The 277,715-nt window shown below is 51.4% G+C and overlaps 13 protein-coding genes and 2 long non-coding RNA genes across 71 annotated transcripts; 7 read left to right on the forward strand and 8 right to left on the reverse strand.

Moving 5' to 3' along the window:
* Nucleotides 1–301: 301 nt before the first annotated feature.
* Nucleotides 302–14,866, reverse strand: LOC470162 (immunoglobulin lambda-like polypeptide 1). Its single transcript, XM_063807810.1, is given in 6 exon segments — nt 302–657; nt 660–758; nt 2,115–2,230; nt 14,257–14,354; nt 14,639–14,722; nt 14,798–14,866. Coding segments are annotated over 6 exon segments (684 nt in total). The 3' UTR covers nt 302–439.
* Nucleotides 14,867–14,946: 80 nt separating this feature from the next.
* Nucleotides 14,947–67,338, reverse strand: LOC100609371 (uncharacterized). Of its 5 annotated transcripts, XM_063808321.1 has the most exons (10): nt 55,907–56,137; nt 52,011–52,131; nt 45,505–45,647; nt 21,647–21,736; nt 21,434–21,549; nt 21,249–21,317; nt 17,490–17,569; nt 15,808–15,918; nt 15,212–15,286; nt 14,947–15,130 (listed from the first exon to the last, which is right to left on the reverse strand). In XM_063808321.1, the coding sequence occupies exons 2-10, from the start codon at nt 52,084–52,086 to the stop codon at nt 14,970–14,972; spliced, it is 921 nt and encodes a 306-aa protein (XP_063664391.1). In that variant the 5' UTR covers nt 52,087–52,131; nt 55,907–56,137; the 3' UTR covers nt 14,947–14,969. The 5 variants fall into 5 exon arrangements, with proteins under 5 accessions (XP_063664391.1, XP_063664392.1, XP_063664394.1 ...); XM_063808322.1 differs by lacking the exons at nt 15,808–15,918; nt 17,490–17,569; nt 21,249–21,317; nt 21,434–21,549; nt 55,907–56,137 and adding exons at nt 56,960–57,310; nt 62,520–62,639; nt 67,223–67,338 and having other exon boundaries at nt 21,601–21,736; XM_063808324.1 differs by lacking the exons at nt 15,808–15,918; nt 17,490–17,569; nt 21,249–21,317; nt 21,434–21,549; nt 55,907–56,137 and adding exons at nt 56,960–57,310; nt 62,520–62,578; nt 67,223–67,275 and having other exon boundaries at nt 21,601–21,736.
* RGL4 (ral guanine nucleotide dissociation stimulator like 4) lies at nt 49,916–60,962 on the forward strand. 4 transcript variants are annotated; one of them, NM_001280420.2, is made up of 13 exons: nt 49,916–50,085; nt 50,524–50,685; nt 52,549–52,721; nt 54,105–54,298; nt 54,439–54,779; nt 55,547–55,762; nt 56,134–56,237; nt 56,737–56,806; nt 58,407–58,481; nt 58,964–59,038; nt 59,631–59,654; nt 60,007–60,128; nt 60,638–60,962. In NM_001280420.2, exons 1-13 carry the CDS (start codon nt 49,945–49,947, stop codon nt 60,675–60,677), a joined length of 1,737 nt encoding a protein of 578 aa, NP_001267349.2. In that variant the 5' UTR covers nt 49,916–49,944; the 3' UTR covers nt 60,678–60,962. The 4 variants fall into 4 exon arrangements, with proteins under 4 accessions (NP_001267349.2, XP_063663547.1, XP_054531316.1 ...); XM_063807477.1 differs by lacking the exons at nt 49,916–50,085; nt 50,524–50,685; nt 52,549–52,721 and adding exons at nt 53,714–53,979; nt 60,349–60,439; XM_054675341.2 differs by lacking the exons at nt 49,916–50,085; nt 50,524–50,685; nt 52,549–52,721 and adding an exon at nt 53,714–53,979 and having other exon boundaries at nt 60,638–60,958.
* Nucleotides 67,339–70,932: 3,594 nt separating the features above from the next.
* LOC134809739 (putative inactive beta-glucuronidase protein GUSBP11) lies at nt 70,933–79,062 on the reverse strand. 2 transcript variants are annotated; one of them, XM_063808330.1, is made up of 5 exons: nt 78,847–79,062; nt 76,812–76,997; nt 75,990–76,145; nt 71,587–71,668; nt 70,933–71,044 (listed from the first exon to the last, which is right to left on the reverse strand). In XM_063808330.1, exons 1-3 carry the CDS (start codon nt 79,060–79,062, stop codon nt 76,107–76,109), a joined length of 441 nt encoding a protein of 146 aa, XP_063664400.1. In that variant the 3' UTR covers nt 70,933–71,044; nt 71,587–71,668; nt 75,990–76,106. The 2 variants fall into 2 exon arrangements, with proteins under 2 accessions (XP_063664400.1, XP_063664399.1); XM_063808329.1 differs by lacking the exon at nt 70,933–71,044 and having other exon boundaries at nt 71,584–71,668; nt 75,990–76,089.
* Nucleotides 78,744–89,884, forward strand: LOC107970315 (uncharacterized). 2 transcript variants are annotated; one of them, XR_001712859.3, is made up of 2 exons: nt 78,744–79,180; nt 80,107–80,320. It is a non-coding gene; the product is annotated as an uncharacterized LOC107970315 (long non-coding RNA). The 2 variants fall into 2 exon arrangements; XR_010156201.1 differs by lacking the exon at nt 80,107–80,320 and adding an exon at nt 89,743–89,884 and having other exon boundaries at nt 79,073–79,180.
* A 12,318-nt stretch (nt 89,885–102,202) lies between these two features.
* Nucleotides 102,203–112,539, reverse strand: ZNF70 (zinc finger protein 70). 2 transcript variants are annotated; one of them, XM_009437922.5, is made up of 2 exons: nt 112,090–112,539; nt 102,203–106,586 (listed from the first exon to the last, which is right to left on the reverse strand). In XM_009437922.5, exon 2 carries the CDS (start codon nt 106,505–106,507, stop codon nt 105,167–105,169), a length of 1,341 nt encoding a protein of 446 aa, XP_009436197.1. In that variant the 5' UTR covers nt 106,508–106,586; nt 112,090–112,539; the 3' UTR covers nt 102,203–105,166. The 2 variants fall into 2 exon arrangements, with proteins under 2 accessions (XP_009436197.1, XP_054532072.1); XM_054676097.2 differs by having other exon boundaries at nt 102,960–106,586; nt 112,360–112,525.
* Nucleotides 112,540–114,145: 1,606 nt separating this feature from the next.
* Nucleotides 114,146–115,860, reverse strand: VPREB3 (V-set pre-B cell surrogate light chain 3). Its single transcript, XM_001169411.7, has 2 exons — nt 115,718–115,860; nt 114,146–114,601 (listed from the first exon to the last, which is right to left on the reverse strand). The coding sequence occupies exons 1-2, from the start codon at nt 115,764–115,766 to the stop codon at nt 114,279–114,281; spliced, it is 372 nt and encodes a 123-aa protein (XP_001169411.1). The 5' UTR covers nt 115,767–115,860; the 3' UTR covers nt 114,146–114,278.
* An 8,518-nt stretch (nt 115,861–124,378) lies between these two features.
* Nucleotides 124,379–127,273, forward strand: C22H22orf15 (chromosome 22 C22orf15 homolog). Of its 10 annotated transcripts, XR_010156200.1 has the most exons (7): nt 124,430–124,749; nt 125,502–125,588; nt 125,651–125,809; nt 126,051–126,125; nt 126,205–126,314; nt 126,701–126,869; nt 127,133–127,273. XR_010156200.1 is itself a non-coding variant. In XM_009437932.5 (6 exons), exons 1-6 carry the CDS (start codon nt 124,725–124,727, stop codon nt 127,164–127,166), a joined length of 474 nt encoding a protein of 157 aa, XP_009436207.1. In that variant the 5' UTR covers nt 124,408–124,724; the 3' UTR covers nt 127,167–127,273. The 10 variants fall into 10 exon arrangements, 9 of the variants coding, with proteins under 9 accessions (XP_054532094.1, XP_009436207.1, XP_515021.2 ...); XM_009437932.5 differs by lacking the exon at nt 126,701–126,869 and having other exon boundaries at nt 124,408–124,749; nt 125,672–125,814; XM_515021.8 differs by lacking the exon at nt 126,701–126,869 and having other exon boundaries at nt 124,408–124,749; nt 125,672–125,809.
* On the reverse strand, nt 127,246–130,071 carry CHCHD10 (coiled-coil-helix-coiled-coil-helix domain containing 10). Of its 2 annotated transcripts, none has more exons than XM_016939572.2 (4): nt 129,246–130,071; nt 128,786–129,005; nt 127,540–127,687; nt 127,246–127,438 (listed from the first exon to the last, which is right to left on the reverse strand). In XM_016939572.2, the coding sequence occupies exons 1-4, from the start codon at nt 129,284–129,286 to the stop codon at nt 127,419–127,421; spliced, it is 429 nt and encodes a 142-aa protein (XP_016795061.1). In that variant the 5' UTR covers nt 129,287–130,071; the 3' UTR covers nt 127,246–127,418. The 2 variants fall into 2 exon arrangements, with proteins under 2 accessions (XP_016795061.1, XP_016795060.1); XM_016939571.4 differs by having other exon boundaries at nt 127,540–127,708; nt 129,246–129,384.
* Nucleotides 130,072–134,228: 4,157 nt separating this feature from the next.
* Nucleotides 134,229–145,763, forward strand: MMP11 (matrix metallopeptidase 11). Of its 2 annotated transcripts, XM_016939574.3 has the most exons (8): nt 134,229–134,411; nt 140,635–140,864; nt 141,807–141,950; nt 142,030–142,163; nt 142,307–142,548; nt 142,641–142,857; nt 143,675–143,932; nt 144,860–145,763. In XM_016939574.3, the coding sequence occupies exons 1-8, from the start codon at nt 134,304–134,306 to the stop codon at nt 144,991–144,993; spliced, it is 1,467 nt and encodes a 488-aa protein (XP_016795063.2). In that variant the 5' UTR covers nt 134,229–134,303; the 3' UTR covers nt 144,994–145,763. The 2 variants fall into 2 exon arrangements, with proteins under 2 accessions (XP_016795063.2, XP_016795064.2); XM_016939575.3 differs by lacking the exon at nt 143,675–143,932 and having other exon boundaries at nt 134,263–134,411; nt 144,860–145,088.
* A 2,626-nt stretch (nt 145,764–148,389) lies between these two features.
* Nucleotides 148,390–194,514, forward strand: SMARCB1 (SWI/SNF related, matrix associated, actin dependent regulator of chromatin, subfamily b, member 1). 4 transcript variants are annotated; one of them, XM_515023.8, is made up of 9 exons: nt 148,390–148,723; nt 153,211–153,322; nt 155,014–155,143; nt 162,077–162,214; nt 164,428–164,555; nt 176,761–176,927; nt 185,227–185,417; nt 193,569–193,700; nt 194,138–194,514. In XM_515023.8, the coding sequence occupies exons 1-9, from the start codon at nt 148,631–148,633 to the stop codon at nt 194,175–194,177; spliced, it is 1,131 nt and encodes a 376-aa protein (XP_515023.2). In that variant the 5' UTR covers nt 148,390–148,630; the 3' UTR covers nt 194,178–194,514. The 4 variants fall into 4 exon arrangements, with proteins under 4 accessions (XP_515023.2, XP_001169712.1, XP_016795066.1 ...); XM_001169712.8 differs by having other exon boundaries at nt 148,399–148,723; nt 153,211–153,349; XM_016939577.4 differs by having other exon boundaries at nt 148,418–148,723; nt 162,077–162,268.
* Nucleotides 194,501–200,949, reverse strand: DERL3 (derlin 3). 19 transcript variants are annotated; one of them, XM_054675857.2, is made up of 7 exons: nt 198,895–200,949; nt 198,711–198,773; nt 198,564–198,637; nt 198,354–198,447; nt 197,661–197,856; nt 197,066–197,156; nt 194,501–194,935 (listed from the first exon to the last, which is right to left on the reverse strand). In XM_054675857.2, exons 1-7 carry the CDS (start codon nt 198,985–198,987, stop codon nt 194,830–194,832), a joined length of 717 nt encoding a protein of 238 aa, XP_054531832.1. In that variant the 5' UTR covers nt 198,988–200,949; the 3' UTR covers nt 194,501–194,829. The 19 variants fall into 19 exon arrangements, 18 of the variants coding, with proteins under 18 accessions (XP_054531832.1, XP_063664401.1, XP_009436222.4 ...); XM_063808331.1 differs by having other exon boundaries at nt 194,501–194,982; XM_009437947.5 differs by having other exon boundaries at nt 197,066–197,121; nt 198,711–198,776.
* A 13,491-nt stretch (nt 200,950–214,440) lies between these two features.
* Nucleotides 214,441–243,942, forward strand: SLC2A11 (solute carrier family 2 member 11). 15 transcript variants are annotated; one of them, XM_063808340.1, is made up of 13 exons: nt 214,597–214,683; nt 215,114–215,224; nt 219,815–219,913; nt 226,210–226,370; nt 232,845–232,969; nt 234,769–234,898; nt 235,448–235,596; nt 240,118–240,305; nt 240,418–240,528; nt 241,400–241,501; nt 241,577–241,652; nt 241,930–242,057; nt 242,276–243,942. In XM_063808340.1, exons 2-13 carry the CDS (start codon nt 215,183–215,185, stop codon nt 242,474–242,476), a joined length of 1,512 nt encoding a protein of 503 aa, XP_063664410.1. In that variant the 5' UTR covers nt 214,597–214,683; nt 215,114–215,182; the 3' UTR covers nt 242,477–243,942. The 15 variants fall into 15 exon arrangements, with proteins under 15 accessions (XP_016795285.1, XP_063664406.1, XP_063664411.1 ...); XM_016939796.4 differs by lacking the exon at nt 215,114–215,224 and having other exon boundaries at nt 214,441–214,683; XM_063808334.1 differs by having other exon boundaries at nt 241,400–241,652; nt 242,250–243,942.
* A 4,870-nt stretch (nt 243,943–248,812) lies between these two features.
* Nucleotides 248,813–252,544, reverse strand: LOC107970373 (uncharacterized). The gene is made up of 2 exons (XR_001712918.3): nt 250,406–252,544; nt 248,813–249,085 (listed from the first exon to the last, which is right to left on the reverse strand). It is a non-coding gene; the product is annotated as an uncharacterized LOC107970373 (long non-coding RNA).
* Nucleotides 252,073–252,837, forward strand: MIF (macrophage migration inhibitory factor). The gene is made up of 3 exons (XM_016939799.3): nt 252,073–252,208; nt 252,398–252,570; nt 252,654–252,837. Exons 1-3 carry the CDS (start codon nt 252,101–252,103, stop codon nt 252,718–252,720), a joined length of 348 nt encoding a protein of 115 aa, XP_016795288.1. The 5' UTR covers nt 252,073–252,100; the 3' UTR covers nt 252,721–252,837.
* Nucleotides 252,838–277,715: the final 24,878 nt, after the last annotated feature.

Below are 277,715 nucleotides of genomic sequence, written 5' to 3' on the forward strand. Positions count from 1 at the left end.
AGGACAGGGACACAGGGTGTATCTGGAGGCTCAGCCAGAAATAGCTCCCTACAGAAAGCAGGCAGCGAGTTGGGGGTTGAGCTGCAAGGAGGAAGGGGAGGAGGGAGAGAATGGAGGGACTGGTGTCTAGTGAGCCGACTCCTATCCTGGCCTATTTCCCCAGGGGACACCCCTGGGAGACTGTGATCCTCTCCTCCAGGCTACTTTCCCACTGGTGCCAGGATTCCCCCAGTGCCACACTGAGAACCCAGGAGAAGCATTAGATTATATGAGAGATAAGAAATGAAGAGAGGGAGCAGGATTTCTGGCTGACAAAGATATTTATTGAGGGTTTACTAGGTACAGGGAGAAGGGCTGAATGGCTTGGGATGCAGAGAGAGACCCCTCCCCTGGGATCCTGCAGCTCCAGGCCCCTGTGGGTGGGGTGGGGGCTGGGAACCTATGAACATTCTGCAGGGGCCACTGACTTCTCCACGGTGCTCCCTTCATGCATAACCTGGCAGCTGTAGCTTCTGCGGGACCTCCACTGCTCGGGCGTCAGGCTCAGGTAGCTGCTGGCCACGTACTTGCTGTTGCTCTGTTTGGAGGGCGTGGTCTTCTCCACGCTCTGGGTGATGGGGGTACCATCTGCCTTCCAGGTCACCATGAAGATTCCCGGATAAAGTTATTCATGAGACACACCAGTGTGGCCTTGTTGGCTTGGGGCTCCTCACAGGACGGCAGGAACAGAATGACCGACGGGGTAGTCTTGGGCTGACCTGTGTGGACAGAGGAGGGGGTGAGAGATGGCAGAGGGAGTGTGGGGTGTTGTGGAGCGCCTCTCTCTGTCTAAAGTCTCTGGGAGGGTTCATGGTGTGGCCATCTGGCCCACCCAGGGCCTCTCCTTCCCTCCTTTCCACTGGAGCCCTCTGCAGAGCAGACAGCCCCGAGCCTTCCTAGGAACCCTTCCCAAGTCACCTTTCCCAGGTGTCCTGGCCCAGCCCTTTCCTCTGCAGCCTTGGTTTCCCCATGTGTACCCAGGGCAGGCTGTGCTCCCTCCTTCCTGGTTTCTGGAGTCTGAGTTTGGAATCTAGGGGTCTCCCTCACAGCACACAAAACAGACCTGGCAGGGTGTGGGGAGGCCCAAGGCTGGCATGGCCTGGAGCTTCCTGTCCCCTGGGGCACCAGGCTGTGCCCCAGCCTGGCCCACTCAGCTCTCCTGGTGAAGCGTGGGCTCCACCCAGACACACCCTGGGGCTCTGCTGTCGCCCCTGTCCCCACCAGCCCGACCACAGGACCCTTCACATCGGCTGGGTTCTTGGGGCTGCTAACACAGACTTTGGGGCACCGCAGCCCCCATGCCCACTCCAGCAGCCTCTGATACCCCTGGACTTCACCTGGCGGCCATGGAGTTCTCTGCACCCCCGTTTACTCCCCGCTAGTCACCTCCTGAGTCTAAGGTGCCCTTCCTCAAATGAAGGCGGGAAGTCGACCCTTCAACAGACACCGGGCCCCAGAGGTGATGGGACTCCAGGGACAGACACATCTCTGCACTAAGAGACCCTCTCCTTTCTTGGGACTGTCCAGGGAGGGCTGGGCCTTGGGACCTCTCCCAGTTTCACCCATCCCTCTGTGTCCCCATGTCCTCACGACCCAGCAGAGGCCACAGAGCTGCAGCCTAGACCCAGAGCCCTCTCTGCCCTCCATTGGTCTCCCCTTGGGATGACCCCTGTGTCCACAGGCCCCTGTGTGGCCCTCCCAGCCTGGATAGGCATCCAGCCCTCAGCCTAGACCCTGGGGTCCCGGGGACTGTCTCTAAGGCCACCGTACGGCCCCTTATCAGAACCGGCCTCTGTCCCTCATTCAGACATGTGCCCTGCCCAATCCCAGCCCAGGCCCCAGGACCAGGCTGTGTCCCACTGTTGGAACCTGAAGGCGGCTGCTCCCACTGTGGGAGCCCTTCATGCCAGTTAACCTGAGACTAGCCCGCTTCCCCCAGACCCTATGGAGAAAGGAAGGGTTCCGTGCTTAAGGCTTGGAGGGCAAAGGGGAAGAAGCCCCAGAGAACGAAAACAGATTTTTGCAGAGACAGGAGAGGGTGCGACAGGCTAGGGAAAGTTGTGAGAGCCACGTACCTAAAACAGTGAGCTGGGTCCCACTGCCAAACACATGCTTCACTGAATTATGCTTGGATTGAAACCCCCGGGGCCAGCACCTGGCGCCAGACCAGGAGTCGCGCTGGAGCAGGAACCTGCTGGGAGTGAGGGGCACAGGGCTGCAGTGTGTAGGCTGTGACCCAGGCACAGGGCAGGGGGGTGGCCAGTCCCCCAGTAGTGTCCCCCAGTAGTGTCTCTGTGCCTGTTCCCTGTCTGAGGCAGGTGCCGCCCACAGCCTTGGAGTCACCCCAGCATGTGTCCCCCTCTCTGAAGCTGTTGGTGCTGATGGCAACGCTGGGCCCAGTAGGTCCCAGCAACTCCCTGAGTGACACATCCCCTCAGGCAGCTGTGCCGTGTGGCTGAGGAGTCCTCAGCTGGCTCGGACTTGTCCACCTCACTTGGCCTCATTTTAAGGGCCTCTGAAATCTGCCACAAGTGTCTCCAGTCAAGCCAAGCTGACTTCCTCCCTGGACCAGGACACTGGGTCATTCCTGACTCAAGAGGAGAGTCCTCTGCTTTTGTATCTACCCATGGAGATGCAGCTCAGTCTCACTTTGTTCATGAAGCCTTTTCTGATCATTCATTCCGTCTGTCCGTCCATCCATCTGTCCATCTATTCATCTGTCTTTGCATCCATCTATCATCTGTCCATTCATCCATCTACCTAACCATCCATCCATAAATCCATCCTGTCTACCAGGCACTGTTTCGTGTGCTGGGGACATGGTGTGGTCCCTCAGGCTCTCACCCCCATCCATCCCAGGTCATGGCCAACAAGGCCCTCCTCATGGTCATGTCCAAGGTCCTTCTGCTGTACCTGGTGTCTCTGCTGGATGTGACACGGGGCTGGCCCCTCCTTCCAGTGACTCTTTTCCCCTTGAGGTCTGACTCCCCTTTCCTCTTCCCCTGGCATCTGTTTCTCCACGGCCCATGCCTGGCTGCTGACTCCCCAGACCCCCACCCAGACCTCTTTCTTGGCCATCTTCACACTCTGTGACCCCCACTACTGCCCACATGGTGAGGCTGGAGTCTATCCCAGCTCCAAACCCTCTCAGCTCCTCAACTGCCTACTGACCATGCCCAGTGGGCTACCCAACAGGAGTCTCAAACTAATCACGTCCAGAGGAGATGACCACCTTCCCCCAGCCCAGCTCATTTTCTGTCTTCATCTCATCACAATGACCATGGGCGGTCTCAACCCCTCAGCCAGAAACCTGGAGTCCCTGGATTCAGTCACCTCGCCTCCCACACTGAAATGGCTTCTGTGTACTTAGCTACTGCATCTAGACATTCCTTTTTTTTTTTTTCTTTGAGACAGAGTCTTGCTCTGTCACCCAGGCTGGCGTGATCTCAGCTCACTGCAACCTCTGCCTCCCACGTTCTAGACGATTCTCTTGTCTCAGCCTCCAGAGTAGCTGGGATTACAGGCATGCACCACCACACCCGGCTAATTTTGTATTTTTAGTAGAGGCGGGGTTTCACCATGTTGGCCAGGCTGGTCTCGAACTCCTGACCTCAGGTGATCCCCCCCGCCTTGGCCTCCCAAAGTGCTGGGATTAGAGGCATGAGCCACCGCACCCGGTGACATTCCCTTTAAAGCTAAAAGAAGGCTCAATATAATTAAGAAACAATAAAACCACCTTCTGAGACTCTAAAACCACAAAAAGTGTGAACTTTGCTTTTCTGGATTTTAATCTCAAACTCTTTTTGGTACAAGGATTTGGTGTTGAACTGGGGCTTACTGGGTGCAAGTTCCCTGCCAGGGGTTCAGACCAGAGTGTTTCTACCTTAGAAGCTGGGCTAGTAATTGGTATTGGTTTTGTGTGGTAAATATAAGATTTTTAAAATTTATTTGTTGACACAGGGTCTCGCTCTGACACCCAGACTGGAGTGAAGTGGCGCCATCACAGCTCACTGCAGCCTTGATCTCCTGGGCTCAAGCGATCCTCCCACCTCAGCCTCCTGAGTAGCCGGGACCACAGGCATGTGCTGCCATGCCCAGCTAATTTTCTTTTAATATTTTTTTGTAGAAATGGGGACTCACCATGTTGCCCAGGCTGGTCTCGAGCTCCTGGGCCTCCCAAAGTGCTGGGATTATAGGCATGAGCCACCATGCCCAGTGGTATTTTATTTTTCTTTTCTCTTTTTTTTTGAGACGGAGTCTTGCTCTGTCACCAGGCTGGAGCGCAGTGATGCGACTCAGCTCACTGCAACCTCCGCCTCCCGGGTTCAAGCAATTATCCCGCCTCAGCCTCCAAGTAGCTAGGACTGCAGGTGCGTACCACCACACCTAGCTAATTTTTGTACTTTTAGTAGAGTCAGGGTTTCATCATGTTGGCCATTATGGTCTCGAACTCCTGACCTCGTGATCCACCCACCTCAGCCTCCCAAAGTGCTGGGATTATAGGTGTAAGCCACCGTGCCTGGCCTTTATTTCTTATTTTCAAAAAAAAATTTTTTTTTTTTTTTGAGATGGAGTCTTGCTCAGTCACCCAGGTTGGAGTGCAGTGGCGGCATCTTGGCTCACTGCAACCTCCACCTCCCGGGTTTAAGCGATTCTCCTGCTTCAGCCTCCAAGTAGCTGGGACTACAGGCGAGTGCCACCACGCCTGGCTAATTTTTGTATTTTCACTAGAGATGGGGTTTCACCATATTGGTCAGGCTGGTCTTGAACTCCTGACCTCGTGATCTCCGTGCCTCAGCCTCCCAAAGTGCTGGGATTACCGGCATGAGACACCACCCCCAGCTTTTTTTTTTTTTGACTGAGTCTCACTCTGTTGCCCAGCCTGGAGTGCAGTAGTATGATCTCGGCTCACTGCAACTTCCGCCTCCTGAGTTCCTGGGTTCAAGCAATTCTCATGCCTCAGCCTCTCAAGTAGCTGGGACTACAGGCATGCACCACCACACCCAGCTAACTTTTCTATTTTTTACAGAGACAGGGTTTCACCATGTTGGCCAGGCTGGTCTCGAACTCCTGACCTCAAGTGATCTGCCCACCTGGGCCTCCCAAAGTCCTGGAATTACAGGCGTGAGCCACCATGCCCAGCCCCAAAAAAATCTTTACTCTTTTAAAACTATGAGAATATAACAATGAAGACAATTAAGGAATAGACAAGTACATTTAAGAAGTGCAATATTGGGCTGGCCTCCGTGGCTCATACCTGTAATCCTAACACTTTGGGAGGCCAAGGTGGGCAGATTGCCTGAGCTCAGGAGTTTGAGACCAGCCTTGGCAACATGGTGAAACCCCGTCTCTACTAAAAATACAAAATTAGCCGGGCATGGTGGCGCATGCCTGTAATCCCAGCTACTCGGGAGGCTGAGGCAGGAGAATTGCTTGAACCTGGATGGCAGAGGTTGTGGTGAGCCAAGATTGTGCCATTGCACTCCAGCCTGGGCAACAAGAGTGAAACTCCGTCTCAAAGAAAAAAAAAAAAAAAAAATTAGCTGGGCATGGGTGTGCCCCTATAGTCCCAGCTACTCAGGAGGCTGAGGCAGAATTGCTTGAACCTGGGAGGTGGAGGCTGCAGTGAGCTGAGATCGTGCCATTGCACTCCAGCCTGGGCAACAAGAGCAGAACTCCATCTCAAAAAAAAAAAAGAAGTGTAATATTGGCTGGGAGCGGTGGCTCACACCTATAATCCCAGAACTTTTGGAGGCCGAGGCGGGCGGATCATGAGGTCAAGAGATCAAGACCACCCTGGCCAACATGGTGAAACCCCGTCTCTACTAAAAATACAAAAATTAGCTGGGCGTGGTGGCACACAGCTGTAGTCCCAGCTACTCTGGATGCTGAGGCAGGAGAATGGCTTGAACCCAGGAGGTGGAGGTTGCAGTGAGCCAAGATCGTGCCACTGCACCCCAGTCTGGCAACAGAGCAAGACTCCATCTCAAAAAAAAAAAAAAAAAAAGTATATTTATCTCTCCCTCTCTCTCCTGCTACAGAGCCCCATTTCCTTTTTTTTTTTTTAGACAGAGTTTCACGCTTGTTGCCCAGGCTGGAGTGCAATGGCACAATCTTGGCTCACTGTAACCTCTGCCTCCCAGATTCAAGCCATTCTCCTGCCTCAGCCTCCCAAGTAGCTGGGATTACAGGCATGCACCACCACGCCTGGCTAATTTTTTGCATTTTTAGTAGAGACAGGGTTTCTCCATGTTGGTCAGGCTGGACTCGAACTTCTGACCTCAGGTAATCTGCCTGCCTCGGCCTCCCAAAATGCTGGGATTACAGGTGTGAGCCACCACGCCCAGCTCCATTTTTATTATTGCAGTAAAACATACATAGTATCAATATTTCCACTTTAACTATTTTTAAAAGTACAGCTCCGTGGCACTAAGTACATTCACACTGTTGGGCAACCTTCACCACCATCCATCTCCAGAACTCTTTCATCTTCCCAACCAGAAACTCTAAACCCATTAACTACAGTCCCACATTCTTCCTTCCCTCTCGTCCCAGTAACATCAAATCTACTTTTTGTCTATGTGAATTTGCCTATTCTAGGTACCTCATAAAAGTGGATTCAAATGACATTTGTCCATTTGTGTCTGGCTTATTTCACTAAGTATAATGTCTTCAAGTTTCATCCATGTTGTAGAACAGGCAGGTGCCTGTAACCCCAGCTACTCGGGAGGCTGAGGCAAGAGAATCGCTTGAACCCAGGAGGCGGAGGGTGTGCACCTGTAATCCCAGTTACTGGGGAGGCTGAGGCACGAGAATTGCTTGAGTCCAGGAGACCGAGGTTGCAGTGAACTGAGATCTCACCACTGCACTCCAGCCTGGGTAACAATGAGACTCTGTCTCAGAAAAAAAAAAAAAAAAAAAAAAAATCAGTGCTATTTTATCTTCAGTGTGTTATGATTAAACTTCTATAATTGTCTATTGCACTAAGTTTATTATTTGTATTAAACTTTAGATTCATGGGGTACATGTGCAGGTATGTTCCATGAGTACATTGCAAAATGCTAAGGTTTGGGCTTCTAGTGAACCCATCACCCAAACACTGACCATAGTACCCAATAGGTAGTTTTTCAACCCCTTCCCCCTCCTTCCCTCCCCACCTGTGGAGTTCCCAGTGTCTGTTATTTCTATCTTTATGTCCATTTGAACCAATTGTTTAGCTATTTATTTATTTATTTTATTTTTTTGAGACAGAGTCTCTCTCCTTTGCCCCGGCTGGAGTGCAGTGGCGCCATCTCAGCTCACTGCAACCTCCCCCTCCCGGGTTCAAGCGATTCTCCTGCCTCAGCCTTCTGAGTAGCTGGGATTACAGGCATGCGCCACCACACCAGGTGAACTTTTGCAATTTTAATAGAAATGGGGTTTCACCATGTTGGCCAGGCTGATATCAAACTCCTGGCCTCAAGTGATCCACCTGCTTTCCCCTCCCCAAGTGCTGGGATTATAGGCATGAGCCACTGCACCAGGCCTATTTTTAAATAATACTTAATTTTCTTTCATTTTATTTGCTAATAATTTACAGTAGAATTATATAATGATGTTGATTTTTTTTGGGGGGGGACAGGGTCTCACTCTGTCACCCAGGCTGGAGTGCAATGGCTCAATCATGCTTTGCTGCAGCCTCAAATTCCTGGGCTCAAGTGATCCTCCCATCTCAGCCTCCCGAGCAGCTGGGACTACAGGCACACACCACCATGCCCAGCTAATTTTTCTATTTTTTGTGGAGGCAGAGTCTTGCTATGTTGCCCAGGCTGGTCTCAAACTCCTGAGCTCAAGCAATATGCCTGCCTTGGCTTCCCAAAGTGCTGGGATTACAGGCATAAACCACTGTCCCTGGCCTAATAATGTAGAATTTTACTTAATGCTTCATAATATGATTTTAAAAGTTTGTATCTGAAATGTATTTAAATATGTAGTTTGATCTTTTGAAAAACATTTGAATTCCTAACAGATTATAAAACACTAGTTGTGCCCAGGAGGTGGAGGTTGCAATGAGTAGAGATCACGCTGCTGCACTCCAGGCTGGGTGACAGAGCAAAACTCTGACTCAAAAAAAAAAAAAACAACTAGTTGTGTTAGGGTTCAAACCAGAGAAGCAGAACCAGTAGGAGAGATACACAGATTCATATATAAACATATAGGGACACACATCTGCATAGATTTATAAAAGGTTGGCTTCTGGCCGGGCACAGTGGCTCACACCTATAATCCCAGCACTTTGGGAGGCCGAGGCAGGCGGATCACCTGAGGTCAGGAGTTTGAGACCAGCCTGGCCAACATGATGAAACTCTGTCTCTACTAAAAATACAAAAATTAGCCAGGGGTGGTGGTGCATGCCTGTAGATCCAGCAACTCAGGAGGCTGAGGCAGGAGAACTGCTTGAGCCCAGGAGTTAGAATCTAGCCTTAGCAGCATAACAAGACCTTGGTTCTAAGAAAGATTTAAAAAATAGTCCGGCCACGGTGGCTTACGCCTGTAGTCCCAGCACTCTGGGAGGCCAAGGCGGGTGGATCGCTTGAAGCCAGGAGTTCAAGACCAGCCTGGCCAACATGGTGAAACCCTGTCTCTACTAAAAATACAAAAATCAGTTGGGCATGGTGGCACATGCCTGTAATCCCAGCTGCTCGGGAGGCTGAGGTGGAAGAATTGCTTGAATCTGGGAGGGAAAGGTTGCAGTGAGCCAAAATCACGCCACTGCACTCCAGCCTGGGTGACAGAGCGAGACCCTGTCTCAAAAAAATAAGAAAGATTTTAAAAATACAACACTTTTAATTTTTTAATTATTTCTTTCTTTAGCAGCACATTGAGAAGTTAACTTACAGTTTTAGAATTACAGACAAATTGCCAAGATAGCACAGAGTTCACATATACCCTTGTACCTGGCTTCCTTGTTATGAACATCTTAAATTAATATGGTAAGTTGCTACAGTTAAAAAACCTGGCTGGGCATGGTACCGCACGCCTATGATCCCAGCACTTTGGGAAGCCAAAGTGGGAGGACTGAGTCTTGGAGTTCAAGACTAGCCTGGGCAATACAGTGAGACCTTGCTTCACTTAAAAAAACATGTAAGGTCAGGCGCGGTGGCTCATACCTAAAATCCCAGCACTTTGGGAGGCCGAGGCGGGCAGATTACCTGAGGTCTGGAGTTTGAGACCAGCCTGACCAACATGGAGAAACCCCGTCTCTACTAAAAATACAAAATTAGCCGAATGTGGTAGCGTATGCCTGTAATCCCAGCTACTCGAGAGGCTGATGCAGAAGAATCGCTTGAAACCAGGAGGCGGAGGTTGTGGTGAGCTGAGATCTCACCACTGCACTCCAGCCTGGGCAACAAGAGCGAAAATCCATCTAAAAAAAAAAATCTTTTTTTAATGAAAAAATTTTTGGAGAGATGTGGTCTTGCCCTGTTGCCTAGGCTGGAGCACGGTGGCACAGTCACAGCTCACTGCAGCCTCAAACTCCTGGGCTCAAGCAATTCTCCCTCCTCAGCCTCCCTGGCAGCTGGGACTATAAGTGCATACCACCATGCTGACTAAAAGAAAAAACAATTTTTTTAGAGAGATGCGGTCTCACTATGTTGCCCAGGCTAGTCTCACACTTCTGACCTCAGGATCTTCCCACGTTAGCCTCCGAAAGTGCTAGGATGTGATACCATGCCTGGCCCCAATAAACCAATACTGATACATTATTATCAACTAAGGTTCATCTTGATTCAGATTTCTTTACTATTTCCCCTAATCTCCTTTTCCTGTCCCAGGATCTCATCCAGGACACCATACTATGCTTAGTTCTTAAGTGTCCTCAGGATTGCTGGAGTGCAGTGACTCCATCTCGGCTCACTGCAACCTCCGACCACTGAGTTCAAGCGACTCTCCTGCCTCAGCCTCCTGAGTTGCTGGGATTACAGGCACCTGCCACCATGCCCGGCTAATTTGTTTGTTTGTTTCTGAGAGGGAGTCTCCCTGTCGCCCAGGCTGGAGTGCAGTAGGGCGATCTTGGCTCACTGCAACCTCCACCTCTGGGGTTCAAATGATTCTCCTGCCTCAGCCTCCCGAGTAGCTGGGATTACAGGTGTGTGCCACCACACGCTGTTTTTTTTTTTTTTTTGAGACGGAGTTTGAGATGGGGTTTCACCACGTTGGCCAGGCTGGTCTCGAACTCCTGGCCTCAGGTCATCCACCCACCTCAGCCTCCCAAAGTGCTGGGATCACAGGTGTGAGCCACCCGCCCAGCTTGGCTAGGTTTTTTTTTTTTTTTTTTTTTTAATGCAGTAGCTGGGGTCTTGCTATGTTGCCCAGGCCTCCCAAAGTGCTAGGATTACAGGCATGAGCTGCCGCTCCTGGCCTAGGAGGTCACTGTGATACCCTGTTTGAAGGGGACAGGGCCTGGACAGGGCAGAGGCTGTGATAGGAGCCCCCTCTTCCCTTCCTATCTATGACTCTCAGTGTCCTTGCCCAGTTTTCACCACTTCCATTTTATTTTTTATTTTGTATTTTTAGAGACAGGGTCTCACTCTGTTGTCCAGGCTGGAATGCAGGGGTGTGATCATAGCTCACCGCAGTCTCAATTCCTAGGCACAAGTGATCCTCTCACCTCAGCCTTACAAGCAGCTGAGACTATATGCATGGGCCACCACGCTGGGCTAGTTATTTTATTACTGGGTAGAGATGGGGTCTCCCTGTGTTACCCAGGCTGGTGTCAAACTCCTGGTCTCAAGCATCCTCGCACCTTGCCTTTCCAAAGTGCTGCGATTACAGGCGACCCCGCTCTGCCTCTCCAGTCCCTGACCGTTCCCACTGGCCAGCCGTGGAAAGCCCAGCAACAAGGGAGCCAGGCTGGGGCAGGAAACACGTAGCAGCCTCCTCTCGCGCCCACTTTATTTGGGGGCAGGCGTGGGAGGACCTAGGCCTGCTGTGCCTGTAGTAGCGCCCACACCTGGCACATCTGCCAGTCGACGCTGGAGTGCTCAGTGCCATCCAGGGCACTGTACTGCTCCACGCTGTGCCTGTATTCCCACACGTGGCTCACGTCACCTGAGAACAGGGGGCTAAAGAGAGGAAGAGGTGGGCCAGGGTGCCAGGCCACCTGGAGACAGCGTGGGGAAGGGGGTGGGCCGCACCTGATGGTCTGCAGCTCCCGTAGTGACAGCTGGTTGAGGGCAACCCCCTTGGTCTCGGCCATGAACATGGCTTTCCTTGGAGGCCTCGTGGGCCTGGTGGAATGGCATCTGAGTGCCAGGCAGAAAGGTGGCACTGAGGCAGCTTCGTCCATGCCCCGATTTGCCTCCACTGCCTGCACCCTGTTTTTTTTTTTTTTTTTTTGGATACAAAATCTCACTCTGTTGCCCAGGCTGAAGTGCAGTGGCCTGAACTCACCTCACTGTAACCTCCACCTCCCTGTGGGAGAAGAGGAGCAGGGGCTCAGGTGGAGGCTCGGGCAAGGCCTGCCTGTGACACTGGGACCCTGCAGGCCTGGGTCACCCCTGGAAAAAGTGTCGTCCTGCAGCACTCCACCTGAATGAGGGATCCAGTGATCTCCCAGGACAAATCAGTCTTAAGGGAAAAAGAGGCTGGAAGTGGGGCCATGTGAACCAAGGACTAGGTCTGAGCTGTGGGGCCTCCGGAGGTGAGAGTTTGCCGGGAACACCTGAAGGCTGAGCCTCTGTCACTCAGCATCTCCGAGCTGAGGCCAGAACAGGGGAGGAGGCCCGTGTTGGGTATGACTTGGCCATGGGAGGTTTCGTTTGAGGACCCCAGAAATAGCTGGGGCTCATTCAAGGGCTGCTCTGACCAGCTGAGACACCCTGCTCCTCATTCAAGTAGGTAGGGCAGAGGCAGAGGTGCTGTGAATGATGGTCCTGTTTTCTTATTGTTTTGTTTTTATTTTCAGAGACAGGGACTTTTCTGTTGCCCAGGGTGGAGTGCAGTGGCACGATCATAGCTCACTGCTGCCTCGATCTCCTAGGCTCAAGTGATCCTCCTGCCTCAGCCTCCTGAGTAGTTGGGACTACAGAGACATGCCACTACGTCCAGCTAATTTTTAATTTTTTGTAAAAATGGGGTCTTGCTATATTGCCCAGGGTGGTCTGAAACTCCTGGGTTCAAGCAATCCTCCTGCCTTGGCCTCCCAAAGGGCTGGGAATACAAATGTGAGCCACCACACCTGGCCTGTTTTTTGTTGCTGTTGTTGTTTTTGAGACAGCGTTTCACTCTTGTTGCCCAGGCTGGAGTGCAACGGCACGATCTTGGCTCACTGCAACCTCCGTCTCCCAGGTTCAAGATTCTCCTGTCTCAGCTTCCCAAGTAGCTGGGATTACAGGCGCCCGCCACCACGCCAAGCTAATTTTTTGTATTTGTAGTAGAGATGGGGTTTCACTGTGTTCACCAGGCTAGTCTCGAACTCCTCACTTCAGGTCATCCACCCGCCTTGGCCTCCCAAAGTGCTGGGATTACAGGCGTGAGCTACTGTGCCCGGCCTGTTGTTGTTTTAAATAAACCAGCGTTACTGAGATCTCATTCACAAATAATTTACCCATTTTAAGTTCACATTTTAGCGTACAACCATCACCAAAACCAGTTTTAGAACATTTTCATCACCCCATAAAGAAATTCTGTACTCAAGGCCAGGCATGGTGGCTCAAGCCTATAATTCCAGCACTTTGGGAGGCCAAGAGGGAAGGATCACTTGAGGCTGGGAGTTTGAGACCAGCCTGAGCCACATAGTGAGACACCCCGTTTCTACAAAAAATTTAAAAAACTTGCAGGGAGTGGTGCACACCTGTGGTTCTAGCCACTCAGAAAGCTGAGGTGGGAGGATCATCTGCGTCCAGGATTGTGGGCCTACAGTGAACTATTACCGAACCACTGCACTCCAGCCTAGGTGACAGAACAAGACCTCATCTCTAAAGACAATTTAAAAAGTTACAAAGTTAAAAATTAGGCCGGGTGCAGTGGCTTATGCCTCTAATCCTATCACTTTGGCAAGACAAGGCAGGCGGATCACCTGAGCTCAGGAGTTCGAGACCAGCCTGGCCAACAAGGCAAAACCCATCTCTACTGAAATAAATACTAAAATTCGCTGGATGTGGTGGTGCACACCTGTAATCCCAGCTACTTCGGAGGTTGAGGCACTGGATTTGCTTGAACCTGGGAGGCAGAGTTTGCAGTTAGCCGAGATCGTGCCACTGGACTCCAGACTAGGCGACAGAGTGAGACCCTATCTCAAAAGAAAGAAAAAAAAAATTAAACCCTGAACTCAGTAGCAGACACTCCCTGTATCTCCTAGCAGCCCCGCCCCACCTACAGGGTGACAATTTGTGTGCCCTTGTTTCCCCCCAGGTCTGTGAACCAGGGGTCACAGGGAGTTGAGGAAGAGGAGGGGTCTCTGACAACACATCAGAGACTCCTCAGCAGCTCCCCATCCAGGTCTGCAAGGATCAAATCCAGTCCCAAAGACACCAGGTGAAAGCCTGGGATGAGGCCAGTATGAGGCAGCCTTTGGCTCTTTTGCCAGATGGGCTAGATGGGGACGCGGAGCATGGGATGGGAGACGTGGGGCACAGGCAGGGTAGCAGGTGAGTCTGGCTGCTCCAGGCACAGCCAAGCTAGTGCCTTAGCTTCCTGCCCTTAAATCCGCAAAGGGTGAGTTTTCTATTTTATTTTTGAGACAAGGGTCTCGCTCTGTCGCCCAGGCTGGCAGTGGCTCAATCTCAGCTCGCTGCAACCTCTGCCTCCTGGGTTCAAGCAGTTGTCCTGCCTCAGCCTCCTGAGTAGATTGGATTACAGGCGCCCACCACCACACCTGCCTAATTTTTGTATTTTTAGTAAAGATAAGAGTTTCACCATGTTGGCCAGGCTGGTCTCGAACTCCTGACCCACCCGCCTCGGCCTCCCAAAGTGCTGGGATTACAGGCATGAACCCCTGCACCGGCCCCATGAAGGGTGAGTTTTCCTTGCCAGCTGAGCTAGACTGCCATGGGAATATTGCCGTCTGCAGGAAATGCCCCACTCCTGGCTGCTCTGCCTCGACCCTGGAGTTTAGGGATGCCCTGGTCCCCCAGGGCCTGGCACCCCCACCCTGTTCACCCCTGCCACCTAGGTCTGCTGTTCAGGCTGCCATCACACCTCTCTCTGCCCCCTGGGTGTCCCTTGGGTACTCACACCTCTGCCCAATCCACCATAGCCCTCATGAGCTCCCAGAGGAGGCCCGAGAGCGTGAAGCAGGTCTGCCACATCCACAACCTGAGGTCCGTGACCACCTGTGCGAAAAGGAGGTGGTGCTCAGGGAGACTGACATATTACTTCCCTGGGGAGCCAGGACCACTGCTGAGCTCTGACTGCCCCCTGGGCTCCCCAAGGTTGGGACAGCACGGAGTGGGGGGGTGGAGGGGATAGAGGCACCTGGTCATTCCAGCTCCATCCCACGTGCGGCTTCCCTGCGGTTTCACCAATGATCACAGAATGATGGTGCTAATGCTCAAAGTGGCCCCGCGCAAGGTGGAGAGGGGAGGCCAGGAAGGCAGTGGGGCTGCAGGGGTCGTACCTTCAGGTGGTGCTTGTTGGCTGTGTGGATGTTCTCAGCATTGGGGTTGAGTTTGAAGGTGCCCTGGGCCCACTCCTCAACCACCTATAGCACGTAGCAGCAATACCAGGGGTCAGGTGAGCAGGCATCAGCAGCCGAGAGCCCCTGCCCTGATCCCACCTTATTCCTGATGACTGACTGTCCCTGTCCAGGAGCTGAGTCCTGGAAGTGCACCCTGGGAGGGGGCATCTTGAGCCCAGCACACCTTTACCCATAAGCCATGTGGGCCACAGGGATCATTAAAGGAGAGAAGAGGTCAAGGCACACAGTTAAACAGCACTTGAGTATATAATTAGTTCAACGTAAAACCATCCATCTCGGCCTTGGGGAGGAGCCCTGCCTTCTCCACGCCCCGGCTGTAGGCTCTGCTGCCTTGAATATCCACCTCCCACAGGTGCTGGTCGTAGGCTGGATGTGTTGAACTTCTCCATGATGGGGTCCACTGCACACACTCTGGCCAGGAGAGCAGAACAATTAGTCTCTCCTCCACCATCCAGAACAGTGCCTCTTGCAGAGAGTCCTCGGGAAACTTACCAAGTCTGATGGTAGCAGGGGCATGGGACCATCCTAACTGGGAAGACAAAAAGGCTGAGACCTTCCCAGAGTCACCTAGGGAGTGAGCATGGGAACATGGCTGAACACCAAGACAGAGCCAGGCTGGACTGCAGTGGTGCAACCTCGGCTCACTGCAACCTCCACCTCCCGGGTTCATGAGAGTCTCCTGCCTCAGCCTCCCGAGTAGCTGGGATTACAGACACGCACCACCACACCTGGCTAATTTTTGGATCATTAGTACAGACAGGGTTTGACCATGTTGGCCAGGCTGGTCTTGAACTCCTGACCTCAGGTGATCCTCCCGTCTTGGCCTCTGAAAGTGCTGGGATTATGGGCATGAGCCACTGTGTCTGGCCTTGAAGTTGGTGTCTTTCCCACCACATGGCACCACCCCAAGGAGATGGTGGCAGGGCCCGAAGCACCCCGGGACCAGAGCAGAGCTTCTGGAACCTTTCCTGCCACTGACCAAGGTGCCATCCTAATTGATGACACAACTCTCTGGGGTAGGCACCAATACAATCCCACTATGAAGAGGGGGAAACTGAGGCACAGGGAGGCATGCAGTCTGCCCTTACCCGGGGTGGGAGAGCCAGGGCTGCAGCCCAGCAGTCTGAAGTCAGAACCCATGCTCTTCACCCCTGTTCCACCACGGCCTCTGAGCTTGGCTCTGGTGTCCTGAACTTTTGCTGCAGGGACAGGCAAAGAGGCACTGACAGTCTCCACCAAGCTTAAGTGCCCTGCAGCTCTCTCCCTCACAGCTTGGAGTCAGACTAAGAGGCTAAGATCCCAATTCCTACTGCTCCCTTGGCTCTGAAGAGCACTCTGACACCCCCCATTGTCACTGGCCTTCTAGGAGGTCACTGGGTGACCCCTTACTCCCCAGGGGCCAAGGGTAGAGAGATGGTACGTAGGCATCTACGTTTTGTTCTTATTTTTGAGACACAGAGTCTCACTTGGTCGCCCAGGCTGGAGTGCAGTGGTGCGATCTCGGCTCACTGCAACTTCCGTGTCCCAGGTTCAAGCCGATTCTCCTGCCTCAGCCTCCCAAGTAGCTGGAATTACAGGTATGTGCCACCACACCTGGTTGAGTTTTGTATTTTTAGTAGAGACGGGATTTCACCATGTTGGCCAGACTGGTCTTGAACTCCTGGCCTCAAGTGATGCACACACCTCAGCCTCCAAAGTGCTGGGATTACAGGCATGAGCCACCGAGCCCAGCCCATTTTGTTATTTAAAAAAAATTTTAATTCTGTTTTAGAGACAGGGTCTCACTCTGTTACCCAGGCTGGAGTGCAGTGGTGCCATCACAGTTCACTGCGGCCTCAAACTCCTGGGCTAAACCAATCCTCCTGTCTCAGCCTCCCCAGTAGTTCGGACTACAAGCATGTGCCACCACACCTAGACATTTTTGAAAAATTTTGTAGGGCTGGGTGCGGTGGCTCACACGTGTAATCCCAGAACTTTGGGAGGCCGAGACAGGTGGATCATGAGGTCAGGAGATCGAGACCATCCTGGCCAACATGGTGAAATCCTGTCTCTACTAAAAATACAAAAATTAGCTGGGCATGGTGGCGCTCGCCTGTAGTCCCAGCTACTCAGGAGGCATGGCAGGAGAATCACTTGAACCCGGGAGGCAGAGGTTGCAGTGAGCCAAGATCGTGCCACTGCACTCCAGCCTGGGTGACAGAAGGAGACTCTGTCTAGGAAAAACAAAAATTTTGCAGAAAATATGTTGAGACAGGATCTATGTTGCCCAGGCTGGTCTTGAACTCCTGGGCTCAAGCAATCCTTCTGCTTCCGAAAGTGCTGGGATTACAGGCATAAGCCAAGGCGCTGGCCACATCTATGTTTTGAAAGCGGGCAGAGGCCAGGGCATGGGACAGATCGGGGAAGGGTACAGAGCACCTGGGAAGTAGTCCTAGTGCCCAGGACTGGGGGGAGGGTGGGGTGGAGGTGGGCACGTCACTTGACTGACATCCTTCTTGTGGAAGGGACTCTACAATGGCCAATAGGGACATATGTCCTCCTCTGTCCCCCTGCAATGCCCCAGACCTCTGTTAACCACCTGGCCTGGGGCCTATTATAAAAACTCAGGGTTGGGAGGCCCAGATGGGTGGATCCCTTGAGGTCAGGAGTTTGAGACCAGCCCGGCCAACATGGGGAAACCCTGTCTTTACTGAAAATACAAAAATTAGCCAGGCGCAGTGGCGGGCAGCTATAGTCCCAGCTACTTGAAAGTCTGAAGCAGGAGATTCACCTGAACCCTGGAGGTGGAGGTTGCAGTGAACAGAGATGGCACCATTGCACTCCAGCCTGGGTGGCAGAGCAAGACATCTTCTGAAAAATAATAAAGTACCTATGTGATAGCCTTGTTTTGAGCATTCAGTCAGGTAACATTTGCAAATTGCATGCATAACATGGTGCCTGGTGCTCAGGAAGGAATGGGAAATGCCAGCAGTTACTAAGGGAGGGCAGGCAGGGGACAGGACATGTTTCAGCTCCACTCCTGGTTCTTGTGTGCACCCAGAGACCTCTACCGTGCTCTGGCCCTGAGCTGTGAACTGACCCCTCCATGCCCAACAGCCCCAGCTGCCAAAGGACTCTGCCCTGCAGAGGGAGCCTCCGCCCCCACCCCGTCTTTTGAGCTGGTCCTGCCCCTTACCCCACAAGCTGCCCCACCAAGCCTAGATCTCCAGCAAAGCACTAGGTGGGGCCTGGATCTTTCTGATCACTGGGGCCAGCCAGTCAGAATTGAAGCCAGCCTGCCCCTCAGCTGGGAGCCTGGCAGTACCTCCCCCAGCGGGGTCCTGGGCCACCCTGCCTGGGTTATTAGTAATAAAAACTGCTACATATGCAAGGCTGCAGCCAAACCAATTAGTGCCAACCTACAGGAAGGCCTGGGGCAGGCTGAGGTCACCTGGAGTGCTGGGCTGGTCCAACGGCAGACCACTCTGCTCTAGGACCAAGCGCCTATCCTTACTGGCAGGCATAATAGGATGCCATGGGGAGATCAGAGTGAGGTGCCTCCCCTTGGGCACTGAGGAGAAGGGAGGCCCAGTGTGGTAGCAGAAGGTGCTGCTCCGAGCCAGGACACTTCTGGGCCAGAATGGTCTCTTCAGGGCCAGGGGATGGGGCACTGAGTTGGGCTGGGTTGAATGAGCAACAGTCAAGGTCGAATGTACACGGGAAATATCAATTTTGGTTGTGGGGTTTGTTTTTGTTTGTTTGTGTTGGTTTGTTTGTTTTGAGACAGAGTCTGGCTGTTGCCCAGGCTGGAGTGCAGTGGCAAGATCTTCACTCACTACAACCTCCACCTCCCAGGTTCAAGCAATTCTCCTGCCTCAGCCTCCCGAGTAGCTGGGATTACAAGCGCTTGCCACCACGCCAGGATAATTTTTCTATTTTTAGTAGAGATGCGGTTTCACCATGTTGGCCAGGCTGGTCTCAAACTTCTGACCTCGTGATCCACCCATCTCAGCCTCCCAAAGGTGCTGGAATTACAGGCATGAGCCACTGCACCCAGCCCGCCTGGCCCATTTTTTTTTTCTTTTCTTTTCTTTTTTTTTTTGAGATGAAGTTTTGCTCTTGTCACCCAGGCTGGAGTGCCATGGCACGATGTTGGCTCACTGTAACCTCCACCTCCCGGGTTCAAGTGGTTCTCCTGCCTTAGCCTACATAGTAGCTAGGATTACAGGCACCCACCACCACCCCCAGCCAATTTTTGTATTTTTAGTAGAGATGGGGTTTTACCATGTTGGCCAGGCTGGTCTGGAGCTCCTGACCTCAGGTGATCCGCCTGCCTTGGCCTCCCAAAGTGCTGAGATTACAGGTGTGAGCCACCCCTCCCGGCCCCTTGCCTGGCCCAATTTTTAATATATTACAGGATTGTGGCAACCTTGTGTTGAGCTAGTGTAGTATTGGTGCTATTTTTCCAACAGCACGTGCTCACTTGGTGTCTTTGTTCAACATTTCGGTAATTCTTATTGCATTTCAATAATTCTTACCGCCTCCCAAATTGCTAGGATTACAGGCGTGAGCCACGGCTCCTGGCTGTTTTTTTGTTTTTGTTTTGTTTTCTTTTGTTTTTTTTGAGATGAGATGGAGTCTCACTCTGTCTCCAGGCTGGAATGCAGCGGCACGATCTCGGCTCACGCAAACTCAGCCTCCCGGGTTGAAGCGATTCTTCTGCCTCAGCCTCCCGAGCAGCTGGGACTACAGGGGTGAGCCACCGCGTCCAGCCTGGCTGTTTCTTCCTCCTCCTCCTCCGTTTCTTTTTCCTCCTCCTGTTTCTTTTTCCTCCTCCATTTCTTTTCCCTCCTCCTCCTGCTCCATTTCTTTTTCCTCCTCCTCCTCCACCTCCTCCTCCTCCAACTCCTTCTGCTCCGTTTCTTTTTCCTCCACCCCCTCCGTTTCTTTTTTCTCCTACTTTTTTTCCCCCTCCTCCGCTTCCTCCTCCTCCTCATAGGCACGAGACACCATGACTGGCCTGGCTGTTTCCTTTTCCTCCCCCTTTTCCTCCTCCTGCTCCTCCTCCACCTCCCAAATTGCTGAGATTACAGGCATGAGCCACTGCACCTAGCTGTTTCTTCTTCTTTTTTCTCCTCTTCCTCCTCCTCCATTTTATTTTTAGATATGGAGTCTCACTCTGTTGCCCAGACTGGAGTGCAGTGGCCTCACTGCAACCTTCACTTGCCTGGATTCAAGCAATTCTGCCTCAGCCTAACAAGTATCTGGAATTACAGGCAGCAGCCACCATGCCCAGATAATTTTTGTATTTTTAGTAGAGACGGGATTTCACCATGTTGGCCAGGCTGGTCTCCAACTCCTGACCTCGTGATCCGCCCATCTCGGCTTCCCAAAGTGCTGGGATAACAGGCCTGAGCCACTGCGCCCAGCCCGCCTGGCCCGTTTCTTTTGTTTTCTTTCTTTTTTTTTTTTTTTCTTAAAACAGAGTTTTGCTCTTGTTGCCCAGGCTGGAGTGCAAAGGTGCGATCTTCCCTCACCGCAACCTCCACCTCCCGGGTTCCAGCGATTCTCATGCCTTAGCCTTCCGAGTAACTGGGATTACAGGCACTTGCCACCACGCCTGCCTAATTTTTGTACTTTTAGTAGAGACAAGGTTTCTCCATGTTGGCCAGGCTGGTCTTGAACTCCTGACCTCAAGTGATCCGCCCTCCTCGGCCTCCCAAAGTTCTGGGATTACAGGCGTGGGTCACTGCGCTGGGCCTACAGCTCATTTCTTACCACATAAAGTCTTGCGCCTCTTCACAAAACTGCCATCAGGGATGTCCCCAGAAACCATTCATCCCAGGCGCCACGCAGAGAAGAGCTGCTTCTTCTCCTTTTCCCTTTACCTCTTCCATCTCACCTCATCTTGTTCATTCATTCATCCCTTTTCCATTCTCACTTTTAAGCGTTAACCTTTCAAAACCCTGTTTTCCCCTATAAGTAATGTATTGTAACTCCCGCAATCACCATATCCTTCTCCAACCCACCAAGCTGCCATCCTGAGTTTATGGTAAGTCCATAAACTAAGAAGAAATGGGAAACATTCATTGCAAACCTGGCAGCCCCTCATCCACCCAACGTGACAGCACAGATCTTCTTGTCTTTGAAGACCCCTTTTTTTTTTTAAGACAGGTCTCACTCTGTCACCCTGGCTCAAGTGCAGTGGTGTAATCATAGCTCACTGCAGCCCCCAACTCCTGTGCTCAGGCGATCTGCCTGCCTCAGCCACCCAAGCAGCGGGAACTACAGGAACACACCACCACACCTAGCTAATTTGCTTACTTTTTGTAGAGAAGGGGTCTTGCTATGCTTAGCAGACTGGTCTCGAACTCCTGGCCTCAAATGATCCTCCCACCTTGGCCTCCCAAAGTGCTGGGATTACAGGCATGAGTCACCATGCCCAGTCTAAAGACTTTTAAATGCTGCCGTATTCAAGACGTGTTGAAACTCACCTGTATTCGATGAGCCTGCTTTTTGCAAGTGAGTAATATAAAACAGACTGAAATACCTTAAGCTTCTCAGGCTTTGTACCTTCCTAAAGTAAATCCATGAGGTCCAGTTTTTCCTTCCTCCTTGGCTATGAAATAGACAAGAAAAAGACAAGCTAGCCATTTACATCTCACTATAGCAGACTCTCCTGTTTGCTTTTTGACTGTATTTGGGAAGCAGGGGCCTGACTGCTTTCCTACTTACTAAGCACAACTCACTTTTCCTAGGAAATCCTCAACGCAACCCGCATGTATTAAACCAGCTCCTCGCTTTGTTTCCAATATTCTTACAATCAAAGTGTCCAGAATGGGCAAGGCAACCTGAAAAAATGAGGACAGGTACATTATCCCATGAGCCAAACTGCCGCTTACACTGGTTAGTCATGAAATCGGCAAAATTCCAGATGAGCTCTCCAACCACGTATTTTCTGCGTTTTTGATCCAGACCCAGATGGTACTGCTCTAGCAGACTTTTCTGGTAGTCTTCACTGAACATCAGAGGTGGATCCTGGGATTCAAGGCAAAGAGAATTTAAGAGTCAGAACTGGCAGAATTGTAAATGTTAGATAAAAAATAAAGATCCACTTGATGGTGACCAAAATATCTGTCCTCGCAGGGGGCTGCAGTGACTGCAGGACTCACTGATGCTAGGGCAAAGACAGCCAGGGAATGATGTAACCCAGAGTTAAAAAGGAGGTTTAAAAAAACAACACATTAATTAGTAACTGCTTTATTTATAAATGTAATCTGATATTCACTTTTTCTTACCTTTCCGTCTCTATCTGCTGGTACAGTCTTAAGGCTGAACTACGTTAGAAGTAAAAATATGACTTTGGGCCAGGTGCACTGGCTCATGCCTGTCATCCCAGCACTTCGGGAAACTGAAGTGGGAGGACTGCTTGAGCCTAGGAGTTCAAGACCAGCCTGGGAAACATAGCAAGACCCCATCTCTACAAAAAGTACAAAAATTAGCCAAGCATGGTGGAACACACCTGTGCTCCCAGCTACTTGGGAGGCTGAGGTGGGAGGACTGCTTGAGCCCTGGAGGTCGAAGCTGCAGCGAGCTGTGTTTCCACCACGGCACTCCAGCCTGGGTGACAGAGTGAGACCCTATCTTAAATAAATAAATAAATGTATGTATGTAAAATTAAATTAAACCAGGCTGGGCATGGCAGCTCAGGTCTGCAATCCCAGCACTTTGGGAGGTCGAGGCAGGAGGATCACTTGAGCCCAGGAGTTCAAGACCACCCTAGACAACCAGTGAGACCTAGTCTCTACAAAAAGTCTAAATATTAGCCACTTGTGGTGGCACATGCCTGCGGTTCCAGCTACTTGCGGGGCTGAGGAGGGAGGATCGTTTGAGCCCAGGAGGTTGAGCAGTGAGCTGTGATAACGCCACTGCACTCCAGCCTGGGCAACAGAGTGAGGCTCTCAAAAAAAAAATTTTTTTTTAATTAAACTAAATAAAGTTATCCTAGTCATATGTCAAGACCTCAATAGCCACATGGTCCCAAAACCTCTGGATAAAACCTAATTCCCAAAACCTGTGGATATTACCTTATACAACACAAGAGTGACTAATACCTTAAGTGGAAAAGTATGTTAAAGATTTTTTTTTGTTTTTTTGAGACAGAGTCTCACTCTGTTGCCCAGGCTGGAGTGCAATGGCATGGTCTCAGCTCACTGCAACCTCCGCCTCCCAGGTTCCAGTGATTCTTGTGCCTCAGTCTCCTGAGACTACAGGTGTTCGCCACCATGCCCAGCTAATTTTTTTTGTACTTTTAGTAGGGATGAGGTTTCACCGTGTTGTTCAGGCTAGCCTCGAATTCCTGGCCTCAAGTGATCTGCCTGCCTTGGCCTCCCAAAGTGCTGGGATCACAGGTGTGAGCTACCCTGCCCGGCCTTTTTTGCATTTTTTTTTTTTTTTGAGAGGGAGTCTTGCTCTATCACCCAGGCTGGAGTGTGTGGCACAATCTCGGCTCACTGCAATCTCCACCTCCCAGGTTGAAGCGATTCTCCTGCCTCAGCCTCCTGAGTAGCTAGGACTACAGGCATGCGCCACCATGCCCAGTTAATTTTTGTATTTTTAGTAGAGATGGTGTTTTACTGTGTTGGCCAGGCTGGTCTCCAACTCCTGACCTCAAGTGATCCACCCTCCTTAGCCTCCCAAAGTGCTGGGATTACAGGCATGAGCCACCGCACCCGGCCTAAAGTATGTTAAAGATTTTGAGAGGAGGAGATGATCCTGGATTATCTAGATGTGCCCTGAATGTGACCACAGTGTCCTTGTAAGACAGACACACAGAGGAGAGGACACACAGCAGAGGAGAAACCAGTATGACCATGGAGACAGAGACTGGAGTGAGGCAGCCACAAGCCAATGAATGCTGGCAGCCACAGGAAGTGGGAAGAGACTGTGAAAATTGTCAAAATAGAGCTGCGGCCACACACAGTGGCTCACACCTGTAGTCCCAGCACTTTGGGAGGCCGAGGTGGGTGGATCACCTGAGGTCAGGAGTTCGAGACCAGCCTGACTAACATGGTGAAACCCCATCTCTACAAAAATACAAAAGTTATCTGGGCATGATGGCGGGTGCCTGCAATCCCAGCTACTGGGGAGGCTGAGGCAGGAGAATTGCTTGAACCCAGGAGGCGGAGGTTGCAGTGAGCCGAGATTCCGCCACTGCACTCCAGCCTGTGCAACAGAGCAAGACTCCATCTCAAAACAAAACAAAACAAAACAAAACAAAACAAAACAACAAAAAACAACTCTGAAAAATAGAGCCAGGGAAAGGCCATGAAGAGAGGACTCTCGTGCACAAGTGCCCCATTCTCGGCTGGGTGTGGTGGCTCATGCCTGTAATCCCAGCACTTTGGGAGGCTGAGGTGAGAGGATTGAGGTAAGAGGATTGCTTCAGTCCAGGAGGCTGAGGCTACAGTGAGCCTTGACAGTGCAACTGCACTCCAGCCCAGGTGATAGAGCAAGACCCTGCCTCAAAAACACAACTCACAACATTACACACAGGCCATCACAACCTTACACAAAAAATACTTCTGCAAAGACATCTGCCCAGGAGTGACCTGTCCAGCCTCAGACTAGTGTCACCCTTATCACTGATCCTAGTAGCCAAGGATGATAATTCCAAAACAGTTATATACCAAAGCTAAGCTATGAGGAAGCAAACACATAAGAATGATATAATGGGCTGGGCACAGTGGCTCATGCCTGTAATCCCAGAACTTTGGGAGGCTGAGGCGGGTGGATCACCTAAGGTCAGGAGTTTGAGACCAGTCTGGAGAACATGGTGAAACCCCGTCTCTACCAATAACACAAAAATCAGCCAGGCATGGTGGCACACACTGGTAGTCCCAGCTACTCGGGAGGCTGAGGCAGGAGAACCTCTTGAACTGGGAGGTGGAGGTTGCAGTGAGCCAAGACTGCACCATTGCACCCCACTCCAGCCTGAAAGACAAGAGCAAAACTCTATCTAAAAAAAAAAAAAAAAGGGTCTGGGAGCCAAGATGGCCGAATAGGAACAGCTCCAGTCTACAGCTCCCAGCATGAGTGACGCAGAAGACAGTGATTTCTGCATTTCCAACTGAGGTACCGGGTTCATCTCACTGGGGAGTGCCGGACAGTGGGTGCAGGACAGTGGGTGCAGCGCACTGTGCGTGAGCTGAAGCAGGGCGAGGCATCGCCTCACCCGGGAAGTGCAAGCAGTCAGGGAATTCCCTTTCTTAGTCAAAGAAAGGGGTGACAGGCGGCACCTGGAAAATCGGGTCACTCCCACCCAATACTGTGCTTTTCCAACGGGCTTAACAAACGGCACACCAGGAGATTATATCCTGCACATGGCTCGGAGGGTCCTACGCCCACGGAGCCTCGCTCATTGCTAGCACAGCAGTCTGAGATCAAACTGCAAGGCGGCAGCGTGGCTGGGGGAGAGGCACCCGCCATTGCTGAGGCTTGAGTAGGTAAACAAAGTGGCCGGGAAGCTCGAACTGGGTGAGGCCCACCACAGCTCAAGGAGGCCTACCTGCCTCTGTAGGCTCCACCTCTTGGGGCAGGGCACAGACAAACAAAAGGCAGCAGTAACCTCTGCAGACTTAAATGTCCCTGTCTGACAGCTCTGAAGAGAGTAGTGGTTCTCCCAGCACGCAGCTTCAGATCTGAGGACGGGCAGACTGCCTCCTCAAGTGGGTCCGTGACCCCCGAGTAGCCTAACTGAGAGGCACCCCCAGTAGGGGCAGACTGACACTTCACACAGCCGGGTACTCCTCTGAGACAAAACTTCCAGCAGAATGATCAGGCAGCAGCATTTGCGGTTCACCAATATCCGCTGTTCTGCAGCGACTGCTGCTGATACCCAGGCAAATAGGGTCTGGAGTGGACCTCCAGCAAACTCCAACAGACCTGCAGCTGAGGGTCCTGACTGTTAGAAGGAAAACTAACAAACAGAAAGGACATCCACGCCAAAAACCCATCTGTACGTCACCATCATCAAAGACCAAAGGTAGATAAAACCACAAAGATGGGGAAAAAACAGAGCAGAAAAACTGGAAACTCTAAAAATCAGAGTGCCTCTCCTCCTCCAAAGGAATGCAGCTCCTCACCAGCAATGGAACAAAGCTGGACGGAGAATGACTTTGACGAGTGGAGAGAAGAAGGCTTCAGAAGATCAAACTACTCGGAGCTAAAGGAGGAAGTTCGAACCAATGGCAAAGAAGTTAAAAACCTTGAAAAAAAATTAGACGAATGGCTAACTAGAATAACCAATGCAGAGAAGTCCTTAAAGGACCTGATGGAGCCGAAAACCACGGCACAAGAACTACGTGACAAATGCACAAGCCTCAGTAGCCGATGTGATCTACTGGAAGAAAAGGTATCAGTGATGGAAGATGAAATGAATGAAATGAAGCGAGAAGTTTAGAGAAAAAAGAATAAAAAGAAAGGAACAAAGCCTCCAAGAAATATGGGACTATGTGAAAAGACCAAATCTATGTCTGATTGGTGTACCTGAAAGTGATGGGGAGAATGCAACCAAGTTGGAAAACACTCTGCAGGATATTATCCAGGAGAACTTCCCCAATGTAGCAAGGCAGGCCAACATTCAAATTCAGGAAATACAGAGCACACCACAAAGATACTCCTCAAGAAGAGCAACTCCAATACACATAATTGTCAGATTCACCAAAGTTGAAATGAAGGAAAAAATGTTAAGGGCAGCCAGAGAGAAAGGTCGGGTTACCCACAAAGGGAAGCCCGTCAGACTAACAGCTGATCTCTCAGCAGAAACCGTACAAGCCAGAAGAGAGTGGGGGCCAATATTCAACATTCTTAAAGGAAAGAATTTTCAACCCAGAATTTCATATCCAGCCAAACTAAGCTTCATAAGTGAAGGAGAAATAAAATACTTTACAGACAAGCAAATGCTGAAAGATTTTGTCACCACCAGGCCTGCCCTAAAAGAGCTCCTGAAGGAAGCACTAAACATGGAAAGGAACAACTGGTACCAGCCACTGCAAAAGCATGCCAAATTGTAAAGACCATCGAGGCTAGGAAGAAAGTGCATCAACTAGCGAGCAAAATAACCAGCTAACATCATAATGACAGGATCAAATTCACACATAACAATGTTAACCTTAAATGTAAATGCACTAAATGCTCCAATTAAAAGACAGACTGGCAAATTGGATAGAGTCAGGACCCATCAGTGTGCTGTATTCAGGAAACCCATCTCACGTGCAGAGACACACACAGGCTCAAAATAAAGGGATGGAGGAAGATCTACCAAGCAAATGGAAAACAAACAAAGGCAGGGGTTGCAATCCTAGTCTCTGATAAAACAGACTTTAAACCAACAAAGATCAAAAGAGACAAAGAAGGCCATTACATAATGGTAAAGGGATCAATTCAGCAAGAAGAGCTAACTATCCTAAATATATATACACCCAATACAGGAGTACCCAGATTCATAAAGCAAGTCCTTAGTGACCTACAAAGAGACTTAGATTCCCACACAATAATAATGGGAGACTTTAACACCCCACTGTCAACACTAGACAGATCAACGAGACAGAAAGTTAACAAGGATATCCAGGAATTGAACTCAGCTCTGCACCAAGCGGACCTAATAGACATCTACAGAATTCTCCACCCCAAATCAACAGACTATACATTCTTTTCAGCACCACACCACACCTACTCCAAAATTGACCACATAGTTGGAAGTAAAGCACTCCTCAGCAAATGTAAAAGAACAGAAGTTATAACAAACTGTCTCTCAGACCACAGTGCAATCGAACTAGAACTCAGGATTAAGAAACTCACTCAAAACCGCTCAACTACATGGAAACTGAACAACCTGCTCTTGAATGACTACTGGGTACATAACAAAATGAAGGCAGAAATAAAGATGTTCTTTGAAACCAACGAGAACAACGACACAACATACCAGAATCTCTGGGACACGTTCAAAGCAGTGTGTAGAGGGAAATTTATAGCACTAAATGCCCACAAGAGAAAGCAGGAAAGATCTAAAATTGACACCCTAACATCACAATTAAAAGAACTAGAGAAGCAAGAGCAAACATATTCAAAAGCTAGCAGAAGGCAAGAAATAACTAAGATCAGAGCAGAACTGAAGGAAATAGAGACACAAAAAACCCTTCAAAAAAAATCAATGAATCCAGGAGCTGGTTTTTTTTAAAAGATCAACAAAATTGATAGACCGCTAGCAAGACTAATAAAGAAGAAAACAGGGAAGAATCAAATAGACGCAATAAAAAATGATAAAGGGAATATCACCACCGATCCCACAGAAATACAAACTACCATCAGAGAATACTATAAACGCCTCTACGCAAAAAAAACTAGAAAATCTAGAAGAAATGGATAAATCCCTAGGCACATACACCCTCCCAAGACTAAACCAAGAAGAAGTTGAATCTCTGAATAGACCAATAACAAGCTTTGAAATTGAGGCAATAATTAATAGCTTACCAACCAAAAAAAGTCCAGGACCAGACGGATTCACAGCCGAATTCTACCAGAGGTACAAGGAGGAACTGGTACCATTCCTTCTGAAACGATTCCAATCAATAGAAAAAGAGGGAATCCTCCCTAACTCATTTTATGAGGCCAGCATCATCCTGATACCAAAGCCTGGCAGAGACACAACAAAAAAAGAGAATTTTAGACCAATATCCTTGATGAACATTGATGCAAAAATCCTCAATAAAATACTGGCTAACTGAATCCAGCAGCACATCAAAAAGCTTATCCAGCATGATCAAGTGGGCTTCATCCCTGGGATGCAAGGCTGGTTCAATGTACGAAAATCAATAAACGTAATCCAGCATATAAACAGAACCAAAGACAAAAACCACATGATTATCTCAATAGATGCAGAAAAGGCCTTTGACAAAATTCAACAACACTTCATGCTAAAAACTCTCAATAAATTAGGTATTGATGGGACATATCTCAAAATAATAAGAGCAATCTATGACAAACCCACAGCCAATATTACAGTGAATGGACAAAAACTGGAAGCATTCCCTTTGAAAACTGGCACAAGACAGGGATGCCCTCTCTCACCACTCCTATTCAACATAGTGTTGGAAGTTCTGGCCAGGGCAATCAGGCAGGAGAAGGAAATAAAGGGCATTCAATTAGGAAAAGAGGAAGTCAAATTGTCCCTGTTTGCAGATGACATGATTGTTTACCTAGAAAACCCCATCGTCTCAGCCCAAAATCTCCTTAAGCTGATAAGCAACTTCAGCAAAGTCTCAGGATACAAAATCAATGTGCAAAAATCACAAGCATTCTTACACACCAATAACAGACAAACAGAGAGCCAAATCACGAGTGAACTCCCATTCACAATTGCTTCAAAGAGAATAAAATACCTAGGAATCCAACTTACAAAGGATGTGAAGGACCTCTTCAAGGAGAACTACAAACCACTGCTCAATGAAATAAAAGAGGATACAAACAAATGGAGGAACATTCCATGCTCATGGGTAGGAAGAATCAATATCGTGAAAATGGCCATACTGCCCAAGGTAATTTATAGATTCAACGCCATCCCCATCAAGCTACCAATGACTTTCTTCACAGAGTTGGAAAAAACTACTTTAAAGTTCATATGGAACCAAAAAAGAGCCCACATTGCCAAGTCAATCCTAAGCAAAAAGAACAAAGCTGGAGGCATCACGCTACCTGACTTCAAACTATACTACAAGGCTACAGTAATCAAAACAGCATGGTACTGGTACCAAAACAGAGATATAGACCAATGGAACAGACCAGAGCCCTCAGAAATAATGCCGCATACCTACAACTATCTGATCTTTGACAAACCTGACAAAAACAAGCAATGGGGAAAGGATTCCCTATTTAATAAATGGTGCTGGAACAACTGGCTAGCCATATGTAGAAAGCTGAAACTGGATCCCTTCCTTACACCTTATATAAAAATTAATTCAAGATGGATTAAAGACTTACATATTAGACCTAAACCATAAAAACCCTAGAAGAAAACCTAGGCAATACCACTCAGGACATAGGCATGGGCAAGGACTTCATGTCTAAAACACCAAAACCAATGGCAACAAAAGCCAAAATTGACATATGGGATCTAATTAAACTAAAGAGCTTCTGCACAGCGAAAGAAACTACCATCACAGTGAACGGGCAACCTACAGAATGGGAGAAAATTTTTGCAACCTACTCATCTGACAAAGGGCTAATATCCAGAATCTACAAAGAACTCAAACAAATTTACAAGAAAAAAACAAACAACCCCATCAAAAAGTGGGCAAAGGATATGAACAGACACTTCTCAGAAGACATTTATGCAGCCAAAAGACACATGAAAAAATGCTCATCATCACTGGCCATCAGAGAAATGCAAATCAAAACCACAATGAGATACCATCTCACACCAGTTAGAATGGCGATCATTAAAAAGTCAGGAAACAACAGGTGCTGGAGAGGATGTGGAGAAATAGGAACAGTTTTACACTGTTGGTGGGACTGTAAACTAGTTCAACCATTGTGGAAGTCAGTGTGGCAATTCCTCAGGGATCTAGAACTAGAAATACCATTTGACCCAGCCATTCCATTGCTGGGTATATACCCAAAGGATTATAAATCATGCTGCTATAAAGACACATGCACACGTATGTTTATTGCGGCACTATTCACAATAGCAAAGACTTGGAACCAACCCAAATGTCCAACAATGATAGACTGGATTAAGAAAATGTGGCACATATACACCATAGAATACTATGCAGCCATAAAAAATGATGAGTTCATTCATGTCCCTTGTAGGGACATGGATGAAGCTGGAAACCATCATTCTCAGCAAACTATCACAAGGACAAAAAACCAAACACCACCATGTTCTCACTCATAGGTGGGAAATGAACAACGAGAACACATGGACACAGGAAGGGGAACATCACACACCAGGGACTGTTGTGGGATGGGGGGAGGGGGGAGGGATAGCATTAGGAGATATATCTAATGCTAAATGATGAGTTAGTGGGTGCAGCACACCAACATGGCACATGTGTACATATGTAACAAACCTGCACGTTGTGCATATGTACCCTAAAACTTAAAGTATAATAATAACATTAAAAAAGAAAAAAAAAAGAATGATATAACAGGGTCCGGCATGCTGGCTCATGCCTGTACTCCCAGCACTTTGGAAGGCCAAGGCAGGCAGACCACCTGAGGTCAGGAGTTCAAGACCAGCCTGGCCAACATGGTGAAACCCTGGCTTTACTAATAATACCAAAACAATTTAGCCAAGCATGGTGGTGGGCGCCTGTAATCCCAGCTGGTGGAAGGCTGAGGCAGGAGAATCACTTGAACTCAGGAGGTGGAGGAGGTTGCAGTGAGCCAAGACCACACCACTGCACTCCAGCCTAGGCAACAGAGTGAGACTCCATGTCAAAAAAAAAAAAAAAAAAAAAAAAAAAAGAATCATATAATGGACTCTGGGTACTCAAGGGGAAGAGTGGAAGGGGAGGGGGATGAGGGATAAAAGACTACACACTAGGTACAGTGTACACTGCTTGGGTGATGAGTGTACCAAGATCTCAGAAATCACCACTAAAGGCCAAGTGCAGTGGCTCATGCCTATAATCCCAGCACTTTGGGAAGCTGAGGCAAGTGGATCAATTAAGGTCAGGAGTTCAAGACCAGCCTGGCCAACAGGATGAAACCCTGTCTCTACTAAAAAGATAAAAGTTGGCTGGGTATGGCGGCTCATGCCTGTAATCCCAGCACTTTGGGAGGCCAAGGCGGGTGAATCACCTGAGGTCAGGAGTTCAAGACCAGCCTGGTCAATATAGTGAAACCCCATCTCTACTAAAAATACAAAAATTAGGCGGGTGTGGTGACGCATGCCTGTAATCCCAGCTACTCAGGAGGCTGAGGCAGGAGAATCGCTTGAACCTGGAAGGTGGAGGCTGCAGTGAGGTGAGATCACGCCACTGTACTCCAGCCTGGGTGACAGAGCGAGACTCCGTCTCGGGAAAAAAAAAATTAGCTGTGCATGGTGCTACATGCCTGTAATCCCAGCTACTTGGGAGGCTGAGGCATAAGAATCACTTGAACCCGGGAGATGGAGGTTGCAGTGAGCTGAGATCGCGCCACTGCACTCCAGCCTGGGAGAAAGAGCGAGACTCCATCTCACAGTAAATAAATAACTAAAAATAAAAAGAGAAATAAGTAAAAATAACAACCAAACGACAAAACAGTGCAGTTTATTCAAAGAGACAGAGACTCTTAGAACTGACAAAAAGGGCCCTGTTGGGCTCTAGGAGACCCACACCCTGCTCTCGGGATCACCGTCACCTACCCAGAGGCTACTGAGAGAGTCCAAAGAACAAGTGGCTCTATGCACCTGGGACACCCGTGCCCAGGCAGCCTGCTTACATGTGGGGAAACTGAGTCTCAGAGAGGCTAAGGTATTGCCGAGGTCCACTTGCCTGGTTTCCAGGGCCCATGCCCCCATGCCCTGCCCTGCTCATCTCCCAATCTCCAAGCAGGGCTTGGCATCCGCAGCTGAACAGGCCTGGTGTACACATGGTTGTCAGGTTCCTTGGAGGCTGAGGGCAGCCACAGACAGAGGCCAACAATGACCAGCACCAGGACCATGGCCAGCAGACCCAGCACCACTAACTTCATCTTCATGACTCTACTGCATCCACGGGGCAAGGAGCAGGGTCAGGCCCAGCCTCAGACACTCCCTGGCACCTCCCCAACAGAGCACAGTCTAAAGTCGGGCCTCAGAAACACAAGCTCAGTGTCTCCTTCCCGCCTCCCAGAACGTGTGCATGCTGTCCAGTCCTGGGAGTGGGCGCCTCCGAGGAGCAGAGGCAGGGAAGGAGCAGGAGCTGCCAGAGAACCCATAAGCTTACCTAGTCCCAGAGGGGACAAGAGGCCAGCCAGGGGGTGCCCAGCAGCCCTGGGGGACAGTGGAAGGCATCTACACAGGGTGCAGGACAGGCAGGCCTCTCACAGAGGTCCAGCCTAGCCAGGAGGATGGGGAGGCTGTCGTCACAGCAGCAAGGAGGCACACAGTGACTCCGCACAGTAACTCAGCCTGTCACCAGGTGACTAAACTTCATGCAGCCCTGGGAGGGCCCCGGGTGGGAGGTGTTGTGAGCCGGGGAATAGGGTTCCCACGTCCCAGGCTCGGTTCCCTCCAAAGGGCGCTGTCTGCCCACGAGCCCCTCCAGTGAGCCCCAGGCTGGGTCCCTCTGGCTCTCCCTGTCCCTGTTCAGAGCATCTGAACTCACAGCCAGTGTCGCAGAGACGGCTCTGGAGGCGGTGGAGTAGTGGTGCCCCTGGCACTAGACCAGAACCCAGCCTAAGGGGCCTCACCACACGCTGCTGTCAATGCCAAAGGTGTGTTCCGGGAACATGGCCTGGGGCCCTGAGTGCAGACTGGTTCTGCTGCCCATCCAGAAACATTAGCACCCCAGGCCCAAGGAACCACCCGAACAGCCCAGAAAGGCAGGGCCCAGAGAGGGCCTGAGCTGGCCCAAGCTCACAGAGCCCAGCAGTTCACGCTTGGCCACTTGGTAACTGCCCCAAGTTACTGCATGTTTCTGACCAGCCCACCAAGAAGTCTGAGCCAGGAACAGCCGCGGGCCCAGCCCAGGGGACCTTGGACACTTCTGCCCATTCCCCTGCGGCCCTTATCTGCCAAGGATATGGGTCAGAGGCTCCCTGAGTCATGGCTCCCTCCCCTGCTCCTGGGCCTGCTGTGCCTACAGTGCCGGAGAGCCCCTGCAGCCTCCACCTGAGGTCTATTCCGTGCCCATAACACCTACCCCACAATCATCCTTCCAGGCTGCCCCAGCTGACAGAAGGGGACATGAAGGCTGACTCAATATTGCTGCCTGCCTGGGTCACATAGGCCTGTCCTGTCATCCACTGCTCTCAAATGGGCTCTGGACAGAACCCACCAGACACACAACTGTGAGATCCTCAATAGCCCTAGGGTGGAGGTGCTATGACCAAGTCCTTTCCCAGGCTATTCCTCCTCCTGAAGATCAGGGTGACTGGGAAGATGACAGGGCAGGAACCAAGGCCCCATGACCTGTCCCTGAAGGCTAGACAGCCAACAGGAACATCAGGGGATCTGGCCCTGCTAAGTGGCTGCATTCCATGGCAGTCAGCCAGGAGGGGTCTAAAGTGGAGAGCCACAGGGCTCTGTCCCCTGCCCCGGCCTGCTCAGCAGTGTCCTCTCTGCCTGAGAGCATATAAGACAGGCAGGATTCACAGCAGCAGGTGGGCAGGAAGAAAGTCTGAGTGCGCAAAGGATGGCTCAGACCCCCGCAGCTGACCCCAAAAGGAAAATCCTGGGCTGGGGAAAGTAGGGAGACAGAGCTGCCTTTGATGGGGCACAGCTGAAGCCTGGCAGCAGCTGAGGATTCCAGAGAGGGGAGACAGGAGGGGAGGCACTTTATCAAAGGCCATGTCAACAGAGGTAGGGCCTACAGAACAAAGGAGGCTTCTCCTCGCATGCTGAGTGTGTCACATTTTGTCCCAGTCAGCCCTCTACCCCCTGAATGCAGAGAGGGCACCTAGGGGGAAGTGGGTCTGGGGAAGCCATGTCACCCAAGGAAAGACTGCAGGGGCTGGCCTAGAAGTCTTCTGCAGACCCCACAGCTCTTGTCCTGGGCACATAAGGTAGTGAGTTCCCTGTCCCCAGAAATGTGCAAGCCTCACTCACCCAGAGACACTGACTCTGGTGTCAGTACCACCCACTTCCAACACACGTGCAAGCACGTGCGCACACACACAACTGAGCCTCATCTAGGCTGAGCAGAGCAGCTTCCCAGGATGCAGCAGAGAGAGGAGTATGAGGAAGAGATAGACATGGCAGCCAGTCTGAAGTTTCCTGGTTAATCCTTCAACCCAGCTTGATGGCTTTGTCACCACAACCCCAGAGCCACAAGGGTGAAACCAGAGCACAGCCCCAACCCCATTCACAGGCAGGAAACTGAAGCTTAGACAAAAGGGATTTACCGAGGTCAGCTGGCCCCAGGAGGTCTGCAGACCTGCAGGTAAGCCCAGGACCCACCCATCCCTTACCCTGCCAGCCCCCAGAATAGAGTCACTATCCCTGGGTATGAGAACGCACAGATCTCTGTGGCTTCTCCAGGCCTGTCTACATCCCTGGACTGGATGCTTACTACCCAGACCTGGAGTTGGAATCCATCTTCCACGCTGTCTACCTGTGCGGTGCAGTGTTGAGAATTAGAAAAAACACCCCTTCAGTAAGATTTAATAACCACTACCTGCTGGAAACCTGTTGAAAGAACTATATATATATCCCCATATATATAGCTGAGAGGTGGCAGGCGCCCCCTGGAGTTGGGCAATGACCCCTCGCACAACCGGCCCTGCCCCACCCCAATCCACAGCCACAAACAGAACCCAGGAGTGAGGCAAGCATGGCCCAACGACACAGGGTCCCCCAACCCCATCACAGCTCTGGCTCTACTCCAGAGCTGACCCCCCACCCCCATTCAGGGCTGCCAGATCCTCCTGGGTCTGTTTCTTCATGCTGCACTCTCCCCTCCTTTTTTTTTTTTTGAGACAGAGTCTCACTCTGTTGCCCAGGCTGGAGTGTAGTGACGCAATCTCGGCTCACTGCAACCTCTACCTCCCGGGTTCAGGTGATTCTCCCACCTCAGCCTCCCGAGTAGCTCAGATTACAGGCATGCACCACCACGCCCAGCTAATTTTTCTATTTTTAGTAGAGAGGAGGTTTCACCATGTTGGCCAGGATGGTCTCGATCTCTTGACCTCGTGATCCGCCCGCCCTGGCCTCCCAAAGTGCTGGGATTACACGCATGACCACTGCGTCTGGCCCACTCTTCCCTCTCAATTCCAAGAAGCCACGGCTCTCTCAAGGGCTTCTTCGAGTAAGTCAGGTGACTCTGCCCCAGCCCTCCCTCACCCACCGGCATACCTCTCTCAAACCCACTTAGCCAAGAAACAGAGGCCCCCCCTAGCCCAGACACAGTTGGATAGAGAACCCAGGGCTCTCCCCTTCTGTGGGATCCCTCTGCAGGATGTGCCCATGTGAGTTTCCCCCTTCACCCCGAAGTGCAACTCACTCCCACTGCGCAGGTGCATAAACCGAGGCTCGGAGAGGAAGAGGAACTCCTCTAGAGCGCAGCAAGCACACGGCAGAGCTGAGAATGGGACTCAGGCCTCCAGACACTCCTGGGAGTCCCCTGGCCTGAGCTTCCCCACCTATGATGTCCAGCATCTCAGAGAGGGTGAGGGGCTCCTCCGGGTCACACAGCGCTGGGCCACAGCCAGCTGCCCTCACTCACTGGCTCACCGGACTCTGGATCTGGTCGTCCAGCAGCACACTAAAACCAAGCTAAGATTCCCCGCTGTGACCCAGCTCCTCTCCTCCCCGCCTCCCCAGGCAGCATGCGGGCGGGCAGTGCGGTGCGGGGGAGGCATTAAAGGCACAAGAACTGCTGCAGGTGGGACAATGGCTGGCTGCTGGTCCCATCCCTGGGGCTGTGTGATCTGGGACCGCTGCAGGTCTGAGTCCGGTGGGGTCTCAAACCCTGAATGAGAGACCTGAGCTCTGACGGCCTTGGTGGGGCTGAATGAGGCCAGGTTTCAGGGGAAGGCAGATTAGACCAAAGGTTCCCTGGGAGATGGGGCAACAGAGCTGGGCGGCAGCCAGATGCCCACGCCAGGAGGGGCTGGAGATGTAAGCATCTGAGGCCCCACAAGGTCTGAGGAGTCTAGTTCACCTCTACAACCCCAGGGCAGGGGATGCCTCTCCTAACAGGCCCTCTCCCCAGCTTGCAGAGCTACAGGTGGGGCTCTAAGAGATGTCACTCCAAGGACCCTGGTCACCTGGACTGAAGGGAGTCACATGATCCAGGAGGGTCCTTCCTCAACCCCCAATTTCAGGGGTCTGACAAGACAGGCTGACAGAGGACCCCAGACAGTGGGAGCAGGGGGACGAGGCCCATCCATCCATCACACCCTCACCTGCTTTGCCCCATTCAATGAGATGGGGTGGGTGCCCCCACAGGGCTGACAGGCCCAAGCCTCTCAGCCCTCAGATCGAGGTCCACACATGGTCTGCAGCCTGCCAGTATTGTCACTCTTAGCAAGGTGCACGCTTACATTCCTTCTTATTCCATCATTCATTCTCTCATCAAATCCTGGCCCCTCCAGATTCTTCTCTCAAGGAGCCCTGACCTGGCTGGGCATGAGACAGTATGGTCACCCCAGGGGGAAGAGCCCTACGGAAGGGGCAGACACCAGAATAGGGGCCTTGGGAATCCAGCCGGAGGTGGGATTGGATTTGGGGAGGACCTGACAGGCAGAAGGAACCACCTGAGCCTGAAGGCCAGGAAATGGAGCCTTTTCCAGGAAGTGAGGGCTGCAGGGGACCTCTTGACCACCTTAGGCCCGTCCTGAGCCCCGAGGTGTCAAAGCTGGAAAAGGAGGTGGCCGAGCTAAGACCTTCAAGGCCAGGCCAGTCTGGACTTTGAGAGCCCTGGGAGGCTGGTCAATGTGTCACCGGGCCCAGTAACCCATTAACCCTGGCTCACTCATTAAGACCCTGGTGGGTGTCCATTAGCTCCTTGGCCGGTTTCAGGAGCCGGGCAGAGGGTAGGGGTCATGGGAAGAAGGGAGTGCTGATTGGGGTGCTAGGTGGAGGCTGGCTGAGTTGGCTCTCTGTGTCCTTGTTCCTTGAGGAGCGTTCTAGGGCCAAGCTGGCCTCCAGCCGGGGCAGCTGCAAACACAGCCCGGCGGGGATGCCGCCCCACCATCCTAGTGACTTTCATCTCCTTATCACTCCTGTGTACTGGCACCAGCAGCCCACAGTGCCTCGGGGGCCTCAGCCTGACAGGAGGCTCAAGGGGCCAGTCCAGTGCCTGGCTCAGCACCCAGCCACACTGCCCCTCTGAGAAATGGGCCCAATGTGGCCTCCAAAACCTTGTCTGTTTCAACGGGCTGGGATCTGCCCCACCTCTGTATCTGGGAAAACAAGGCTCTGGTGGGGCAAGAAGGGAGCTCCTGGCATAGGAACCTGCAGGCTGAGAGGGGAAGGGACCTGCCCAAAGCCACTCGGCCAGACAGTGACCCATGACACCAGGAAGGCTGTGCAAACCACTTCCTGCAACTGGCGTCTCATTGCAGCCCCACCCCACTGTCAGGTCCAGGAAGCTGACCACAGGAATCACCCGGAAATCCTCGTGCCCTGAGTGGGCCATGGTGAAGGCCATGGCGGGGTGGGGTTGGGGGGCGCATGGGGGCATGACATCCTCAACTGCAGTCATGAGGCTCACAATGAGCGAGCAATGCGGATGGGTCCAGATGCAAGCTGTGCCTGGCCCATACTCCAGAACCGCTGGAACAACATCTCAGGGACCCCTGGGAGCCAGAAACCCAATATTATCCGGACATTTTGTGTTTCCTGGTGTCCTGCACCAAGGAGACACTTGGTAAACTGGCTAAATAGAACTGACTTCAAATCCAAGCATCATAGCATTGGAGTCAATATTAGGATCACGGAATCTCAAGTGTTTGCCCTCTGATCTTCCAGCATCCCAGAAAGGTCAGCTTACATACCTTCCCCAGTGGGGAGCTCACTACCTCCAAAGATAGTGGGACTGTGTTTGGTTGGCGAGTTCTTCCCAACATTAAGCCCCAATTTGCCTCTTTGTAACACCTGCTGCAGGTGGGCCTGGCCTCAGATCCTGCCCACTGTCAAAGGCCACAGAGCAGAGAAACAGGGGCCACCCCAGATCCTGTACCTGGCCACAAATTCTCTGAGCCACAAAGACCACACTGAAGGAATGGGAGGAAGGCTTCAGCTCAATGGAAGTGCTGGTGCCACTCAGCTGTGATGGAGGGAGGTCAGCACAGGCCAACTGTGGGCATGGGCAGAGCTCCTGTGCCCCCAGAGCCTGGCCAACACCCCCAGTACCATTTGCAGCATTTGTTATTCCAGCACCCACCTGTGATGTGAGGACACAGACTGAAGCATGGCCAAGTGCGTGGGCCCTTCAGAATTGTCAGCTTGTGAATGCCTGGGAGCACCCAGCAGCAGGGCTGGCCTGGCACTTGATGGAACAAGTCCAACTCCCAAACTCAGAGGCAGGATGGCAGAGGCATGGGTCCTAGAGTCCCTGGGTTCAAACTCAACCCCAGCCACTGATAGTGTGGGTATCACAGCAGCCTTTCCCTTCCTGGCCTCAGTCTCCTACCTAGAGAGCAGGGATAACTACAACAGTTACTGGGTGGATTCCCTGAGACGGCCACGCACAGACTGTAGGGAGCATCTGCTACTTTCAAGACCTCACAGGGTCTCGCCAGGCTCTGACACCAGGCCTGTAGGAGCTTCTCACCTTTCCTGATGAGCAGCTCAGAGCAGGGGCCCAAAGGGTACCCCTCCTGGCCACCCTGTCCTCCCTGCCCAAGGCACCCGCCACAGGTAGTATTTATCACATCACCTGGTAATTATCTGCAGTGTCTGAAAGCTCCAAGGAGGGGTTGGGGGTGCAGGAAGACTGTCCATGCCTCAGCCCCGACACTATCCCACGTCCTGGTCTCCAGGAAAGCCAACCCGAACCCGCTCATGTCTCAAGGCCTCCCTGGTGACATGCCCAAGCACACCTGTTCACACACAGCCCCCTGTGACTTCACTGATGCCAAAACTGCGCAGCACTTTCCACGCACGCCATGCTCTCATCTGGACTTCTGGGGACCTCCCCCTGCCTCATAGCAGCACCTTCCCGACCTCCCTTGCTTCTTGGATACTGGGCTCAGGAATGCTCTCACTGACGAGTCTGCGCCCTGCTGGCTTATGTTTCAGACACACCAGATGGACGTGCCCAAGCCTGAGCTAAGCAGCTGCCTCCCCAGACCTCCTACCACCAGGGCAGCCAGAGTCTAGCCCTGGGCAGCTGCCCCTGCATCCTCACTGGGCCTGTCCAGCTGCTCCCACCTCTATACCCCACTCCCAGCCTCACCTGATCCCCAGTCCCCACAGGCCACCCCTCTCACCTGGAGACTCCCAATCACAGGTCCCAGCCCCTCTGCTGTTTCCCTACTGCAGCCCAGGCGCTTGGCATGCACATCTGAGCACACCCCTCCCCCACTGGAAAAAAAACACTCCAGAGGTCCCCCTTGTCCTACCTTGCTGGCACCTGTCCTTTCCTCCTTTTTTTTTTTTCTGGAGTGGGGCAGCTGGATATGAACCGTCCTTTCCCCTTACTCCTTCCCGGTCTTTGGGACTTTGCACTGACTCCATTATCATGGAGACACTCTTCAGACACCAATCACAATGCCACCTCCTCCTGAAGCCCTCCGGCACTGCATCTCACTCTGCAGGCCGGCTGCGACTGCTGCCTCCTCCACAGTATCCACAGTGCCCAACAATTTTCACTGAATGGATGGATGCCAGCTGTCAGGTGGCTAGCTGTTTTTACTAAAATGCGTCTTCTAGGACTTTACACTGAATCTACCTAGCCACCTGACAGCTGGCATCTCTAATCTTGTAATCCCAGCACTAAGGGAGGACGAGGTGGGTGGATCACTTGAGACCAGGAGTTTAAGACCAGCCTGGGCAACATAGTAAGACCCTGTCTTTAATTTTTTAATTATATATATTTTTTACAAGGCCAAAGAGGACAAGGTTTGGGGAGCTTCATGTGGAGGCCGACAGGAAGGTGAATAAGAACTCATCCACGGCCAGGCGCAGTGGCTCATGCCTATAATCCCAGCACTTCCGGAGGGCGAGGTGGGTGAATGGCTCGAACCCAGGAGTTCACCACCGGCCTGGGCAATATAGAGAGACCCCATCTCTACAAAAATAAACAAAAAAATTAGCTGGGTATGGTGGCACATGCCTGTGGTCCCTGCTACTTGGGAGGCTGAGGGGGACGATCACTTGAGCACGGGAGGCAGAGGCTGCAGTGAGCTGAGATAGTGCCACTGTACTCCAGCCTGGGCAACAACAAAAAAAACCAACTCATCCATGTGTCCAACTCCATTAGGACAGAAACTTCTGTACTTGGGAGTCTTCCAGTCTTTGCCTTATATTATCTCTTCATCTGACTGTTTATTTGTAGCCTTTATTCATTTTATCTTTTTTTTTTTTGTGATCCACCCGCCTCGGCTTCCCAAAGTGCTGGGATTACAGGCGTGAGCCACCATATACCACGTTCTCACTTCAAGTGGGAGCTAAGCACTGGGTACACATGGACATCAAGATGGAACAATAGACACTGGGGACAACCGCAGGGGGCTGAGAGGGAGAGGGGCAAGCGCTGAAAACCTACATATTGGGTCCTGTCTGGGTGCTGGGGATCATTCATACCCCAAACCTTAGCACTGCACAATATACCCACATAACAAACCTGCACATGTACCCCTTGAATCTAAAGTGAAAGTTTTTTTTAAATCTCATGGGATTCTTTGGAGGAATTAAAAGAGGTTGAGTCCATCCATGCCCCATTCAAAATCCAGGAGTGGCTTACAAATGCTCTGGTTTTAGAGCTTCAATATGAGTTTTGTGATACAACACAAACAGGCAGAAGGGAACTGTATTCAATATACTTGAAACGAACCATCGCATATAAAATAAAACGATACCATTTGTGGCCAGGCATGGTGGCTCACATCTGTAATCTCAGCAGCACTTTGGGAGGCTGAGAAGTCCGGCGGATCATTTGAGGTCGGGAGTTTACATTCCCACCAACAGTGTTTGAGGGCTCCCCTTTCCCCACGACCTCACCAGCGTTCATTATTGCCTGTCTTTTTGACAAAGGCCTGTTTTAACTGGGGTGAGATCTCATTGTGGTTTTGATTTGTGTTTCTCTGATGATTAGTGACACTGACACACCACTGTGCCCTCAGTTGGCCTTAGCTCACTTATACATCTAACATTCACACGACTAAAATAGTCCCCATGAAGCCAATAGTGCCATTGGTATCACGTAGAAGGATATAAGACATGAAACACCGTGTGCCAGCAGATGTATCCTGCCTGTGTCTTTAGCAGGAATCCTCACGGCTGTCCACACTTCAGGCCAGGAGCTATTCTCTGGATCCTGCTCCCCAAGTGACACCTCACGTGCAAAGCAACAAGGTCACATGGGTGGGCACAGGGCTACCAAGCTTAGAAGCCTGTGTCCCAAAAAGAAACTGAGATTTCTTTTAACAGTCCCATGGTCAAAGTTTTCAAGGGTCCCAGCAACGGACATGCCTAGTTACAAACACCACTGCGCTCAGGGAAACCCAAAGTATGGTTTACCTCTTGATTTTTTCTCCAAAGCCAGCCACGAAAAAGTTGACCACAGACTTCAAAACATTTCTAACAATAGCAAAGTCCAATTGATGGCAGACTTCAAAAATTGCAAATACTCTTCTCTAACTCGAGATGCCCCCATTGTTTCACAATTCATTCATAGCTCTCCCAATTCAGATAATGATGACCAACTCTGGGCCATTTTTATTTGTAGTCTGGTAACCCAACACAGATGACATTCCACCTTTTCCAGGTTTCCAAGGGAACTGACTCAGAAAGTTAACCCAAGTTCATATTCATTTCTAGAGAAAGATAAAAAAAGTTTTCTAACTTTATTCATGCATACGCAATACAAGGATCCGTGGAATTTCTGAGAGACCTTCAACCTCACTGCCAAATTTTCAAGAGCTGTGACAAACCTTAATGTCAAAGAAAGACTGCTTTCATAGCAGCAGAACTGCCATCACATCTGTCAGCTGGATCTGCCACGGGCTTTTTTTTATGTCGTATCAACTGCTTCCCCATGTCTCTGAGTTGTTGAAAGTATCACAGCGGCAAACACATTTTTCTTTCTCACTTTTTTTTTTTGCTGTTGAGATGGAGTCTCAATCTATCCCCCAGGCTGAAGAGCAGTGGCGCAATCTTGGCCCACTGCAACCTCTGCCTCCTGAGTTCAAGCGATTCTCCTGCATCAGCCTCCAGAGTAGCTGGGACTACAGGCATATGCCAGCACGCCTGGCTAATTTTTGTATTTTTAGTAGAGACAGGGTTTCACCATGTTGGCCAGGCTGGTCTCAAACTCCTGACCTCAGGTGATCCACCCGCCTTGGCCTCCCAAAGTGCTGTGATCACAGGCGTGAGCCACCATGCCCAGCAGGCAAACACATTTCTAGTTCATGCATACATATGCCAGGTGGGATGAACCTGCCCCGGGGCCCCTGATGGTGCTCATGGGTAGAGCAGGGTGATCCCCAGGTCCCACGATGGCATGGGACCTGATGCTGGCATCAGGTGGTCTGGCCTGTTGTTAGGCCCCCTGCTGGTGCAAGCACATGCCAGAAGTGGAGGGCAGGGCAGGTCTATACCCAGGTCCCTGGGTGAAGTACTTGGGTACTTGTGGGGTGGGGGTTCTCTGGGAGGGGTCAGCCTATCCTTAGGCCCTGTGGGAGCCTGCATGGACACAGGTTGTGGTTGGTGGGCTGGGGTGATCCCCAGGCCCCTGAATGTCATCCTTGGGGACCAGGGGCAGGTGGGCTGGGTCTGTTGGCAGTCCTCCCTATGGTATGTGTCTGTGCCCATGGCAAGAGGTGGGCAGAGCAATTTCCAGGCTCCCAGGTGGCTTGCTTGGGTGGCAGTGGTGGTGACTGGTTTTGAGTGGGCTGAGTCTGCATTCAACAGTCAACTCAGAAACCCCAGACGCCATTTTCCATGCCAACTGGCCTGTCCACCACTCAGAAAGGCCCTGGACACTGTGCCATGTGGCTGGCCCCGCATTGGGCCAGGCTTCCATGGGAGGCAGGAGGTCTGGGCCCTGCCCTGGGGAGGGAGAAGAATGGGACACAGGCAGTGGTCATTGAGCGGAAGAGACAGAATGAGCACAGGATGCTGTGAGGCGGTAAGTATAAGGAATCATGGAGCTGAAGGTGTTCATCTGACATATACCAGAAACTAACATAAAGTAGGAAAATACACAAAACCAACTAATCCAACAAAACTTGGGCAAAGAACTGATAGACATTTCTGAAAAGAAGGCAGGAAATGAACAGGTTAAAAAAAAAAAGCTTGCCCACATCACTAATCATCACAAAAATTTAAATCAAATCACACTAAGACAGTGTCCCCATCCACATAAAATGAATGTTGCCAAAAGCAAAAACAGAATTTTTAAAAGGCAATCACAAGTGTAAATTTACAGAGAGGGAAACTCTTAGACACTACTGGTGGGAATGTAAATGGGTGTACACACTATGAGCAATAGTTGGCAGTTCCTCCTCAAATTAAAAATACAATTACTATGTCATCTAGCAATCTCACCACTGGGAAATACAAAGTACATGGATGTATTATGCTCCCTGATTACAAATGACATAGAAGAGCTATAGTGGTCCAAACAATACGGTATTGACATTAACACAAAAATACAGAACAAGACACAACGAGGGAACCAAATACCAAACCCAAATTCATATATGATGGACACATTTTTAACAAATATACCCAGGGGATGGGAGACCCCGGGCTGCCTTCGGTCGGGGCTGCAGAAGTGTCCTGGGGGGACCTGCAGCCACCTCTCACCTGGGCTCTGGATGGTTTCTACTCCATGAGGATTTCCAGAGTTTCCCCTCAGCCACCCTCAGAGTCAGAGGGGCTTCCACGGGGCTGCAACCATCTGTCCCAGTCTTTCCTGTCTCTATGACACACCGTGTGACCTGCGTACACTGCGAGATGTAGGTGCGTGCATTGAAACCGTACAGTTAAGATGACCTACAACCGATGCTACTCTAAGTCTTCCAGAGATTTTTCAGATATCCCCAGAGTCAAACAAACTAGTGATATCCCATGGTTTTGCAAACCAGAACCAACAACTGCACAGAAACAGCTCCTTATGCGCCATCAGACACTCTCCAGACCTGCCCCTCACTCACAAATGTAACAAAGCAGCATGAACCCAGGCAGTCTTCACTCCTCAGGGCCACATAACAACCTCTATCGGTCAGGAAGCCTTTGATCTGGGCCAGGCTGCCGACCCACAGGGGTTAATTGTGCCTCTCATGCTGAGTGTTGTTTCCCCTCACTGGACTAACCCCCACCCTTCCACCAAGAAGGGCCCCCAGGGAAACTGCTGTTTGACATCCAGGAGCCCATGTGGAATGTTCCAGCAACCTGGATGGCCTTGGCCACCTCTAATACCAGCCTTTCCCTCTGTGGGGCTCCCTTCCTGGCTCTTGCTCATTCAAGTCAATCTCAAGTGGCTGAGATGTCCTGCTCTCTCACCCTCCTGGGTCACCCTGATGGCATAGGCAGGTGTCTGCATTCAAGAATGAGTTACCCACAGGCCAACTTCCCTGGTGTGGGGGACAATGCCTGGGTCCTCCAGACAGCCAGCCCCAGGTAAACAATCCAGCTCTGACACGGCTCAAAGACTGTGTGGCGCACCTGGAGAGACTCTCTGGTCCTGTGCCCTCTTCTGGCTCACTGGATTCTTAGGATTATTGAGAGACTGGGCTTAAAGCTCTCAGCCTAGGGCCCACGATGCCACAGGGAATCAAATCAGCATGACCAGGGATCGAAGACCTCTCCTTGGCTGGGAATGGGGAATCAGGGTTGCAGAGACAAGGGGCACAGAGAGATGCCTGTGCCATCAGAGAAGGGACTGGGGATCTGGTCCACTCTGGGCTCCTCAACCTGAGCGTGAGGCCTTGCTGCGCCATGAGCTCACCTGCCCCTTGGGAGTCCACTGTGACTGCAGTCCAGCGGGGTCAATGTCCACACTGATGCCAGAAAGAAGTCCTGGGAGATGCGGAGGGCATCCTGTAGCGGCAGGCAGTCTGGGTGGTCCACGGGTGTGAGCTTCAGCAGGTCCTGGGAAGGGATGAGGTGGTGGATTGGGGGCCGTGTTTTTGGGGTTCGATGAGAAGCTCCTGGGGGAATGCTCAGTCCTCACCAAAAGAATTCAAAGGGCAGGTACTCAGGGACCCACACTCATGCCTGCAAAATCTGAACCGAAAATTAGAATCGGAGCAGCAGGGTTGATTCTAAAAGGGGCTGGGCTCGCTTTTCTCCCTGCTGCAGTCATTACTCTTTTCCCCTGGCAGAGGCAGCCGGGTGGAGGCTCATCTCTTCAAGCAGCTGGGAGAGACACCCCACTACCCACCCTGCAGCTGCTCCAAGGATACTGGAGACAAAAAGACAGGGGTTGGGGAAGCAAGACGTTCCTGCCTCCACCAAGACAGCAATTGGCCAAATGCCCTGACCCTGCTGGCATGGTTACCGCAGGCCAGGCAGGCATATTCAGGGCTCAGGATCCCTCTGCCTGACTTTTCAAACGGGCTGTTCTCAGTGACTCTGGTCCCCTCCCACCCTGGGCTCACTCTTGAGAAACTCCTAAGCCTCCTCTGGCCCTTCAGGGGCCTTAACGCTTATGTGTAGGACCAGGATGCTCTGAGTGACCTACTTGGTCAGTGGGCTGCTACAGCAGAGCTGTTGGGGAAGGCAGAGAGAAAAAGGACAATGACATACAAAGAACCACTCAACACCTCAGAAACCAGCTTTGTCCCCCACCCACCTGCCTTGCTCCCCACATGAACACCTGCTTGCAGGAAGCCAAAGTGGGTCCACAGCAGCCCACCTCTGTTCTCACTCCCAGGGCAGACAAAGCAGCAAGAACAGGTGACACACAGCCCTGGTGACCCTGTCCCCTCCCTACCCATGACTACTCTCCCATCAGACCTGGCTTCGAGGGCTGCTCCCCAGTCCTGTCCAGGCCTTATCTGGCTCAGAGCAGATGATCCCCTGCACCTCCCACCCTGAATCACACAGCTACACCCAGCACATGCTACAGAGGCCCAGCACACTCTGGATCACATCCAGAAACTCCACAATAGGGGAGGAGACATGCTGTTTCCCAGGAAGGGCAGTTCCCCAGGCTTGGTCATTCTCAGACTCCTCCAGTCAAAGGCCGGGCACAGCCAGCTGGGATCGCCATGCTTCACTCTGACCCACACGACTGGCCTTGCCTCCTCTATGGGAAGAGACCCCTCCGCACAACCTCAAACCGAGACATAACAGGACAGGACAGGCTGGATGCTAGAGAGGCCAGCCAGATCTCCACACAAAGGCTCTGCTCTTAAGCAGGAGGTAGCCTGAGGGTCAAAGGTTTCCTGAAGCAACTCAGGTGAGACCTCACATACAAGAGCCCCAAAGAGGCTGCAAAAGCACCAACTCAGCCAGCCAAGAACCCAGGTGCCACACGCTTCTCAGACCACTGAGGATCGCTGGGATTCAGCAGGAAAAGGTGGACATGACAGCTGATGGACCAATACTTCCCAACACCCTTCCAGCAAGCAGCTGTGCCCCGCCCCTCCCCACATGAGTCACTCAACTTCGGTCCCGTACATGGATGCCTTTGACCATGGGGTCATGGCTTGGGTCTCCTGCTATAGGGGCAGTGAGAGGCAGGATGGTGGTCTGGGAAGGAGGATCCTAGACTGGGTGTTCCACAGGACCAGGCTGTGACAGATCCCAGAGCCAATACTCATGTGCCAGCCAGTCCCCAAACCCAACAGCTCCCCAAAGCCCAGGATATAAATAGCCTGTGCACTGCCAAGCAGACACTTCAGGGAATGATCTGCTGGCTGTGAAGAAGATGCGGCCTCAGTAGGGTTCCACGAGCCTTCTGCCAGCAAAATCTTCTTTGCTTGGATGCCCATTAGAAACACTAAGGGAGCTCTTCAAAGAAACAGGCCAGACATGGTGGCTCACATCTGTCAACTCAGCATTGTGGGAGGCTGAGGCAGGAGGACAGCTTGAGGCTAGGACTTTTAAGACCAGCCTGGGTGGAACAGTGAGACCCCACCTCTACAAAAAACACAAAAATTAGCATGGCATGGTGGTGCATGCCCATAGTCCCAGCTACTTGAGAGGCAGAGAAGGGAGGATTCCTTGAGCCTGGGAGATCAAGGGTGCAGTGCCCATGATCGTGCCACTGCGCTATAGCCTGGGCAACACTGCAAAGTCCCGCTTTCAAAAAAGAAACAAATGAAACAAAACAAAACCAAAGATGCCTGTCTCCTGCCCCATCAAATAAATCCAAATCTCTGCAGGGTGACACAGGGTATTAACATTCTTAAATTTTGCCTTTGCTGAAGTAAACATATAGTAATGGCTGAAAACCACGGCGTTATGTAAATACACTTCCTATGACTTATTTGTAGTCCTTTCGTATCTAGCAATTTCTACAGATCCTCTCTGTGGGCTTCAGAAGCCAGAATGGGCAGGGCCAGGTGTGAGGTGTCCTAGGACACTGAGGGTAGAGCACAGCTCCCAGCTCAGGGGGACCCATTTCTGAGGCTAAGGCACCCACCTGGGGCTCAGCCTATCTTCAGAGGGAAAATCACACCTCAGAACACCAGACACCCAAATGAAAGCTCCAGTTTGGCAGATACCTGCCAATAGACCCTGGAGTGGCTGCCCCAGGGAAAACTGCCATTGCACTGTCAGCTCCCTCCAGCCCTCTCTCAGGTCCCAGCAGGAGCAGATTTCTGACTAAGCTCAGAGGTCTCAACAAATGGCAGGTTGAACATCAGAGGAGTTATTAATAGGCCTATAGTTACCTCAAGACTCCACCTTACCAGGGCCAAAAATGAGTCCTGGAAGGGCAGCCAGAAAGAAAGTAGGGCAGAGAGGAAACACAGGGAGAGGGGCCCTGGGACCACGTCAGATATGGAGGGAACCAGGGGAACGAGAGCAGCCCTGATGATTGTACTCCCCACAGCCCCTGCATGCCTGTGAACCCTGAGAATTCAGGGTGAGGAGCTCACTCTTGCCCTTCACCTGTTCCTGGGCTCTGGCAGGCTGGCCTGCTTCCTGCCCCAGCCTCGCCCACTCTCCGCACTCCTCGCCACTGATGTGGGCAAGCTGATCTCTCCGGTTTGCTGGGCTCTCACCCTCTGCCCAATGGCACCGAATTAACTTCTTCGCGTGCTTTATTTTCTGTGATTAAAAAGGGAAACAATTCTCACTAACGCCATTTCTCAGAGGAGAAAACAGGCACAGGGATGTTCTATGACTTCCTCACGATCACCAAGCTACAAGGGGGAGCTGGGCTTTGAATGGAGGTCTACCCATGCTCCTAAAGTTGAGGTGTCCTCCAAGGAAAGGACAGCACCTGTAAAAGCTCAATGAATGGGGCGGCAGTGTCACCACTAAGCCCGACCACACTGCTGCTCTGATATCCAACTTCCAGCCTCCAGAACAGGGAGAAATACAGTTCTGTTTTTGATGAGCTCCCCAGGCCGTTACGGCTCTTTCTTTGCTGTAACAGCCTGAATTAGCCCAGAAGTGCTATTCCATCATCTGTGTCATATTCCACCATTCAGAAGGGAGTCACTAACGCCTCAGTGCTGTCTCTGTGGACGCTGCCCACCCTAGGCTGAGATGAGGCACAGGGTCTGGGTCTAAATAAAATGGGAAGGCACTGGAAGGTGCAATGTCATAGGGGGAGGATGTCTGAACTTCATTTCATCTCAGCCTCTACTGGCGCAGCATGAAAGACGAGGCCCAGAGCAAAAGTGTCTTTTCCCGAGATCACACTGTGGACCCCAGGCCCACTGGAGTTGCATTCCACGTTACCTCTCACCCCTTCTTGTATTTGTTCCATTTCTAAGTGTGTGCAATATCCACAGGGAACACCACACCATGAGTTTTTAAATATTTATCTCAAACATACCTCATGAGTTCCCTAGGAAAGAGATGCTAGCATAACCCCCATTGTGCATGCTGGGGAGACCCCAAAACACCAAAGGAGTTCTCTAGGGTCTCACAACTGCTAAGATAAAGGCTGTTTGACCCAGCACTGTCTCCTCAAACCTGGGACCCTGGTTATATCCAGGTCTTCCCAAGGTGCTGAAGGGGCACACTTTTTCATAATGGTGAATACGTAAGGAGGTGACGGGGGAGGGTGAGCGGTCAGAAGCCCAGAGGGGCCTTTGAGTAGGACTTATGGAAAGGAGGAGCTTACAGGATGGAACCTACAAGATGTGACCTCACTTCCTTGCCGACAGACCCCCAACAGAACTTACAATTCTGGTAACTAGGCACCCACATTCTAGAGACAGCCCCATTTCCAGCTCACTTCGTAGGCGACGCTCGAGAGAACAACATGTTCTCCTGCTGTGTCCCGATATGCTGCCGACCTCCTCGTCGCAGAAGAGGCCAAAATGAGAGTCTTTCCCGAGAATATAGACCTTGGTTCAACCCTCGCCCTCGACGCCTCTGGCCCTTTGCCAGAAGGCACCCACAGGTAACACAGGGCCCAGGGCAGGCCCGTCCAGGCTAGGCCTCAGCTGTGCCCATCAGGGCAGCCCCAAGCACCTCCCCATTTGTTTGGGGGAAACAGGAGATGAGGGGCCCTCCCTGGATAGGAGCAGGTAGGTTGTCAGGTGTTTGGAGCCTGGTAGGTATGTCAGGTTCACAGCCCAGACCGTGCCTGGCAGGATGGGAAGGTGAGTGTCAAGGACACAGTTTGTCTGCTCAGATCTGAATCCCAAGTCCTCAAGCTGTCATCTGCCGGAGACCTCAGGCTTCTCTGGCTGGAGGTCTATGCAGACACTCCTATGTGCCAAATCCTGTTGGGGAAGGGGGTGCCAGGGAGGAGTTCTAATGGGGGTGTCCCACTGTGGGGTCAGCCAGACAGGCCACTGACACCTCTTGGCCCGGCTCTCGGGCACTCTCTTTGCAGAGCTCCACACAACAGACCAAACAAGAGCTGTTGGATGGATTCAATTTCTCCATATTCTTCAAAGAAGGGCACGTGCACCACACCACCAACCACGTCCAGTGCCGGTCTGCGGTGAGATTGGGCACAGAAGGGTCTCCACAGACAGGACTTGTGAAAACCAAGGTGGGCCCAGGACTCAGACACGAATATGGGGACTCCCTAAGCTCCATCCTAGGGCGTTCCCACTTGAGTGACCCACTGTCCTCTCCCAAAGGAATCTGGCTGCCATTAGTCCCCAGTGGCAACTTGGTTACAGGCAAAGTCCCTTTCACCTATCAGAGGAAGACCAGAGAAAATCCTTCTGTTTTCACTTCAGGCTATGCCAGGAGTATCTCGGCATGTTGCTTTAAGAATTGAGTACAATGGTAACATTGCAGAAAAATACTCACACTGTTATCATTTTAACTCCCCACCCTAAGTGGAGTTCCAGCAACAGGCAGCTCCACTGCCCTGCCAGACCTCCTCCAGGACTTAAAATCCAACACTTTTGCACAAACAAGGGGTGGGGGGGGGGTGCATTGATGACAACAAAAGAAGGTGAAGCGACTCTATGCATTAGTCTTTAAAGTGTCATCTCACAGAACTCATCCCTGCAGCCCCATCAGGCAGGAGTTGTACCCTCGCATGTCATTGTAACATTCCTTAAGGGAGGCCATTTTCCACAGCGGGTCAGCCTCTCAGTGCTGGTGGAGCCTGTCATGATAAAATTCCCTTTCGAGGCAGCCTTTCTACAAGGAGCATAATCCTATGCGTGTCCTAATAGGCTGGAGCAGTTTGCCAGGGCTGCCATAACACGGCACCCTGACTGAAGGGCTTAACCACAGAAATCTGGTTCCTCACAATTCTGGAGACTGGAAGTCCAACGTCAAACTGTCAGCCTGGGGTGGTTTCTCTGGGCCTCTCTCCTTGCCTTGGAGATGGCGGACTTCTATCTCAGTCAGCACAGGGTCTTCTCTTGAACTTCTCTGTGCGCTGACCCCCTCTCCTTGTAAGAACCCCAGGCATATTAAATTAGGGGCCACCCTAATGAACTCACTTCACCTGAATTACCTCTTGGAGTACTCTGTGTCCAGACACAGTCACATTCTGAGTCTCTGGGGTTGAGAATAGAAACAGTTACATTTGGGGAAGGGGACACAATTCAACCCATAAAATAAACAAATCCCCTGCAGCAGACAGACACCCAGGAAAGGGATATCTGGGTGAAAGGATATGCAGGTATCAACTTTCAACAGCTCTAGCTAGCTGACTTTCCAAAAGGGCTCCAGCTGGTCACACGGTCACCAGCAGCCTCTGAAGGTAGCTGCTTCTCTGAACGCAGCCTCCCCTGAATACTAACATGCTTTTAACTTTTTGCCAACTTGCTGTCTGTGTGGCAGAGAAAATCCTTGTTTCATTTCCACTTTCAAACATACATTTGCGTAACCTTTCACGGGTTCAATACCTGCCTGCGTTTTCCCCGAGTCGCCTCACAGATCCTGGGCCTTGGGACGTGCTTCCTCCCACCCTGGAGTCTTCCGGCATTTTCCCCTTGGCCAGGGCTGGGATGGCCGTAGCTGTTTCTCCAGACTCACGTTCATGTTAAAGGAACAAAAACAATCATATACCTTTAAGTCAAAGAGTTCTTCTAGAGCGTATTGTCCTGTGTGCTGTTGCTGAAATGAGGAGGGGATGAGGCCTCCCCAGGCCTTGAGGACTTGCAGGGATGATGCTCTTCATGCAGGTTGCTGACACAGAGGGTGCTGTTGCCCCACAGCTGACAAACACCGGGACGATGCCTTGAAGGCAGGAATCGTTTTATCATTCTCCATCCTCACATGCAATGTTACTCTGAAAGCCTAGAACGCTTTTCACCATGGGCACCCAGGTTCTCCACATGCACAAGTCCCTGAAGGGTTGGTGCTTCTTGGTGTGAGTTCCAGATCCCGATCCTCTGGTGGTCCATGGTGTTACCACTGACTCCCATGTCCCTCCTTGTCCCCCTAGTGTGAAAATGAGATCTGCAGGATGCTAACTTTCCAGCCCGGCACTGGGGAGAAGCTGTTGGAGTCCCTGGTTCCAGCCTTTCTAACTAAACCCATCTCCTCCTATGCCACCTGCCTGGGCCCCTCCTGGGACTTTATCACTGTGCCACACTTTTTGGAACTACTGGTTAGAAGGTGAGTGTCCATCCCCCTCCAAGACACAGAGGTGCCTCTGTCCCCTACTGGCTCTGTCTTGAAGATGCCCCTCTCGGGGCCTCGGTTGGCTCCTCTGGAACAGGGAGTAGTGAGAAGACGAACCTCACAGGGTTCTTGTAGGGACTCAATGATCTAAGACACAGCAAACAAAGGGGTCCCTAGAGCCTAAAACTCTGGAAAATCTGCTGGGGGTGCTGTGATTCATGTTTGTTACTTTTCCCCCTCACTTGAAGCAGCTCTCAGCATTCTGCCTCAATGGCCTATATCACTCACTGTTTGGAAAAACACATAGAAACCAAGTCTGCGATGGCACTGGTAAAGGATGTCTGAGATTCCTTCTGGCTGGTCTTTCTCCTTGACACAGACAGAAGAGGGGTCCCTTGGTGCTGAAAAAGGAGCCACAGGCCCACTCAGACATCTGGAGAGGCTCACTGGGGTTCTCCAAAGGTTGGGGTTCACTCATTCAACACATACATTCAAAACACCTCATTTGTGCATCGCTCTTCTTGGGGCTTGGCATAATTTCATAAACAAAGCAGATGACACTCCCCCGGCCTTGATTCTACTCAGAGTCAGGCACTCACAGTAGACAGAATAAACAAGTCACATCTACAGAATGTTACAGGTGAGACCCTCATGGCCTCCTCTACGTATGGTGGCATCCTCCCAGACTCTGACTAGAATGACGCAGCCCAGCAACAAATATAAACCGGGTGGATTTAGGGTTCTGAAGGGCCTTTTCACCCACAAAACATGGGGGAAAATATATGGACTCTGGCTGGGGAGAGACTAAAGGAGCCCTGGGGCTCATACTTCTTAAAATTCCCACGAGAAGGCTGACATCTGGGGACTTCCCCCACAAGAGGCAAATAGTGAGTTCTGTAAATGGAGACTTAGGTCCCCTGCAAAGCAGAGGGGAGGCTGGGGTCACAGCTGGCCACTGAGTAGACCCATCCCCCTCAGCACCGTGGCTTCCCAGCTCTCCCTGTCCTCCTCCCCCCGACATCTGCCCCTTCCCTCCTAACCCCAGGACCAGGGGACCCAGATCTGGAGCTTTGATGAGGAAGCTGCTCACAAATCTGCCTGCAGCTGCAGTCTTGAGTGCCCAGGTGTACAGTGCTGTGCTCCAGGGCCTTTGGGAAGAGAACGTCAGTGGGACGCCAGGGCTTATGGGGGTCTGTACAGCCCTGCTGCATGGGCAGGTCTGCCCCTTCCAGGACAGTACTGATGGCTTGGAGTAGGGTGGAGCTGTCCTCTGCACAGGCAGCCAGAGGCCAGGGACCCAGAACCATGCAAGGGTGCCCTGTAGGGTTGTGTGGGAGAAGACCAGGCCTCTGACTCAGCTGTCCACTCCATCACCAGCACCACCACCTCCATTTTGTTCACCTGGCCAGCTGAAAACTCTTCAGGTTGCTATCAGTCCCTGCAACAGTCATCTTTCTGGATAAAGCTGGCCTTCAAGAACTTTGCCTGGCCTGGACTGGGCTTGGAGGACCATCAGGAAATTGTTCTAGGCCAGTTGGTGCTTCCGGAGCCCAACGAGGCCAAGCCAGATGGTGAGGGGGCTTGCAGTCTGCAAGACTTTCCGGGGGTGGTGTTTTGGGGCTACAATTCCCTTAAATTCCACCCGGTCATTTCTGTGCTTGGAAAACCCAGTGAAAAATGACTGGTGTGGTGACCTTTTCTCCTTTTCCAGATCCTGCTCCACGTCCTGGGCAACACGCATTAACAATGCCGGCCCTGGAGCCAGCACCACCACTGCTGGCGGACCTGGGGCCTGCTCTGGAGCCAGAGTCACGTGCAGCCCTGGGTGTGCCCGGGTATCTACATTCAGCACCAGGGCCAGCACCAGCACCAGCACCAGCACCAGCACCAGGGGAAGGGCCCCCTCCAGGGACAGTGCTGGAGCCACAGTCAGCCCCAGAGTCCTCCTGTCCCTGTCGCGGGTCTGTAAAGAACCAACCCAGTGAGGAGCTGCCTGACATGACGACCTTCCCTCCCAGGCTGCTGGCAGAGCAGCTGACCCTCATGGATGCGGTGAGCAGCTGAGCTTTGCAGGCTGTGTCTCTGGCACCAGCTGTCTCAGACCAGCCTCTCCCTGAGGAGCAGCCAATGCCCTGGGTCCAATTTCAGCCCCACTTCTTACCAACCGTGGGATCTGGATGAGTTTCCTCACCCACAAGCCTTCCCTGTCTGCATGTGGACAGCAGAGATGGGACATCACCAGCGCCAGCTGCACAGAGTGACTGTGCAGACTGAGTGACAGGGGATGGACAGAAAGCAGGGCAGGGCAGGTGCTCACTGTGGCGCAGGCAGGGCCATGGGTCACTCACCCAGCTGCTCAGGAGCCTCACTACCCTCAGCACTTATTAGGTACCTGATGCATACTGGATTCTATGGCAGACACCCAAACAGAGCCCATAGTTGCAGCTGCCACAAGGGAAGTGCACCGGTACGGAGAGGAGTAGTAGAGGGCTGATTGGGATGGGAGGAAGACCAGGCCTCAGGATGGGCAGGCCTGAGCCACCTTCTAGTTCTTGGAGTGTGGATGGCCTGGGAGAAAATGTCACTCTCTCTTCCCACCCTTGTTGGGTTCTGGGCCATGATGCATTCAGGTCCCTCGGGGGCAGAAAACCAAACCCAGGGACTCCCACAAGTCTGGAGCCCATTTTAAAGCTTTCTGAGCTCCAGCTTGGTTCCTGCCAGAGACCGTGGATGACTGTGAGCTCAGTCCCTGCCTGGGACTGTGGGTGACTCTGAGCTGCAGTGTGCTGTGTCCGTGACACTCTCCTCCTCCCCCAAAGGAGCTGTTCAAGAAGGTGGTGCTCTACGAATGCTTGGGCTGCATCTGGGGCCAACGACATCCGAAGGGGAATGAGCACATGGCACCCACAGTTCGTGCCACCATCGCACACTTCAACAGGCTCACCAACTGCATCACCACCTCCTGCCTCGGGGACCACAGCATGAGTGCCCGGGACAGGGCCAGGGTGGTGGAGCACTGGATCAAGGTGGCCAGGGTAAGCTATGGTTGGGCCTGGGGATTCCCTCTTTAAAAATGGGGAACTTCCTCTTCTCCTCCATCGGCTTTCAGGATCGGCATCTGTATCTCTGGCCTGGACCCTGCACATCCCCTAGGCTCTTCTTGCCAGAGCTTCACTCACCTTGACTCCCACGGCCCAGTGGTGGCTGCTCACTTCCGACCTGGGGTCTTCCTTGGGTTGAACTAAAATCCTCCTAGAGGAGTGACATCCACTGGGCCCCAGGTCTGCCCTCCTGAGGCTCCCCAGGCCTCTGCTTCATCCAGGAGGGGAGATCTCAGCAGAGGGGGCTGAGGCTGAAGTGGGCCGGGCTCTACTCTGAACCGCACAGCTCACTCTTCCCTCTCCAGGAGTGCCTAAGCCTCAACAACTTCTCCTCGGTGCACGTCATCGTCTCTGCTCTGCGCAGCAACCCAATAGGTCAGCTACACAAGACGTGGGCAGGAGTGTCCAGGTGAGGAGGGCTCTCTCCATGGCAGCATCAGGGTTGACCTAGGGACTCACAGGTCTCCCCCCATGTGCCCTCAATGACTCTGAAAGGTTCTTGGAGTCCAGGGACACTGGAGGCAGGGATGGGCCGGTGGCTGTGGTCACTAAGCTGCCCTGGACTCCTAGGCAAGGATTTCCAACTCAGGACTAAGGTTTTTTCACCATCAGGAACAGACTGGAGCCAACTGGAGGCTTTCAGGTGTTTGTACCCAGCAGTGGAACTCTGTGTCCAACTGAAAGCTAACTGTAAACACGCAGTGGCTCATGTGAAGTGGAGATGGGGCCCAGGGGAGGAGCATGAGAGGTCCCACCCTGGTCCTCTGGAGCCCCTGTGATCAGAGGACTCCACTGAAAACTCTCACCCAGTAAGCTGGGATTCACTGGGTTTTCAAACAAAAGGGACTGGAACTCACAAATCTCCCCCGATTCCCAAATTTACCCTTCTTTCTTTCCTCTGCCCATAGCAAAAGCATGAAAGAGCTAAAAGAACTCTGCAAAAAAGACACTGCAGTGAAGAGGGACCTGCTGATCAAGGTACAGTGGAGTCTGGGAGATGCAGGACAAGTGTTTCAGGGTCAGAGAAAAGAGTGAGTTTGGAAGGGCATTGGACCAGGTGTGGAATGGTTATTTTGTTTGGTTTTGACTTACCTACTAAAAGTGGACTTGAAAAATTCCCTCCATGCCTACCTTGGGCCAACAGGAAGAGTGGTGTGTCGGTCCATGGGCACGTGGGGGCATGGGGGCAGGAGGCCCTGGAAATGGGATGTGGCAATGGCTGCTGGGCTGCTGGGCTGCTGAGCAGGGGTGATGAGCTGCAGCATTAGCAGGGCTCTGGCTCCCATGCTGGTCCATGCTGCTGGCATGGAGCTTCCTCCAGGCTGGAGGGTGATCATGGTAGGTGGGACTTCCTTCCTTCCTCAAACCGGCCAGCAATTCCTCAGGAAGCCAGGCCTCTGCTGCTGCTGCTGCTGCTGCTGCTGCTGCTGCTGCTGCTGCTGTCTGCAGCACACCTCCATGGGCAGGGGGCCTTCGCCTGCACTGCGGGAGAGGGGGAACAACAACAGAGGAAGCTCATGTGGCAGGGAGTCCAGTAACTGCCCGGCTTTGGGTACCAATGGGCATACTGGGGACAGACGTAGCTGTTTGCTGGGACTCCCCACTCTGCCCTTTGCAGACACCCAGAAACGGTCATGTCAGAGGATTCTCACCGGTTAGCAGCGACGCATGCTGATGACAAGTATCTGGGGGATTCATACATTGCTAGGGGATCCTCCCTGACCAGATCTCAGAATCGTCCATGCAAATGAGAAGGCAACATGTCACCCCACCCAGGACTCTGGAAAACCCTGCCATCGCAGTCAGAGATGGCGCATCAGGAGGCTACTTCCTCAGTGGAGAAAGAGAGAGTTCCGTGCACGGAACTCCCCTGGGGGATCATTGGCGAGGCGAAGTCTTTGGCATGGCTCAAACCCAGTTTGCGTGGCAGAGATTCCAGTGGGGCTGGGATAGGCAGGTGCCACTTAACCAGGTCTCCTAAAATGCCCTGTCCCTTTCCCATCACGACTGTATGTGGCTGGAGACCTAGACACTCAAAGACTCCAGAGAACACGACCCTGATGGGTGGTGGTGCTGGGATGTGGGCTGAAGGCAGCCGAGACGGAGCCTCCAGGAGCAGAAGGAGGCGTCCTCTCTTTTGGGGCCCTGGGGAGCCACTGCCCGCTCTGGGCCTCTGTTTCCTCATCTGGAAAATGAAGGGATGCTGAGCCTGTAGTGCAGGCCTCACAGGGTAGAAATGAAGTTCAAGAAAAGAAAGCAATTTGAGGGTGCTCGTGCCTGGTTCTTCCTCAGAGGGATGACGGTGAGAACAACGGCAACAGCTACAGGAAACTGAGCCCTCAGAGGCCCTGTGAGGTAGCTGTGGTTTGCATCACTCTTTACAGAAGGGGAAACAGTCTCAGGGAGGCCCGGCTGCAAGACTGGGTGACACACACAGGGAGTGTGGATCTGGGCCAGTGGTATGAGCACGGTGCCAGGTGGCTCCCGCCACTCCCTGGGGATCCAAGTGCGGGGTGGCTGGGGTGTAACTGGGGGAGAGGAGGAGAGCCTCACTGTCTTTGTCACTGACACCTGGCAGGCGGGGAGCTTTAAGGTGGCCACCCAGGAGAGGAACCCCCAGAGAGCCCAGATGAGGCTGCGGAGGCAGAAGAAGGTGAGTGAGCCTGTGGCATGGACGGGCCGCAGGGGATCAGAGGACAGGGCTCCCTTCCCCGCCAGCTGGAGGCCTCCATATCAAGACAGCGGGGGCTTCCTCCCCAACCCTGTCCTCCTGTGGCCACTGGGCCTGGAAAACCTCCATCTGAGCGACCAGAGGAAGGGTCTGGGAAAGCTGGACTCAGACTAGATGTGGGGAAGGGTAAAGCTGGGACCACAGGCCTTTGTGACTTGTTAAAATCCCACCATAGAGGTTAACAAGGAGTGCTTGCTAGACTTGGAGGTCAGCTGGGATAGAGGAGGCAGAGAATTGGGAAAGGCAGCTGAGGGTCTTTGGCTGCTCCAACCGGGAGACCTGAGGAGGGGGCTCTGGGAGACAGGGGCTGATGGGATTTCATGGGACAGGACCTTGGGCAGGCACCTGAGGGCCAATACTCATCACCACTACCCCTCCCACCTCCCCACCCCTCCTTGGCACAGGGTGTGGTCCCCTTCCTGGGGGATTTTCTGACTGAGTTACAGAGGCTGGATTCGGCCATCCCGGACGACCTGGATGTGAGTGAGCCTGGGGCAGGGTGCTTGGGAACCGAGATCCTGAAGCTTGGGAGGAGAGGGTCCTGGACCGAGCCTTTAGATCTCAGCCCTTGGCAAACCTCCTCTCCTAAGAGCCTCACAGCTGCTCCTGTGGGTGGGGGTGTCAGGCCCATCTCATCACCTCTGAGTGATGGAGGCTCCATGGCAGCCACCAGGCCCTATTCCTGAGTGGTGAAGCTGCAGAGCTGCCTGACTGCAAAGCTGCTGAGGTGTGGGCTGAACTGGGCTCAGCTTCTCCCTAGGGTAGTCCCGTAATAGGAGGGTGAAATTGAGCCTCTCCAAGGGCAGGCAGTTCCAAGGTCACTGAGCGCTTTCTTTCTATGAGAGACCTCAGTTTCCCTGTCTGTCATCACAGAGGGTTGGGGCAAAAGGTCCCTGGGCCTCAGCTCCCATTCCCCCTGCTCTAGAGCCCGGAGCCTGAGGCAGGTCCAAGTCCTGTCGTGTGCACATCCCCTGACCCTGGTGGCCCTGGCAGTAGTGCAGCATGGGAAGGGGTGGGGTGGGGCTGGTTGTGGGCCAGGGGCCTTTCTGATGGACTCTGTCTGCCTTCCAGGGCAACACCAACAAGAGGAGCAAGGTGAGCAGCTGGGGCACTCACGTTGGATGAGGGTGGGGATGTGGATGTCACAGTCCACCCTGGGCAGGACACTCCCCGGCTCCATCCTCTACATCTTAGGCTTACTGGGAGTGTTTGACACACACAGGAGGAGGGGACCTATCCCAGTGGAGAAAATGGGAAAAGCACTGGAATCAAAGACCAATTCCTGCAGGAGGGGCTGTTTATATCCAACTCTGAGAACAGGCTGGGGGCGCTGCATGGGACCCCTTCAGAAAACTGCCCCAGGGACCAGCCCCTTCTCCCTGCCTGCCAAAGGCCCCCGCAGCAACTTCCACCCAGGCCCTGTCAGCATCCTGTCCTCTGTCTCTAGGAGGTCCGAGTTCTGCAGGAAATGCAGCTGCTCCAAGTGGCTGCCATGAATTACAGGCTTCGGCCTCTTGAGAAATTTGTCACCTATTTCACAAGAATGGAGCAGCTCAGTGACAAAGAGAGGTGAGGGCCTAGCCCATGGGCTGAGGGTGGGAGAAGGCTCTCCATTTTTTTTTTAAACACGGTCTGGCTCTGTCGCCCAGGCTGCACTGCAGTGTCACCATCTCTGTTCACTGCAATGTCTGCCTTCTGGGCTCAAGCCCTTCCTCAGCCTCCCAAGCAGCTGGGACTACTGCTGTACACCACCATGTCCGGTTGTTCTGCTGTTGTTGTTCTGGTACAGATGGGGTTTCACGATGATGTCCAGGATGGTCTCAAACTCCTGGCCTCAAGCAATCCACCCACCTCAGCCTCCCAAAGTACTGACGTTACAGGTGTGAGCCATCCCACCTGGCCTAGAGGAGGCTCTCCCGTGGCCAGCTGCAGAGAGCCTATGGCCATGACTCCACGGCCAGCATCAAGCCCTGTTGCATGGGGACCACTGGGGACCCAGGATTCCAGCTGGGCAGGCACTGACAGGGGACCTGATGTGTGGCTCATGGTGGCCTCACAGCTGCTTCTCTGTCCTGCAGCTACAAGCTGTCCTGCCAGCTGGAGCCCGAAAACCCGTAGGCTGGCAACATCCTGCAGTGGCTGGGAACCCACCGGGATGCTGGCCAGAACACCGGCTCTGCACCATCCCTCACCCAGACCGTAGACACCAGGGAACCACATCTAGGAGGCTGGCAGCTCAGCTGCATCTTGCCCTGGATCCTCATCACCAACTGCTCCTGCTGGCCAGGATCAGGCCATGGGACTTTTGCGAGTCACGCGGGAGACCATTTTATGTTTATTTTCTTTAGTGGATAAGTAAGGGTTTTTTCTTAACTTTCGTTAAAATAAAATTTTAAAAAACTATTCAAAATGTTCTGTAGTTGTTGGAATGAGAAAAGTAACTCCAGTGCGGTAACCATATACCAGTCTTTAGGATTCATAGCCTAGCATGTCAAATTGAGGCTATGGCTGAACAAGTCATGGAATAGCGTTCACATTACACATGCCAAGCATTTAATGTTTTCCTTCTTTATTCAAATTATTGTTAACTCTGTTTAAGAAAACAAACAGAACAAAACAAAACCCCTTAAAAGCCATAGTATGTCACCCAATCTATGTCACCCATAGTATGTCACATTTGGTCTACTGACCAGCTACTCTCAAACTTAAATTCTAGTTAAATTCAAGTTCCACTGGGTTACTCAACTTTCTTAAGGTTTAAATATTTAACAAATCACTTAAATATTTACTGAAGGGCTGGAGATGGGAGGTATTTAAGCAAGTGGTAGGGCTGGCCTTCTCCAGAAGTCCTGGGCAGAAGGGAGCTGGCCATCAGTCTCCACGAAATACAGATAAACTTTTTCCACTGTGGATCTTCCCAGACCTTCTGACACCGCTCCCCTAAATGAACATCAAGGAAGGTCAGAACTGTTTGAACCCAGTATCTAAAGGATGTCCCACAGCTTAATTTGAACACAACCCCCATTGTGGGATATCAGACAAAAACAAGCCAAAGAAATCAACATTTCAGGGTCTGAAACATGTAATACCCCCAAATCAACACAAAATAGACACCTAAATCCAATCCTGGAGCCGCAAAGCTCCTATAAGAAAAGCGGGAGTTTCTATTTCGGCAAAACTTGTATCTATGCACGCAGTTTGCAAAAAAGAAAGAAAAGAAAACCAAAAATTATCTATGGCAAGAAACCCTTTGACCATGCAATTGATTTGGCAATACTTTTTCTTATTTTTTATTCTTTTTGGATGGAAAACAAAAACGTGAATACAAACACATAGGACTAAACATCATTTTAGAGCTTCCGCATGGGGAAGAGAAACAATGAACCATTAAAGAAGGCATCCTACAGATTGAAAGAAAGTTCAGCAGAATCATCTGTGAAAGGGGTTGTTATCTAACATGTACAAGAAACTAACACTACTCTTAACTGGAAAAATGAACAAAACCTAATACCCAAGCTAAAACTGGGCAAAGAACCTGAACAGGCACATCTGAAGAGAAAACACGAAATTGACTGACAGGTCAAAGAGAAGTTGCTCAACTTCACTAATCCTCACACAAATGCCTAAGTGCAAACCAGACTCAGATACCTCTCACTCTAATTACAATGAAACTTACCAAAAACAACAAAAAACCCATACGTTCACAGGCAGTGGCCAACGTAGAAACGCAGAAAAAGACACTTTTATAAATTATTGGTGGGAAGGTACATTACTAGACACATGAAGCGAAGCAGTTGAAGGTGCCTTAAACATTTTACATTACAACTACCCGTTCACCTATCAATCCCACCACTGGTTATACACAGAAAGCGCATGGAATCTGTTATGTTGAAGAGATATCGGCCTTCCTATGGTGACTGAAGCACTACTCACAATAGCAAAGGTATCCAATCCACCTACCTGTTCATGCACAGATAAAGGGATAAAGAAACTGCAGCACACGGTGGAATCCTCTTCGGCTGTAGAAATTCATGAAATCATGTCATCTGCAGCAACGTGCAGAAACCTGGAGGACATGACCTTCAACAAAATGAGTCAGGCAGAGAAAGACAAACAGCATGATTTCATGCATGTGAGAATGAGATCAACTTTCTCTCTAAACGACTTTATCTCCTAGAACTAGAAAGTTCCACAGTGGTGAAGAGAGGCGGGGGGTTGGGGAGTCCGGGCAGGAACTGGAAATGGATACAATGGTACACTCAGATGACAGGAATAAATTCAGCTGTTCCACTCCACAGTAGGGTGTCTAGAGTTAACAGTATCCTACCATATTTTCCAAAAAAGGCTGAAAAGAAGGATTCTGCATATTGCAACCACAGAGAACTAATAAATAATAACTACACAAGGTAACAGAGACAGTCAATGCCTTGCTTTCATCATTACACAAGGTATATATGCATGATCAAAATGTCCCACTCTACTCTTTAACTGTATACCTTTACCACAGAGCAAATTGGTTTTAAGGACACAGAAATAAACAATGCTGGAGTTCATGTGACACCAGGAAATGCCCTGCATTTCCAAAGCAATTCTGAGAAATCCAAACTACATTGGATGCATCACATTCTCTGATTTGAAATTTCACTCAAACTCTAGGGACCTGCTTCCACATGGATGAGTGGAAGAGAACCTGAAGTAAACCCACACACCTCATACCACCTGATTTTGGATGAAATACACACTGATAAGTAATGGGGAAAGAACTCCCTTTTCAATAGTCTTGGGGTAAGTGGCGAGCCATATGCAGAACAGTAAGTAACACTGGGCCTCTACTTCTCACCATGTACAAAAGTTCACTCCGATGAATGAAAGATGTAAATGGAAGACCTCAAACTACAAAAATCCTACAAGAGACCCTAGGAAGTGCCCTTCTCGACATTGGCTTTGACAAAGCATTTCTATGCCTAAGACCCCACATGACACTGCAACAACAGCAATAACCGACATGGGGGACCTAATACACTGAAGAGCCACCGCACAACACAAGAAATTACCAACACAGTAGACAGACAACATACAGGATGAGAGAAACTCTTCCCAAACTATGCACCTGATCAAGGTCTAATATCCAGAATCTACCTTAAAGACCTTGCACAAATCAATTAGCAACCCCCCCCCAAATAATTAATAGGCAATGGATATAAACACACACTTCTCGAAGGATGATGTACAAGCAACCAACAAATGTGAAAATATGCTGAACCTAACTATCAGAGAAATATAAATCAAAAGCACAAGGAGATATCATCTCACACTGGTCAGAATGGCGATTACACAGTTAAAAAAAAAAAAGGACACTGGTGTGGCAGCAGAGAAAGGGGACACTGGTCCACTTGTGGTGAAAATGCAGAGTAGTTCAGACACCATGGAAAGCACTTCGGAGACTGCTCAAAGAACTTAAACCAGAACTACCATCTGACCCAGCAATCCCACCACTAGGATATACCCAAACGAAAATGAATCCTTCTGACCAAAACACACATGCACACAAACGGTCTTGGCAGCACTATTTACGATGGCAAACACGTGAAATCAGCCTAGGTACCCATCAACAGTGGATCAGAAAAGGAAAATGCAGTACATATATACCACAAAAAACTAGGCAGCCATTACAAAAAAGAAGGAAATCATGTCCTTGGCAGCACCATGAAAGGAGCTGGAGGCCATTATCTAAAGAGAAATAAGGAAAAAACAGAACACCAAATGACACATGTTCTCACTTATAAGGTGGAGCTAAAATTGAATACACCCTACCGTAAAAGTGAAAACAGCAGACACTGGTGACTATCAGACGAAGAAGAAGGGACAAGGTATGTGCTAAAGACCTACCGGTGGCTGCACCTGTTCCCTGCGTGATAAGGTCCCTGGGACCCCAAGTCTCAGTGGCATGCAGTATACCAAAGGCAGTAACTAATCTGCCTTTGTACCCTTTAGTCTATAATAAACGTAGAAATTATGTTAAAAAATACACTTAGAAGCTAAAAAAATGAATGAAAAACACAAGCTTTTATAATTATCCAAACAATTCTTTATTGGTATAAACTAAGAAAGTGGACAGAATGAGTAAACCAAATACTCAACCCCAATTTACATATAGTGAACACATTTTTTCAAAAGAACACCAAAAAGACACAATGAGAAACAGAGACTGTTTAATAGATGATTTTGAGCAAACTGAATATTCACATACAAAACACTGAAATAGGACCCTTATGTCATGCAACACAAAAATCAATGCAAAATACATTAAAGACCTAAAACTCAATTCTGAAACCACAAAACTCCCACAAGAAAACAGGGTGCGCATGTATTTTAGAAAAGAAATCCATGCACGCAGCCTGCTAAAGGTATAAACAAAACATTAAAACAAAGGAAACACTCTAAGAAAACATCCATAGACAATGTAATGGCTTGGCATTTTCACTGAAAAGCTGGGACCTGGTTCCACAGAGCAGTGGAACAGATTAGAAGACCCAGATATAAACCTGCACACCTGAAACCATCTGACGCTTGAAAAAAATCAACAAAAATAAGCGATGGAGAAAGGACTCCCTATCAGTAAGTGGTGCTGGGATAAGTGGCTAGCTGGATGCAGAAGAAATAACACTGGGCCCCTGTGTCTCACCATGTACAGAAAGCAACTCAAAATGAATCAAAGATGGAAATGCAAAATCCCAGGCTGAGCACGGTGGCTCATGCCTGAAATCCAAGCACTCTGGGAGGCAGAAGTGGTCAGATGATTTGTGGTCGGGGAGTTCGAGACCACCCTGGCCAATATGGTGAAATCCCGTCTCTATTAAAAAAGCACAACTTAGCCGGGCATGGTGGCACGTGCCTGTACTCCCAGCTACTTGGGAGACTGAGGCAGGAGAATCACTTGAACCCGGAAGGTGGAGGGTGCAGTGAGCCGAGATCGCTCCATTGCATTCCACCCTGTATGACAGAGTGAGACTCAGTCTCTAAATAAATACATAAATACATAAAAATCCAAGACCTGAAACTATAAAAAAATCCTGCACAGGAATCTAGTAAATACCCTTCTCAACAGAGGCTTCGGCAAAGCATTTATATGTCAAGTCCCCAAAACCAATGGCAACAAAAACAATTACTGATAAGTGAGACCTAATGCACAACAGAGCTGCTGCACAGTACAAGAAACTACCAACAGAGTAAACAGACAGCCTGTAGAATGAGGGAAAATATTCCCCAATTATGCATCTGAAAAACATCTAATATCCAGGATTTATCATAAAGACCTTAAACAAATAAAACCAGAAAAAAAAAAAAAAAAAACAACTTATAAATGGGCAAGGGACATGAACACACACTTAAAAGGAGGTGTACCAGTAACCAATGAGCATGAAAACATGCTCGATCTCACTGATCATCAGAGAAATGCAAATCAAAAACATACTGAGATACCATCTCACACTGGTCAGAATGGCAATTACGACACACAGTCCACAACAACAGAGGCTGGAGGGGCAGATGAGCAAAGAAATGCAGGTCCACTGTTGGGGGAAATGCAAACTAGTTCAGACCCCCTGGAGAGCAGCATGGACATTTCTCAAAGAACTTAAAAGAGAACTACCATCCCACGCTGCAACCCTACTCCGAAGGATCTACCCAAAGGAAAATCCTTCCACCAAAAACACACATGCACTCGTCTGTTCATGGCAGTACTACTCACAATGGTAAAGACATGGAATCGGCCTTGGTGCCCATCAGCAGTAGATCAGAGAAAGGAAATGTGGTACATACACACCACGGAACGCTACACAGCCATGAAAAACAAATCCATGCCCTTACCAGAAACACGGACAGAGCCGTAGGCCATTATGAACAAAAGGCAAGAAGAGAAAACCAAAATTTTCAAAACAGCTACAAAGGTCAATTGTGAATATTCTCTCCACAGAGAAATCATAACTCTGGAGCTCACAGAGATGCTAGACACTGCAACTTCATTATGATGCCACTTTTACATAGATCAAATTGTCCCTTACAGCAGCTGGTTATACACACATACTCTACGGCAATGAAATTGCTATCCCATTCTGGTAACATTCATTCTCAGCGGAGTGAGATGATATCTGAGTGTGGTTTTGACTTCTCGTGAGGATCAGTAATGTTGATTCAGAATCTTTTACCTGTGCATCCATCTCAGGTCTTCAGGTCCTTTGCCCAGTCTTACACATTAAATTGAAACAAGTTCACAATAACTTGGCAAACATCACTCACCACAAGCAAAATGTAAATCAAAACCACATTTAGATATCTCATTCTAACTGGAATGAGTGTTACAAAAAAAGACAAAAAACATTGAAAGAAAGGCAAATGCTGGTGTGTGTTTCCAGAGAGAGAGAGAGAGAGAGAGAGAGAGAGAGACACTCTTCTCCGGTTTGTGAGAAGGTAAACTAGTACACACGCTACAGAAACCACTTGGAGGTTCCTCCAAACCTTAAAAGACTCCAACTACCATTTCAACCAGCAATTCTACTAGGAATACGCTCAAAGCCGTTGAAATCAGGACACCAAAGATAGATCTACCCACCCATGGGGATTCCAGCACTGTTCCCAAGAGCCAGTATAAGCAATCAACCTACCTGCTTATCCACAGATGAAGGGATAAAGAAGCTGCTCCACATGTACATACTGGGATACTCTTCAGACAGAAAACCACAATGAAATCATATCGTGGGGAACCACACGGTTGCACCTGGAGGACGTGATGGTAAATTAAATGAGCGAGGCGGGGAGAGAAACAAACCTTGAGTCATCTCACTCATGCAGAATCTGAGAAACTCTATCTCAAAGACCTGGCGACCACAATATTGGTTTCCAGAGATTGGGGGAAAATAGGGGTAATGGGCAGGAACTGTAAATGGGTACAAAGTTACACATAAATGAGAGGAAGAAAATTCTGTTGCGCTATTCCACTGCAGGGTGACCACAGTTAACAGTATCAGCACATCACTTTCAAAGCAGCTTGATAGGAGAATACTGAAGGTTCTCACCATAAAGGAATAAACAATGGGAAAAGGTAACAGAAACACTAAGTACCCTGACTTCATCATTCCACAATGTATGCATGGACCATAACGCCCCACTCTACCCTCTCATTGTACTGTTCCTTTACTATGGAACACATTTGTCGAAAGAAATAGAAATACACGATGCTAATATTCACGTGGGACCATGAAGCGCCCTGAGTTTCATCCTCAGCAATCCTGAGACATCCAGACTACATCGGATACATCACTCCCTGATTTCAAATTTCAGGGAAAAGCTAGGGACCCGCTTCCACACAGAGCAGTGGAACACAAGAGAGGACCAAGAAGTAAAACCACACACTGAAAACTATCTGATCTAACACAGAATCCACAAAAGTAAGCAAAGGGAAAAGGACACCCTATTCAATCAATGGTGCTGAAGTAAGTGGCTATCAATGGTGCAGAAGAATAACACTGGGCCCTCCCTCTCACCAGACACAAAGAAGAAATCAAGATGAATGAAAGATTTAAACGTAAAAACTCAAACTATTAAAATCTTATGAGAAAACTTGTGAAATATCCTTCTCCACATAGGCTTTGGCAAAGCATTTAGATGGCTAAGTCCTGAAGAGCAAAGGCAACAAAAACAAAAATTGACAAGTCAGACCTAACACCTGAAAGAGCTGCTGCACAAAAGAGACTACCAACAGAGTAAACAGACGGCGTACAGAATGGAACATGTTCCCAAACTGTGCATCTGACCAACGTCTAATATGCAGAATCTCCAAGGCCCTTCAACAAGTCAACCAGGGGAATAAACAGAAAAAGAATATCCCATTAATATACGGGCAAGGGATGTGAACACACACCGCTCAAAAGTCGATGTACAAGCAACCAACAAATAGGAAAACGTGCTCAAACTCACTCATTATCAGAGAGCTGCCAATCAAAAGCATGACGAGATGCCATCCCACACAGGTCACAATAGTGAGGACCATGCAGGCAAAGAACACATGCTGGTGAGGCAGCCGAGGAAAGGAAACGCTGGTACACTTCCGGGTGGGATGAAAGCTAGTACAGACACCACTGAAAGCAGATCGGGGATGTCTCAAAGAGCTGAAAACAGAACTACCATCTCACCCAGTAAGCCCACTCCTGTGCATCTACCCAAAGGAAAATTAATCCTTGTATCCAAAAGACACAGGCACTCGTATGTTCACAGCAGTGTTATTCACAATGTCAAAGACATGGAATCAACCTAGCCATCAACAGTGGATGAGAGGCCGGCACAGTGGCTCACACCTGTAATTCTAGCGCTTTGGCAGGCCGAGGCAGGTGGATGGCTTAAGTCCGGAATTCGAGACCAGCCTGGGAAAAATGGTGAAATCCCATCTCTACAATAATACAAAAATTAGCTGGATGTGGTGGTGGGCACCTGTATTCCTATCTAATCAGGAGGCTGAGGTGGGAGGATCACCTGAGCCCGGAACATGGAAACTGCAGGCCACTGTCATAAGTGAACTAAGGCCCAAATAGAAAACCAAATGCCACATGTTCTCACTTATAAGTGGCATTCAAAGCTAAACTTTGAATGGACTCAAACATAAAGAAGAGAACAACAGACACCTGGAATGACCACCAGACCAATAAAAAAACAGGGGAGAGGAAGAGTGTGCTGCAGACCCACCCTGTGGGCCCTCTGCTCACTGCCTGGGTTACGTGGTTGTTGGGACCCCAAGTCTCAGTGTCATGCAATAAACAGATGTAACTAACTTGCATATGTACCTTTTAAACTCTAATAATGAGAGTAGAAAGCATTAAAAGAAAAATCCAAGGTTAGAACCCAAGAAAATAATAAATGAAAAAACAATCTGTAGTTATCCAAACAATCCATGACTGTCACAAACACAGAACGAGGACCTAAGTGACAGAATGAGGCAGCCAAATACTCTATCCAACATGATATGTAAGGAATACATTTTTCAAAACCCCAGAAAGATACAATGGGAAAGGAAGAGTCTGGTTCAATTGATTTTGAGAAAACTGAATATCCACAGGTAAAACACTGAAATAGGGCCCTTACGATGCACGATACCCAAAATCAACACAAAATGAATTAAAGACCTAAACTCAATCTTGAAACTGTAAAGGTCCTATAAGAAAATAGAGAGCGGGTGTATATTTTAGGAAACCTGTATCTATGCAAACAGGCTGCAAAAGGTAAAAAAGCATCATAACACTAAAAAAAAAAACACCCACAGACAATGCAAGGCATGGCTGTGCGTGTGTGCGTGTGTGTGTGTGCGCGTGCGTGCACACATGCATGTTTCTGTGTTTTGTGGAAGTGGGGTGTTAAACACAAAAATCACTGCTAACATATGCAACTATAACCATATGAGACTAGGGACACTTTGCAACTTCTACAGGGAAAAGAAAACAATGAAACAAACAAAAAAAGGCATCCTAAAGACTGAGAGAAACTATAAAAAATCCTACCCCTGAAAGACGTTGTTATCTACTACATACAGTAAACTAATATGACTAAGTGTAAAACAACAACAACAACAACAACAACAAATATCCAAGGTAAGAGGATCTAAATAGACCTGAGTGAAAAGGTGGCAGGAAATTGACTCACAGGTGACAGTTTCTCAATATCACTAATCCTCACAAAAATGTGAATGAAAACCATACTCGGTTACCATCTAATTCCACTTAGAATGAGTATTACAAAAGACAAAAAGCAAAATTGTTGAAGGCAATGATCAGTGTAGACTTGCAGGAAAAAAAAAATCTTCTACACTCTTTGTGGAATGAAAATTACTATACACTCTATAAAAAACTTTTGGAAGTTCCTTAAAAAAGTAAAAGGTAGGCTGGGCGCAGTGGCACACACCTGTAATCTCAGTACTTTGGGAGGCAGGTGGATCACCTGAGGTCAGGAGTTCGAGACCAGCCTCACCAACATGGTGAAATCCTGTCTCTACTAAAAATACAAAAATTGGCCAGGCGTGATGGCAGGTGCCTGTATTCCCAGCAACTCGGGAGGCTGAGGCAGGAGAATCGCTTGAACGCGGGAGGCAGAGGTTGCATTGAGCCGAAATCGCGCCACTGCACTCCAGCCTGGGCAACAAGAGCAAGACTCTGTCTTTAAAACAAAAAACAAACAAACAAAAAAACTAAAGGTTAAAGTACAACTGCCACTCCAGCTAACAATCCCACCACTGGGTACATGTTTAGAGAAAATGAAATCCCTGTGTTATCCGCCTTTTCATGTGTCCTGAAGTACTAGTCACAATAGCCAAGATGTGGAATCAACCTACCTGTCTATCCACAGATGAAGGGATAAAGGAACCACAGTATATATACACAAGGAAACACACTTCAGCTCTAACACTTTGGGAAATCATGTCATCTGCAACCACTTGGAGAAATCTGGAAGACAATTAGGTGAAATGAAATGAGTCTGTTAGGGAGACCCACACTGCATGACATCAGGCATATGGAATCCAAAACACATTGTCTCCTAGAAGCAGAACTTCCAATAGGGGTTACTACAGGCTGGGGAGAGCAGGGAGCCTGGGCAGGGATGGGTAACGGGTACAGAGTGACGCTCAGATACGAGGAATCCATTCTGGTGTTCTGTTACACAGCAGGGTGACTAGGTGACTAGGGTCAACAGAATCTACAAAAATTTTTCAAAATCAGCTGGAAAATACGGTTCTGAATATTCTCTCCACAGAGAAGTAACAATGATGGAAGGTCACAGAGATGCCAGATATGATGATTTGATCATGATGCTACATATACATGTCAAAATGTCCCTTGCACTCTTACGGTTGTGTGTGTTTGTGTGTGTGTATATATATATACACATACACACACACATACTCTACAGAAACAAAACTGCCATCAAATGTTGGTAGTATTCATTCTAACTGCAGTGAGATGAAATCTTCAGTGTGATTTTCACTCACGCTTTTGTGTGAATCAGCGATGGTGAGAATCTTCTCTTCTACCTGTGCCTCCACCTCACGTCTTCAGGTCCTCCATCCAGTCCTACACAACAAATTAAAAACAAATTCACAATAACTTAGCAAGTACCACTTATCATACACACACAAAAATCAAAAACACACTCAAGATTCCATCTCACTCTACGTGCAATGGATGCTACAAGAAAAAAGTTGAAACATTAAAGCACAAAAAAATCAAGATGTGGATTTCCAGAGGAGGAACTTGTCTCCACAGCTGGTGGGAAATGGTGAACTAGTACGCACACTAAAGAAACCACCTGGGTGTTCCTTGAAATCCTAAAACTTCAACTACCGTTTTCTCCAGCAATTCTATTCCTAGGTATATATACAGAGCACGTGATCAGGACATGGAAGAGATTATCTGTCATCCCAGGTGGAATTCAGCCCTATGCCCAAAAGCCAAGATAAGAAATCAGCCTACCTGTCCATCCACAGATGAAGGGATGAAGAATCTCTAGTACCAGACACAATGGGATACTTTTGGGCAATCAAAATTCATGGAATCCTATCATTTCCAGCAACATGGCTGCACCTGGAGACACTATGTTCAATCAAATCAGAAAGGCAGACTAAGACCAAGCCTGCATGTTCTCACTCATGTAGGAGCTGAAAAATTTAACTGACTGAAGGTGGAAATACAGCAGTGGTCACCACAGGCTAGCTGGAGGAGAGGATATCAAGGATTGGCAATAGGTACACAATAGGTACACAGAGAGTTACAGGAGAGGAATACATTCTGGTATTCCACTCCAAAGCACGGCGACGATACTTAACAACATGATCATGCCATTTTCAAAACAGCTACCAAGGAGGATACTGAATGTTCACACAGCGAAGATATAAAACCTATACGTGGTCACAAGCATGGGAAACTCCCTGATTTTATCCATACTCAAGGTATACGAACAAGTATCACAATGTCCCAATGCACCCCTAATTCTGGACATGAAGTATGAAACAAACGTTTTATGAAATGTTAACGATACATGGCTAAAAATTCACATGGAACCACCAAAGACCCAAAGAACCTGAATATGCAAAGCAATCCTAGGGAATACAAACTCAATTGGAGGCCGCACACTCCCCAGTTTCAAATTACAAGTAAAACCTCCACTCATCCAAAGACTACAGTAGTGGCATAAAAATGAATCCACGAACCTAGGGACGTAAGAGAACCTAAACACACACCTGTACGCAGTCAACACATTTTTTTCAAAGAACACCTAGAAGATGCAATGAGGCCGGGTGCTGTGGCTCACACCTGTACTCCCAGTGCTTTCGGAGACCAAGTCGGGTGGATCACTTGAGGTCAGGAGTTTCAGACCAGCTTGGCCAAAATGGTGAAATCCTATCTCTAGTAAAAATACATGCAAAACCAGGTAACCCAGCCAAAGTTGGGCAATGAACCAGAAGAGACATTTCTCAAAAGTCCCAGCTACTCGGGAAGCTGAGGTGGGAGAATCACCTGAGCCCCGGGAGGTCAAGGATGTAGTGAGCTGAGATTGCACCACTGCCCTCCAGCTTGAGCAACCAGAGCCAGACACTATCTCAAAAAAAAGGAAAAAAGGAGAAAGAAATAAACTACACAGAGAAAGACAAACATCACATTTTCTCACTCAGGAGGAATCCACAAAACTTTATTTCATAGAACTAGTAAGCATAACTGTTCTTACCACGGGTGGGGGTTGAAAGGTGGGGCATAGTCAGAGATTGGAAATGGCATAAAGTTACATACTCCGTGAGAGGAATGAAACCTGTAGTTCTATTCCACAGCAGCAGGGTGACTAGGTCTAACATTATCAGAGCGTACTTTTCAAGAAAGCTAGAAAAAGAGGATACTGAATGTCTTCACCTCAAAGGAATAATAACTCTATGAGGCAAGAGAGATGCTAAATACCCTGATTTCATCATTACACAATGTACGCATGGACCAAAGTGTCTCATTCTACCTTCTGGTAGTACACCTTTACCATAGGGTAAATTTTTGTAAAGAAATTTAAGGAAACAGGCTGAGCATGGTGGCTCATGCCTGTAATCCCAGCACTTTCAGAGGCTGAGGTAGGCGCATCACTTGAGGCCAGGAGTTCGAGATCAGCCTGGTCAACATGGTGAAACCCCATCTCTACTAAAAATACAAAAATTAGTCAGGCATGGTGGCACACGCCTGTAATCCCAGCTACTTTAGGGAGACTGAGGCAGGAGAATTACTTGAACCTGGGAGGCGGAGGTTTCAGTGAGCCAAGATCGTACCACTGCACCACTCCATCCTGGGTGACAGCACAAGACTCTGTCTCAAAAAAACAAAAAACAAACATAAAAAAAAACGTGTATTTGGCCAGGGGCAGTGGTCATACTTGTAATCCCAACACACCACCACAGGGAGGCTGAAGAGGGAGGATCACTTCAGCCCAGTAGTTCAAGACCAGCCTGGGTAACATAGAGAAACCACATCTTCCCTACAAAATAACAAAAATTAGCTGGGCGTGGTGGTGTGTGCCTGCAGTCCCATCAGCCCCAGGTACTTGGGAGGCTGAAGTGGGAGGATTGCTTGAGCCAGGAGTTTGGGGCTGCAACGAGCTACGATCTTGAGGCAGGGTAGGTAGTCAAGGAAGTGACCGTGTCCTTCGGACGTGCCAACCACGGCGCTGAGACATGTGATGTGTGAACAAGCATGTACAGCTACAGCCCATGTGCACCCAGAGGATGACCCAGAACGTGCTTAGAGTAACACCTCTTCCAACTCCTTAAGAATTCACCATGGAAGACTCCCAGAAAGGGAGTTTCCCCAGTAATAATCAGCGCTCTCTCATCCTTACGAGCAGCCTGCCCTGAATCCTCTCTCAGGATGAACCGTGTATTTTGGACTTCACGATTTTTTTTGAGATGGGGTCTCGCTCTGTCACCCAGGCTGTCTCAGCCTCCCGAGTACCTGGGATTATATAATGGAGTGTTGCAATCTCAGCTCACTGCAACCTCCACCTCCCAGGTTCAAGCAGTTCTCCCATCTCAACCTCCCTAGTAGCTGGGATTACAGGCATGAGCCACTGCGCCCGGGCTATTCTGCACCTAACTTGCAAAATACTTTTCCCTTTACAATAAATTGCTCTATGCTGCATCACCTTTGCTGTGTGATTTGTTATTTAATTTCTTTTTTATTTATTTTAATTATTCATTCTTTTTGAGACAGGGTCTCACTATGTTGCCCAGGATGGTCTCGAACTTTTGAGCTCAAGCGGTCTGCCGACCTTGGCCTCCCAAAGTGCTGGGATGACAGGCATTAGCCACCACACCCAGCCTAAATTCTTTGAAACTTACAACTGCGGCCCCACAACAGCTGTCAATCATCGCACCACTGCCATCCAGCCTGGGCAACAGTGCAAGGCCTCATCTCACAAAAGGAAAAAGATATATTTAAAAAAAAAAAAAAAATTAAAAAAAAATTTTTTTTCTTAAAGACAGGGTATTCCAGCCATGCGTGGTGGCTCACAGCTGTAATCCTTGCACTTTGGGAGGCCGAGGCGGGTGAATCATCTGAGGTCAGGAGTTCAAGACCAACCAGGCCAATATGGTGAAACTCCATCTCTACTAAAAAAAAATACAAAAATTAGCTAGATGTGGTGGAAGGTGCCTGTAATCCCAGCTACTCGGGAGGCTGAGGCAGGAGAATCACTTGAACTCGGGAGGTGGAGGTTGCAGTGAGCCCAAGATTGCACCAGTGCCCTCCAGTCTGGGCTCCTACAGAGTGAGACTCTAGCTTAAAAACAAATAAAAATAAAAAAGACAGGGTCTCCCTCTGTTGCCCAGACCAGAGTGCAGTGGCGTGGTCACAGCTCACTGCACCTTGACCTCCCAGGCTCAACAGATTCTCCTGCCTCAGCAGCTGGGACTACTGGCATGCATCACCATGCCTGGCGGTTTTTAATTTTTTGTGGTGATGGTCTCGCTATGTTGCCCAGGCTGGTCTTAAACTCCTGGCCTAAAGTGATCCTCCTACCAAGTCCTCCTTACAAACAGCTGGGATGACAGGCGTTAGCCACCGCACCCGGCCCCTCGAAGCTGCCTGTTCTTTGAGCACGATGTGTAGCAAGGGGAGCTAGAGTGAGAGCAGCACCGTGGGGAAGGGACAGGATTGCCACCCTGAGCTGTGTGACGTTAGGCCAGACCCCTCTTCTCCCAGCGAGATCTACCACATGGGTGATTTCGGGAGCCCATGCCGGCTCAGACAGCCTGGATTTTAGCTTCGTAGGTGGATGGGAACCTATGAAGGTTTAGAGATGCTGGGAGAGCTTTCCAAACAGAGAACAAACAGAGCCACCCTGGGCCCCACTGAGGGAGGATCTTACCAGAAGCCCTCACCACTGTCTCGCTCCACGCCGGTGGTGACGGTGACGTCATCGATGTAGGTGGTGGGTGTCGTGTATAGAAGCAGAAACCACAGGAGTCCTGAGTAGTTGAAGAAGTCAAAGTCTGTGTTCTGGACAAAGTAACCCTTGGGATACCTAGGGTGGGAGAATTGTGGTTCGCTGGGCCCTTGCCATGGGTCTTTTGACCTCAGCTCACATGCCTCCCCAGATCCAGGGCCTCCTCTCTGCGAAGGCCACCCTGTCCCTGGCAGGAAGACCACAGGGTGGAGCGGGAAGGTGGGTGCGTGCAGTGGAGGCAGGATGGTCCCCACTTGGAGGTGTCGGTCATGTACAGATAGTCCCTGGTGGCAGGGTTGGGGGGTGAGCGTGTTGTTGATGGCGATAGTGATGCAGAGGCGGGAGGGCAGGGGCTCCACCTGGAACAGGCTGCTGATGTCGGCCTCAAAGGGGAGGTAGCCCCCTTCATGCTCTACCGTGTCGACCCCATTTACCCACTGCAGACATAGGAGATATGGGGAGGGGGTGGCAGGTCAGGGCATGAGGAGGGGCACTGCTATCGGGCACTCCCTCACATAACCTGCAGCATGGGGATCGGGGGCCTGCCAGCCAGACGGGAAGAATGACATCCCAATGGGGTACATCAGGCCACCTATCCCCCTACACAGGGCACAGCCTCCAGGGCAGGGCAAGGCCCCCCACCGTCCCACCCCAGGAGACAGGCTGTGGGTGGCAGCTGAGGGTCCCATGCTGTTCAGCAGCTGTGCCCACCCACCCGCCCTGCCTGCTCCTGGCCTCACTGACCACGATGGCATAGAAGTGGGCACTGCCAATCCTCAGCACCACTCTTGTGCGCAGGTCCTGGATCCATCGCTCCAGCAGGGTCACCTCCCGTTCATACCACGACCAGCTGACAAAATGCCGCAGCCGCAAGCCCTGGCCGATGTCGTTGAAGCTGGAGGGAACCCGCATGTCCACGGTGGGGCCTGACTGCGAACAGAAGGGCTGGGCTCAGCTCCTAGGCCCCCCAAAGGGATCCAGGACCAGTGTACTGCACAGCCACGCCCCCAGGCCTAGCGCAAACACTGACACACGGCGGGGACTCCTGGTGGAACAGACAGATAACTTGCTGATGACAGGTCAACTGCCAGGGCGGTTTGTACACCTGGGCCAGTGGGGCCAGGAGTTCCTCCTTGGAGCGGATGGGACCCAGTATCTCCCAAGACAGGGGTGAGCCCAGGGGCACAACCCAGCATGAGGCAAGAAGGTTCAGACCTGTGACTAAGAGGCAGATGGCCCACTGCCTGTCACAGGGAGGAAGGCTGGTTAGGGGGATGGGAGGTGCTTTGCTTAGGACACTGTGAGTGGGGCACATGCTGGCACCCAGCCTTCTCCTCTCTTTCTCCTGTACTGAATGCCGTAAAGTCAGAAAAAGAGGATGTAGGCTGGGTGCGGTGTTTCACACCTGTAATCCCAGCACTTCAGGAGGCGGAGGCAGGCGGATCACAAGGTCAGGAGTTCGAGATCAGCCTGGCCAATATGGTGAAACCCCATCTCTACTAAAAATACAAAAATTAGCTGGGTGTGGTGGGCCTGTAGTCCCAGCTACTCAGAAGGCTGAGGCAGGAGAATCACTTGAACCCGGAAGGCTGCACTGAGCCAAGATCGTGCCATTGCACTCCAGCCTGGGTAGCAGAGAGAGACTCCGTCTCAACAAAAAAAAAAAAGAAAAGAAAAGAAAAAAAGAAAAAGAGGATGTACACCAGGCAAACGCGGCCCAAACCTCATCGGATGCCACTTCTCTGCTGACCACATCCAAGTCAGGAGGGGAAGAGGGGTGGCGTCCTTGGCCTGAGGTCACATTCTGTCCTCTATCTGAACCGTGAAAACCAAGGTACCTTCCCGCCTTGGCAGAGCTGACCTCAAAATATCTAAACTGTCGCCTCCTCCCGATCCCCGGGCCCAGCTCTGGGCAGCGCCTGCCTCTCAGGCCTGACGAGTGCCTGGGTGGCTCATGCCTGTAATCAGCACTTTGAGAGGTTAATGTGGGAGGATGGCTTGAGGCCAGGAGTTCGAGACGAGCCTGGGTAACTTAGTGAGACCCTATATCTTAAAAATACGAACAAAAAAAACAAAAAAAAAAATTGATTGTGTTTTTGTTTTAAGACGGAGTCTCACTCTGTCTCACAGGCTGGAGTATAGTGGGGTGATCTCGGCTCACTGCAACCTCCGCCTCCCTGGTTCAAGCAATTCTCCTGCCTCAGCCTCCCAAGTAGGTGGGATTACAGGTGCTCACCACCACGCCCGGCTAATTTTTGTATTTTTAGTAGAGATGGGGTTTCACCACGTTGGCCAGGCTGGTCTTGAATTCTTGGCCTCAGGTGATCCGCCTGCCTCGGCCTCCCAAAGTGTTGGGATTACAGACGTGAGCCACGAGCCCGACCAAGTTTGTTTGTTTGTTTGTTTAAATTAGCCAGGCATGGTGGTCCCAGGTAACTTGCAAGGCTGAGGCGGGAGAATCGCTTGAGCTCAGAAGTTAGGATTGCACCACTCCGCTCCCACCTGGGCAGCAGGGCCAAACCCGGTCTCAAAAGCATTTCAAAAATTAAAATTAAACATTAGAAAGAAGGACACTGCCCGGGCTCAGCCTTCGCCTAGGAACGGGACTCGACAGGAGCGCTTCTTCCTCCTCCCGCCTCCACCGCTCCGGCCCTCGCGGGTCCCCCAGGTACTCCCGTCCTCCAATCCCGCGCCCCCAAGCCCGTTGACCTTTAACCTCCTCCGGGCCCCCAGCTCCGGGGCACTACGGTGAAGGAGGCTGCAGGGCGCCGGGGCTTACCCCATTCCCACCGCCGGGCTTCCGGGCGACTCCTGGCCCTGCCCCGAGTCCGCGCCTCCGACAGCGGTCGCCGGTACCTCTGCTCCTCGAAGCCCCGGCGTCGGTTGTCGGAGAAGTCGGCGCGGAAGCTTCAGAGGCCGTCCAGCTGCTTGCGCTGCCACGACAGGCTCTCTCGGGGATACAGCATCCCGTCCGGTAGCGCCAACGTGCAGCCATACAACAGCAGCCGGAGAGCCGCCCAGGCCACTGCCGCCCCCCAGGCGAGGCTTCCCCCTCCCCGTCTCGGCCGCAGTCTACGGGGATAAGAGCTGCGCGGGAGGAGCACTGCGGCAAGGTAGCGTGACGCGTCTTAGGTCGTCCGCGCCATCTTTGTTGAGGGCGATTGCCAGGCCTGGAGGGGCGGGGCGGCGCCGTGCCGCGCCGCCCAGTGGGGCCTGTGGCTGGAACCCTGGGCTAGGCCTTTAGGGAAGCGGGACCCCCACCCTCAGCCCCAACCAAGAAGGGCGTCGTCTGCTCCCCATCGTCGTCTGCTCTGTGCTGCATGATCCAGGGCCACAGGCCAGGACAGAACCCCTGAGATTGGTGGGATCCCCGTTTCTTCAAGGGGCACCTCCACTTGCTTTCCCCAGCAGGAACTAGAGCAGGCCCCAGTGGAGCCTCTTCCATGACTGCTGGATGCAGCCTCTTGCAGGCATGCACGTCCTTGGGAGGCGGCGGTAGCCTTGACCCTGGGCCTCTGGGACCTCGACCCTAACCGAGGGGTCAGAAGCTCCCTCTTGGCGTTGAAGACACATGAAGATGCAGGGAGAGAGGCCAAGTGCAGTGGCTCACGCCTGTAATCCCAGCACTTTGGGAGGCTGAGGTGGGCGGATCACTTGAGGCCAGGAGTTTGAGACCAGCCTGGCAAACATGGCAAAACCCCATCTCTACTAAAAATACTAAAAAAAAAAAAAAAAAAAAAAAAAAGCCAGGCATGGTAGCAGGCGCCTGTGATCCCAGCTACTTGGGAGGCTGAGGCTGGAGAATCGCTTGAACCCAGGAGACGAGGGTTGCAATGAGCCGAGGTCACACCACTGCACTCCAGCCTGGGCAACACAACAAGAATCTATCTCAAAAAATATATATATATATATTGCACAGAGAGGGTGCCCTGCGGGACCCCACTTTACTCCAGTAGGGAAGGCACCGTGTGGAAGGGTAGAGGAAGAGATCTGGAGACAGTAAAAAAGACAAAGGTTTATTGAGGGGACTTTCACACAGGTGCAGTGGCTACGGCTGGACGTGAGAACCACTACATGATTTGTAAAAACCATGCAGCTTCCATAACATTTTCACCTAGCATCCTCGACCAGTTACCGGTGGAAGGTATCCAGCTTCCCAGTGGTGAATCCATACGCATCTGTAGCAACCTCAATTCTTGCCGCCTCAGAAGAAAGAATTTGACCGAGGGTCATAAGGCAGAAACCAGACAGAGGCAAGTTGCAGAGTAGGAGTAAAAGTTTATTAAAAAGCAGGCCGGGGCCGGGCATGGTGGTTCATGCCTGTAATCCCAGCACTTTGGGAGGCTGAGCCAGGTGGATCACCTGAGCTCAGGAGTTCAAGATCCGCCTGGCCAACATGGTAAAAACATGTCTGTACTAAAAATACAAAAATGAGCTGGGTGTGATGGTGAGCGCCTGTAATCCCAGCTACTCAGGAGGCTGAGGCAGGAGAATCTTTTGAACCTGGGAGGTGGAGGTTGCAGTGAACGAGATTGAGCTACTGCACTCCAGCCTGGGCTATAGAGTGAGATAGTATCTAAAAAAAAAAAAAAAAAAAAAAAAAAAAAAAAAAAAAAAAAAAAAAGTTTATTATAAAACTTTAGAACAGGAAATAAAAGAGGAAAGGAAAGAAGGAAAGTACAACTTGGAAGAGGGCCAAGCAGTCGACCTGAGAAACCAAGTGCCCAGCTTGACCTCTTGACTCAGGGTTTCATAGGTTGGCATCGTTCCAGGATCTTGCCACTCCTGATTCCTTAGCTTGGGGCTCTGAACACACATTCTTCTTAGACCATAAAGTCATTCTTTTTTTTTTTTTTTAATTTTACTTTTTTGAGAAGGAGTCTTGCTCTTTCGCCCAGGCCGCACTGCAGTGGCACTATCTCGGCTCACTGCAAGCTCCGCCTCCCGGGTTCACGCCATTCTCCTGCCTCAGCCTCCTCCTCCTGAGTAGCTGGGATTACAGGCGCCCGCCACCGCGCCCGGCTAATTTTTTGTATTTTTAGTAGAGACGGGGTTTCACCATGTTAGCCGAGATGGTCTCTATCTCCTGAGCTCGTGATCCGCCCGCCTCGGCCTCCCAAAGTGCTGGGATTACAGGCGTGAGCCACCGCGCCCGACCGACCATAAAGTCATTCTAAGGGTACACATCAGTTATGGCTGTCGGGTGCCTCTGCCATACAGAGGGGTCCCTTTGGTCCTAGGAACCTGGACTGGACACAGTTGTTTGTACGATTACTCCCCCACCCCTTTTTTTCATGCTCGCCAAATCCACCTTCTGAGAATGGACCTTAATACTGGAAGGATACCCCAGTATAGTGAAAATAAATACATTCTAGGAACTGACAAGGCCTAAAGGCTTTTTCCCAAATGTTTATGCTTGTTTTCTTATTTATTTATTTAGTTTTTTTTTTTTTTTTTTTTTTGAGACAGAGTCTCGCTCTGTCGCCCAGGCTGGAGTGCAGTGGCACAGTCTCGGCTCACTGCAAGCTCCGCCTCCCGGGTTCAGGCCATTCTCCTGCCTCAGCCTCCCGAGTAGCTGGGACTACAGGCGCCCGCCACCATGCCAGGCTAATTTTTTGTATTTTTAGTAGAGACGAGGTTTCACTGTTAGCCAGGATGGTCTCAATCTCCTGACCTCGTGATCCACCCGCCTCTGCCTCCCAAAGTGCTGGGATCACAGAAGTGAGCCACCGTGCCCAGCCTATTTTCTTTCTTTAAAATTTTACTTGTATATTCCTTTAGTAAAATGCTTACATGCTTAAATTAGGATATAGTTCACTGTTTATGAGGCAGCTTTAGGCCAAATTTAACAAAAGTAAGAAAAAGTAGGATGCCAAAGTTTATACAGTATGTAAAAATCAGTAATTCAGGACGGGCTTAGTGGCTCACACCTGTAATCCCAGCACCTTGAGAGGTGGAGGCAGGAGGATGACTTGAGCCCAGGAGTTTGTGACCAGCCTGGGCAACATAATGAGACTGCTGTCTCTACAAAAAATAAACAAATAAAAAAATTAGCTATGTGGAGTGGTGCACGCCTATAGTCCCATCTACATGAGAGGCTGAGGCAGGAGGATTGATAAAGCCCGGGAAGCAGAGGTTGCAGTGAGCCGAGATTGTGCCACTGCACTCCAGCCCAGGTGACAGAGCGAGACCCCATCTCAAAAAAAAAAAAAAAAAAAAAGACTAAAGGGTGCCAGAGAAGATGCCTTCCTTTTTTCCTTTTCCTTCTTTCTTTCTTTCTTTCTTTTTTTTTTTTTTTTTTTTTGAGAGTCGCGCTCTGTCGTCTAGGCTGGAGTGCAATGGCCTGGTCTCGGCTCACTGCAACCTCTGCTTCCCGAGCTTCATCAATCCTCCTGCCTCAGCCTCTCATGTAGCTGGACTATAGGTGTGTGCCACCTGGTTCAAGCAATTCTCCTGCATCAGCCTCCCAAGTAGCTGGGATTACAGGCGCCCACCACCACGCCCGGCTAATTTTTGTATTTTTAGTAAAGACAGGGTTTCACCATGTTAACCAGGCTGGCCTCGAACTCCTGACCTCAGGTGATCCGCCCGCCTCAGCCTCCCAAAGTGCTGTGATTACAGGCATGAGCCATCGCACCTGGTGAATTCAAATATTTTTTTACGTTTACAGTTGGTTAAGAAAGCAAAGCTTTATCTAAAACCTTGGGGTCAGCAGAAGGGATGTTAAGTTTTCACCTGTGAGTCTGATTCCCTCCAAGCCCCTCAGGAAGAAATTTAGAACAAAGAACTCCAATCAGAGTTTGGTCCTTGGTTCACCCTTATCTGAGGTCAACGTGAAAGCTGTCGCCATTTTTCATCTGGTTGAGGTCTGCGCTTCTGAAAAACAACTTAGGGACATTTGTCAAGATGTTATCTTTACTTTCTATAGGGGATCAAATATCTTGTGGCTCTAACTGACTTGGGTGGCTGTTGTTCTGAGCTATTATTACTTTTTCTTGTTTTTTTTTTTTTTTTTTTTTTGAGACGGAGTCTTGCTCTGTTGCCCAGGCTGGAGAGCAATGGCCCAATCTAAGCCCACTGCACCCTCCGCCTCCTGGGTTCAAGCAATCCTCCTGCCTCAGCCTCCCGAGTAGCTGGGATTACAGGCATCCGTCACCACACCCAGCTAATTTTTGTATTTTTAGTAGAGATGGGGTTTCATCACGTTAGCCAGGCTGATCTCGAACTCCTGACCTCAGTTGATCTATCTGTCTCGACCTCCCAAAGTGCTGGGATTACAGGTGTGAGGCACTGAACCCAGCCAATTATTACCTTCTTCTCACCAAGTTGCTAATTTACTTCTCAAGATAGCTAGGTGCCCGGAATTTCCCTCGAAGGGTAATGTGGTTTGGGTATGTGCCCTCCAAATCTCATGTTGAGATGTGATTTCCAGCCAGGCGCAGTGGCTCACACCTGTAATCTCAGCACTTTGGGAGGCTGAGGTGGGCAGATCACTTGAGGTCAGGAGTTCAAGACTAGCCTGGCCAGTATGGTAAAACCTTAATTCTACTAAAAAAAAAAAAATACAGGCGGGGTGCGGTGGCTCATGCCTGTAATCCCAGCACTTTGGGAGGCCAAGGCGGGTGGACCACAAGGTCAGGAGATCGAGACCATCCTGGCTAACACGGTGAAACTCTGTCTCTACTAAAAATACGAAAAATTAGCCAGGCGTGGTGGCGGGCGCCTGCAGTCCCAGCTACTTGGGAGGCTGACGCATGAGAATGGCGTGAACCCGGGAGGTGGAGCTTGCAGTGAGCCGAGATAGCGCCACTACACTCCAGCCTGGGTGACAGAGCAAGACTCTGTCTCAAAAAAAAAAAAAAAAAAAAAAAAAATTAGCCGGGCGTGGTGGTGTGCATCTGTAGTCCCAGCTATTCGGGAGGCTGAGGCAGGAAAATTTCTCGAACCTGGGAGGCAGAGGCTGCAGTGAGATGAGATCACGCCACTGCACTGCAGCCTAGGTGAGAGAGCAAGACTCTGTCTCAAAAAAAAAAAAAAGAGATGTCATTCTCGGTATTGGAGGTGAGGCCTGGTGGCAAGTGATGGGATCATGGGGGCAGATCCCTCACGGACAGTTTAGCAACATCCCTTTGGTGATGAGTGAGCTCCCACTCAGGTAGTTCCCATGAGATCTGGTTGTTTATAAGAGTGCAGCACCTCCCTGTTCTCTCTCTCACTCCCTCTTTCACCATGTGACATGCTGTATCCCCTTTTGCCTTTGTGAAAAGAAAATAAATCTTGGGACCCCTCCTACCCTGACAAGTCACTAAGCCAAAGGGAAAAGTCAAGCTGAGAGCTGCATCAGGAAAAGGTAGGATAGGCATGATGGGGGCAGAGAGGGCTCTCCCCCCGCCCACTAGAAATGTCAGCAGATGGTTTGGCAATCATCCCATTGCCTCTCTAAAAGGGATAAATTGGCCGGGCACAGCACCTTGTGAGGCTGAGGCGGGCGGATCACTTGACGTTAGGAGATCGAGACCAGCCTGGCCAACGTGATGAAACCCCGTCTCCACTAAAAATACAAAAATATTAGCTGGGCATGGTGGTGTGTGCCTGTAGTCCTAGTTGCTCAGGAGGCTGAGGCAGGAAAATTGCTTGAACCCAGTAGGTGAAGGTTACAGTGATATTGCACCACTGCACTCAAGCCTGGGTGACAGAGCCAGATTCTGTCTCAAAAAAAAAAAAAGTGACAAATTGGCAGCTGGCACCAGGAAAAGGCCATTGCCTGCTGGTCCACACCTGTTGCATTAAAGTATGAATTGAATGCAGGCACAAGGGAGAGGCAAAAGGGGGCTTCCGATAAAATGTCAGGTATTGGATGAGTGAGTCCAGGCATGTGCAGTAAGAGACAAAATGGGGGAGTATGACCTTTCGGGGGCACTCCACCAGAAAAGGGAAGAAAGCCTTAGATGGGTGTGCACACAAGTTTCTAAACACATGGCGGGTGCTCACCTGCCCCCTGTGGCAGCCCACCCTAAAGGAAGGAACATGGGAAAGAGGCCAGCCTATAAAGTCCTAGGGTCAAGGTTAAACACCGCACTTGACCTTGGTGCCCTCTTGGGTCTCTTCCAAGCGTACTTTCCTTTCCTTTCTTTCCTATTCTAAAGCCTTTTAAATAAACTTCCACTCCAGGGCCGAGCACGGTGGCTCATGCCTGTAATCCTAGCATTTTGAGAGGCCAAGGCAGGTGGACCACTTGAGGTCAGGAATTCAAGACTAGTCTGGGCAACATGGTGAAGCATCGTCTCTACTAAAAATACAAAAATTAGCCAGGTCTGGTGGCACATGTCTATAGTTCCAACTACTAGGGAGACTGAGGTAGTAGAATCACTTGAACCCAGTGGGTGGAGGTTGCAGTGAGCTGAGATGGTGCCACTGCACTCCAGCCTAGGCAACAAAAAAAATTTTTTTTTTTTTTTTGAGATGGAGTTTCGCTCTGTCCCCAGGCTGGAGTGCAGTGGCACAATCTCGGCTCACTGCAAGCTCCGCCTCCCGGGTTCATGCCATTCTCCTGCCTCAGCCTCCTGAGTAGCTGGGACTACAGCCGCCTGCCACCATGCCCAGCTAATTTTTTTTTTTTTTTTTGTATTTTTAGTAGAGACGGGGTTTCACCGTGTTAGCCAGGATGGTCTCGATGTCCTGACCTCGTGATCCACCCGCCTCGGCCTCCCAAAGTGTTAGAATTACAGGTGTGAGCCACCGCGCCTGGCCTAAAATATTTTAAATATATAAGCAAACAAACTAACTTCCATTCCTGCTCTGAAACTTACCTCAGTCTCTTTTTCTGCCTTACACACCTCAGTTGAATTATTTCCTGAGGAGGCAAAAATTGAGGTCACTGCAAACCCACACAGATTCACTGCCTGGAACACTGATACCTTCCACCGATATCAAAGCTGCCTCATATTTTATTCCTAAATAAGATAGCAACAAAGATTTTTTTAAAAAGCTACATATGCCAGGTGCAGTGGCTCACGCCTGTGATCCCAGCACTTTGAGAGGCTAAGGTGCGCGGATCACTTGAAGTCAGAAGTTCGAGACCAGGCTGGCCAACCTGGTAAGACCCCGTCTCTACCACAAAAACAAAAATTAGCCAGACATGGTGGTGTGTGCCTGTAATCCCAGCTACTAGGGAGGCTGAGAAAGGAGAATCGCTTGAACCTGGGAGGTGGAGGTTGCAGTGAGCCAAAATCGTGCCAGGTTTTGTAATGTGTTTCCCGTCTTTATAACATTAGGGTCTGATGGACTTAGACGTCCCAGTTCCCAGGATTGGGGTAAGCAGAATACTTTCTTTTCTTTTTTTAATTATCTTTTTTTTGGCTGGGTGTAGTGGCTCATGCCTGAAATCTTACTTTGGGAGGCTGAGGTGGGCGGACTGCTTGACCTAAGGAGTTTGAAACCAGTCTAGGCAACATAGCAAAACCCCATCTCTACAAAAAATACAAAAATTAGCCAGGCATGGTGGCACATACCTGTAGTCCCAGCTGCTCAGTGGGCTGACGTGGGAGGATCGCTTGAGCATGAGAGGTTGAGGCTGCAGTGAGCTGTCATCGCACCATTGCACTCCAGCCTGGGGGACAGAGCAAGACCCTGTCTCAAAAAAAAAAAAAATGTGGGTAGTAGAGGAGAAATAATGTTTGAAGGCTGGGTGTGGTGGCTCATGCCTGTAATCCCAGCATTTTGGGAGGCTGAGGTGGGAGGATCACCTGAGGTCAGGAGTTCAAGACCAGCCTGTTCAAAATGGCGAAACCCCAGCTCTACTAAAAACACAGAAAATTAGCCAGGCATGGCGGCACACACCTGTAATCCCAGCTACTTGGGAGGCTGAGGCAGGGAAATCGCTTGAACCCCAGAGGCCGAGGTGGCAGTGAACTGAGATTGCACCACTGCACTCTAGCCTGGATGACCGAGCAAGACTCTGTCTCGAAAAAAAAAAAAAAAAAGAAAGAAAGAAAGAAAAGAAAAGAAAAAGAGAAAAAAGAAATAATGTTGGATATGTATGGACCCAGAAGCTAATGTGTGTAAAGTATTTCCAGTCATCAGAGAAGTACAATTGTAAGCATATAATTCCATTCTTGTTGATACCTAGTCATAATGTCTCATCATTCCTAACAGAATGGCCTCAATCATTTGGTATATGCAATCTCACACGTAGAGTTTTGTTTTGTTATGTTTTGTTTGCTTGTTTTAGAGACAGGGATGTGCTCTGGCACCCAGGCTGGAGTGCAGTGGCACAATCATAGCTCACCGCAGCCGCCAACTCCTGGGCTCAAGCAACCCTCCTGCCACAGCCTCCTGAGAAGCTGGACACAGGCACGGGCTACCACACCCGGGTAACTTTTTTAACATAGAGTTTGCATTTTTATGAGAATTTTGTGCAGTAAAAGTTATTACAATTTTTGTGTTTGTAGAGTACAAACCTGTACCAGTACTATAAACAATAATAATATCTTTTCATGAAGTCACAGCCCAATGTATCAGTTCACATTTTTTTTTTTTTTTTTTTTTGAGACGGAGTCCCACTTTGTCTCCCAGGCTGGAGTGCAATGGTGCAATCTCGGCTTACTGCAACCTCCGCCTCCTGGATTCAAGTGATTCTCCTGTCTCAGCCTCCCAAGTAGCTGGGATTACAGGCACACGACACCACACATGGCTGATTTTTGTATTTTTAGTAGAGACTGTGTTTCACCATGTTGGCCAGGCTGGTCTCGAACTCCTGACCTCCAGTGATCTGCCTGCCTCAGCCTCCCAAAGTGCTGGGATTACAGGCATAAGCCACTGTGCCCAGCCTTCAGTTCACATCTTAGCACACCAGGAAGGCTATGTGGTTCTACAGCAAATAGACTAAAGAAATGCTTCAGTAATAAAACTCCCACATATATTCATCAATATATCAATGTGTGTTGAGAAAGAATAATTTGACTACATAATTATGTAGTTTAGTACCAATGTAGCAGCTTTTTGAGACAGGGTCTCACTCTGCTGCCCAGGCTGGAGTGCAATGGTACCATCATAGCTCACTGCAGCCTTGACCTCCTGGGCTCAAGTGACTCTCCTGCAGCAGCCACCTGAGCAGCTGGGACCACAAGTGCACACCATCATGCCTAGCTAATTTTTCTATTTTAAGTAGAGACGGGGTTTCACCATGTTGGCCAGGCTGGTCTTGAACTCCTGACCTCAAGTGATCCACCCGCTTCAGCCTCCCAAAGTGCTGGGATTTCAGGCGTGGGCCACTGCACCCGACCTATTTTTGTTATTATTATTATTATTATTATTATTATTATTTGGAGACAGGGTCTCATTCTGTTTCCCAGGCTGGAGTACAGTGGCACCATCACGTCTCCCTGCAGCCTCGACCTTCTAGGCTCAAGTGATCCTCCCATCTCAGCCTCCCAGGTAGCTGGGACCACAAGCATGTACCACCATGCTCTGCTCATTTTTAAAATTTTTGGTGACATTTTGGAGTCTCACTATGTTGTTCAGGCTGGTCTCAAACTCTTTGGCTCAAATGATACTCCCACCTCGGCCCCCCAAAGTGCTGGGATTAAAGGCTTGAACCACCATGCCCAGTCTCCTGGTGCACTTGAAATATAATTTAGACTCCTCACAATGGCCAACAAGGCTTTGTATGACCCAGCCCCTGCTCAATTCTTACTCTCATTCACTGTTCTCCAAACATTCAAGCCACTTTCTGTTCCTCAAAAGCCCATTCCTGCCTTAGAGACTTCACACCCGTAGCTCTTACAATTTCTGCTTCTTTATCATTGAAGCCTCAGCTCAAATGTCACATCCTCAGTAAGCTCCCATCTGCCCACTTTTAAAATTATGATAACTAACCATGGAAGTTCAGCAAATATTTCTTTCTCCCTCTTTTTAGACACGAAGTGGAATTGCATGTCTTTGACTTTGTCATGTGAGGGGTGACCATGTGACTTTTTTGGTCCATAAAATGTAAAGAGCAATTTTTTCTTTTTTTGAGAGAGAGGGAGCGTCTCACTCTGTCACCCAGGCTGGAGTGCAGTGGCACGGTCTCGGCTCACTGCAACCTCTGCCTCCCAGGCTCAAGTAATCCTCCCAACTCAGCCTCCCAAATAGCTAAGATTACAGGCGAATGACACTGCACTGGGGTAATTTTTTGTATTTTTTGTAGATACGGGTTTTTGCCATGTTGGCCAGGCTGCTCTCGAACTCCTGAGCTCAAGTGATCTGCCCGCCTTGGCCTCCCAAAGTGCCTGGATTACAGATGTGAGCCACCACACCCAGCCTTAAACAGCAAAAAAAAAAAAAAAATTTGAGGCGGAATCTCACTCTGTCACCCAGGCTGGAGTGCAATAGCGTGATCTTGGCTCACTGCAACCTTGCCTCCCAGGTTCAAGCAATTCTCCTGCCTCAGTCTCCTGAGTAGCTGGGACTACAGGCATGTGCCACCACATCCAGCTAATTTTTTTATTTTTAGCAGAGATGGGGTTTCACCACATTGGCCAAGCTGATCTTGAATTCCTGACCTCAGGTGATCCACCCACCTCGGCCTCTCAAAGTGCTGAGACTACAGAAGTGAGCCACCACGTCCAGCAGGCAGCAACATTTTTAAGAGCCAATGCCTGATTTTCTGCATCATCCCTTTTTCCTGTCTTAGTGATCACAGAAGCACGTGTCGAAATTGAGCACCTCTCAGCCAGGATCCCTGAGCAACTTATGGAAATCAAAGCCCCCTTTCCAACCAGTGATGGATGTGTAGGATGAATGAGAAATAAACCTTTATTGAGTCAAAAGACTGAGGTTTTGGAGTTGTTACTGCAGCTTAATTAGCCTGTCCTGACTGATACACTATGTGCCAGACCCTCATCTGGGGTCTCTACCCACATTATCTCATCTACTTCTCACAACATCCGAATAAAGTAGCTTGTCCGCTTATAAAGGAATACCTGAGGCTGAGGCTGGGTCATTTGTCTTTTTTGTCAAAAAGAGACTTGTTTGGCTCACGGTTCTGCAGGCTGTACTAGAAGCATGGCCCCAGCATCTGCTTCTGCTGCAGGATTGGAAGCTTCCACTCATGGCAGAGGCAAAGGAGAGCTGTGTGCAGATCACATGGCAAAGGAGGAAGCGAGAGAGCAGAGGTGCCAAGCTCTTCCAACAACCAGTTCTTACAGTAACTAAGAGTGACAATTGGCCAAGTGTGGTGGCTCACATCTGTAATCCCAGCACTTTGGGAGGCCGAGGCCGGGGGATCACTTGAGGTCAGGAGTTCGAGATCAGCCTGGCCAACATGGCAAAACTCCATCTCTACTAAAAATACAAAAATCAGCCAGGCATGGTGGCAGGTGCCTGTAATCCCAGCTACTTGGGAGACTGAGGCAGAATTGCTTGAACCCGGGAGGTGGAGGTTGCAGTGAGCTGAGATTGCACCACTGCACTCCAGCCTGGGCCACAGAGCCAGACTCTGTCTCAGAAAATTTTGAAAAAGCTGGGCGCAGTGGCTCGTGCCTGTAATTTCAGCACTTTGGGAGGCTGAGGCAAATGGATCGCCTGAGGTCAGGAGTTCAAGACCAGGCTGATCAACATGGTGAAACCCTGTCTCTACTAAAAATACAAAAATTAGCTGGGCGTGGTGGCGGGTGCCTGTAATTCCAGCTACTTGGGTGGCTGAGGCAGGAGAATCGCTTGAACCCCAGAGGTGGAGGTTGTGGTGAGCTGAGATCACACCATTGCAGTCCAGCCTGTGCAACAAGAGCGAAACTTCGTCTCAAAAAAAAAAAAAAAAAAAAAAGAAAGAAAAAAGAAAAAGAAAGAAAGAAAGCATTTTGTAGTCAGGCTCTCACTATTTTGCCTAGGCTGGCCTTGAACTGCTGGCCTCAAGCAATCCTCCCAGCTCACCCTCCCAAAGTGTTGAGATTATAGGCATGAGCCACCATGCCCGGCCTCAAAGACTTTCAAATTTATGTTTGAAGAAGGAATTGACGGAGTCATGGGTTTTATTATATACTCATATATTGCGAGAAAAGAGAACTGCCAATTTTCATACTCTGGGTATATATGAATGAAATGTATAGTTTTTATTTTTTTTTACTTTATTTTATTTTATTTTATTTTTGAGATGGAGACTCGCTCTGTCACCAAGGCTGAAGTGCAATGGTGCCATCTCGGCTCACTGCAACCTCTGCCTCCTGGGTTGAAGCGATTCTCCTGCCTCAGACTCCTGAGTAGCTGGGACTACAGGCGCCCGCCATCACGCCTGGCTAATTTTTTGTATTTTTGGTGGAGACAGGTTTTCACTGTGTTAGGCTGGGTGTTCTCGATCTCCAGACCTCATGATCCGCCCTCCTCGGCCTCCCAAAGTTCTGGGATTACAGGTGTGAGCCACTGTGCCCAGCCAGATTTTTTTAATAGAAATGGGGTGTTGCTACATTGACCAGGCTTGTCTGGAACTCCTGGCCTCAAGCGATCCTCCCGTCTCTGCCTCTCAAAGTGCTAGGATGACAGGTGTGAGCCACCGTGCTCAGCCCATATGTAAATAAATACAAGTGTTTATATCTTTATGTGTACAGAGATGTCATTTGATATTTTAATTGTTACTTTAATATTCTAATAGCAATATCATGACAAAAATTATCAAACACAACATCCAATTAGAATAACAGGCATTTCTGATCTCCCACCTCAGCTACCTTTTGTGCGGTTTTTGAGGTTAAAGGTTTTTGGTTTTGGGTTTTTTTTTTTGCAAGGCCTAAAAATAATGTCTGAATTCTGAGTGTCTTCAAAGACCCCTTCCCTTTGTACAAATACTGCCAGGGACAGTTGTTTTATTACTTAAAATAAATGTTATTGAAGTATAGTTTACATACAATACAATGCACTTATTTTAAGTGTATAGGTTTTTTTTGAGACAGGGTCTCACTTTAACTGTACAGTTTGATGAGGCTTAGCAAATGGCTATATCTGAATACCCACTGCCACTATCAAGATATAGAACTTTCTGCTGGGTGCAGTGGCTCATGCCTGTAATCCCAACTTTGGGAGGCTGAATCGGGAGGATTGCTTGAGGCCAGGACTTTCAGGACAGCCTGGGCAACGTAGGAGCTACCTGGCTACAATTTTTTTTAAAAATTAGCCAGGCATGGTGGCATGCACCTGTGGTCCCAGCTTCTCAGGAGGCTGAGGCAGGAGGATCACTTGAGCCAGGAGTTGGAGGCAGCAGTGAGCTATGACCACAATACTGCACTTCAGCCTGGGTGACAGAGCAAGATGCTGTCACAAAAAAAAAAAAAAAAAAAAAAAAAAATTAAAGCCAGGTGCGATGGCTCACACTTGTATTCCCAACATTTTGAGAAGCCAAGGTGGAAGCATTGTTTGACCCCAGGAGTTCCAGACCAGCCTGGGCAATATAGTGCTATATCATCTCTACAAAGAATATTTAAACATTTAGCCAAGCGTGTTGGCAAAGGCCTGTGGTCCCAGCTACTTGGGAGGTTGAGGTGGAAGGATCACCTAGGCCCAGATCAGGAAGGCTGTTGTGAATTGAGGCAGCGCCACTGCACTCCGCCTGAGCAACACAATGAGACCCTGTCTCAAAATAAAAACAAAAACAAATCAACAAAAAAGAACTTTCCCTAGGCCAGTGTGGTGGCTCATACCTGTAATCCCAGCACTTTGGGAGGCCAAGGCAGGCTGATCACCTGAGGTCAGGAGCTCAAGACCAGCCTGGACTACATGGTGAAACCCTGTCTCTACTAAAAATATAAAAATCAGTTGGGTGTCGTGGTGCATGCCTGCAATCCCAGCTACTCAGAGGCTGAGGCAGGAGAATTGCTTGAACCTGGGAGGCAGAGGTTGCAGTGAGCCGAGATCGAGCCACTGCACTCCAGCCTGGGTGATAAAGTGAGATCCTGTCTCAAAAAAAAAAAAGAACTTTCTCATTACTCCAGGGAGTTCCCTCTGACCCCTCCCAGTCAATCCACCTTCCAGCCCTGACCCAGGCAACCACTGATCTTCTCTGTGTCACTATGGATTAGATTTGATGTTTCCAGAATTTCATATCAATAGAATTATACAGGGTGCTCTTTTAGATCTGGCTTCTTCCACGCAGCATGTTTTTGAGATTCATCCATTTTCTGCATGTTTTAGTATCTTGTTCCCAAGTATCACTTTTAGCAACAGAAAACAGAACAAATTTCATGAGTATATCAATTACACACCTTATTCAGGCAAGATTCTTTGAATCAATTTTATGACATGAAATGGTGTCTATCACTTTGCAGCTGCTGAAAAGAGACACATCCTCTTTCTTTCTTTCTTTCTTTCTTTTTTTTGGAGACGGAGTTTCACTCTTGTTGCCCAGTCTAGAGTGCAATGGGACGATCTCAGCTCACCACAACCTCCACCTCCTGGATTCCCAGATTCAAGCGATTCTCCTGCCACAGCCTCCTGAGTAGCTGGGATTACAGGCGTGTGCCACCACGCCCAGATAATTTTTGCATTTTTAGTAGAGACGGGGTTTCACCATGTTGACAGGCTGGTCTCGAACTCCTGACCTCAGGTGATCCACACGCCTCAGCCTCCCAAAGTGCTGGGATTACAGGCAAGAGCCACTGCGCCTTGGCTCTCTTTCTTGTCTCCCTGAAATTGCTTTTCTCTCACAACATTCTCAAGCTCAATATCAGTTTTCCATAAGCTGCCAAAAAAAAAAAAATTAAGGCCAAGGAGCTCAAAACCTAACATATGAAAAGGGAAAAGGCAAGATGGGAATTTTAAACAGGAGGAATGAGGGGCACATAATGTGTTTCTCAGTTCCACCTGATATAAATTCTTATCTGTAGCCTGGGCAGCATAGCAAGATCCCATCTCTACAAAAAAATACAAAAACTAGCCAGGAGTGCTGGTGCACACCTGTGGTCCCAGCTACTTAAGAGGTTGAGGCACAAAGATCTTGAGCCCAGATTGAGGCTGCGGTAAGCTGAGATCACACCACTGCACTCCAGCCTGGGTGACAGAGTGAGACCCTGTCTCTAAATAAATAAATTAGCATGTGTTCACCAGCAGTACACTGCAGTAGTGGCTCGTGTGAGATTTCTCCAGGTGTGTCCTAGGGTTGGAGCTGCTGGGTTGCAGGGTCTGTTCATCTCCAAGGAGGTTGTCCACACCAGGGCTTTTACCGCCAGCTGCCTCACAATAGAGAAGCATCCAGTCACCAGGGCCTCCCTTGGCCCCATGCAGGTCCGGGTGTCCACCCCAATCAACAGTTTTGCTTATTTCTGGTCCACAAAAAGGTTTCAGTTATTTTGATCTTGGCTAGACCTTTTGGGGGTCTTTTTTTTTTCCCTTGAGATGTAGTTTCGCTCTTGTTGCCCAGGCTGGAGTGCAATGGTGCAACCTTGGCTCACTGCAACCTCCGCATCCCGGGTTCAAGTGATTCCCTTGCCTCAGCCTCCCAAGTAGCTGGTATTACAGAGGCCCGCCACCACACTTGGCTAATTTTTTTGTATTTTTAGTAGAGACAGGGTTTCACAATGTTGGTCAGGCTGGTCTCAAACTCCTGACCTCAGGTGATCCACCCACCTTGGCCTCCCAAAGTGCTGGGATTACAGGCATGAGTCAGCATGCTCAGTCTATTATTCCTGTAATAATATTTGTCATGCTGATCTATGACCGGTGATCCTTGATGTTACTATTGTATCGGTGCAAAAGTAATTGTGGGTTTTGTCATTAAAAGTAATGGCACTAGGCTAGGCCCTGCTCAGTAGCTTATTTGGTAAGCCGGTGGGTCCTGGAAGTTTGCTTTTTTTTTTTTTTTTTGGATATGAAGTCTCATTGCCACTAGGCTGGAGTGCAGTGGCGTGATCTCAGCTCACTGCAACCTCCGCCTCCCGGGTTCAAGCAATTCTTCTGCCTCAGCCTCCTGAGTAGCTGGGACTACAGGTGTGTGCCACCACGCCCAGCTAATTTTTTTGTATTTTTATTAGAGATAGGGTTTCTCCATGTTGGTCAGGCTGGTCTCGAACTCCCGACCTCAGGTGATCCGCCTGCCTCGGCGTCGCAAAGTGCTAGGATTACAGGTGTCAGCCACCACGACCAGCCGAAAGTTTGCATTTCTGGCAAGTTCCTGGGCAATAATTATGATGGCCAAGAATGACAGTCTGAGAATGACTGCTCTGGAAGATTTTATCTGTGACCCAGAGCTTTGACCCTTTTGGGGATTTGGTGTGTCACATCCTCACTGCTGGAGTTTGCTTTAGTTAACAAAATCTGTCATTGCTCCCAAATCACTTGGTGGGGGTTATTCATTCTTCCTTGAGTTGAGCTTCCTTATCTTTGCTGTTAATAAAATGTAAGTTTCAAACATTTCTTTTTTCTTTTAGGGACAGGGTCTTGCTCTGTTACCCAGGTTGGAGTGCGGTGGTGCCATCACAGCTCACTGCAGCCTCCCACTGCTGGGTGTGGTGGTGAGCGCCTGTAGTCGTAGCTACACAGGAGGCTGAGGCAGGAGAATCGCTTGAACCTGGGAGGCGGAGGTTGCAGTGAGCCGAGATTGTGCCACTGCACTCCAGCCTGGGTGACAGAGTGAGACTCTGTCTCAAAAAAAAAAGAAAGAAAGAAAGGAAGGAAGGAAGCAAGGAAGGAAACAGAAAAGAAATGAAGCCTGACTTCAAGAAGTTCCAACATAGAGCATGGAGGAGGAGTGCAGGGAGCACAAGGGCGTGTGGGGGGGCGTCTCTGTTGGGAACTCAGGGAAGATGTTCTTGATCTGATTAATTATTCAACCAAAATGACAGGCTGGATTCTAGGCACTGGGAGTACCCTGAAGGGGCTTCTAGTAAACCTGTCCTCTGCATTGGGTCTTGGAAGATAGGGGGAATTTGCCCAAGGAAGAAGGGGAAAAGAACATTGCAGGCAGAGGGAGAAGTCTGGACAAAAAGGGTGACTGGCCTGCTTGAAGAACAGGAAGTCATCCAAGTGGCTATAACTATAACAAAAGGTAGGGAGGAGACGTGGAAAGAGTTTGGGGGAAGGCTGTGAAGAGCTTTGAATGTCAAGAGAGGGAGTTTGATCTTGGTCCTTTAGGTCATAGGGAGCCCCAGTCGATTTTAAAATCAGAAGAGCCAAATTTATTTTATTTTATTTTTATTTATTTATTTTTTTTGAGACGGAGTTTCGCTCTTGTTGCCCAGGCTGGAGTGCAATGGCATGGTCCGGGCTCACTGCAACCTCTGCCTCCCAGGTTCAAGCGATTCTCCTGCCTCAGTCTCCCAAGTAGCTGGGATTACAGGCATGCGCCACCATGCCCAGCTAATTTTGTATTTTTAGTAGAGATGGGGTTTCTCAATGTTGGTCAGGCTGGTCTCAAACTCCTGACCTCAGGTGATCCACCCCCCTCGGCCTCCTAAAGTGCTGGGATTACAGGTGTGAGCCACTGCTCCCGGCCAAAACCCCATCTTAAAAAAGAAAGAAAGGAAGGAAGGAAGATAAATCTAGCTATAGTATTGAGCTATATGGGATGGAACAGAAGGAGAAAAAGAGACCAATGGCTGGAATGTGTTGTGGTTTGACGATTTCTAGCCCTGGCTCAACTTAAGAATGGAATTACTTGGAGTTCCCAGAATGGATCCGACTGTTTCAAGCCTTCCTAAATGCTCTTCCCTGTGCCTGGGATGCCCTTCCCTCAGTGTCGGTCTTGCTACCTCCCATTCATTCATCAGTATTCTAGCCAAACATCATCAATGTCAGGTAGGCTCCCAGTTGATCCAGGTGTCCAACTCTGGGCTCCCATGTGATCCTGAGTAGTACGGGCATTTAGTGATCTTTTCCTGATTTGGGAGCACTGTAGTAGTGCCTTCTGGGCCTTCTCCACCACCCAAGTGGTAAGCTCCTTGCAAGCAAAGCTTCGTCTGACACATTTTAGTGTCCTGACACCCAGCCCTCTCCTGTCTTCCCCCACAGAAGCCCTAGAACTGGGCTGCAGCTGACCACTGGGAAGACAGGAAAGACTGTGAGACCAACTGTATGCCATGTGGTCCTGAAAAATGCGAAAATGGAGTGGCAAGTCCTGAGAGCCACCAGCTAGTGTCTGAGGCCTGGCATCCCTTTCTGGGAGGCCTCGTGTGAAAGCCAGTGGCATTCTGCAGATGTGAGGTCGTACTTCTGAATACGCAGCAAAATCCTGGGGCCAAACGCTTTGACAAATGAATTGAGGCTAGAAAGAGAGTTGGAGAAGTGGTTTGACAGCAGGGCTGTAACCACAATACCTAACATGGGTAAGTCACCAGGTGGCAGGCTCTGAGCTAAAATTCATCTCATTGCATCTTCATGACAGTACTGTTTATAAATAAAGAAACAGAAGCTGGCCGGGCATGGTGGCTCACGCCTGTAATCCCAGCACTTTGGGAGGCCGAGGCGGGCGGATCACCTGAGGTAGGGAGTTTGAGACCAGCCTGACCAACACGGAGAAATCCCGTCTCTAATAAAAATACAAAATAAGCCGGGCATGATGGCGCATGCCTATAACCCCAGCTACTCGGGAGGCTGAGGCAAGAGAATCGCTTGAACCCGGGAGGCAGAGGTTGTGGTGAGCCAAGATCTTGCCATTGTACTCCAGCCTGGGCAACAAGAGCAAAACTCTGTCTCCAAAAAAACAAAAGAAAAAAAGAAAAAAAAAAACAAAACAGAAGCTGCAAAGGGTTAGGGGTTAGAGGACATGCACACAGGCACCCAGGTAGAAGGGGACACTCAGTCTGGCTGCCCAGATGACAGAAGAGAGATTGTCAGTCCAGGTTTTTTTGCAGCAAACAGCAAGCTTGCAAGCTTGGTATGTGCGGAGGCCACGCTGTAGGTATGGGGAAGAGAACTCAGGAAGAGGAGAAAGACAGGAAAGCAGCATAAAGGCTTGCAAAAAAATTAAAAACAAATAAAAAGCAGATGAGTCAAAAGAGTCTGCAGCTGAGTCCCTGACAGTCGACACTGAAATGGACATGAGCCTTTATCCTGAGGAAGCATCCTTGGCATTAAAGACTCATAGGAGGCCCGGGCACAGTGGCTCATGTCTGTAATCCCAGCACTTTGGGAGGCTGAGGCTGGTGGATCACCTGAGGTCAGGAGATTGAGACCGGCCTGGCGAACATGGGGAAACCATGCCTCTACTAAAAATACAAAATTAGCAGGGCATGGTGGCGCATGCCTGTTATCCCAGCTGTTATCCCAGCTACTTGGGAGGCCGAGGCAAGAGAATCGCTTGAACCTGGGAGGTGGAGGTTGCAGTGAGCCGAGATCACGCCACTGCACTCTAGCCTGGCAACAGAGTGAGACTCCGTCCCAAAAAAAAAAAAAAAAAAAAAAAAAAAATTAGCCAGGTGCAATGGCGCGTGCCTGTAATCTCAGCTACTTTGGAGGCTGAGGCAGGAGAATCGCTTGATCCTGGTTGCAGTGAGCCGAGATCGCACCACTGCACTCCAGCCTGGGCTACAGAGCGAGACTTCATCTCAAAAAAAAAAAAAAGAAAGAAAGAAATACTTCAAAACACTAATAGTGTAATAATCAACTGCACCTGATAGTTTGCTAAGCATGTTTGCATTCCTTATACCACTGAGGCCCCCAAGGCTGTGAGTGTCATCATTCCCCCATGTTATAGCTGAGGACCCTGAAGTCAGAGGCTGTAACTTGAGGAATGGGCTCAGGGCAGATCCTGGCACTGAACCCAAATGTGACAAGAAGAGAGACAGGTGGGCCCAATGGCAGACCTCTAGTCTATCCAGAAATGACACTCCACATATGGTTAATAACTCCTAGAGATGGGAGTGAGGGGTGAGCATGGCTTTTTGAGTTTAAATTAGTTAATATATATTAAAATATTAAAATGAAAATAAATGATGCCTTGCTCAATAGTATTAATGATAGAACTTCTTGTACAAAAATAAATTACAGAAAGAACCAGAAAACAAACTCTAACAATTTGTTGTTTATGTAGATGTATAGAAAAATATATACACAAATTTAAAAAATAAAATGCTGAGCTAAACTCTACCATGCAAATTCAAGAAAAGCAGGGGGCTTCAGTTATAATATTTGGAAAAGACAAGTTTAAGCTAGAAATATTAAAAGAGGCAAAGAGGGTACTTAGCATAGTTTTTCTTGTTTTTTTTTGTTGTTGTTGTTGTTTTTTTTTTAGATGGAGTCTTGCTCTGTCACCCAGGCTGGAGTGCAGTGGCACAATCTCTGCTCACTGCAACCTCCGCCTCCCAGGTTCAAGTGATTCTTCTGCCCCAGCCTCCCAAGTAGCTGGGATTACAGGCGCACACCACCATGCCCAGCTAATTTTTTGTATTTTTAGTAGAGATGGGGTTTCACCATTATGGCCAAGCTCGTTTCAAACTCCTGACCTCAAGTGATCCGCCCACCTTGGCCTCCCAAAGTGCTAGGATTACAGGCATGAGCCACTGTGCCTGGACAAGTTTTTCAATATATCACTATTAAATATATATGCCCCAAACATGATACTTATTTATTGATAATTCATACCCTGCCTATTTCTCAAAAATGACTTGAGAAAAACTGCACAACATAGCGACAATACACATACAGAAATTAAAAGTGAAACAGGAATACATAAAGATATAACACACAAACATCAAACTATGATTAGATCAGGTAAATGAGTGTTCTGAACTGCTTTGGTGTCACAGAGGCATTTAAAAATATAGTAAATACTACAGCTCCTTGTCCCAGCAAAATTCCTTCAAGCACATACCCAGCTTTGTTCGATCCCTAGGGGTCTGCAACTCCTAAACCCCTACATGCTAAAGACTCCTAGGCAGGCCATGGACCCCCGGATTAAGAACTCTAAAGTAAATGAAAGTCAGAGAAAATATGGATTTGAATAAAATAATGAAAAAATTGAGTTAACAAATAGAACTGGTAGAATAAAAACACATTTTGAGATTACACAAATGCTTTTATAAAAACTGATAATATATTCAGGCCCAAAGAAGTCCTATGGACACTTAGAAATGTTGACACCACAGTACAATAATAAATAAGCAGCAATACCCTAAGCATTCATCACTTAGAAATTTTTTTTATATATATATTTTTTGAGACAGAGTCTAGCTCTTTTGCCCAGGCTGGAGTGCAGTGGCGCCACCTCGGCTCACTGCAGGCTCTGCCTCCCGGGTTCACACCATTCTCCTGCCTCAGCCTCCCAAGTAGCTGGGACTACAGGAGCACGGCTGCCTGTAGCCACCACGCACAGCTAATTTTTTGTATTTTTAATAGAGACAGGGTTTCATCATGTTAGCCAGGATGGTTTCGATCTCCTGACCTCATGATCTGCCCGTCTCGGCCTCCCAAAGTGCTGGGATTACAGGCGTGAGCCACCGCTCCCGGCTATTTTTTGTTTTTGTTGTTGTTGTTGTTTTCCCCGAGACGGAGACTTGCCCTGTCACCCAGGCTGAAGGGTAGTGGCACAATCTTGGCTCACTGCAACCTCCGCCTCCCGGGTTCAAGCGATTCTCCTGCCTCAGCCTCCCGTGTAGCTGGGATTACAGGCACCCGCCACCGTGCCCAGCTAATTTTTGTATTTTTAGTAGAGACGGGTTTTCACCATGTTGGCCAGGCTGGTCTTAAACTCCTGACCTCGTGATCCACCCACCTCGGCCTTCCAAAGGGCTGGGATTACAGGTGTGAGTCACCACGCCCGGCCCACTTAGAAATATTTTTAAATAATAACACTTGGGCAAAAGGAAATTCTTAATACTATAACAAAAAACACCACGTCAAAACTTACGGAGTGCAGACAAAGCTGTCACTCTAAGAAGAAGAAGAAATAAAAAAAGGCCGGGCGCGGTGGCTCACGCCTATATTCCCAGCCCTTTGGGAGGCCAAGGCGGGCAGATCACGAGGTCAGGAGATTGAGACTATCCTGGCTAACACGGTGAAACCCCGTCTCTACTAAAAATACAAAAAATTAGCTGGGCATGGTGGCAGGTGCCTGTAGTCCCAGCTACTCAGGAGGCTGAGGTAGGAGAATGGCGTGAACCGGGGAGGTGGGGGCTTGTAGTGAGCTGAGATCGCGCCACTGCACTCCAGCCTGGGCAACACAGCAAGACTCAGTTAAAAAAAAAAATAGACCAAAGTACCTACATTTACTAGAAATATTTAAAATATGATTAATTATATCTAAGTAATCTTAGAACTACAAAGTAAAAAAAGACAAACAAAAAGAGAGAACACATATACGCTGACAAAACAATGAGATTAGCAAATAAAAGCAAGAGTTGGAGTTTTGTACTACTCAACAACATCTAAGTAAACCACTGCCATAAAAAGGAAAAAAAAAGGCCGGGTGCGGTGGCTCACGACTGTAATCCCAGCACTTTGGGAGGCCGAGGCAGGCAGATCATGAGGTCAGGACACCGAGACCATCCTGGCTAACACGGTGAAACCCCGTCTCTATTAAAAATACAAAAAATTAGCCGGGGGTGGTGGCAGGTGCCTGTAGTACCAGCTACTCAGGAGGCTGAGGCAGGAGAATGGTCTGAACCTGGGAGGTGGAGCTTGCAGTAAGCTGAGGTCGCCCCACTGCACTACAGCCTGGGTGACAAAGCAAGACTCCATCTCAAAAAAAGAAAAGGTAGGACAACAAAAACAAAGAACAACTAAATTAAAAGATAACTGATTAAAATATTGCCAGGGATGATCTTTTATAACTTTACACTGTTTGAGAATCTAAATAGAATGAGAGAGTTAAAAAAAAAAAATCTAATAAGCTGGCTGGGCACATGGCTCACGCCTGTAATCCCAACACTTCAGGAAGCCAAGGCAGGCAGATCAGGAGGTCAGAAGTTCGAGACCAGCCTGGCCAACATGATGAAACCCCATCTCTACTAAAAATACAAAAGTTAGCCAGGCGTGGTGGCGCATGCCTGTAATCCCAGCTACTCAGGAGGCTGAGGCAGGAGAATCACTTGAACCCGGGAGGCAGAGGTTGCAGCGAGCCAAGATCGCACCACTGCACTCCAGCCTGGGTGACAGTGAGACTCTGTCTCAAAAAAAAAAAAAAAAAAAAAAACTAATAAAACAAGGAAAGAATTTGAACAGAGGGAATGAGGCTCTGGTCATACTTCCAAAAAAGAACCTGGTCTTATCATGTTTATCTGTTAACCCTTGGGAGAGAGGGGGGATCTTCATCTCCACGTTACACAAAAATTAGAAAGAGAGAGGGAGGGAGAGGAGGAGAAAGTGCACTTTTCAAAATGCAAGAACAGCACAGAATTATGAGCTGGGAGTGATGCTGGAGTGAGCAGGGGCGGCCTGATCTCCATGTGGCTTGCTCAGAGTGGGTAAACCAGGTTGGCTGAAACGAGGGTTTGCGTGCAGAAAAGCTCCTGAAAGTTGGTTTTAAGGAGAGTGGTGACTTGTGCAAAATGATGCTTTAAAAATCAATTTGGCTGGGGTGTGCAGGAAGGATGGGGAGGGAGAGACCAAAGATAGGTAACAGACATTTGCCAGATGATAACGGTGGGGAAGAGGGGCAGGTGTAAAGAGGAGGTAGATCTTTCAGGGACCCCTGCTTGATGCCGCCTGCTGTCCCCACTGCATCCTAGCATTCTCTCTTCACTCTTGATAGAGACAGGCCTGAAATGACAGGCCACTTGCAGGCAATGCCCAGGGCACCACCCAGTCAGTCCAACTGGTTGCACAGAGGGTTCTGGTGGACAATGGAGTGCTGGTTAAATGTTAAATGTTTCACATACGTAGCAAAGACAGGGGCTGGACAGAGGCATGGCTGGAACTCCCACCATGACCTCTCCAGCCCATCATATCTGTCATTTGGAAATCTCTGGCCTATCAAGACCCACTTAGTAACAATTATGGCTTTCCCATGTTTATTCATCAAAACTAGGCATAATGGCCATGCTGAGCTTCTGATCAGCTGAAATACCCAGTGTTACCATGATGAGTTCATGTTAGCCCAGCCATAAATGTTTAGGAAACTTCAAAACAGCCTAGACTGCCTCCTTCCCCACTAGCTCTGAGGAGCCCAAGGGAAGCCAGGACTAAAGAGATCCCCGAGGCCCCAGCCAAACACTTTCCAAGCGCCCAGCTGACCATCAGCCTGAGCCCATCCCTGAGGCTCCAGGTGTGGGGAGCAGGGAGTGAGGGCACTGAGACAGAATGGCCTTCAATCTCTGCTCAGCCAAAGCCAGCAGGCTGACATTGGAAGCTGTCGAGGGATGCACAAAAACCCAGCATGGGCCAGGTGTGGAGGCTCATGCCTGTAATCCCAGCACTTTGAGAGGCCAAGGCGGGCAGATCACGAGGTCAAGAGATCGAGACCATCCTGGCCAACATGGTGAAACCCCGTCTGTACTAAAAATACAAAAAATTAGCCAGGCATGGTGGCACGCACCTGTAGTCCCAGCTACTCAGCAGGCTGAGGCAGGGGAATCGCTTGAACCCAGGAGGCAGAGCTTGCAGTGAGCCAAGATCACGCCACTGCATTCCAGCCTGGCAACAGGGCAACACTCCATCTCAAAAAAAAAAGCCCAGCACAGGGCCCACAGCCTGGCTGCACACTAGGAAGTTATAATCACCTGGGGAGCTTTAAAACATGCCACCACTGCGGCTGACTGAACTGGTCCAGGTGGGACACAAGCAATGGTACTGTTTAAACAAGCCCCACGTGAACTCCCAGTTGGCAGGCGGGGAAGACAGACAGAATGTGGAAGTGCAGAATGACACTGCTGCTACAGGAGGCTCAGGACAGCATCCAAGAGGAAGTGTCCTTGTGTGGGACACTGCATCTGCAGGCATACACAGCCCAGGCTGCAAGGGGCGGAGGGAGAGAAAGCCCTGTTCAATGAGAGGTCCCACTGCTCAGAAACCAGACGGGAACATCTCTCCAGTCCGTGGAAATGCACAGGGGTGGGGCAGGGGTCACTCTGGGTCTCTGTCCTCAGTCACCATGACTGCTCACAGTTGCCAAAGCACTTTCACAGTGGCTGTGTTCTGAATGACAGCCTGGCACCAACTCTTAGAGGCACGTGGCCAGTTCCCATTACCCCAACTCTTGGATGGGGAAATGGAGCCTGGGGAAGTTACAGGACTTGTTCAAGCTCACGCACGTAGGAGGGGGTGGAACTAGGACTTGAACCCAGACCTTCTGATTAGAACACAGCCTCCTCCAACAGGCCACCCAGCTTCCCAGGTCCCCTGACACTGGGGCAGGAGGGCTGCATCATTGCCAGACCAGACCAGACCCAGGCCCTGCTGATGTCCAAGGCACACTGTGGTCTTGGGGACACTATGTCTCAGGGAGGGGTTATTCCTGGAGGGCAGTCATGTCCGGTGTCCAGGCTGAGTCACCGCTGGGTGTCAAACATCCTCTGGCCAACATGATCAAATCTCTATCCTCCTGTAACAGAGCTGTCTGAGGGAAGCTGCCCTAGGGCTAAGGAGACGGTTAAGAGGCCACGCCCAGGGGCTCACCACCCTCACCCCCAATCTCAAGACCCACCCTCCAGACCTGCCTTTGCTCTGCAGACCTGTTTTGGTTGTCCCCACCAATGCCCAACCCAGTGAGAAAATTCTACTTTGCTGCTGACACATCTACTTTTGAATCCATTTTTCTTCTACTGCTTTGGACTGTGAGTGTGGTTTCTGTCTTGCCAGACTGCAGCCTGTTTTAAAGAGTTCATCTGATATTTTCCTGGGTTTAATTCAACTTTCTCCCTCTTGGCATTTATTCTTCTAGATTCTGGGAAATGTGAAGACAGGGCAAAATGAAATCCTGTAGGCTTGGGAGTCAAATGCAAGAAGGAGAAACTGAAGGCCAGCTGTCTTTTCCGGCTGCCCTCCCTATCACCCCACCTTCCCTTCCACGCAGAAAACCTGCTGAGAGCTGGCGTGCTTGGCCCGGGGCCACGCAGGGCCTTCCTGCTAGTGGGATGTTCAAGAGCGCTTAGGTGGGAAGGTTTCCATTCAGCATCAGGGAGGTAGGTGGGGTCTTGGAGACCACGCGACGTGGAATAAGGGCTCCATCTGGCACAGGCTTTCAAGCTTTGTGTGGGCTCCTCTTTCTATAGCTTCTCCCCAGAATGAATCTTCTGATGGCGAATCAGGTGCGAGCTCCCCCGGAAGGACTTGCCGCACAGATTGCACACGTAGGGCTTCTCTCTGGTGTGGGTTTTATAGTGCTCGATGAGGGCTGACCGGTGCCGGAAGGCTTTGCCACACTCGCAGGTGTAGGGCTTCTTGCCGGTGTGGATTCTCTGGTGCTGGATCAGCGCAGAGCTGTGGCAAAAGGCCTTGCCACACTGACAGCACTCGTAGGGCTTCTCACCGGTGTGGATGCGCTGGTGCTCAATGAGGGAGGAGCTCTGGCTGAAGGCTTTCCCGCACTTCTGGCATTTGTAGGGCTTCTCGCCGGTGTGGGTCTTGCGGTGCTCAATGAGGTTGGAGCTCTGGCTGAAGGCCTTCCCGCACTCATCACATTTGTATGGTTTCTTCCCAGTGTGGATCCGCTGGTGTCGGATGAGGTGTGACCTGTGACAAAAGGCTTTCCCACAGAGATCGCACTCGTGAGGTTTCTTTAGGGTGTGGATCTTCCGATGCTGGCTCAGGCCTGAGCTCTGGTTGAAGGATTTCCCACATTCCTTACACTGATAAGGTCTCTCTCCTGTATGAATTCTCTCGTGTTTTCTGAGGCTGGAGCTCCGGCTGAAATCTTTCCCGCATTCCCTGCACTCGTAGGGCCTCTTTCCGGTGTGGATCTTTTGGTGTTGCGTGAGGGCTGAGCTCTGGCGGAAGGCCTTCCCACACTCCCGGCACTCATAGGGCTTCTCCCCGGTGTGGATGATCTGGTGCCTGAGCAGGTGGGAGCTCTGGCTGAAGGCCTTCCCGCACTCACAGCACTCATAGGGCTTCTCCCCAGTGTGGATCACCAGGTGTCGGAGCAGGTGCGAGCTCTGGCTAAAGGCCTTCCCACACTCTCGACACGCGTAGGGCTTGGCTGGTTGTGGGGTTCTGTGAGGTGCGTTAGGTCCTGAGTCCCCTCTGTCTGTTTCTGCACAATCGCATGGACTGGGCTCTTCACTGTGGATTATCTGACACATGCTGAGGTCGGATTTCTGGAGGAAGGTTTGTCCGAAGAGCTCATCATCCTGGGGTCTGGTTCCTGGGGGGATACTTTGATGCTGAACAGGGCTTGAGCACAAACTGAAATTCCCCTCGTAATCATCATGTTCTTCGTCCTGCTCACCAAGAGGGATCTCCTTGTAGATCACAGCCATTTGCTCCAAACCTCTTTCCTGAAGAAAAGGGTCCCCCAGGTCCTCCCCTGGGAAAAGTCCTTGTTGTGACTCTAACCTGTTCTCAAATGCAAAGGTCTCACCAAACTTGGTTGCTGGGGGAACCTCCATTGTGAATCTGCTATCATCCCCAATGGTTGTATTTCTTTAAAAATGTTCTTCTTTGGGCCACACTTACTGTTCTCACAATCTGAAAAGAAAACAGGGAACTCTGTCAAGTCAGCAAGTCAAGCAGCTCATATGTGCCTGCTTCCTGTCCTAGAATCTATGGTAGAAACAACAAAATACGCATAAGACACAATCTTGCCCTTAAGATGATCCCAAATAAGTTAGAGGCAAGTTTTGCTTACCAGAGACAATTGAAGGCAGACAGACAGACACAATCAAGTGCCACATCATGGTGTCTAGACTCTACGGGCTGAAGGTGTTCAGAAAGGTGAGCCAAAACAGGAAGTGGGGGCTGGGTGTGGTGGCTCACACCTATAATCCTAGCACTTTGGGAGGCTGAGGCAGGCAGATCACTTGAGGTCAGGAGTTCAAAACCAGCCTGGTCACATGGTGAAACCCCGTCTCCACTAAAAATACAAAACAATTAGCCGGGTGTGGTGGTGGGTGCCTGTAATCCCAGCTACTAGGGAGGCTGAGGCAGGAGACTCGCTTGAACCTGGGAGGCAGAGATTGCAGTGAGCGGAGATCACCCCACTGCACTCCAACGTGGGCAAGAAAGCGAGACTCTATCTCAAACAACAACAACAACAACAGCAACAACAACCAGGAAGTGGGGCCATTGCAGAAAAGGAGCAAGACTCCAGCTACTGGGTGACATTGGGGGCAGGTTTTGCTGGGAAAGAGAAAGAGAGCTCTTCCCTCTACCCTAGGTCAGTCGCACTCCCTCCAGCCAGGTGCCCCAACCTGGGAGTCAGCATAGCCGCTCTTATTCTCACCCGACCGGTCCCCTCTTATCTACTTCCTGAGGCTGCATGGGCAGCGTCTCTGTCTCTCAGTCCTCACTGTCACTCTGCAGCTCAGGCTTCAGAGCTACCTCCTGGGATCTTTTCAGGGCTGGCCTCCAAACTAGCTGCTGACCTCCGGCTTCCTCATCTCCCTCTGGTGCATGCCCTACATTAACAATAGAGTCAAATATCCAAAACATAAGCCTGATTATGGTGGTTCCCTTTTTTTTTTTTTGAGAAGGAGTTTCACTCTTTCACCCAGGCTGGAGTGCAGTGGCACGATCTTGGCTCACTGCAACCTCTGCCTTCCAACTTCAAGTGATTCTCCTGCCTTGGCGTCCCAAGTAGCTGGGATTACAGGCGCCCGCCACCATTCTTGGCTAATTTTTGTATTTTTAGTAGAGACCGGGTTTCACCATGTTGGCCAGGCTGGTCTCAAACTTCTGACCTCAAGTGATCTGCCTGCCTCGGCCTCCCAAAGTGCTGGGATTACAGGCGTGAGCCACCATGCCTGGCCTGGTGGTTCCCTTCTTAGGATCTTGTGACAGCCCAATTCCTTCACACCTGGCCCTTCCAATCCATCTCCTGTCTGTCTGCCCCATACACCTCTTCTTTTTTATTTGAGATAGGCTCTTGCCCGTTGCCCAGGCTGGAGTATAGTGGTGTGATTTTGGCTCACTGCAACCTCTGCCTCCCAGGCTCAAGTGATCCTCCCACCTCAGCCTCCTGGGACTGCAAGTGTACGCCACCACACTCTGCTAATTTTTTTAATTCTTTCTTTTTGTAGAGATGAGGTCACACTGTATTGCCCAGGCTGGCCCCCCCCAACACTTCTAATTTTCCAGCTCAATGACTAATTTGCACTGCTGTTGTCTGGTCCTAACAGGTAAGGACCATTCTCAGACTGCCACTTGCTCATCCTTCAGGACTCGTCCAAATGTCCCTTTTTCTCTGCGCCCTCAGGTTCTTGACCATCTCAGGCCCCCACCGTTAGCTTGAAAATTCCCTAAGGGCAAATACTGTGCTCCTTCATTTCAGAATCCCCAGCCCCCAGCACAAAAGCACAATCCCAATGTACACAGTTGTTGAATAAATTATCAAATGGAGGAAAAGCCATTTGTTTTTGTGCCAGAACTGTCACTTTTTTTGGTCAAAGAACACTTTAGTCAAATAAGTCAACTGTCTAGGACAGGGGTCCCCAACCCCCAGAGTGGGGGACAGGCACCAGTCTGTGGCCTGTTAGGAACCAGGCCGCATAGCAGGAGGTGAGCGGAAGGTGAGCGAGCATTACAGCCTGAACTCTGCCTCCTGTCAGATGAGCAGTGGCATTAGATTCTCATAGGAACTGGAACCCTATCGTAAACTGTGCATACGAGGGATTTGGTTGTGCACTCCTTATGAGAATCTAACACCTGATGATCTGAGGTGGAACAGTTTCATCTCAAAACCATCCCCCATGTCCCCCACCCATTCATGGAAAAATTGTCTTCCGCAAAACTGGTCCCTGATGCCAAAAAGGTTGGGGATCACTGGTCTAGGAGATATAAATAAATAAAACAGACAAGTCCGGGCGCGGTGGCTCACACCTGTAATCCCAGCACTTTGGGAAGCTGAGGTGGGCGGATCACGAGGTCACGAGATCGAGACCATCCTGGCTAACACGGTGAAACCCTGTCTCTACTAGAAATACAAAAAAATTAGCCGGGCGTGGTGGCAGGTGCCTGTAGTCCCAGCTACTCGGGAGGCTGAGGCAGGAGAATGGCGTGAACTCAGGAGGCGGAGCTTGCGAGATCATGCCACTGCACACCAGCCTGGGCAACAGAGTGAGACTCCGTCTCAAAAAATAAATAAATAAATAAAAATAAAAATAAAATAAAACAGACAAAAGCAGAGCTGCTCCAGTTGAAGGAGGGCGCATTAGCAGGGACAAGGAAGGAAGCTAGAACAGCCCACTCAGCACTCCCCCTCCCAGATGTGGCCCCTGAGGAAGCCCCAAAGAGCCCTATTCAGAAACTTCTGTGCTAGATAAAGGCAAAGTCTTCAGGTGACACAATAATGATAGCAACAGCTCATATTCACTGAGCACCTACTCTGTGCTAGGCACTAATAGGTCCTTCAAGGCACCTCATTTAATCTTCACAACTCTATACAAAGGCACAATTATCCTTATACTGAATCTAGAGAGTAACTGCCTCAAAAAAAAAAAACAAAAAAAACTAAATTAATCAGACCAGTCATAACAGAACTCATTTCTACTTGGAAAAAAAAATTTTTTTTGAGACAGGGTCTCACTCTGTCACCCAGGCTGGAGTGCAGGAGTAGAATCACAGCTCACTGCAGCCTTGACCTCCCCAGCTCAACTGATCCTCCAACCTCAGCCTCTCAAGTAGCTGGGACTACAGGGGCATATCAACACATCCAGCTAATTTTTTAATTTTTCTGTAGAGATGAGATAATATTATGTTGCCCAGGCTGGTCTTGAACTCCTGGGCTCAAGCAGTCCTCCCATCTCTGCCTCCCAAAGTGCTGGATTACAGGCATGAGCCACCATGCCCAGCAGAAATGATTTTTTTTTTTTTTGAGGTGGAGTCTCACTCTTGTTGCCCAGCCAGGAATGCAATGGCCCAATCTCGGCTCACTGCAACCTCTGCCTCCTGGGTTCAAGCAATTCTCCTGCCTCACCCTCCTGAATAGCTGGGATTACAGGCACCCGCCACCAGGCCCGGATAATTTTTGTATTTTTAGTAGAGATGGGGTTTCACTATGTTGGCCAGGCTGGTCTCGAACTCCTGACCTCAGGTGATCCGCCCACCTTGGCATCCCAAAGTGCTGGGATTACAGGCGTGAGCCACCACGCCCAGCCCAGAAATGATTTTTTTAAATGATTTTTCAGCCAATAGACCGACTGGATATAAAAAAAAAAAGAGCACTGAACTAAAGTATTTTCTTTTTCCAGAATGGAGTGCAGTGGTGTGATTACAGATCACTGGAACCTCTGGCTCGTGGGTTCAAGTGATTCTCCTATCTCAGCCTCTTAAGTAGCTAGGACACCATCCTGGCTAACACGGTGAAACCCTGTCCCTATTAAAAATACAAAAAAGGCCGGACGCGGTGGCTCACGCCTCTAATCCCAGCACTTTGGGAGGCCGAGGTGGGTGGATCATGAGGTCAGGAGTTCAAGACCAGCCTGGCCAAGATGGTGAAACCCCGTCTCTACTAAAAATACAAAAATTACAGCGTGCCTGTAATCCCAGCTACTCCGGGAGGCTGAGGCAGGAGAATCGCTTGAACCTGGGGGGCGGAGGTTGCAGTGAGCCGAGATCGCGCCACTGCACTCTAGCCTGGGTAACAGAGCGAGACTCCATCTCAAAAAAAAAAAAAAAAAAAAAAAAAAAAGCCGGCCGTGGTGGCAGGTGCCTGTAGTCCCAGCTACTTGGGAGGCTGAGGCAGGAGAATGGCGTGAACCCAGGAGGCGGAGCTTGCAGTGAGCCGAGATCGCGCCACTGCACTCCAGGCTGGGCGACAGGACGAGACTCCATCTCAAAAAAACAAAAACAAAAACAAAAACAAAAACAAAAAACAGTAGCTGGGAATACAGGCACTACAGGCACGCGCCACACCTGGCTAATTTTTGTATTTTTTGTAGAGACGGGTTTTCGCCATGTTGTGCAGACTGGTCTCGAATTTCTGAGCTCATGCGATCCACCCATTTTGGCCTCCGAAAGTGCTGGTATTACAGGCGTGAGCCCCCTCGCCCAGCCCTAAAGTATTTTCAAAAATTCTTTGATCACTTCAACTCCTCTCACCCTCCCCCTCCTCTTCAGCAACCCATAATCTCCAACCCTTCCAGCTCTCTCACTCAATTTGTGCTTTTCGACCTCATGAAATCCAAGCCATTTTTACTGTAGTTCTCCTTTTCCAGCTCCACCCCTTCTCCATCCAGCTTAGACTCTCCATACTATGCGCATCACTTCAACTCTCACGCTCTAGCACCATGCTCCTCACCTCCTCGTCCGGCTGCAACTAGCCGCTAAGTCCCAGTCTTCTCGGCCAGTTCCTCCTAAGTTGTTAAATGTTGCCAAGAAAAATCATACAACTATGTATGGCACCACGACAAATTTCGAGTTTCCGATTTCAGCTGGGACCTCAGCTCTGGCATTCTATGACCTCCTTATTGCCAATCCCTCTCTTCTCAGTCTTCACCTTCCCACCCCATCTGGCACTGCTCTCCAATACCTCCTTCTCAAAACCCTTCATTTCAGAGGTTGCAAATTGGCAGCCTGAAGATCCTGCTATGTTATGTTTGGCTCTCGAAGAGTTTGGCTTTTCCTGTTCATTTTCCTTAGTTACCAATATTTAAAACTCAGTAGGTTTCTGGCTTTCTCTTGAAAAACGAAGATGTGACAATATCCCTTCACCCGCCCACATTGCCTACCTGGGTGCATGAAAGCTTTGAGCTACCCCCCAACCCCATCCCCACCCTCGCTTTCTTCCCAATTTTCATGGCTTCCAAGTTCTCTTTCTTGATATCTTTAGATTGCAACTCTTCCTCCGCCCACCCATTAAGTCCTGGTGTTCTCAAACTTCCCTCCGTAGAGGTTTTCCATTCCCACTATATAGCCCCTACACCCTGAAGTCTCCACTCAGGATAAAAAGTTGGCAACCCTTTATCTGTCTCCCACAACATGATAAGTGTTTTTGGACCGAAAATGCAAAGGTCTGGAACTCCATGCTTCCCACCTCTGTCGGGGCCTTCTCCGGGTCCTCCTGCATCTGTCATCCCATGCTCCAGAGAGTCCCTAGGGCCTGGGCACCCTGCAAACTCTTAGTGCAGTCAAGGTTTCCTGGCTGGGGGCCCAAGAGTGGCCACGGACCCGCACACGCTGCCCAGGCGGCGACGTGGCGCCCCTACAGGCTTCCCCGCGATTGGGGACACGCACACCCAGGGCCACCGGAGGGACAGGTGGTCAGGCGGACTCAGGTCACACCGGCGGACGCGGGGCCACTCACCTGGGCCGGGGCGGGGCAGCTCACCTGGGCCGGGGCGGGGCCGCAGGCGGGCGGGGCGGGGCCGCACCTGAGCTGCTCCAACCCGCGGCCGACGCGGCCGACGCGGCCGACGCTGCCTGGCTCCACAGCAGCTGCTGACGCGGAGCCCGCGGCCGCCCGAGCACCCAGAGCCCCGCCCCCGGCCCGCGGGCACTTCCGGGACCACTCTAGGCCGCGCGGAGGTCCCGGCGTCTCGGTGGTCCCACCGCACCGGTTGTCGCCGCGCGTAGCCGCCCGGGCCCCGGGACACAAGGACTCGAATCAGGAGAGTCTCTCCAGTCGGCATGGTGGCTCTGGCCGTCCCCGAAGCGCGTGCTGGACGTGGGGGAAACAGAGATGGGCAGGCGTTGGCAGGAGAGCAGAGGAGGAAACAGGTCCGGACGGGCGGGCCGACCTCGAGCCGCCGGCACTCGGGGCATCTGCGCTGGTGCTGGGTGCAAGGCAGAAGCCACTGAGGCAGCTGGGGTCTTCAGGGAAAGGAGAGTGGAGCCCCAGAGCTGTCGACCCTGTCACTGTCCACAGGCACCGGGGTCCTGTTAGGATCCCCCTCCCCCAACCTGCTTCAAGGGTAGCCCTGTTCCTGTCTGCCCTCCCCGCCCCCACAGAAATAGAGATGAGAAGGGGCAGGCGAAGAACTAGGAGTGTCTGCGAGACCATCCCAGGACCCTGAGCCCCCCAACTCTCTGCATCCCAGGGCTGACTTCGACATGAAGCGCCTCCTCTCAGGCGCACCGGGAGGGAAGAGGAATGTGTTCTTGAAATGGCCGCCCCCTTGGCCGGGCGCGGTGGCTCACGCCTTTAATCCCAGCATTTTGGGAGGCCGAGGCGGGTGGATCACGAGGTCAGGAGTTTGAGACTCAGCCAGACCAACATGGTGAAACCCTGTTTCTACTAAAAATTATCCGGGAGTGGTGACAAGCGCCTGTAATCCCAGCTACTGAGACAGGAGAATCGTTTGACCCTGAGAGGCGGAGGTTGCAGTGAGCCAAGATAGTGCCATTGCACTCCAGCCTGGGCGACAGAGCGAGACTCCATCTCAAAAAACAAAAAAAAAAAAAAAAAAAAAGAAAAGGAATCTCCGCCCCCTCCTTGCTGCTGATGGCAAGACTGGCCCCTCCACCCAGTGTTCTGCCCATGACCCCTAACCCCTGCTCAGGTGCAGCTGCCCAGCTTGTGGGAGAGCTTCCCTCCGCAGACCTTGGCCCAATCACAGGACATCAGGAGAACACACCGTCCCTGGGAAAAAGGATTCTGCCCCAGCCATCTGCCCACCTGCCTTCAGCACCCTCAGCCGTGGCGCTCGAGTGCCTCCAATGCTACCCACACACACCTGCCTTCCTGCCCCATTAATGCTCTGTCGGGCCTTGGGCACAGACTCCAAGGGGTAGGCAGTGGCTGCCCCTCCCCAAGCCAACAGCCTGAGCTCCATGGGGACCAGCCACCCTAGAGCCATAACCCTTGGACCATAACCAGCCATGCAGAGTTGGGGGCGGCAAGGGCTGGTTCCTTTTTCTCCCTCCGGCTCCTCAGGTCACAGGAAGGTCAGGCTACCAGTTTGAGCCCCCAGGGGGCCATGGTGGGGGAGTCTGGGCCATGCCCCAATAGTCTCAGGTGCTTCCTCTTTGACAACAGTCCCCAGAATCCCCATTCCCCCGCACACTGCTCCCCCCGCCAGGAGTGGGTCTTCAACTCCCAGACCCACCACAGTCATTTTTCTCAGCCAGGATCTCATGACCCTCACAATAGCTGTTGTTGACATGTTGAATATTATTAACCCATTTTACAGAGGGGAAGCAAGGCTCAGAGAAAGTTTAAAAGGGACCCAAGGTCAGGGGCAGAAATGGGAGGCAGAGGGGAGGCACCCATCTCACACCCCACCCCTAGGGACTAAAGCTGTAGCCAACAGAGCAGTAGTAATCCGCGTCGTCTTCAGGCTGCACGGGACTAATGGTGAGGACACAGGCATTGTGGGCCTCATCCTTGGCTGCCGAGAATCGATCGGGGATGTCAGCAGGCCGGTGGTGATCCTCCTCCGAGCGGTAGTAGAGGAGATATCGAGGGGCACTGCCTGCCCGCTGCTGGTACCAGGACACACCGTAGTCCCTGATGGTGACGTGCTGGGGGCTGAGCGTGCAGGAGAGTTGAGCCACTTGGCCTGGGAAGACCAGCAGTGCATCCGGCTGGGCCAGGACTGTCTGGGAAACTGCGAGACACAAACCCACTCAGCCTGAGCCCCTTCCCTCCCACCCCTGCCCTGTGAAGGCTTGGTTGGACTCCATGGAGACTCCCAGTCCCAAAGGGCTCATAGCCCAGTGCTATGGGATTAGCAATGAACGGGGTGCAGGAGGCCTGGTTCTGTGTGACTTAGGGTGCCCTATCTGGACCTCCATCTCCCTTTGTGAGTGAGGGGTTTGGAGTTAGCCCCCAAGTCTCCATTAGTGCCATATCCTCAAGGATCTGTGTTCAGTTAAAGGCCCAGAGCTCAGAAGGTTGGACTAGCAGCCTCTAGGTCCCTCTGCTACCGACCCACGTTTCTCTGCAGAACTGCACCCCTCTCCCCCACTTCCCCGCCCACTTCACTTCAGCTCTTCCAAACCCTGAATACAGACTAACCACCCCCAGGAACCTCTTGGGCTGTCCCACACATCAACTCAGCCTCAGGCAACTGGCTGCAGGGACCCTCTCGGGGAGGTTAGATTGCCTCAGGCCCTGTGGGGTAGGGACCAACCCACAATAGCTTCCCCTGTGAAAAACTAAGGAGACCCAAAGTCAGAGTCCAGGGCTCTAGTGATCTGGTCATTCACGAATGAGAAAACCAAGGCCCACACAGGGAAGTGATTTGCCCCAGGTCAAGGGCAGAGCTGTCTGAAGCCAGGTCACCCCTCTACCTGAATACGCCTCCCAGCCAGGTGCAGTGGCTCAAGCCTGTAATCCTAGCACTTTGGGAGGCTGAGGTGGGCGGATCACCTGAGGTCAGGAGTTTGAGACCAGCCTGACCAACATGGAGAAACCTTGTCTCTACTAAAAATACAAAATTAGCCGGGCGTGGTGGCGCATGCCTGTAATCCCAGCTACTCAGGACGCTGAGGCAGGAGAATCGCTTGAACCTGGGAGGCAGAGGTGCAGTGAGCCGAGATTGCACCGTTGCACTCCAGCCTGGGCAACAAGAGCAAAACTCCGTCTCAAAAAAAAAAAAAAAAATACCCCTCCCAGGACCTGCCCTACTGTCCCCATCGATTTGCCTCCTTGCAGGGGCCTTCTGGGGCCAGTACTGTTCCCCACCCCACACCCAGGTGACTGAGGCCCAGGAAAGATTCACCTGACAGGAAGGTCCCCATCAGAAGGAAGCTGAGGCACCGGCAGGCCATGGCCAGAGGCAGGGAGGCAGGCAAGGAGAAGTTCTGCAAGGCTATATGCTCCAGGTGCTTTGGGGCACAGGGCTGGGAAGGCCACTGGACCACAACAGAGCATGCAAATCAGCCTATTGACTGAGGAAGGAGGGGCGGTGACTGGGGCCCAATGGCCAAGCCTTTTCTTCCCAAATGTCAGGGTCCTGGCACCACAAGGCCTTCCAAGAATAGGAGCCCAGAAGTCCTCATGTGCACTTATAGCAGGTGGAAATCTACTTTTTTATTGAGGTACAACTAGCATACGGTAAAGTGCATAAATCTTGAGTGCATAGCTTGATGATTTTATGTATATGTATGTATGCCCACAAGCATGCATGCATGCATGTGCGCGCGCACACACACACACACACACACACACAAGCACACACAGACCCCTGCAACCTCCACCCAGATCAGGATTTAGAAAATCTCGGCTGAGGGTGGTGGCTTACGCCTATAATCCCAGTACTTTGGGAGACGGAGGCAGGTGGATCACTTGAGGTCAGGAGTTCGAGACCAGCTTGGCCAACATGGTGAAACTCCATATTTTTTGTACTAAAAATACAAAAATTAGCTGGGCATGGTGGTGCACACCTATAGTCCCAACTACTGGAGAGGCTGAGGCAGGAAAATCGCTTGAACCCGGGAGGTGGAGGTTGCAGTAAGCCAAGATTGCTTCACTGCACTTCAGCCTGGGCGACAGAGCGAGACTCTGTCTCAAAAAAAGAAAAGAAAAAAGAACACCTCCATCTCCCCTGAAGGCCCCTCAGTTAATGACATGCACCCTCAAGGGAATCATCATTCTGACTTCTATCACCTTAGATTAGTTTGTGCCTGCTCTAGAACTTCAACTATAAGTGGAATGATAGTGTGCCCTCTTTTGTGCCTGCTTCTTTTGTTGAACATGATGGGAGTGATCCATGTGTGTGCAGCAATATTTCATTCATGCCCATAACTGTGTGTAATCCATTGTGTGAATGCACTGTAATCATGTTTTCCATTCTCCTATTGTTAGATATTTGGATGCTCTCCAGTCTTTGGCCATTACAAATACAACTTCTGTGAATGTCTCTGTCGATGTCTTTTGGTGTACTGGTGCACTCATTTGTGCTGGAGAGACACCCAGGAATGGAGCTGCCAGACGGCAAGGAAAGAATACATTTAGCTTTACTAGGTCTGCCAGGGTTCTTGATGTGTTTGTAACAATCTGGTCTTCCACCAGCAGAGTAAGAGAGTTTACTGTGACTTCGCATCCTCGCCAGCCCTTGACATTATCACAACCTTTAATTTGCCAGGATTCCAAGTAGCTGAGGTGGTTTTGAACTTGGGTTTGAATCCCAGCTCCTGCTTTTCTTAACTGCATGACTTCGGCCAAGTTACTTCCCCCCACTGTGCCTCGGTTTTCTCATCTGGAACATAAAGTTAAGCATAATGCCAGCCTGAGGATTGTGAAAATGCAAAGATGGGACCTATTTGCTCAGGGCTGGCCACAGTGGGTGGATTAACCATGTCATTTATTTTCTGTATTCCAGTGCTGTGTAATCTGGGGCCTTGCTGACCATTGAGGGACTAACCCTCCCAGGGTTACCCAGTCCCTATAGATAGTAAATAACTTTTTTTTTTTTTTTTTTTTCTGAGACGGAGTCTCACTCTGTCGCCCAGGCTGGTGTGCAGTGGCGCGATCTTGGCTCGATGCAAGCTCTGCCTCCTGGGTTCACGCCATTCTCCTGCCTCAGCCTCCCGAGTAGCTGGGACTACAGGCGCCCGCCACTGCGCCTGGCAAATTTTTTATATTTTTAGTAGAGATGGGGTTTCACCATGTTAGCCAAGATGGTCTCGATCTCCTGACCTTGTGATCTGCCCGCCTTGGCCTCCCAAAGTGCTGGGATTACAGGTGTTAGCCACCACGCCCAGCCGATAGTAAATAACTCTTTTTCTTTTTCTTTTTCTTTTTTTTTTTTTTGAGAAAGAGTCTCACTCTGTCACCCAGGCTGGAGTGCAGTGGTGCGATCTTGGCTCACTGCAAGCTCTGCCTCCGGGTTGACGCCATTCTCCTGCCTTAGCCTCCCGAGTAGCTGGGACGACAGGCGCCCACCACCATGCCCGGCTAATTTTTTGTATTTTTAAGTAGAGACGGGGTTTCACCGTGTTAGCCAGGATGGTCTCAATCTCCTGACCTTGTGATCCGCCCACCTCGGCCTCCCAAAGTGCTGGGATTACAGGTGTGAGCCACTGCACCTGGCCAACTCTTTTTCTTTTTTATCAGACAGAGTCTCGTTCTGTCCCCCAGGCTGGAGTGCAAAAGCACCATCTCCACTCACTGCAACCTCCGCCTCCCGGGTTCAAGCGATTTTCCTGCCTCAGCCTCCCAAGTACCTGGGATTACAGGCATGCGCCACCAGGCCTAGCTAATTCTTTTTGTATTTTTAGTAGAGATGGGATTTCACCATGTTGGCCAAGATAATTTCGGTCTCCTGATGTCAAATGGTCCACCTACTTCGGGCTCTCAAAGTGCTGGGATTACAAGCATGAGCCACCTCACCCAGCCATGATAGTAAATAACTCTTCTGAAAGCATGCTTTTCAAATGCAAGTCAACTAATCCCAACCCCCTCAACTCCCTCCTTAATCTGCTCTTATACTCCACCTGCCCTAATCTCTCCAGGGCCACGCACCAGACAACTAGGGACAGCCCGTGCCCCAGAATCCACTTTAATTATTCAGTCCTAAGCCTGCCCAGTGTTGGAAACCACAATAGAGGCCCTTGCCCACAGTTCCTCCCTCTCCCTCTGCCTGCCCATCAACTGTGGTGCTTCCTGTGTGGCCCACCTTGGTGTACTCCCTGTTTTAGGGGAACTTTGAGTAACAAGCTATCTTTTCTTTTTCTTTTTTTTTTTTTTTGAGACGGAGTTTCGCTGTTTGTTGCCCAGGCTGGAGTGCAATGGTGCAATCTCAGCTCATTGCAACCTCTGCCTCCCAGGTTCAAGTGATTCTCCTGCCTCAGCCTCCCAAGTAGCTGGGATTACAGGCATGCACCGCCACGCCCGGCTAATTTTTTTTGTTTTTTTTTTTTTAGTAGAGACGGGGTTCACCATGTTGGTCGGTTTCACCATGTTGGTCAGGCTGGTCTCGATCTCCTGACCTCATGATCCGTTCGCCTTTGCCTCACAAAGTGCTGGGATTAAAGGCGTGAGTCACTGCGCCTGGCCACAAACTATGTTTTCAATGGCACTTCCCCCCTGCCCCTCCCCTCCCCTCCCCTTCCCTTTCTTTTCTTTTCTTCTTTTCTCTTTTCTTTTTGTTTTTCTTGAGACAGAGTCTTGCTCTGTTGCCCAGGCTGGAGTGCAGTGGCGCGATGCTCAGCTCACAACCTCTGCCTCCTGGGTTCAAGCGATTCTCTTGCCTCAGCCTCCCGCGTACCTGGGACTACAGGTGCGCATCACCATGCCCAGCTAATTTTTGTATTTTTAGTATATTTTGTATTTTTGTATATTTAGGAGACGGAGTTTCACTGTTTACCTCGTGATCTGCCTGCCTCGGTCTCCCAAAGTGCTGGGATTACAGGCGTGAGCCACCGTGACCAGCCTTCTTTTTCTTTTTTCTTTTTTTTTTTTTTTTGAGACGGAGTGTTGCTTTTTCTTTTTTCTTTGAGACAAGGTCTCATTCTGTCACCCAAGCTGAAGTACAGCGGCTTGATCATAGTTCGCTGCAGCCGTGAACTCCTGGGCTCAAGCAGTCCTCCTGCCTTAGCCTCCCGAATAGCTAGGATTACAGGTGCATGCCACCATGCCTGGCTAATTCTTTTATTTTTGTTTAATTGATGTACTTATTTTGAGACAAAGTCTTGCTCTGTTATCCAGGCTGGAGTAGAGTGGTGTGATCATAGCTCATTTGCAGCCTCGAACTTCTGTGCTCAAGTGATCCTCCCACCTCAGGCTCTTGAGAAGCTAGGACTACAGGTGTGAGCCACCATGCCCAGCTAATTCTTTAAATTTTTTTTTTTTTTTTTTTTTTTTTTTTTAGAGACAGGGTCTTACTATGTTGCCCAGGCTGGTCTTGAATTCCCAGCCTCAAATGATCCTCCTGCTTCAGCCTCCCAAAGTGCTAGGATAACAGGTGTAAGCCACCGTGCCTCACAAGAGTGCACCATTTTAATCGGCTTTATTATTATTCAAGTAAGGTAAGGCTAACATCAGAAAATAACTGTGACACTGAGCACGGTGTCTCACGCCTATTATCCTAGCACTTTGAGATGCCAAGGCAGGAAAATCGTTTGAGGCCAGCAGTTTGAGACCAGCCTGAACAACGGAGCAAGACCCTGTCTCTACAAAAAAATTTTTTTAATTGGCCAGGCGTGGTGGCTCACATCTGTAGTTTTAGCTACTTGGGAGCCTGAGGTGGGAGGATCACTTGAGCACAGGAGTTTGAGGCTGCAGTGAGCCATGTTTGTGCCACTGCACTCCAGCCTGGATGACAGAGTGAGACTCTGTCTCAAAAAATAATAATAAGGCTGGGCGCAGTGGCTCATGCCTATAATCTCAGCACTTTGGGAGGCGGAGGCGGGGGGATCACTTGAGCTCAGGAATTTGAGACCAGCCTGGTCAACAGGGTAAAACCCTGTCTCTACGAAAAATACAAAAAATTAGCCAGGCGTGGTGGTGTGCACCTCTAATCACAGCTACTAGGGAGGCTGAAGCGGAAGAATCACTTGAACCTGGGAGGCTGCAGTGAGCTGAGATCGTGCCACTGCACTACAACCTGGGCGACAGAGTGAGACTCTGTCTCAAAACAAAACAAAACAAAAACAAACAAAAAAAACATGGGCGGGGCTAGGTGGCCCATGCCTGTGATCCCAGCACTTTGGGAGGCTGAGGTGGGCAGATCACAAGGTCAGGAGTTCGAGACCACCCTGGCCAATGTGGTGAAACCCTGTCTCTACTAAAAATACAAACAAAATTAGCTGGGCATGGTAGCGGGCGCCTGTAATCCCAGCTACTCAGGAGGCTGAGGCAGGAGAATCACTTGAACCTGGGAGGCGGAGGTTGCAGTGAGCCAAGATCGTGCCATTGCACTCCAGCCTGGGCGACAAGAATGAAACTCTGTCTCAAAAAAGAAAACAAAAACAAACAAAAAAAAACATGGAGCACTTTTTCCCGGGACAGAACCATATCTGGGAATCCACGTCCCACAGAACACAGCTCAGGAGACTGTTAAGTGTGGAGCCTCCAGTGCCTGAAGCCAGAATCTGGAAGGAAAGGCCACTCCAGGCCTGGAGCCTCAGCTCTGGTAGTCACCATCTGCCATCCAAGGATCTCTTCAGTGCCACCAAGGAGGGAATCAAGAGACTGTATCTTGACTGTCATGGAGATACCCTGAGGAGGTGTCAAGAATGGAGTGGGACCTGGGAAGGGGCTATGTAGCCTCCCCAAGGGAATTCTGGAGGCTGTGAGTTAAAAAAAGGGCACTGTTTTTTGTCTTTTTTTTTTAGTCAAAGTCTCACCGTGTCACCCAGGCTGAAGCGTAGTGGTGTGATTTTAATTAATTTCTGCCTTGAACTGGGCTCAAGTGATCTTCCCGCCTCAGCCTCCCGAGGAGCTGGGACTACAGGTGTGAGCCACCACACCCAGCTAATGTTTTTATTTTTACAGAGATGAGGCCTTGCTATGTTGCCCAGGCTGGGCAGATCCTCGGCCTCCCAAAGTGTTGGGATTACAGGCATGAGCCACTGCGCCTGGCCATCTCATGTTTAAATAAGCTTGGGAAGTGCTACCTGTTTCTGCAATACTGATTGGAGTGCTTGCTCCATCACAGTGCTGAGCACAGAGACAGCTCTTTAAAATTTATCACACTTAATCGTCACCACAGCCCTGCTAAGTCATGGGTCATACCCCCCTTTTACAGATGGAAACACCAAGGCAGTCCAAAGGAAAGTGCTTATCCAGAGCCAGAGTCTGACAATGGCAGGCTTCATGGAAGACTCAGATTTCCTCCACCCTCACTGTCCAGAACTCTGCCTGTAAAAGGCAGGACACAGCTGAATCATGGGGGCTGGAAGCACTTCTAAAACCTTGGGGGTAAGGGAGCTGGGGAAAGGGAGGTGTTGCTCCAGGCATCCACCTGGTGCCCTGGCTGGAAAGGTCTGGTGGGGGTCATGGGGTGAGGGCAGGAGACAGAAGTGGAGAGACAGAGACAGAGGGGAGGCAGTAAGCAGGAAGGAAAGGGAAAGGATAATGAAAAGAGACATGAGAAAAAAAGTCAAAGGAAGGATGAACACGGAGAGGCAAAAAAACCAATGTGAGGCTGGGACCAGTGGCTTGCACCTGTAATCCCAGCACTTTGGGAGGCCAAGGTAAGAGGATTGCTTGACCCCAGGAGTTCAAGACCAGTCTAGGCAACATAGTGAGACTCCATCTCTACAAAATTAAAAAGAAAAAAATTTCAACAGGCATGGTGGCATGCACCTGTAGACCCAGCTACTCAGGAGGCTGAAGTGGGAGGATTGCTTGAGCCCGGCAGGCCAAAGCTGCAGTGAGCTGTGATTGTGCCACTGCACTGCAGCCTGGGCAACAGAGTAAGACCCTGTTTCAAAAAAAAAGAGAACAGAAGAGAAAGAAAAGAAGAAAGGAAGGAAGGAAAAGAAAAAGAAAGAGAGAAAAGGAAGGAAGGAAGGAAGGAGGGAAGGAAGGAAGGGCAAAAGAGTGAAAGAGCAAAAGAGCGAGAAAGCAAGCCAGCCAGCCGGGCGCAGTGGCTCACGCCTGTAATCCCAGCACTTTGGGAGGCCGAGGGGGGGCGGATCACCTGAGGTCAGGAGTTCGAGACCAGCCTGGCCAACATGGAGAAACCCTGTCTCTACTAAAAATACAAAATTAGCCAGGTGTGGTGGCACATGCCTGTAATCCCAGCTACTTGGGACGCTGGGGCAGGAGAATCGCTTGAACCTGGGAGGCGGAGGTTGCGGTGAGCTGAGATTGCACCATTGTACTCCAGCCTGGGCAACAAGAGCAAAACTCTGTCAAAAAAAGAAAGGAAGGAAGGAAGGGAGGGAGAGAGAGAGGGAGGGAGGAAGAGAAAGGAAAAAAGGGAAAGGAGGGAGGGGAGGGGAGGGGAGAGGAGGAGAGGGGAGAGAGAATGTGAAGCCTAGACAGAAAAGGAAGACAGAGAGGAGGGGAACAAGAAGGGGAGAGACTGGGAGAAGCAAACAAATACAAAAGACACGAAATGGCCGAAATGGCCAGGCACAGTGGCTCATTCCTATAATCGCAGCACTTTGAGAAGCTGAGGCAGGTGGATCACCTGAGGTCAGGAGTTCGAGACCAGCCTGGCCTTCCTTATGTCTACTAAAAATACAAAAAATTAGCCAGGGGTGGTGGCTGGCGCCTGTAATACCAGCTACTCCGGAGGCTGAGGCAGGAGAATCGCTTGAACCCGAGAGGCGGAGGTTGCAGTGAGCCGAGATTGCACCACTGCACTGCAGCATGGCTGACAGAGCGAGACTCATTCTCAAAAAAAAATAAATAAATAGGTCAGGCTTGGTGGCTCAGCACTTTGGGAGGCCAAGATGGGCGGATCATTTGAGGTCAGGAGTTCGAGACCAATCTGACCAATATGGTGAAACTCCATCTCTATTAAAAATACAAAAAAAGGCCGGGCGCAGTGGCTCACGCCTGTAATCCTGTAATCCCAGCACTTTGGGAGGCCGAGGTGGGCAGATCACAAGGTCAGAAGATTGAGACCATCCTGGCTAACATGGTGAAACCCCGTCTCTACTAAAAATACAAAAAAAATTAGCTGGGCGTGGTGGCGAGCGACTGTAGTCCCAGCTACTCAGGAGGCTGAGGCAGGAGAAAGGCGTGAACCCGGGAGGCGGAGCTTGCAGTGAGCCGAGGTCACACCACTGCACTCCAGCCTGGGCGAGGGAGCGAGACTCCGTCTCAAAAAAAAAAAAAAAAAAAAAAAACTAGCCAGGTGTAGTGGTGCACATCTGTAGTCCCAGTTACTTGGGAGGCTGAGACAGGAGAATCGCTGGAACTCGGGAGGCGGAGGTTGCAGTGAGCCAAGATCGTACCACTGCATTCTAGCCTGGGTGACAGGGAGACTCCATCTCAAAAAATAAAAATTTAAAAAACACCAATAATAATAATAATTAATAAACTTAATAAATAAATAAATAAAAGACAGGAAATGACGGTGAGAACCGGTGTGAGGGACTAGCTAGTGGCCAGTGCTAACAAGGAGGTGCTTGTGACCTGCTATGGACCTGGAAGCGACTAGGGCTGAGTACAAAGGGGGCAAAGGAATTTGGGGGTGATGGAAATGTTCTGTATCTTAACTGTGGTGGTGGTTATATGAGAGTTGGCATAACTTTAAAACACCAGAAAGGGTGAACTTTACTGTACAAGTGGTTCACAACTGCAATCCCAGCACTTGTGGGAGGCTGGGGCTGGAGAATTGCTTGAGCCAAGTTCGAGACCAGCCTGGGCAACATAGGGAGACTGTCTCTAAAAAAAATCAATCCCAATGATGGCATTCCCCCCCTCAGGGAATGCCAGCCCCCACTTCTTCTGTCACCCCTCCCCCATGGGCCCCGTTAACGGATACAGGGAGGAAGGCATTTCCTACCTAGATGTCTCCGCCCCCACTGCCATGGAGACCAGCTTGGAAGCTTAGGGGAGCTGCTGTGGCCCAGGGCTCAGTGGGGAGGAAGAGGAGGCCAGGAGTCTTGGACTAGCTGCAGGGTTTGAGCTAGGCTGAAGCAGCAGAACCACAGAGGTGGCTGAGCAGGGGCCTGGCCCTGGGACCCAGCCATCCACACTCACACATCCACTTCTCCCTCCAGAGCCCGGCCCTGAAGCAGGTCTCTGCTCCACGACTTTCCTTAGTTGGGGAATCGAGAGTTGGGGGATCAAAGCCCCCCACATCTCCCTCACCCGCTGCAGCTATGTTTATCAAGGTGATGTTTGGGGGTAAGTGGGGTCCCCTGTCTTGGTAGGCGGATAGGGGGATGAGCACACTCAGAGGCGTGCTTCCTCCCGCCCTTGCGGTGGGTGGGGAGGCAATGGCGGGAAAGGGGGGTGGTGCACATGGCGGGGGTCGGGGAAGCGGCTCTGTGAGGAGGCGAAGCCAGCACCTGGAGCGAGTCCCTTAAAGGGAAAACCCGAGCTGAGTCCTGCTCATTCACAAGGGTTCCTCTCGGCCAGAGACCGCCGCATTACCCTGGAGCAGGTTTTTAAACCGCACAATCTCTTCGCCATTCAATCCGTGATCCTCAAGCTTCAGCGTGCATCAGACACCTGAAACTCTAGCCACAGTTGCAGGTTCCCCGTGCCTCTGGCTGGAGGCGGGTCGGCCCTGTGCGGTAGCGGAAGGGAAGAGAGGAGCCGGTGGGTGCGGAGGGCGGGGACTGGCTGGGTCCCGTGGGGGCGGGTCCCGGGAGGAGGCTGGGCTGGCGCGCACTTCGTGCTTTGCAGGACTCAAGAGACCAACACTTGGGAGTCACCACACATGGGAGAAAAGTCACCACACATGGGAGATGGATGGAGGGTTCTCCAAGGCAGTTTAAGCAACAGATGTTGGAGCTGTTATGCCCGGGGCACAGTCTTAGCCCATAGGCCCAGTCGCAGCTCTGGGAAAGGGAGAGATGGGAGGGAGAGACAGAGGACCCCGATTTGGAGGAAGGTAAGAGATCTCACATGCTCACCTTTGCCCCTCTCCACAGCCGGCTGCTCGGTGCTGGTGAACACCTCTTGCAGGCTGGTGAACCTCACCGCCCACCTGAGGCAGAAAGCAGGGTTGCCCCCAGATGGTGAGGAGACAGGGAGGAGGAGGGGCTGAGGGGTCCCAGGCAGGGGTGCCAGCCCTGCCCAGTCTCTCTCCATGTCCTCCCAGCGACCATTGCTCTCCTGGCTGAGGACGGCAACCTAGTGAGCCTGGAGGAGGACCTGAAGGAAGGGGCTTCCCGGGCCCAGACCATGGGCAACTCCCTACTGAAGGAGCGAGCCATATATGTCCTCGTTCGGATCATCAGTAAGGTGGCCCAAGGTTCTCTCCCCTGCAGCTATGGTAGAATGTAAGAGGGGGGCATAGCAGACCATAGACCACCCAAGGCCCTGTCCAGCCTCCCACCTCGGCTGGGGACCTAGCCCCAATCCATCCCTACCCAATGCTCTGCTCCCAGCCTGGACTAGCAAACAGTTCCAGAGTGAGAGGCAGAGTAGGGACCATTAGGCCAGTCAGGTGTCCTTCATCCTCTCTCCACATGCCACAGAGGGAGAGGACATGGCCTCCACCCGCTATGAGTCCCTATTGGAGAACCTGGATGACCATTACCCAGAGCTGGCAGGTGAGTGTCAGGGTACAGCCCAGGGGGAGGGCACACCTTCTCCCTAACCCCTACCAACAGGACTTCCTGGGCCTTCCAGAGGAACTGCGCAGGCTGTCAGGCCTCTCCTCTGCGGGCCACAACTGGAGGAAGCGCATGGGCACTCGGCGAGGCCGCCATGAGCAAAGCCCCACTTCAAGGCCCAGAAAGGTGAGCTCCCTGCCACCCAGGAGTTGCTAGCTGGGGCAGGGAGCCAGGTACAGAGCAGATTTGGACATCCACAGAGACACCCAGAGTGGGATCCCTTCCTGCAGGACAGACACATATGATGAGGGGCAGACCCTCAACACCAACTCCACGCACATATACCCCCAGATGGAACACACTGTACCCTGAGACAGGTCCCCACCACCCCACGGGAGTGCCAGCGCACTAAGGGCTGGAATGTCCTCAGGCTTCACAGATGTGGCATAGGGGCTGGCACACAGTAGGAGCTCAGTGCACAACTGCTGGATGAACTCAATGAAGGCGGCAGCATGGTGTGTGATGGCACGGCCCACACTGGGTTTGAAGGGCTTGTTCTTCCATTCTGGCAGGCTTGGGGACCTGGCACACTACTGCCAACTGGCCAAGTTGGACTCAGACCCAAGGGGGTTAGCCATGACCTCTGCCTTGTGTGATCAGGTGCAAACAGACAACAACCCAGCAGGACTCCTCTTGCAGAATCTGGAATTGCTGAGAAGTTGCATCAGCAAGAGGGGCAAGGTCAGACAGGATTTGAGGCCGCCAGGGGCACCTAAGCTGTGGGTGCAGAGAATGGGATGCAGAGGTAGAGACAAGAAGGGTAGAGGTGGCAGGTATCCCTGATAAGGGGGAGACCATGGGTTCATCCTGGGATTCCACCCTCAGAGTCAGATGCCCTTGGGATCACCGACTAATGCCTCTCCACCTCACTCTGGACTGCCCAAGGAATCTGTCCTGTGCTACCCACAGTGCAGATTGCAACAGGGCTCCTCCTCCCCACCCAGGGCCCTGATTAAGGGGATGGATTGCACACTGTAGTGAGACATCCATCCTGACCCCACCTCATCAGCCAGGGAGCTCCCTGAAGACAGGCCATCAAGAGAGGCACACAACAGGCTGTGGTCTAAAATAAACTTTTAATTGCACATTTGTGTCTTGGGTTATCTGTGGGGTGAGAAACCTCCTCACTTCCAATCCCAGCTATCTGGGTACAATCTGGTGTTGTGGTCTGGCTGTCGGTGAGGGGTAGAGGTGGGTGCAGGACTGGCCCCCGAGTCTGCACCGACCTCTTCAGGGCAGGGAGCTCAGACCTGGGAAGGGAGGGGCAGCACAGGCTGGTGGTCAGCCTGCAGGTGCAAGAGGAGGGTTGGCCTCTCCCCCTCCCCGCCTGAGTCGGGGTCCACTCACTCACCATGGTTGTACTTGCACTGCTTCAGGGCCTCGCTGAAGCCCTCACACAGGGACAGGTCACTCTGAGTGGTGGAACAGTCCAGGAACTGCCTGATCTCGTAGGCGCAGGGCCCCATCTGCAGGGGCTGGGGGGCAGCGGGGGTGGGGGCCTGGGGGTACAGTGCAAGAGGCTGCAGGATCAGCTTGGAGTTGGCACCTGGAGGTGCGTTTCAAAGCTGGGGCCACCTGCCCCTCCCCACATCCCCAGCCTGGGTGTCCCAAGGGTCCTAGGCAGGCTGAGTGATCCAGCAGCAGAGGCGGCTACAGACAGCATGTTTCTGCCGCCTTTTTTTTTTTTTTTTTTTGAGACAGAGTCTCACTCTGTCACCTAGAGTGGAGTGCAGCGGCGCAGTCTCGGCTCACTGCAACCTCCGCCTCCCGGGTTCAAGTGGTTGTCCTGCCTCGGCCTCCCAAGTAGCTGGGGCTACAGGCGCCCGCCACCATGCCCAACAAATTTTTGTATTTTTAGTAGAGAGGGGGTTTCACTATGTTGGCCAGGCTGGTATCGAACTCCTGAACTCATGATCCACCCGCCTTGGCCTCCCAAAGTGCTGGGATTACAGGCATGAGCCACTGCGCCTGGCCTCTGCTGCCTTCTAATGGGCACTTTGGGCGGGTGCAGGGGAGGGAGGAGAAGGCTCTAGGAAAGCCCAGTACTCTGCCTGTACTCTCAGAGTATGAGCCCCACCCCCACAAGTTCTAGCACCTTCCTGGCTCAGCTACACTAATCCTCATGACCCCTGACCTAGCCACAAAGCCACATTTGGCTTACGGCGGGTGGGGTTCCTAGCAGGGGAAAGGTCATCAGGGAAGTGGCTCCCCTTCGCCCTTGCGCCCAGCGGCCACAGTGCCCAGACCTGGGTGTGGGGAGAACAGGGGCTCAGGAAATCCAACATCCCTCCCCTCTGCTAGGGTGAGGTGACCCTGGGCGAGTCTCTGAGCCCTCAGGGCCTGGGTTTCCCATCTTTAAAGGGCTGGTTGGTGTCTCTCCCTGGGAGCTTAGGGACCCTGGCCTCAAGGGAGAGGCCGGGAAGCCTGCCTCTAAGTGACAGTGAACTCAAGACCAGTGGACTAGGACCCTTCTCGGGCAGAGTCCTGGGCTGAAGCAATGGTGAATACACGCGGACACTCCTCACTGGACAGTTGGGCAGCTCCCTGTGTGGCCTCGAGATAATCCTGCCTCAGTTTCTCTTGGACCCGCTGCTCACCTGCTGGACAGCAGGCTGGGAGGGCTCCGAGCTCCCCCCGCTGAAGGCTCCGGTCAGGGCGCTGCCCATGACGTGTCCCACAGCCGAGCCCACGGCTACCCCTGCGGCCGTGGTCGCCATCTGAGCCATGAGCCCCGGCTGGCCCGAAGGGGCGGGGGCTGGGGCGGCTGCCGAGGGCGGTGGGTGCGCGGGCGGGTAGGCAGAGGGCGCGGCGGGGCGGCTGCGGGGGTGGGAGGAAGCAGGGTTAATCCTGGTCAGACCCCAGGCTGGAGGGCTGCAGCTCCTGGAAACGACCCCCGGAGAGATGGACGACCCACGTCTCCACACGTGGGTGCTGCACCCCCACCCCTCCCCCCGCCAAGATGGCGCAGCAGCAGCCAAGGTCACTCTGCGGACGCCCTTAGGGGAGTGCCCACGCTTCCCTAACCCCCTCCCCACAGGCCCCTTGTCCCCCTCACACCTGGCTGGCCGGGACGCCGCGCTGCGGCTTCCCCGAGGCATGGTGGCGGCGGTGGGACCCGGGCGACCTTAGAGACGGCGGCAGCGGTGCTGTCGCGGGGACAAATGCCGCAGCGCTTGTCACAGCCGGCGCAAAAAAGGCGGGGCCCCGGGCGGGGCCTCAGGAACACGCCCCCAGCGGGAGGCGGCACTGCCCCCAACCCTATCCCCCTTCTCCCGTCCTCCGGACCTCTCCCTTCCAGCAGCTCCGGGTCTCGGCTGGAAATGGGACCCTGCTCCCTCCCTGCGCCTGGCAGGCTGTGCGGGTTCTGGGGACAGGGGACAGGGGCCAGTGTCGCAAAGCGCCGAGGGCTTAAGGAGGGCGACAATGCCTTCTGTTAGGACCACCGCAGAGGGCAGGGAGCGGAGTTGGGGGTTGTTGCGAGCCCTGGAGGGGAGAGGAGACGGGGAGGCGACGGGATGGGGCCAGCTGGGAAGGGGACGCGAGGCTCCAGGCTGGACTCCGCTCTCTGCCCCCTCCCGGACTCGGCTGTCTGTCCCCTCCCTCCAGACAGGGTCTGCTGACCACCGCGTGGCCTGGGAGTCTCCGGTGGCCTAGGGAAGTGAAGCGCGGCCCTGGGGAAGGCCTGGAGCAACCCATCCCCAGAACTCCCACGAGGGGGCGTCCCAACCCGTCTTCGACTGTTGGCCAAAATGCGCTGCCAATGCTGGCAGCCTTACGCAGTGCCCGCGGGGGATATGAGGCCCCCCGCGCGGCCCTGAACCCCACCGGATTCCCCAGGCCGGCCCGACCGCCCCCACCTAGTCCCTGGCCCCGCGGGTGCAACCCCCGACACTAACGGCCTTTACGCGACATCCGAGCAGCGTGTCTATCCCAAAGGCCTAGGAGCATTTGCCCAGCTCGGTCAAATCTAGCGCAAGTTTGAAGCCTGCGGCCTCGCAATTTTAGCAGCTTCGTTCCAGGCCAGGTGAGCTGGAGCGCGGATTTAGAATGCTTTCCTGCTCTTCGGGAACTTGAGGTTTCAATTTTAATTTTTTTTTTTTTTTTTTTTTTTTTTTTGACACGGAGCCTTGCTCTGTCGCCCAGGTTGGAGTGCAGTGGCGATCTCGGCTCACTGCAACCTCCACCTCCCGGATTCAAGCAATTCTCCTGCCTCAGCCTCCTGAGTAGCTGGGACTACAGGCTCATGCCACCACACCTGGCTAATTTTTGTATTTTTAGTAGAGACGGGGTTTCACTATGTTGGCCAAACTGGTCTCCAACTCCTGAGCTCATGATCCTCCTACCTCAGCCTCCCAAAGTGCTGGGATTACAGGCATGAGCCATCGCGCCCGGCTGAGCTTGAGGTTTTTATGGTCTTTTCTGGGTGACTTTGCAGTGGTCATATTATTACTCCTAGGTGGGGGAAGGTAGGGACTGTCCTTCATCACTGCTGTGCCCGCAGAGGCCTCCTGACACCGGGATTGTCGGCAGGGTGCAACCACCAAGAGCAAAAGCACCCAGAAGTGGGGGTGTGGGTCACCAAGTAAGAGAGGAGGCCCCTCCATAAGGAAGGAGCAGGTCAAGGGGCAAGGGGAGTGGTGGCTGGGGCGTTTGGCCCTGCCTGGCATGCTCAATTCTGTGTGTGCACAGCTGTCCCCAGCCATGCATGCTCTCCATGGAAGTCAGGTGCAGCCCTGTGTTCTCTCACACTGCAGTCCTTTCAGCCAGCCTGTGAACAGGGCCCTTCCCTGCCCTGTCTTCAGTTTCTCCTCTCTGAAGGGGGGTGACCACCCACCTTGAAGGTGGCCTCCCAGTGAGGTGAGCACACCAAGGGTGGGCCATTCTTTCCTGGCAGACTCACCAGGCCTGGTCCAGCCGCTACTCCCTTGTTCATGCAGTCCATGCCACCTGGTTCCTGTTTGCCACACCAAACAAACTGAACACTTCTCATGGTGGTCCCTGGGCCTAAACTGCAGAGAGTTGTTACTTCAGCTCCCATGGCTGATGGACTGCAGGTTCCACAAGGCATGGCCTTGCACCTCGGAGGCACCCAAGACCACTTAAGTGGGTTACACAAATGAAAATGAGGCTGAAAGGATGACACTGAAGCAGGCATTGAAATGCCAACTTTTTTTTTTTTTTTTTTTGAAACGGAGTCTTGCTCTGTCTGTCGCTCAGGCTGGAGTGCAGTGGTATGATCTCCACTCACTGCAACTTCTGCCTCCTGGGTTCAAGCGATTCTCTTGCCTCAGCCTCCCGAGTATCTGGGACCACAGGCACATGCCACCATGCCCCGCTAACTGTTTGTTTTTTGTTGTGTTTTTGTTTTTGTTTTTTTAAACAGAGTCTCACTCTGTTGCCAGGCTGGAGTGCGGTGGTGTGATCTCAGCTTACTGCAACCTCCACCTCCCGGGTTCAAGTGATTCTCCTGCTTCAGTTTCCCAAGTAGCTGGGACTACAGGCACGTGCCACCATGCCCAGCTAATTTTTTTTTGTATTTTTAGTAGAGACAGGGTTTCACCATGTTGGCCAGGATGGTCTCTTGTGATCCGCCTGCCTCAGCCTCCCAAAGTGCTGGGATTACAGGCATGAGCCACCACGCCTGGCCTGAAATGCCTACTTTTTAAAAATGAGTCACTTTAGCGGGGAACAGTGGCTCATGTCTATATCCCAGAACTTTGTGAGGCCCAGGCAGGCAGATTGCTTGAGTCCAGGAGTTCGAGACCAGCCTGGCCAACATGGTGAAACCCTGTCTCTACAAAAAATACAAAAATTAGCAGGGCATAGTGATGCACACCGGTAGTCCCAGCTACTTGGGAGGCTGAGGCAGGAGGATCGTTTGAGCCTGGAAGGCGGAGGTTGCAGTGAGCCAAGATCACACCATTGAGCAAGACCCTGTCTCAAAATAATAAAAGTAAATAAAAGTGAGTGACTTTAAAGAGAAGATTGCCTTTCAGGCGCGGTGGCTCACGCCTGTAATCCCAGCACTTTGGGAGGCCGAGACGGGTGGATCACCTGAGGTCAGGAGTTCAAGACCAGCCTGGCCAACACGGTGAAACCCTATCTCTACTAAAAATATAAAAAATTAGCCAGGCATGGTGGCGGGCACCTGTAGTCCCAGCTACTCGGGAGACTGAGGCAGGAGAATGGCATGAACCCGGGAGGCGGAGCTTGCAGTGAGCCGAGATCGTGTCACTGCACTCCAGCCTGGGCGACAGAGAGAGACTCCGTCTCAAAAAAAAAAAAAAAAAAAAAAAAAAGATTACGAACAGTGTAGGTTGTAAAAATTACTGCTGTCTTACTTCTCCTCGCCCTCTAGGAGTCTCTGTGGAGTCTTCTTGAATAAGCTGTGAAACATTTCCCCACCCGCTTGCCTTTCTTGGCCCAGGCTTCCTGACCACAGCCTCACCTTTGAGCAGCTCAGAGCCCTGCCTGCCAGGATGGGAGCCACTGCCTGGATCGTGGCTCTGCAGGGCCACCCATGATGGAACAGGTCGCCTGGTGAGGTGGTGAGGCCCTTCATCATTTCAGGGGGTGTACAGCAGTACTGGGTAACCCCGAAAATCAGGGATGAGACTGAAGGATCCCTTCCAGAATGTGGACACACCCCCTCCTTTGAGTCTCACCTCCTTTCCTTCTTTTTTATGAGATGGAGTCTCGCTCTGTCGCCCAGGCTGGAGTGCAATGGAACAATCTCGGCTCACTGCAACCTCCGCCTCCCGGGTTCAAGTGATTCTCCTGCTTCAGCCTCCTGAGTAGCTGGGCTTACAGGCGTGTGCCACCACACCTGGCTAATTTTTGTATTTTTAGTAGAGACAGGGTTTCACCATGTTGGTCAGGCTGCTCTCCAACTCCTGACCTCGTGATCCACCTGCCTCGGCCTCCCAAAGTGCTGGGATTACAGGCATGAGCTACTGCGCCTGGCCTCTCGCCTCCTTTCTTTCAAGTCTGAGGTGGCTAGCCTGGAGGGGTCCCCAGGGGCTTGTTGGGCCCTGACGAGGGGACACCCTGGGGGCCTAGTACTCCACTCAGACACCTCCCACAGCCTTCTGACAGCATCCTCCCCACAGCTGACCAGCTAGAGGACCTCCTGACCCCTCCACTTGTCTGCTGGTGTGGAAAAGCCTGGACCCTCCCTCTTGGAGCCTCAGTTTCCCTATCTGTAAACTTCGGTCTATCCCAAGCTGAAGGACTGGCCAGTCCCTGCCATATGCCTCACTTTCCCCTGGGACACATTTTAATATCCCTTTCCTGGCCAGGTGCAATGGCTTCCCCATGTAATCCCAGCACTTTGGGAGGCCAAGGTGGGCAGATCACTTGAGGTCAGGAGTTCGAACCAGCCTGGCCAACATGGTGAAACCCCATCTCTACTAAAAATACAAAAATTAGCCAGGCATGGTGGCGCACGTCTGTGGTCCCAGCTACTTGGGAGGCTGAGGTAGCAGAATCGTTTGAACCTGGGAGGCGGAGGTTGCAGTGAGTGGAGATCACACCACTGCACTCCTGCCTGGGAGACAGAGTGAGACTGTGTCTCAAAAAATAATAATAATAATAAATAAAATAATATCCCTTTCCTCACAGGGGCTATTGTGTCATCTTCTAGAAGGATCCGTTGAGGCTCTGAAGGGTGGGGGAACTTGCTTGTGGGTAGGACCACCTGTCACAAATTAGCAGAGGTCAGAGGTCAGGCCACCAAGGAGACCCAGTGGGATGCGCCTTCCAAAGGTGGGGGTACGGATGGGACCCATGAAACCTGACTCAGACTCTAGCCAAGTCTAAGACTTTGGACGGCCACCACCCAGAGGAGAAATTGAGACCCAGAGCGGCACGGGTTGGCCAGGGTCACCCAGCACCAGATAGGGACTTTGCCAGCCCCGGGGCAGGACCCTGTCTCCGGCCCTCGACCCCGCTGGGCCGTACCCTCCCCGTTCACCTCCCCCACCCGGGCCGCGGCTGCTAGGAGAGTTCAGAACAAAAGGCGGCGGGGGGCGGGGCCGAGGCGGGCCGGGGGTGGGGCGGAAGCTATAAGGGGCGGCGGCCCGGCGCGGCCCAGCAAGCCCAGCAGCCCCGGGGCGGATGGCTCCGGCCGCCTGGCTCCGCAGCGCGGCCGCGCGCGCCCTCCTGCCCCCGATGCTGCTGCTGCTGCTCCAGCCGCCGCCGCTGCTGGCCCGGGCTCTGCCGCCGGTGAGTGCCCGCCACTCGCCGGCCGCTCCTCGCTGAGGGGGCGCCGGGCACGCGGGCTGGGCCCAGCGGCAGATCCGGACCGAAGGGGGCGCCCCGGGTGGCCTCCAGCGCCCGGTACCCGAAACGCTTTCTGGTTCCCTCTAGGCGTGATAGACAGCGAGCTTGCAGTCCCTGGGGGTGTGAAGGGGAGCCGGCGCCGGCATCGTTCGGGCTGGTGGGACGGGACTCCACGCTGGACTCACGCTTGCTCCCAGCGTGGGGACCTGCCTCTCGCGCTCCAGCCGCGGGTGCTGGAGTGTGCGTTGAAGGAAGCAGCAGAGGGAGTGGTAACAGGGCCCCCTATTCATCGCAGGGACAAAGCCGAGCAGATCCCAGGCAGGTGTCAGCCTGCAGGTGTGTGGCCGCAGTTAGTACACCTCCAGGTGTGCGGTGGGATGAAGGATAAAGGGAGAAGGGAGGGCAGCGCTGTGCTGCGGGAAATGGGGTCTGAGCCTGGAGATGTCCCCCGCGGGCACCTGCCGGCAGCAGTTTTGGGAGGCTTGGAGCCAGGAGAACATGAGTATGAAATAGTATGAGTGCAGTGTGTGTGTGACTGAGAGGTGGCTGTCAGAAAGAAGCGGGGAGAGAAAGGAAAGGGAGAAAATGTGTGCTCAGGAGAGGAGAAGAAAGCCCAGGTAAGAGAGGACAGCAGAGTGAGGAGAGGAGGGACTGTCATGGAGTGTGTGTGACAGCTTGCATGTGTCCCAAAAGCTGCCCCTTCCCTGGGGCGCTTCCAGGCACCAGTCACAGGGCCTGGGGCCAGAGCCTGGGCCACCCCACTCCACAGCAGAGGCATCCAGACAGCTCGGGCAGGGAAGGGAGAAGGAGGGTGTGACAGGCAGGAGTCTCAGGACTGGCCTGGTGAGGAGGGAGGCCTGGCCAGGCTGGGACCCTCTGTCCAGCCACTCTGGCTCTGCTCAGGGCAGCCTTGTCCTGTGCTGGCTATGGGAGCAGAAAGGGATGGGATGGGTGGGGTAGAGTGAATAGGGGGCATCTCAGTCTGGAGTCTTGCCTCCTTCCCAGCCCCTCTTGGTTCCTAGGACTTGGGACAGAGTCAGGAATCACTGTGGGTAGACATTGAACCACAGTCTGGAAATTGGCGAGATCTGGGTTTGAACCATGCGACCCTGGGTGAATCCTGCCATGCCTCAGAATCTCACCCACTCCATCTCTAATGGGAGTGCAGGTGGGAGGGGGCAATAGTGCCTACTGCTGTGCCCACTGTTGAGCAATGAGGTGATGCCAGGCTCACTAGAAACACTGTCGCCTGTAGCTGCCACTTTGACGCTTGTGCATGGTCAATGCTGGAGCTGGGGGCCAGCTTGGGGTGGGGTCTGAGCTGGACTGTGGTCTGTCACTCTGCAAACACGCAGGGAGCATTTGGGGTCACCTCTGATGTGTTTATCCCCCGGCTGCCTTCAGCAAGGCTGGGAGAGCTCTGTAAATATTTATCCAGCCCAGTTCCCAGCTTTCAGGGTTGATGGAAGCCCTGCAGTCCGATGGATGGGACGAAGCTACCGTCCCTCCTGGAGCCAGCAGCAGAGGGGTGAGAATAGGAAGATTAGGTGGAAGCTTGAGGGAGAAGATATCCCTGCTTGCCACCTGGCTGTGCGAGTTGGGCAGGTTGCTTGACCTCTCTGAGCCTGCATGGTGATGCTCCCGTCTTCCTCCATAGCCTAACAAGTGCCCTCCTCGAAGTCTTGCCTCCCACTGACATCAGAAGGCATAGCTATGATTAATTATACCCACTAGACCAACTGCAAACTGAGGCCCAGAAAGGGGCACAATGAGCCCAGCCTTTCGCAGTGTTTCCTGGCACCCTGGGGTCCTCCCTTATCTCCCCTCTATCTGGTGCCTCCCATTTTCTGGATTGCAAGTTGACCCCAGGGCGGGGTTGACTCCGAGTCTCTAAGCTCTGCCAGGACACTGGGTCAGCTGAGAAATTCCTTGAATGTGTCTGCAGCTGAGGTTTGGTGTCTGGCAGAAGAGGGTGGGGCTGAGTGAGCTAAGAACCCACCACAGGGCAGGCCAAGGGAGGCTACTGGCCAAGACAGAGGGAATGCACTGGAAGCAGAAATGCTTCTTGGGAAAGTGGGTTTTGGAGAAAAGCCAAGAGCTGGGGAGACAGGGGGAAGCCCTGGAGGTGGGAGGCATGAGTCCCAGGTCTAGGTCCAGCTCTTGCATGACTTGCTGTGTGACCCCGGGCAAAGTCCTTGAGCTCTCTGGGCTCTGTCTCATCCTCTGGGAAATGGGGGAGCTGCTTCTTCCTCAAGCTCCCCAGGGGTGTAGATGAGGCCAGTGGTGGCCTGTGTCTACCACCTCACCTCACTGAATCCTGAGAGTCCTGGGAAGGCCAAGCCCACCTGTCTCACAAGTAGCAAGCTGCTTCATGCCGTGCCTTGTAGTTAGGGCATCTGGTCCCAGGCCAGAAAGGACTTGGAAAGATGAAGTGTGGGAGGACGGTGAGGCAGAATGTGTGTCCTATCCCAGCCATGGGGAAACTGAGGCCAAGAGCTCATGGGCTCTAAAAAAATCATGGGCTCTAAAAACAACCTCACTAGCTAGAGGCCTCATTTCTAGCATCTCCTGCTCACTCAGTTTCTAAGAATTTAATGAACGAGACAGGGACAGGGAGAAGAGACCTTGATATGTGGGAGACCCTGCACAAGGCGCTTCTCTTTTCTAGGCCTGAAAGCTCCCTTCTAGCTGCGACTTCTGTTTTACCACTTAAAGCCTGAAGATTTTGTTGGGTAGCTAGAGGGGAGGTGGGTGATGGGAACTGTAGGGACTGGCAAGGGCAGATTCCCAAGCGTGGGAGGGGAGGGCCTACAGGGACAAGGAACAGGGCCAGGTAAGAGGTGCTTTTCTGTGCCAGAGGCTACAGCAGGCATTACAGAAGGATGTCATGTAGCCCTTTGCTGTGGCATCATTCCCATTTGACAGATAGGAAAGTTGAGGCTAAGAGAGGAAGGTGACTTGTCTAGAGTATCCATGTCATAGAACTAGGCCTTCTGAACCTCAGTGGCTGGCTCTTTTTGTGACACTAAGACTGTCATGATCCAGGGGTTTGGGCATGGACTGGGTGCCTCATGAGGGAAGGACAGGAAGGGACAGTGGAAGGGGTGGGGGCATGCCCGTGGCTCTCCCTCCATGACTGTCTGCACCAGGACTCACTAGAGGGCAGAGGAGAGAAGAGATTTCTGACCATGGGCATAGGCAGGGCTGGCAGGCTGGGCTCTGGGTTGTTTGGAGCTCCCAGGGGAGAGCACAGCTCTGCCCTTTCCAGGGAGGGTCTTCATACCCCTGCCAGGCTGGGGAAAGGAATCTGTTTCTCCTGTAAGTCAAGGGGGCAGTGTGGCAAGGAGGAGGAGGCAGGACCCTCTGGCAGCCCACATCCTCCATGGGAGAACTTGGATATGTAGCATCTCCACCTTCCTGGTGGATATTGGAAGCCCAACGAACCTGCCTGCAAAATGCCCGGGAAATAGCAGGCGCTGAATAATTTGCACCTCACCAAGGTGAGGCCAGCCTGGGTCCCTCCTTCAGGGGAAGGGTAACTCAACCCCTGCAGAGCAGAGCAGAGGTAGCAGGGAGCTGGGTGGGCTGTGAGCACAGACAGTCCACTGCCTGCCAGCTGTCGTCTGATCAAGCTGCTTAACTCCTCTGGGGCCCATTTCCTCATCCTGGAAATGAGGGTGGTGATGGTGGAGTTGGTGAGAGGTTCCATCAGGGGCTAAGAGCAAGTCTGTGGAGCTGTTGCCAAGGTCCTAGCCTGCAACAAGTGCTAAGTACTTTTTTTTTTTTTTTTTGAGATGGAGTCTCGCTCTGTCACCCAGGCTAGAGTGCTGTGGCGCGATCTCGGCTCACTGCAAGCTCTGCCTCCCAGGTTCACGCCATTCTCCTGCCTCAGCCTCCCGAGTAGCTGGGACTACAGGAGCCCGCCACCACGCCTGGCTAATTTTTTGTATTTTTAGTAGAGACGGGGTTTCACCGTGTTAGCCAGGATGGTCTCGATCTCCTGACCTCATGATCCGCCTGCCTCGGCCTCCCAAAGTGCTGGGATTACAGGCGTGAGCCACCATGCCCGGCCAACCAGTGCTAAGTACTTATTAACAATAAGCCCAGGCTGGGTGCGGTGGCTCATGCCTGTAATCCCAGTACTTTGGGAGGCCGAGGCAGGTGGATCATGAGGTCAGGAGTTCAAGACCAGCCTGGCCAAGATGAATAAACCTCATCTCTACTAAAAATACAAAAATGAGCCAGGCGTGAGGCTGGGTGCGGTGGTGCATGCCTGTAATCCCAGCACTTTGGGAGGCCGAGGCAGGTGGATCACAAAGTCAGGAGATCGAGACCATCCTGGTAACATGGTGAAATCCCGTTTCTACTAAAAATACAAAAAAATTAGCCGGGCATGGCAGCAAGTGCCTGCAGTCCCAGCTACTCAGGAGGCTGAGTCAGGAGCATGGCATGAACCCGGAAGGCAGTGGTTGTAGTGAGCCCAGATCACACCACTGCACTCCAGCCTGGGCGATAGAGCGAGACTCCCTCTCAAAAAAAAAAAAAAAAAAAAAAAAAATTAACCAGGCGTGGTGGCAGGCACCTGTAACCCCAGCTACTCAGGAGGCTGAGGCAGAGAATTGCTTGAACCCGGGAGGTGGAGGTTGTAGTGAGCCGAGATCGCGCCACTGCACTCCAGCCTGGGCAACAGAGTGAGACTCCATCTCAAAAAAACAAAACAAAAAACCAATAAGCCCAGAATCGGCCAGAACCCACAACCCAGTGAGACTGCGCTGTGCCAGGTAACCATGCAATAAGCAAGCTCGGAAATGGGGGGAAGCTGCTTCAGGGCCTCACGCCCCAAGTAGTTCCATAGCCTCCGTGTTCAGAAGGCCCCCCTTCATGGTGGGGTGTTCTTGATGCCTCAGCTCTGGGATCAGGAGCAGGGAGCGTTGGGACGCTGATCAGATCCCTGGGGTGTATGCAGCCTGGGAGAGCTGCCAAAGGCTGAGGGTGAGGTGGGGCCTGAGTGGCTGAGCTCCTGCCCCAAATATGGCTGTGAGGAGGCTGCAGTTGCCCAGACCAGACAGGTGCTGAGTCTCTCAGCAAGCAGCACAGCTCCATCCCTCTCCTTCAGTGCAGGAAGGACACTTGGCTTCTGTGCGGTGTCCAGAGCCAGGCCTTAGCCTTAGGCCTGAGCCACCAGAGTCCTGGCCTGGCCTTGCCATGCCCTTGCTGCGTGACTTTGCAGGGTCTCCAACCTCTCTGAGCTTCTGCTTTTCTCATGCACAAGAACTGTAACTTCTGCCCTGGAGACTTATAGACAGGTAGCAGGATGTAGCTTAGGTCTGAATCGCCATCTGTGGTCCTGGGGCTTTGGCGAGTGGGGCTGGGCACCTGGTAATTAACTGTCCCCACCCTCCCTGCTTGAAGAAGGCAGGCAGATCACAGATCAGCTCCCACTGTACTCCTAGCCCTGGTGGGGTGTGACCAAAACCACCTCTGCTAGAAGCCAGGCCTCAGTGGCCAGGTGCCTTCCCGGGCGCTGGGCCTGTGCTAGGTGCTGTACATACCTCACCTTGTCCAGTCCACAAATCAGTGTCACCCCCAGCAGTCAGGTTACACTGACTGAGGCCACACTGCAGGGCTACAGCCGCTCCACACTGGGGAGGAGGTGGGGGAAATCCTGGGCAGGAGAGAGGGCAGAGCCTGCTCACATGACAGGGACAGCAGCATGGGGGGTGACCCAGGTGTGTCTGAACTTAGTGGACACAGGAAGAAAGGGAGTTGGAAGCGAGTTTCTGTGGGGAGCAGGAGGAGGTTGCCTGGTGTTCCTTCGGAGGAAGCTTTTTGGGGTCCCTTCCTGGAGTGTATGGCTCATAGCCAGTCCCAGTGTGCCCCCACCCCCAGACCTCATTGGCCTAAGTAGCTGGAATAGGTGACAGGCAGCCCAGGGCCCTCCACGATGTGGGGGACAGCTTGATGCCTTGGAACAAGGTGCCAAGAAACCAGAGAGCCAGCCAGATGCCAAAGGGCCCTGCCATGTGCCGGTGCCCTTTCCCTCTCCATTTGCCCAGCCACACGGTGGGCTGGGGTTGCACGTGTGTTTGCTGACAGGCCACACCTCTAACTGTGGGCCATGTGGACCTTAGGCCTGACCAGACCCTTATGTCATCCTCCTGCCTAGGATGCCCACCACCTCCATGCCGAGAGGAGGGGGCCACAGCCCTGGCATGCAGCCCTGCCCAGTAGCCCGGCACCTGCCCCTGCCACGCAGGAGGCCCCCCGGCCTGCCAGCAGCCTCAGGCCTCCCCGCTGTGGCGTGCCCGACCCACCTGATGGGCTGAGTGCCCGCAACCGACAGAAGAGGTTCGTGCTTTCTGGCGGGCGCTGGGAGAAGACGGACCTCACCTACAGGTAGGGGCCTGGGAGCAGGACACTAGGATGCCACCTGTGTGTCCGTGGGTAAGCCAGCTGCCCTCACAGCTGCTGCTTGAGACACAGGCCAGGGTGGATCTTCGTGTCTAACAGACCTGTGTGTCCACTGAACCCCAGGGAGGTCATCTATGGGCAAACCCCCTGAAACCCCAACTTAGACACATACACATATGGAGACCCTCCCTCAGCAGAGGGGCAGAGCCTCCGTCATCATGCAAAGAGTCGCAGCACATGCCTGCGGACGGGTGTTCAGTCACTCAGGCAGCCTTTACAAGAGACCTGTGAGGACCAGGCTCTGGGACTCCACGGTGAATGAGGCAGACACAGCCCCATCCTCTGTGTCACTCTGAGGTGGGTGTCAGCCATGTCATTGTCCAACTGTACCATCACAACTTGGGCTTCGAGCAGGTGGAGACAGTGGTAAGCGGGGAGAGGCAATAGTGGGCATCTCACTGGGTGACCTGGGAGGACCCTGGGCAGGTGATGGGGAAGCTGAGGCTCACACATCCTGCGGGTGGGGACCCAGCCTGAAGAATGGGCTGGTGTCACACAGCATTGGAGCTGAGACTGGGGTCTTTAGAATTTCCTAGGTGGGGGCCTGGGAACCAACCGGGGCTCAAGGAACCAAGGTGTCCCCACAGTGAGTGGCACTGTCAGGTCTAGGATGGGGGTCTCGGGACCCCTGGTCCTGGTTCTTTCCACTGAATGCAGACACTTGTATTTGCCTAAGTATGAGCAAACCACATACACATGTGCCCATGTGGCCAGGGAGACCAGTGCGCTGAAGCTGAGGCCCAGAGTACACCTGGCCTGTGTCCTGAGTGTTCACACACCCACCAAGCATCCAGGGGCAACTCCTGGTGCCTCAGCCATCGGGGGCTGTCCCTTCCCTGAGGCCCAGGCCCCTCCATCTCCCTCCAGGATCCTTCGGTTCCCATGGCAGTTGGTGCAGGAGCAGGTGCGGCAGACGATGGCAGAGGCCCTAAAGGTATGGAGCGATGTGACGCCACTCACCTTCACTGAGGTGCACGAGGGCCGTGCTGACATTGTGATCGACTTCGCCAGGTGAATGGGCGGCCTGGGACCCCTCCGGGAACAGCCTCGCCTGCCAGCAGCCACTGACCCCGCCCCCACCCATCTGTAGGTACTGGCATGGGGACGACCTGCCGTTTGATGGGCCTGGGGGCATCCTGGCCCATGCCTTCTTCCCTAAGACTCACCGAGAAGGGGATGTCCACTTCGACTATGATGAGACCTGGACTATCGGGGATGACCAGGGTATGGGCTGGGGACCCATTTTCCAGATGGGGCAACCGAAGATCATAAAGAATGGGGACTCGCCAAGGTCACTGAGCTGGGGTCTGGAGCTGGATGTCCTGGGCAGGAGGTTCGGGGGTTGCTGAGCCACCTCCCTTTTTCAGGCACAGACCTGCTGCAGGTGGCAGCCCATGAATTTGGCCACGTGCTGGGGCTGCAGCACACAACAGCAGCCAAGGCCCTGATGTCTGCCTTCTACACCTTTCGCTACCCACTGAGTCTCAGCCCAGATGACCGCAGGGGCGTTCAACACCTATATGGCCAGCCCTGGCCCACTGTCACCTCCAGGACCCCAGCCCTGGGCCCCCAGGCTGGGATAGACACCAATGAGATTGCACCGCTGGAGGTGAGGCCCTGCCTGCCAGTCCCCCTACTCCTCTGCTGGCCACTGTGACTGCAGCATATGCCCTCAGCATGTGTCCCTCTCTCCCACCACAGCCAGACGCCCCGCCAGATGCCTGTGAGGCCTCCTTTGACGCGGTCTCCACCATCCGAGGCGAGCTCTTTTTCTTCAAAGCGGGCTTTGTGTGGCGCCTGCGTGGGGGCCAGCTGCAGCCTGGCTACCCAGCATTGGCCTCTCGCCACTGGCAGGGACTGCCCAGCCCTGTGGACGCTGCCTTCGAGGATGCCCAGGGCCACATTTGGTTCTTCCAAGGTGAGTGGGGGGTTGGGGATCTGCTCGAGAGACTTCCCAGAGCCAGGAATATTATGGCCAAGGGCAGGAACAGACAGATGGATCCTTAGGGACACAGTGGATAGGGAGAGCGGCCCCAAAGCCTGGGGGCCAAGGGAGAGAGAGTGTGGTTTGTTCCTCAGGCACAGGTAGGAGGTTCTCGGAGGTGGCTCTTGAGATAGGAGCAGCGTGGAAGGGATTGCACGGTGGGGCCGCGTGTTGGTGCGTTCAACCCTCAGCCACCCCATGGGGCGGGGTTCTAGAGATGAGGCCTCTGGGGCCCCGAGGCAGTGAAGTGACTCACTGTGAGTGCAGCTGGGAAGAGGCAGGGCAGGGAATTGATCCAGGTCTATCATCCTAGAGCTGGGATTTCCATCCTCAACTGGCAGAGATGAGAGCCTGGAGCATTGCAGATGCCAGGGACTTCACAAATGAAGGCACAGCATGGGAAACCTGCGTGGGTTCCAGGGCAGTCCAGCCTGCAGGGGCCCAGGGAGTGGTCAGTAGGCATTTGTCACAGCCAAATGCCAGTGGAAGGAGCAGCCACCCAGGCAGCCCTCCACTGATGAGAGTAACCTCACCCGTGCACTAGTTTACAGAGCATTCACTGCCCCAGCTTATCCCAGGCCTCCCGCTTCCCTCTGCGGGTGGGGTGCTGAGCAGGCATTATTGGCCTGCATGTTTTACTAATGAGGAAACTGAGGCTGGGAGAGTCTGTGGTAGGGGTCAAGCAGGTCCACAGTGGCGGGGCATGGCAGTGGTGGCTGGGCAGGTCCTTGCAGCCTTCCCTCTCCGGCAGGTGCTCAGTACTGGGTGTACGACGGTGAAAAGCCAGTCCTGGGCCCCGCACCCCTCACCGAGCTGGGCCTGGTGAGGTTCCCGGTCCATGCTGCCTTGGTCTGGGGTCCCGAGAAGAACAAGATCTACTTCTTCCGAGGCAGGGACTACTGGCGTTTCCACCCCAGCACCCGGCGTGTAGACAGTCCCGTGCCCCGCAGGGCCACTGACTGGAGAGGGGTGCCCTCTGAGATCGACGCTGCCTTCCAGGATGCTGATGGTGCGTTGGGGGTGAGGCAGCTGGTGGGAGGTGGGCACAGCAGCCGCTTCTCCCACCTGGTGGTGGCTGGGCTCCCACATGCCTGCCACAGGAAGTCTGGCTCTTCATCACAGGTCCTTTGTCCAGAGCCATCTGCCCTCCTCTCGGTGGCCGGCTAGTGCTACATTCCATGTTGCAGATGAGGAAACTGAGGGTCAGAGAAGTGCAAGGTCTTACCCTGGTTGTTCAGCCACAGCCAGTAGAACAATAAACTGCTGTACACTGAGGGCCAACAATGCTCTAAGCTCCTTACTGGTCTCATCCAGTTCTCAGAACAGCCCTCTGATGTGACACCTGTTGTGAACCCAGTTTCCAGAGGAGCAAACAGAGGCTCAGGCAATGAGGCCCCTAACCTGGACTACCCTGGTGGTACCTGCTCCTAACCACTGACCCACCCAGCCTCCCACAACCACAGGGGGCTAGAGCCAGTCCAGTGCTCCCTCCCCTGCTAGGCTCCTCTTCTGTGCTCTTTCTCCCACATCAGGACCCACTGGGAGAGCTATCCTAGGGTAGCCTCCAGCTCCAGGACTCCAGGGTGCCCGTCAATAGCCTGGCTAATTTAATAGATGCAGGAGAGAGTGATGTGGAGGGTGGTGGGGGCAACGGGACTTGCTTTCCTGAGAGGTGGGACTCAGGCCTCTGAGGCTCTGGGTACCTGTCAGGCTGGGTATTAGCCCAGCCCAGATTCTGGGGCAGGCAGAAGGGCTCCCTAGAGGGAAGAGAGGTTCTGAAAGGCTGGCCCTGGATCCTGCAGGACTCGAGGAACTCAGCAGTGGCCAAGGGCTTCCCACTCAGCCCTCCCTTAGTGCCCATCCCTGGGCACAGCCTGACAGGCAGGAGTAGGGCCCAGTGTCCACTCGCCCAGGCTTGACCACCTTCTCTTCTCAGGCTATGCCTACTTCCTGCGCGGCCGCCTCTACTGGAAGTTTGACCCTGTGAAGGTGAAGGCTTTGGAAGGCTTCCCCCGTCTCGTGGGTCCCGACTTCTTTGGCTGTGCCGAGCCTGCCAACACTTTCCTCTGACCATGGCTTGGATGCCCTCAGGGGTGCTGACCCCTGCCAGGCCACGAATATCAGGCTAGAGACCCATGGCCATCTTTGTGGCTGTGGGCACCAGGCATGGGACTGAGCCCATGTCTCCTCAGGGGGATGGGGTGGGGTACAACCACCATGACAACTGCAGGGAGGGCCACGCAGGTCGTGGTCACCTGCCAGCGACTGTCTCAGACTGGGCAGGGAGGCTTTGGCATGACTTAAGAGGAAGGGCAGTCTTGGGCCCGCTATGCAGGTCCTGGCAAACCTGGCTGCCCTGTCTCCATCCCTGTCCCTCAGGGTAGCACCATGGCAGGACTGGGGGAACTGGAGTGTCCTTGCTGTATCCCTGTTGTGAGGTTCCTTCCAGGGGCTGGCACTGAAGCAAGGGTGCTGGGGCCCCATGGCCTTCAGCCCTGGCTGAGCAACTGGGCTGTAGGGCAGGGCCACTTCCTGAGGTCAGGTCTTGGTAGGTGCCTGCATCTGTCTGCCTTCTGGCTGACAATCCTGGAAATCTGTTCTCCAGAATCCAGGCCAAAAAGTTCACAGTCAAATGGGGAGGGGTATTCTTCATGCAGGAGACCCCAGGCCCTGGAGGCTGCAACATACCTCAATCCTGTCCCAGGCCGGATCCTCCTGAAGCCCTTTTCGCAGCACTGCTATCCTCCAAAGCCATTGTAAATGTGTGTACAGTGTGTATAAACCTTCTTCTTTTTTTTTTTTTTAAACTGAGGATTGTCATTAAACACAGTTGTTTTCTACCTGCCTGCTTGGTCTCCTTTTGTGAATGTTCAGCCAGGATGGGGAGGCCTGGCCACTGTCCAGCCCTATCCTGGGAGCCAGGGTCGAAGTCCACCACCCCCAAGCCTCTGGCCCTTGGGGCTGGGCACAGTGCTCAGGGCTCCTTCTGCTCCATTTCTACATCACATTTTGCTACAGTGGCTTCTTAACTGGCTCCCCACTTTCCTACTTGTCCCCTCTGTTCATCCTCCAGAGTGGTGGTTTATCTGCTCATGCCACAGCCCAGCCTGCCATACATAGCTGTGGTTTCTGCATCCATAGGCTCAACTAACCTCGGGTAGAAAAAACAATGTTTAAAAAAAGGATGCGGCCGGGCGCCGTGGCTCGTGCCTGTAATCCCAGTTCTTTGGAAGGCCGAGGTGTGTGGATCACCTGAGGTCAGAAGTTTGAGACCAGTCTGGCCAACATGGTGAAAACCCATCTCTACTAAATATACAAAAATTAGTTGGGTGTGGTGGCTCATGCCTGTAATCCCAGCTACTTGGGAGGCTGAGGCAGGAGAATCACTTGAACATGGAGGCGGAGGTTACAGTGAGCTGAGATAGTGCCATTGCACTCCAGCCTGGGTGACAAGAGCAAAATTCCGTCTAAAAAAATAATAAAGTAAATAAATAGGCTGGGTGCAGTGGCTCATGCCTGTAATCCCAGCACTTTGGGAGGCTGAGGCCAGCAGATCACGAGGTCGGGAGATCGAGACCATCCTGGCTAACACCATGAAACCCCGTCTCTACTAAAAATACAAAAAATTAGCCAGGCGTGGTGGCGGGCGCCTGTAGTCCCAGCTACTCGGAAGGCTGAGGCAGGAGAATGGCGTGAACCCAGGAGGCGGTGCTTGCAGTGAGCCAAGATCATGCCACTGCACTCCAGCCTAGACGACAGAGCAAGACTCTGTCTCAATAAAATAAGTAAATAAATAAATAAATAAATAAATAAAGGATGATTACCTCTGTACTGAACATGTACGGACTTTTTTCCCTATCATTGTTCCCTAAACAATAGTATAACAACTATTTATATAACATTTGCATTGTATTAGGTAGTATAAGGAATCTAGAGATGATTTAAGGTATACAGGAAAGTGTGTGTAGGTTATATGCAAGTATGACACCATTTTATATAATGGACTTGAGCATCTGTGGACTTTATTATCTGCAGGGGGTCCTGGAACCAATTCCCATGGATACTGAGGGATGACTGTACTTTGGTTTCCCACCACTGTGAGGATACAGAACAAAGCAACTTCAGTCACTGCCCTTCCCAACTCTCCAGTGTCTCCTTGCCCTACCTTCCAGCCCCATGTGTGTCTTCATAATAGCATAGTTGCTTTTTTTTTTTTTTTTTAAGAGAGGCAGGGTCTCCCTTTGTTTCCCAGGCTGTAGTGCAGTGGTGCAATCAGCTCACTATAACCTTGCACTCCTGGGCTCAAGGGATCTTCCCCTCTCCACTTCCCAAGTAGCTGGGGCTACAGGTGCACACTGCCATGCCACACCCAGCTTATTTATTTTAGAATTTTGTAGAGACAGGGTCTTGCTGTCTTGTCCAGTCTGGTCTCAAACTCCTGGCTTCAAGTGATCCTCCCTGCCTTGGCCTCCTAAAGAGTTGGGATTACAAGGCCGGGCGCAGTGGCTCACGCCTGTAATCCCAGCACTTTGGGAGGCCGAGGGGGGCGGATCACAAGGTCAGGAGATCGAGACCATCCTGGCTAACACGGTGAAACCCTGTCTCTACTAAAAATACAAAAAATTAGCTGGGTGTGGTGGCGGGTGCCTGTAGTCCCAGCTACTTGGGAGGCTGAGGCAGGAGACTCCAGCCTCAAAAAAAAAAAAAAAAAAAAAAAAAGAGTTGGGATTACAGGCATGAGCCGCTGAGCCCAGCCACAGCTGCAATTTCATTAGATTGAACGGTGTGAAATCATCAGTAGTGGGCCACTGTTTTACTCCCTGCATTATTCAATCAGATACACGATTGCTTTCAGACTTTCATTAGTTTCACTAGCTTCGCGCTGTAAGAGCCAAGAGGCAGAGCCACAGGGCTGGGCTGCCTGGTTTCACTCCCCACTGCAGGGCTCGGTTAAGCAGAGTGTAGGCTAAGAGAGGAATGGAGAAGGTGGAAGGTGTCTCTCCCTTCCAACGCTCATCTGATGCACCAGCCAAACCAAATACCACCTGGGCCTTTGAACATTGCCAAGCCTCATCCGCTGTTGTCATTTTGCCCACCTCCACAGCTGCAGGGACAGCTGTAGGCCCGGAACTAGGATATCCCTTCCTAGGGGCCTGCCTATCTGCTCAGCTGCACTGCGTTTAAGGGGTGGGGAAGCTAAGGCACGAGATTGGGGTCCCAAAGCATGCCCAGACCACCCAGGCTTCCAGATACTAGGTCCTCCTCCTTCAGGCCTCACTTCGTTTCTTTTCCCCTGGGCTCAGTTCCAGTCCTGGCTGTAAGACTGGGAAAGCCACTGCTTGAGTCAGGACCTCAGTGGCTATTTTTGTCCGTGAGAAGTCCTCTACACCACGACTTGGGAGGCAGCCTGGGAGAAAGAGAAATTAGTCGTGGCTCCTTTAAGGGGTCCGCGGAGGCGCGCCCGGCCTTTTGTTTGAGCGGCGGCGCGCGCGTCAGCGTCAACGCCAGCGCCTGCGCACTGAGGGCGGCCTGGTCGTCGTCTGCGGCGGCGGCGGCGGCTGAGGAGCCCGGCTGAGGCGCCAGTACTCGGCCCGGTCCGCATTTCGCCTTCCGGCTTCGGTTTCCCTCGGCCCAGCACGCCCCGGCCCCGCCCCAGCCCTCCTGATCCCTCGCAGCCCGGCTCCGGCCGCCCGCCTCTGCCGCCGCAATGATGATGATGGCGCTGAGCAAGACCTTCGGGCAGAAGCCCGTGAAGTTCCAGCTGGAGGACGACGGCGAGTTCTACATGATCGGCTCCGAGGTAGCCCGGGGCGCGTCCTCGCCCTCCCCGGGCTCGGCCCCGCGGGAGCCCCGGGGCGGGCCCATGCGCCGAGAGCGCGCGTCTCCATTCATCGGGGCGGGCGGGCGCGCGCGCGCGCGCTCGGGGCTGTGGGGCGTGGCCTAGTGGGCGTGTCGGGTGTGGCCCCCGCCCCCTCATCGACCTGGGATTTCCTTACTTATTTCGCCGAGGTCCGCCGCCTTCAGTGCTGCGAAGATTTTGGCGCCGCGAGGGGCCCCATTGGTTCCGCGCTGGGTTGGTTTCCAGTCAGACGCAAAGAAACGGGATATTGAGTTAGCCCCTGCGACGCTTAGGGGACTGCACTGCTGCCTTTGACCCTTTTTAGATGTCGTAAATTTCACGTGCACCCCTCCCCGTATTGCTACTTGTGGGAACCTCAAATGGCAGGCTGGAAACCCTGGACTTAGTGAGGGCTCATCCCCATTGTGTTTGTTGCCTCTTAGGTGAGCAGTGGAGGTCTTTTGACCTTTGTTTACCGGTGAAGAAACAGATTGGAGGAAGATGTTTGCTTTTGGGTGAATAAGGGCCCCATGCCTAAGCTAGATCTTTCAGCAGTTCTGAAGCAATTGACACTTTCCATATCTGTGAACTGATTCTGAATTATTACAGGGGAAAGAGCCTAAGGATGTTTAACCCTTAACTAGAGTGGCTGCATTTTGTTGCATCAACTGGATGACTGACTTCAGGAAAACTCTACTGGCCTTTGAATGGGTGTTTGTTCCAAGTCTATTAGGTTCTTGTTTTTTGTTTTTTATAGAGACAGGGTCTGGCTATGTTGCGCAGGCAGGTCTCCAACTCCTGGGCTCAAGCAGTCTGCCCGCCTGGGTCTCCCAAAGTGCTAGGATTACAGGCATGAGCCACCACACCCGGCCATATATTAGGTTTTTACAGATTGTCTCAAACTAGCCTTTTTTGCTCCAAAGGCAGTCCCCAGCTAGTATATGTTACCTTTTTAAAAAAATTATGGATATACAATTCAGATGTACAAATGTCAAGCAGTAGAATCTCATGTAAGGAAGTAAGTGCCAATCCTGGAGAATTAAAGCTATCATGAAATGCCAAGAGTTTCTTCTCCTTATAGCAGTTTTTAGTATCATATTCCAGCATTTTATTCGTACTTTATTTTCTTTTATTTTTGAAAAAAGATCTCACTTTGTGCAGTGGTGTGATCTCGGCTCACTGCAGCCTTGACCTCCTGGGCTCAAGCGATCCTCCTGCCTCAGCCTCCCAAGTAGCTGGGACTACAGGTGTGCACCACCGTGCCCGACTAATTTTTGTATTTTTTGTAGAGACAGGGTTTTGCCATGTTGCCCAGGCTGGTCTTGAACTCCTGGGCTCAAGTGATCATTGCACCTCAGCCTCTCAAAGTGCTGGAATGACAGGTGTGAGCTACTGCACTCACACTCAGCGCATTCATACTTTTTAAACTTGTGGGTTTTATCCTTCACAATTGAGCATAGCATGAATGAATGAAGCCTCAAGATGGTCACACTGAGTCCCATGGATGAGACTAAGGTCAATAGCATCAGAACTTTAGTGTTAGCATTTTCCACCATTTTTTTTTTCTGGATGAGGTTTGACTCTATCACCCAGGCTGGAGTGTAGTGGTGTAATCTCGGCTCACTGCAACCTCCGCCTCCCAGGCTCAAGCCGTCCTCCCACCTCAGTCTCCCAAGTAGCTGGGACTACACGCACACACCACCACACCCGGCTAATTTTTATATTTTTAGTAAAGATGGGGTTTTACCATATTGTCCAGGCTGGTCTTAAACTTGTGAGCTCAAGTGATCTGCCCGCCTCGGCCTCCCAAAGTGCTTGATTATAGGCGTGAGCCACTGTGCCTGGCCTCCACTAATTTTTATAAAACAAAAAATATAGGATTCAATAAAATTTTCACGTTGTCACTTAAATTACAACTGTTCAAAGATGCCAGTGCTGGGGAGGTAGAGCCAGTGCCTGTCCATCTGCCACAGTTCAGAATGGTCCTCATTGGCCAGTAGGCACCTGCCTAACTGCAGAATGCAAAAGGTGTCAAATTTCAGCCTGTGATACTAGGCGAGTTGTTTACCTGATCTAATGGGTGTAAAGTAATCAGTTTGGCTCTAAGTAGGTGACACTTCAAAAGAAAGCTTTCATTTATTAGTTGGAGCAAATTGAGAAGCTGTGCGTGGCCAAGTGGGAAGAACCTTGGGAGGCCTGGTTCCAGCCCTGCTCTGCCTTGCTGTCGTGTTTCTCATGTGTATAATGTGATGCTTAGACTAGATGGTCTCCAAGATCTTCCCCAAAACACATTTTAGTTTCTAGAAAGCTAATTACAGTCTTGTCTTTCAGCCCCTTGACTCCTGGGCCTCCCAGTAAGAATAATCTTCCTGAGACCCAGGCTGTAAGAGACTCAGATGGAGAGGCAGCTTGTTCTTTTGGGCCTGACTTAATCATCAGACCTTCGGAGTTTAGGGAAGGGTTCAAGGTCAGAGCTCTATTGAAATTCAGTAGCTCCAGTGACAGTAGTGGATGGACGGTCTCAGCCCACTGCCCTGTGGAAAACAGGCACTGTATTCAGAGAGGTGGGCCAGCCATAGCAACATACCCAGTGCCTCCATGCGCCATCTGTGGAGCTGTCTTGGGAAGGCATCTGCATTTACTAAGAGTGTGTGTCACTGTTCTGCCATTAACAGACAGCTGTATTTACCAAGCCGGAGTCATGGAGCTTTGAGGACCCTAACAGATCCCCAAGTCCAGCACCTTGATTTTATATTCAGGAAACCTGGGTCCCAAGAGGGTGAAGGCTGGTTCAGAGAAAAGCCAGGAAGGCAAGCCCAGTTTCCTAAGTTCTGAAGGGGCTTTGGGGGGCATCTAGGAGACTCAGAGCCCTGCAGGGCCTGCAAGGTAGTCATAGGGGGGAGTATTGTCAATTTCTTTTAAAAAACCTAATGGAAACTCTACATTTACCATGATACTGGATGATACTGACACACAAGCCAAATAACATAGAGGGGTCTGTGCCCTCTATGTGGAAAGCGAGTGACTTGCTGTGTCTGCTCTTCTCTCAGCGTTCAGTAGCCCTGGTTGTTGATTACAGTCACTGCTGAAAATGGAGAAACATTTTATTTAATACTATGCCTGGGTCTCACACCTATAATCCTAGCACTTTGGGAGGCCCAGGCAGGAGAATCACTTGAACCCAGGAGTTTAAGACCAGCCTGGGCAACATAGTGAGACTCTTGTCTCTACAGATTTTTATTTTTATTTTTTTTAATTAGGCCGGGTATGTGGCTCACACCCGTAATCCCAGCACTTTGGGAGGCCGAGGTGGGCAGATCGCTTGAGCCCAGGAGTTTGAGACCAGCCTGGGCAACATGGTGAAACTCCGTCTCTACAAAAAATACAAAAATTAGCCGGTTGTGGTGGCGAGCAACTATAGTCCCAGCTACTCAGGAGGCTGAGGCAGGAGGATCGCTTGAGCCGAGGAGTTCGAGGCTGCAGTGAGCTATGATCGCACCACTGCAATCGAGCCTGGGTGACAGAGCGAGACCCTGTCTCAAAAATAATAATAAAAATTAAAAATAAATTTAAAAATGCAAAATATATACTATGTTACGTAGATAAAATGGGAAACATAATAGAAGTGGTCCTTCATGGGGGTGAAGTTCAGAGTTGCTGAGCATTTGGAAGATGAGTAAAGAGTACCCAGAAAATGGGAAGTGATCGCAGGTTACAGATGGAGCCAGCACCTGGCACCCAGTCTATTGGCCATCCCCTGCAATGTGACTCCGAAGTGATCATACTTGAAAAGTCAACGAGACAATAGGGTACCCTCATAAAAACTTTAGGTCTAGATTTATTTTCCTTAAGGAAGTCACACTTTCAGTATTTGGTACAAGCAAACTGAAGCCATTGTTTGAGTCAGTGATGATTTATATAGCAGTCTGGTGATTGCCTTGTAAACCTTTTGGAAAATTCCTTTGGTATCCCTGGTTTGGGTTTTGTTACTAAACAAAGCAACACAGGCCATGGGGGAATTATCTGGCATCTGTCTAAAATTAAAAGACCTTTTTGGTGTTTATTACATTGTAAAAATATCAAAGTCTTGTCCTTAAGATAAAAGAAGGTCAGGGAGGCCTTGCATTTCTGGAAAGTGCCAGAGATCCTTAGTCCAAAATCAAAATCACCACGAACTTCTTGCTAAGCTCTGGGGGCCTCCCACTCAGGCATCTGCCCAGGCCTTTCGGAACTTGGTTCTGTTGTCAGGATGCACATATGCAGGCCAGATGTGCACTGCTGGTGAACCTTTCATATCAGCAGAATGTGTTTTAATGCTGCCGAAAGCGTGGCGCCTGGGGGCCACCTCAAGGCCTGTTTGTCTGTTGCTTAATGCAGTCTGCGCCAGGACCCTCCCCTTCCCTGTGGTGCTGCGACCCTTATAATGAGCCTTCTTGCTTTACTCATAGGTGGGAAACTACCTCCGTATGTTCCGAGGTTCTCTGTACAAGAGATACCCCTCACTCTGGAGGCGACTAGCCACTGTGGAAGAGAGGAAGAAAATAGTTGCATCGTCACATGGTAAAAAAACAAAACCTAACACTAAGGGTGCGTCTTCACGAGGGTTTGTAAACCTGTTTCAAAACCACTCGCTTATGTCATGAAGATAAAACGTTTTCACTCCAGAGTGTCTTCACTGCAGCCTTGGCCTTAGTCGAGCAGGGAGCATCCTGGGGTGGGCCGCCCTGTGAGCACTCCAGGCGAGGAAGTGGCTCCAGGGAGCCGTTGGTGGTCCACTGTCAGTTATTTCCAGCAGGGCCATTGGGTACGTGAGCGGGCCGGGGCCAGGACACTAGCAGGTGCTGTGAAGACATGTTGGTCTCAAAACGTTTTAGGAATGCTGCGATGCTCTGCCATCTGCCGTGGGTGTGTCGCCATAATCATCTTCCATGCAGCCCAAGTGGCGGGTGGTGGTCCCAGCTCCCACTCCCCTCTGGGGCTTTCACTGCTTGCTTCCTGGAGCACATCCATCCCATAGCACTTCATCCTGGCAGCCAGTGTGCTAGAGCCCATGTGCATGTCCCTGCTCCTGGTGGCCTGCGTGTGCCTGGGGCTTGCTAGGTACACTAGTGAAACTAGTGGGCTTTGGGTCACGGCAGCTCTGTGCAGGGTGAAAGGGTGCTCTTCAGACACTCTGGGGGCTCTGTGGGAGACACTCCCATGGAGACATTTGGGTGTGGACACAGCATGTCCTTGGGCAGGTGGCAAAACTGCTTCCCACGTGGCAATGGCGCCTTGTAGAGAGCTGCCCTGGGCCTGGGTGTGTCTGTGAGCATGTGCGCGATGCTTCGTAGTCTGCCCTGTTTGTTTGTGTCTGTAGGTGCTGCTGTGGTTTTGTCCACTGCGGGAAAGTAGTGGTTCTTTTAATGCAGGAGCCGGAGCTTCTTTTTGATCTGCTGCTATGACATTTCCACTCACTTGCTTAAAACAGTTTCCTTTTTGTTCCCCCTCCTCCCCTAGCAGAGCATCAGTCACTAACACAGTGAGTCCCCAGCTTTGCTTCCCCCTCCGCAAGTCCCTGGGCTAAGTCTTGGGAGATACCTTCCCCATAAGCGATTGATTTCTCCAGGAGAAGCCAGACTGGGCCCACAGACAGGTAGCTCTTGACGGAGATTCCCCGGAAGAGCTAGGGGTCGAGCTGCCTAGAATCTGTCCTGCTTCCCAGGCAGCACGTGTGGACCGGCTCGGGGATAGAAATTCGTGTTTGGTGTGAAGCAGCTCTTTCCAACTCTCTGGGCTCTTGTTTTAAAAGAAGAGTATTCTTCATCTTCCATTCCATCTCCCCACCTTGCATCGTGTTGTGGATTGTGGTGGTGTCAGACCTCTTCCCACTGGGGTGTTACTCTGGGAGCTTTCTTTTCCCCTGAGTGAGGACCAAGAGAATATGTTGTGGAGTCGAGTGTCCCCGCTGGTCGTACTGTATTGTAGTTGCTGGTGCTGCCCTGAGCACTTCCCTCTGCCCCGAGCCAGTGCTCCTGGGGCAGATTAGTCCAAATCAGTCCCATTGGAGGCTCTACCCAGCAGGACTTGTAAGTAAAGCACTCAGTCCAGATTGCCCTTTTGGAAGAGGCCAGCATTCAGCAGTAGTAAGTTTGACACCTTGCTTTTCCCACCTCCCGCATGCGAGGACCTTGATGTGCTGCATCCACTTGGCTGGCTGCTGTGTGCCACCGCCACCAGCAGAGTGACCCAGTGATGTTTGTCTGTTACAGATCATGGATACACGACTCTAGCCACCAGTGTGACCCTGTTAAAAGCCTCGGAAGTGGAAGAGATTCTGGATGGCAACGATGAGAAGTACAAGGCTGTGTCCATCAGCACAGAGCCCCCCACCTACCTCAGGTAATGCGTTCCTGGCCAGGGCATCTCTGGGGACACCTGTGGGGTCTTTTCTCAGACTCAAGAACTGGTTGGGTTGAAGTTAAATTGAAACACTTTTTTTTTTTTTTTTGAGATGGAATCTTGTTCTTGTCGCCCAGGCTGGAGTGCAGTGGCGCGATCTCGGCTCACTGCAACCTCTGCCTCCCAGGTTCAAGCGATTCTCCTGCCTCAACCTCCCGAGTAGCTGGGATTACAGGTGCCTGCCACCACACCTGGCTAGTTTTTTTTTCTTTGAGACAGAGTTTCACTCTTGTTGCCCAGGATGGAGTGCAATGGCGTGATCTCAGCTCACTGCAACCTCTGCCTCCTGGGTTCAAGTGATTCTCCTGCCTCAGCCTCCCAGGTAGCTGGGATTACAGGCATGCGCCACCACGCCCAGCTAATTTTGTATTTTTGGTAGAGACGAGTCTCTCCATGTTGGTCAGGCTGGTCTCGAACCCCGACCTCAGGTGATCCGCCCGCCTTGGCCTCCCAGAGTGCTGGGATTACAGGCGTGAGCCACCGCGCCCAGTCCTGATTTTTGTATTGAAACACTTTTTAACAGTTCCCTCTGTTTTTATACATTTTCTTAGCCAGGTTTCTAAGTTTCTTCTGTATCATTGGAATTTCTAAGAAACGTAAGCCAAGTCCTGGATTCCGGAGAACAGTTACAAATGCTTGGAAAGTGGGACTTGCGGGGCACAGTGGCTTATGTTTGTAATCCCAGCACTTTGGGAGGCTGAGGCATTGCTTGAGGCCAGGAGTTTAAGACCAGCCTGGGGCAACACAGCAAGACCTCATTTCTTAAAAAAACATATAAGTGGGACCAATTTGTCAGAAAAATCAGTGGCTCACATAAACTCACAAAAGAAACAACAATAGATTTGAATGTATAAAAACTTAGAACCTGGCTGGGCACGGTGGCTCACAACTATAATCCCAGCAGTTTGGGAGGCCGAGGTGGGCAGATCACCTGAGGTCGGGAGTTAGAGACCAGCCTCACCCACATGGAGAAACCCCATCTCTACTAAAAATACAAAATTAGCCAGGTGTGGTGGCACATGCCTGTAATCCCAGCTACTTGGGAACCTGAGGCAGGAGAATTGCTTGAACCCGGGAGGTGGAGATTGCAGTGAGCTGAGGTTGCACCGTTGCACTCCAGACTGGGCAACAAGAGCGAAACTCCACCTCAAAAAAAAACAAAAACAAAACAAAACTTAGAACCTTTAGAAGAGTATTTATAGTAACAATTAAAAAACCAAGTAATTGGGAAGTTACAATGTTGTATCTAGAATCTATACATCTAGATTTATACAACAAACTTGGATACCCCAACAAATAGGTAAAAGATGGTCCATACCTTGAAGTACAAGGGAGTAAACAAACATGGAAAGAATTTGCCCTCATGTGTAATTTCAAAAATTCCAAGCATAAGACTGGGCATGGTGGCTTATGCCTGTAATCTCAGCACTTTGGGAAGTCAAGGCAGGAGGATCGCTTGAGCCCAGGATTTGACTGTGTTGCCCAGGAGACCAGCCTGAGCAACATAGTGAGACGTTATCTCTACTGAAAGTTAAAAAAATTAGCTGAGTGTGGTGATCACACCACTGTCCTCTAGCCTAGGTAACAGAACGACACTCTTTGTCTCTTAAAAAAAATAAAAAATAGGCCGGGCACGGTGGCTTACGCCTGTAATCCCAGCACTTTGGGAGGCCGAGGCGGGCGGATCACCTGAGGTCAGGAGTTCGAGACCAGCCTGACCAACATGGTGAAGCCTCATCTCTGCTAAACATACAAAGTTAGCCTGGTATGGTGGCACATGCCTGTAATCCCAGCTACTCAGGAAGGCTGAGGCAGGAGAATCACTTGAACCCGGGAGGCGGAGGTTGCGGTGAGCCGAGGTTGCGCCATTGCTCTCCAGCCTGGGCAACGAGAGTGAAACTCCATCTCAAAATAATAAAATAAAATAAAAAATAAATAAATAAATAAAAATAAAAATTCCAAGCATAAAACAAAAAACTGGCAATGTAAGGAATTGGGGAAGGTGTGATAGAACTGCGCTCATGTGTGCTGGAGGTGCTTTTTTTTTTTTTTTTGAGATGGAGTTTTCACTCTTGTTGCCCAGGCTGGAGTGCGGTGGCATGATGTCGGCTCACTGCAACCTCCGCCTCCTGGGTTCAAGCGATTCTCTTGCCTCAGCCTCTGGAGTAGCTGGGATTACAGGAATGCATCACTATGCCTGGCTAATTTTTTTGTATTTTTATTAGAGACGGGGTTTCACCATTTTGCCCAGGCTGGTCTCGAACTCCTGACCTCAGGTAATCCTCCCGCCTCGGCCTCCCAAAGTGGTGGGATTACAGGTGTGAGCCACTGTGCCCAGCCGGGAGTGCCCTTTCTGTAAAGCATCCTGACATCAAACTTTTTTGTTCTCTGGCCCAATTAATACCACCCCTGGGAATTTGTCCCAAAGAAACATTTTCAAAGAACAAAATGAATCAATAAACCCACTATATATACAGAGATTCTTTGTAGCATTGTGAATAATACTGCAGAATATGGAGTTGCTTAAGTATCCAGCCTTTAAGGAAAGGCTAGGTTAGTGACGGGTCAGCCACTTGAATGGACAAAGGTGTGACCCATACATGGTATAATTAAGTAGATTCTGCAGTGACCCGAGGCAGGGGTCCTGTGGGTGAGACGTGCAGAATACAAGATTGTACCCATCTACCTTGTGCATTCAGCTCTCAACAAAGTATGCATTTCTCTGCAGAAAGCCCAAGGAGCATTAAGAAAAAGGATTATTGTTGAGAGTGATGTGGTTATGGAAAACCTTTTTTATGATTCCCCCGAAAGGTGGCACACCTCCAGGCTGGCCAGTGTTACAGACGTGTGCTTTGCAGATTCTTTTTCCCCCAAGGGATGTGGTAAGAACATAAGGATGGCTTGACCTTCCCAGGGAAGTTGCAGAAAGAAATTGTGTACATATGGAGGGCACTTTAATTCTGCACACGTCAGCTGGGAATCTTTTATGGGGCGATAAAACAGTTTCTTGGTGATCATGTCGTGAAGAACAGCGGCAGGAGTGGAATCCCGTTGCCCTGGAGGTGAAGTCTTTAGGGGTGGGGGCTGGCAGAGGTTTGAGGGAAGTGGCTTTGGCTGGCTCCACACTACTCAGTCAGCCCAATAAGGGGACTTACGGCACCCTCCCCATCCTGTCATTGGACAATTTGAGCAGAGGCTGGGTGCCCTCTCTCAGGGATGCTGGGATTGCAATGGAAGGAAGGTTTTTTTTTATTTTTTATTTTTTATTATTTTTTTTGAGACGGAGTTTCGCTCTGTCGCCCAGGCTGGAGTGCAGTGGCGCCATCTTGGCTCACTGCAAGCTCCGCCTCCCAGGTTCACACCATTCTCCTGCCTCAGCCTCCCGAGTAGCTGGAACTACAGGTGTCCGTCACCACGCCCGTCTAATTTTTTTTGTATTTTTAGTAGAGATGGAGTTTTACCGTGTTAGCCAGGATGGTCTCAATTTCCTGACCTTGTGATCCGCTCACCTTGGCCTCCCAAAGTGCTGGGATTACAGGCATGAGCCACTGCACCTGGCCTTTTTTTTTTTTTTTTTTGAGATGGAGTTTCGCTCTGTCACCCAGGCTGGAGTGAAGTGGCGGGATCTCAGCTCACTGCAACCTCCGCCTCCCGGGTTCAAGTCATTCTCCTTCCTCAGCCTCCCAAGTAGCTGGGATTATAGGCACCAGGCACCACACCTAGCTAATTTTTCGTAGTTTTAGTAGAGACGGGGTTTCACCATGTTGGCCAGGCTGGTCTTGAACTCCTGACCTCAGGTGATCCGTCCACCTCGGCCTCCCAAAGTGTCGGGATTACAGGTGTGAACCACCACACCTGGCCAGACAGTTGAATTTTATGGCTTAGATTTGCAGATTCTGTGTATGGCTGAGCATGTTACTCACATTCACTGTGTCTAGTTACACTTGCATTGTCCACTTGAGTTGATAGCTAGACCTGGAAATGAGAACTTGCTACTGAGATAGGGCAGGATGAGGGGCCAGGGGCTCAGCCCAGGCTCTAACGTATCCAGTCAGAAAAGAGGAGGTGGTCAAGATCTGTGGTTTGCAAATACAGGCTCAGCTGCCTGGAAATCACCCGTGGAAGCTGCAAAGAACGCATCTTCTTGGGCCCTTCCTCAGAGGTGGGAAGTCACTCCACCTGGGTGGGGCTCAGGAATGTGCTACTTAAAATTTTGCATTCTGGGGTCGGGTGTTGTAGCTCACACCTGTACTCTCAGCACTTCGGGAGGCCAAGGTGGGAGGATTGCTTGAGCCCAGGAGTTTGAGACCAGCCTGGGCAACATAGTGAGACCCCCCATCTCTATAAAAATTAAAAAATTGCACTCTGAGCGGCCAGAATTAGGAACTATGACCCAGATGGGCTGTAGAGGGGACCCCTGTCTTGCTGTCCCCTCTCATAATCTCTGCCCAAGCTGATTCCATGTTCCCCAAATTGGGTACTGCAAAATCCTCCCTACCCCTACCAGCGATCAAGGGGTAGTCCCGGCCTCAGCATCAGACGTGTAAGTGACTCCCACTTTAGAAGGGAAAAGAGTTAAAGGGCCCAGAGTCCAGGCAGGTCTTGGCCATTGCTTCTGCCCTCCCCCACCCTCTGGAAAGGAGAAGGACCTTTGTGCTGTCTTCCCGGGTCCCTCCTTAGAGGGAACTGTCAAACGTTTGTCGGCCGGGCACGGTGACTCACGCTTGTAATCCCAGCACTTTGGGAGGCTGAGGCGGGCGGATGGTCAGGAGATCGAGACCATCCTGGCTAACAGGGTGAAACCCCGTCTCTACTAAAAATCAAAAAAATTAGCCGGGCGTGGTGGCGGGCGCCTGTAGTCCCAGCTACTCGGGAGGCTGAGGCAGGAGAATGGCGTGAACCCGGGAGGCAGACCTTGCATTGAGCCGAGATGGCGCCACTGTACCATGCACTGGCCCGGGCGACAGAGCGAGACTCCATCTCAAAAAAAAAAAAAAAAAAAGTTTGTCATGACTTGCTCTGAATGGTTGAATAGTTATTGCGGAAGTGGTTGCGCAGGTGTTGGGGTTACACAGGGAAGTGACACACAGTCGCTGCCTGCTCCTGCTCACAGCCTTGCCAGGGAAAATGGAAAAGCACAGAGCACAACGGGCACCCAAATGCTCTCATCTGTTTCACCCAGCCCTGGAGCCTTAGTTTAAAACAGCTTTTGGTATTTTTTTTTTTTTCTTCGAGATAGGATGTTGCTCTCTCGCCCAGGCTGGAGTGCAGTGGTTGATCTCGGCTCACTGCAACCTCCGCCTCCTGGGTTCAAGTGATTCTCATGCTTCAGCCTCCTGAGTAGCTGGATTATAGACGTGTGCCACCACGCCTGGCTAACTTTTGTATTTTTGGTAGGGTTGAGGTTTCACCATGTTGGCCAGGCTGGTTTCGAACTCACCTTTTGGTTTTTTTTTTTTTTTTTGAGATGGAGTTTCGCTCTTGTTGCCCAGGCTGGACTGCAATGGTGTAATCTCGGCTCACTGCAACTTCTGCCTCCCGGGTTCAAGTGATTCTCCTGCCTCTGCCTCCTGAGTAGCTGAGATTACAGGCTCCTGCCACCACACCTGGCTAATTTTTTTTTTTTTTTTTTGAGACGGAGTCTTGCTCTGTCTCCCACTCTGGAGTGCAGTGGCGCAATCTTGGCTCACTGCAAGCTCTGCCTCCCGGGTTCACGCCATTCTCCTGCCTCAGCCTCCTGAGTAGCTGGGACTGCAGGCGCCTGCCACCACGCCCGGCTAATTTTTTGTGTTTTTAGTAGAGACGGGCTTTCACCATGTTGTCCAGGCTGGTCTTGATCTCCTGACGTCGTGATCTGCCCGCGTCGGCCTCCCAAAGTGCTGGGATTACAGGCGTGAGCCACCGCGCCCGGCTACACCTGGCTAATTTTAGTATTTTTAGTAGAGACAGGGTTTCACCATGTTGGCCAGGCTGGTCTTGATCTCCTGACCTCAGGTGATCCATCCACCTTGGCCTCCCAAAGTGCTGGGATTACAGGCGTGAGCCACCACACCTGGCCTGGTTTCGAACTCTTGACCTCAGGTGGTCTGCCCATCTTGACCTTCCAAAGTGCTGGAGCTACAGGCATGAGCCACTGCACCTGGTGCTTTTGGTAAAAGCAACCTGGAATTTGGGAGAAAAGATCAAACGCTTCATGGGACATGGGTTATTTAAATTACCTTGGATGTCACCTCTGGAAGGTATTTATCAACCCATCTTTTCAACTTCTATTGCTGTGGAAGCTGAGAGGCCAGAGGCCTTGCCTAGTCCATCTCAGGATGGCCGGTATGTCTAAAATGACAGCCTGATCATGTCTCTTCCTTCAAAACCCTGGGGACTCCCAGCCACCTGCTGAGTAAAGTCATCTCATGGAGCATGTGAGACCTGTGATCGGTCCCCTCCCTGGGGGCCTCCTCCCTGGACTGCCCCTCAGTCTCTCCTCCTTGCTGCTGCCCGTGCCCCTCCCCGCAGTGAACCCTGACTCAGTGTCTAAGGCTGTGCTCTATTATCCACTCCTCTGGGAAGTCTCCCCCTTGTACCACTTCCCCGCATCCAGGAAGTGCTTCCGTGGAGCCATGCCTGGCTCATAGTGCAGTACACCATGGCCGTGCTGTGTCTGGTGCCCCTACGTACCCTTGCCCTTGCCCAGGTGCCTCTAGCATCTGATGACAGCCTGGGGAGCAGGCTCCTGCAAAGTCAGGTGCACAGACAACTCCCATGGGAGCCTCGAGCCTGACAGAGGTACAGTGGGCATCCCTGGAGCATTAGTTGATTCCTGGTGGGCAGGATCAGGCTCCTAGACTGACTGGGAGGACTTTTCTTGTATCTCCTCAGGGAACAGAAGGCCAAGAGGAACAGCCAGTGGGTACCCACCCTGCCCAACAGCTCCCACCACTTAGATGCCGTGCCATGCTCCACGACCATCAACAGGAACCGCATGGGCCGAGACAAGAAGAGAACCTTCCCCCTTTGGTGTGGATGCATCGCTGCACTCACCCTCCGTACTGATTCCGCCTTAGTTCTCCAGCACGTTTCAGTTCCTTCCTCCCCAGAAAAACACTCTGCTTTGACCTTGTGCTCCCCACAACGCCACAGTACCTCCTCGCCTTTGAACTGTTGTGTTTCCCTGACTTCCAGGACATTGTCCATAGCCTCCTTGGCTCTGTCTACTGTCACCTTGCCATGTCCTCCTCACCTCTCTGGCCCCTCAAGTGGAGTTACTCAGGGCGCGGTCCTTGGGCCCTTTCTCTGCCCTCAGTTTCACACGAGTGGGCCACAGCCAGTCTGATGGTGCAGATGCCATCCACGTGACTCCCACTGTGCCACCATTTCCCAGAGCCTGCTGGAATAAACCACCACAAACTGGTGGCTTCGAGCAGAGCACATTTCTTCCCTCACAGTTCTGGGGCTCAGGAGCCCGGATTTAGTTTCACTAGACCAGACTCACGTGTGGACAGGGCCATGCTCCCTCCAGAGGCCGTCGAGGTGATTCGGTCCTTGCTTCTTCCAGCTTTGGGGGCTGTCACGTTCCAGTCTCGGCCTCTGTGGTCACGTGGCCTTCTCTGCATGAAACTTCCCTGTCTCTCTCTTAGAAGGACACTTGGCGATGTAATTTAGGGCCCTTCTGGTTAATCTCTCAGGATCTTTCACTTAATCGTATCTTCAAAGTCTCCTTTTTTGGCCATATGAGCTGACAGTCACAGGTTTTGGGGATTAAGTTGTAGATGTCTTCGGGGTCTGTTTTTCACCTCTGTGGCCCAGACTTCCTCAGCTGCCCTCACCCCCTCAGCCTCATGTTGCCTGAAGACTTCTCCATTTCGGCGCGTGGAGATCCAGCCCTCTCCTTGCTCAGGCTGTAGGTTTCTTTCCCAAGTCCTGCCTTTTCCTCACACAGCAAGTCCAGTCTCTCCAGGTTCTCACCTGGGACTGCCTCAGACAGCCCCCCACTGCTCTCCCTGGGGTCTCTAGCAGCCCCTACCTCCCCTCCCTGCTGCCTTCTCAGCTCTGCAGCTGGTGTGGCCTCTGCTCCAGGCAGATCACGTCACCTCTCCACGCAGAATCCTCCAGGCTCCCCATCACCCTCGGAGCAGAAGCAGGAGTTCTCACTGGGGTGCCAGGCCCAACCTGGCCTGGTGCTGCCACCGCTGCACTCTGCCCCACTCACCCTGCCTCAGGCCTGAGAACGTCCTCATTGCTGTCAGACCTCCCAGAGCTCCTGCCCTGCAGTTGCCTCTGCTGAGGTTTAGCCCCGTTCTCCCTCCTCCCCTCTTTCCTTTCCTCCTTCCTTCCTTCCATCATTCCTCCTTCCCTCCCTCCCATCCTACCCCCTCCTCCTTTTCCTTCTATCTTCCTTCCCTCTATCTCCTCTTCCCATCCCTAGTTGACTGTCCCCTTCTCCCTTAGAGTGGCCACCCCTTTTCTGCAGCATCCCTGCCCCTTTCCCTGTCTGTTTCCCAGCGCATTCATGCCTGGCACTCAGGTCACTTTTCTCTGTCTTCCATCTACCTCCCAAGGTCACTGGGGGCCTTTCTCAGCCCTCTCCATGCTCCCAGACGCCCTTAGGTGTCCTGTGTCCTCCAGCTCCATTTCACCAACCTGCCTGCCGGACTCTTCCCTCTTTATCTTCCCAAAGTACTCCATTGCTTGGAATCCTCCTGGGACTCCCTCAGGGCAGTGGCCAGTTTGCATAGCCTGAGGGAAGAACTGTGGGTGCTTCGACACCCGCTAGCTTTGCAGCATCCCTGACCACTGCTCCTCACGGAATCTGTGCTCTGTGGTCTGTTTGTACGTCCTCAGCAGTTCCTCCATTCACCTGCCTTGGCCTTGCTAGAATATTTCCTCTTCTGGAAATGCCCTTCTCCTTTCCCATAGCCTTCCATGAAAGTCCTGCCAAATTTCAGGCTTAAATATCCCTTCACAGGATGTCTGGGTGTTGTTCCAACACTGCCCAGGTCGATTCTATTGCAGACAGACTGGTGCTTGTTATTTATGGCCCCGACTGTCCCCATTAGACCGTGGCCCCGGGACCCCTGCTGGCCTCGTCTGCTGCCTCAGCTGTTAGCTGACAAGCGGCCATCTTCCCCAGATGGGTTTGCAGAGGCCTGCTGTGCAGAGAGAGAGGCTGAAAATTTGCATACCTAGGGCTCCGGCCCCCTCGCTGACTGTTGCTTCCATTTCACTTTCAGCTTTGATGACCATGACCCAGCTGTGATCCATGAGAACGCATCTCAGCCCGAGGTGCTGGTCCCCATCCGGCTGGACATGGAGATCGATGGGCAGAAGCTGCGAGACGCCTTCACCTGGAACATGAATGGTACAAGGCAGTCGGGCTTGGCTGGGCCTGGCCCCAACCCCTGTGTGTTACGTGGGAACAGTCCCCTTTCCTGCCAGCTGCCTGTCAGGCAGATTCTGGACCTGACACGCAGGACATCGGGGCATAGTTTTGGAGGGTGTGGGCTCTGGGTTCAGTCCTGGTTCTGTTGCTGTTCACTGTGGATTGGGCCTGTGAACTTCGGACTCCTTTCGCCATACTGAGGTTGGGTGGCCCAAGAGGCCTGGCATGGGAGGCGGCTGATCTGCATAGCATGGATGATGATGACAATGCCAGTCAGACCTAGTTCAGCCCCCGAGCCCTGCACACACCTGCCTTGGGTCCTGTCCACCACTCTGCTTCTGCTGTGTGAGGCTGCATGTGTGCCCCGTGCCTCTCTCCTCCTCTAACTGGTCGTCTCTAGACATCCTCACTCTGTAAGTCCTGGGTCAGATGCCATCTCTTCTGGCTCTTCCCGGGCTTCCAAAGCCTGGACAGAACTCGGTCTTTGTGCAAATGTAGACAGAAAGGTTAGAAGGATATGCATCCCAGGTGTCTAGACTGCTTATCCCATCTGGGAGGGCGGATCATGCATGCATTTATTGTTTTCTCTATTTTTAAGTCTGTTAGAATGTATTTTTATTATTTTATTTTATGATTACTGTTTTTTTAGATCTTGTTGCATACCAGTTTTTTTTTTACTTAGTGTCTGTATTCTTCTGAATTTTTATAATGAACATACTATTTATATTCAGACAAAATGCAGTGAATATCATCTTTATTTTACTTATTTTTTTTTTTAAGAGACAGAGTCTCACTCTGTTGCCCAGGCTGGAGTACAGTGATACTCTCATAGCTCACTGTAATCTTGAACTGCCTGGGCTCAAGCAATCCTCCTGCCACAGCCTCCCAAATAGCTAGGAATACAGGTGTGCACCACTGTGCCCAGCGTTATCATTTTTAAATGAGTAAATGTTTAAAATCATCAGAATCTCACCACCTGAATAATGTTTTCAGTTTTACCTTTTCTGTCAATTCCACATGCAAACATATTTAACATAGTTGTCACTATAGAGCAAGTATCGTTTTATTTTTCTTTACTTATCATAAGTATCTTTCTGGTTTCTCTTTTTTTTGGGAGGGGAGATGGAGTCTCACTCTGTCGCCCAGGCTGGAGTGCGGTGGCACGATCTCAGCTCACTGCAACCTCCGCCTCCTAAGTTCAAGCGATTCTCGTGCCTCAGCCTCCTGAGTAGCTGGAACTACAGGCGCGTGCCACCATGCCTGGCTAATTTTTCTATTTTTAGTAGAGATAGGGTTTCACCATGTTAGCCAGGCTGGTCTTGAACTGACCTCAGGTGATCCGCCTGCCATGGCCTCTCACACTGCTGGGATTACAGGCGTGAGCCACTGCACCCAGCCTCTTTCTGATTTCTTTAATCTTCAAACAGTGCAGCATTTTCTCCTGGGTCAAGGCGCCTTTGTTTGCTAAAACTCCCCCTGCTGTAGACGGCTCCACAGCAGATAACATAGTTGCAGCATTTTTCTCTCAGAAGGGATTTCCTAAGGGAGGAGAGTATGAGTGGTTGTTGATATGTGGCTGCCTTGAGCTTTCTGAAGGATTAGGCTGCTTCCTTTGGTCATCCCCAGGCACTCAGCATGGTAGGCCTGAGTGCTAGGCCTACCACTTGCTCACACCAGTGCCAGGCCTGAGTCCAAAGGCCTCTGCTCAGCCCTGAGAAGAAGGCCTGAGAGCCATGTGCCGGGTGCTTGTCCCGTAGGTCCCACAGGTCAGCTGGTGAGGGGGGACGCCAGTGGGAGGAGACATGGGTGAGGGAGGACACTGGCAAGAGACGCCGGGAGGTTGTATTGAGTGTAGATGGGGACAGGTACAGTTCACTGGTCATGCCCCAGAACAGGGACAGGACAGCCCATGGGGACCAGGCCATCAGTGCTGCACAATGCCTGTTATCTCTGCCAAGCTCCCCGCTTATCTCTGCTGGCCCACATCATAGTTATTTGTTAATTCTTTTCTCTCCCTCTCCATTTCAACCCTTTAAGGTCAGGGGCCTTGTTTTTCATTGCCGTTTTTCTTCTTTTTTTTGAGATGGAGTTTCACTCTTGTTGCCCAGGCTGGTGTGCAATGGCGTGATCTCAGCTCACCACAACTTCCGCCTCCCAGGTTCAAGTGATTCTCCTGCCTCAGCCTCCTGAGTAGCTGGGATTACATGCATGCGCCTCCATGCCTGGCTAATTTTGTATTTTTAGTGGAGACGGGATTTCACCATATTGGTCAAGCTGGTCTCAAACTCCTGACCTCAGGTGATCTGCCTGCCTTGGCCTCCCAAAGTGCTGGGATTACAGGCATGAGCCACCGCGCCCGGCTGCTGTTTCTCTTAACATAGAATCTAGCCCAGCATAGGAACTTAGTTGTTCAAATTGGATCAGTCCGTGCTCTGTCTCGTTACCTTTCTTTGGGCAACACATAGAAAGTTCTGGTTTGTTTATACCCCCGCCCTTTTCCAGAAAGGATGCAAGGAAGCTTACCATAAGTACACTGGGCCCAAATGACTAAAGCAAATGAAAACAGAGTGGTTAGGAAAAACTGGATAAAGAGGAAATGTTCAAGTTGAAGAGGGAGCTCGTACTCAGCTTTTATTTGGTGAACATTGCTGGGAGTTGGGCGTGGCTCTGGGCCTTTTTAGAACCAGGCAGAATGAGACGTGAAAATCATTTGCATACTCAGTGTGGTCAAGGTTAGCAGCAGCCTGTGGCTCTGAAGAAGTAGAATCACACGTGGTCCTGGAATCTGAGATTTCCTACAGCCCTCAGGAAGAGGGCACAGTATAGTAAGGAAGACCAGGATCATCCATGAACTCCACAGTGAGTTTCACTGGGCTGTTCCTCCTAGGAGTTCTAATGTAAAATATGATGCCCACTGAAAGTAATTTAGAACAAAGTCTTAACCAGTGGAGAACCAAAATAGTGTTGTTCTGCGAACTCTTCCTCAGCTCTGGGTGGTATTTGGCATTTGTAAGAGCTGTGATTCTTAATTGGTGGTTAGATGCCACGCCAAAATTGTTATTGATTTGCTTTGAAATTTCAGATCATCTTAAAGGTGGGCATGAGAGTCTGTATCACAGAGGGATTAAATATGTGAAGTAGCAGTACTTGAGTAGCACGAATGAAGTGTATGTTCAGCCCACCTTCAGAATCAGGATTGGCCAGGCGTGGTGGCTCACGCCTGTAATCCTAGCACTTTGGGAGGGTGAGGTGGGAAGATCACTTGAGGCCAGGAGTTTGAGACCAGCCTGGCCATCATGGTGAAACCCCATCTCTACTAAAAATATAAAAATTAGTCGGGTGTGGTGGCACACCTGTGGTCCCAGCAACCTGGGAGGCCGAGGCACAAGAATCGCTTGAACCTGGGAGGCAGAGGTTGCAGTTAGCTGAGATTGTGGCATTGCACTTCAACCTGGGTGACAGAGTGAGACTCCATCTCAAAAAAAAAAAAAAAAAAAAAAGGAATCAGGATTTTTCTCAGGTTTCTGGTAGGTGTTGTGATGAGTTTGAGGTTATTTTCTCTGAAAAGGACCTGAAGTAGTGCTTCTCTGAATCACTGGTGATGTATGGTGTCACCTGGCTTAACAGCCTGCTGAGGGAGGGAAGTATTAAAATCCTCCAGAAAAGATGAGTTGCCTAACCAGAACACATGTGGACATAGATGCCATCTTCACCCAGAAGGGGAACAAGGGGATCCCCTCAGGAAGAGGTTTGGAATCTGTCTTGGCACACAGGCAAAGGAGTGATTAGGGCCCTGAGTGTCTACACTTGGCTACAGAAGGCAAGTTTTTAGAGATTTATATCTACATGCTTGTTTTGGGCTCTAAAAAATTAAATGAGGCTGAGCACAGTTGCTCACGCCTGAGGCTGAGGCGGGCAGATCACTTTACCCCGGGAGTTCAAGACCAGCCTGGGTGTCACGGTGAAACCCCATTTCTACAAAAATTCACCAGATGTGGTAGCACGTGCCTGTGATCTCAGCTACTTGGGAGGCTGAGGTGGGAGGATAGCTTGAGCCTGGGAGGTTGAGGCTTCAGTGAGCCGTGATTGAGCCACTGCACTCCAGCCTGGGCAACAGAGTGAGACCCCGTCTCAAAAACATTTTTTTTAAAGTTAAAAAAAAAATCAAATGATAGATTCAGGAAGCCAAATGAAGCCCAACATGATTAACCCAAAGCAATCCATGCCAAGACACATCATAATTAAACTTCTGGAAACTCAACACAAAGAAAAAAATCTTGAGAGCAATCAGAGAAAAAGGACAACTTACCTGTAGGGAAAAGACAATAAGAATGGTGGTAGATTTCTTTTTTTTTGTTTTTTTTTTTTTGAGATGGAGTCTTGCTCTGTCGCCCAGGCTGGAGTGCAGTGGCACGATCTCGGCTCACTGCAAGCTCCGCCTCCTGGGTTCACGCCATTCTCCTGCCTCAGTCTCCCGAGTAGCTGGGACTACAGGTGCCCACCACCACACCCGGCTAATTTTTTTTATTTTTATTTTTGAGACGGAGTCTGTTGCTCAGGCTGGAGTACAGTGATGCGATCTCAGTTCACTGCAAGCTCTGCCTCCCGGGTTCATGCCATTCTCCTGCCTCAGCCTCCCGAGTAGCTGGGACTACAGGCGCCTACCACCAGGCCCGGCTAATTTTTTGTATTTTTTTTTTTTTGAAACAGAGTCTCTGTCTCCCACTCTGGAGTGCAGTGGCGCAATTTCGGCTCACTGCAAGCTCCGCCTCCCAGGTTCAGGCCATTCTCCTGCCTCAGCCTCCCGAGCAGCTGGGACTACAGGTGCCCGCCGCCATGCCCGGCTAATTTTTTGTATTTTTTAGTAGAGACAGGGTTTCACCGTGTTAGCCAGGATGGTCTCGATCTCCCGACCTCGTGATCCGCCCACCTCGGCCTCCCAAAGTGTTGGGATTACAGGCGTGAGCCACGGCGCCTGGCCAATTTTTTGTATTTTTTAGTAGAGACGGGGTTTCACCGTGTTAGCCAGGATGGTCTCGATCTCCTGACCTCGTGATCTGCCCGCCTCGGCCTCCCAAAGTTCTGGGATTACAGGCGTGAGCCACCGTGCCCGGCCAAATAATGGTAGATTTCTCGTGAGAAACTGGACGCTAGAGCAAGTGGCAGGATATTTTTCAAGTACTGAAAGAAAAGAACTGTTAATCTAGAATCTTGTACCCAGTGACAATATTGTTCAGGAATGAACGATATTGGACATTCTTAGTCAAGACATTCTTAGATGAAAGAAAACTAAGTGCTGGGCGGGGTGGCTCACGCCTGTAATCCCAGCACTTTGGGAGGCCGAGGCGGGTGGATCACGAGGTCAGGAATTGGAGGCCAGCCTGACCAACGTGGTGAAACCCCATCTCTACTAAAAATACAAAAACAATTAGCCGGGCGTGGTGGCGCATGCCTATAATCCCAGCTACTTGGGAGGCTGAGGCAGGAGAATCACTTGAACCCGGGAGGCAGAGGTTGCAGTGAGCAGAGATTGCGCCATTGCACTCCAGCCTGGGTGACAGAGCAAGACTCCAACTCAAAAAAAAAAAAAAAAAAGAAAAGAAAAAGTAAACTATCCCCTGCAGACCTTCCCTAAAAGAGTGGCTAAAAGAAAGGAAATGATTGCCGGCATGGTGGCTCCCACCTGTAATCCCAGCACTTTGGGAGGCCAAGGCAGGCGGATCACAAGGTCAGGAGTTTGAGACCAGCCTGACCAATATGGTGAAACCCCGTCTCTACTAAAAATACAAAAACAATTAGCCAGGCATGGTGGCGCACGCCTGTAGTCCCAGCTACTCAGGAGGCTGAGGCAGAAGAGTCACTTGAACCTGGGAGGCGGAGGTTGCAGTGAGCCGAGATCACGCCACTGCACTCCAGCCTGGGCAACAGAGCAAGACTCTGTCTCAAAAAAAAAAAAAAAAGAAGAAAGAAAGGAAATGATTAAAGAAGAAACATTGAGACATCAGGAAGGAACAAAAGAAAGCATGATTAAAAATGTAGATAAATAAAACAGACTTTCCTCTCCTCTTGGGTTTAACAAATTATGTTTGACAGTTGAAGCAAAAATTGTAACAGTATCTGATATGGTTCTAAAGGTATGTAGAAAGATTTAAGACTTTAAGGCTGGGCACGGTGGCTTATGCCTGTAATTGCGGCATTTTGGGAGGCCGAGGCAGGCGGATCACCTGAGGTCAGGAGTTCAAGACCAGCCTGGCTAACATGGCAAAACCCTGTCTCTACTAAAAATACAAAAATTAGCTGGGTGTGGTGGGGGGGGCCTGTAATCCCAGCTACTCGGGAACGGGAAGCTGTGGCAGGGATAATTGCTTGAACCCAGGAGGTGGAGGTTGTGTTGAGCTGAGATGACACCATTGCGCTCCAGCCTGGGCGATAGAGCAAGACTGTGTCTCAAAAAAAAAAAAAAAAAAAGATGGATAAAGATAAAATGTTAATCAAAGGAAAGCAGGAGTGACAATGTTAGTATCAGTAAGGCAGACTTCAAAGAAAATGACCAGAGACAGAGAAGGACATTAAATAATGGTAAAAAGATAAGTTCATCAAGAAGACATAGCAATCCTAAATATGTATGCAGCAAATGACAGAGCTGGAAAATATGTGAAACAGTATCAGATAGAACCAAAAGGAGAAATAAACAAATTCACAATCATTGGAGACCTCAGCATTCCTCTCTCAACAACCGATGGAACTGGACGGAAAATCAGCAAAACGATGTAAGATCAAAAACACTATCGACCAACAGAATCCGATTAGCATTTATAGAACACTCCAGCACAGCCGAATGCACATTCTTTTCAAGTGCCTGTGCAACATATACCGTATAATCCGTATAATGGATCATAAAACAAGTTTTAACAAATTTAAAGAATTGAAACCATACAGAGTGTGTTCTCCAACCACAATTGACTCAAATACTTGTAAGCTAAATAACAGACTTCTAAATAATCTGTGGTTCAAAGAGGAAGTCTGTAGGGAAATTTAAAAACATACACAGACCTAAATGAAAATGCAGCATATCAGAATTTGTGGGATAAAGCTAAACAGTGCAATGCAGATTATCTGTAGCACCAGTGCGTACATTAGAAAACAGGAAAAGCTTTCCTCAAGTCGATAATCTAAGCTCTAATCTCAAGAACCAAGAGAAACAAAACCAAAGGAAGCAGAAGGAAGGACATTTGAAGAGCAGAAATCAATGACATTGAAAACAGAACTCAAACAATAGAGAAAATTAATGAAAACTAGCTGGTTTTTTGAAAAATTAATAAAACTGGCAATCTCTAGCAAGGCTGACAAAAAGAATGTAAATTATCAATATCAGGAATGAAATGGGATGTCACCACAGACCCTGCAGATATCAAAAGGAATACTGCAAACAATTCTATAAGTTTGACAGCTTACACAAAATGGATTAATTTCTTGCAAAACACAAAGTACCACAACTCATCCAATATCAAATAGATAATTTGAGTTGCCCTATAACTATTAAGGAAACAGAATTTGTAATTTAAAAACCCCAAAAAATGGCCAGGCACGGTGGCTCTTACCTGTAATCCCAGCTCTTTGGGAGGCTGAGGTGGGAGGATTACTTGAGGCCAGGAGTTCAAGACCAGCCTGGGCTACATAGCAGGATCCAATCTCTAATTAAATTTTAATATAAAACATTATTTTTAAAAAGGAAAACAATTCTCCCCCCCAAAAAAATCTCTGGGCCCATATGATTTCACTGGAGAATTCTATCTATCAAATGTTGATGAATGAATTAACACCAATTCTACACAATCTCTTCCAGAAAATGGAAGAGGAGAACGCACTTCCTGATCAATTTTATAAAGGTCGTATTACCTAGATACCAAACCTAAAGACAGTACCAAAAAAAGAAAAATACAGACCAATATCCTTTATGACTAAAGATGCAAAATCCTTAGCAAAATATTGGGAAATAGAATTCAGCAATATATAGAAATAATTACATACTGTGACCAAGTGGGATTTATTGCAGGGATGGAAGGCTGGGTCAATATTTGAAGCTCAATCAATGTAATCCACCATATTAACACACTAATGAAGAAAAATCACAGGATCAGATCAGTTGATACAGAAAAAGCATTTTGTAGAACTCAACACCTGATGATAAAAATGCTCAGAAAAATAATAGCAGGAAACTTCCTCCATTTAGTAAAGAGCATCTATTTAGTACAAAAAGTCCTGTTGCTATTTTTTTTTTTTTTTTTTTTTTTTTTTTTTTAGATGGAGTATTGCTCTGTTGTCTAGGCTGGAGTGCAGTGGCATGATCTCAGCTCACTGCAAACTCTGCCTCCTGGATTCACACCATTCTCCTGCCTCAGCCTCCCTGATAGCTGGGACTACAGGTGCCCTGCCACCACACCCAGCTAACTTTTTGTATTTTTAGTAGAGACGGGGTTTCACAGTGTTAGCCAGGAATGTCTCGATCTCCTGACCGTGTGATCCACCCGCCTCGGCCTCCCAAAGTGTTGGGATTACAGGCGTGAGCCACAGAGCCTGGCCTCCTGTTGCTAGCATTTAATAGTGAAAGGTTGCATGCTTTCTGCCAGAGACCAGGAACAAGCCAAATATGTCTGCTGTCACTATTCTTATTCAACATAGTGTTGGAAGTTCTAGCTAATCCAGTAAGCTGAGAAAAGGAAATAAAAGACGTGTAGATTGGAAAGGAAGAAATAAAATCCTATTTGCAGATGACATGATTGTCCATGTAGAAAATCCCAAGGGATCTACAGAAAACTTGGAGAACTAATAACTGAATTCCCCAAGGTCACAAGATAAAAGGGATACAAGGCAAACATGCAGAAATCCATTTTATTTCTATATGCCATTAATGAGTACCTAGACACAAATTAAAAATACATTACCATTTATCATCACTCAATAAAAAAAGGAATACTTAGGTATAAATCAAACAAAACATTTACAGGACTTATATACCAAAAACTATAAAACACTGACGGAAGTAATTAAAGAAGACCTAAATAAGTAGACATATCATATTCATGGATTAAAAGACTCAAGATGATGTCAGTTTTCCCCAAATTGATATACAGATTTAATGCAATTTCTGTGAAAATCCCAGCAAGATTTTTTTTGTAGATAAGATTGTTCTAAGATTTATATGGAAAGGCAAAGAAACTAAAATAGCTAAAGCAATTTATTTATTATTATTATTATTTTTTTTTGAGATGGAGTTTTGCTCTTTTGCCCAGGCTGGAGTGCAGTGGCATGATCTCTGCTCACTGTAACCTCCACCTTCCGGTTTCAAGCGTTTCTCCTGCCTTAGCCTCCCGAGTAGGTGGGATTACAGGTGCCCGCCACCATGCCTGGCTAATTTTTGTATTTTTAGTAGAGACAGGGTTTTACCATGTTGGCCAGGTTGGTCTCAAACTCCTGAGCTCAGGCAGTCCGCCTGTCTCAGCCTCCCAAAGTGCTGGGATTACAGGCATGAGCCACCAATTTTGAGAAACAGTAAAGTGGGAGTAATCATTCTACCCAATCTCAAGGCTTACTATATAGCTACGATAATCAAGGCTGTGTGGTATTGGTGGAGTGACATACCGTGATGGAACAGAATTGAGAATCCAGAAACAGACCCACACAAACGTGCCCTCCTGATTTTTACAAAGATGCAAATGTGATTCAATGGAGGAAAGACAGCTCATTCAACAAAATGGCACTGGAGCAATTAGACAATCATAGGCAAGTAGGCTGGCACAGTGGCTTACGTCTGTAATCCTAGCACTTCGGGAGGCTGAGGTGGGCAGATCACCTGAGATCACGAGTTCAAGACCAGCCTGACCAAGATGGAGAAACCTTGTCTCTACTAAAAATACACAATTAGCTGGGCGTGGTGGCGCATGCCTGTAACCCCAGCTACTCAGGCGGGTGAGGCAGGAGAATCGCTTGAACCTGGAAGGCAGAGGTTGCTGTGAGCCGAGATCACGCTGTTGCAATCCATCCTGGGCAACAAGAGTGAAACTCTGTCCTAAAAAAGCAACAACAACAAAAAAGGCCGGGCACAGTGGCTCACGCCTGTAATCCCAGCACTTTGGGAGGCTGAGGTGGGCGGATCACCTGAGGTCAGGAGTTTGAGACCAGCTTGACCAACGTGGAGAAACCTCGTCTCTACTAAAAATACAAAATTAGCTGGGCATGGTGGCGCATGCCTGTAATTCTAGCTACTTGGGAGGCTGAGTCAGGAGAATCGCTTGAACCCAGGAGGCCGAGGTTGCTGTGAGCCAAGATCACACCGTTGCGCTCCAGCCTGGGCAACAAGAGCAAAACTCCGTCTCAAAAAAAAAAAAAAAAGGCAAAAGACAGGAAGAGAAATTTCACTAAAGAAGTTATACAGGTGGCAAATAAACATTGAAAAGCTTTTCCACATTGTTAGCCTTAGGGAAATGCAGATTAAAATTACACTGTTATTCCACATCTTTAAAAAGTGGTGACAGCATCAGATGCTGGTGAGGATGTGGAGGAACTGGGTCACTCACAAGCTGCTGATGGGAATGTAAAGTGGCTGGAAAACTGCCCTAGAAAACAGTTTGGCAATTTCTGTTAAAAACTAAACATGCGGCCAGGCGCGGTGGCTCACACCTGTAATCCCAGCACTTTGGGAGGCCGAGGCGGGCGGATCACGAGGTCAGGAGATCGAGACCATCCTGGTTAACACAGTGAAACCCCGTCTCTTCTAAAAATACAAAAAATTAGCTGGGCGTGGTGGTGGCTGCTTGTAGTCCCAGCTACTCGGGAGGCTGAGGCAGGAGAATGGCGTGAACCCGGGAGGCGGAGCTTGCAGTGAGCCGATATAGCGCCACTGCACTCCATCCTGGGCGACAGAGCGAGACTCCGTCTCAAAACAAACAAACAAAAAACTAAACATGCAACCAGTGTACCTGAGCATTTATCCTGGAGAAATGAAGACATGTTTATACAATAGCCTACACGTGGATGTTCATAGCAGCTTTATTTATAATAGCGGGAAACTGGAAATGATCTAGATAGCCTTCAGTGAGTGAATAGTTAAAGTGAGGCCCCTTCGTACCACAGAATGTCACTTGGCAGTAAAAGGAAGTGACAATCTGGATGAATCACTGGATACAGATACAGTCCTCTATCTTGTCTTTTTTGGAGGAAACTGGGCGCAGTGTGCATGGAATTTCTCTGTGTTGTTTCTTGCATCTGTACATGAATCTACAATTACTTAAAAAGTTTAATTTTAAAATGCTCTGGGCAGTGTATTCACTGGGTGTTTACCCCATGCACCTGAGGTTCCTGCTGTTGCTGCCCTGCGGGCTGTTAGGATGCTGGTCTCCAGCGTGTCTTTAGGGCAGGGAGGAGATAGTGGGGCTGTGGTCTGTTAGGCTGACCTGCTTCTTGATGATGGAATCCTACTGTCTGCTCTGAGGGAATTTTTCTTGGCTTTTTCAGCTTATTCCTGCAAGGCGTCTTGTCAGTAAGGTCTGGGTGGAGCTGGGAGAGAATGTTGACTGAGAGGACCTTGCTGAGGTCTGGCTGGCCACAGATGGTCCCTGTGAGCTCCCATCTGGTACAATTCCTTTTCCAGGATCCGGGATCTGTAGGGACCTCCATGCTTGTGACCTTGTTGAGGCCCTGCTGCTGCTACTGCAGTCACAGGCCTGGAAATCGCTGTGGCTTGGCACAGTGTGTTTTGCTCACATGAGGCCTGGTATTGGGCCAGCCTCTGTGCCATCACGTCTGCCACCAGTTCAGCACAGAGGGGAGTAGAGAGATGGTACGCAAGCTTTGATGTGCCTTTGCTGGCCTCGCCCGGATCATCTCATTAGTTGGGATAATCTCATGCACCCACCCAGCTATGAGTGGAATGAGGGGAGTGTTTATGGCCATGACCACCCCCAGGGCATGGAGCAGGAGGTCTGTGCAGGATGAGGACTGGGGGCCTGCTAGTCATGTGCTTCCTCCTTCCACTCCCAGTTTCCAGGAAGGCCACCCTCAGTGCCCTGGTTGTCTTCTCCTGCATCCGGAGATGTTTGGCTTCAAAGAAGAAGGGGTGAGGGAGGCTGGTCCATGCCCAAGCATGGTGCAATCTCTTGGCATCCCTTCCCTCTCCTGATTTCAGAGAAGTTGATGACGCCTGAGATGTTTTCAGAAATCCTCTGTGACGATCTGGATTTGAACCCGCTGACGTTTGTGCCAGCCATCGCCTCTGCCATCAGACAGCAGATCGAGTCCTACCCCACGGACAGCATCCTGGAGGACCAGTCAGACCAGCGCGTCATCATCAAGGTAGGTGACTTCTCACCCAGCACTGGAGCCTTCCTGGCCCTCAGGGTGGGTGTCATCATGGAGCACTGAGGGTACACCAAGGCCTCAGCAGAAGCCCGTCTTTGGGTTCCATATCATCTGGAAAGTCATAACACCGGCTTTGCTCCCTGCAATCCTCCAGGAAGGGCATAGGCTGAGTTCTCATACTAAAGTGTTACATTCCGGACACATTCAGGGGGTGTCTCTGAGGCACTGCCAGGCTCTGAGCAAAGCCCGGAGGTCTAGAGGAGGTGAAGGCAGCTGATTGGCTGGGCCAGGCTGAGTGCTCCAGGGTGGCCTAGTAACCCAATAAGATGCTGCCTTAGCGGCCATATTACAGGTGAAGAGGTGGGCACGTGGAGAGCTGAGATCACCTGCGGAAGTTGCAAACTGGCCAGTTGAGAAGTGGTGAGGCTGGCGATTGGGCGCAGGCCTGCACCCTGCAGAGCCTATAGCATAATCCTTGCTGTGCTGAGCCGCCACTGCCAGACTATGCCTTGAGGGTGAGGGGAGCTTTGAAAATAGGAAGATATGAGAAGTAGGTGAAATTGGCACATGTGATGACCCTAAAAAGGTCAGTGGTTTGGTTAGATCTGATGCTGTGCCTTTGGCTTCCATTTTAGGAAAACATTGATGTATAAAAATAAGAGCCATGTTACAAAGGGTTCCTGAAAATAGTCTTTGGGGTCGAGGAGCCTCGGGAGGGATGCCTCCTGTGACTGAGGGACGCCTCTGCCCCGTGCACCAGATGGAGCCTGGGCCCACTTCTTCCCACTGTGGTTCTCCGTGGCACTTTACTAAGATTTTGGAAAATAACATGGGGGAATCACCAGCAACTTCCTCTGTGGTCCCCCAAGTAGCAAACAACTAAATATCTTATCTTATTTAGTTAGTTAAGACAGTCTCACTGTGTCGCCCAGGCTGGAGTGCAGTGGCACGATCTTGACTCACTACAACCTCCACCTCCCGGGTTCAAGCAGTTCTCCTGTCTCAGCCTCCTGAGTAGCTAGGATTACAGTTGCCCGCCACTATGCCAGACTAATTTTTGTATTTTTAGTAGAGACAGGGTTTCACCATATTTGTCAGTCTGGTCTCAAACTCCTTACCTCAGGTGATCCACCCACCTCAGCCTCCCAAAGTGCTGGGATTACAGGCATGAGCCACCGCACCTGGCCGAAATACTTTGTTTTCTTTCTCTCTCTCTGTGTGTGTGTGTGTGTGTGTGTGTGTGACGCAGTCTCACTCTGTCGCCCAGGCTGGCTTGCAGTGGTGCGATCTCAGCTCACTGCAAGCTCCGCCTCCTGGGTTCACACCATTCTCCTACCTCAGCCTCCCAAGTAGCTGGGACTACAGGCGCTTGCCACGACGCCTGGCTAATTTTTTATATTTTTTTTTAGCAGAGACTGGGTTTCACCATGTTAGCCAGGATGGTCTCGATCTCCTGACCTCGTGATCTGCCCACCTCAGCCTCCCAGAGTGCTGGGATTACAGGCATGAGCCACCACACCTGGCCAATACTTTGTTTTCTTGATTAATATTTTAAAATTGTGGTAACATTCATAACATAAAATTTACCATTTTAACCACTTAAGTGTAAATTCAGTGGCAGTATATTCACATCCATGGCTGTGTAATTATTACCACCATCCATCTCCAGAATTCTATCATCATGTAAAACTGAAACTGTCCATCAAACACTGACTCCCCATTCCCCCTCCCCCCACCCCTGGCAAGCACCATTCTGCTTTCTGTCTCTATGAATTTGACTATTCGAGGTGTCTCATTTACATTCCATAAGGGAATCATGCAGTATTTGTCCTTTTGTGACTGGCTTATTTCACTTAGCAGAATGTCTTCAAGGTTCATTTATGTTGCACCATGTGAAAATTTCCTTCCCTTTTTAAAATGTATTTATTTTTAGACAGGGTCTTACTCTGTTGCCCAGGCTGGAGTGCAGTGGCGCAGTTACGGCTCACTGCAACCTCTGCTTCCTGGGCTCAAGTGATCCTCCCGGTGCAGCCTCCTGAGTAGCTGGGAAGCTAGGACTACCGGCACACTCCACCACACCCGACTGATTTTTTGTATTTTTTTTGTAGAGATGGGGTTTCGCCATGTTGCCCAGGCTGGTCTCAAACTCCTGGGCTCAAGCCATCTGCCCACCTGAGCCTCCCAAAGTGCTGGGATTACAGGCGTGAGCCACTGCGCCCAGCCTCCTTTCTTATTAAGGCTAAATAATATTCTGTTGTATGGATCTATCACATTTTTATTTATTCATCCCTAAATGGACAGACACTTGGGTTGCTTCCACATTTTGGCTATTGTGAATAATGCTGCTATGAACCTGGGTGTGCAGATATCTGTTGGTGTCCCTGTTTTCATTTATTCATTCATTCATTCATTCATTTAGATGGAGTCTCACTCTGTTGCTCAGGCTGGAGTGCAGTGGCGCGATCTTGGCTCATGGCACTCCTGCCTCCCAGGTTCAAGCAATCTCCTGCTTCAGCTTCCTGAGTAGCTGGGATTACTGGCGCCCACCACCATGCCCAGCTAATTTTTTTGGATTTTTAATAGAGACGGGGTTTCACCATGTTGGCCAGCCTGGTCTCAGACTCCGCCTCAGCCTCCCAAACTCAAATGATCTGCCCACCTCAGCCTCCTAAAGTGCTGGGATTATAGGTGTGAGCCCCTGTGTCTGGCCCCTGCTTTCATTTCTTTTGGGTGTATACCTAGAAATGGAATTCCTGGATCGTACAGTAATTCCATGTTTAGTTTTTTGAGGAACCACTATACTGCCTTTCTCAGTGGCTGCACCCTTTTATATTCCTACCAGCAATGCACAGGGGTTCCAATTTCTCCACATCCTCACTGACACTTGTTAGTTTTTCTTTTCTTTTCTTTTTTTAGACAAGAGTCTCGCTCTGTTACCCAGGCTGGAGTGCAGTGGCATGATCTTGGCTCACTGCAACTTCCACCTCCTGGATTCAAGCGATTTTCCTGCTTCAGCCTCTCGAGGAGGAGCTGGGACTACATGCGCATGCCACCACGCCCGGCTAAATTTTGTACTTTTAGTAGAGACAGGGTCTCATCATATTGACCAGGCTGGTCTCGAACTCCCGACCACAGGTGATCCGCCTACCTTGGCCTCCCAAAGGATTATAGGCGTGAGCCACTGTGCCCGGCCAGTTTGCCAGCATTTTTTTGAGGATTTTTGCATCAACATTCATAAGGGGTGTTGGTCTGTAGTTTTCCTTTCTTGTAGTATTTTTTGTCTGACTTAGGTATCAGGGCAATGAGTTAAAGAATAGTTTGAGAAGGATTGGTGTTAGCTCCTATTTAAATGTTTGGTAGATGGCCGGGTGCAGTGGCTCACGCCTGTAATCCCAGCACTTTGGGAGACCGAGGCGGGCGGATCACCTGAGGTCGGGAGTTAGGGACTACCTGACCAACATGGTGAAACCCCGTCTCTACTAAAAATACAAAAATTAGCCGGGTATGGTGGCACACACCTGTAATCCCAGCTACTCAGGAGGCTGAGGCAAGAGAATTGCTTGAGCCCGGGAGGTGGAGGTTGCAGTGAGCCGAGATGGTGCCACTGCAGTCCAGCCTGGCTGACAGCGAGACTCTGACTCAGTCAGTCAATCAGTGTTTGGTAGAATTCACCAATGAAGCCATCAGGTCTAAGGCTTTTCTTTGTCAGGAAGATTTTATTATTGATTCAGTCTCTTTACTTGTTAATACCTTTTTGAGAGGAATACAAATTTGTTTCCCATAACCTGTTTCAGTTTCACATTATGGCCAGCTAGGAGGAAAAGAAGGGACAATGGTAGGAGAGAAGTGGGGTGGGGATGGGAGTGGCAGCAAGCACCTGGCCTGTGTCCTGCATACGGTCTGCTGGCTCTGGAGGGCAGCCCTGAGGGCTTCACTCTGTGCTTCTCTCTGTCTTGTAAACATGTGGAGGATGAGGCCGTGTGGGCTAACCCACCCAGCCACGTGGTTCCAAATGACTGGGATTGGCCCACACAGGGGCCTCATGAAGCCTGACTGGTAGCTTCCCTTACGTTTTTCTCAGAATTGAGCCCATTTTCATTGTTGTTGTCTTGACGGGGCCTGCGGAGGAGCCATACAGGAAGTTGTCCAGCAGCTGTAATCCTCCTGGGGCTGTCCCCTGCCCCACCAGAAGAGGCTTCCCCAGTGACCCTCTGACTTACCTGTGATTCCCACCTGGGGGATGGTGGCAGCTGGCAGGTTGAGAGACTGTCCCCAGCCAGGTGTCCTGCTCTGCCCTTTGGGTCAGACCAGATGTCACAGGGTGGACACAGCTGGCCCAGGGAAGCCTGTGTTATGTGGAACAGACTGCATTTTTCAGGCCAGAGGCCTCCTGGGCACCGTGACCCTGGGAACAGTGTCCTGTCTTGCCCATGAGGAATAGAAGGTCACACCCAGGGTTTCCCATCTATAATTGGGACTCAGAAGAGCTGGGTATTTCTTTCTTCCTTCCTTTTTTTTCATGGCTCACTGCAGCCTTGACCTCCTGGGTTCAAGTTATCCTCCCATCTTGGCCTCCTGAGTAGTTGGAACTATAAGCACGTACCACCATGCCTGGCTAATTTTTAAATTTTCTGTAGGAGATGGAGTCTCGGCTGGGCACTGTGGCTCATGCCTGTAATCCTAAGACTTTGGAGAGCTGAGGTGGGCAGATTGCCTGAGCTCAGGAGTTCGAGACAAGCCTGGGCAACATGGTGAAACCCTGTCTCTACTAAAAATATAAAAAATTAGCTGGGCGTGGTGGCACGTGCCTGTAATCCCAGCTACTCTGGAGGCTGAGGCATGAGAATTGTTTGAACCTGGGAGGCGGAGGTTGCAGTGAGCCAAGATTGAGCCACCGCACTCCAGCCTGGGCAACAGGCTCTTCCCATCTCACTGACTCTGTCTCAAAAAAAAAAAAAGCAAAAGAGAAAATGGAGTCTCACTTTGTTGTCCAGGCTGGTCTCGAACTCCTGGGCTCAAGCAACTCTTCCACCTTGGCCTCCCAAACTGCTGGGATTACAGACATGAACCACTGTGCCTGGCCAGAGCTGGGTGTTTCTGTAAGGACGTCCTTTGTCTTGATCCTGGAACATGACTGAAGGAAAACAAGAATCTTTGGAGCCATGGCACATGAGGACCATCTCTCTCCTCAGAAAGAGTGCCTTAGGTTGGAGCAGCATCTTCCAGATATTCTTGGCAATGCTGGGACCAAAGCCCAGGCCTGGCTGCCCTTGCCAGGGCACCTGGCCCAAATCGGCTTTGCCCAGTTCCAGCAGGGGTTGGGGGGCAGGGGAGGAAGCTGGGGACATGGTGCTCCTGCAATTTGAGCCATCAGACCCTGTGGCATTGTCCAGGCCCCGTCCGGAGAGTGCATGGGGTGAGATGTGAGTCAGGGCTGGGGAGGTGGGCAGGGGCCTGGCCCTGCTGTGCACCTGCTTGGGAGTCCTGGCCCCGTCTTAGCTCTGTGAGTCCACCTGGAGTCCAGCACTCCTCACTACCCCACCAAGGCCACTGCCAGATGGCTCCCTTCCTCCCTCCCCGCCTTCCAGTAGAGGTCTCAGCATGGCAGCTCAGCCCATGTCTCTTGTCTGCCCAAAATACCGCAGAAGCTTCCCACATCCCTCTGTGGAAGCCAAGCCCGTCCAAAGGCCTCAGGGCCCTAACTGCTCTCTGCTACAGTCCCTCGCCACCCTCATCTCCTCCCTTTTCCCCTCACTGGGCAGATCCGGGTACCAGACCTTGGCTCCTCAGTCTTTTACATCTCTGTGTCCCCCACCTGGGACTGTTCTCCCCCAGGGAGCCACATTCCTGCTCCCTGGGCACATTCACTTCTTCCTAAAGGCCACCTTCCTAGAAGCCTTCCTGGCCTCCTGACTTCTGAGGCCAGCCTGGACTTTCTCCCCCTCCCTCCCTTTCCTCCCTGGCACTCCCGTGCTTTCTGGCACACCACATGCTCACTTAACCTACTTAGTGTCTGTCAGTGCCCCCACCAGCATAGCTTTTTTTTTTTTTTTTTTTTTTTTTTTTTTGACACAGAGTCTCGCTGTGTTGCCCAGGCTGGACTCAAACACCTGAGCTCCAGTGATCTTCCCACCTCAGCCTCCCAAGTAACTGAGACTACAGACGTGTAGCACCTCACCTTTCTCAGAGCAGCCTTTTGAATGTTTGTCTCTCTTGTGCCTCTCCTTGGTAGACACACAGTCTAGACTTTGGAATAAATGAATGTGTTAGTGACTGAATGGCAGGGGACAGGCAACTCCATCCATGAGCCCAGGGCAGGGAGGGCTTGCTGGGTGGGAGCCATGTGCCTATGGTCCTATGGGGTCCTGTTGGGTGGTTCCATGGGCTGTCTGCTGCTGCATGTTCTTTTTGGACCCAGCACCCACGTGGTTTGCTTGGCATTAGATTCCAGTTGGGAAGGGCCAGTGCCTCCGATTCCATTCATCATCAGGCGTGGGCGTATGTGGAGATAGCAAAGGACATGGGGGCCCGACTGTATTCCCCATTGCCTGGCTGCATGCCGTGTACAGGACACTGCAGCTCTGCCCTCGGCTTCCTCCCTCTGTGTGAGGATTCCTTCATTCCCAGAACAAATACACCCTGCCTGTGCTAGAATTCCTGGAGGCAAATGATTCAGATTGTTTCAGACAGTCCTAAGTGCTGTGAAGAAAATAGGAGAGGTGCCAGCATGGTGGCCCGCACGTATAGTCGCAGCTACTCAGGAGACTGTTGGGGGAGGATCTTTTGAGGCCAGCCTGGGCCAACATGGAGAGGCAGCAGGGAAGCCTGCGGGGAACAGAAGGCTCAACCACAGGGTCTCTTCTCTGCCCAAAACACTTGATACATTGCCTGGGCCTTGTAGATACCTTGTCTCTACAAAATATTAGCCAGACATGGTAGTGCATGTCCGTAGTTCCAGCTACTCAGGAGGCTGAGGCGGAAGGGTCTCTTGAGCCCAGGAGTTCAAGGCTGTAGTGAGTCATGATCATGCCATTGCACTCCAGCCTGAGTGACAGAGTGACATCCTGTCTCCAAAGGGGGAGAAAATGGAGAGAAGGGTGTGGAAAGGGGCTGATGGGAAGGGGAGCTCTCAGGAGCTGGCACTTTAGCTTAGACCAGGATGCTGAGAAGAGGCTGGTCCTGCCAGGTGAGGGGAAGACCATTCTAGCAAGTGGGTGGTGGTGTGCAGGGCTCAGAGGCACAGGGCTTTATGAACATGATCGGGGATTGGGGTACCCTAATCTCTAAAAGGAGGCAGAAGTCCCCGGAAGGGCTGGACTCCGAGGCAGTGGTGAGTTTTCCCTGCAGCTGCCCACCCTGATCCTTGACTTAAAAGCTAAGGGCCAACAATGAATGGGCAGGTGCACTGTGACCTGGTTGCCCCGTGAGCACTGGATAGCAGTGAGGGATGACCCCAGCCCCACACTCTAATGGGAGGAGTCTTGCAAGCATGATGCAGAGTGAATGAACCTGGACCCCGAAGTGTCCATCCTATTCAGAACAGCCACACCTACTCAAGGGGTGAGAAGTCAAAATGGTGCCTCCTCAGGGGGGCAGATGTAGGTGGGAGCCCCTGGGGTACAGTCTGTGTTCTCTCAGCTGGGTGCTGGCTTCCCAGGTGTCCACTGGTGGAAAACCCCTGACAGCACACCCGGGGCCTGGGCCCTCTGGCTGTGAGTCACGTGCTGCAGGGAGTCCTCTGGGGAATGTGGAGGAGCTGGCCCAGCACTGTGATCCCTGCAGGCTTCCCTGTCCCCTCACCGTGTTGACCCAGAGTGGGGTGCATCTGTCAACACGCTAGGCAGGGTTTTCCGAGAGGGGCAAGCTCTGTAAAGGGCATAGACATTGGCTCAAGACAGGGCTTAGGGATGCCTTAGCTGAGCCCTGCCTTTCTGGTGTAGTCACGTAAGACCGACGGCAGCAGGAGCGAAGGGCAGAAAGGAAGGTCCCCACCAGCACAGGGCACAGGGGAGATGAGATGAAGGTAAGGTGGGACTCAGGTGCCCCCGGGGTCACTTCAGGGCCTCTCGAGGGTGACTGTGCTGGGCCCTGAGCCAGAGCCCCTCATGGCAGACAGGGTTGTGGGGTCAGCCTTGTTTTGGGGATGGGAAACTGGAAGGACAAGGACCACCTGCAGTTCTCAGCTGGTGGACCCTGGTGGGCAGGGCCCACCCCAGGCCTGGCAGGGCCCCGCTCCTCGCGGCCTCCCTGGGCTGCAAAAGCTCTAACTTGTGTCCTTTGGTTGTTGCCTCAGCTGAACATCCATGTGGGAAACATTTCCCTGGTGGACCAGTTTGAGTGGGACATGTCAGAGAAGGAGAACTCACCAGAGAAGTTTGCCCTGAAGCTGTGCTCGGAGCTGGGGTTGGGCGGGGAGTTTGTCACCACCATCGCATACAGCATCCGGGGACAGCTGAGCTGGCATCAGAAGACCTACGCCTTCAGGTAGGATCATGCACGAGTCTCTCCCTCCCTCATCTCCCTGCAAAACTGTTTTGAGAAAAAGACTTCTCTGTGTGAGCGGTGATACCTTTGAGGCTTTCTCACGCTTCGCAGCACAATCTGGCTGGGGTCTGTGTGTTTGCTCCGTCCTCCTCCTGCCCTGTGTATCTCTCCAGGGCTCCGCTGTGCCAGGTAGGGTTAGAAGCACCTAACACAATAGCTGGCAAAGACTTGGAGTTCTGTCAGGGTGAACCTCAAGTCCTTGCCTCCACGGAGCCCTGGCCTGCCCCCACCATCCACCATTCAGTCATCCTGCCCCACACCCTCTCTCTCTGCTCTTGCCCAGACTGTTATTTTGGTCAGGGTGACTCCTGCCCAGGGTTCTTCATCTGTTGAACTTGAATTATGTCTTAAACACAAAGGCCCGCCCAGCTTTTGAGAGTCAGGGGTCCCTAGCAGCTCCTTCTTACTTTAGTATCTCTGCCTTTGGTCAGTCAGAGAGCATTTGATGAGTACCATGCTGGGCTGGACCCCATCCTGGCTGCCCTGGAAGATAGAGACAGGTCACCTTGATCCCTGCCCGCAGCATTTGGGCTGGCTGAGATGGTGGAGGTGTGAACAGAATATTCCAGTCCAGTGTCCTCTGTGGTAGGGATGGGGATGGACCCGGGAGAGGCCCTCCTGTTCCTGGCAGGAGGTGGGACTCAGAGTTAAAAGTGAGGTCAAGGCCCAGTGCGGTGGCTCACACCTGCAGTCCTAGCACTTCGGGGAGCTGAGGTGGATCACCAGAACCCAGTAGTTCAAGACCAGCCTGGGAAAAACATGGTGAGACCCCACCTCTACAAAAAAAAAAAAATAGAAAAAATGAGCCAGGCATGTTGGTACACGCCTGTAGTTTCAGCTACTCAGGAAGCTGAGGTGGGAGGGTCGCCTGAGCTCAAGAGGTCGAGGCTGCAGTAAGCCAAGATCACACCACTGCACTCCAGCCTGGGTGACAGAGCGAGACCCTGTCTCCAAAAAAAAATTAAAAACAGCGAGGTTGAACTCTTCCCGGCTCAGCAGGACTCTAGGACTGGGAAGCCCCGTGGTTCCTCACCCTGTCCTCTGTGTTGGGATGGGGTGGGGGTGCAGCAAGCATCCCTACATCAAAACAGGATGTTCAGATTTAGTCTGCTCATCAGACTATCATCATCCACATCTGCAGTCATCACTCAGGATGACAGCTTAAAATGCTACATGAGGAGCAAATAGGAAGGTCTGTTTTGCAAAGCCATGACAATTAATGGAGCTCGTTAGGTTTGTGTCTAACTTGTTTTCCCAGACATCCCAAGAGACAGCTTTCTATGACTTCCCGTAAATCTGAGCAAGGAAGAAGGAATGAGAGCCACCCACGGGGCTCAAAGGCCCGGGCCTGGGAAACAGCTGAGTCCCTGCCTGAGTGCCATGGTGCTGAGATCCTGTGACCTGCCCCCCAGCAGCCCTGCCAGTCACATGGTTCTGCTTCACAGACAGGGAAGCCCAGAGAGGAGGCTGGGGGGCTGGTGTCTGATGCCTCCCTGTTCCCTCGGGGTGTTGCCTGGGAGTGCAGCTGTAGCGTGCATTCACCCTGCACAGAGCCAAGCCCTATGGCCGGAGAGCCAGTCAAGGGTGGCCTCCCTCCACCAGAGTTGACTCTGAGGCCCTGGGAGGCAGTCATGTTGCGCGCATCAACACTGAGCACCTCCTCCCGCAGAGGCTGATCCAGTCAGAACCCTCATCTTGGGCTCGCAGGTGCAGGTGGTAGGCTGGCTGCCCCCAGCATCCAGCCCCTACGGTGTTGACCTTCACCTAGTCCTGCAGCCGCTGCCAGTGCCCACAGTCCGGGGTCAGGAACTGAAGTCCCCGGGGCCTCTTGACAGGTCCTTGCAACATCCCTTCTTTCAGCCACCATGGCACCATCCCTCCTGCTCTGACCCGAAGGTGACCTGAGCCTAAATTCCTTTCCAAGTTCCGGGCCCTCTGCAGTTTGCAGAGTGGCTCCAGAGCAGACCCCCTGGGGAGTCCCTGGTGGTGGCAGGTCAGGACTTAGAGGCAGAGGCAGACCCCTTCTTTATCTCATCGACCACTTAATGCATTCCAGTTGCGGGGCCTGGGGGCATCACAGACCCCCTGCCCCCTGCTCTCTCTTATGCTGAGAGTGCAGGTTTCAAATCTTTGGGGTTAAAGGCAAAGGCCATCCCGCTGGGACCAAGGTGAGCACACGTCCCTATCACAGCAGCCAGATGGAGAGGCGGCCTGCCTGGGGAACTGGGAAGTGTCCTGAGTGGGCTTTTAGCATCAGGAGGGCTGCGTGTGTCTTCCCAGTCCCCACACTGGAAGACAGCTGCAAGGACAGGACAGGGCCTTAGGGTTGGGCTGTCATCCCTGACTCCAACTCGCGTTCCCCCCACTGTACCACCCCACCCCATGGGATCTTAGGAGGGACTTCGTTTAACTCTGTCCCCAGGGAGACCAGTGTCAGTCCTGCCTGGCCCTGCCTGGGGAAAGGAGGCTGGGCCACTGAGTCCCCAGGTCCAGGGGCCAGTCAGCCCACAGAGAGCTAGACCAGGAGTCCTGGCCTGGTCTCTGCCACACAGAAAGCTTGGCAACTGCTGTGTCACATGACTTTTTGTTTTGTTTTGAGATGGGGTCTCGCTCTGTCGCCCAGGCTGGAGTGCAGTGGCGTGATCTCGGCTCACTGCAAGCTCTGCCTCCTGGGTTCACGCCATTCTCCTGCCTCAGCCTCCTGAGTAGATGGGACTGCAGGCGCCCGCCACCACGCCCAGCTAATTTTTGTGTTTTTAGTAGAGACGGGGTTTCACCGTATTAGCCAGGATGGTCTGGATCTCCTGACCTTGTGATCCACCCATCTCGGCCTCCCAAAGTGCTGGGATTACAGGCGTGAGCCACCGCGCTCGGCCACATGACTTCTTAAGAAGGGTTTTCAGGCTAGGCATGGTGGCTCACGCCTGTAATCCCAGCACTTTGGGAGGCCGAGGTGGGCGGATCACCTGAGGTCAGGAGTTAGAGACAGGCCAACATGGCAAAACCCCGTCTGTACTAGAAGTAGAAAAATTAGCCAGGTGTGGTGGTGGGCACCCATAATCCCAGCTACTCGGGAGGCTGAGGCAGGAGAATTGCTTGAACCCGCGAGGCGGAGATTGCAGTGAGCTGAGATTGCACCATTGTGCTCCAGCCCGACAGAGCTAGACTCCATCTCAAAAAAAAGGGTTTTCAGCTCTGGGCCTAGGTCACTCCATAATGGAAGCACTCGCTGATTCCCCAAGAGCCAATCCCTCCATCTCTCCCAGCCAGAGCTCAGTGCCTGACTTCCATACCCTCCTCGGCAGTGGGGACATTGATTGGATCCATGGTACAGTGGGGCAAGCTGCTGGCCACAGGACACGTGTGCGCAAGGCCACTATGCCCACACCTCAGGGGAACCAGGGCAGAGAACAGCCTGTTCCCTTTGGCAGTGGGACAGACAGGAGACAAGCATGAAGGGGAAACGGGCATGTGACAAACTGGTCAGAAGCCCTAGGCTCCTAGAGGACAGACTGGGACCAGAGTGACACAGGCATCCCAGAGCCAGTGGAGTGGGATGAAGGGCCAGTGAAAGGAGGGAGACAGGGCTCAAGGGGAAGGAGGCTGGGCTAGGCAGAGCCTCTGAGGAGAGCTGATCCTGCAAAGTTACTGGCACCTCCCCTGGGCCAGCCCTGTGTTCCTGGCCAGGGACGGGAGGAGACAGTGCCCTGTCTGGCAGAGGAAACAGATTCATGTGCATGGCTATCAGTGTGCCATGGCCACAGAAAGCACCGGAGGCTGTGGGCATGAGGAAGGGCAGTTGGGGGCATAGAACCTGGGGTGAGGATGGCCAGGGCAGGTGCTGATGGGGGACTGCAGCAGGAAGGACCGAGAGGAGACCAGGGACAGGCAGGTGCTTGAGAAGGAAGGTGGGCCCTGTGGATCAGGCAGGGTATCTGCCCCAGGGGGCTCTGCACACCAGCAGTCCTACACGTACAGGGTGGGGATGAAAAGAGACTAAGGGTCAAGGAGCTTGGTAGCTGGGCCTGCGTGAGGGACAGAGAGGCAGTGTCCCTCTGATGGCACAGCATCAGGAATTAGGCTGGGGTATGTCAGGTACACGTTGGGCTGGTTGAGCGTAAGCCTCAGGTTCCTTCCGAAGCTCTGCCCGCCAGCCCTGGCCTGATGTCAGGTTTTGTTTGTTTTTTTAACAGCTTTATTGTGATATAATTCATAAACCATACAATTCACACATTTAGAGTATATAGTGCAGCGGTTTTTGATATATGCAGAGAGCTGTGTAACTATCACCACTGTCAATTTTAGGACTTTTTCATCACCCCACTGCAGGCAGTCCCGTTCCTCCCCGCTGTCTCTCAGCCCTAGGCGTCCACTCATCCACTTTCTATCTGTAGATTTGCCTATTCCGGGTACTTCATAGAAATGGAACCATCTAATATGTGGTCTTTTATGACTGGCTTCTTAGCATAATGTTTTCAAGGATTATCCATGTTGTAGCATCTTTTATCAGGACTTCATTCTTTTTTATGATTGAATATTATCTCATTGCATGGATATACCACATTTTATTCATTCATCAGCAGATTGACTTTTGGGTTGTTTCCATTTTTCAGCTATTGTGAGTACTGCTGCTGAGAACATTTGTGTATGAGTTTTTGTGTGAACATCTGTTTTCAATTTTCTTGGATATATACCCAGGAGTAGAATTGCTGGGTCACGTGACAACTCAGTGGTTAGCATTTTGAAGAATTTCTAGACTGTTTTCCAAAGTGGCTGCACCATTTTGCATTCCCACCAGAAGCGTGCGATTCCCGTTTCTCTGGATCCTGCTGGCATTTGCTGTTCTCTTTTTGATCGTAGCCGTCTGAGGAGGTGTGAAGTAATTGTGGTTTTGATTTGCATTTTTCTAATGACTGATGATATTGAGCATCTTTGCATGTATTTCTGGCTGTTTGTGTATCTTCTTTGGAGAAAGTGCTTTGCTAGTTTCTTAATTGGGTTTTATTTTATTGTTGAGTTGTAATTGTTCTTTATATATTCTACATAGAAGTCCCTCATCAGATAGATACATGATTTGAAGATATTTTCTCTCATTTGGAGGATTGCCTTTTCACTTTCTTGATAGTGTTCTTTGAAGCACAAAAGTTTTCATTTTGATGTAGTCCAATTTATCTTTTTTTTTTTTTTTTTTTTTTTTTTGAGACAGTCTCGCTGTGTCACCAGGCTGGAGTGTAGTGCTGTGATCTTGGCTCACTGCATCCTCCGCCTCCTGAGTTCAAGTGATTCTCCTGCCTCAGCCTCCCAAGTAGCTGGGACTACAGGCACCTGCCACCACACCCAGCTAATTTTTTATTTTTAGTAGAGACGGGGTTTCACCATGTTGGCCAGGATGGTCTCTATCTCTTGACCTCATAATCCGCCCGCCTCGGCCTCCCAAAGTGCTAGGATTACAGGTGTGAGCCACTGCACCCGGCCGGTAATTTATATATTGTTTTAGTTTGTTGCTAGTGCTTTTGGTTTCATATCTAAGAATCCATTGTCAATCCAGAGTCATGTTGCCCCAGCACCATGTTGAAAACTGCTCTTCCTCCATTGAGTGGACTTGGCACCCTTCTAAAAATCATTTGAGGCTCCTGGCGGCCTCGGAGGTGTGAATTGCAAACATAAGGGTGACACCAAGTTTTGGCATCTCCCCTTCCTGGTCGAGTGGCTGTGGACAGGTCGTTTTCCCTTGAAGTCTGTATCTTGTCATTTGTAACTTGGGGATAATACTTGTGTGTTGCATCACATGAGGTCATGAAAGTGAGATCACATTGAAAGTAAACCTCAAGATACTCGACCGGCATCAGTCCTGGCTCCCTCTGTCCCTCAGACGTGAGCATCCCCTGCCTGGATATCTTTGTTCCCACCTGGACACTTTGGGTGGTAGGAAGGTCTGGGGTCCCTGGCGGCTTCGAAGCCCATGAACCAGAATTCCCTGGAAGGAATGGGGAGCAGGGTGGCTCCCAGGGTCCCCAGCACTCTTTGGAACTCAGGACAGCATCTCCGTGCCCACATGCCCCCAAAACCCAAGGCAGGCTAGTGCTGGCTCTGGGCCCGTTCTTACATGGTTGGCGCGAGCATTTGTTACTTTAGAACAAACCCACTGGAGTGGAATCTTCCCAGCATCAAGGGGAGGTAAACAAAGGAGCCTCTGGGACCCACTCGCCAGCTCTTGTTTAAGAGGAAAACATGTTTTGCTCCCCTCGGTGTGGGCTTGGTGCCTTTCACGTCTGCCCTCCAAGGAAGGCTGCTGGGAGCCCTCACGGTGAGGAATGATGTTTGGGGTCTGAGGCTGGGGTGGTCCCTAGACTGCTAAACCACCCGGTGCTGGCCAGGGACCAGCTGTCAGGAGCTGCTGAGGATGGGTCAGCCCCAGAGGGTGGGGGTGCCGACACTGCCTCTGGCCCTGCCTCTGCGTCACCAGTACGAGCTCGAGCTTCTGGGACTCATGAGCATGGACCTGGTGGGCTGAGCTTCAGCTGTGAGGGGTCAGGCCTGCTGCAGGGAGAGCCAGCTGCAGCCAGTGCCCTGCGCTGTGCCCACAGTCCCTGAGACCCCAGGCTGAGGAGAGCAGCACTGAGCCCAACCTGGAACGGGCTCACGGCTACTGGAGCTGGGTGTGTGCTCACTGGTGTGGATGTGCAGAGCCGGGACTCGCTCTGCAAGCAGGCTGGTCCCACAACCTTGAGCACCCGCTACAGGGAGGCTGTGAGAAGGTCCCTGGCCCCTAGGAAGCTCCCTCAGTGGAGATGTTTTGGCTGCTTTAATAACAGTCATCCTTCCAAAGCCCTTCACAGCAATAAATGTTTCCATATTCCAGATGAGGTTTGCAGGGACCTGTCCTCTCTATCAGTGTCCACCTGGCGCCTCCCCTGAGTCCGGCCTGCCCTTGCTTCTGCCAGAGCTCATGGTGTTTTTCAGGGCCGCAGGCTGGCAGGGTGTCCTTCTCCCAGGGGACTGAGCCTAGGGAGAGCCAAGTGGAGGTGCCCAAGTGGAGGAGAAAGGAAAGGACCACAGAGAGGGGAGGGGAAGTGGGAGAGTCATGGTTAGGACCTCATGCTGAGGCCTTCTGCCAAGCCAGGGGTCTGGTGTCACTCAACTGGGAAACACTGTCAGCACCCAAAGCTGCTCTCAGAGGTGGGGGTGACGGGAGCCACTGCATGTGGGAGGCACACGGGCCCTGTGGCATCCACAGCTGTGGTCTCCTTAGTGTCCTGTCACAGACTTGCAAATCAAAGCCCAGAGAGGCGGCAGCCAGCCACCCTCCCACCTCCCCAGCACTCCTGTGCCCACCCCATGCCTGTTTAGCCTCTGCCCTTGCTGCCCCCTTCCTCTGCTGTGTCCTTTTGGCAAGAGGAAGGTACCTCGGGGCAGATTTGGGTGGTCCTTGTGAGACCCAGGGCAGAGTGTGGTCCGGGGATATGGCTTCTGTCCAGCTCCCTGCCAGACAGCTGTCTGATCCTAAGCACAGACCAGCCTCTCGGGGGTTTTGTTCGGCCAGGAGGTGGGCTGAGGGGCAAGTGTGTGGAACATGCAGGAACAGGCTGTGCAGTGGCCCTCAGTAGTGGGGGGCTGGGGACTTCTGGGAGACTCCTTTGCTCCCATTCGCCATCCATCCCCTTTCCCTGATCAGTGGGCCCTGGCTCTGGACACTGAGTGGAGCAGACAGTCCTCCTGCCCCTATAGGTTCCACCTCCTGACTGGCACTGTGGCATCAGCATGGTCCAGCCCGTGCTGTCCTGTCAAGGAGGACCACCTCCACAGGCAGTGGCCCCTTCCTCCATCTCAGAGACAGACAGACGCTGGGCACAAAAGCCCTGTTGAAAGTTCACTTTGAAGGGAAGCCCATGGGGTCATGGCGACAACACTTGTTCTGGAAAGGCCCTGGCGCCTCCAGCAGCTCCCTTGAGGTTCAGGTGACTGGAGCATCCACTGGGTGCCAGCAGTGCTGCTGGGAGGAGCAGGGCACAGACAGGGGCCAAAGCGTTCTAAGGATTCTCCATCTATAGCTGGAAAAGTCATTCCTCTCACTGCCTCCCCTCCTCGTAGCGAGAACCCTCTGCCCACAGTGGAGATTGCCATCCGGAACACGGGCGATGCGGACCAGTGGTGCCCACTGCTGGAGACTCTGACAGACGCTGAGATGGAGAAGAAGATCCGCGACCAGGACAGGAACACGAGGTACCCCTGGCCCTGTGGTCCTGGGCTCTGCCCACAGGCACCTGGCTTTCCAGGCAGAGGCAGGGCCATTGCTTTTCCCAGTCTCCCATGGTCTCTGGGACAGAGTACCTCTAGTGCTGCTAGAGGCAGGCAGGCTTCTGGGTGATAAGGCCCCATCCAAACGCCAGGGTATGTTTCCCTGCATGGAACAAACATAATTCCTCAGGCTGAGGGTCTGACCACAGCCCAGATCCAGGTTTTGGGGTCCCTGGAGTGATGAGCAGGGCCTGAGTAGCAGACAGGCCAGGCTGAGAGAAGGCTGGGTCTGACCCTGCTGGGGGCCCACATCCTGCCTCTGTTCCCACCCCCACACTTGGCTGCCCTGTAGAGCCTTGGGAAGGGCAGCGCCCAGGCTGGGAGCTGGCCCTGACTCATTGCCCTCCCCACTCCTCTTCCAGGCGGATGAGGCGTCTTGCCAACACGGCCCCGGCCTGGTAACCAGCCCATCAGCACACGGCTCCCACGGAGCATCTCAGAAGATTGGGCCGCCTCTCCTCCATCTTCTGGCAAGGACAGAGGCGAGGGGACAGCCCAGCGCCATCCTGAGGATCGGGGTGGGGGTGGAGTGGGGGGTTCCAGGTGGCCCTTCCCGGCACACATTCCATTTGTTGAGCCCCAGTCCTGCCCCCCACCCCACCCTCCCTACCCCTCCCCAGTCTCTGGGGTCAGGAAGAAACTTTATTTTAGGTTGTGTTTTGTTTTTGTATAGGAGCCCCAGGCAGGGCTAGTAACAGTTTTTAAATAAAAGGCAACAGGTCATGTTCAATTTCTTCAACAGGTCATGTTCAATTTCTTCAAAGTTTTAACATAAAAATAATGAGAGCCAGGAGTGGGGCCGGGGCCTGGGGGGACGAAGGTGGTATGTGAACAAGGTTGGCACACAGGCCTCACCCTCCTCTGCCTCAGGTTCCCAGGTGGGCAGGTGGGGGTGAATGGGGCTCCGGGTAGCACCGTAGCACCTCAGCTCCTCTCAGCTCCTCAGCCTGTTCTCCTTCCAGACCCAGAGAGCTGAGAAGAGTAGCTGTGAGGCTCAGGGCAGAGGCTCTCTGCCTTTCAGGAACAGCCCTAACCCTGCTCCCCTTGCTTGGCCTCAGGAAGGTGCCGCGAGCTCTCCTGCTGTCCCTGGGCCGCCCTGGCTCTGCTGTGTCCAGATGGTCAGGCTACTGCCAGCTGGGGCCTTGCTGCTCTGAAGTCCCCTGCGGAGGGCCCAGTCCTGTGTGGGCACTGCTGGGCTGTCGCCAGCCTGGGTGCAGGAGGGCTGTTCTAGCTCCAGTGGCACCCATAGCCAGGTCAGCTGGGGCCCTTTCCCACCCCAGCAGGTGCTGTGGCCTGGGCCAGCTCCTGCCTCACAAGCCAGCTGTGAGGAATATGGGAATAGCCCTCCCGGCCTGGTGCCAGCTCTTGGAGTTGACAAGGTACAGGGAGGAGACACAGCCCAGGGTCCCTTCCCAGCCCTGCCTCCAAGGAGTTTATGTCCCCTCTGTTCTCATCTGTAATAGGGAGGTGTCCCCATTCTTCAGAATGGACACAGGATCTGGGAGGGCAGCAAACTGGCTCGCAGCTCCAGCCTTACTGAAGAGAATGGGCACAGATCCGGGCACAGATCCCAGCACAGACTGCTGCCACCCTCAGCTGTTGGCAGGTCCCATGCTGCCAGGGCAGGGCTAGGGTCAGAGGCTGCTGTGCTCCCTGGAAGTGGGGTAGGGCCCCATGTGGGGCAGAGGCAGAGCTCTGATTAGGGATTGGGGTTCTTAGTCGCTGAGATGTGAGAGGGGGGCTCCTTTGAGCACATGTTAGCAAGAGACTCTTCCCAGGGAGTTTGCACGCAGGGCCTGTGCCCTCCATCAAAGAGTGGAACTCCCCAGAGCCCCATGCACAGCAAGGGGACAGCTGGGCCTTACTGGAAGGCCTTGAACAAAGGGGAAGATTCCCAGCCCAGCTGCTCTTAGACATGAACAGGTTTCATTGCTGAGGTGTTTGTTCTGTCCATGAGGTAGGAACCTCGGCAATGAAAGGGTGAGGCAGCCCTGTGTCTCCACAACTGGGGGGATGGAAGGAACCTTGGCTGCCTCACCCCACAGGTCGGGCAGGGCCACCTGGCTGGGAGGTGCCGGGAAGGCTGGGCCCTCACTCCTGACCGCCAGCTCACACCGCCGCAAAGCCATCTCCACAAGGTCTGGCTACAACACGGAGGGCAGACTCAACAGAGAACAGTGTTGTTACCATGAAAATGACAACCTGTCTTTGGAGGAGGCCCCGTGCCACTGAGCATCCAGAAATAAAGCACAACATGGACAGGCTTAGAACAACAAGGAAAGCTGCCAGGTCAGAAGAGAAAAATGAGCCACAGGGGTCGGATAAGGCTCACACAGGTCCTCAGCTAAAAAGGGCAGGAACAGAACCTTCCAGAAGTCCCTGCCTCACCCAGTCTCAGGACTCTGCTAAGGTGAAAACTTAGGCTCTGAGGTCATAGAAAGGGCAGAAGACCCAGTCCTGGTCCTCTTCTGCACCTGAATCCATGGGGCTTTGGCATCACCAGATGAAAAATGAGGCATACGCCCACCTGTCAGGGTGGCTGATGAGAGACAGGAGAGGCTAGATTGGCATCAGCCTGAAGGCACCACTGGCAGGAACATCTGTAGGCTGGTTTGGCACAACCTAGGAGAGGCCTGTCCTGGCCCCAGCAGCCGAAATCTGGTGAACTTCCCCGCTGACTGGCAGGTAGCAGAGGCCTATGGTGGGCAGGACTTGCCCAAGGCCCTGGTGGGGCCAGGATGAGAACCCTGAGCCTGTCACCTGTGAGCTCAAAAGCTCTGCCTGGCAACCTGTGAGCTCAAAGCTCTGCCAGGCAACCATGGGCAGTTTCTTTGCCCTCTGTGGGCACCCCTATCCTACCACCTGCAGTTGGGCTGAGAGGCCACACTGAGTGAGGACGGGGCAGGCATAGAAGGATGTGGCCGGGTGAGATGGGGAAGCCAGTGCTGTGGGCCAAGAGACTGCAGCTCATTCTGTTTATTCGGGTGGGCCCTTGCATGGGCCCAGCCTTTAGGATGGGTTTTTTCTGCCCCAAGTAGGGGTCATGGGTAGGATGGAAGCTGCCAGAAGCCTCTTAGGCCTGGCCCTGGGTGGGGTCACTGCTGCGGGGGTGGCAGATGGGGTCCTGGCTGTTCCTCAGGGAGGGGCAGGTAATTGGGGTCTTCTGCAGGGGCATCCAGGAGCAGCTTTCTGTGGGGAGGGGCCCGTGTTGAGCACAGGCCAGCACAGGTCCCCATCGGTGGGGATCCTTCTGAGGGTGGGGAGAGGGAGGGAGGGCTCTCAACACTCACAGGAAGCCAGGGGTCTGCAGGAGCCTCTTGCCTCCGGGCTGGTTGGGGAAGACGTCCTGCAGGAAGTAGTAGATGTGGCCCACCGCAATCCCTGTGAGACAGCCACGGACTGTGGGGTCACCCTCCACGGCCCAGAGTCCTAGACCAGCAGAGCCTGCGCCAGGCCCCCAGCCACAGCCTGGTGGCCCTGCAGGCCCCACGGCATGAGTGCCCCAAAGCCTCGCACAGAGTGCCAGCCCAGGGTTGGCCGTAAAGGACAAGCTTAAAAGGCCCAGAAGCAGGCAGGACCCAGGGAGGGGAGGGCCTGAGAATAGTGGAGGAGTGGGAGCCATGGGGCAGGAACCCTGACCCGCCCATCCCCACTCCCATCAGGACCGTGCAAGCATCAGTAGATCCGCCCTGACGATGCAAATTATGTGGGCCGGCTGGCGTGAGGGGCTGTAAGAGCACAGCAGCTGGGAGGGCAGGAAGATGGGGATGGAGCCAGGTGTGAGGAGAACTCCAGCAAGGATGGGAGAGGGGCCCCAGGGCATAAGCAGCGTGTCCTGAGGGGAGTGGCCAGCCTGGGGCGGACTAGATGTACCGGGAGGCTCACCCAGCAGGTCCACGAGGATGGAGTTGCCCAGCAGCAGCGAGAAGCCCATGAGCGCCCAAGGCAGGAACGGTGCCTGGAAAGTGAGCAGGCCGAAGAAGTTGACCCTCACCCGAGGGCTGCGGCGGCTCCACACGTACACCAGCATGGCCATGAGGGCCCGGCCCAGGAAGAACAGGCTGCCCAGGAGTCCCAGCAGCTGGGCCAGAGTCAAGGTGCTCCGGCGCAGGCCTCAGCCCAAGCCCAGGGCCCCTCTGACTTCCCAAGACCCTGGAATTCTTCCCCTCATCTCCCCTATGTGCTATTCCCTCATCAAGATGAGCCAGTCCAATGAAGGCGACACACTCCACGGGGTTCAGGTCCCACGAAATCTGCCCTGCACACCTACAGCCTCATCCCAGGGCCCAACCACTGCCTGTCCCTGCCCCAGTTTCTCCCGGCTACTCGCATTCAGGGCTCAGCTAGTGGCCCTGACACCCCACCTGGCTCTTTTGTGCATGGCTTTGTATTTTGCATACAGCACTGAAGATCTAGCCCTGACCCCTGCAGCTGAGCACAGAGTGGGCCCTCAACACATACTAAGCTGGAGAGAGCGACTGTGTCCCTTTCTGGCATGGCTGTGTTGGCCCCAGGACCAACACAGGCTGGACGCCGAGGCGCCCTAGCCCGAGGTTCCAGAGCCTGCGGGAAGGATACGGTCATAAGGACGCCCCCGAAGAGAAACATGAAGACGAAGTCGGCCGTGCGGCCGCGGAAGGAGCCCTCTTCCAGCATGCGGCAGTAGCGGAACCTACGGCGTCGGTATAGGAAGTGCCACCAGGCGGGGCCTCAGTTTCCCCGTCCCGGCCTCTCCCAGCCCGGCGGGCCTGCCCCCCACCCAGCCCGTGTCCGCAGGGCGCAGGATACACGAAGAGCATGTTGAAGAAGAAGCTGAATCCCAGGGGCCCGAAGAAGAGGAAGTTGGTGACGAGCCTCCAGACCTACGGGGGACGGGCGGTCAGGTGCGGGGTGGGTGGGTCGGGCCCACAGGTGCGCGGCGCGGGGCGGCCTCACCTGGAACTTCCGGAACACAAGGTACGGGTTGAAGTAGAGCTGAAAGGGGCTGAGGAGCTCCAGCTGCTGTGGAACCAGGGGCCAGTCAAGAGCTGCCCGGGAGCCACGCCGTAACCATGGCGACCCTCACCCCTCCCGCCAGAGGCTGTAACCAAGGCGACGTCCGGTCCCCCCGGCCGCTTACCACCGCGGCGGTGGTGAGGACACAGGCTGCGGTGTAAGCCCGCGTCACCGCCGGCACCTGCAGGAACTCGGCCGCTAGTCCCTGCCACGCCATTGAACCTTCTCAAGCACGCGTGGCCCAGCCAGCAACGCGCTCTTTAACCCGCCTCCCAGCGCCGCCTTCGGCCAATCCGCATCCGAGGCGCTGCGCGCCCCAGGCTGAAAAGAGAGCCCCTGAGCCCGACAGCCAATGGAAGGAAGAAGAGGGAAATTAGGGGCGGAAAGGGAGAGTGGGCGGGTAGAGGCTGGTGGCCAATGGGCAGGCGCCAAGGTTGAGCACGTGGCGGTTGTTGTGGCTGCGGTGGTGGCGCGGGAGAACGTGTGGCCAATGAGGAACTGGTCATTTCGCGGCTTTCTAGGAGAGGACCAGTAGCGTGGACCCACGACACCACGGGGGCGGGGCTAAGATCGTAGGGGTTACAGGAGCGAAGACCCGAGCAGGCGAGGCAAAACTGGAAAGGGCGGGGCGCGTGGGCGGGGCGCGGAGTGTGGCGGCTCAGACCGTGCTGGCTCACTAACTGACGACCTAGCCACAACGTTGTCCTCGCTGCCAGCCCGAGACAGGCCCACCTAACCCACAGCAGGGAGGCATTCGGGAATGTGTCCAAACCTCCCCAAACGTCCAGGGCCCCACTCAAATGTGCCGGCCGCTGTCGGGGTTCTTCCCCGGGGGCCCCAGGAAGGAGAGGCAGGACTGCGGGATTGAGTCCAGGTGGGGCGCGAGGGTTGAGAGGCGCACCAGAGCAAGTGGACAGGCAGGAGAGGGCCTCAATATTTTGGTGGAAAATAGAAACCAACCTACCCACCTTCCTTCCCTCCTTCCCTCCCTCCCTCCCTTCCTTCCTTCCACCGTTTATTAAACAACTGTTTGCCTGACACTGTTCTGGATGTTGGGGATGTAGCATGCAATAAAAGACACTGTCTCTTAGAGTCCAGCCAGGAGGCAGTCAATACAATTAGCTAGTGCTGACACTTGATGAGAATATTGCCAAGTGAGGGGTGGGGCCACGTGGGCGTCCGCAGTGCCAGGTGGGGTGACCTGGGATGCCTCTGGGAAGATGTAAAGTTTGTCACTTTGCAAGCATCCCTGTGCCCATCAGGATGGTAACTGTGAAAAGCAAAACAATAAAACAAAATAAGTGTTGGAGAGGATATGGGGAAATTGGAACCCTTGGGCACCGTTGGTGGGAATATAAAATGGTGCATCCGCTGTGAAAAACAATATGATCATGACTCAAAAAATTAAAAATAGAATTACCGTATGATCCAGCAATGCTGCTTGTGGGTACACATTCAAAAGAATCAAAAGCAGGGACTTGAACAGATGTTCATACACCCATGCTCATGGCCCCATTATTCACAATGGTTCACATCAGTTCACCCACCGATGAGACAGACGAAATGTGCTGTCTACATGCCATGCAATACCATTCAACCTTAAAGGAATGAAATTCGGATACATGATGCAGCATGGATGACCCTTGAAGACATTACACCCAGTAACATAAACCAGTCACAAGGCTGGGCGCAGTGGCTCACACCTGTAATCCCAGCACTTTGGGAGGCCGAGGCGGGTGGATCACCTGAGGTCAGGAGTTCGAGACCAGCCTGGCCAACACGGTGAAACCTCGTCTCTACTAAAAATACAAAAATTAGCTGGGCGTGGTGGCGGGCACCTGTAATCCTGGCTATTCAGGAGGCTGAGGCAGGAGAATTGCTTGAATCCGGGAGATGGAGGTTGCGGTGAGCCGAGATTGCACCACTGCACTCCAGCCTGGGCAACAGAGTGAGACTCCGTCTCAAAAAAAAAAAAAAAACCAGTCACAAAAAGGCAAATACTGTATGGTTCCACTTAGATGAGAGGGGATCAGGGAGTTATTGTTTAATGAGTGCAGTTCCAGTTTGGGAAAATGAAAAAGTTCTGGAGATGGATGGTGGAGATGGTTGCATAAGAATGTTTAATACCACTGAACTGAACACTTGAAAATAGTTTGGACAAATTTTATGTTGTGTATATGTTACTAAAATTAAAAAAAAAAAAACACACCTCTGTGTTTGCTGTCAGGGTAGTGGACTGCCAGAGGAATCCTTGAGCAGGGGGAGGCCTTAAGGGACAGTGATTACTTGCGGGGGTGGGAGGTGGAACCTGGAGGACAAGGAGGGGTGGGATATGGGTTTGCCTACAGACGGGACAGGGCTGAGAGGGGAGTCCAAGTGGATTCAGAGGCCTGAGCCGCAGAGTGGTTGGATGGTGGTGGTCTTTGTTGAGATGGAGGGCTCGTGGGGAGAAGATGAGGGGGATAGAGGGTCCTGTTCTGGACTCATCGAATTTGAGGCATCTGTGTGACATCACTTGGAAAAATCTGAGTGTGGTGTTGGGGTAGGGGTTGGAGCAGACAGTCTAAATGTGGGTGCCATCATCCAGTAGTAGATCAATGGTATTTGTAGCTTTGGGCGTGTGTGAGATGCTCAAGGGGCAAGGGTCGATGGAGAAAAGAGGCCAGGCCTGGGTAGCCTGACCTGCAGTAGCCAGGGAGGGAAGGCAGCCCCAGCTGGGGAGGCCGAGGGAGGCTGAGCCAGGAAAGGGCTTCAGGAGCCAGGCAGTGAGAATCCAGACGTGGCCCGGGAAGGGACTGTGAATTGCAGCCATGCCAAAGTTCCTGGTAACCAGGATAATGGCAGGCAGGAGGGAGAGGAAGGCACACAAATGGATGTGCCTTAACAAACAAGGGGAGTGCAGCCTTGGAGGGAAGTGTGGAAGACGAGGGATGCTCTGGACAGGGCCCTGAGGTCCCCCGAGGAGACTGGAACTGGCCAAGAGGGAGAACTGGCTGAGAAGGCTCTCAGGTGGATCCCAAGAGCGTGAGGGTCCCACAAGGGCCCTGAGAGGGGTTCCCTGGGGAGTGGGGTGAGACCAGTGCCTAATGACAGTGGGTTCAGGAGCCTTCCTCCCTGCTCTGGAGGGGACGGGGAGAGCCTGGAGTGCTGGAGGGAAGTGCATTTGCTGGAGGGATGTGAGGAGAAGGTCTGGCCTCATACAGCAGGGGTTGGACCAAGACACTGAGGGGTTGGGGGCTGGGAGCAGGGTGAGCGGACCCCCGCAGACAACCTTGGTTTTCCAGCAAAGCAGGCTAAGGTCATGTTGGAAGCACGCCAGGCAGAGCAAATCCCACCCTGGCAGCCACAGTGTGCAGCAGGGCGGGGACCCAGGGCCTCTGACGCCTGGGCGGGCGCCCGGTGGGCACAAAGGAGCCGGTGCAGGAGGTCGGGTTTCATGTCAGCGTGGGGAAGGGGAGATATTCCCCCTCCAGGCACTTAGCAGGCGCTGGCCGGCCCTCAACTCAGGGTCAGGCTGGGGCTAACAGGAGGGGATGTCATTGTCGACAGGGGCGTCTGTCTCCCCTTCGACTGGGGGCCGATAAGGCAGGCGCCCAGATTGGGGGCTGAGAAGCACATTCCTGGGAGGCCAGGAGCCTGGGGCGGGTGGGGGAGGCCAGCCAGGGCTGGGAGGGAGGACATCCAGGGAACAGCAGCTGGGTCCACTGCAGAGGCTCCCTTTCCGGAGCCCCGGGATATCCTCAGATGGGGGAACCGAGGCACGTAAGGATGCAGAACAGGGCCTGGGGCAGACCTCCATTCTTTCTTGTCCAGTCTGAGGCCCAGAACAGGCCACTCTGGAAATACTAGGTCCACTTCTCCTCGGACCCTTGAGCCCCTCCAGATAATTCTTTATAGAGGGAAGCCCTGGGCACCCCAAGTTCCCAGGGTCCTAGAGATGCAGGGTGTGCCTTACACTAACATCAGGGTGGCAGACCTGTCGGCTGGGCCAGCCTTCTTTCTCCTGTGCTGAGGATGGTGGGTGGGTGGAGACCTGTGGTTCCTCGGCAAGGTGACAATGGGCTCTGCTCCCCATGCCACCTCCCTGGCATTGTGACGCTTCCTGCTGACTCCCAGAGGACACCTAGATCTCCTGTCCAGGCCCTCTCAGTGTCTGTAGGCAGGATAGCGCCCTCTGCATACTCTCCCCACCCAGCTTTCCCCCTCACTGGCCTCACACACTAGGAGGGGCCATCCTCAGCCCCCAAGCCTGGAGTCAGCTGTATACCCTCAGCCCCATGTTGCACTTTTTTTTTTTTTTTCTAGAGACAGGGTCTTGCTCTGTTGCCCAGACTGGAGAGTAGTGGCGTGATCACAGCTCACTGCAGCCTCAACCTCTTGGGCTCAAGTGATCCTCCCACCTCAACCTCCCAAGTAGCTGGGACAACAGCCGTATGCCACCATGCCCCGCTAATTTTTTAATTTTTTTGTAGAGATGGCGTCTCACTGTGTTGCTTAGACTGGTCGCAAACCCCTGTCCTCAAGCAATCCTCCCTTGGACTCCCAAAGTGCTGGGATTACAGGCGTGAGCCACCACGCCCGGCCCCCTATGTCACACTTGATGCTCCCATGGAACTCTCTAGTCCTTTCCCTTCTCTCCTATTCCTCACCACCACCACTAACTTTTATTCAGGCCTCAGGTTCTCTCCTCTAATATTGTCCCAGCTCTCTGAACTATTCATTCTGTTAAAAAAAAAAAAAAAAAAAAGAGGAAGGCTGGGTGTGGTGGCTCACGCCTGTAGTCCTAGCACTTTGGGAGGCTGAGGAAGGCGGATTGCCTGAGCTCAGGAGTTCAACACCAGCCTGGGCAACATACAGAAACCCCATCTCTACAAAAAATACAGAAATTAGCCAGACGTGGTGGTGCATGCCTGGAGCCCCAAGTGGGAAGGGGGAGAGAGCCAGGGGGCTGAGGCTGGAGGATCGCTTGAGCCTGGGAGGTCAAGGCTGCAGTGAGCAGAGATTGCACCACTGCACTCCAGCCTGGGTGACAGAGTGAGACCCCGACTCTTAAAAATATTTTTAAAAAAATGTTTCCTGGCTGGGCACATTGGCTCATGCCTGTAATCTCAGCACTCTGGGAGGCCAAGGCCGGCGGATCACCTGAGGTCAGGAGTTGGAGACCAGCCTGGCCAACATGGTGAAACCCTGTCTCTATTAAAGATACAAAAATTAGCCAAGCAAGGTGGTACGCACCTGTAATCCCAGCTACTCAGGAGGCTGAGGCAGGAGAATCACCTGAACCCCGGGGGCGGATGTTGCGGTGAGCCAAGATCGTGCCACTGCACTCCAGCCTGGGCGATAGAACAAGACTCTGTCTCAAAAATAATAAAACAATAAAATAAATATGTTTCTTAAAAGCAAAATAAATAAAAAAATAAGAGAGGAAGAGCAGAGGGTGAAAGTGCCTCCTACTCCAGGAAGCCCTCCCTGATCACCTTCAAAGGGACCAGAGCTCACCTACTTCTGTTAGAGTCCTGAGCACTTAATTTTTAAATATATTTTATTCTAAAGGCAGTCCACGCCTGTCGTAACTAACCACAAGAATCAAACAAACTGAATGTTTGTGTACCTGCTGGTGCAGCTGTATTTTCCTCCTGATGACACATAGTGCCTCTTTTGGGCCCTGAGCACTTGTCCACTGGGGGACCTCTCCCTGCTTTGAGCACGGGGCCCACCCCCTTTGAGCACAGGGACCCCTGCAATTGCTGTGAGTAGGCTTCCAGCCAGCCCCTCCCAGAAACAGCTGTGTCCCCCTTGGCCCTTCCTGTCTGGGCCACAGGCTATTTTTAGCACTGAATCCGGAACCCACACAGCAGCAGCTGCTTGTGGCTGGAGCGCAAGAACAACAAACCATCCAGGTGGGTTGTGTCAGGCTGCAGAGGGAGCGGCCTGGGCCTGGCCCTCTGAACCTGGTAGCAGAATCTGGACTTTCCAGGAATAAGCTGGTCTCTGGGTGGGATGGGGAGGGAGGAAGCAGAATGGGGCAGAGGATGGGTTGCACTAGCTAGGCCAGGATAGGGGAAGGGCCTGTGCAAAGGCCCTGAGGTAACTGGGGGAGAGGAAGGGAGCAGAGGAGAGAAGGTGAAGGAGGCAAGGAAGAAGAGTTGCTTGTGATGGGAGGGAGGAGCGGGGCCAGGCCAGGCAGAGGTATGTCAGCTGTGGTCTCTGTCCTAATCAGATGAGCCGGGGAGGAGAGTGGTGGCCTGCACTGGCTTGCATTAACAGCGAGGGAGCGGAAGGGTTAGGATGGCTGAAGCCACAGGCCTTAGTGAATGCTTGGTAGTGGGGGTGAAGGTAGGAGGGGTCCTGGCCTACCCAGCTTGGGGGACAGTGAGCCCCCACTGGGTGGAGACATGGGTGAATGGCCAGTAAGGGAGGGAGACCACTCATTGAGTCAGGCAGGTGAGCTTGGGGTGCTGTGGGGTGGAAGCCCTCCCTGGCCTCTAGCCCAGTCCTCCCAGCTCCTTCCCTTCCGTGGCCCTGGTCATTCTGCTTCATGCAGAAGGGCTGCAGTTGTCCACACAATGGCCCCTCTAGGCCTGGTTTCTGCTGCAGAGCTGGCACAGGCAGGGGCTTGGTAAACAGGGAAAAACAGGGAAACTTGTGAAGACAGAGGCCTGGACTCCAGGGCTGGAAATGCAGCCTCGGGGCTGGCATTGTGACCTGAGCACTCCCTTCCCTCTCTGGCTCTGTGTCCCTCTCTGTGAGATGCGGGTCAGAAGGGTCCATGTGTAGAGTCTCTTTCAGCTCCAAGGTTGTACTCTGATCTATAATGGGGGTATCAGAGATTTCTGGGTGGAAGCCCCTTCCTGTAACAAACACAGCTGGCCTCCCCATCCAAGGCCCATCTCTGCTATGAATAAGTGAATGCTTATGAGCAAGAATGCACCAACAGAGGAAGCTGGAGGCCCCTGCCAGTCCTCTCTGCCGGATCTGTTCCTCGCTGTCTCCTCTCAGCCAGGAGCCTTCATGGGCCTATGGTCAGGAACAGCCAGAGAGGCCTGCAGGGCTGGGGAGGGAGTCGCTGTGGGTGCCTTTTTCCTGCAGGAGCTCAGCTTCTGGCCAGGGGAGGAGACACTGAATCCCATACCAAGCAGGGAGTGGAAATGCACTGGTGAGTGGTCCAGGGCAGCCGTGGGGCAGGAGAGCTCCTGATGAGGACAGGAGGAGGAGGGGATGTGCTAGGCAGGGAGAAAGGCTTAAGCAAAAGTGGGGAGGCAGGAATGGGCCCGTGTGCTGCTCATGGACTAGGCAAGGACCTGTGAAGTGCGGGAGATAATAGCTGCTCAGTGATCTATAGCCAGACTGCACCATGGCTTTTATTAAACTCACCGAACCCTCATCACCACCTGATGAAGTAGGTTACTATTACGGATGAGAAAATAGGCTCAGAGAGGTTCAGTAAACTGCCTGAGGACACACAGCTAAAGAGGCACAAAATCAGCAGTCCTGGCTTTGCCACCATAACGGGTGATGGAAGGGACCCATGCGGAGGAAGTGAGCTATCCCTGACCCCATCACTGGGGCACAGGGGAGTGAGGGACATCACCAACCAGCTAATGCTGTGCAGCCCCAGACCCTTTTCCAGCTCCGGTTTGGAGGTGAGAACTTTTTGCAGCCTCTGGGCTCCCAGGGAGCGTCTCCAACATGAGACTCTACTCCTGAGCTGCCTCCCTGCTGTCTGGGCCTCGTTTTACTGTCTCTGACCCTTCATGGCTGATGAAACTGTCTCCATTCAGCCCTCAGCTGCGGGACCTGCCTGAGCCTGTGTCCTGACTGTCATGACCTAGAGCAATTGCCAGGAATTCCCACTTCCTGCTGTGGCGGCTGCCAGAATGTCAAAGCCACCTCCGGCCAAGCACCCCAGAGCTCCAGAGCATCTGGTGGGGGCTTTCCCCTCCCCTGCCTCAGCTATTTTCAAGCTCAGCACTGTGGGCGGTGTTGGGGGAGAAGCAGATTATCTGTTTGGCAGAGTCAGCCATACGGCAGGGCCAGGGATATGAGTTCACAGAGACAAAACCTGAGACAGCTCTGTCTTTGACTTCGAAAAAGCCTGGCGGAGTGGCGCGTGGCTGTAGTCCCAGCGGAGGCAGGAGGATTGCTTGAGCCCGGGAGTTCGAGGCCAGCCTGGGCAACAGCGTGACACTCCATCTCTACGAAAACAAAACTAATTTTTAGGGACTGGGGCCACCACTCTGGAAGGCCTTGCCCAGGACTAGTGACTCAGAGCCATGGGTCTGGTGGAAGGAGAGGTTCAGAAAGGCCTGGGTTCAGCCGGGTGCGGTGGCTCACGCCTGTAATCCCAGCACTTTGGGAGGCTGAGGCTGAGGCTGACAGATCACCTGAGGTCGGGAGTTCGAGAGCAACCTGACTAACATGGAGAAACCCGTCTCTACTAAAAATACAAAATTAGCTGGGCGTGGTGGTGCATGCCTGTAGTCCCAACTCCTTGGGGGGCTGAGGCAGGAGAATCGCTTGAACACGGGAGGCGGAGGTTGCGGTGAGCTGAGATCGTGCCACTGGACTCCAGCCTGGACAACAATAGCGAAACTCCGTCTCAAAAAAAAAAGAAAGAAAGGCCTGGGTTCACCCCACCTCCCACTGGCTTGCATCCACTGATAGCCCCACCAAGCAGCCAGGCCCTGCTCCCATGAGTGAGGGGCATGCTCCCCGTGCAGGTGATTGTCCAGCCGCTGGGATGGGAGGCTCCTAACAGTGGGCTGAGATGACAACCCAGGTGACCCATCCTTTCACAGTGACACCACCAGGGCCCCTGCCTCCACGTCCTCCTCCAAACACTCACCCAGCCCTCCAATGCCCTTCACTTTCATGAGACTGGGGGGCCTCTTTAAGAAAATGAATGCGGCCGGGCGCGGTGGCTCACGCCTGTAATCCTAGCACTTTGGGAGGCCGAGACGGGCGGATCACGAGGTCAGGAGATCGAGACCATCTTGGCTAACACGGTGAAACCCCGTTTCTACTAAAATTACAAAAAATTAGCCGGGCGTGTTGGCGGGCGCCTGTAGTCCCAGCTACTTGGGAGGCTGAGGCAGGAGAATGGCGTGAACCCGGGAGGCGGAGCTTGCAGTGAGCCGAGATCACGCCACTGCACTCCAACCTGGGAGACACAGCGAGACTCCGTCTCAAAAAAAAAAAAAAAAAAAAGAAAATGAATGCAAAACAGCCGGGTGCGGTGGCTCATGCCTGTAATCCCAACACTTTGGGAGGCCGAGGTGGGCGGATCACCTGAGGTCAGTAGTTCAAGACCAGCCTGGCCAACACGGCGAAACCCTATCTGTACTAAAAATACAAAAATTACGAAAATTAGTGGGGTGTGGTGGCAGGCTCCTGTAATCCCAGCTACTCGGGAGGCTGAGGCGGGAGAATTGCTTGAACACAGGTGGCGGAGGTTGCAGTGAGCTGAGATCGTGCCATTACACTCCAGCCTGGGCAACAAGAGTGAAACTCTGTCTCAAAAAAAAAAAAAATGCAAAACAAGTGCAAGATTAGGTCGCAAAGTGAGTATTTGAAATGCAAACAAATGACCAATTTGGTTGCCCCGTTGGAGAGAAGAGAAAACCGAGGCTGCGGCTCGGGGAGGGCTTTCTTGGTGAGGGCAGACGCAGGAAGGCACACCTGTCCCACTGCTTGCGCATCCCAAACCTGCAGAAGGTGGTCCAGCCACAGCGGACTGGCTGCTGTGGTATCTCCCCACCCCCTTCCAAGAGGCCCTGCTTAGAGGCCCCCCTTTGCCCCAAGGAATGCAGGCATCAGTGCTTCAGACTCTGGCCTAACCACCGTCCCCACCTCCCAGGCCCCCACCCTTTCCCTCCAGATGTGGGCACAGCTGTATTTTTAGAACAGCCAGCCGAACACGAGGACATTCTTTCCTTCTAATTAAGGTGGCTTCAAATCTCTCATCCGCAATCAGCCCCATTGTTCAGTCCTCAAACATCAAAGGGTGGCCAGGAGGGGCCGCCTCAGCTGGTTGTGGGGTTGGGGTTTGTTTTCTTTCTTTCTTTGTCTTTGAGCCATGACGCTGGAAATGAGACCCAGAACCGGAGTGGATGCCAGCTCTGAGGAGGAAGAAGCAGGCCTTTGGGTAGTTTGCAGGACCTGCCTGTCTGCACCCCTGCACCCTGTCGCCAACCTTGAGTGAGGTTGTCCAGCTAGGCTGCAGCCCCCCAGTGCACCCGTCTGAGGTTAGGGTCTGTCTGGGACAACTGCGGGATCAAAAAAGGCCCTGTGTTGGCTGGGCGCGGTGGCTCTCGTGTGTAATCGCAGTGCTTTGGGAGGCCAAGGTGGGCAGATAACCTGAGGTCAGGAGTTCGAGACTAGCCTGGCCAACATGGTGAAACCTCGTCTCTACTAAAAATACAAAAATTAGCGGGGCATGTTGGCTCACGCCTGTAATCCCAGCAACTCGGGAGGCTGAGGCAGGAGAATCGCTTGAACCCCGGGGGCAGAGGCTTCAGTGATCATCAGGCCTCCTGACCTCCTCCCTCTCCCCCGCAGGAGGCCCCTGGTGTAGGACAGAGATGCCCACCCACGTGGGGGCAATAGGAAAGGCTGCAGGGAGGAATGGCCTCTGGGTAGCCTTGAACCGTGTTACAGTCCTCCGTGCTACAGCGCTCTCAAGCCCACTGACAGATGAGGAAACCGAGGCTCAGAGAGGCCAACAGGCTGGCCTAGAGCTGCTCAGCCCACTAGCAGTGAGGTGCTCAGGAACGCTAGGTCCCCGCAGTCAGCCGTGCCCTGCACCCCTCACTCATCCCCAGGGATGGACCGGGCCTGCTGCTGCCTGAGCCTTGGCTCCAGGTAGGAGGCACCTGTCCCACCCCGCATGGAGCAGAGAGGAGAGCCACGCAGGCGGGCCGAGGCCGGGTGGGACTGGCGTCAGGCTTCTCAGCTCCCCAGGGTCCTGGCCCACCCGGCCCCGCGCGGCTGGATGTGAGGACAGGGCAAGTGAAATCGCACCGGGGCGGGTGGCGCAGGGCAGGAGGCTGCAACTCGGTACAACGGCCAGGACTGGAGCGCCCAAGAGCTGAGGGGCAGGGAGGGCAAGGCAGAAAGGGGAGCCTCCCCAGATGAAGTGCCCCCTACCCAGCGGCGCCTGGGCGCAGGCCTCCTTTGTTTCACCGCCACCACTGAACCTTCGCGAGTCGGCGGCAATCGCTGGCGCCGGGTTCCGCAGAGCCCGGGCTCTGTCGCCCCCTCGCGGCCGGAGCCGGTCTGGGCGGAGTCGGGGAAATCCCGAAAAGCCTGCGGGGAAGAAGCTGAACGGGGGCGGGACCCGGGCGCGGTGAGCCCATTCATTCCCCGAGGGCTGGGAAAGTCTCCACCAGGAGACGGAATCCCTGGGATGTCCCCAACGCTGGGCCCTGCCTCCCTAGGCCCGGGTAACAGGCATTTTCTAAGACAGTTCAGGGACACGGAGGCACCCCGCTGGAAGAGCCGGTGGGCTCCCGGGTGGGGTACGGGCCGGGTGGGAGTCAGTATCACCAGCGGGCTTCGCTGGATTGATTGTTTTTATTTATTTATTTTAAAATATTTATTTATTTATTTTTGAGACGGAGTTTCGCTCTGTCGCTCACGCTGGAGTTCAGTGGCACGATCTTGGCTCACTGCAACCTCTGCCTCCCCGGCTCAAGCAAGCCTCCTGCCTCAGCCTCCCCAGTAGCTAAGATTACAGGCGCCCACCACACACCCGGCTAATCTTTGTATTTTTGGTAGAGATGAGGTTTCACCAGGCAGACCTCAGTTGATCCGCCTGCTTCAGCCTTCCGCAGTGCTGCGATAACAGGCAGGAGCCACCGCGCCCGGCCTGTATTGATTGTTTTTAGTTTGAGCTGCGCTCCTCCCTTGGCAATGTGAGGAAGACCAGCTCTGCCAGCCGGGCTGTAGGGCTGGTGCAGGCACCGGCTTGGCCTCACAGAGCCTCAGGGACTCCCCTTGTAAATGAGGCTGACATCCACATATGGGTGGTTGCACCTAGCACTGCACAGGACGGATGTGAGCACCAGGCTGCTACAAATACAGATATGACTTTCACATGCCCAAGGTGAAACTCCCAGTCAATGTTTGCTGAGGCGAAACCTAGAGCTTCCTGGCCAAAGGATAATAATTAATGTCTGGGGAGCCCACACATGGGGATCTGTCTCCAACGAGATGGGGGTGGCTTTAGGGCATCCAAGAAGCATTTCAAGGAGAATCAAGGGGCAGCCAGGTATTGTTAATGGTGGCCAGGTCAGGATCCAGTCTGGCAGGGTCTTGGATTCAAGGTTAAACCCAGTTCTAAATTTGGGACTTATCCCCAGGCTCGCCCCCAGGCTTTTACTATGTAGACATGTATTCCTACACACATTAGGTACGGTTTTGTATATTTCCAAACAATATACAGGCATAATAGTGTAGGCATCTTTCTGCAACTTTGTTCATGCAGCGTTGTGATTCACACATGTTGATACCGTTCCTCTAGTCTAGTCCACTGATTTTCACTGATGCATGGTATTCTATGGTATTCTACAGCTTATATCTCCTTTTTTTGCATGATTGACATTTGGATAGTTTCCAATTTTCCTACGGTACAAAAGATGCTGCATTTGTGAACAGTTCCTGAGCATGGGATTAAGAGTTTCTCCAAGGTAAACCCAGGAGTGGAATTGCTGGGTGGGAGAGGTATGTGAACTTCAACTTCCTTCATCTGCCCAAATTGCTCTCCAGAGTCATTGCACTGATTTACATTTTTCCTTCCTTCCTTCCTTCATTCCTTCCTTCCTTTTTTTGAGATAGGGTCTTAGTCTGTCACTCAGGCTGGAGTGCAGTGGTGTGAACATGGCTCACTGCAGCCTTGACCTCCTGGGCTCAAGCTTTTTTTCCCACCTCAACCTCCTAAGTAACTGGGACCACAGCTGTGTGGTGTGCCACTGTGCCCAGCTAATTAAAAAAAATAAATTATAGAGACAGGGTCTCACCACATTGCCTAGGCTGGTTTGAAACTTCAGCCTCAAATGATCCTCCTATTTTGGCCTCCTAAAGTGGTGGGATTACAGGCATGAGCCACCACACCTAGTTCCAACTGATATTTTCATCAATAGTACGTGGGTGTTCCAGCTGATCAGCACCACCACTTGGTATTGCCAGAATTAAGCTGTTAGTCTGTTGAGTGGGAACCAATATGCTGATGTGGATTTAATTTGCATTTCCTGATTACTAATGTAGCTATCTTTTAATTAGGTTTTTTGGTCATTTCAGTTTCCTCTTCTGTAAATTCCTTGTTCATATCTTTTTTTTTTTTGAGACGGAGTCTCACTCTGTCGCCCAGGTTGGAGTGTAGTGGCACGATCTCAGCTCACTGCAAGCTCTGCCTCCTGGGCTCAAGTGATCCTCATGCCTCAGCCTCCTGAGGAGCTGGGACTACAGGCCAAACCACCATGCCAAGCTAATTTTTTGTATTTTTTGGTAGAGATGGGGTTTAATTTTTTGTATTTTTGGTAGAGACGGGGTTTTATCATGTTTCCCAGGCTGGTCTCGAACTCCTGAGATCAAGCGATCTGCCCCGCCTTGGCCTCCCAAGTGCTGAGATTATAGGCATGAGCCACCGTGTCAAGCCTGTTTGCCCATTTTCTTTTCCTTATTGGTATGTGGGTATTCTATATACATTCTGAATACTAATACTGTGTTGGTCATATGTTGTAGTTACCTTCTTCTACTTGGTAGCTTTAGGTTTCAACTTTTTTAAAAATGCGTATTTTTTTATTTAAAAAATTGAGATGTGGTCTCACTATGTTGTCAGGGCTGGTCTCGAACTCTTGAACTCAAGTGATCCTCCCACTTCGGCCTCCCAAAGTGCTAGGATCGCAGGCTGGAGCCACCACACCTGGCCAGGTTTCACCTTTTCATGGCGTCTTTTGTTTGTTTATTTGAGACAGGGTCTTACTCTGTTGCCCCAGTTGGAGTGCAGTGCTGTGATCACCGATTACTGCAGCCTCAACTTCCCTGGCTCAGGTAATCCTCCCTGAGCCTCAGTCTCCTGGGTAGCTGGGACCACAGGCTCAAGCCATCATGCCCGGCTAATTTTTTGTAATTTTTATAGAGACGGGGTTTTGCCATGTTGCCCGGGCTGTTCTCAAACTCCTGGGCTCAAGCAATCCACCCACCGTGGCCTCCCAAGGTACTTGGATTACAGGCGTAAACCACTGTGCCTGGCCCATTAATGGTGTCTTTTAACACACAGATTTTTAATTTTAATAAGGTTAAATCCTCATAAGAAATCTGCGTGGTTTATCCTTTGAGATGGAGTTTCACTCTGTCATCTAGGCTGGAGTGCAGTGGCACAATCTTGGCTCACTGCAACCTCTGTCTCCTGGGTTCAGGTGACTCTCCTGCCTCAGCCTCCTGAGTAGCTGGGATTACAGGCGCCCGCCACCACACCCAGCTAATTTTTGTATTTTTAGTAGAGACGGGGTTTCGCCATGTTGGCCAGGCTGGTCTGGAACTCCTGACCTCAGGTGATCCACCTGCCTTGGCCTCCCAAAGTGCTCGGATTACAGGCATTAGCCACCTCGCCCGGCCTTTACATTTTTTTTTATAGAGATGGGGGTCTGCCCATGTTGCCCAGGCTGGTCTTGAACTTATGCGCTCAAGTGATCCTCCTGCCTCAGTCTCCCAAAGTGCTGGGATTACAGGTGGGAGGTACTGCGTCCAGCCTAAAATGTTTAAAGTTAGGTTTTTGCATTAGGTTTGTGTGTACCTGGAATGACTTTTGTATATGAAGTGAGACAGAGGTCCAGTTTCATTTTTCCCCATATCATCAATTGTCCTAGCGCCATTTATTAGCCCGTCGCTTCCCACTTATTTATTATTATTTTTTTTTGAGACGGATTCTCTCTGTCGCCCAGACGGGAGTGCAGTGGCACGATCTTGGCTCACTGCAAGCTCCGCCTCCCGGGTTCACGCCATTCTCTCGCCTCAGCCTCCCGAGTAGCTGGGACTACAGGAGCGTGCCGCCACGCCCGGCTAATTTTTTGTATTTTTAATAGAGACAGGGTTTCACCGTGTTAGCCAGGATGGTCTCGATCTCCTGACCTCGTGATCCGCCTGCCTCGGCCTCCCAAAGTGCTGGGATTACAGGCGTGAGCCACCGCGCCCAGCCACTTCCCACTTATTTCTTAAGGGGGAAAAGGCAATGGTTGTTTTGAAAAAAATTAACCTATCAAAATAAAATATCAGCAGTTGAAACTAACAATGTATTAATAACAATAATATTATGACCAAGTTGCGTCTACCCCAAGAATTCAAGAATGGTTTACCATTAGAAAGTTTATTGATGTAACTGATCTCATTAACAGATTAAAGGAGAATACCCATATGATCATCTTAATAGATGTACGAAAAGCATGCAATAAAATACCTATTTATTATAACTGCGAATATTTTGTGTTTTTCCTTAAAAATGCAGTGTTTTTAGGAATTAAAGTTCAGAGCAGCAAAAGTCAAACAAAAACCAAGTCTGAGCAATAGAGCTACTACAGTGCCCATCACAGTGTCTGCTCAGGTGACTTCTTAAGGTCATGTCCAGCTCTATGTTTCTGTGACCACAAATAGCATCTTTGGCAAGTCTAGTTTCAGTTGGTCTTTGTCCAGCTCCTGGATTCCTCCATGCAGGGCCTGAGAAGCCCTGAGGGATAAAAGATTAATCCGGTCCAGTGGACTCTGTGGTTCCTCAACTCCAAGTGCCCCCAGCATAGGTCGGACCTGCCTCTCACGCAATGGATCCCCTGGCGGCAACCCGAGACCGGTTCTCCTACCCGCATTCGGCCAAGTCTCTCGCTCTGCCCAGGACGCACAGATGAGAGCGCTCCGAAGACTGGTGGGTCTATCTTTCGGTCTTTCCTAATTTTCCCGTCCTCTGGGGAAAGGTCAGAGATACCTGAACCAAAGTGTGTGTGTGTGTGTTGGGGGGGGGGGGGTGTAGGTGGGGCGTGCATCTGTGCACAACCAAGGGCTTGGCCCTCCGGAGAACGCCCAGGGGCAATGGCCTCCGAGGTTCTGGCGGCCGGCAGTGGCGACCGGCGCAGGGAATCGCGCAGGGTTGCGGCTGAGGTCAGACCAGCGAGAGACAGAGACCCGCAGACATTTAGTCCAGAGACTGTAGCAAAGGAGGGGGACGAGGGGCCAGAGCCGGAATTTCGGGGGAGGACTTGGGAGCGCGGCGACCAGTCGCTTGCTGGCATTTGCGAGGGCGAATGCAGGGGCTTGGCCGAGATGACCTTGGACCAGAGCTCCCTTCCGGCCTGCAGAGATGAGCTTGGGGCTTAGCCGAGTAAGGAGTGAGCGGCTTTTCAGCCTCAGTGCTGCGGCAGAGGCGGATGGAAGATGAACTGGAGCCGTCCTTACGGCCTCGGACGCAGGTGAGCTCCCAGCGGCGGCGACAAACCCCGCGGCGGTGACCCCAAACCCCCCCCCCCGCGGCGGCGACTCCCCCCCAACACGCTGGGGCGAACTCCCCCACAACACGCTGGGGCGAACTCCCCAGCACCCCCAGCCCTTCTTAAAACCGCTGTGAGTCCGCGCATGCGCCTCAGGCGCCCTCCGCGACACTCTAGCGGCTCTGCGCTTCACTGCGCCTGAGCGTGAGTCTCAGGCCGTAGTCCCGGCCATCGTTTAGCGTTGCGCGAACCCTCAGCTGGTGCGGCCGCTCTCAGTACCCACTGCGCTTGCGCTACAGCTTCGTCTAGACGGGTTTGCTCCTCTCAAACGCTCACTGCGCGTGCGCTAGCTCCTCTTTCACAACTGGGCGCTGCGCGCTGCCCTTCCCTCCGCGCACAGTCTGCCGGCTCACCGCTTGCTAATGGCAGCCGGGGTCTCCCTGGGACAGCAAGACCTCCGCTCAGGCCCCTCTTTCGAATGCTCCATGCCCTCCTGCGATCTAGAATGGTATGAATTCTCATCCTTGCCCAGACCAGGCGTTTCAGATGAGGGATTGCGGATTTGAGTGAACTGCGCAGGTGCAGCCACCTGGGAGGCTTAACTAAGTCGTCAAATGTTCAAAAATATCGTGCTTGTATGTACAGTGGCGTTAGGTGCTAGGCTCAGATGTGCATAGGCAGGTGTTTACGCCCAGGGTCGGCCTGTGGGCCAGAGCAAGGTTGCTGGACCCTGGCATCCCAGCCCCCAGAGATGCTAAATCCTCTGCCGATCAGCCCTGACCTCAGAGGCAGTAAGCCCTCCGAGCGCTGCAATCCTGACTGCTCGCCCCCTCCCGAGACTGTTTCCCACCCCCGCCTCTTTCCTCCTCATGCTCCCTCAGCTCTGACCTGACGTCCTGCCTCACAGAGGGAAAGGGCGCAGCCAGAGGAGAGCGCCCGCACTGCACTGCCCACCGCTTCTATGGGTTCCTTCCCAATCTGGACTGATTTCTTTAGGTATTTGCATGGCACATTCCCTCACCTCCTTTGTCTTGATTTGCACTTGTATTCCTTGACAGCCTTATTTAAAATAGCACCAACTAAGGTGGGAGGATCGCCCAGGAGTTCGAAGCTGCAGGGATCTAATAGGATCTCACCACTGCACTCCAGCGTGGGCGACGTAGCGAGACCTTGTCTCTAAAAAAAAAAACAAAATAAAATAAAATAGCACCACCTGGTCCAAACACTTCCTACGCCCCTTCACTGCTTTAAGTCTCTGTAGCAGCAGCTGATGTACTATATATTTTACTTGTTCATTTTGCGATTGCTTGTCTTTCTCTGCTGGAAGGAAAGCTCTGACAGCTCATGGATTTTGTCTGTCGTTCACTGCTGTATCCCAACACCTAGAACAGTAGGATTATTGACCATAATAGGGAGGCAATAAATCTTTGTTTGCTGAATTAATGGTCCCTATCGTAGCTAATGTCTGAATGCTTACCATGACCAGGCACGGTATAGGCAGTCTCCATGCATGATCTCATTGAATTCAACAATTTCCTGTAGTCTTAGAGACCTGTCAATATCTCCTGCTACATGAGCTCAGCTGCCATCAAGCACTGTGTTCGCTGCTTCCTTCACATCTGCTGTCTTAAGGGAGCTCTCATTTCCATGCGGCCCCGTGGAGCTGTAATTTGGCCTCAATGGGACCAGATGCCAGGTTTCTCACCTGGCTTCTTCCTAAGGCTTCCAGCCTTAGAGAAAGTTACTTAGGCCTTATTGGAACTATGGGCAGCCAGGGCCCCTGTCACCAACCTGTCTCCAGACCTATGGCAAGGCCTTCAGCAGGATTCTGCCCTCCAGAGCCACTTCCTCTGCTCCCCCACCCTCCAGTGCAGTATCTCACTGAATGGTGAAAGCACAGCTGTCTCTTTCCCAGCTGTATCTTGCTCCCCAGCACACTTCCTGGCTGAGATAAACATTCAGTATTTTTTTTTTTTTTTTTTTTTTTTGAGATGGAGTCTCACTCTGTTGCCCAGGCAGGAGGGCAGTGGCGCGATCTGGGCTTACTGCAACCTCCGCCTCCCTCCCGGATTTAAGCAATTCTGCCTCAGCCTTCTGAGTAGCTGGGATTACAGGTGCCCACCACCAAGCCCGGCTAATTTTTGTATTTTTAGTAGAGACAGGGTTTTATCATGTTGGCCAGGCTGGTCTCGAACTCCTGACCTCAAGTGGTCTGCCCACCTCGGCCTCCCAAAGTGCAGGGATTGCAGCTGTGGGCCACGACATCCGACCAACACTCAGTATTTGACTAATGAATGAATAAATAGTCCGTAGGTTCTGGAAACTTCAGAAAACCTTAGCCAAACATCCTTCTGTCATGAAAATTGTATCAAAGTTTTCAAAAATAATACATTTAATTCTACAGAACAATTTGCCAGAACAAGAAAGGCAGTATTTTTGGGGGGAAGATATCAACGATTCAATTTTTGTAAAGTCAACTACTTTGCAAATACCTAGGAAAATACCTGAGGGAAGGAGTTCATTGTTGTGCCTTTGGAGGAGTGGAGAACTTTCAGTATATACTGAATTTTCAAAAATCTTAACAAACGTGTCATTTTGTAATTAAAAATCACAAAAGAGTGGGCTGGGTATGGTGGCTCACGCCTGTAATCCTACCACTTTGGGAGGCCAAGGCGAGTGTATCGCTCGAGCTCAGGAGTTTGAAACCAACCTGGGCAATATGGTGAAATCCCATCTCTACGAAAAAATTAGCCCAGCATGATGGTGTGTGCCTGTAGTCCCAGCTACTTGGGGGGCTGAGGTGGGAGGATCGCTTGAGCCCAGGAGGTTGAGGCTGCAGTGAATCAAGATTGCGACACTGCACTCCAGCCTGGGTGACAAAATGAGACACTGTCTCAAAAAACAAAACAGAAAATCACCAAAGGAGAAAGATAAATACTTCTGTGAATCCCTAAGACGACCTCAACTACAGGTCGGGTGCGGTGGCTCACGTCTGTAATCTCAGCAATTTGGAGGCTGAGGTGGGCAGATCACTTGAGGTCAGGAGTCTCTACTAAAAATACAAAAATTAGCTGGGTGTGGTGGTGCATGCCTGCAATCCCAGCTACTCGGGAGGCTGAGGCAGGAGAATCGCTTGAACTGGGAGGTGGAGATTGCAGTGAGCCAAGATTGCGCCATTGCACTCCAGCCTGGGCGGCAGAGCAAAACTCCGTCTCTCTTTTTTTTTTTGAGACGGAGTCTCACTCAACCTCCACCTCCCGGGTTCAAGCAGTTCTCTGCCTCAGCCTCCCGAGTAGCTGGGATTACAGACGCCTGCCAATACGCCCAGCTAATTTTTCTTTTTTTGAGACCGAGTCTCGCTCTGTCGCCCAGGCTGGAGTGCAGTGGCGCTATCTCGGCTCACTGCAAGCTCCGCCTCCCGGGTTCACACCATTCTCCTGCCTCAGCCTCCCCAGTAGCTGGGTCTACAGGCGCCCGCCACCACGCCTGGCTAATTTTTTGTATTTTTAGTAGAGACGGGATTTCACCGTGTTAGCCAGGATGGTCTCAGTCTCCTGACCTCGTGATCCGCCCGCCTCGGCCTCCCAAAGTGCTGGGATTACAGGCATGAGCCACCGTGCCCGGCCAATTTTTGTATTTTTAGTAGAGATGGGGTTTCACCATCTTGGCCAGGCTGGTCTTAAACTTCTGACATTGTGATCCACCCGCCTAGGCCTCCCAAAGTGCTGGGATTACATGTGTGAGCCACTGCGCCAGGCCAAGACTCAGTCTCAAAAAAAAAAAAAAAAAAAAAGAAAATCCCAACTACAAAGGATGAGGCATCAGGGACGCCTTGGGGAATTCTCCCTCCATCTCTAAGGGTGTTTCACTGTCCTTTTGTGTACCAAGTGTGCATGACTCATGGGTACCCAGCCTAGAAGTAGGCTTCATTATCTGCAGGTCCAGGTAAGGAAGTCACTTAGGATGAGGAAGGAAGGGGAGAGCTGGGATAGGGACCAGGCACCTGGGCCATTTATGCTGCCTCTCTGCTACTCATATATCCCCAAGTCCTTGCACCTGCAGGTCCATGTGGCATCTTCTCTTAGCCTCATTGCAGAACATGCTGGTGGGAGGTAAGAGAGGTGGCTCAGCCCAGATTCCTGGAGCCTGGCCACTCTGTTGGAGAAGGTTTTCCTGGGGCAAGTCAGAGGCTCCTGTCCTGCTGGAGGCAGAGCCTTACTCTACTGGGGCCCCAGCTCAGGGGACTGTCTTCCCCAAACACAGCAGACGTGCTCAGGGGCAGCCCAACAAGGAGGGATGGGAACCGCTCTCCAGCTCAGGGAAATGTTGGGGCTATGGGTGGGGTGAGGGTAAAGTGGGGTCCTGGACTCAGAACAGGAGGCTTGGGTTCCTCTGCTACCTGCCAGCCATGTGACCCGGGTAACTCCTCTCTGTGCCTCGCTTTCCTCATCTGCAAAGTGGAGACATCACTGCCTGATTCAAATAAATTGCAATGCTGTGATTGGCAGCTCTGGTCCAGGGAGGGGGTGGAGGCTGTTGTTGGTCACTCTGTGTTCTCTCCTCTCTCCTCAGATTCAGGGCAGGATCCTGCTCCTGACCATCTGCGCTGCCGGCATTGGTGGGACTTTTCAGTTTGGCTATAACCTCTCTATCATCAATGCCCCGACCTCGGTATGTATCCTCTCTGGGTGGAGACTGTCCCTGTCTGAGTGGGTACTGGCTAACAGCTGCCCACTGAGGGGCTTCAGCCAGGCATCCACTAGGTGGCACTTTCTGCCACAAGTTTGTCTCCATTGGGTTGGCCCACAGGTTCCTGCAGGTTCAAACTGAGCATACATCTTCCCCAAACCTGAGTCCTCCTGAGTCCCTAATCTCAGCAGATGACTCCATCTTCCACCTAGTGATGGGGGGTCAGCCTTGACTCTTCTCTTCATCTCTTGGACACTAAGTCCTTCCTAACTACCTCTGGAATCCAGCCACTTCTCCCCATGTTTCTACCACATTCCCAGTTCTGGCCCAGCCTCCTCACTGGCCTCCTTGCCTTCAGCCTCTCCCCACCTTGATCTCTTCAAGTCACTCCCCTGCTCAGAATTTTTTTTTTTTTTTTTTTTTTGAGATGGAGTTTCGCTCTTGTTGCCCAGGCTGGAGTGCAATGGCACGATCTCGGCTCACCGCAACCTCCGCCTCCCAGGTTCAAGCGATTCTCCTGCCTCAGCCTCCCGAGTAGCTGGGATTGCAGGCATGCGCCACCATGCCCAGCTAATTTTGTATTTTTAGTAGAGACGGGGTTTCTCCCTGTTGGTCAGGCTGGTCTCAAACTCCCAACCTCAGGTGATCCGCCTGCCTCAGACTCCCAAAGTACTGGGATTATAGGCATGAGCCACCGTGCCCGGTCTCATCAATGTTATTTATAAAGTAGCCAGTGAAGATTAAGTTTCCGTGTTCAGCGGTGAGGCCTTGAGCTATCATGGCCTCAGCTTCATGGAAAAAGGAAGAAGAAATTTTAAAAAGCAAGCAGGGCAGGCAGACCTGACCAAATGAACCCCTCGGTTTCACTGTCTCACACCTTCGCTCCCCCAACCCTGATACCAAAGCAAGTTAAGTATAGTTCCTCAAATACCTATGACACAGCCCTTCCTCTAAGCCTCCTTCCACGGAGGGGCCCTCTCTCTTCCACCTGTAGAAGCCCACCCCAGATACCACCACCTTCTTGAAACCTTTTTCCCTCTCCAGCCCTTGGTGCAGGCTGTCCTCTCTTAGGCTGTGTGAGGGCTGTTTTGTGTCCATCTCCTCTCTCCTGCTGATTTGCTCGCAGCATCTGAGTCATCTTTGAATCTCTGGCCCTTGATGGTAGCCTGGCCCGAGCCAATGTTCTGTGAGTGTCTGTGGAAAGGATAGGTCTTTCAGCCCCAGTGATAGAAGCCCACCTCTAACTTGCTTAAGTAAGAAGGGCAAGTACCTAATCATGTAACTGGGAATGATGGGATGTGGGGCTTCACACAGCACTGGGGGAGAGCTGCAGGAACCAGGCCCCAGGACAGAACTGTGGCTGTCCTGCCCCTGTTTTTCCTCTCTCTCTGGGGTTTTTTTTTTTTTTTTGGGGGGGGGGACAGAGTCTTGCTCTGTCACCCAGGCTGGAGTGCAGTGGTGCAATTTCGGCTCACTGCAACCTCCGCCCCGTCCCGAGCTCAGGCGCTCAAGCGATCCTCCTACCTCAGCCTCCCAAGTAATTGGGACCACAGGCATGTACAACAAAGCCCAGCTATTTTATTTGTATTTTTTAGTAGAGATGGGGTCTCATCATGTTGCCCAGGCTGGTCTCAAACTCCTGAGCTGAAGTGGTCCGCCCACCTCGGCCTCTTGAAGTTCTAGGATTACAGGCATGAGCCACCGTGCCCAGCTTGGCCTTGTTTTCATACCCAGTTGGGGAGCTGCTGTCACCAGATTCACTTCCTGCCAGCTGAGAACTCACCCCACCAACAAAAGTCTTCCAGGTTAGCTCATGTAGAAAGGCAGGAAAGAGCCTAAGGGGCTGGTTTGGATTACATGTCCACTCCCAGACCAGTAATGTGGTCAGGAGGCTGGGATGCTCAGATTGGCCAGATCTGGGCCAGGTGATCACCTTTATGGGGAACCAAGAGCTGTAATTGACCATCGAGAGAACTTCCTCCAAAGTAATATTTGCTAGCAGAAGATAGAGGTGGGGATAGAAAGAATGATAGCAGCCCAGCCTCTTAAAGAAAGGATGAGAGTTTAGAAAGGGAGATCTGAGCTGGCTGCATTGGTTTATTTTTTATTTATTTATTTTCTGAGACAGAGTTTTGCTCTTCTTGCCCAAGCTGGAGTGCGATGGCGTGATCTCGGCTCACTGCAACCTCCACCTCCTGGGTTCAAGCGATTCTCCTGCCTCAGCCTCCCGAGTAGCTGGGATTACAGGCGCCCACCACCACGCCTGGCTAATTTTTTGTATTTGTAGTAGAAATGGGGTTTCACCATGTTAGCCAGGCAGGTCTCAAACTCCTGACCTCAGGTGATCCGCCTGCCTTGGACTCCCAAAGTGCTGGGATTACAGGGGTGATGCATTGGTTTATTTATTCATTAATTCATCAAGCATTTGAGCACCCACTTCAGTGCACACTCAGACTAGAGAGGGGTCCATCCCAGGCCGGGCAGGGCACTCTCAGACCTTACCTCCCACAGCCATCACCAGCCTCTATGAAGGAGACTTTCCTAGGCTCAGAGGCTTCCCCTACCCTGCTGAATGGTGTTAAGTTCTAATTGTTAAAGAAAAAGTTATTCAGGCTGGGCGTGGTGGCTCATGCCTGTAATCCCAGCACTTTGAGAGGCTGAGGCAGGCGGATCATTTGAGGTTAGGAGTTTGAGACCAGCCTGGCCAACATGATTAAACCCTGTCTCCACTAAAAATAGAAATATTAGCTGGGCATGGTGGCGTGTGCCTGTGATCCCAGCTCCTCCAGAGGCTGAGGCAGGAAAATTGCTTGAACCCAGGAAGCGGAGGTTGCAGTGAGCTGAGATCTCGCCACTGTGCTCCAGCCTGGGCGACAGGGAGACTCCCTCTCAAAAAAAAGAAAACAAAAAAACAAAAAACAAAACTGGGCACAGTGGCTCACGCCTGTAATCCCAGCACTTTGGGAGTCTGAGGCAGATGGATCCACTGAGGTCGGGAGTTCAAGACCAGCGTGACCAACATGGAGAAACCCCGTGTCTACTAAAAATACAAAATTAGCCAAGCATGGTGGCGCATGCCTATAATCGCAGCTACTTGGGAGGCTGAGGCAGGAGAATTGCTTGAACCTGGGAAGCAGAGGTTGCAGTGAGCCAAGATTGCATCATTGCACTCCAGCCTGGGCAACAAGAGCAAAACTCCATCTCAAACAAAAACAAAAACAAAAAACTATTCAATGACACTTGTCAAAGCACAGTAATGAAGACTTTATTCAAGAGGTGGCAAGCACTAGTTGTAGGGACCGTGGCAATGGGGTCCTGCCCTGAGGCAGAAAGATTGGACTCAATTTCAAATACAGCAATGGGCAAGTGAGAACTGATAGCCAAGGAGCAGAGTGGGGTCAGCGGGTGCACAATGACTAAGAGGATCATCAGGCATTTGTGGGGGATTCTGGTTAAATTGTCCTAACAGGATTCTTGTTGAGGGCAGGCCAGGGTAACTAGACATCATGGAGGATGGCAGAGGATAAGGAGGCCGATTAGATTTTGAGAGTGATCAGATGTGGAGGATGAGGATTCTAGCTAAACCAACTTAGCAGGATACTTGCTAAAATTGAACAAGGCAGAGATGAACACAGAAGTCCAAAAGTTGAGACCTAGTTGAAAAAGAGCTCAGAAGGCCGGGTGCAGTGGTCCATGCTTCTAATCCGAACACTTTGAGAGGCCGAGGTGGGAGGATTGCTTGAGCCCCGGAGTTTGAGACCAGCCTAAGCAACACAATGAGACCCAGTATCTACAAAAAAGTAAAAAAAATTCAACAGGGCACAATGGCATGGGCCTGTAGTTGTAGGGACCTGTGAGGCTGAAGTTGGAGGATGGCTCGAGCCCAGGAGTTCGAGGCTACAGTGAGCTATGATCATGCCACTGCACTCTAGCCTGGACAACAGAGGGAGACACTATCTTTAAAAGAAAAAGAAAAAGAAAAAAAGAGCTTAGAAAACTCTGAGGAGAATCTTTGTCAATGGTCACTCTTGAGGAGTTCCACCCAATGTCAGGGGAGGCTGGCCCTGGTCCCAGCTCCTGTGGACAGTTCCTCCCCCGAGAGGCAGCTGGTGGGCACTAGGCTGACAGTCATTGCCCTGAGCTGGGCAGGGGAGAGCTGGCCCAGCACCTGAACCTGCTGCTCTCCCTTGTGTTCTGTTCTGTCAGGAGACCTGCAAATGACATTTCATCTCTAACCAAGAGAAGGGTGTCCATGTCTTCCTCATGTCTTTCCTAACCATGTGGCTTCCCTTCACTCACCTGAGGTTTGGAGTCTGGGGAGTCCAAACTACCTGGTACAACTCTGACCTGTGGCTAACGCTGTGAGCAAGTCATTTCACCTCTCCCTGAGCCTAATCCCCAGTCTTGACAGTGACCAAGGCTGGGCATGGTTGCTCATGTCTGTAATCCCGGTGCTTTGGGAGGCTGAAGCAGGAGGATTGCTGGAGGCCAGGAATTGGAGAACAGCCTGGGCAATATAGTGAGACCCTGCCTCTACAAAAAAATTTAAAAATTAGCCTGGCATGCTGGTATGTGCCTGTTAGTTTCAGCTACTCAGGAGGCTGAGGCAGGAGGGTCGCTTGAGCCCAGGAGCTGGAGGCTGCTCTGAGCTATGACCAGTGGATGGAGAGATTACTGAAATTGGAAGGAAAGAGACATAGGTCCCCTTGAGAGGATCGCAGCCAGGCTGAGGCAACCTCCCAGGGAGGGAGCCAGGGAACAGACACTCCTACTTCTCTCTCCTGCCTCCTGATGTCCTGCTGATGCTCACCATTGGCCAAGTTGGTCAGTAAGGGAGCCCACTGATGTGGGCTGCGCAGGTGGCTCCCTGGGGCAAAAGCAGGGTGGGAGGGGACTGCAGTGGATTCCTCGGGTATGGTATAATAAGAAATATAATAGATCTTTGTCCTTGGTTCCAGGCACAGAGCTCCTAAAACTCTTGGAATTTTTTTTTTTTTTCAGACGTAGTTTTGCTCTTGTCACTGGAGTGCAATGGTGCAATCTTGGCTCACTGCAACCTCCACCTCCCGGGTTCAAGCAATTCTTCTGCCTCAGCCTCCCGAGTTGCTGGGATTACAGGTGCCTGCCATCACACCTGGCTAATTTTTTTTTTTTTTTTTTTTTTTTTGTATTTTTAGTAGAGATGAGGTTTCACCATGTTGGCCAGGCTGGTCTTGAATTCCTGACCTGAGGTGATACGCCCATCTCGGCCTCCCAAAGTGCTGTGATTACAGGTGTGAGCCACCGTGCCTGGCCACAGAATTTCTTGAGTGATAGGAGCATCTTTTGTTATTTGCAATGAGCCCCATTTCATCATACCTGTGCTTATGCTAATGAGATGACAGGGTAGGGCCACTAGATTGCCTCAGGATGGAGCTGGTCACCAAAAAGACCAAGAGATTAGAGGGTCAGAATGTTCAGCCCCACTCACGGAGCTCTAGGAAAGGGAGAGGAGCTGAAGATTAAGGTCTATAAAAACTCTTGAATGACAAGATTTGATGAGCTTCCAGGTTCGTGAACACATTGAGGTGCTGGGAAGGTGGTGCTCCTGGAGGGGACATGGAAGCCTCTAGCAACCTACTCTCCCAGGATCAGGCCCAGTGCATCTTTCCCATCTGGCTATTCATAAGTGGTATCCTTCATAACAAACCAGTAAATGTGAGTAAAGGGCCTTCCTGAGTTTCGTGAGCCATTGTTGCAAATTATCAAACCCACAGAAAGGATCCTAGGAATCCCCAATTGATGGCCAGTTGGTCAGAAGTGCAGGAGTTGCACTTGGCATCTGAAGAGGGGACAGTCTTGTGGAATGGAGCCCTTTGACTTGTGGGATTTGATGCTAACTCCAGGTGGATAGTGTCAGAATGGGATTACATTGTAGTACACCCAGCTTGTGTCCGGAGAGTTAGAGAATTGCTTGATGTGGGAAAATATCCACACATTTGCTGTCAGGAGTGTTGTGTGAGTAGAGAGAAATAGTGTTTTCGCAGAGAGGGGCAAATGGAGCAAGTCCAGTGCTAGGCTCTGAGAGATATTGCCCATGAAAGAACCAGCATGGTGCCCTGCACAAGGGAGGTGCTCAGGCGAGTTGGTTCCTGCTCCAGGGGGAGCTCAGAAGACACGGTGCCTGTTCTCATCGCCTGTTCTGCAGAGGCATGGAGCCCTGTTGGGGAGAAGGCTTGTTTTGTCTAGCACCCCCACGCCACCATCCCCAGAAGGCTGACTGGCATTTCTGTCCACAGCACATTCAGGAATTCACCAATGAGACGTGGCAGGCGCGTACTGGAGAGCCACTGCCCGATCACCTAGTCCTACTTATGTGGTCCCTCATCGTGTCTCTGTATCCCCTGGGAGGCCTCTTTGGAGCACTGCTTGCAGGTCCCTTGGCCATCACGCTGGGAAGGTAAGTGCTTCCTGCATACCCCCTGAATGCCCTTTAATGAGGAGCGCTGCAGCCTGCAGGCTGAGGAATGTGGAAGAAGGAAGAGGCCCGGCAAGCTCCAGGCCCAGATCAGCTCCTCATCCAGCCTCTTAACTCTGCCTGGAGTTTCACCTTGCAAGACACGTCTTCAGGGATTTGGTAGAGCAAACAGTCCTGTGCTACAAGAGAGGGAGGACTCCTGGTTTCTAATTTCATGTCTGCCAACAAGTGCTAACTGACCTTAAACAAGTTATTTTCTTCCTGTGCATCACTCTCCTCCTGCGTATCTAATGCAGTTCTTGGATTTCAAAGAATACAAACTGACTCTGATAACAGAATCAAAAATGTAATAGCTGGAAGGATAGTGGGGCAGCTCATAGCATGAAAGAAGTTCTTAGAAGCCAGGCCTGGTGAGGCATGGTGGCTCACCCACGTAATCCCAGCATTTTGGGAGGCTGAGCGGGGCCAATTGCATGGCTCCAGGAGTTTGAGAACAGTCTGGGCAATATGGTGAGACCCCATCTCTACAAAAAATTAGCTAGGAATGGGCTGGGCGCAGTGGCTCATGCCCGTAATCCCAGCACTTTGAGAGGCTGAGGCGGGTGGATCACCTAAGGTCAGGAGCTTGAGACCAGCCTGACCAACATGGTGAAAACCTATCTCTACTAAACATACAAAAATTAGCAGGGCGTGGTGGCACACTCCTGTAGTCCTGGCTACTCGGGAGGCTGAGGCAGGAGAATCGCTTGACCCCGCAAGGCAGAGGTTGCTGTGAGCCAAGATCATACCACTGCACTCCAGCCTGGGCAACAGAACAAGACTCCATCTCATAAAAAAAAAAAACCAGTTATGGTGGCGCATGCCTGTAGACTCAGCTACTCGGGAGGCTGCAGCAGGAAGATCACCTGAGCCCAGGAGATCGAGGCTGCAGTGAGCCTTGATTGTGCCACTGTACTCCAGCCTGGATGACACAGTGAGCCCCTGTCTCAAAACAGCTTGCTTACTAGCAATCTTAGTCTATTTTCGTTGCCATAACAAAATAACTGAGACTGGGTAATGTATAAAGAACAGAAATTTACTTTCTCACAGTTCTGGAGGCTGTGAAGTCCAAGATCAAGGCACCAGCAGATTCAGTGTACTGTGAGGGCTACTCTTTCTGCTTCCAAGATGGTGCCTTGTCCCTGTGTCCTCACATGGCAGAAAGGGCGAATGCTGTGTCCTCATATGGTGAAAGACAAAAGGGCAAAAGGCAAAAAGAGCCTGCCTAGTTCCCTCCAGCCCTTTTATAAAGCAGTAGTCCCATCAATGAAGGTGGAGTTCTCTTGGCCTAATCAATCTCCCAAAGGCCTACCTCTAAATACTGTTGCATTGGAAATTAAATTTCAACCTGAATTTTGGAAGAGACACAAACCTTCAAACCATAGCACCAGCACTGGATCAGCAAGACTGGATTAGACCACTGGGCTCATATCTGCACCGTGGGGAGTAGGGGAACAGTCGCAAACAAAAGTGGGGCTCTTCCCACGAAGAAGACGGAGGTAATAACTATTGCGCGGCTATCTCATGATACCTGGTACAGTTGGCATAAGCATGAAAGGAAGAAATTAAAAATTCAAATTTAGCATGTATGCCTATTCTAATTAAAGCAAATGTCTGTTCCCCTCCCCAGGACAGGGGGATGTAGTTCTTCCATTCAGCAGCTGACTGGAGCTCTGAAATGTGTTGCCATTGTTGGGTGCTCAGGGTTGGTTGTGTAGGGGAACACAACCATCTTGGTGACAGGAAGCCCCTATTGTTCAGCCCATGTGCATTTTCTGTCCTTGCTACCCTATTTGCTTTGTTTATCACCCAACTGAGTAAGCACCGGGATGGTCAAGGAAGGCAGTTGAATGCCATCTACAGATAGAGGGTCATATTGCCCATCTGCTTATGAAGAGCCTCTTTGTAGTGGGAGGGGGCTTCTGATAAGCAGAAACGTATTTATGTGTATTTTCAGGTTCTGGGCTAATTTTATTTTATTTTTTATTTTTTATTTTTTTTTGAGACGGAGTTTCGCTCTTGTTGCCCAGGCTGGAGTGCAATGGCGTGATCTCAGCTCACCGCAACCTCCGCCTCCCGGGTTCCAGTGATTTTCCTGCCTCAGCCTCCCGAGTAGTTGAAATTACAGGCGCCCACCAGCACGCCTGGCTAATTTTGTATTTTTAGTAGAGACGGGGTTTCTCCATGTTGGTCAGGCTGGTCTCGAACTCCTGACCTCAGGTGATTCACCCACCTCGGCCTCCCAAAGTGCCGGGATTACAGGCGTGAGCCACCGCGCCCAGCTATATTTTCAGGTTCTGGGCTAATTTTAAAAGATTCACCCACTTAGTGTTTCCCTGTACCTCCTTGAAACCAGTCTTCAAATTCTGCTTCATCTAAGACTTTTTGTCCAACCAAATCTTTTGAAAAAGGGACAGGCCGGGTGCGGTGGCTCCTGCCTGTAATCCCAGCACTTTGGGAGACTGAGGCGGGGGGATCACCTGAGGTCAGGAGTTCAAGACCAGCCTGGCCAACATGGTGAAACCCCATCTCTACTAAAACTACAAAAATTAGACGGGCATGGTGGTGGACGCCTGTAATCCCAGCTACTCGGCAGGCTGAGGCAGGAGAATCACCTGAACCCAGGAGGCAGAGGTTGCAGTGAACCAAGATTGTGCCACTGCACTCCAGCCTGGTAGACAAGAGTGAGACTCCATCTCAAAAAAAAAAAAAAAAAAAAGGAAAGGAAAAGAGGCAAAAGAAGTCCATGCTAGACCAGGAACGGTGGCTCACGCCTGTAATCCCAGCACTTTGGGAGACCGAGGCGGGCGGATCAGGAGGTCAGGAGATTGAGACCATCCTGGCTAACATGGTGAAACCCCATCTCTACTAAAAAAATACAAAATAATTAGCCGGGCATGGTGGTGGGTGCCTGTAGTCCCAGCTACTCGGGAGACTGAGGCAGGAGAATGGCGTGAACCTGGGAGGCGGAACTTGCAGTGAGCCGAGATCGTGCCACTGCACTCCAGCCTGGGTGACAGAGCAAGACTCTGTCTCAAAAAAAAAAAAAGCCCATGCTAAAAAATCTCTCTATAGGACAAGTTTAAGTCCTTCATTACCTTTTAGGTCCAAGCTGATGTGAGTGACCTATTCATGGGAAACTTTGGGGTCCACATTGGGCAAGTTTGGTTTATACCACTTCTATTCAGTGATGGAGTGCTGCAGGGGACACTCAACCTTAGTAGGAGGGTGTCATACAGCACCCAGATATGATGAGTACATGGCCCTATGGCATCCCACAGCCTGGTGTTTATTCCCCACTAGGGCCTAGTGACAAGGCCAGGAGCTCTTTCTCCTTCAGAGGTTAGCAGGCTGGGCATGGTGGCTCATGCCTGTAATTCCAGCACTTTGGGAGGCCAAGGCAAGAGGATCTCTTGAGCCCAGGAGTTTGAGACCAGCCTGGGCAACATAGCAGAACCCCATCTCTACAAAAAAAAAAAAATAGAAAAAATTAGCTGGGCATCGTGGCACACACCTGTGGTCCCAGCTACTGAAGAGTCTGAGGTGGGAGGATCACTTGAGCCTGGGAGGTCGAGGCTGCAGTGAGCTGTTATAGCACCACTGCACTCAAGCCTAGGTGACATAGTGAGACCCTATCTCTGAATATATATATATGGATATGGATAGTAATTTGCTGAAGGAGAGTAGCTCAACTTAAAAAGCTGTGGTTTTGCATTGTGATCCCTTTTTAGGGTATTTTAACTGCCACTTTGAGCACCACAGGCTCTCCTAAAGCTAAAGGGTTGAGTGGCAGAGCTCTTTGAACTTGGCTTGGGGCCACGATCATGTATAGTTGCTAGTACTCTGCAATGTGAATTTGGCTTCGACCCACTAGAGAATATACTTCTCTTGCTTAGCACCACTCAAAGCTACCAGGTTTTCAAGTCACCTGATAAATGTGCCAGGTCATGACACCTGATGTGGTATTCTGCTGCCTCCAAAATGGAAAGAAGCTCTCAGGGGTTTGTCCCTCCTTCTTAGAGGAAGGGGACCAAGGTGCAGCAATTTGTCATGCACTTTGGAGAAAATACGCTGCCACCTCTTAGTCCTCTAGACCTCAGGAACTTCGTTGGAGTGGCAGCCCCCTATCTCGTTATTAATCTTCTACTCTTTGTCACACTGTACCTTACCAAGACTTCTAGTGCACTTGCTGCTTCCTCTTCTCCAGGTCCTTTCTGTATGAACTCATCAAAATAGTGGGACAGCAGCATGTCCTGTGGGATGCACAGCTCCCTGTGGAATGGACTGTGGCCTACAGCTGGGCAGCTGCTATATCCTTTTTTTTTTTTTTTGAGACGGAGTCTTGCTCTATCACCCAGGCTAGAGTGCAGTGGTGCGACTCGGCTCACTGCAACCTCCACCTCCCGGGTTCAAGAGATTCTCCTGCCTCAGCCTCCTGAGTAGCTGGGATTACAGGCACGTGCCACCACGCCTGGCTAAATTTTGTATTTTTAGTAGAGACGGGGTTTCACTATGTTGGTCAGGCTGGTCCCGAACCCCTGACCTCAGGTGATCCACCCACCTCGGCACCCCCCCCAAGCTGCTGATTACAGCCACGTGTGTGTGTGTGTGTGTGTGTGTGTGTGTGTGTGTGCGCGTGTGTGTAGCATGGTGGGGGGAGCACAGTGCAAGACCTTGAATTTATTTATTATTTATTTATTAGATGGGTTCAAGTGATTCTCCTGCCTCAGCCTCCCCACTACCTGGGATTACAGGTGCCTGCTACCATGCCTGGCTAATTTTTGTATTTTTAGTAGAGATGGGGTTTCACCATGTTGGCCAGGCTGGTCTCGAACTTCTGACCTGGTGATCCCCCCACCTCAGCCTCCAAAAATGCTGGGATTATAGGCGTGAGCTGCTGCACCCAGCTGCTGCTATATACTTAAGGCAGATCGGAAGAGGTATATGACTGTTCCAGCAAGGTGAATGCTAAGTGTTTTTGGCAATGTCTGTGTATTGAAATGGAGCAAAATGCACTCACTAGATTGAAGTACTTAATTATTATTAATGGATTTATTAATTCCAGTGAGGAAAATGTATATTATTGTAATTATAATTATTAGTTACAATTGGAGTTACCACTGGATCAAGTTTGTTATAATCTACTGTCATTTTTCATTCTCTAGACACAAGAGACCTAAGCTTTGGCTCATATTTTATCACCAATGTGCTGGTGACTTTGAGCAGAACACTGGCCACTTCTGGTCTTCAGTTTCCCTCTCAGTACAGTGAGCTATATGATCACAGTGAGCTCTCCTGGGTGATCTGTATGGCAGCACTTCTGAGCTCAATATGAGGAGCCAAAGCTAATGCTTCATCATGATGGAGCAGGTGACATTTCCAATGTCCCCTCCTTGGGTTGGTGTCTGTCCCATTGACCAAGGCATTGAGATATACAGCCATTCTGAGTTGTGAGAAGTGAGTCTGTAATACATGGAGGAAAATATAAGGAAACTCTACTTCACTACCTATGCGTCTCTTCCTTCACTCTTAAAGTCCCTGTTCTTCCTCCCTGGAGTTTTATTGAATCTGAGAAATTACATATTAGTACCTTCATTGTTGCTGTTGAGACAGGGTCTCACTCTGTCACCGAGGCTGGAGTGCAGTGGCATGATCATGGCTCACTGCAGCCTGGTACTCTTGGGCTCTAGCAATCCTCCCACCTTAGCCTCCTGAGTAGCTGAAATTACAGGCGTGCGCCATCATGCATGGCTAATTTTTTTTTTTTTTGAGATGGAATTTTGCTCTTGTTGCCCAGGCTGGAGTGCAATGGTGCAATCTTGGCTCACCACAACCTCTACCTCTTGGGTTCAAGCGACTCTCCTGCCTCAGTCTCGAGTAGCTGGGATTACAGGCATGTGCCACCATGCCTGGCTAATTTTGTATTTTTTTTAGTAGAGACAGGGTTTCTCCATGTTGGTCAAGCTGGTCTCAAACTCCTGACCTTAGGTGATCCACCCACCTCAGCATCCCAAAGTGCTGGGATTACAGGCGTGAGCCACCGCGCCCAGCCTAATTTTTTTTGTATTTTTTGTAGAGATAGGGTTTCATCATGTTGACCTGCCTGGTCTCCTGGGATCAGGTGATCTGCCCGCTTCAACCTCCCAAAGTGTTGGGATTAAAGGCATGAGCCACCATGCCCAGCCCAATTTTTACAGATATTTTTAAAATTATGTGTTACAACAGACGTGTAAGTGTAGGAACTCTCATCTCATTTGACAGCAAGGATACCAGGACTGAAAGTAGTTAATGGCATACTACATACATTTGTGTGTGTGTCTAATTAAGGCTTGTTACAGTTGCAAAGAGTGGTCCCCAGGGATGGTCCCTCTGGACTGAATCACAGCCTCTCTTTCTGTGTGTTTCACTTCCCCCAAGGAAGAAGTCCCTCCTGGTGAATAACATCTTTGTGGTGTCAGCAGCGATCCTGTTTGGATTCAGCCGCAAAGCAGGCTCCTTTGAGATGATCATGCTGGGAAGACTGCTCGTGGGAGTCAATGCAGGTATGGGGTGGGGGCTTCTCGTCCTGCCTCTCTATGCCTATTAATTAATAAATTCATTAATTCCTTTTATTTCATTTCTTCCTTCATTTCCTCCCCTTATTCATTCATTTATTTTTTATTTATGCCTACCTTTGTCACAAAAGGATGTAGTATAGTTTATCTTAAAGGGCTCATATAACTAGATATTTAAAGTAGGTACAGAACAATGGAAAAGTTGTGTAGGGGTGGGGGAATAAGCATCTCCAAACTTAACACTAATACAGGTCCCATGTTTGAGTAACACTCTAAGCCATGAGCTTCCTGGTAGCCAAAGTGTAAAGGGATATAGGATGAGTTTTCTGATCTTCTCTCAGAAGCAGAATGGCCTGTTAGGTACTCCTCGATTTCTGGGGCTTTTCATGTGAGAGAGCAGAATTTTGAGCACATCCACCTGGGTTTTTAGGGGCTCCAACCAACAAGTCATCTCTTGACGCCCTACTGTTTATACAGCCCAGTGGTGCTGTTATCTATATGATGCTATCTATATTAGTTATCTGTTTGTTTGAAACAAATAACCCCAAAATTAAGTGACTGAAAATAATCAACTTTTATAATCTCACAGTTTCTGTGGGCCAGGAACCCAGGAATGTCTTAGGTAGGTGGCTCTGGCTTGGGGTCTCTGACGGGGCTGTGCTCAAGCTGTCAGGGCTGCAGACGTCGGAAGGGTTGGCTGGGGCTGGAGGATCCACTTCCAAGATGCTCCCTCACGTGCCATTGGCAGGAGGTCTCAGCTGCCCACTTTGGGGGGCTCTCCACAGAGCTGCTTGAGGATCTTCACAACATGGCAGCTGGCTTCCTCCAGAGTGATCTGAGGGGGTGAGGAGGGGAGGGAGAGACAGGGAGACAGGGAGACAGAGAGAGGGCATGCGCAAGGAGAAGTCCAGGTGCTTTTTATGTCCTAATTCCAGAGGTCATACACCATTATTCTGCTCATTAGAAGTGAGTTACTAAGAGTAGCCCACGATCCAGGGGAAAGGAACCAGGTCAGACTTTGTCTTCATGTCCCAAGTACCCATCAGAGAAGGAATCCCCAGCTAAATGTTTGTAGGAAGAGCAGGGGCACCTCCGAGACTCCTTGGCAATCAGCATAGCTGCGTTCCTTCCAGTTATCTTTGCCCAACTCGTAGATAGAGGGGCAGGACCTTGATGGGAGAACCCCTAGGTCAGGGAGGGCATACTGCATTCCCAGGGGCGTGACACCACAACACAGTGGCCTCTTAGCTTTTGCCATTTATCACCCTCTGGGAGGGCGCTGGGGTGCTCTCCAGCTCTCTGTTTTCCTGAGGGCAGTGTAGGTGCCAGGGTCTTCCCTGGGGGAGCCAGGGTGAGGTGAGAGCAGCTGTAGTGATCAATGAAGGAATTGACATGAGTGCTGGGACAGCTGGTAGGCATCCAGGATGTGGTCCTACCTTCCTCCTCCCACCCCCCGCACAGCCCCGTCAGAGTCCTTCACACTCGGGTCCCAGTGATGGGACCTAGGAAGAGCCCATGAACATGTGGTACTGTGGCCAGGGACCAGGATGGGAGCGGATCTGAGAAAGCCCTCCCTCAGAAGTTCTGAAGAGTAGAGTTGGGATCCTGTTGGCCCTTCATCAGGTGAAGCAGAACCCCTGAGTGTGGGGGGTGAGGGATCAGCTCTCAGTGCCAGGATCCAGTTGAGTGGCTGGACAGTGCTGAGTGGGGCAGGGGAGACAGGCTGGGTGTCGTGGAGTGGGGGTCCAAGCTGGTGGCTGACGTGCCTCTGCTGTGCACACGTCCAGGCGTGAGCATGAACATCCAGCCCATGTACCTGGGGGAGAGCGCCCCTAAGGAGCTCCGAGGAGCTGTGGCCATGAGCTCAGGCATCTTTACGGCTCTGGGGATCGTGATGGGACAGGTGGTCGGACTCAGGTAAGCACCCCTCCCCCACATGCATTGAGTATTTCGGAGATACCAGTAAAAGCGTTTCTTCACCTAAATGTCTCCCCTACCCACTAGTAGATTAAAGCATTATTGCTTTGCATGAAGGCATCGAATCCTCTATCCACATCTCTGCTGCCAATTCACGAAATGGGTATCAGTCAACACACTGCAATGTGAATCACCTTTTCCCATCCTCTCCAGGTCAGGGAGCAAAGAACAGGTCTTCACAGAGGAGAGGGTGAAGATTTGGGCTTTCAAAGACAAACGTGTTCCAGTCATTCCAGAAAAAAGAGGAGAAGGCAGAGCCTGGACCCTTGGGAAGAGGAGTTGCTAGGGATGAGGTGGGGCAGTGGCCCTGTCCTCTCTTGGTCCCAACCTGGGTGGGAGGGATCTTGATGTTCAGACCCAGACTTGGATAGGAAGAGGCACCGGGCAATTGCAGACTCTCTGCAGGGAGGTGTGTAGGTGGGCAGGAGAGCAGGGTGGTAGGACTCTGGCAAACAGGCATCTGGCCTGGCCTCTCCTCTGCCTCCTTAGGGAGCTCCTAGGTGGCCCTCAGGCCTGGCCCCTGCTGCTGGCCAGCTGCCTGGTGCCCGGGGCGCTCCAGCTCGCCTCCCTGCCTCTGCTCCCTGAAAGCCCGCGCTACCTCCTCATTGACTGTGGAGACACCGAGGCCTGCCTGGCAGGTGAGTCTCTGTCCTTGGGCTCCCAGACTGCCCTTGACCAAGGGGTGCATCTCCCCAGAGTATACGGGTCCCCATTTCATAGGTTTCATTTATCAAGGAAAAGCTATCCCTCTCTTTGTGCCTCAGTTTCATGATCTGCCTATACCTGCCTTCAATCAGAACTCTATCAAGTGGCTGTCCTAACTGCCAGGCAGCAGAATGGATCAGACCTAGCCACTGTTATTCAAGAACTCCAGAGTGGTGCGGAGAAACGCGCGCGCACACACACACACACACACACACACACGGTGAAACACCTGTGCAAGACCTCACCTACCCAATGCCAACTGGGTGATGGTCATCTTATCAGTTAACTTTGGCTACAGTAAGAATGCCTAAGGAACAATCGCAACATTTCTGCTTTAAAGCAACAATTATTTACTGCATCTTTTATTCATGTACTTGCCTGGCTGGCTGCACAGCTCTGCTGATCTCAGCTGGGCTAGTTCACAGTGTGGGGCGGGGGAGGAGGGCAGTGGTGAGGTTCAGCTGCGGGTTGGCCGGTCTAGGCTGGTCTGGACTGGAGCCATTCAGCTTTGCTGCACTTTCTGTCCTCTCACTTTTGGTACCAACGAGTTAGCCTAGGAATAGCATGGTGATGGCAGAGAAACAAGAAAGCAAATCCAGTCGCATAAGCGCTTTCCAAACCTTTGGTTCCCTCGTGCCATTAACATTCCATTGGCCAAAGCGAGTCAGTCATGCTGCCGAATCCCAAGTCAAGGGATGGGAAAATTGATGGCATATCCTCTCCCATCGCAAGGGGTGTGGATTTAAGGAGGGGTGAAGACCGGGGCCCATTAGTGTACTCTACTCTGTCACCATGGCCGCAATTATTACTTAATGTCTCTCCTCTGTGCAAAATGTGTTCAGTCCCATCCCAGGATCCCCCAAAGTCTCATCCAATCATGGCATCGGGCTTGAAGTCCCAGATCTTAGGCCACATTAAGTCTACATGGGCCTTTTCTTGATCCAGAAACCTAGGATCTAGAAAGATAAGTCTTCTTCCCTTCCCACACTCAGCATGCAATGGTAAAAAGTAAGATGAGGTAACCAAAATTAATGCTCTCATTTCAAAAACGAGGAAGCAAGGCAGGCACAGAGCAGTCACTAATCTATAACAATTCTGAAGCGCCCCTAGGAAAATATGGCCATGTCCCCTGCCTTGGGGATAGGGAGTATTCTTTGTTCAAGTTCCAGCTCTGTCCCCTACCCCCTAGGAAGGGCACCCCAGGCCATGGTTCTTTTATTTTTTTTATCTTTTAGAGACAGGTTCTCGCTTGTCCAGGCTGGAGTGCTGTGGCTGTTCATAGGCATGACCCCATTGTTGATCAGCACGGAAGTTTTCTTCTTTTTTGTTTTTGTTTTTTTTGGTTTTGTTTGGGACAGGGTCTCACTCTGTTGCCCAGGCTGGTGGTGTGATCTCAGCTCACTGCAACCTCCACCTCCCAGGCCCAATCAATTCTCCCACCTCAGCCTCCTGAGTAGCTGGGACTACTGGCCCGTGCCACCACACTTGGCTAATTTTTTTTTATTATTGTATTTTTTGTAAAGATGGAGTTTCACCTTTTTGCCTGGGCAGGTCTCAAACTCCTGAGCTCAAATAATCCACCCCCCTTGGCCTCCCAAAGTGCGTGGATTATAGGCATGAGCCATTGTATCTGGCTAGCATGGGAGTTTTGAACTGTCCCATTTCCAACCTGGGCCAGTGCATTCCTCCTTAGGCAGCCTGGTGGTCCCTGCTCCTGGGACGTCACTATATTGATGCTGAACTTAGTGCAGACACCTGATCTGCCTAGCGTACTACAACCCAGAGCTCCTGGGCCCAGGCGATCCTCCTGTCTCAGCCTCCTGAGTAGCTGGGACTCTAGGCACACACCACTACGCGTGGCTCTCCATGCTTCTTGGGTCTACCCTCTGAGATGTTTTTCCTTTTCTATCACCTTCCTTGATTCCTTCTGAAGAGGGCGTTGCACAATGTGCTGCTTTTGATGGTTGAGCAAATTTCTCAGCCTCCTTCCTGCCTATAGAGAGTTGGGGCAGGCTGGGTGCCAGCTCACGCCTGTAATCCCAGGGAGGCTGAGGCGGGCAGATCACGAGGTCAAGAGATCGAGACCAGCCTGGCCAACATGGTGAAACCCCATCTCTACTAACAATACAAAAATTAGCTGGGTATGGTGGCACGTACCTGTAGTCCCAGCTACTAGGGAGGCTGAGGCAGGAGAATTGCTTGAACCCGAGAGGCGGAGGTTGCAGTGGCAGGAGAATTGCTTGAACCCGAGAGGCGGAGGTTGCAGTGAGCCAAGATTGTGCCAGTGCACACTGCACTCCAGCCTGGTGACAGAGTGAAACTCCATCTCAAAAAAAAAAAAAAAAAGAAAAGAAAAGAAAACAAAGTTGGGGCACAGAAGTCTTTATATTTCAAATTGTCCTGGTCTTTTTTTTGTCCAAACTGGCAGAGCTTTTGCCAATACAACTTTCTCAAAAATGATGTGAGTTTTCTATGTATTCGAGGTTTTTTCATGTGTCAACAAACCACGCTCACAATTACTTTTGAGACAGGCTTCTCTCCCAAGGCCTAATTGCTGGTATTTAGGGTATGTCAGGCTACCGTGAATCAACGCCCTCAAGCCTCCTAAATGCCCCCTTTTCTAGCTGTGAGGGTCTGTGAGGCACTGCTTTAAGCCATACCCTTGATTTGATCTTTACTATGAGTCCATGGCTTCCTGGCAGTGCTCTGGATTTGATCTTTGCTCACAGGCTGTTACTTAATTTGGGATTCTTTTGCTAGCTGGAGAGGATAGAGGCGAGAAAACATTTTTTGTTGTTGTTTTCAACTAACCCAGTGTTTCTGAAATATGCTACGTTTAATTAAATTTTGTTGCCTCTGAATTCTGCTTGCAAACTGGCCAGTTATTTTCTGAGCTAATTCTTCATGTCTTACAGCAAGCTTAGAATATGCATCTAACAGCAACCAGTTCATGCTTTCAACATTTGGAGTTTTCTTTGCTCAAGTCCATAAGTTCACTGAGCCCATTTTCTTTCTTCCGTGTTACTGCACTATATAACATAGCTTTTCATTTCTCCAACCTCATCGCTGTCCTCTGCCTTGTCTTGGAACTGATACCATATTTCACAGGTCTTTGTTACAGTAGCACCAACTCCTGGTGCCAATTTATTGATCAGCTTTCTATTGCTGACTAATAGATGATCATAACATCTCGGTGGTAAAGAAACAAACAAAAAAAGCAATTATTTAGCCTAAGCCTCTAAGTCCTCTGGGCTGGGCTGATCTAGGATGGTTCTGGCTGATGGCTCTGCTGATCTTGGTCATTCCTGCAACTGCAGCTCAGCTGGGCATTGGCTGATCTAGAATAGTCCCAGCGAGGGTGGCTCAGCTGGGCCCCTTTGGCTGTCCATGTCTCTTGTCATCCTCCTGGCTAGCCTGGAATGTTCTCATGAAGGCAGAAGAGCAAGCAGAAGTGAGCAAGGCCTCTTAAGGCTTAGGCTGGAACACGGCACGCCCTCACTGCAGCCTCATCCTATTGGCCGAGCCCAGAGCCAGGAGTAGGGATGTAGGCAGTACTTGCCCCTTTAGTGGGAGGAACTGCAAAATCACACAGCAAGCAGTGTGGGTGCAGGGAGGGGTGAAGAATTGGGTTTGATAATGTGCTGCAATAGTCATGTCCTGTCTGATATGTCCGCAGAACCCTGCGTTTCTTTCTAAAGCCTTTTTTCATCCATGGTGGCAACACCGCAACAGCCCTGAGAAATGTCAGGGCCAGGAAGCTCATCTCCATCTGACCAGGGAGGCAAACAGAGACAGAGAGATTGAGAGAGACAGAGGCAGAGAGAGAGAAACACACACACACAGACACAGAGACAGAGAGATTGAGAGAGACAGAGGCAGAGAGAGAGACACACACAGACAGAGAGACAGAGAGATTGAGAGAGATAGAGGCAGAGAGAGAGAGAAACACACACACACAGACACAGAGACAGAGAGATTGAGAGAGACAGAGGCAGAGAGAGAGAAACACACACACAGACAGAGAGACACACACACAGAGACAGAGATTGAGACAGAGGCAGAGAGAGAGAGACACACACACACAGACACAGAGACAGAGAGATTGAGAGAGACAGAGGCAGAGAGAGACACACACAGACAGACAGAGAGACAGAGAGATTGAGAGAGACAGAGGCAGAGAGAGAGAGAAACACACACACACAGACACAGAGACAGAGAGATTGAGAGAGACAGAGGCAGAGAGAGAGAAACACACACACAGAGAGACACACACACAGAGACAGAGATTGAGACAGAGGCAGAGAGAGAGAGACACACACACACACACAGACAGACTCAGAGATAGAGAGTGAGCCAAGAAGGAGAGGAATGGTGGGATGGAGGGGGGCGTCCCTGTAGGGGGACCAAAGAGGGGCTTGGGGACGGGGAGCTCAGTACCCTCCTCCCTGGCTCAGCACTACGGCGGCTGCGGGGCTCCGGGGACTTGGCAGGGGAGCTGGAGGAGCTGGAGGAGGAGCGCGCTGCCTGCCAGGGCTGCCGTGCCCGGCGCCCATGGGAGCTGTTCCAGCATCGGGCCCTGAGGAGACAGGTGACAAGCCTCGTGGTGCTGGGCAGTGCCATGGAGCTCTGCGGGAATGACTCGGTGAGACCCCTGCCCCGCCACACACCCTGGGTCCTGGGGGCTTGGTGTTGCAGGCCGCTGGGAGCCATGGGAGGTGGAAGGGAGCCCAGGCCTGAAAGCCACCCTCTCCCAGGTGTACGCCTACGCCTCCTCTGTGTTCCGGAAGGCAGGAGTGCCAGAAGCGAAGATCCAGTATGCGATCATCGGGACTGGGAGCTGCGAGCTGCTCACGGCGGTTGTTAGTGTGAGTCTGGACGGTGCCCTTCCTCCACCAGCCCTGTGGGGAGGGACCCCAGGTCCTCTGCATTAAACCAGTTTACACTCCAGCTTATGGTGTTAAAATGCAGTGAGGGGCCAGGTGCGGTGGCTCATGCCTGTAAGCCCAGCACTTTGGGAGGCCGAGGTGGGTGGATCACGAGGTCAGGAGTTCGAGACCAGCCTGGCCAACACAGTGAAACCCCCGTCTCTACTAAAAAATACAAAAAATTATCTGGGCGTGGTGGCGGGCGCCTGTAATCCCAGGTACTCGGGAGGCTGAGGCAGGAGAATCGCATGAACCCAGTAGGTGGAGGTTGCAGTGAGCCGAGATGGTGCCATTGCACTCCAGCCCAGGCAATAGTGCTGAGGTGGGATCAGGAGTTGGAGACCAGCCTGGGCAACATGGTGAAACCCCGTCTCTACAAAAAATACAAAAATTAGCCAGGCGTGGTGGTCTTCGCCTGTAGTGCTAGCTACTGGCGAGGCTGAGGTGGGAGGATCACTTGAGCCTAGGAGGTTGAGACTGCAGTAAACCGAGATTGTGCCACTGCACTCCAGCGTGGGCTGGACCAGTGAGACCCTGTCTCAATCAGTCAATCAATGCAATGAGTTAGAGAGCATCTATTGAGCATCTACGGTTTGCGGGTCACTTCCAGCACCATTTTGAGATGTGGAAACTGGCTGAAGTTGGGTGATTGATTGACCAAGTTCCTTTGGGAAATTAATAAAGTCACACTGAAGCAATAAACTACCATCACCTCCACCACCAGCTTTCTCAGGAGACCCCTTCCCATTGCCTGCCCCAGACCTCAGGGACCATGGCTGGGTGTGTGGGTCTGTGCTTTCTGCCTTTGCAGTGTGTGGTAATCGAGAGGGTGGGTCGGCGCGTGCTGCTCATCGGTGGGTACAGCCTGATGACCTGCTGGGGGAGCATCTTCACTGTGGCCCTGTGCCTGCAGGTAGCTGGGGTGGATGAGGGCTGGGGGGTCCAGGCTGGGCTGACTTCCACCTCACCCCCGCCCCGTCCACGGCAGAGCTCCTTCCCCTGGACACTCTACCTGGCCATGGCCTGCATCTTTGCCTTCATCCTCAGCTTTGGCATTGGCCCTGGTGAGTGGGCCCAAGGGGCTCTGGGCATCCGTCATCACATAGAAGGAGTGATGGGTGCCTGGGTGCACAGTGGGTGGGTGTGAATGCAATGTCCCCTGCAGGCCCTCAGAGACCACCTCATGCCGGGGCTTCTGGGAGGGAATGGCAGGAGGAGAGCACTGAGGGGCCCCCCATACAGACTGGGCCTGGGCTCCCACTCCCATGTCTGGGCTGGGGTCGGGGAGAGGCAGGCAGGGAGCCCTGGCCAGCAGCCCCCTGTCCCTGCCCCTCCTTCTAGCCGGAGTGACGGGGATCCTGGCCACAGAGCTGTTTGACCAGATGGCCAGGCCTGCTGCCTGCATGGTCTGCGGGGCGCTCATGTGGATCATGCTCTTCCTGGTCGGCCTGGGATTTCCCTTCATCATGGTAGGCCCACGCCTCCCGCTGGGGGCCTTAGGCTGTGTCCCTGCCTGTCATCCTGAGAACCCCAGTGGGAGGCTTCCATCCAGGGAGACTGAGACTGAAAGGGAGGGGTCTTAGGGGAGCAAAGAGGGGGGCAAATCCCTCCTCACGACCTGTCATGGGCCTTCTGTTTAGGGGTTGATGGAGCCACACCAGGTCTTGGGGTCTTTTTTAATCCGCAGGAGGCCTTGTCCCACTTCCTCTATGTCCCTTTCCTTGGTGTCTGTGTCTGTGGGGCCATCTACACTGGCCTGTTCCTTCCTGAGACCAAAGGCAAGACCTTCCAAGAGATCTCCGAGGAATTACACAGACTCAGCTTCCCCAGGCGGGCCCAGGGCCCCACGTGGAGAAGCCTGGAGGTTATCCAGTCAACAGAACTCTAGTCCCAAAGGGGTGGCCAGAGCCAAAGCCAGCTACTGTCCTGTCCTCTGCTTCCTGCCAGGGCCCTGGTCCTCACTCCCTCCTGCATTCCTCATTTAAGGAGTGTTTATTGAGCACTCTTTGTGTGCAGACATGGCTCCAGGTGCTTAGCAATCAATGGTGAGCGTGGTGTTCCAGGCTAAAGGTAATTAACTGACAGAAAATCAGTAACAACATAATTACAGACTGGTTGTAGCAGCTCATGACTGTAATCCCAGCACTTTGGGAGGCCAAGGTGGGAGGATCAATTGAGGCCAGAGTTTGAAACCAGCCTAGGTAACATAGTGAGACCCCCTATTTCCACAAAAAAATTTAAAAATTAGCTGGGCATGGTGGTATGTGCTAACAGCTCTAGCTACTCAGGAGGCTGAGGCAGCAGGATCACTTGAGTCCAAGAGTTCAAGGTAGCAGTAAGCTACGATCACACCACTGCATGCCAGACTGGGTGACAGAGGGAGACTTCATCTCTTTAAAACATAATAATAATAATTACAGACTCAGGAAATGCAGTGAAAGAAAAATACAGGTTGGCCAGGTGAGGTGGCTGATGCCTGTAATCCCAGCACTTTGGGAGGCCAAGATGGGAAGATTGCTTTGAGACCAGAAGTTTGAGACCAGCCTGGGCCACATAGTAAGATCCTGTTTCTACCAAAAAAAAAAAAAAAAAAAAAAATTAGCTGGGTGTGGTGGTACATGCCTGTGGTCCCAGCTACTCAGGAGGCTGAAATGGGAGGATCACTTGAGCCTGGGAGGTTGAGGCTGCAGTGAGTCCTAATTGAGCCACTGCACTCCAGCCTGGACAACAGAAAGAGACCGTGTTTCAAAAAAAATAAATACAGGTTGTAGTGGGTATGGGTATGCATACCAGGAGGCCCGACCTCGTCTGAGAGGGGAGTGGTCAGAAAAGAATTTTCTGAGGAATTGATGTTTTTAATCAACTTTATTGAGGTATAATTTATACATAACCAATTGCATCCATTTTAAGTATATATTTGGCGAGTTTTGAGTTCTAAGTATAGTTTTGGCGAGCGTATACACTTGGGAAACACCACCGCAATCAAGATGGAACCTTTACCCTACCCCAAGGCACCCACATGCCCGTTTGCTATCAGTAACCCACCCCAGTCCCAGACCTGGGGAACCACTGACCTGCTTTCTGCCTCAATTAGTCAGATTTGCCTTTTTTCAGAATCTGAAGTCATTCCGTACTGTATGTACACATTTGTGTCTGGCTTGGCTCCAGATAGAGTTTTTGGGATTCATGCATGTTGTTGCAGGTATTAGGAGAGACTCCTTTGTATTGCTGAGTAGTATTCCCCTCTGTGGTTAGACCATGATTTATTTATCCATCTACCTGTTGGTGAACATTTTAGCTGTTTCTAATTCTTGGCCATCATGAATAAAACTGCTGTGAATGTTCCTACAATAATCATTGTCTAAACATTTGTTTTTATTTCTTTTGTGTCTTAGTCCGTCGGGCTGCTATAACTAAGAACCACAGCCTGGGTGGCTTATAAACAACAGAGATTTATTTTTCATGGTTCTGGAGGCTGGGAAGTCCAAGATCAAGGTGCCAGTGGATTCAGTGTCTACTGAGGGCCCATGTCTTGATTCATAGATGGTGGTCTTCTTGCTGTGTCCTCCTAGACATGGCAGAAGGGGCAAGGGAGCTCTCTGGGGTCTCTTTTATAAGGGCACCAATCCCATTCATGCAGGCTCTGCCCTCATGACCTAATCACCTCCCAAGAGGCCCAAAGGCCCTACCTCCAAGTACCATCATATGAGGGATTAGGTTTCAAGGTATGAACCTGGGGAGGACATAAACAGTCAGTCTAGCTTTTTGGGTAAATGAATTGCTGGGCTTAATAATAAATGTATATTTAACTGTATAAAAATTGTTTTCCAAAGTGGTTGATTATACTGTTTCACATTCTCATTAATAATGTATGAGTTCTGGATACTCCAGATCGTCATCAGCACTTGGTATTGTCAGTCTTTTCAATTTAGCCATTCTAGTGAGTGTGTAGTGGTATCTTGTCATTTAATTGTGGTATTTCCCTAATGACTAATAATGTTTGACATCTTTTCATGTGCTCAGTATGGCCATTTGTGGGTTTTCTTTTATGAATAATTTGTTCAAATATTTTGTCTACTTTTTTTTGTTGTTGTTGTTGAGACAGGGTTCTCTGTCGCCCAGGCTGGAGGGCAGTGGAATGAACTCAGCTCATTGCAACCTCTGCCTCCTGGACTCAAGCGATCCTCCCACCTCAGCCCCCCAAGTAGGTGGGACCACAGGCGTGAGCCACCATGCCCTGCTAATTTTTGTATTTTTGGTAGAGATGGGATTTTGCCATGTTGGCCAGGCAAGTTTCAAACTCCTGACATCAAGTGATCCACCCACCTTGGCTTCCCAAAGTGCTGGGATTACAGGCATGAGCCACCACACCCAACCCTTATCTGCTATTTTTATCAGGTTGGTTGTCATTATTTTTTAAATGTGGGCATTTTTTATACATTCTGGAAGCTAGTACTTTGTTAAATATATAGTATTGTAAATATTTTCCTGCAGTCCGTAGCTTGCCTTTTTTATTTTCTTAATGCTACCTAAGAGCAGAATTTTTTTTTTTTTTTTTTTTTTTTTTGGAGATGGAATCTCGCTCTGTCACCCAGGCTGGAGTGCAGTGGCGCGATCTCGGCTCACTGCAGCCCTGCCTCCTGGGTTTAAGCAGTTCTCCTGCCTCAGCCTCCTGAGTAGCTGGGACTACAGGCACGTGCTGCCATGCTCTGCTCATTTTTTTTGTATTTTTAGTAGAGACGGGGTTTCACCATGTTGGCCAGGATGGTCTTGGTCTCCTGACCTCGTGATCTGCTCGCCTCGGCCTCCCAAAGTGCTGGGATTACAGGCGTGAGCCACCTGGCCCGGCCGAACAGAAATTTTTATTTTGGTAAAGTCTGATTTATCAGTTTTTGGTTTTTGTGATTCATGCTTTTTGTGCCATAAGATATCTTTGCCTATCCCAATGTTGCAAAGATTTTCTTCCAAATGTTGGATAGTTTTAGCTTTTACACTTATGTTGCTGATGATGAATTTCAAGTTAATTTTTGAGTATGGTGTGAGGGACTGAGGTTCCTTTTATTTTGGGTGGGTGGGGGGAACAGGGTCTCACTGTGTGTTGCCTAGACTGGAGTGCAAGTGACGTGATCTCAGCTCACTGCAACCTCTACCTTCCAGACTCAAGCAATCCTCCCACCTCAGCCTCCTAAGTAGCTGGGACTACAGATGCGTGCCACCATGCCTGGCTAATTTTTTTTTTTTTTTTTTTTGAGATGGAGTCTTGCTCTTTCACCCAGGCAGGACTGCAGTGGCACTATCTCGGCTCACTGCAACCTCTGCCTCCCGGGTTCACGCCATTCTCTTGCCTCAGCCTCCCGAGTAGCTGGGACTGCAGGCGCCCGCCACCGTGCCTGGCTAGCCTGGCTAATTTTTGTTTTGTTTTGTTTTATTGTTTTTCTTTGTTTTTTTGTAGAGACAGGCTTTTGCCATGTTGTTCAGACTGGTCCTGAACTCATGGACTCAAGCCGTTCGTTTGCCAAAGTGCTGGGATTACAGGAATGAGTCACCACGACTGGCCCTTTTTTCTTTTCTTTCTTTTTTTTTGAAATGGCTATCTGGTCGTACCAGCACCATTTGCTTTAAAAAAAAGCCATCTTTTCTTCATTATTTTACTTTGGTGCCTAAATAAAGAAAATCAATGGACTATTGTTGTATAAGAAAGAATTTGGCTTTTGTCAGGAAACAGTGACAGTTAAAGAGAAGTGGTGGGGGGCTGTGGGTTCTCTGGGGAGAGAGAAATCTCTGGGTCAGGGCATCAGTAGAGGTCTCAGGGAGAAGGTGACTCTGAGCTGGCTTCCCAAGGATAGGCTCAGCTGGGGGCCTTTTAAAAGCTAGAGCCTTGGTGGCATGTGCCTGTAGTCCCAGCTACTTGGGAGGCTGAGGTGGGAGGATCTCTGGAGCCCAAGAGTTGGAGATTACAGTGAGCTATGATTGCACCAGTGCACTCCAGCCTGGGCCACAGAGCGAGGCCTTGTTTCTACCAAAAAAAGAAAAAGAAAAAAAAAAAAAAAAAGCTGCAGCCACTGGGAGGCAGCAGTGTTGCAGGATGGGAATGAAGCTACCGTGTCCAGTCACTGTGGAGTCTTCAGGAGGCAGGGGCAGCCCTCCCAGGAGCCCTGTGTGTGGTCACTCTGCCCCTCTGTGTCCATCCACCCTGATCCTGCCTCTGTTGACCTGCTCCCCAGCTTACCTTTGTGCTCCAAATGGCTTCCCTGGCCGCCCTGGCTGCAGACCTCCAACGTGGAGTCATGAGTAAGAATCCGTTGACAAGCACCCCTGAGATCCTGGGGTACGTGCCACGAGCAGAGCAGGTATCAGGTGACACCCAGGTCCCAGCCTGCCTCGGACACACATGGTGCCCCGGTCCCCAGCCTGAGCCCTGCCCTCTCACTCACCACCCACCCAGCCGGAATTGGCTCTGGCCACTCTGGGAGGGCGGGGTGGGGGTTGCAAGTCCCTTGTTACCCAGGGAGCCCCTCAGTTAGGGAGAGGAGACAGGGTCTCAGGACAGGACCTTGAAGACAAGAAAGGGCAGTGCAGAGAGGGGTGAGAGAGCCAGACTGGGTTTCTAGGGGGTAGTCCAGGGTGGGAGCTGACCTGCCTCTGCTGAGACTGCATTCCAGGTGTGAGCATTGATGTCTAGCCCATGTAGCTGGAGAGGAGTCACAGCCATGCTCCCCAGCTCCAGCCCACCTCCCCAGACCCCAGACCCAGTGTGGCCTCTCCCCACCTCCCAGAGCATGTGGTCAAGCCCCTCTCCTAGCCCGATTCCCTCCCTCATTTGCTAATTACCAGGACCTACATGTCCCAGCTTCCCAGGGCCAGGAGACAGGGCCCCGCCCATCTGGCAGGCTCAAGTTGGCTGCCTGGCTGCCGGGATCCAGGCGGCGCTCACAAGGATCTGGGCTTGCACAGCCTCCAAAGGGCTGTTGTCCATTCTCTTGCATTTGTTCTCATCCTCTCCTTTCTTGGACCCTCTGAGTCTCTGGTTCCCCTTGTTGGGACCCAGATCACTCTGTGCCTCAGCTGAATCATTTTTCCCTTCAGTTTACACATATCCACCTAGGGTCCACTACATCCAGAGGCTTCCGCCTCAGTCCTTGTCCTCAGGCTGTGCCCAGGGTTGTGAGGATGGCGGCGGTCCTTACCTTGCAAAACAGTCTCCCAGTGACAACAATGTTCAGGGATAACATCTATGGAGGGCTTTCTATGTATCAGGACCATTCTGAGTATCTTCCAAGTGTTAGCTCCTTTAATCCTGGAAAGGACCCCATGAAATTAGTACTTTTATTACCCCTGTTGTACATGTGAGAGACTGAGTAAAAGCCAGTGGCTTGTCCAGGGTCACACAGCTAACTGGAATGGCCAGGAGTAGACCTGGTGACCATGGACCTCAGACCTTGATCACTGCACACGCTGCGTCTGGGACCTCGCCTGGTACCTGAGGTCCGTGGCACGCTGGTGCTGATCATTCAGAGTGCTCATGGGAAGTGTAGTCTAGAGTCTGTGTGCTTCCTGATCTCCTTGATCTCCATTTTATTGAGGAGGCCTTTAGGCCACCCGAGGGGTCCAGAGTGACCCTGTGGATTAGCAGTGGAGCTCAGCTTGAGCCAGTGCTCTTCAGGGGTAGTGTTCTGCCCCCATTCTCTGGTTCATTCTGCAGGTAGCAGGGAATCATTGAAGATTAGAGAGAATCAAACACCTAGAGAGAGACGACTCTGCCCAGGGAGCCCAGGCTCCTGTCTGGGTGCACACTCCAGGGCTAGATGGTGACTTCTCAGCTACTCTAGCTTCATAGGCTCATAGTGCATGTGAGCACTCATGTGGACACACACACGTGCACGCGCACACCCATGGACACACACACACACCGTTGTCTTTGGAATCAGACCATGAAAATGCTTCCTCAGAGGCCTAGGGGTGAGGAAGCTGAGGTGAGTTGTGCCTCCAGCTGGATGTGCTGGGATGGGGTGGGAGATAAGGTGGCCACACCTGGGTGGCAGGAACTCTGGGGCAGTCAACCTTCTAACAGATCTGGGATGCTGCCATGAGGAGGAAGAGGGAGTCAGCAGCCATGCCTGCCAATGCCTCCTAGCACATTTGTCCATGGTTAGCAGATAATTATTGTGTCCCTATGGGTCCCAGGTGTATTACTTTTTTTGCTCTTATAATAAATCAACACAAATTTTTAGCAGCTTCAAACAACACACATTTATTATCTCACAGTTTCTGTGGGTCAGTAGTCCGGCGTGACATGACTAGGTCTTCTGTGTAAGGACTCGCATGGCCAAAGTCAAGGTATCTGAAGGGACAAGGGAAAAATCCACTTCCAAGTTCAATCTGGTTGTGAGCAGAATTCAGTTCCTTGTGGTTGTACCATGAGGTCTCTGGTCCCCTTCATCTTCAAAGCCAGTAATGGACATCGAGTGTTTCTCTTGCTTGGAATCTGGCACTCTAGCTGGAGAAAATTATCTGCTTTTAAGAGTTCATGTGATTAGATTGGGTGTACCCAGATGCTCCATGCTAATCTCCCTATTAGGTCCATAATCCTAATTGCATCTGTGAAGTGCTTTTTGCCAGGTAACATGGCATACTTGTAGGTTCCAGGGATTAGTGCTTGTCCTCCCCCTGCTATTCTTTAGTGGGCAGGGGGTCATCTGCCTACCACGGAGGTAAGGGGTCAGGAGGTAGGCATACAGCAATGCCCAAAAAGAGACTGTCCTCGCTGGGATGGAGTTTACCGCCTAGACATGCAGTCTTAACTCAGAAATATGGAGATAGCCTCGAAGGACAGAACAGGTACTGGGCACATGTGGGAATGGACCAAGCCAGGTGCTCCGGGGGCTTTCCCAAGGAACTAAGGCTGAGCCAAGAACTTGAGGATGAGTTGGAGTCAGATGAGGGAAAATGTGGGCAAACTGGATTTCAGAACCAACCCCCAACCCTGGAGCCAGGAGCCATGGTACTGAAGGACAGTGTGCTATGACTCAGAGAACCAGGGAGGGTTGGCGGAGGCTCACAGGGACTGGGTTACCCCAGGGCCTTATGACAGTACTACCCCTAGTATCAGAGGAGACTGTCATTGGCATTTAGGCCACTTGGTGCTCATAACACCTCTATGTCAGGTGAACACTATTGTCATCCCCAAATTACAGATGGGGAAAGTGAGCCAAATGTCCATGCTAGTAAGAGGCAAATCATATCACTTCTTTGGGTACCCTTCTAGAAGGATGAGGCTGACTGCCACTGGAAACAGCTGGGGAGGGTACAAGGAGATGACAAGTGGCTCAGAGGCTGTCCTGGCTATAAGAATTAAAGAGGAAAGAAACACCAAGGGTGGCTTGACAGTCAAAAAGGACAGGTTTATTTTAGAAAACAAACTTGAGAGGGGCTTCTGGCCAAGTTAGGTCAGAGCCACACTCTCTTACAAACTAAGGATATTTAAGGGTTTTGGAGGGGGTTCTTATCATAGGTTCCGAATGTTTCTGTGTGAGGGAAAGTTTATTGTGGGGTTGGAATGTCTCTGGTCGGAAGGGAGGCTGTCTCAGGGTTGGCATGTTTCTGGTCAGAGAAGGGTTTATCTTAGGGTTGGAATGTTTCTGGTTATGCTGACATTAGCCATTAGGCTGATGTTTTGGGGCTGGATTTAGGCGGCTTTTAATTAAGGGGTAACTTAGAATGGTGGTGTTTGTTCAAGATGGCAATGCTCCTGCTCCATCACTGGCCAGGTAAGGCAACCCTTTGTTACGGTAACAACCTGAGATTGGCAGGGGCTCACCTCCAGGGGCAGCTCATGTGCTTGCTGGCGAGGCTGCACCTTGTCATTCAGGTTCACAGGGCACAGGTCAACCAGGCCCTGGCTCTTCAGTCTTCTGCCTGGAGTGACTTATGTAATTCTGCTCAGCTTTCATAGGGCACAGAGAGTCAGGGGCTAACTCTGCTGCCTGGGGCTGGAAACAGACTCCTCCCTTGAGGAGCAGCAGTCCACCATAGGGAAGTCACAGTGGTCCAGGCCAAAGGGGATGCAGCTAGTGTAGACTAGGCGGTAGTTCAGGGAATGGAGAGAAGTGGGAATACAGGGATAGTGAAAGGAGGCATATTTTACTGGCAGGTGATCAGGTGTAGGAGGACAAGTCATACATTTGGACTTTACAGAGCAGTGGACACTCAGTCGGCTGCTGTCAGCGCCTGGGGCTTAGGGGAGTGCCCCTGGCTGGAGACATGGTATGGAGTGCCATCAGTTAGGGAGCCCTGGGCACAGGTAAGAGAAGGTGTGACAGCAGGAGGGAAAGAGTCTGGGGCCCAGCTGCAGGAACCAATACCCATAGGCTATTTGTATAAATGGGCCGTGGGGCCTCCCAGCTGGAGGCTGGCTGGTGCCACGAGGGTCCCACAGGCATGGGTGTCCTTCCTATATCACATGGCCTTCACTGAGACTGGTATATGGATTGCACCTATCAGAGACCAAGGACAGGACCTCCCTGGAAATCTCTGAGGACCTGGCCTGTGATCCAGTTGCTGCCTTGTCCTCTTCCTGCTATGTCATGGCTTATCTTCTTTCACCCATTCATTCATTCATTCAGCAGTATTAGTCAATGTCTCTTGTATGCCTGGCACCTGCTAGATGGTCCCCGAGTTTACCATTAGTGGAAAAGACATTTAAGAAATTCACCAAGGGCTCTATGAGAGGCCATACACGGTGGACCTGACTAGGGTGTGGCTTCCCTGAGGAGCTGAAGTTGCCCAGAGGCCCAGAGAAGGGGAGCTGAGCACGTTTGAACCACTGAACCTGCGCTGGATCTCACCTCCTTCCCTTCGGTGCCTCCCAGCATCCTATCCTCTTTAAAGAGCAGGGGTTCAGGGAAGTTCCCTGGATGGTGATTCGCAGGGGCAGCTCCCCTCTCACCTGCCGCAATGACTACCCCTCCCCATCTCAAACACACAAGCTCACGCATGCGGGACTGGAGCCCTTGGGGACGTGTGGCCCAAAGACTCAGGAGGTACAGGGGCTCAGTGCGTGCAGTGGAATGAACTGGGCTTCATCTCTGGAAGGGTAAGGGGCCATCTTCCGGGTTCACCGCCGCATCCCCACCCCCGGCACAGCGCCTCCTGGCGACTAACATCGGTGACTTAGTGAAAGGACTAAGAAAGACCCGAGGCGAGGCCGGGACAGGCCGATTTCTAGCCGCCAAGTGGAGAACAGCTTGGAGCGGTGCGCCGGGCTTAGCCGCGGTTGCTGGAGGAACGGGCGGAGTCGCCCAGGGTCCTGCCCTGCGGGGGTCTAGCCGAGGCAGGCGGTGACTTCCCCACTCGGGGCGGAGCCGCAGCCTCGCGGGGGCGGGGCCTGGCGCCGGCGGTGGCGTCACAAAAGGCGGGACCGCAGTGGCGTCCGAGAAGTCAGGCACGTAGCTCAGCGGCGGCCGCGGCGCGTGCGTCTGTGCCTCTGCGCGGGTCTCCCGGTCCTTCTGCCATCATGCCGATGTTCATCGTAAACACCAACGTGCCCCGCGCCTCCGTGCCGGACGGGTTCCTCTCCGAGCTCACCCAGCAGCTGGCGCAGGCCACCGGCAAGCCCCCCCAGGTTTGCCGGGAGGGGACAGGAAGAGGGGGGTGCCCACCGGACAAGGGGTCCCGCGCTGGGAGCTGGGGAGGCGACTCCTGAACGGAGCTGGGGGGCGGGGCGGGGGGAGGACGGTGGCTCGGGCCCGAAGTGGACGCTCGGGGCCCGACGAGGTCGCTGGGGCGGGCTGACCGCGCCCTTTCCTCGCAGTACATCGCGGTGCACGTGGTCCCGGACCAGCTTATGGCCTTCGGCGGCTCCAGCGAGCCGTGCGCGCTCTGCAGCCTGCACAGCATCGGCAAGATCGGCGGCGCGCAGAACCGCTCCTACAGCAAGCTGCTGTGCGGCCTGCTGGCCGAGCGCCTGCGCATCAGCCCGGACAGGTACGCGGAGTCGCGGAGGGGCGGGGGAGGGGCGGCGGCGCGCGGCCAGGCCTGGGACTGAGTCCGGCCTCCTGCCCCCGCAGGGTCTACATCAACTATTACGACATGAACGCGGCCAATGTGGGCTGGAACAACTCCACCTTCGCCTAAGAGCCAAAGGGACCCACGCTGTCTGCGCTGGCTCCACCCGGGAACCCGCCGCACGCTGTGTTCTAGGCCCGCCCACCCCAACCTTCTGGTGGGGAGAAATAAACGGTTTAGAGACTAGGAGTGCCTCGGGGTTCCTTGGCTTGCGGGAGGAATTGGTGCAGAGCCGGGACATTGGGGAGCGAGGTCGGGAACGGTGTTGGGGGCGGGGGTCAGGGCCGGGTTGCTCTCCTCCGAACCTGCTGTTCGGGAGCCCTTTTGTCCAGCCTGTCCCTCCTACGCTCCTAACAGAGGAGCCCCAGTGTCTTTCCATTCTATGGCGTATGAAGGGATGAGGAGAAGTTGGCACTCTGCCCTGGGCTGCAGACTCGGGATCTAAGGCGCTTTGCCCGCCGGAATCCGTTGTACCTAGGGCCACCACGTGGGGTGCTGGAGGTGAGCCGACCACGGAAGAGGGGGAGGAGGAGTTGGGAGTTGGGAGGAGTCCGAGGTCTTCTAGGCCTAGACCTTTCTCTCAGCCCCACCTTCCCCAGCCTTCTTGTTGGGCAGAGGGTAGCCAGAGGACAGAAAGATCCCACCCAGAGCCACTCACTGCCATCCACTTTGTTAGGTGACTTCAGGAGAGTTTTCAGGCGGGTGGGTGGGGGAGGTGCAGAGTTCTTGGTCATACCGCCCCGTCCACCCCCGAACCCCACGCCTGGGTTCTGCTCCCCTCAGACACCCAAGCCTCCGCCACAGCAGTTCCCTGAGGAAATTGGGCGTGGGGTTTCCATTGGGACCGTTCGTGTTCTGTGGTGCCACAGACATGTCTGTAAAGCCTTCAGTTATGTTTGGGCGCAGTGGCACAAGCCTGTGATCCCGGCACTTTGGGAGGTGGAGGTGAGTGGAGTGTGACTCCTCTGCTTCTCTCAGTCTCCAGCCACATCTCGCCTCCAGTCCCCTGTTCACTCGGTCATCCTGCGCAGTACTGGACAGCGAGCTCTCCTTCCAGAAGAGCAATGGGGCTGGGTGGGGTGAAGATTAGGAAGAGGAAGGAGAATAGAAGCTCCAGGGAGTCTGGAAGGGTGGCACCCATCTTGAGATGGGGCACCCCTTCCATGAAGGTCTCTAAAGCAAGGCCCTCCTCAGCTTACTCCCTTCCCTGCCAGCCGAGGGCCTCAGTCTCATTGTTAACTCAGTGAGAGGGCGGTGGAGCCCCTTGTCTGCCTCCCAGCTGGGGGAGACATGGGGGGCGTGGGATGGCTCCAGCTGTAGCGGGAAGGTCCCACTCCTCTCAGCCTGGCTTTCAGGCTTGAGGTTTCCTTCTTGGATCTGAGTACCTGTGGTGTAACAGGCACCCTCCTCGGCCCTGGCCTTTATCACATCCCCTCAGCTCCTGGGTGCCCCCAGCCCCAGCCTCCCAAGGGCTGAGGCTGAGCTTTGCCCAGGACCCCCAGTTCCCCCCACAACAAACTCTTTCTGCCTCGGGCCCCACACCCCACCAAGCCCTGGCTGGCCCCCTGACTCCCACCCCGCCTCAGCAGTCTTTGCTCTCAGCTGTGCCACAGATAGGGACAGCAGGGGCGCAGGGCCCCATGAGCATCTAATGCAACTCCCTCATTTCACAGATGAGGACACTGACCCCAGGATCTAGGGCATGGTCATACACTCAATGCCATGCCCCCTGCAAGGGCCCTGTGGCCTCACATGAGCAAGTTAGACTCTGAGGGCCGAGGAGATGGGCAGGGCAGGCTGGGCACCTGCTGTGTCAGGGCAGGAGGGTTGGTGAGAGAGCTGTCCTCCAAAAGCAGGTGAGTGTCTGAGGTTCTGTGGCCCCCTGGGGGCATCCACAAGGTCATGGGTCCTTGGACTCCAGGAACAAAGGGGGTGTCTGTGGGTCAGGGACCTATCCGCTTGCCCTGCCCAAAGTGTTCCTAAGTCCCCTGGGACTAATAACCGGCCTGCCTGCTGGGGAGGGCAGCTGCTACATCCCACCTTCAAGCCACACCTGCCCCCATTGACCCCCATCCCATGGCCAGCTCCATTTCCTCCAAAGCACAGGCTCCACTGCCCACCAGGTGGTGAGTCTCTTCCTCAAAGCCCTGTTTGACTGCCCCAGGACCTGCAGGGTCAGCCTTGGAAATGCATTTCCAAGTAACGCCACAAACTCTGAGGTACAGGACAGACAGGTGTGGGGTCCATCTGCCTGTTCTCCATCACTCTGGTGGTGCCATGTCATCTGCTGAGAAAGACCCCTGGCCTACAGGGTGACCCTCACTCTCCTCAGGGCCACTGTTTGCAACAGACAGACAGCCTGGCAGGCCTTGAACCTCATTTTGTAGGTTCAAGGCCTGTCCCCCATCTGTCCACTATAAGCCTCACACACACCATTCTTCTGGGATACCTTCCCTGAGGCCACCTGGTCAACACCCACAGGCCCCTTTGCTTCAGCCCAGGTCCTGTTAGCTGAGGTTTCCATTTCTGGACATAGCTCCACCCAGTTCTGTGATCCGTTGGGCTGGTGGCACCGGGGCCCCTCGGTACTTGTCCATTCTGGACAGCCCAGCAATGTAGGCTTTTCCCAAGACTTCCCACCCTGCACGTCTCCCACCTCATCCCCTCCAGGAACTTTGCTTTGTTGCAGAGACTCCCTCCCCACCACCCCCCACCGCCAGCCTCCATTCAGACCCCACTCCCTTCTGGGAGCCCGATTCCAGCAAGATCAGGATCAGGCCCCCACTCTGCTCCTTCTCCCGGCCTCAGTTTTTCCCATCTGTGAAATGAAGGGATTCATCAGAAGTCCTTCCCACATACTCAATCACGGAGGCATGACAGGGACATCTCACATCCTCAGAGGCACGATTAATCCAAGGAACGCCATGGGAAGGGAGGAGAGAGCAGGTGGCCTGTGCCTGCACTCAGGTCTTGATAAATTGTGAAATCTCTCCCTCACCCCTTCCTCGGAGGGCACTATTGTTCCTGATGTGCCAGCCTTGATGGCAGTGGATAGGGAGGCAGGGACAGAGACAATGAGGAAGTGTGGTTAGGTATCTACTTAGAAGTCTCCAGATGGAGCCGGGAAGTGCTAGGAGGCCAGTGAGGCCAGTCTGTGCAGCAGGGCAAACGAGTGGTATCCTGCTGGGATGCAACTGAAATGCCTTCACTGGGAACTGCTCCCCCACCAGCCCCACACTGAAGGGCTGGCTCTACCACTCATAGGAGCTGGCAGGGCAGGCAATGAGACAACCCTACTGCCTCTAATGCAGTAGATAAAATTAATGCAGGGCCAACCCTCATATCAGAGTGGTTTTTCAGTTACCTGGACAAGTGCCAAGGGAGGGGCCCCTGGGGCCACCAGCCCAAAGACCACAGAACTGAGTGGAGCTCTCTATGTGCAGGAGACACACACAGAGATCAACTGATCCTTGGAGCTTGGGAGATTTCCAGGATTTCTGGGCCACCGACACTGTTTCTATAAAGCCCTCTTTGGCCATCTCAGTTCCTTTCCAGGCTAAGCAGTGAAAGCCAAGTCTTAGCTCTCCAGGCCTGGGCCTTCCTGAGTAATTTACAGGACTGGTGTGAGGGACAATGTCAACCCACCAGCCAACTGCCCAGATTTCCCCTCCTGGCGAGTGAGGCCAAGCCACTTCATTTCTGTGTTTGAAGCCCATGTAAAAGAAACAGTGATTGTCAGTTTCAGAAACCGACTCTGTCCCTTCAGTCCTGGAACCTCAGGCCTCATCTGGTGACTATGGGGTCTCATCTCACAGTTCAGCTCTCAAAACAGCCAGACAGAGCACCAAATTGAAAGGCTACAAATGAGAAGTATCGTCCCCACCGCCCCAGTGACTTGGCTTCTTGCGTACCTAGCTCTCTTCTCAGTTTAATAGGTAATAGATTTATATGGCTCAAATTCAAAGCATGCCCGGGGCTCCAGAGAGAAGGCTCCCTCCTGTTGCCTCCCTCCACAGGGTAATCCTTTCTCAAATTCACTAGATCACTGCATCCAGACAAGGAGACACTGGATCCCTCGTTCATCATGGTTGCGTTCTTACCCCTGCCTAATTCCTTCCCAAACGTAGCTACATCCCTTCCACTGTTATATAACCCTCCAATTTTGGCCGGTCAGGGAGATGGATTCAAGACTTATCTCCCATTCTCCTTGGCTGCAGCACCTGAATAAAGCCCTTCCTCCCGGCAGTGATTGTGCAGCATGCAATGGGACCCAGACGAAACCCCTGGTGTTTCAGTAACACATTCAGACTGTGGAACAGATTAACCCCGGCTCCCTAGAATTTGTTTTCTGAAGAACAAATAAACAAGGCAATAATGTCTTATAAAAAGACATCAGTAACCTTAAGCCTGTAAACCCCATCCATCTGTAGGGCACCCCATCTCACAGCAAAGCATGGGTGACAGCTGTGTGCTGAGAAGAGTCGGAAAAGGAGCCATGTTTCCAAGAATGTCTCCCTCAAAACATGATGGGATGAGTCCTTAGTGAATTGCCAACCAAAACAAAAAACACAGCTGCTAAAAAAGAAGGTTCCTCCTTTGGAATCCTTGTACTACCATATCAAAATATTGAGAAGGAGCATCTCTTGTATTGACAGTAAGGATGCTGATGACTATTAGTGAATAAAAAGCCAGAATGAAGGACATGAACTTACACACATTTAACATTTCGGCACAGGTCAAGTAACTACAATAACCTATATACAAGACAAACAAGACAAAGTATATTTAGAATACATGCGATGAGTATTGATGCAGAAATGGACATTTCTCAGAATAAGATATGACTTTACAGATACCATACAGAGAATATGATTTCATGCAGATGGAGAAGATGTGGTGGGGGTTGTGGGAGAGCAATAGAAAATACATTTCCTGGCTGGGTGCAGTAGCTCACATCTGTAATCCCAGCACTTTGGGATGCCAAGGCCAGGAGTTCAAGACCAGCCTGAGCAACATGGTGAGACCCTGGTCTATATAAAATATATTTTTAAAAAGTTTCCTGTACCTAGAAACAAATCCAAGATGTACTCTGCAGAGAACCTCTACAGAGAAAACTAACACCCTGAAGGTTATTGGAGAACTAAATAAATGAAGAGACTGACCATGTCTTTGTGTTGGGAACAGGCCCCCCAAAATCTGGCCATAAACTGGCCCCAAAACCGGCCATAAACAATATCTCTGCAGCACTGTGACATGTTCATGATGGCCATAACACCCATGCTGGAAGGTTGTCGGTTTACCAGAATGAGGGCAAGGAACACCTGGCCCACCCAGGGCGGAAAACTGCTTAAAGGCATTCTTAAACTACAAACAATAGCATGAGCGATCTGTGCCTTAAGGACATGTTCCTGCTGCAGATAACTAGCCCAACCCATCCCTTTATTTTGGCCCATCCCTTTGTTTCCCACAAGGTATACTTTTAGTTAATCTAATATCTATCAATGCTAATGACTGGCTTGCTGTTAATAAATACGTGGGTAAATCTCTGTTTGGGGCTCTCAGCTCTGAAGGCTGTGAGACCCCTGATTTCCCACTTCACACCTCTATATTTCTGTGTGTGTGTCTTTAATTCCTCTAGCGCCGCTGGGTTAGGGTCTCCCCGATCGAGTTGGTCTCAGCATCTCTGTACTGGAGGCAATATTGTGCTCGTAACAGTTCGGTCTGGTTGATGATTCAGCACAGTCCCAATCAAAATTCTAACAGATTTTTCTATGGGAATTGACAACCTAATTCTAACATTTATATGAGACTCTAAATGACCAAGAAGAGTCCAAACATTTTCTTGAAGAAGGCAAGGTGTGAGGATTTGCTTTTTCAATGTTAAGACACTTGATCAAGCTACACAATTAAGGCAAAGTGGAATCAGAACATGGCAGACAACAGACCAATGGAAAAAAGAGCAATCCAGAAACAGACCTCTCCACACACATGGACACAATATCAGACTGGGGGAGCATTGAAATCCACGTGAAAAGAAGAACTCATTCAACTAGGGGTGCTGGGCAGCTGGCTACCATGTAAGGAGAAACATCAAACTGGGCTCCTATTTAACTCCCACACAAAAGTCAGTTCTACATAGATTACAGCCATAAAGAAAAGGCCACAAGGATCTTAAAAGATGGTGTAGAAGAATATCATCTTTATGATTTAAGTAAGATAAAATGAGTACATACAATAAGGAAAGATTGACACACTATTAGTGAGACACCGTAAGAATGAAAGACATGCTACAATTTCTGCAACTTATCTTAATGCAAGTGAGCCCCAAAAGTGGGGCTCAGCCTGAGAGCGTTCTTGGCTTTGCACAGGAAATAATTTGAGAGTGACCCAACAGAAAAAAAGAGAAAGCAAAGCAAGTTTATTAGAGCAACAGAGTACAGAAAAGTGGGTTTCATAGAGCATCCATACAGGTGGATGGGGTTTACAGGGCTACCCCATAGGCAGAGCAGCACTCCTGGACTACCAGCTATCTATATGTATAGCTACTTCTTATTATATGCTAAATAAGGGGCAGGTTATTCATGAATTTTCTAGCAAAGGGATCCGGAGTTCCTGAAACTGAGGGCTCCTCCCCCTTTTAAATCACATAAGATAACTTTCCGGTATTGCCGTGGCATGTGTAAACTGTCATGGTGCTGGTGGGAATGTCTTTTAGCATGCATTATCACTAGCATATAATGAGCAGTGAGGGACAAAAGTGAGGTCACTTTTGTTGCCATATTGGTTTCAGCTGGTTTCAGCTGATTTCTTCACTGCATCCTGTTCCGACCAGATTCTGTTTTGGTCAGAGGGATCATGACCAAGGTCTTGACCACTGCTTGGAAAACAAGTTCTGCTGATCTCCTACCTCAACATTACATTATTAGGAAACCCTATTAAAAAAAATGAGCAAAGGACTTTAGAAGCCACTTCACAAAACAGAATATCCAATGGAAAAGTTGTTCATCCTCAGTAGAAATCAGGGAAATAAGAACCACCATGACACACCACTACTAACCTCCTCAGCTGTAACATGCCCACAATCCCACTCCTTGGTATATTTATCCTGGAGAAACTTGTATCTCGAAGCAACCCAATGTCCATCAAGAATTGGATAAATTATGCTTGTTCATTCATGGAATATTCAACAGCAGTGAAATGAACAAGCTATAGGTACAAATATCACCACGGTCAAATCTCATAAACATATTGAGCAAAAGCCACAAGATATATATATATATAATGCACTTCCATTTATATAAAGTTTGAAAACAAGGAGCCCTAAACTGTACTGTTCAGAGGACCATGTATAGGTGGGAAAATTGTGATGAAAGCCAAGAAATGATTTCTATCACAGTCAGGACAGCAGTCCCACTGGCCAGGGGCATTTGGGAGGTGACGGGGTGCTGCAGTATTTTTCTCTCTGTTCTTACAAGTGCCTATGTATATTTATTAAACCTTATGCATTTGTGCATTTTTCCATATCTCATACTCCCTGATACAAAAGTTAACATGCACAGTAGAAGGGAGTGAAGAGGAAGTGAAGAGCACCACCACCAGGCCGACCGTTGGGTACCGTGCCATGCAGAAGCACTGCCCAACTGCCCCATCCCACTAAGACCTTGCCAGACACTGGCCCATACGGAGTTGGCCTCCCACTTTGTTGGCCTCTTCCCCAGCCCACCCCCAGCCTCCCTGAGCTTCCCACCACAGTGTTTCTGCTGGGAGTGGGGGCCTTTCTTCCTCACCTCCTTGTTTCCCCATGAGGTGCTTATGTCCCTAAACAAGCACCTCCTTAGCGCCCCCTGTCTTGCTCAGTCTTTCTGGGCCCTGCTTTACTGTGTGCTCCCTGCCTTCTGGCATGTGCTATGACCCTCACAACTGTGGTGGAGGCCCCAGGATTGGAATGGGAAGAAAGGCGTGTTCTATTTAAGCCCCCTTAAATCCAGCAGAGGCTTTGAGCTTTGAGTCCTCAAGTAACCACATAAAGTCTGAGGCTTTGGGGATGCCTGGTGTGTGCACGGGGGCTTCACGGGGACCACACTGGCTTCTGGCCTTGGCAGTTCCCCACAGAGCTTTGGAGCCACGAGCTGAGCTGAACCTTACAGTCTTAGGGTTGGCTTTTAACTAGTGGCCCAGGCCAGAGGTTCCATCTTGCTGGTGTAAAGTAAGGTCCATGTGGGGATATGACCTTAGGCAACTCAGGGCAGTGCTTTGGGGATGGTCACAGCTCAGAGCCGTGTTCTCTGACTCCTGCACGGGCCTCCTATTAATCCAAAGAGAGACAGTGCAGAGGAGGCTACAGAAGGGTCCCAACCTCTGAGGCATGAATGGAGGAGGGCAGGCCCAGGCTTGCTGCCTTCACTGTGTTCTCAGCCAGGTCTGAGATCACCACTTCCAACTGCGAAGGCAGCAAGGGGCCGGTGCACCCTGGTATGAGTCTTGTACCACCCACAGTGGAGTTGTGCCAGATGAGCTGTCCCCAAAGCCTCCTGCCAGAACAGGGACTAGGGAGGGTCCCTCCTGAGCCCACGAAACACATCCCTAGGTCTGCTGAGTTAGTCCCCTTGTGCGGCTCAGCTTGGCTCTCGATTTGTGCCTTACATACATTTTGTTTTGTTTTTTCTTTTTAGAGACAGGGTCTCTCCCTGTTGCCCATGCTGCAATGCAGCGGTGCAATCAAGCTCATAGTAACCTTGAACTCCTGGGGTTAAGCCGTCTTCCCGCCACAGCTTCTTGAGTGGCTGAGACTACAGTTTTGTGCCACCATGCCCAGCTAATTATATTTTTATTTTTGTAGAGACAGGATTTCACTAGGTTCCCCAGGCTGGCCTTAAGTGATCTTCCCGCCTTGGCATCCCAGAATATTACAGGGATCACAGGTATGAGCCACCGTGCCTGGCTATTACATACATTTTGACCCAGGAATTGGGAGACTAAAGTCGTGGCTTTGCCCACAGAAAGGTAAGAGTTTGTTAATGGACAACAGCATTAAAAGGAATCAGGGCTCTTCAGAGAATATGCTATTTTCTTGGGTTGAGATAGAGAAACAATGAAATCAATACACATCCAAAGCTAGCAAGGGCCATACAAATGGCTTGTGCTGAGAACCGTCTGTCCCAGGGAATTGGGTTTACTTGGGAGATCCAGAAGGAACTGAAATGGTTTGAAAAACACACCACAGTCTTACCCTTAGAATGGGAGCAGTGGTGTCAGGAGGCAGGCTGGGCAGAGATGAGGGATCATGGGACCCTGGAGTGGGCCAGACCAACTTAGGGGACAGGAAAGCTCCCTGATGTGAGGGGAGGGCAGACGTTGGGAACAGACAAGGTCACCACCAGGGAACCAGGTGACCCAGAACACTCTTGAGGGGGGGCCATTCAATGCTGCAGACAGCAACTCCGTAAGAACCAGAAGCCATTCCATGAGCCAGGGCAGCCCTCAGAGGCTGTAGGGAATTTGGGCAAATTAAAGGACAGAGGATCAGCATCAAACATTGAAAATATTTTAGGTATGCCTGGGGACAGCATAGTTACTGTGGGTGGGTGTCTGGGGTTGCTCAGGACCTAAGGGAATGCATTTTTTAAATGTAGGGATTAGGTGTCAAGGAGGGCTCAGTGGAGTCCTCCCTGAGGAGAGCACAGCCAGTCAGGAGAGAGGGGCTGACGGCAGGGAGGCTGATGGCCATGGCCGCCATCTCTTGGGCACAGCCGTGGGACTGTTTCAACAGCAATTCTTGTGGCAAACCTGGGATTGCCTGGTTTTGCTTTCTGTTGCCAGGGGAGACCCCCAAGTGACAAAATCTAGAGGAACATGTCAGAAAAAGTAAATATATGGGCCGGAAAGCAAAGAGAAAGTAAAAGGAGGGAAGGCACTGGGGTTGAACACAAATGACCAGCCCTGTGTGTGACGACTGCCAGCAGCCAGCACAACTGCCAGGGCCCCAGCTGAGCCATGCTGGGGATGCAAGCCAGCAGTTACATGAGGAAGCACAGCTGTGGACATCTGTCCCCAACTGCTGACAACTGTGCTGCAGAAACAGTGCTGCTCAGGGCTGGGAACATCCCCAGTGGAGGACAGCTAGTGTCCTGAGAGCCAGTGGGACACAGCCGCTGCTCCCTGGTGCTCAGCTCAGCAACCTGCTGGGCTGTGCTGCACTGACTGGGGCAGGATCTCTTAGGACTGAAGACATCCATGCAGTGGGCACACAGAGGGAAATGGAAATGATGAGATTTCACACATATGAAAAGGAGAAGGTATTATAAATAAGACCCAGGCAGGTGATGACTGCTTGTACAGATATGCTCAGGGAGGAGGACAGCAGAAGTTGCTTCCTGCTCCACCCCAGTGGGGTCGCCAGGGCTAATGCTAACCCTCCATCTGGTTAGATATGCTGTGGGGTCTAGGGTTTGTCTTCCCTGTCTACTCTCTTTGCATCAGCTGCCAGGGCATTCCTGCTGGAGTAGTGAGGTAGCAGGAAGAGAGGGCTACATGGGGCTGGGTCCGGGATCCTGGAGACATCTCATGGCCTGCACGCTGCTCTAAGGACTTCCCCGTGGTTGGCGAGCAGGAGGCTGAGGCTATCACCATCTGCTCATTCCTAGTAACTCAGGGTCTTTTAAAACTGGAGCACATGGCAGGCTAGTGAAAATGCTGAGATGTGGAGAGAAGGATCTCACTTTCCAGGACACCCAGACCTCCCAGGCCTACTGGGCCACTTTGCTCACTGGGTGAGCCCAGAGCCTTGGGGAGGAAATTAACACCACTGGGCTCTGACGGATCCCTGGGCTCTCTTTGAATGCTTTGGGCTTGAATCCTTTGACCTTAAGACTTTTTTTTCCCTTTGGACTTTAACCTAAAAGGACAAGGGAACTTAATTTTTTGACTTGAATTTGACCCTAGGAAATTTATGAAAGACATTTCTAGGTTGACTTTTTATCTGGGTATCTGGCATCTTATATATCTGCAGAACCTCTGACTCAAATTTGAACTTTGAGGTTGGACCTAATTTAGGATGGGAAAGTAGGAAGAGTAGTAAAAGAATGTGTCGTCTGGGGTCCAGGCTACCCTTGGAATTAAATAGCATTGAATGATGACCCATTCCAAGTCCTAGGTGGGGGGAATCTATGCTGCCCTGAGGTCTCCAAGGGAGAGTGGATAACACAGGGGCAACTGGGCTTAGCAAGTAGCAGCAATATCGCTGACCCCTGAGTTCAGGAGCAGGGGGCAGTTTCAACTCGGCTCCTTGGGTCTTCCCTTGGGATTTGGCCACTTTGCCATGTGGGTGTCCAGCAGTGCCCTCTAATCTGGGGTGAAGCAGAGCAGCCTGCCCAACTTGTGAAGGTCTCTCTCCACCACCCCAGACCCCTAGGAACTCCCAACTGACTGCTGATATCAGACCTCCTGCCTCTGTCTGGGCCCTAAGGAAGTGGTGTCCTATGTGGTCCCCACCCCACTCTGGGACTCCTCCCTCCTTTTTATCCCCAATGCTACAGTCAGCCTCGGTATCACTCCCGATTTCCGCAGGCCTGTCCCAGAACCCCTTACACCTGTTTTCTCTTCTGGAAGTGAACCCTGAACTATCATTTTAGGTAATTTTTTTTTAAGGACCCACTCTGTCCATATTGCAAGAGGCAGAATATGTTCTGATAGCGGAGGCCATGGGGAGCGGGAGAGGGAAGAGGAGAGCTTACAACAGATATCACCCACTGTCCATGCTGTGAGCCTGCGGTCCCCTGCTGCTGGGGCCTCTGCAGGGAGTTGGTGAGCCTGATCCCTGGGCCTAGAGACTGAAGTGAGGCTTTGCAGTCCCTCACTGAGTCAGACCCCTTGCTGATCCCTGCCTGGTGGGCTCCCAAGGCCCCCCTGTTGCAGCCCCTGCTGAGCATCCTCCTGCATGCACTTTCCAACCTTGGGGGACCCTTCTCCTGGTCCCCCCAGCCTTAGCTGGTTCTCTTCCCTGAAGGCCCCCGGAGGCGTAGGCTGGGCTACCCCAGCAGCGGGGGCCTGGCTGTGTGGGGAAAAGAAAAAGAGATCAGATTGTTACTGTGTCTGTGTAGAAAGAAGTAGACATAGGAGGCTCCATTTTGTTCTGTACTAAGAAAAATTCTTCTGCCTTGAGATGCTGTTAATCTATGATCTTACCCCCAGCCCCGTGCTCTCTGAAACATGTGCTGTGTCCACTCAGGGTTAAATGGATTAAGGGCTGTGCAGGATGTGCTTTGTTAAACAGATGCTTGAAGGCAGCATGCTCCTTAAGAGTCATCACCACTCCCTAATCTCAAGTACCCAGGGACACAAACACTGCGGAAGGCCGCAGGGACCTCTTCCTAGGAAAGCCAGGTATTGTCCAAGGTTTCTCCCCATGTGATAGTCTGAAATATGGCCTCATGGGAAGGGAAAGACCTGACCGTCCCCCAGCCCGACACCCATAAAGGGTCCGTGCTGAGGAGGATTAGTAAAAGAGGAAGGCATGCCTCTTGCAGTTGAGACAAGAGGAAGGCATCTGTCTCCTGCCCGTCCCTGGGCAATGGAATGTCTTGGTATAAAACCCGATTGTATATTCCATTTACTGAGATGGGGAAAACCGCCTTAGGGCTGGAGGTGGGACATGCGGGCAACAATACTGCTCTGTAAGGCATTGAGATGTTTATGTATATGCACATCAAAGCACAGCACTTAATTCTTTACCTTGTCTATGATGCAGAGACCTTTGTTCACGTGTTTATCTGCTGACCTTCTCTCCACTATTATCCTATGACCCTGCCACATCCCCCTCTCTGAGAAACACCCAAAAATGATCAATAAATACTAAGGGAACTCAGAGGCTGGCGGGATCCTCCATATGCTGAACGCTGGTCCCCTGGGTCCCCTTATTTCTTTCTCTATACTTTGTCTCTGTGTCTTTTTCTTTTCCAAGTCTCTCGTTCCACCTAACGAGAAACACCCACAGGTGTGGAGGGGCAACCCACCCCTTCAGGCTGCATCAGCAACTCAGTTATCCAGGCGCAGGTTCTAGGGTACCCACGTGTTGAGCTCAGTCCCTCTGACTCCCAAGCCAGGACTCTGTCTGACGGCACCTGCTTCGGTCAGGGCGCGGGAGATTGGCCTGGGCAGGGCTCTTCCTCCCAAGGCAGGGTCAGTGTTGAGTAAAGGCCAGGACCATTTCCCCAGACAGGCAAGGCAGGGCCCAGGCCTGGGTCCAGGGCCTCTGAGTCCACGTCCCCACTTTGGCCACATGGGTCATGAGGGGTTTCTGTGTGAGTGGCCTTTTACACTTTCCCAAGCAATTTCCCCAGACATTATCTCATGTTATCCTCATGAGGACCACCCTGTGAGGTAGGAATTAGCAACCCTGTTTTAAAGGGGAAACTGAGGTACGGTATGAGGCTTTCCTGGCAGGGCCAGCCTCTGGCACAGCAACAGGGGGACAGTGAGGATGGCCAGATCTGGGTGCCCCTCCCCACTGCCTTCCCTTCCAAGCTACAGTCTTTTATTCAAATTCTTCTCCTCTTTTTCTCTCTCATTTCCCCTCCCCCGCTGCCATGTTTTTTATGCTTGTGGATGTCTCATGCAAGAGTGTTCAATAGCTCCTCCCAGCAGTCTTAGAAGGGAGTGTAAAGATGACCAGACACGGAACCCCGAGAGTTCACTGGGGGTTCCCAAAGGCATGTATAGGATCCAACGTGTTTTTTCTGCCTCCCACTCTGCCCCCTTTCAAGAAGTGCACCTGTGGTTCAAAGTTCAGCTTTTACTGCCGGTGCATGTGTAGGAGAGGACAGGGCAGGCTAGAGCCCTGCTAAGGGCCAGAGAATCTCATCCCACCCAGAGGAGGGTTCTTTTAGGCGGTGGGTACAAATCTCAGAACATCCCCACTGTATTGTTGAGAGGGTGAGGTGGGACGTGTTGGGGGAAGAGCGAGCTGCAACCGGTGCAGCTGCAATTATTCAGAGCAGAGGTGGCTTCAGAGACAACATTAAGCTTAACCCTCAGGGGCCCTCTTTGCCTTGGGAGGAGCCCTATCAATGCTTTTGTCATGTGCTTTTGGAAAATATGTAGAAGACTTTTTACAAGTTGGTTGAGGCCCAATGTCTCTTTTCAGTTCATATTCTCCCTCTGTCACGCGTCTGTCCTGTTGGAATGGCTGTGGCTATTTTGGATATGGCTAAGGGAGAAGGTAAAATTGGGGATCATTTTGTATGAGTTTAGTGGGATAGATTTCTGGGCTTTGAAGTCACTTCTGTATCTACTAAAAATTGCTATAGTTATCTTTGTGCATAAATTACTTCTGGCTGATGTAGGCGAATCCCCGTATCGGGACTCAGCCGGGGAGGGTTTTTGGCTTTGCTCAGGAAAGAATTCAAGAGTGAGCTAACAGACAAAACTGAAAGCAAAGTAAGTTTATTAAAGCAACATTGTACAGAAAAATGGCTGCTCCACAGACAGAGCAGGGCTACCCCACAGGTAGAGTAGCACTCCAGGATTGCTGGCTAGCTGTATTTATACCCACTGCTAATTATATGCTAAATAAGAGGCAGGTTATTCATAAACTAGGAACAGGAAGTTCCTGGAACCATATAAGGTAATTCCTGGGTTATTGCCGTGGGATCATTTGTAAACTGTCATGGCCCTGGTGGGAGTATCTTATGCAAATGCATTTTAATTCCTATTCCGAGCTGGTTTTGGCCATTCTTTGTTATTGTTATGTTCTGTTTTGATCAGCAGGGTTTTGACAGGTGCTTGGAAAAATCCTGCTGATCTCCTCCCTCACGGGGACATGCCTACTGCCAAAGGAGAGACGGAATTATCTTTCTATTCTCCCCATAGAAAATATTACAAAATCACCGTCACACGAAAATGTGATCAAAGAGTCTGCAGCCAAGAAATATGGGGGGGGCAGAGTATTTTAAAGGCGAAGGTGTGTCTGTCACTTAGTAAAAATGTCAGGATTCTTTTTTTTCTGGAGTTTGTGGTGTTTGTCGGCTTTTCAAAATTTGTCATTCCTTTTCTTAATCTAAATAATCATTTTATAGAGAAAAAAAATTACTCATCAGTGTTGATGATGCCCTGGTTTTCTGTTCAGCTTTGTTTTCCAATCAACTCTTCACCCGAGACTCAATCCTCCACCCTCCAACTCTTCATCCAACACTCAATTCACCCAACACTCAATCCTCCACCCTCCAACTCTTCACCCAGACTCAATCCTCCACCCTCCAACTCTTCATCCAAGACTCAATTCACCCAACACTCAATCCTCCACCCTCCAACTCTTCACCCAAGACTCAATCCTCCACCCTCCCCCAACTCTTCACCCAAGAGTCAATCCTCCCCTCCCAGTGTTTACTGATCAGCCTCCTATCAGCTATTAATGGGACCTCAAACATTCTCCATGGCTCTGTTCTCACGCCATGCAATCTGCTAATCTCTAGGAACTGCAGACCCCACTTAATGCATTTAAAGTATGTATAATGTGACCCAATAGCTTCTTTATCCCAAGCTTATTGATTCCTATAAGAATCATCATCCTCAAGTCACACATGAGGAAACTGAGGCCAAGGCCAATGCTAAGGCTGATGGAAGTGACAGATGTTGAAGATGACACAGCATGACACGAGGGATGAGGTCAAGGCTATTGATGAGGTCAAGACAGCTGTTGTGCTTTGTCCCAAGGCCATTCCATTTGGTGACAAAATAACTGTAACAGATTCCTGGCCAGGGCTTCTCCCTCAGAGCAGCTGCCTCCTACTGGAGTCAGAAATGCCTTGGTTTATATAGTTTCATTCATAGGCTGTCTTAACTCTATTTAAGCAGGAAAGGGCTGAAATGTCTTGCCCAAGATCACTCAGCTAGTAAGTGACAGATGCAGGTTTCAAATCCAGGTCGCTGGACTCAGGGCAGGGCCAGGGGGAATGAGGGCAAACAGACTGGCAGCTGATCAAACTGACACAGCCTTCCTGGTAAAGGGGACAGTGAGGAGAAATTGACAATAGCAGGAGGCTCTGACCACAACAGGCTGCCTCCAGTCTCTTCTCTCACCAGTGGCCCCCAAAGCCACGTGAGTTGGGCTTTCTGACCACACTTTATTGCATTTGCAGACCCTACATGCTTTAAACACACTTTTAGTATCTCACTGGGTCTCTAACAACCCCAGGAGTGGGCAGGGCAATAATTATTTCACAGTTGACAAAGCAGCTTCACGAAAACATTGGGAGCTCAATAACTTCCCTATTGCGATGCACCCCCAGGAGCTGTTCAGTTAATGTCATAGCAGGTTCTGTACGGAGAAAACCAACAAGGTCTTCCCTGAGGGAATGGGCTTAAACCCCAAGATATCCTACACCATTTTGTACACAGCAGGTTCTGTAGGGAGAAAACCAACAAGGTCTTCCCTGAGGGAATGGGCTTAAACCACAAGATATCCTATACCATTTTGTAAGCCTCCCTGTGATCATTTCCCATCCAAGTACTAACCAGGCCAGACCCTGCTTAGCTTCTGAGATCAGACAAGATTGGGCGTGTTCAGGGTGGTATGTGAAAGATTCTCCCCGGGGCCTGAAAGTTTGGGGGGATGAATAACTCCTCCCTTCTCAGGCCCAGTCCCAAGGCACAAGACCACTTGTGCTAGCAGCATGTGTCAGCAAGATAGCAGAAGCAGGAAGAGAGCTGGCCAGGAGACATGTACCCCTGAAGATCAAGAGAGAGGCCATCTGGGTACCATGTAGCAGTTACATTAGACTGGGACACTTCCTGTTTACAGGAGACTATAAAACCCCTGCCCCGTCCTCACCTGGGGCTGACGCCATTTTAGGCCTCAGCCCATCTGCACCCAGGCGCTCATTAAAACAGCGTGTTGCTCCACACTGCCTTGTGTTCTTTGTTGGCAAGCTCTCGGGGTTCGAACCAACACAAGAGCCTTACAGTATGGCCGCAGATGTTTCCCAACATTTCACAGAACTTGGTCAGAATAAAACATTCCATGGGGGTTCAGGTCATAAAAAAATACTGCCTAACCACCTAACCACAGGAACATCTCTATCACATCCTGCTGGATGAAGGGCCCAAGGAACATCTTCAACATCCTGCAGGGGAGCAAGCTATACTGCCCCTTCTCCCCCGGTCCAGACCCATAACTGACAGAGCAGGAGCACTGCCATCTTGAACAAATACCACCATTCTAAGTTCCCCCTTAATTAAAAGCCACCTAAATCCAGCCCCAAAACATCAGCCTAATGGCTAATGTCAGCATAACCAGAAATATTCCAACCCTAAGATAAACCCTTCTCTGACCAGAAACATGCCAACCCCGAGACAGCCTCCCTTCCGACCAGAGACATTCCAACCCCGCAATAAACTTTCCCTCACACAGAAACATTCGGAACCTACGATAAGACCCCTTCCAAAACCCTTAAATATCCTTAGTCTGTAACAGAAGTTAGTCTGAGCTAACTCGGCCAGAAGCCCCTCTCAAGTTTGTTTTCTAAAATAAACCTGTCCTTGTTGACTGCCCAGCCACCCTTCGTGTTGCTTTCCTCTTCCTTATAGTAAATGTCCCAGTCTGTAAGTGGGACTCGTGCTCTGAGACTAAGCTGGTCCCCCCTCCACAGGTTTGTGCTGGCAATAAACCTGTGTTGCTGTTAAGCTGCCAACTCTTTAACTCTCACCTTCCCTTCAAAACCTAACAAAGATGAATGAGGCATGAACATGAAGACAGAGGGTCAAACCCAAAGAGCAGATTCCATGAGAAGTCTCCCTATTGACAAGGGTTACTAAGGATGGGATCTTCTCTGGACCCCCTAGTCTTAGACTTAGTCCACCACATCCAGAAGCCCTTGAAATAAGATTGCAGTGCTTCCGGCATAGCCAAAGACATAGACTTCTCTAAAAATCAGTGCCTAGCTCTCCCCAGGCTGGGCCCTCATTTTTAGTCCAAGCTGTATTATTTTGTAAATCTTCCTGCCATTTCATAGACCCTGGTCACAGTGAAACATTCTGCAGGGGTTTGGGCTGTAAGTAACATCCTCCCCAACTGTCTGACTTCTTTATCACATCTTGTTGGGACAAAGGTTTAAGAAATATTTTTATTAACATCCTCTTGGGCAGTAAGTCCTACCATTCCAGACCCCTCATCCAGGCCTATAATGATTCCAGCCTGTAAGTGCTAGTGGGGCTTTGGCATTAACTTGGTCCCCACCTCTGTAGGTTGTGTTAATAAACCTGTGTTGTAGAGTGGTCAACTCTCTTGTCTTTAACCCTCGTCTTTTTTCAAAAACCTAACACTCATGTGTCCTCTCCCTCACCTTCTCCTGGCATCCCTTGCCACTGTCCCTCTGTCCCTCTTTCCCCTCCTTAACCCAAAGGGAAATCTCTCCCAAAGGTAAAAGTCTCCCAGGGGTTAAGAGGGAGCTTGAAGCACCAGAAAGAGCTGTAGTCACAGCCACCTGTGGAAGCCATCTCTGAGGTCCCTTCCTGTCGCAACAGCTGGGCTCCTCACTCAGACCAAGACAGCTTTTGTTTCTTTTCCTTTCTAGCCCCCCACTTCCCACCCACCTTTCTGCTTTCTCATATGGGCTCATTATGGTTTATAGGGCTGGGGAACGTTGCCTCTTCTGCCCTCCATTTCTCCCATCTCCCTTCTTTCCCCTCCACTTTTTCTGAGTCCACTTCTCTTCCCTTCTTCTTCCTTCCCTCTGGGACGCTGCACAGTTCCTTCCACCCGACACGGCCTGGGACTCTAGACTCCCTCTGAAGGCACGGAAGTATTTCCTTCCCTCCCTCCGACCCGATCTTTCTGCCCTTGATTCAAAACAATCTGAGGTCCCTAGGCCCTTCCCTTTCCGCCTCTGCGCTCCCCATGGGGTCCGGTGTAGTTTTCCCGCCCCTTCCCTGCAGCTCCCGAGACCACCCAGACACAACGGAGCCATCCAGTGCCCTCAGAGGCCCTGGGCACACTGGCAGATGGTCACCGCCTCCTGACAGAGCGGCGCGCGCCCGTTGCTCACTGCCCATTGGCGGTTGCCGGTAGCCCCGGAGGGCGGGGTTGGCGAGGAAAGTGAGTCCGTATGTCCCCAGCATGCTCCGCGCGGGGGCGGGGCTCTAAGGGTGCAGGCCAAGGCGGAACTGGCGTGGTCAAACCAACCTATCAGCCTCCAGCATGCTCCGTGTGGGAGCCAGGTTCCCGGGGGCGGGGCTCGGTTTTTGTGCCCTTCCGGCGTTTCGCCCCTCCGTTCTGTGAGATGCTCCCATGCAGATGTATGGGCCTAATTCGCTAATATCCACTCTATATCCTGTTCCATCCTCTTGTAATGGCCATTTGGAGTGTTGCCAATTTTTTGCTATTATAATGATTGTAATAGCATATTAAAAAACTTGAACATAGTTTGATTGTAATAACATTAAATATAGCATCTTAAACATACAGTTTGAGCTTGCCAACCTGATGGGTGTGGAATGTAATATTCATTATAACTTGGATTTTCATTTCCCTACTTTGAGTAAGTTTGAACTTCTCTTTATGTAATTATTGACTACTCTGTTTTCATGTTCTGAGAATTGCCTGTTTGTATTTTATGCCCATTTTTCTATTGGGTTGTGGTTTTTATTGATTGGTAGTTCTTTATAATTTTATGGATACCAGTCTTTTACTAGTTCAGCGCATTAATTGCAAATATTTGCTCCCACTCTGTGGCTTGCTTCCTTTCCACCCCTAATTCCTAGGGTGTCTTTTTGAAGCACAAATCTAAAATTGTAACACAGGCGACTATCAATCTTTTCCTCTATGATTTGAGCATTTTGTGTTTTGCTTAAAAACTCAGCCCTTGTCCCAAGGTCATAGAGATATTCTCCTGTATTTATTTTCTACTGATCCATCCCCCATATTTAGGTCTTTGGTCCATCTGTACTAATGTTTATGTGTGATATGAGATAGGGATCCTACTTTATCTGTATTGTGTTAACCAAAAAATGACTGAGACAGGTGTCTCAATCAATAAAGGTTAATTTAGCCAAAGTTTGAGGACATGCCCGGGAAAAACACAAGTCTCAGTTCCTAATATTAACCCCTTGCATTTAGTAGAAATGACCTTCAAGGTTCTCTGTAGCAGAGATGTGGTTGAAAAAGGAAAGGAAGACATAGGGTTTGTAGATGGCCATAGCTTCACGGAAGAGGCGAAAGAAGGGCAGGATATGTGGTTCTCTCCCTATGGAAAACCATAGAGGCCAAAAGCTTCCCTGCCCAAACTTCAGCCCCAAAGACTGAGATAATAGCCTTAACCAGAGCCCTGGCATGAAGAAAGGACAAGGCCTTGACTGTTTATACAGACTTGAGATATGTGCTCACTGTGATCCATGCCCATGGTGCAATCGGGTAAGAAAGGGGACTTCTGAATGCCAATAACAAATAAATCAAATATGAAACATAAATATTGGCACTACTGCACAGTGGAAATGACTAGACAGATTGTGGGGGTCATCTAATGGGGGACTTTGAACTAATGAAGGGGAGCAACCTGGCACACACACGGAGGGAAAGTCCCTGCTTCCTTCAGTACCTCTTTATGAATATAAACCAATAAACCAAGACACTCTCCTGGGGAATTACAGGAAGCCATGCGAGAGGGAGATCATCAGAGTTCCCTCTCAGAGGGATGGGCCCTAAATAAAAGAGGCAGGATTTGGGTGCCCAGAAATCTGAGTTGGGCTATTATAAAGCCTGCCCATGATCTCTCAATCTATGGCAAGAAGACTATGCACACCTAGCTCCTCAGGATAATAAGGACCCCAAAAGCAAAGAAAATGATGGGTAAAGTGGCTGACCAATGTGTCTATTGTCAGAGAAACAATGCTCAAACCAGACCTCCCATATCTCCCTTGGCCAAGGTAGTACAATTCAGGGGAACCATGTGAGGGGAGAACTAGCAAATTGACTCCAGTGTTATGCCTATGTCTTCTAGAGGATTTAAATATCTCCTGGTGCTTTTTTGATGCCTTTGCTGGTTGGATAGAGGCTTTTCCATGCTGGACTGAAAAGGCAGAAGCCATGAAGTCTTTACTAACGAAATTTATCCCTCCATTCAGTCTCCCTAAGTCAGTCCAGAGTGCTAATGGACCCGCATTCATTTCTAACATAGTGGTAAAAACTTCCCAGGCCTTGGTCATACAGTGGAAGTGGCATGTAGCCTGGAGACCAAACTCCTTGGGAAAGACTGAAAGGTCCCATAGAACTCTCAAAGGAATCCTAGCCAAGTTATGCCAGGAGGCCCAAGATAATTGGTTAAAGCTGTTACCCATAGCCTTGGTCCAAGTATGGGTAGCACTCAGAGAAAGAATGGGACTTAGCTCCTTTGAAATGTTATATGGGGCTGGGCACAGTGGCTCATGCCTGTAATCCCAGCACTTTGGGTGGCTGAGGCAGGTGGATCACTTGAGGTCAGGAGTTTGAGACCAGCCTGGCCAACATGGTGAAACACCATCTCTATTAAAAATACAAAAAAATTAGCCGGGTGTGGCAGCATGTGCCTGTAATCCCAGCTACTCAGCAGGCTAAGGCATGAGAATCGCTTGAACCTGGGAGGCAGGGGTTGCAGTGAGCCGAGATCACGCCACTGCACTCCAGCCTGGACAACAGACCCAGTCTCAAAAAAAAAAGAAATGTTATATGTAAGGCCTTATCCAGGTGTGGCCAGCCCCTTCTCTTGCCCAGATGGGGAGATAGAAAGGGTGATGAAGCATATTATGTTATTCATCTGGAGTCATTTGTTGCTATTCTCAACCACCTCAGCAACCCCAGCCTCCTGGTCCCCTCTGGGGTAAAACTTCATCTGTACAACCCAGGAGACTGGGTATACCTCAGGACCCAGAAGGCTGAGTACTCCCAGGACCACCTCAGCCCAGTATGGATGGGGCCCAACCTAACACTTTTAACCACTCATTCTTCTCTTAAACTCCAAGAAGTAACCCCTTGGATCCATCACTCAAGAGTGAAGAGGCCAGGCATGGTGGCTCACGCCTGTAATCCCAGCACTTTGGGAGGCAGATGGGGGAGGATCACTTGAGGCCAGGAATTTAAGACCAGCCTGGGCAACATGGTGAGACCTTGTCTCTACAAAAAGTAAAAGAATTAGCCAGGCACAGCTAATTGGTGGTGCACAGAGGCTGAGGCGGGAAGATCCCATGAGCTTAGGCGTTTGAGGCTACAGTGAGCTATGATTGAACCCCTGCACTCCAGCCTGAGTGACACAGCGAGACTCTGTCTCAAAAAAAAAAAAAAAAGAGTGAAAGCCCAGGAGCCCCCAGAAGATGCCTCCCCAGCATACATTTGTGAACCCATCTCAGACCTCAAATTGGTTTTTAGAAGAAAAGGCTCAGATAAGTCAAGTGTGCCCCTTGCCATTCTCTTGCCATAGTAGGCATCTTCCTTATCCCTGCAGGAACCCTCATGCTGTTGCCCTTTTACACTGTGGAGATGCTTAGGTGGTGGCAAATCCCTTCATAAAACACCTAAAAATGGCCCCTATGCTTTTTGGCCTTTTTTTTTTTTTTTTTTTTTTTTTTTTTTTTTTTGAGATTGAGTCTCACTCTTGTCGCCCAGGCTGGAGTGCAGTGGCGCAATCTCGGCTCACTACAACCTCTGCCTCCCGGGTTCAAGTGATTCTCCTGCCCCAGTCTCCCAAGTAGCTGGGTCTACAGATGTGCGCCACCATGCCCAGCTAATTTTTTTATTTTTAGTAGAGACGGGGTTTCACCGTGCTGGCCAGGCTGGTCTCGAACTCCTGACCTTTTGATCCACCCACCTCAGCCTCCCAAAGTGCTAGGATTACAGGCGTGAGCCATCGCACCCAGCCTGCTTTTTGGCCCTTTTAGTTGCCTTGGCCAGTGGTCTCTGGGAGGCCAATATAATAGTCAAGATCTCCTGTATCACAGCTGGTGGGAACAATCTGTCCAAATGTTGGATGTGCCATAGGCATCCCCACACTTGGATGGGGTGACCTGTTGCTAATCCTTTGAGAGGAGTCATTAACATCACAGGGTTGTGTGGACCTCACCTGCTAAGGGCAATGTCACTAGGAGAATAGGCCAAGTTTATTTAAATTGCTCAGGAAAAGGAGAAAAGAGGCAAACATGCTACAAAAGAGTATCTGCAGTGGCTCACCCTTGTTTCAGCAATGTAATATGCCTAGGACAGTGTACTGTGGGCTTCTGGGGCCTATCAGGGTAACAGCCCATAGTGCAACCAGCCATCATAAGAGACCAAAAAAAAAAAAAAAAAGGAGGGGGGCTATTGGACAAACCATGGAAGCTGCCGGACTTGCTGTGGGGTTGCCTGCCTTTTCTTGCGGGGGGGTTGCCTGTTATGAAGTCACCCTAAGAAATTTAATCTGAATACCCAAGGCTCTGGCAGCTAAAACTGGAGAGGCTCTCTAAAATATACGTATTTCTCTAAATTCACTAGCCAATGTAGTGTCGGAAAAGCGATTGGCCTTAGACTATTTACTAGCAGAACAGGAGGGCTGTGTGTGGCACCAATACCTCCTGTTGCACTTGGGTAAATGCCTCCAGAGGAAATAGAGGCTAATGTAAAAGAAATATTCAACACTTTGGGAGGCCAAGGTGGGTGGATCACTTGAGGTCAGGAGTTCAAGACCAGCCTGGCCAACATAGTGAAACCTGGTCTCTACTAAAAATACAAAAAAATTAGCTGGGCGTGGTGGTGCACGCCTGTAGTCCCAGCTACTCAGGAGGCTGAGACAGGAGATCACTTGAACCCAAGAGACAGAGGTTGCAGTGAGCCAAGATCGTGCCACTATACTCTAGCCTGGGTGACAGAGCGAGACTCTGTCTCAAAAAAAAAAAAAAAAAAAGAAAGGGGCCGGGTGCGGTGGCTCAAGCCTGTAAGCCCAGCACTTTGGGAGGCTGAAGCAGGTGGATCACGAGGTCAGGAGATCGAGACCATTCTGGCTAACACAGTGAAACTCCGTCTCTACTAAAAATACAAAAAATTAGCTGGGCGTGGTGGCGGGCGCCTGTGGTCCCAGCTACTGGGGAGGCTGAGGCAGGAGAATGGAGTGAACCCAGGAGGCGGAGCTTGCAGTGAGCCGAGATCACGCCACTGCACTCCAGCCTGGGCGACAGAGCGTGACTTATCTCAAAAAAAAGAAAGAAAGAAAAAAAAGAAAGGAAATATTTAAACAAGCAGAACAGCTGCATTCCTTCAACCAGAAGGGTAGCTCAACCAACGAGCTATCTTGGAATGCAGTGAAGTCTGCTGTACCTCACTTCACCTCGTTTCTTCCTCTGCTGTGGCCCCTAGTGGCCTCTGTTCTGTTACTTTTCAGTCCCTGTATTTTAAATTGATAGTACACTTTGTGTCCTCATTTTGTGTAACAGCAGCAATACCAGCTCCTTTGAGCAACTTCAGATGACTAAAAAACTTATTTGAACTCAGCAGCCTGAGAATTTCACTCCTCTAACTTTAGTAGCCTCACTGTTCCCTGTCAGCATGAAGTAGACAGAGAAGAATGACCTTCATCCCTAACCGCTCAAGAATGAGGGGCGGGGTGTTTCAAGGGGGATTTGTAACTGTGTCCAACCGAATCTGGCTCAGCTTTTCTCTGTGTGTGTGTGTGTGTGTGTGTGTGTGTGTGTGTGTGTGTGTGTGATGGGGTCTTGCTCTGTCAACCAGGCTGGAGTACAATGGTGTGATCACAGCTCACTGCAGCCTTGACCTTCCAGGCTGAAGTGATCCTCCCACCTTAACCTCCCAAGTAGCTGGGACTACATGTGTGTGTCACCATGACTAGCTAATTTTTAAAATTGTTTTGTAGAAATAGGGTTTTGCCATGTTGCCCAGGCTGGTCTTGAACTCCTGGGCTCAAGCAATCCTCCCACCTCAGCCTCCCAACGTGCTGGGATTATAGGTGTGAGCCATGGTGCCCACTGTGGCTCCACTTTTATGTAACAAAGTTGTGAGTTTTTTTTCAGTTGCTGTGGATCCTCAGGTTGAAGGTCACTTACCCTGACTGTGCCCAGAT

The sequence above is a fragment of the Pan troglodytes genome, chromosome 23 (assembly GCF_028858775.2).
Source record: "Pan troglodytes isolate AG18354 chromosome 23, NHGRI_mPanTro3-v2.0_pri, whole genome shotgun sequence".
NCBI lineage: Eukaryota > Metazoa > Chordata > Mammalia > Primates > Hominidae > Pan > Pan troglodytes.

Excerpts from the sequence above, each read along its gene's own strand:
- RGL4 (XM_063807477.1), top strand. The coding sequence starts at position 53,801 with ATGAGGAAGCTGCTCACAAATCTGCCTGCAGCTGCAGTCTTGAGTGCC. Across the intron at positions 59,655-60,006 it reads ACACCAACAAGAGGAGCAAG|GAGGTCCGAGTTCTGCAGGA; the intron begins GTGAGCAGCTGG and ends CTCTGTCTCTAG. Across the intron at positions 60,440-60,637 it reads CCAAAGTACTGACGTTACAG|CTACAAGCTGTCCTGCCAGC; the intron begins GTGTGAGCCATC and ends TCTGTCCTGCAG.
- LOC100609371 (XM_054676106.2), bottom strand. Across the intron at positions 45,648-52,010 it reads GCGACTCGGGGAAAACGCAG|GACCTGCTGAAGCTCACACC; the intron begins GCAGGTATTGAA and ends ATCCCTTCCCAG. Across the intron at positions 15,919-21,600 it reads CGATTTCATGACTAACCAGT|CAAAAGTTCAGGACACCAGA; the intron begins GTAAGCGGCAGT and ends CTGTCCCTGCAG.
- LOC134809739 (XM_063808329.1), bottom strand. The coding sequence starts at position 79,062 with ATGGCTGCACGTTGGCGCTACCGGACGGGATGCTGTATCCCCGAGAGA. Across the intron at positions 76,090-76,811 it reads CCCACTTCTATGCCATCGTG|GACTCCTGTGGTTTCTGCTT; the intron begins GTCAGTGAGGCC and ends TCAACTACTCAG. Across the intron at positions 71,669-75,989 it reads GACAGTGGTGAGGGCTTCTG|GACTGGATGGAGGACCTGAA; the intron begins GTAAGATCCTCC and ends TTTGTTGTGTAG.
- ZNF70 (XM_009437922.5), bottom strand. The coding sequence starts at position 106,507 with ATGGAGGTTCCCCCAGCAACCAAGTTTGGTGAGACCTTTGCATTTGAG.
- VPREB3 (XM_001169411.7), bottom strand. The coding sequence starts at position 115,766 with ATGGCCTGCCGGTGCCTCAGCTTCCTTCTGATGGGGACCTTCCTGTCA. Across the intron at positions 114,602-115,717 it reads GATGGGGACCTTCCTGTCAG|TTTCCCAGACAGTCCTGGCC; the intron begins GTGAATCTTTCC and ends TGTGTCTCGCAG.
- C22H22orf15 (XM_009437927.4), top strand. The coding sequence starts at position 124,725 with ATGTTTATCAAGGTGATGTTTGGGG. Across the intron at positions 126,126-126,204 it reads CCATTACCCAGAGCTGGCAG|AGGAACTGCGCAGGCTGTCA; the intron begins GTGAGTGTCAGG and ends TGGGCCTTCCAG. Across the intron at positions 126,315-126,700 it reads CCACTTCAAGGCCCAGAAAG|GCTTGGGGACCTGGCACACT; the intron begins GTGAGCTCCCTG and ends CCATTCTGGCAG.
- CHCHD10 (XM_016939571.4), bottom strand. The coding sequence starts at position 129,286 with ATGCCTCGGGGAAGCCGCAGCGCGGCGTCCCGGCCAGCCAG. Across the intron at positions 129,006-129,245 it reads GCGGCGTCCCGGCCAGCCAG|CCGCCCCGCCGCGCCCTCTG; the intron begins GTGTGAGGGGGA and ends CCACCCCCGCAG. Across the intron at positions 127,439-127,539 it reads GCAGTGCAAGTACAACCATG|GTCTGAGCTCCCTGCCCTGA; the intron begins GTGAGTGAGTGG and ends CTCCCTTCCCAG.
- MMP11 (XM_016939574.3), top strand. The coding sequence starts at position 134,304 with ATGGCTCCGGCCGCCTGGCTCCGCAGCGCGGCCGCGCGCGCCCTCCTG. Across the intron at positions 134,412-140,634 it reads TGGCCCGGGCTCTGCCGCCG|GATGCCCACCACCTCCATGC; the intron begins GTGAGTGCCCGC and ends CCTCCTGCCTAG. Across the intron at positions 142,164-142,306 it reads GACTATCGGGGATGACCAGG|GCACAGACCTGCTGCAGGTG; the intron begins GTATGGGCTGGG and ends TCCCTTTTTCAG.
- SMARCB1 (XM_016939576.4), top strand. The coding sequence starts at position 148,631 with ATGATGATGATGGCGCTGAGCAAGACCTTCGGGCAGAAGCCCGTGAAG. Across the intron at positions 155,144-162,076 it reads GAGCCCCCCACCTACCTCAG|GGAACAGAAGGCCAAGAGGA; the intron begins GTAATGCGTTCC and ends GTATCTCCTCAG. Across the intron at positions 193,701-194,137 it reads GACCAGGACAGGAACACGAG|GCGGATGAGGCGTCTTGCCA; the intron begins GTACCCCTGGCC and ends CTCCTCTTCCAG.
- DERL3 (XM_054675856.2), bottom strand. The coding sequence starts at position 198,987 with ATGGCGTGGCAGGGACTAGCGGCCGAGTTCCTGCAGGTGCCGGCGGTG. Across the intron at positions 197,857-198,353 it reads TCGGGGGCGTCCTTATGACC|CTGCTGGGACTCCTGGGCAG; the intron begins GTATCCTTCCCG and ends ACTCTGGCCCAG. Across the intron at positions 197,157-197,660 it reads CATCCTCGTGGACCTGCTGG|GGATTGCGGTGGGCCACATC; the intron begins GTGAGCCTCCCG and ends GCTGTCTCACAG.
- SLC2A11 (XM_063808334.1), top strand. The coding sequence starts at position 215,183 with ATGGAAGATGAACTGGAGCCGTCCTTACGGCCTCGGACGCAG. Across the intron at positions 232,970-234,768 it reads GCTCGTGGGAGTCAATGCAG|GCGTGAGCATGAACATCCAG; the intron begins GTATGGGGTGGG and ends GCACACGTCCAG. Across the intron at positions 240,306-240,417 it reads AGCTCTGCGGGAATGACTCG|GTGTACGCCTACGCCTCCTC; the intron begins GTGAGACCCCTG and ends ACCCTCTCCCAG.
- MIF (XM_016939799.3), top strand. The coding sequence starts at position 252,101 with ATGCCGATGTTCATCGTAAACACCAACGTGCCCCGCGCCTCCGTGCCG. Across the intron at positions 252,209-252,397 it reads CCACCGGCAAGCCCCCCCAG|TACATCGCGGTGCACGTGGT; the intron begins GTTTGCCGGGAG and ends CTTTCCTCGCAG. Across the intron at positions 252,571-252,653 it reads CTGCGCATCAGCCCGGACAG|GGTCTACATCAACTATTACG; the intron begins GTACGCGGAGTC and ends CTGCCCCCGCAG.